Raw genomic sequence first — 248,571 nt, 5'->3', positions numbered from 1 at the left:
GTGTGTGTGTGTGTGTGTGTGTGTGTGTGTGTGATGTTCATGCCATGTACATGTGAAAACCAGATGTCAGCCTCTGGCGTTAGTCTTTGGAAGGCAGCTCCTTTTTTTTTTTTTTTTTTTTTTTTTTTTCTGGCTTGGAGTTGTCAAGCAGACTAGCCTGGACTAGACTGGACTAGACTAGACTAGAATCCAGCTGTCTCGACCTCCTCAGTGCTGGGGTTGCAGGCTTCCCTCTTCATGCCTGGATTTGGGTTGGGGGTTGGGGGTTGGGGTCTGGGCAATGAACTAAGGTCCTCACACTGGCCAGGCGAGCACTGGGCCAACTGCGCCGTCCCTCCAGTGTTCCTTTTTCCCCTCTTTTGTTTAGTCTGGGATTCCAGTTCAAGGGATGTTGCTGCCCATCAGGCAATTCAGGGCGAGTCTTTCTTCCGCCATGAAGTCTCTCTGGAAACACCCTCCCAGACAGGCCCAGAGATGTGTCTCCTAGGTGCTTCCAAATCTAATCAGGTTGACAATGAAGACAGACGTCGCAGGCTGTGAGGGCTGAGTCCGTCAGCGTATGTGAGGGACACAGGTCAGCAGTCTGGGGACTCAACTGTCTGCCCCTGCCTGTGGAAGGGCCTGCTGACTGCCACACACAAAGGACACAAGACAGCCACCGTCCGCCATCCTCTGCTGTTTTGCTAGACAGAGCTGCAGTGGCCCCTCCCCATAAACCAGAAACAAAGAATCAAAATGGCTACCACTTCATCCTGCCAGGGCGCTGGCAGGTTCCTCAAGACTTGGAAGGGGCAGATAGCATCGGTGTGCTGGGGTACCCCTGCATCTTCCCAGGGATGTGCTGGGAAGAGGCCCCACCTCTGGCCCAGTCTGGATAGTACATGCAGGGACTGAGTCCTGGATTTCCATCATGTGACTGAGCTTGAAGGAGACGATTATTAGACATCTGGATGCCAGGGTTCCCTGTCCTAAGTTAACTTGGGATATGAACACAGAGACTCCAACCTGACCTTGAAGTAGAAGGGCTGAGGGGTTTGGGAGCCTAAGGTGTGGGAGAAGAGGACTGGCCAGCATGCCCACCTGCCTGCCTACACTCTTCCTTGGGAGGATCTCCTGGAAGTTTATCCTTCCTTCCTCCTGACACAGCCTGAGAGAACAGTGTCACTTGACCTCGGGGCACATTCCAGAATGAAAGCACAGCCAAGAATAGGACCCAGGAGTCCTGTCACCCTCCTGCCTGCATTACTCACACATTCCCTAGAGAGGAGGAGAAGGGAGCCCCAGGCTCCTTGGGGAGATGGGATAAGAAAAGGAGGTATACAGGAGGGGGACTGAGAAGGGAAGACCCCAGAGGGACCCTTCTTGGCCCAATGGTAGTCACAAAATGCAGTGGCCCCACACCGCCCTCCTCCCAGATCCCGTGCTCATCCAGCGAACCCCCTTGTGAGCCCTGAGCAGGGCCGCAGTGTTCCTGGAGCCCCTGGCCGTCATTCCGATTTGGGTCAGCACCAGCCTAGAGGGAGGCCAGGCTTGGAGAAGAGGCTGAGGCAGCCTCGGGACAGCAGAGCCCTCTTCCCCCCAAGGAGCTGCCTGCTGAAGGATGAGGCGGCAGAAAGCTAATGTCTGGCTCAGGAATCTAGGCCATGACTGCAGTTGTGTGGGATGGAAGCTCATCACGTGTCCAGGATGTAAACAGCTCTGGGGTGATGTGCCTGCGAATGACTGGCTGGAGCCACACTCTGCGGAGGCATCGGGGTTCAAGATCGGGCTCGTCACGGCCCATCCAGGCAGAACAGGGCACATGGGTGCCTACGTGTGTGTGTGTGTGTGTGTGTGCGTGTGTATATTTCATACACCAGTAGAAACAGTGTAACACAACCATTCAGAATTCTCAATAGCAGTACACAGCCCTTAGCTTTGCCATTTGGTAGCTGTGTGGTCCTGGGAAAGTCTCTTGTGTGTGCACACGTGGAGGCCAGAGGTTAGTGTCAGGTGTCTGACTCTGTCACCCCTACCTTATTATTATTTACTTATGTATTCATTTTTTACATATTTATTTATTGTGTATTTGTGGGGTGGGGTGAACATTGCCACAGTGAGTGTGTGTGTGTGTGTGTGTGTGTGTACAACCTGTGGGAATAGATTCTTTCTTTCCACCATGTGGTACCTACGGATTGAACTCAGGCATGGCAGCACTTTTCCTCACTGAACCATCTCTCTCCCTCCATACTTTTGGAACAGGACTTCTCACTGGACCTGGCACACACATTCGGCTAGCCTGGCTATCTGGGCAAGGCCCAAGTATCGCCCTGAATCCACCTCCCCAGCACAGGGATGACAGACTGCACTCAGATTTCTGCATGGATTCTGGGGATCCGAACTCGGGTCTTCATGTTCTTACTGAGCCATCTCCCCAGTCCCTCTTTATTTTTCCTCTTGTTTTACCTTTGCTTTTGAGCTGGAACTTTGCTATGAAGCCGAGTCTGGCCTTGAACTTGAAATCCTCCTGCCTCTGGCTCCCAAGTGCTGGATTTGTAGTCCTGTGCTCTGGCACACGGCTAAGTAGATTTCTCGTTACCCTTGCCTTATTTTTCCCAGCTACACAGCGGCATTGTGCCTCCTGCCGTCTCAGGAGAGGGTGCTCGGGGTCACAAAGTAAACTCTGTCGGCCTGATGTTATTATCATCACGGGGCAGTCGGAGATCACAGCCGAGGGAAACAGCCACGAGGCTATGTGTTACTACTGTCCCCTTTCCCTAGTTGGGTTTTTTGTCCTAGCACTTGGGTGGCTCTCTGGCGCCACTGTCCTGAGGGTGACATCAGACTAGGGAGCAGCTGGCCAGACAATGGAGCCGAGTGTCCCAGGAGGCTGGGGTTCAGGAAGAGGGAGGGAGGAGGGTAAACAAAGCCACAGTGCCTAGCTTCGGGGTGGTGGGGACAGTTCTGGTCTAGTGTCAGCCAAGCCTGAATAGATTGGAAGGGAAGGAAAGTTCTGGAGAGCAGGCTAGTGGTAAGGGGAGCCATCCAGCTTCGAGAAGGCGAGGAGTGAGCTCTGTCACAAACAGGGAAGCAGGATTGGCCTTGCCGCAGATGGCCCTGAATTCCCTGCGTCCTGGAGCAGGATTGAGGCCATGTCTCTCACACTGAGCCAGGGGACCTTCACAGGTTGCCTGGTACCCCTGCCCTGGGAACTCAAGTCAGCCTGAGAAGCTGCTCACTGTCGGCCATTGCATAAGGCCAGGCCAGCAAAGATGAAAAGACGACGCGACATTTCAAGAAAGAAATCTATCTCACACGGCCGGTTAGAAATGGTCACCGTTTCTCAGTCACCCATCCCCTCAGGACTCATAGCTTCTGAGCCCCCACTCAGGCCATGAGAGGGGCTCATTTCAGATGTCGGCCAAGGCACAAGGTCCAGAACAAGGAGAGGAGGTGTTAGGTCCCGCGGCCCATCCTTGGCCAGAAATCTTTACAGGGTAAAGGGGCCACTCCATGCCAGGCTGCAGTCTCACAAAGGTAACTGGTTGAATCCCAGGTCTCTCTAAGTGCCATGACTAGCCAGGCATCACAGTCAAGCATGCCTGTAATCTCAGCGCTTGAGAGACTGAGACAGGAGAGTCATGAGTTTGAGACCCATCTGGACTACAGAGCAAAGCTGAGGTGAGTTTGAGCTATACTGAGACTGTCTAAAACAAAACAAAACAAATCCAGGGCTGAGGAGATGAGTTTGACTCCCCCATAAAGCCGGCTGCAGGGTAGCACACACAGCAACAACCAGAAACACGATGTTTTCCCTACGTGTGCTTACCACTCTGTGTGGCTAGGCATGAAGAGGTCCAGAGAGAGCAGGGGGGAGGTAGAGGCTGGATTCAGATCTTGGTGAGCCTGGTCTCCTGGGCTAGGTGGAGTCTTCTGCACTGTCAGCCTGTCACTGTGGGTGGGGATCCCCTGAACTTCCCTCTCCACCGGGGGAGCAGAACAGTAAACTGGATCGAACCGTGAGGTTTGGACTCCCGTTTGTGTAAGTGAACTAAAGCGGCGTGGAACAGCTTGGACTAGTGACTGGGCACTTGCCCCTTGGGCTCTGAGGCTATTTGTTGGACACCGCAGCCTAGAAGCAGGTTCAGCCAATGTCCTCAGGCCTCTAAGGACAGAGTGGGATGACACTCCTCGCCCTCACTGGACACCTGACCAGGTTGGGAAATGACCATGAGTCATGCCAGCCTGATGGCTAAGTTTCTTGCTCAGTGTCCTTCAGTAATGGCGTGGAGTTCCCACCCCTCCACCCCCCCACCCCTCCCACCACCCCCAACCCCCCGCCCTCTCTTCTCTCAGGAAATAGAAGCTCCTGGCACCCTCTTCAAGCCTGGGCTGGGCCTGGCCTGGATTCCTCCTTTGTGTATGGCCCTGGCATCCCCAGGGAACTGAAAGAGAGAGGTGTCTCTTTTGAGGGCCAGATAGGCTATGGGCTCCAGACACTTGACGGGGTCTGGGGAACAGCAGGAAGTCTGCCCGGAACCAAATGCACTGAATGCCAGCCAGGGTCAGCATTGTCAGAACTGAGCAGGTTCTCTGAAGACACTGGAGACCAGGCCTCAGCCGGAAGTCTAGAAGTCATAGCTGAGCAGCACCCTCCCCACCCCACCCCACCCCGCCCACCCCCACTCCCTGCTCTTGTCTCTCCCACCTTCTCCACAGCATCAGAGGCGGGATCATGTCTATGGCCCTGATCCCCCCTGCCCCCACAGAGCACTTCAGACCGCACATCAGGGCCCTAGGCCTCTCTGCCTCTGACTATGGACAAGTCACGCTGCCTTCCTGGTTCAGTTTTCTCCTGCTTAGTTCATAGACCTCTGCTGAGCACCACATCTCTCCTAGGGGACCTGAAAATCTACTGTGTCCCTCCACTGCCCAAATTCGTTCCCACTGATGAGATTTCCCTGCTAAGAGGTTGCCAGAACTAATGACGTGATTACAGACCCTTCCTCGCCTTCCCAAAAGAGTCACGCATGCAGAACCGTAGACACTATGAATTTTTATTTAGTATCATCCTCCTCCTATTTGAGGAAGACATTAGGGCATCCCACAATGCCTCCTTTGGAGGGATGTGGACAGAATGAAGGGCTGAAGAGGGAACAGGACAGATGCAGAGAGAGGGCTTCCAAATCCTCTACCCAGTGCCTGTGTGGCTGGGACCAGAAAAAACAAGGGACCTCAGAGCTGCCATCTCCAAAAGGCCCCTCCCAGTCCCCACCTAGATGGTTCCTCCCTCCTGATCCATGCAGGCACCCATACTCACCACCAGGTGGCAGCATCGAGCAATGTTCCTTCTCTATGGGCCCGCCTCCACGCTGATTCCCGGGCTGTCCCCCGCCCCTCCCGCCTTTTGTCTTCCTTACTTCGCTCGCTACCAAAACAGATCCTGGAGCTTCTCCAAGGAAGTCCATGGCACATGAAAGCACACCACCCATCAGATGGAAGTGGCTGACTGCTGCCAGTCACTCACTGGCTCCTGGGGGAGCCTAGGATCAGGACTTTGTGTTTTGGCTCTGCTAGAGGAGCGGAGCCATTCTCTAGGGTCCTAGCACCTGGCACCCAGGAAGTGTCCGCTGAGCCGAAACGAACAGAAGCAAGCCAACAAACCAAAGCAGCCCAGGAGAGAAAACATGAATTTTTGCTGGTGGGGTGACCTCAGGGACACACACTGACGCTACCAAAGGCATCCGTCCCCGCAACCTCCGTTAGAATCGGTTCTGTCCTGGGCTTCCCACGGCCCCTAGTGAGAGGCAGCCTCTGCAGGAGGCAGTGAGGGAGGTCACCTTAAGCAATCCTTGGGCTCTCTTATCTCTTCCCACACACCCCTTGGGCAAGCTAAACCATTTAACAATGCAGATGCTATCTCTTTCTGACCCCTGGCTAGGAGACTGGGCAGAGGGACCTGGGTCAGCAAGGGGGAGGGGGTGGGACTACCTGAGGGGACCCCTCACGGGAAATAACTTCCATGTGTCTTTTCTTCACCCTTTGCCAACTTCCTTCCCAGCTAAAAAGAGATACGGACCTTCTACGGAACCCAACGAACAGAGATCCTTTTCAGACCTATGATGGCCTTCTCCCCACATGTTAGCTGAGGTTTCCCCGCTGGCCGCCGCGGCTGCCTAATCTGATCTCACCCAGTGGCTGACTGAGGGCAGGGGGTGGGTGGGTGGAGGAGGGTCAGGGTAGGTGGCCAGCTTCAGCGCAAGCCCAGAAAGTCCTTGAGGACGTCACAGGTTTTCTTGAGCACGACCTCGCGAAGCTTCCTGACCCGACGTGTGCTCGAGGCACCCACAAAACTGTCGGGTCTCAGCACGGCCATGCCACCCTCCACCTCCCCCATGATGATGAGCGGCGTCTCGCTCACTGTCACATTGGGGCAAGGGCAGGCCCAGTCTACGTGAAGCAGGGTCACTTCCAGCGGCTCCCGGCCCAGGAACTTGAGGCCCATCTTCTCATCTTTCAGGACCTCGTCCACGGTCACCAGGGCACGGCCTGAGTCAGGCTCCTCGGTCAGCTCGGAGACCCTGCCCAGGATGACGAAGTCGCTTCGACAGAAGCTGGTGACGAGTTTCTGCCGAGGCTTGCAGGCCCGACAGTTCTGGTTGCCCCTCGGGAAGGGACACGACTCCTCGCAGGCCTCGCGGCTTTCGAAGTTGTTGCTGTTGCCCTCGCAGCCACCGTAGACGAAGGACTGGCAGAGGCCCGTCTGGCTGTTGTAGGCCCAGCGTGGCACATAGGCTTTGCAGGGCCCCTGCAGGGCGGGCAGGCTGCACATGGCCAGAGGCCCACTCATACAAGCCAGCATGCAGGCCTCATAGGTCTCAAAGTGGTTGAGATTGCGGTGGCAGTGGCCGAAGGTGAACGTGAGGCAGTTGTTAGCCTGGGCATCGAAGTGCCAGCGTGTCTGCTCCTCTCCACAGTCCTCACTGTCCGGGGGCTTTAGGCACTCGGTTGCTGGGAAAGCCGTGCCGTTGAGACTGCTCTCTGAGGTGGCCCTTGCCTGACCCCCCCTGACCACTGACAACGGGAAGTCAGCCCTCAGGACGCCAGCGGCGTTCTGGGCTGTACAGGTGTATATGCCAGCGTCTTGGGGCTGGGCGTTGTAGATGACCAGCTGGGCAATGTTGGTGACCACCACGTTCCCGCGCACGTGGTTGGGCCTCATGACCACATTCTCTCTGTCCTCCAGCTGTTTCTCCCAAGTGAGCTCGGGCCGGGGCCGGCCCACCACATCGCAGAGGAAACTCACGGTCTCACCCACGGTGACGGATTGATGGACAGGATGGTTGAGCAGGGCCGGGGCCGCCATGTCCAGCCCCAGAGTCTCCGGGGAGGCCGTGGTAGGATGTGCAGTGGTCTCGGGCGGTGGAGGGCTGGTGTTGGGCCAGGTAAAGTGATAGCGGCAGGTGACCACAGCCAGGGAGATGCCCTTGGAGCAGGCCTCGGCGTCCATGTAGCAGCGGTTGTAATAGGTGAGGCCGTCCGAGGCGCAAGTGAAGCTGGGCTCCTTCTCACAGCGGTCTTTGCACTTGCACACGGGCTGTCCATCCCAGATGTCACACTCAGAGCCCTGCTGCAGACACATGAAGTGATCACACGTGGCCTCCTTGGGCATGCCCACGGGGCCCTTCTTCCCTTTCACGTCCATGTAGCGGGCTGCCACACAGCTCTTGGTCCCACACACATTGGGGCAGCACTTCTCATAGGTCTCACATGCCTGAAAGAGCCAGAGAGAGAGTTCTGAACAGAGGAAGCAAGAACAGATTCCCACGTCTGGCCGCAGAGGCTGTGACATGAGGACTTATATATGTGTTTCCGCAGAGCCCTTAATGCAGATAAGATCCCGCGTAGACCCAGCACCTACTGTCGGTCAGGCTCCCGCCCATATTCAGCTTACTGCTCTCCTCCAGGACCAAGGGGGCACACCCACTATTCCCACTTGGTACATAATTTAAAGCACAGAGAGGTCAAACAACTCGCCCAAGATCACAGAGCTGGTAGTGTGGGAAGAGATGGGCCACAGACCTCCGAAAGGGGACATGTGCTCACTGCCATTTTCAAAATGAGAACCTAGAGAGGCAGAGATGACACTCAAGCCACAGAGGTGAGGGGTGGCAGGAAAGGACCCCAGGCCCTTTGGTGACCTAGATGAAGCAGCGTGAGGATGACTTTTTCTCTTTCTTCCACCGAGGGGAGGATGTGTTCGCTAACTTGAAGAGGTTGCATCTTGGACTCATGCTCAAGGCTAGTCACACCTCTCTTTCCCCTGAAAGACCCCCAACACACACTGAACCCGGGATATCAGAGAACCCTGGTGACCAGAAAAAGAAAAAAGAAAAAAACAAAAAAGTCCCCCTGTGTGGTACGAGCAAAGACTTGCTAGTCTGTAATCCTCTCTGACTTCTGTGGAGTCGTGGAAGGCTTTACTCTAATTCTTCAAAATTAGCACATGCCACCAGGGCCGACACAAACAAGGGTTGCATGTGGTGCTTTGCACAATGTCACACCTTGTGGCGGGGCGGCTGGCTGGGCGGCTAATCCTCCACCAGGTAGTGGCTGTGTGAAGGAGTCCCCGCCACCCTGGCCTCTTGTCCTTCCCACTTTGATCCCAGCCTTTCTGACATTCCACATGAGCTAAGAGGGGGGGAAAGTCCTCCCCCCACCCGGCTGTGTGGAGCCACAGCTTGACTGTTTCTCCCCCTTTGGGCTTAGAATAAGGACTTTGTTTTGCGGCCCTTGTTTGGCATGGGTTTCTGCGCCACAACAGGGGATGCTTGGAAATGGAGATGGGTCCAATCCAGAGCTGAGGTTCCAGGGAGAGAGAGCTTGAGAATGGAGGGTGGGCGGGGGCAGAGCGACCTGTGAACAGGAAAGCCTGTTCCTTGGCCTGAGGGCTATTCCATTCCAATGTGGGTAGGCAGTTCCCCCAGGATCCAGAGGTCCAGGAGTGGCTGGACACTCAGGAACCAGAACCCTCGGGGCTCTGGTGAAGGGACCCTGGAGGAAATATTTAGAATACTTTCACTTAAGGATTTACAATGTCCCCTTGGGCTACCTAGATCCTTAGCTGCACTCTCCAGACAGCACGCAAAGCCAGCCAGAGTTGCGCTGTCCCTAAGTGCCACCTATCTTCAGACTAGCCAGTGTCAGTGAAAAAGATTCTCCAAAGGTGGTCATTGGATGGCATGAGCCCTATGGATGGGAGAATTGTCATCTTTCCTGTTCCTGTTCCTCAGCACCACCACTGGGTACTGGAGTACCTGCCTTGGGAAGCCTGAGAATGGTCCCCAGGGAACATGAGGCAGAAGCCACTCTCTCCATGGAAACCCCACGCTTTCCCAGGGTGACCAGCTACTTCCAGCAGCACTGGAGCCTCCCATGTTATTTAATGATGCCCAACCCAGACCTGAAGTCTGGGAGACTCTGGACCACCCTCAGAGATGGCCAGGCAGGGGCCACACCCAGGGCAGGCATGGGTACTAGGGTAAACCTAAGGACTTTTCTCCCAGCAGGACTGGATAAGGATGGCCCTTGGAAGAACCCACCTGGCAGCCAGGGAAGAACCATCTGGAAGTGGCCCTTGCTGACGGCAGCGTCCAGGAGGGAGGAGCGTATGGAAGCACTGAGGAACCCAACAGGTGGGAACTCAGTCCACTTTCCTCCCAGGACGCTTAGAGTGTTTGCACAGATTAGCTCCCACCCAAACGGCCCAGCAGCCTCATCGCTGTGAGGCCGAGTCCAAACCTGGGAAAGGGCCTGGAAACCAGGTCTAACTAGCTGCGAACACGGCATCAGGCAGGCAGGCTTCCAAGCCCACCTGGCTATGGCATCACTCCTGTGGGTACCCGTTCTCTCACCTGTGAGTGGGCCACTGAACATCTGGCAGGCCGTTGTGTTATCCCAACACATGCTGTGTGCCCAGTGTGGTGCTGGCCCAACGCAGCCCTCCACAAACCCAAAGAGGAATGCTCCAGGATGGATTTGGATACCACGCCCTCTTCCAGGCCTCAGCTGTATAGAGGCCGGCACCAAGCCCTGCTTGTCTCTGGGCGGGCAGGGTCTGGGTTCCTTCACGTTCCTGGAGGCACTCCCCAGCCGTCCCCACGTCCTAGCTCCCACACCATCACAGACCCACTCACATGGTCCGTCTCAGGCTTCAGGGGTCCCACTCACCTGGTCAGTTTCACACTCACGCTTGCAGGTGCTCTGGGCATCCACCCAAAGGTTGGGGTTCATGTCGTTGGGGCAGATGCCCGCATGGGAATACCGGATGGGTGGCAGCGTTAGGCCTCGAAGGGGTGCCCCCAGGAGCAGCAGCAACAGCAGCCCCCAGTGGAACCAGAACCGATGACGACGACGCCCCGGGGCCCACATGGTGCGGTCTGCAGTGGCCAGAAGGCCTCCCTGTGATGACCCCAAGGGCTGAGGCCCGCCAGGGCCCTTCTTCTCCAGGGTTGGCAATACCTGCCCTCTTCACCCCAGCAAAGTCTCCTTGCTGAGGCTGCTTGCTGGCGTCGGCTGCTGTGACTGCCTCCACCAAGCGCAGCCTGCTGAGCTGTGAGGCGTCAGATAAAAGAAAGGTCTTTGGAAGGAAACTCCTTCGTCCCCCCCACCCCACCCCACCCCGGGTGCTAGGGAAGAGGAACACAGCGGGGGCTCGAAGCCTGGATTTATATCCTGGGCCACCACCCGAGTGGGAGCGAGCTAACCTGATGTCTGTCAGAGGCAGGCTGCTGGCGCCTCTGTCCCGTGGCTGATCACAGACGTATTGCAGAGGGGGGGGGGGTGGAAGCTGGAAGCAGTTTAGGCAGCGGTCTCTGGCACGGTGGGACACCTGCTTGTTCTTGACTCCAGGAGGCCTTTAACCCCTTCCAGGGACAGAAATGGCATGTGCTTTGGGGGGAGCTGGCCCCAGGACACGCAGGCTCACTGTGAGGCAGGTTTGTTTCCCTTTCCCCACCTCCTTGGGGCCGGGCCCCCTCCTCCCCTCAGCCACCTCTGAAGAACACACAATCGCTTGTTACGAGGAGGGACCTGAGCCCCTGTGTTAGCGTCCGCTCAGCTCGGTAGTACATTTGAGAGCAAATGACGTGGAAAAACAAGTTCACGGCCATTCAAGGGCGGGCCCAAGCAGCCAGCGCGCTGTGCTGTGTAAGCCGACTCCCACCCCGGGCACCAGGTCCCCTGGTGGGGGGTATGCACACGGACAGCACCACATCCCTGTGTTACGGGTTACCGGCAGTCCACGTCTTAAGTTCCAGCTTCGGTGAATTCCCCCAAAATCATTCCAGAGAGACATACCAGATATGGTCTGGCTCCCCCGGGCTGCTGGGACGGATCACATTCCTCGCTCCTCTCTCTACACACACACTGGTGGAGTCCAAGAAACTGGTGCAGCCACAGTGTCCCAGGACTTCACTACACCACCCCCGCGCTGCCCTCACCGGTGGCCACAGTGGCCATTGCTTGGCGAGCCCTTGGGCGCCAGGCGCTCTGGACATGTGGCTCTACTTCCTTCGCCACACAGAGTGAAAGGCTTCTGGTGGAATTTGTGCAGGGTCCTCGGAAGCACCAATCACACCAATGCCTCCGTACACACTCCAGACCCTCTAAGGCATCATTTCACTTGCTCCTTGCTGCAAACCATGCCGCCAGTCTGGACGGAAGCAAAGGATGCACAGTGAAGCTAAGCAACTCGCCCTGCGTCACACAGCTCCATTAACACAGGAGGCAAGGGCAGCAGCTTGCTGAGGGGGGGGGGGGTGCAGGGCCTGTTAAAGCCACCCCTCCCCCATCCGTCTGCCAGAACTGCTGTCAAGGTATAGCCTACAGTCTGGCTTTTGCAGAACGGTCAAGAAGTTTTCGAAAACCGAGGGTTGTATTTGTGGAAGGCCTGGGAAGAGAGCCATTAAGTGGCCAGGAGGTTAGAAACAATTTCTGTCCCAGTAGCTTGCGGGCATCTTGGTCATTGCATGTTTGGGGAAAGTAAAACATGAAAAAAAGAGAGGTGCCAGCCGGGCGGCGGTGGCACACGCCTTTAATCCCAGCACTCGGGAGGCAGAGCCAGGAGGATCTCTGTGAGTTCGAGGCCAGCCTGGGCTACCAAGTGAGTTCCAGGAAAGGCGCAAAGCTACACAAAGAAACCCTGTCTTGAAAAACCAAAAAAAAAAAAAAAAAGAGAGAGAGAGAGAGGTGCCTTTGTAAGGATAAGCCAACAGGGGTTGGGGGTAGACTGAGCTGCGGTGGTAAAGAACAAGGAAGTGGCTAGAAGGGGGGTCCAGGGCCCTCCGCTGGGCTCTTGATACACTTTAACAACCACGACTCCCCACTCCAGTGGACTGTAAAAAAAAAAAAAAATCACCTGCGAGATCATCCCCTCTAGATTCTCCCTCTCCCCAGCATCTCCTCCTCTGAGCCAATCCCTTCCCATTGCATGGGTCTAAGCTCCGTCTTCTCTGCCAGCGTCAAAGCACTAGTGAAGGGTGTCAGGGCCGTGATCTGCTGAGGTATCAAACCTCCCTCGGAGGAGGCCCATTCCAGCCACGAAGCCAGACACCAGGCAGGCGACGCGGCTGCTTGGAATTCCCTGTAATTTCATAATCCGTGCTCCTGCTGCTCGAAGCTGGAGCCTCCACACAACCCTGCCCTGGCTGTGGCTCGCTCAGCTTCCTGCGACACCACAAAAGGAAAGAGACACGTTTCTAAGCAGCACTTAGAGGACAAGGTTACGCCAGGACAAGCCTCTGGAGGGAGGATGCTGGGTATCTGAGGGGTCTGCTGAGGCCGGGAGAGGGATGGCAGAGACATTTGGCCCTGTCTTCAGGGTTGGTGGGAAAAGCCTCTCACCCATTTTTCCCTGGTGACCCTCGTGGCCGCCCCAGGAGGCACCTGTACAGGAGAGGGAGCTGAACGGGAAAGTCAGGCTGGGCCTGCCAAGTCCCCCAGCCAGGGGAAGGAAGCCTGGCCCCAGCCCTCCCTTGCTGTGTGGCCTACACCTGTATCCCTGCAAGGTTGCCAGCCCTGCTGAGGCCTCCCCGGCCTCGGCCTCAGCCCTGAAGTTGTTTCTGAGCTATTCTGAAGTTCCTCCCTCAGCGCCCCACCACCCCAAGCCCCTCTGTGACTCCCCCACACCCGAGGAAGGAGGTCCCACTGTGCACCAACCTCCTCACTGGGAATAGATGATGGGCTGAGCTGCTAGGCAGAGGCCTGGTCTCCGGGTATCTCCTGGCTGTCACTCAGCCAACCACTGAGTGTGAGGGGCGAGGGTGAGTGCTGGGCTCTGGTCCGCCTCAGAGATCCTTTCACTCCTCAGGGTGAGCTCAGGACCTGCTCTTGGGTACTGCGGACAGACAGACAGATGGCAGGAGGTCACCCTGACTTGGTCAGTGAACTCTGGGTGACCCTTGACCTCAGGTTCACCCTGAGCTTCCTGAGCAAGTGGGGTCTTGACAGGACAACACAGCTGACACTATTGCCCAAATTATCCAGCCCCACCTCACCCTGCAGCAGCGGCAGCAGCAGCCGTGGTTGGGGCAGCGGCAGCCCACACCACTGCAGGCGACCCAAAGCCCCCCGAGGAGCCTTGCAGACACCACCCTCATACACAAGTGGGGGCTCTTACCTCTCATCGTGTCTGCTCCCTCTTTCCCCATCCCATCTCTCTCCTCAAATGGTTCTTAAAGCACCTACTATGTGCTGGGTTCTGCACACACAGAAGTCTACGACGGTACAATCTGTTTGCCCCAGAAACCAAGCGTGTCAAAACGATGATGATGATGATGATGATAAGCCCAGGGAATATGGGGTGGGGGTGGGGTGGTCCTCACCCCTGCTGAGGGGTAGGGCAGAAGGGGCTGGGCTTGGGGTTTATGCTCCAGGATGACATTGGGGAGGGAGGGCTTGAGACTGAGCAGCAGCGTACAGGAGGAAAGAAGGCAGTTTCCTACACCTCTCCCAGAGGCCTGGCCCACAGCGCTGGCCTCCTCAGCCAAGGCCCTCCCTTTGTGGGGCCCAGGCTCCAGGAAGGGGAGATGAGGGCAGCTCAGCAGGTTTCGGAGGGGTGGGGGTGGGAGCTGCCCCCCCCCCCCCCCCCCCCCCCCCGCTCCTTTCAGAAGACAGCCCAAGCAAAGACACACCAGCAGCGTGCTCCGCTCCACCCTGCCTAGGCTCTAGGTAGGGTGTCTACCCTGTCCCACGTGGGAAGCCAGTCTCGGGGAACGCCCCCCCCCCAGCCCTGTGTTTGGAAGGACTCAGGGAGCAGGGATGGGATACAGAGAAGATGCTGTCCTCCATGAGGTGTTCAGATGGACAGCCCAGGCCACCTCAGCGAAAGACTCATTACCCAGCTGGGGACCCCCTGCCAGAGCGGCCTCAGGCCTGGCTTGCATTACAAGGCTACATGAGAGCTCTTCCCTCCAAGTGAGGCTGCACAGAGCCTTGGAATAATTATGGGGCCTCAGCAGATGGTGGAGGCGGATGGGGGAGGCCTTCAGCTGTGGGACACGTGACCCACCCGCATCTGTGTGGAACAGGACCTGGGAGTGTCAGGGCTGAGCTGATGGTGGTGGGGGGTCGGCACTGAGTCAAGATGAGGAATTATGGGCTTGGGAGGGGTGGGGCACGGTCCAGGGAGGCCTGGTGCTGTTGACAGAGCCCCTGGACACTGGAAGGATCAGTGTGTGTCCTGAAGCGCCGAGGCACACCCCGGGCACCCAGGGCTGGGTGCCCTCGAGAGCTTGCATGCCCTGGATGGGTTTAGCTCAGGCCCTGCCCCTCTGTGGTTCTTGGGCCAAGCGATGTGCACAGAGTGGAGATGAGGTGTCACTCAAGGGAGGACCACCTCTAGTTCCCCATCTGAGGCCCCATCAGTTCCTGCCTCTGTGATCCCTGTCCTGATTCCTCCAGATTTGCACTCATGGAATCGGCTTCAAAAAGCCCCGTGAAGCCCTCAGCCAAGACAAACAAGGGGTGGGCGGGTCTGAAGGTGTCTGCTCCTGACTCTTGTCTGCCTGAGGAGATAGAGTTCCAGCTTTCCCACGCCTCCGGGGTCAGGAAGGACACTGCATGAGGAGCCTGGCCTCCCTCCCATTTAGGGCCCCCCACCCATCTTAAAAGCTCCCCTGGACCATCATGGGGACCATGGTCCTCACTTCTGCCTTGTTCTTGATTCTTGTTCATTGAGATGGCCTCAGGCCTGGGGGTTGGTTCCCTGACACTCCAGGCTGTCCAGCAAAGGGGCTCATGTTCTCCAAAGCCATCAGTACCCCTGAAATGCATCTCATCATCAGTGCACCCTGCTTTCTGTGCCCCTGGACGTGGACATGGTGTAGAGGAGGCCGACCAGGATGAGAAGCGTTGGTCCGTCCTCTTCCCCCCCACACACACTGACTACTGTTGCAAGATTCTGGATTAACAATAGTCCCTGCACGTTGAGGATGGGGATAAAAACATTCGGTGTGGACCACCGGGAACTATGTCTCGGTTTACACCGGCATAACCATTTTCTCCCTCACGCCCACCCGCAGCAGCCGCTCTCCTCAGTCAGCTCTTTCAAAGCATCGCACAGCTCTTCCCCTCCGGCCTGGCATAAGCCTTGTCCTCTGGCAGGGACCACTATCCCGTAGACAGCAGCTTTCTGACCCCTCTCAGAATCCATACCAGAAAGGAAGCTCTCCTAATCCCCGCGCACCAGGAAAGCAACGTCCTGACTGCAGATTCCCAGGCTAGTCTGTAAATAACAGCACAGTGCCCCGGCCAGCGGGGTCTTCAACAGGGACCCAAAGGGAGGGCCGGCGAATGAGAGGGACAAGAGACACAAAGAATGAGAGCAAGACAGGACGTCTGATCAAGTTTCAAAATTTTATTTTACTCTCAAGGCATGTACAGGTAGGCAAAGGGGGGTTGCAAGCAGGAAGGGACTTAATTATGGGGGCTGCAAGCAGGAATAGACTTAATTATGCGCTGTTTGGCCAGCAGGAAATGTTACTCTGAAGGTTATCTATCTACCCTTGTCAAGCTGCCTAATTGCCTAACTGCAGCTCATTCACCTGATATCTGAGAAGAGGTTCTGGTATCTGTGGGAAGAGGTTCTGGTGCTATGGAGACTTAAGCAAGGCCTAGATCTAAGAAAAAAGGAGAGAAACCCAAATATGGCAGCATGTGGTCAAGGGTCGCTTAGGCTTATGGCTCCCGTCAGCACAGAGCCAAACAGAATGACAGCTTACAAAGTCACCTGCTCAGTGGAGCTGGGTCGAGGGGTGACCCTCAAAAGTACCCCCGTATCCCAACCCCAGAACCTGGGAATGTAACCGTATTTGGGGAAAAGGTCTTTGCCGCCATTAAGGATCTTGAAATGAGATTATCCTGGGAGGACCCTAGGCCCGATGGCAAGCGTTTGCACAGGACACGGGAACACAGGAAACAGGAGGGATACGGCCACCAACTCGGGGAACCCACAGCCAAACGGAGAGGCAAAGAGTTGTCAGCCAGAGCTTCAGAGGGAGCGAGGGCTGCGGACATTTTCATCTCGGCTCTCTGGCCCTTAGAACTGCGATGAGGCAGGCTCTGCGCCCTAAACTGCCAAGTATGTGGTGCATTGTTCGGGCGGCCCACTAAACAAACACACCTGTCTGTGACTCTTCAAGGGCCTTTCTGGTGCTGGTTAAAAGGCACAGCAGGACCCGCCCTTTCGGTCCCTCCAGCTTCTGCTCAGCAAATTGCTTTGCTGCAGCGTGTTCTCTCTCTCTCTCTTTTTTTTTTATAACAGGTTTTTATCCCCCCCTCTGCTTTTATTCTCATCCAGCCAGGAGCCATAACTTCATTAATAACAGAAGGAACACAAACTTCACACCAAGCTCCAGCTGCCCTTTGGAAACACCAATAAATAACGAGGCCCTCGTTTTCAGGTGGCTCCCTCGCTCACATCAACGGGGGGGGGGGGGGGGGCACGCGTGTCATTTCTCCGCGCACACGGCCCGTTCTATGTCTTGAACTCACGCCTCTGAGCCCTCAACCCCTCCTCTCTCCCCCTGTGCAGCTGGAGTCTGTGTGTTTTCTTGAATGTCTCAGACAGCTTCACCTTGAACTTGGAATTTTTCAGCAGGGACGGACTGTGCTGCCAACCCAAGTCCTCAATCTTGAGTCCCCCACAAATGACGTCAGGATCCAAAGTTGAGCCTTTGCAGACATTTGGTTTGGAGACAATGAAGATATTGCTACATGGTAGCCCTGGTCCCTCCTGTGACAGTCCAAGACCCAGTTTGGACACAGTTTCCCACCCTCCTTTCCATTCCAATTCTCCTTTGCTTTTCTGACTGGCTCTCTTTCATTGACTGAGACAGGGTCTCTCTATGCAGTCTAGGCTGGCCTGGAACTTGTGACCTTTCTGCCTCAGCTTTTTGAGTGCTGGGTGTGCCCCACCCATGCCCAGCTAGGTTTGGCTCACTCTTGATCTTGCATTCTCTCCTTCCCCCTCTCCTTCCTTCCTCTTCCTCCCGTTCCTTCTCTTACTTTTATACAAGGTCTGTCTATAAAGCCCAGGCTGGACTGGAATCCTCTCTTTGGCCCAGAACTACAGATGTGAATGAAACACCTGGCCTGGCGTATGGCTCTTTTTTAAATGTTATGATGGCATTGTTTTATTCTTTAATGGAAACTGATGGTCAGGATGTGTTTCTTTAATAAATTATTATTGTGTGCCTGAGCATGTGTGCTTATGATGTGTGTGTGAGCAGGGCACACATGTGGAAGTCTTTGGGAGTCAATCCTCTCTCCTTCTAGTATAGGTTAGGGGGTTGAATTCAGACCACCTGGTTTGCCTGCCAATCACTTGGACCCACTAAGTCATCTCACCCTCCCAGTCAGGATGGTTCTAGAAACTTTTCAGGAAGCAGGCACTGAAGGGAAAGCGAACTGAATAGAGTCCATCTGTGATCTGGCCTCCTCAGGGGAAGAAAATGCAGCACATCATAAGAAATACATTTTGGGTGTCAGCAAGGTGGTCCCATGAGGAAGGCATTTGCCATGGACACCTGATGCCTTGGGTTGGATTTCTGGAACCTAATTAAAGGTAGAAGGAGAAAACCGGCTGCACAGGTCTATCCTCTGACCTCACATGTGTGCTGTAGCAATGCCCCACCTAACTATTTACACACACACTAATAAATAAACAAACAAACAAATAAGTAAATAAATATTTAAAAAAGAAATATATCCAGGCAGTGGTGGCACACGCCTTTAATCCCAGCACTCAGGAGGCAGAGGTAGGCGAATCTGTAAGAATTTGAGGCCAGCCTGGTCTACAGAGTGAGTTCCAGGACAGCCAAGATGACACAGAGAAACCCTGTCTTGAAAAACCAAAATAAATAAATAATAATAAACACAAATAATAAAAAATAAATACATTTTTTTCAAGGTGGGCATTATGACTCACAACTAAAATCCCAGCACTTTGGAGTCTGAGGCAGGAGAGTTGTCATGGGTTTGAGGCCATTCTGGCCTACATAGTGAATTCCAGGCCAACCCGAACTATACAGTGAGATCCTATCTCAAACCATCCTTCCAACTCTTAAAAAAGGAGAGAGGAAGAGAAACGTATTTTTTCATGGTGACTCCATGCATGCATTCATGTCAATAGTTTTTGTAGAAGTTTTACCCAAGGTGGACACAGGGTGTTAACTGTAGCAATGGGGAGGCAGAGGCAGCAGATCTCCATGGGTCTGAGGTCAAACTGCTCTACATAGGTCAGACAGTCAAGGCTACATCAAAACACACATACACACAAAACCAAACAAACAGGCCTCACACACAATAGAGTCTTGACTGTTCCAAATTCTTAAGACCACTTGTTCATTTTTCTTTATTGTGTCCATCAGAAGGCTCAATGTTGCAAGATGCAAGATTAACACATGAACTATTTGAAGCTGAACTTAATCAACATGGGTCAGCAACATGGCTGGCTCCCTGGATGGCAAAGCACTTGCCACACGAGTCTAATGACCTGAGTTCAGTCCCCAGAAGCTACATAAAGATGGAAAGAGAGGACTGACCCCCAAAAGCTTCCTTTCACACACACACACACACACACACACACACACACACACACACACACACACGTCATGTGCTTCCCCGCTCACACACCATGACACATGCAATAGGAAGAAAACTTCACAGAAGAAATTAAACAGCAAACCCAACCACATTAACATTAAACAGTGAAATACGGCGGTGAGAACGGAGGTGCATCCCTCAGCCCCAGCACTGGGGAAGTAATGGCGGGAGACTCAGAGGCTCAAAGTCAACCTCAGCTACACAGCAATTCAAGAGACCAGCTGGGACTGCATGAGATCCTGTCTCTAAAAAACAAGAGGGTGGTGGGGGGGATTAGGAAGGAAAGAAAGAAAAGGGGAGGGGGAGAGGATGAAAGAAGCAAATGAAAGAGGAAGTGTGATCGAGAGAGACCCTTAGGTGCTATGATTTGGGTGTGGTTTGTCCCCAAAGGTTCTGTGCAGGAGAGCTGGGCCCAGTGAGGCAAAATCCAGAGGTGGTGGGATCTTTAGGACATGGGTCCTGTGGAGGGTGCCTGGGCCATTAGGGGCGTCACACTCAGAAAGGATTGATACTCCTCTCATGGAGCGAATTGCTACATTAGAACAAGCCTGGCCTTCAGATCTTTTTCTGTCTTCATGTATGTCTTCGTTAAGGTTTCTATTGTTGTGAAGAGACATCATGACCACAGCAGCTCTTATAAAGGAAAGCATTTAATTGGGATGGCTTGTTCACAGTTCAGAGGTTTAGTCCATTATCATCATGGCAGGGAGCATGGCAGCATGCAGGCAGACATGGTGCTGGAGAAGGAGCTGAGAGTTCTTACATCTTGATCCCACAGGCAAAAGGAAGTGATCTGCCTCACTGGGTGTGGCTTGAGAATACATGAGACCTCAAAGCCCGCCCTCCACAGTGACATACTTCCTCCAACAAGACCACACCTACTCCAACAAGGCCACACCTTCTAATAGTGCCACTCCCTTTGGGGACCATTTTCTTGCAAAACACCAAAATGTATCATCTGTACTTTCTCTCTCTTGCACCTATTCCCACCATGATGCTATCTGCCTGCCATGGAGGGACCCTCGCTGGAGGCACAACAGACAGGACAGCCCCGTTTTAGACTTCCAGTTCCTAAAACTATGAAATAAACAAGCTATTTACATCACACCCACAGCCAAGAGGAGAAAGAAATAAAGGGACATGTGCTCACTTGCTCGTTCATTCTCACCCACTAAGGACCTCCTGCCTTAGCAATGGTGTTGGCTTTGTAGCCAAGCAACACCCAGGCTTTACCTCACTCCTTCTGTGAGTCTATGGATCTCCTCCTCATAGTCACAAATTTCAGTCATGAAAGTACCACACTTCAAGTATTCTGTTAGAGCAACAAAAATTAACTACTACTTGAGGAATAAACATCAAAAGTGTATTCAGGATCTACATGCAAAAAACTATACAACTGGGGACCTGAAAGATAGCTCTGTGGTTAAGATCACTGTCTGCTGTCCTGGAAGACCCAGGTTCAATTCCCAGCACCCACATGGTGGCTCACAACATCTGTAACTCCAGTTCTAATATCTTCTTCTGGCCTCCTTAGGCACCAGGCATGCACGAGGTACAAAAACATACAGGCAGGCAAAACACTCACAACACAGAAAAGAAAATAAAAACAAAAACACTTTTCAAAGGAAGCTACAAACTGATGAAAGAAATCAAAGAAATGCTAAAGAGGTTCTCTATGATCATAAACTGGACGACAATATTGTTAAAACAGTAATTCTTCTCGATGTCATCTACTGAGTCAACGAAGTCCCAGAAAACCATGTTGTGATACCAACAGAATGATTCTGAAGTTGACGTAGAAAGGAAAAGCCCACCCTAGAAACAGAACACTAGAAAATAACCTTCAATGGCTGACGTTACTTCATCTTAAGGCTTAAAATGGAGCTGGAGTGACCAAGACAATGTAGTCCTGGTGAAAACTAGACACAGATCAGTGGAACAGAACAGAGAGTCCAGACAGAGACCCAGACAAAGTCGGCTGATCTCTTTCAAAAGATCAAAAATAATGGAACAAGGAAGAGATAGCTTTGTCAACAGATGGTGCAGGCCAATTGGACATCCATGTGCAAAATAAATAAATCTAGACCAAATAAACATTATGCTTTTCCCAAAAATTAATTAAAAATGTGCCCAAGAGCTAAATATACAACATGAAACTATTCAAATTCTGGAGTCTAACATAAAAGGAAATTTAAATACTCTTGAGTTTGGCAATAAGATTTTAGACATAATACCCAAAACATGATCGGTGGAAGAAAACAATAATAAATTATTCCTGCCCTTTGAAAGACAGCATTAGGAGATGAAAAGGAAGTCACCAATGCAGAAGAGGTCACCATCCCTCAGTATCTGTGCCAGTTTTATTCCTGTGGCTGTGATAAAAACACCCTGAGAAAAAGCAACTCAGAGCCAGTCAGAGGTAGCATTCACCGTTAATCCCTGAGAGGCAGAGGAGGCGGATGTCTGTGAGTTCAAGGCCAACCTGGTCTATGGGGTCAGTTCCAGGACAGCCAGAACTACACAAAGAAAGCTTGTCTCGGAAAACCAAAAGAAAAAGAAAAAGAAACTCAGGGGAGCTTACAATTCCAAGTTATGCTCCACTGTGGAAGGGAAGTCGAGCCAGGAACTTCAAATAGCTATTTGCATCACATCCACAGTCAAAAGGAGGAAGAAATGAATGTACAGGCACTCACCTGCTCGTCCACCCTCACCCACTCAGGACCTCCTGCCTCAGCAGTGGGGCTGACTCAGCACCTAAGCCACACTCAGACTTTACCTCACTCCTTCTGTGAGTCTATTTACCTTCTCCTCATAGTCACAAAATGGCTACCGTCACTCCAAGACTGTGGTGATAACATTGGAAGACAGGAAGAGATTCGAGGAAGTACATAGCCTTCTTTGAAGCTCGGTTGAGTTGATGGAACCAGTTTGGGCCTGGGAAGGATGAGTAGAAGTGTGGGTGCTCCTGGGAGGTGTTCATCATCTTCATGACCTTCTAATGCAAGTTGTTGCATTGTCACTTGCAAGTAACTCCAAACTTGTCACTCCTCAAAGGGTCACCGTGGTGTGGCGGGATGCATAGGATGAAGATCACGATAAGCATTGCTTTACCCAGGATTCCTCCAACCGTGAGATTTGACCTCAAATTAGAATTTCTAGCCTGTGAAGTGAGGAAGTTAGACACAGGCTGGCAATGTTCCCAAGGGAAAGGCCTTCAAGACATGGCCCAAGGCTTCCACTTCCGGTTCAACCAGGCTGCGTTCAAGATCATGGTGGCACGTTCTTCCTTACCCCTTCCACAGAGAGATAAGTTGTGTTTTCCTTTGCACCAAGTCTGGCTGGGGTTGGCTTTGACAATAGAATGTGCCAGAAGTACAACTTCCCAGTCAGGCCTTAAAGATCACAGTGTCTGTGTTTGTCTCTTTGCTTGTGAAGGCTCCTTTGAGGAAGCCTACACTGTGGGAGAATTCCTCCATCCTTACCTTGGCACAAGGGAGGCCCAACCAGCCACTCAGAGAGCATCACAGGACCAGACGAGAGTATGCTTTTTCTCAGAACTTCCAGCCAAGCTGAATGCAGAGTGAATGTCACAGATAATCCCACACATGGCAAAAGACCAGCTCAGTGAAACACCACCCAAATCTTTCCTTCACAAGATCCCAAGAAAGTCACCATCATTGGGCCTAGTTGGTTAGAGAGAATGGTCAGGAGGAGCAGGGGAGAAGGGATGGGTGTGGAAGCCAGTCCAACTGATCAGCTTGGGGCCGAGTCTGGAGCTGACAAGAGTTCTCTGCAAGTGTAAGAGAGAACACTGGGGGATGTTTCAAAGTTGGTGCCTTCGGCCACACTCCCTGGAGGGGCTGGGAGAGGGCTTGGTGGGAAGCGCCATCTGCAGCATGTTAGAGCACACCCTCGGTCCCAGGCAATGCCCTGCTTGTAGGGAGGGTTAAGCGGTTAGCTGTTTGCTCCACGCATAAGCTTGAGGTGCTTTGCCCTCCCTGGCGCTGGGCAGATGTGAGACAGTGTGAGTCTTCATCTTCACGCCCTGGAAGTTGTATGGTTTACAGACATTCAACAGATCCACGTGTGGACAGTACATTCTGGAAGGCTCTCGACAGCAATCTGTGTTGCCCTTCCTGTCTGTTTTTCTACCTGGGAATGGTGGTAGGGTACCTAGAGTCAATTTTGAACATCCCACCAGCTCAGAATCCAGAGAAGAACATCGGCGCGTGGATTCCTGCTTTCAGTTTGGGGCAGAGATCAGGGAGGCGTCTGGAGGAAGTGCTGTTAACACAGAGACCAGAGGGACAGATCATAGCTGGAGAGCAGGAAACCATGTGTACAAAAGCTGAGAGGGGTGGAGGTGGCTGGTGACTCCATTCAGACCATTTGAGAAACTTTGAGGTGGCCACTTTAGAAGGAATGTATCCCCACAAGTCCAAACGGGACTTAGATTGACCCAGGCCACCTTAAATCTGGGCCACACCTCCTAGTGGCATCCTATATAAAGGGCATGGAAGAAGGAAGCTTTTGCTGTTTGTCTGCTTGCTCTCACGCTCTCTGGCAAGTTCATCCCTTTGCTGGTGTTACAGCCTACTTCTTGGAGATTCTGACATGTACTGAAGACCAGCTGAGACATCCAGCCTCAAGGACCAAACAACTACTGTTCTCGTAGACCTTCCCTTGGAAGACAGCCATTGTTGGAATAGTTGAACCACAGACTATATAAACCACTCTAATAAATCATTTATCATTTGATCATATTCATCTGATCAGTTCTGTTCCTCTAGGGAATCATCATTAATACAGGGCAAACAGGAGCTAATTCCCCCGACACCACTGGAGAACATGATCCGGGAGTGATGGTGGCTGGGCCCTCAACAGGCTGGTGACTCCAGGTCTGCCACCATGTGGAAAAAGAGAGGAGCAAGAAAAGGGAACCCAGGGTGTGGGCTGAGGCCCCATGCCCTTGTAGATGCATAGAGAGCCCTGCATGCGCAGGAATGCTCTCGGCACTCACCCAGCAAGTCCATGAACCCTCAGACTCTGCTTCATCCACTCCTCCCACCCCATTACACTGTCCTTCCTACATAAGGTCAACACTGCAGCATGGGTGGGCCCCAGTCCTGTCCTCCGTCCTCAGAACTCCATAGCATCAATTATGCATTCTAGCCCCTCACCGCCTCCTCTTAGCTGGATCAGTTCTGTTAGCATTTGGATGCACTCTAGTCTCTCCCACCGCAAACAAATCCCTAAATCACTCCCTCCAGCCCCTCCTTGCCTTCCAAGCCCATCTGTGTTCCCTTTCTCCCGTCCCAAATCCTCCCTAACTCTGACCAGCTCCCACACCACTCCACCTCTGTGTACAAAGTATCTGCTACAGTCACAGGAGACCACTGCAGCCCTGACTCCCGACCATCCTCAGAGGAGACCACTGCAGCCCTGACTACCGACCATCCTCACAGGAGACCACTGCAGCCCTGACTACTGACCATCCTCACAGAAGACCACTGCAACCCTGACTCCGACCATCCTCAGAGGAGACCACTGCAGCCCTGACTACCGACCATCCTCACAGGAGACCACTGCAGCCCTGACTACCGACCATCCTCAGAGGGTGTGTGTGTGTGTGTGTGTGTGTGTGTGTGGTGTGTGTTCGCCACCCAGACCTTGTCCATGGTGGACAAAAAGGTTGAGTCCTTGCTCCCTTCTTGCTCCCCACCCCACCCCACCCCCGACCTCCTGCCACAACCAGAGGCTCTACTAACATCTGCTGTATCTTAGAGTGAACAGGAAAAGTCATTAAAAAAATAAAAAATACAGCACCTGAGTGCCTTGCCCTCACCAATTAAATCAGGACCCAGAAGTGTTGGCCAGATGTGGCGGATCTAAGAATCCCCCAGATGAATCTTACATGCGGCCCACATTTTGAGCTACCACCTTTAAAGTCAAATGTACAGATCTCGAGACATCCAAAGACAACGTTGCCATCCCTGTGTTTTCCTCTCAGCTTTCATAGGAGCCATTCCACAGCGGAACACTGACGTCACGTGACTCCCCTCTGATCTGAATATAATCTCCATACACGTTTACATAACGGATTAATGAGGAACAGTTCTGAGACTTTGATAGGGTTGCAGAGCAAGTTTATTGTTTTTTGAGACAGGGTCTGGCCATGCATCCTAGGCTGGCTTGGAATCTGTCATCCTCCTGTCTCAGCCGCCCCCAGTGTTGAGATGGCAGGTGTGGGCCTCCACAGACAGCAAGTTTGCTCTTTTTGTTTTTTAATCTCTTGAATTGCCGAACCGCCTTGGTACCAGCCACATTTCTGGGTAAGTCTTCTTCACTCAAAAAGTGTATATATGCAAAGCCGACGGAGGAAGGAAACGTTACAGCAAGGTGGAGATTCACAAGGCCACCCAGTAGACGAGGAGCACATCTGTCTGTGGTAACCACAACTGGACAGGAGGGATGCTTCCCGTGACCCACACAGGCAGTTGTGCTACAGATGAAGGCTCCGGGTTCCTCAGCTCTGCAGAACCTCCCTTGCTGAGTGAGGCCTCCTATCTGCCCTGGGAGGTTTGAAGAAGCCATCTTGACTGGTGCAGCTCCTGGGTAATCTCACCCATCATGAGCAGTGGCCGCGAGCCCTGCCCAGTACCCTGCCAGCATCCCTCATGGCTGAGGCATCTGGAAGCTTCACCATGGGTTTGGGGGAACACAAGGGAGACAACAGGTGTTCCCAGACCTGCACCCCCATCTTTGCTTGTACTAGATGTCCAAGCATACAGTTGTGTGCTGTAGTGGTGGTCGGAGAAAGGTATGTATGTAAGGCGTGAGGAGACAGGAACTAAAGCTTTTTGGCTTAGGAACCCCCTTCGGCTAGAGGCCTTTTGGTTGGAGAGCCTTTTCAGGCCGAGGAGTCCTTGAGGTTAGACATGGCAGTGGCTTGTTCCTTTGTCTCTCTGATCTTTCAGCATTTACCCCAATATCTGGCTCTGGGTTTTTGATTGTAAGACCACTTAGCAATTCGTGTTATACTGTAGAGACTGGAACTGCCTTCTAGCTCATTCACAAACACACATGGAAATGTGGCAAAGCCACACAGCGAAAGGTGAGCCACAAAAAGAATAAAAATAGTGACCCAAAGATGCAACATGAACGAACCTTGAAAACATGCTGAGTGGAAGTAGCCATGTACCATCCTCTTGCTTTTGGTTTGAATGCCTGGAAAAGGTAAATCCACAAACAGCAGGCAGCGTGGGGGTGGATCAATGTTGGGCCCTGTGAGAAGGGAATTGGGATGACTGCGAACAGGGGAGAGGTTTCCTTTTCAGGCTCCCACATGGCCACCAGCAGCACAACCTCACCTGTGGGGCCAACCACAGGACCTGCTGAGCCTTCCTCTTGCTCTTTTCCATAGGGGTTTGCCCCGGGAGGGTGGAAGTGACCAGGCAACTGTGGGACATCACTCCCTTATCTGTGTGTCGTCTCTCAATGCACTAAACATATCCACCTCCATGGAGACCCTACCCAAGGAGAGGGGAATCCAGGCTTGCCTCGGCAGCCTTTTCCAGAAGGGGAGAAAGACTTTCTCAAGGGCTCCCATCAAGCCTTCTTCCTTCCCAGAGGGGTAGGGTGCGAATACTCAGCTCCTTCAGCCTGGAGGAGCCCCAAAGCTTGGGTCTGCTGGTCCCAAGTTTAATCAGCAAGAAGCAAATACCAGATTTATTGGTTTTCATGTGAGTTCTGCACTCTACTTACAAATCCCCAATCCCTCTCCAGAATGAACCCAACAAGATTTGTGTTGTCTGCCTTGGTCATGTATATCCTATCTGTGGGCCACCCTCCCCAACACTGCTGCCAAAGGGTCTGGGTCTGTGCAGACTCTGGGAAGTACGACTCCGCCCTTAGCAGACTACAATGTCTATTCTGAACGCGACCTGTTCCTCTTTCAGGAAGTGCGCTATTCCAGGCACTCTGGCCACGCCTGCTCCTCAGTTTCCTCTTCATAGCATCCTTCTGCTCAGGCTTTTAGCTCAGACAGGACCATGGTGCACTCACCGCCTGTCTCCACTCTAACTAACAACTGCTATGATTCTAGTGCTGTTCAACACGGTCACACTTCAGTGCCCGACAACCTCCCCTCCCCCGAAACTAACTTGTACAGGAAGGAGGAACAGTGTTTTTCTTATTAAATGAACTTCGGTGTTGGCATGGGGGTGGGCTGGGCTGGGCTGGGCGGACGGACGGATGAACGGACCCACCAGGGAGACCAGAATGATGTGTGGAGTTAAGTGTGGTGTGAGTCCATCTTTCTACCTCTTCAGTGGTGTCTGTGTTTAACAATCTGTTCTTAGCCACCTCACATGCATCTTCCCATTCAATCCTCCGTTTATCTATGATGAATTTTACTTCCATAAAGGAAATAAATGCTTAAGATTCACGACTTCCTAATTATTCTACTATATGCTGGGAATGAAAAATGAAAGTCTTGGAAATGATGTCCCTGCAGGCAGATGTCAGCACACCCCTCGCGAGGGCCTCTGAGGCTACTCCTGTATCTTCTGATGCCTCCCTTCCCACCCCATACTCCTGTAGCATAGTTCGAAGTCATCCTGACAGCTTTCAGTCCCTGGCAAGTGCCATCCCACCCCTCATGTCCTGAATGCTGCAGCCGATGAAGGGCAGGGCCAGCTCTCCAGCTCTTCTGACCTCAGGGCCAGCTCTCCCATCTGCCTCAGGCATTGATGGGTGAGGGTTGGGGGCAATCTCTCCCCTGCCCATGCCACCACATGACAGATGAGTAACGGGGACAGTTCTCCCATGCTCACAACATCGGGGCTGGCTCACCCACATCTCTGCCAATGGGTTGGCTCTATGCCTACAGCTCAATCTTACGGAAACATTTTCTTTTTCTTTTCTTTCTTTTTTCTTTTTTATATATGTATATAGTTAGTTAGGTTTGGTTTTTTGAGGCAGGGTTTCTTTGTATAGCCTTGGCAGTCCTGGAACTCACTGTGTAGACCGGACTATCCTTGAACTCACAGAGATCCAGCTGCCTCTGCCTCCCGAGTGCTGGGATTAAAGGCGTGGGCTGCCGCCGCCGCCGCCGCCGCCACCACCACCCAGCATAAGCGTTTTCTTAATCGAGGTTCCCTCCTCTCAGATGTCTTTAGCTTGTGACAAGTTGACATAAGACTGTCCAGCACAGGTGCCAAGTCCCTGGAGCAAACCTCAAGGATTACCTCTGACCACGCTCTTTTCCCCTCTCTTCCCAGTCATGGACTCATTTCAAGTATGTCTAGGAAACACAAATGTACCAGGCACTCTGGCTCACACTTGTAATCCCAGCACTTGGGAAACTGAGGCAGGAGGATCATAGCAGGTCAGGTTGAGCTACAGAATGAGACCTTGCCTCAAACAAACAAAAAGCAAAATGCCAAAGGGCTGGAGAGATGTCTCAACAGTTAAGAGCACTGGCTATTCTTCCAGAAGACCTGAATTAGATTCCCAGCACTCCTGTGGCAACTCACAACCATATGTCATATCATCTCCGAGGGATCTGACGCCCTCTTCTGGCTTACTCAGGCACCAGGCATATACATGGTACACAGATATATATGTAGGAAAAACACATTAAAAAATACATACATACAGGCATGCCTGTGTGTGCTTGTATTTAAGCATGTGTGTGTGCACATGCATTTGTGGGCTTGTTTTCATTTTCATTTTTTAAATATTTGGGTGCCTTTCTGCATGTTATTTCTGTGCACCATGTGTGTGCCTCGTGCCCGAGTAGGCCAGAATCACTACTGATTCCAGAACTTTCTCATCATCCTGAAATGAAAACCCAGACTCATTGGTGTTTGTTCCTGGCAACCTCAAACCTGCTTTATGTCTCTATGGGTTTTCCTGTCCTGGGTGTTTCACAACAATGGAATTTAACAGTCTTGGCCCTTCTAGGTCTGGCTTCTTTCACTTGGTGAGATGTTTTTAGGGTTTGTCCACATTAAAGTGTGAATGGGTACTTTGTGCCTCTTTGTGGTTGAATGATATTCTCCTTTATGTTATCCACTCATCAGCTGAGGGAGCCTGGCTTGTTTCTTCCTGCTGTTTCCCATCTCCAGACCTAACACTCATCCCATTGTATCCTGCTCTGCACAGCACTGAGCATGTGGCATGGCAGCAGCCTGCCTTCTACCCAGAGGGAGAGCACCTTGGAGCCAAGGGGACCTTACATGTCCATCATCTTACCTGGCTCAGGATCTGTCTGCAAAACAGATTCTCTGTCTCTGAGGATTATCTTTTGGAGGTTTTGTGTGGTTTGATTCCCTCGCATCCCACCCCCCTTAATGATGTTTTGCTTTTGAGACAGGGTCTCATTTTACAGTCCTGGGTAGCCTGGAACTCTGTAGACCAGGCTGGCCTGGAACTTTCTGAGATCTGCCTGCTTTTGTCTCCTGTGTGCTGGGATTAAAAGTGACTGCCACCATTCCTGATTTGGTTTGTGTTTAAAAAACAAACAAACAAAAAAAAAAAAAACCAAAGTCTTATTTTGTGCCTTCGAATTCATGATCCTCTTGCCTCAGTTTCCTGAGTAGCTGAGGTTATAATTTTACGCTGCCATACCTAACTGCAAAATAGATTATTGTTAGTGGATATTTGACATTTTTTAAAATTGTATGTGTATGGGGTGCTCCTGTGCCCTGGCGCACATGTGGAGGTCAGAGGATACCTTGTAGGAGTTGGTTCTCTCCTTCCACCTTGTGGGTCCCCGGGATTGAACACGGGTCATTAGACCACACAGTAGCAAGGGCTACTACCTGCCAAACCAGCTCTTGTCATCCCACAAAAGAGATTCGTCATCATGTCCTTACTGTTAGACTGCCCTGAGTCCAGCTTGCCAAATGTCCTCACTGCTCCTTCCAGCCAAGATCTCAACAGACCCCACCAAGCTCCACCCAGTGGAACACACCATGGAAACCACTGTGTTTACATGTCACGGGTCTGCTGGGATCAAGACCACTTAAGGAAGGGGAGTCTGAGAATGCTCAAGGGAGAGAACCTCCAGGACTTCCCAAAAAATCAAAACAGATCCTCTGACTAGGAACAATTAAGGGAGGACCTAGAGCAGCACCACAGTGGCAAGTGGGGTCCGGAGCCACTTTCTGCTGACCGCACCTATGGCTTTTCTGTAGGCCACGTGATGCAGGGAGGGGAAGAAGCAGGAAGACCTGAGTGATCTCAGGGCACACTGATAAGGCCTCTCAGGCAGGGCAGCCACCGATCTGCCCCACTGCTTCCCCACAGAGAGGTGTCGAGGGCCCTTAGAAAATGCACAAATGAGATCCGAAGGAGAGAAAAGCAAATTAATTAATTAAGCTTTTGGTCTCTAAATTGTTTACGTTCTCTTTCCCTCCGTAAACAGTTGTTTTGGTGTTTCCCCTGGACTAACAATAAATAGATAGATAGAGATGTTAGACAGAGAGATAGTTTCCTCTCAAACTACCTAATGCCTCTTCTTCCTGAACCCCATTCTGCGTTATTTATTTAGTTACTTATTTGAGATAAGGCATGATGGATCATTAGAGAGTTTGCCATCTTGACACAGCCTAGCATAACTTGGGGAGAGTCTCAGTGAGGGATTGCATGCACTGGATCGACCTGTGGGCTTGTCTGTGGGATGTTGTCTTGATTAAGTTGACTGGTGTTAGAAGAGCCAGCCTACTGTGGGTAGCACCACTCCCTTGTAAGGGGTCCTAAACAGTGCAAGGGTAGAGACGTCAAGTTGAGCACAAGCAAGCAAGCAAGCTGTGCATGCATGCCCTTGTTTCTCTCTGATCCTGACCTCGGAGAAGACATAACTAGCTATTTTAAGTTCCTGCCTCCTGTATTTCCCTTCTGTGAAATAAACTAAAACATAGAATTGTGAACTAAAATAAATCTTTCTCTCCCCTGAGGTGTTTTCTTTTGGTTGTTGTTGTTTTTGTTTGTTTGTTTTGTGTCCCCCCTCCCCCGACTCAATGGTCTTCAATGGAACTCCCCAGATAGCTGAGGGTGGCCTTGAACTCCAGATCCACCTGCCTCCACATCACAAGCATTGGGGTTACAGGCTTGGACCAACTTTATGCAGTGCTGGGGCCTGAACCCAGACTCCTGAGCATCTTTAAGCAAGTGCTCTACCAACTGAGCCACACGGTCAGCCCTGCACCCTCCTAGCTCCCCTTCTCAGCCCCCTTTGTTGCAAATCCACCCCTGGCGGCGTCTTTCACCTCCTTTTAGTGTCCATCTGTCCAGCAGCTGTTCCCTCCTGTTCTTACAGCTCTGATGCTCCTTTAACCGGGGAAACACTAGCTGCAAACACAAGGTTTTGATGGCTTAGTGTGAATCTATTTCGTTATGAACAATTCAGCTGGTCTGTGTTTCCCAGTCAGGGCAGGACATCTTGGACACGGCTGTCCCAGTAGTCTTGAGTCGATACTCCAGCCAAGGAGAAAACCACATGCAGTGGGTGTCATAGACACACGCTTTATTTCCATGTGGCTCTTCTGGGGGGACACTGGTTATCTTTGGTGAGCAATTTGCCAGTCTCCGCCACCAGCTGCCTAAGGTCACCAAAGAGTCTCTCTCACAGAGCATACTCACTGCCCCACAGGTAAGTTGAGTCCCTCTCCATCCTGTCCAGGCTGGGCCCTCTAGCAGATAGGCGGTTCTTGCTCCTCGGGGCCTCTCATGGAGCCTTGAAATCTGGAGCAGCAGCCACCTGAGTCCCTTCCACTCTACACCTACCCAGGGGCTTCAGATAGGAAATCACGGCCCCCATCATCTTCAGAAGAGAGAACAGGAAAAGGGCTGGGCCCTGGGGCCATCTTCCTCTGTCAGGAATCTCACTGTTCTCCGCTGCTCCGAGCCCCGCCCTCCGGAAGTCCACCTTGCCTCACCTCTCCAAGGCCACCTCTGAGGTGGACGCGCTTCCCGACTGCTGCTCAGCTCATCCTCTGCAGCCCACAGTTCCCAAGGGCAGAAGTTTCGAGGCCTGAAGGTGGTCTGAAGGCCCGATGGGTCAAATAGATTTTTCTGTTTTTAGTTCTGGCTTCTGGCTTATTTGCTGGCATGGTTCCCTGGAAACCTGAAAAGGCGCCTTATCTGTTTGCTTCCAGTCCATTCCAGATGCCAGCAACCACACCGAAAATGCATTTTTAGACATCGTTTCCCAGCCCATCCCTTGCTCTCTGTCCTCAGGCCATTACTTCTCCATGTGAAGGGGACAGCCTGAGCTCCTGGGCCCAGGGAAGGACATTGGCTATTCTGACCCTGTGCAAAGATGAGGCTTAATGGCCCTTTGCTGCTCAAGGATCTTTTTTTTTTTTTCATTTATTTATTCTTTTTTAAAATACTTTATTTAAACTGGGCACTTGGAGGAAGAGGCAGGTGGAGCTCTGTGAATCCGAGGCCAGCCTGCTCTACAAAGAGAGTTCCAGAACAGCCAGGGTACACAGAGAAACCCTGTCTCAAAAAAAAAAAAAAAAAAATATATATATATATATATATATCATTTATGTGTGTACATATATATAATTTGTGTGTGTGTGTGTGTGTGTGTGTGTGTGTGTGTGTGTGTGTATCACATGTGTGCTGGTGTCTGAAGAGGCCAGAAGAGAGAGTCAGATCCCTCAGAGCTGGAGTGATAACAGTTCTGAGCACCTGACCTAGGACCTGGGTGTTGGAGGCCGAACTCCAGCTCTCTGGATGAATAGCAGGTGCTTTTGACCAGTAAGTCACATCTTTAGCCCCTTGTTTATTTATTCTTATTTTTATTTTTTTTTCCAGGCAAGGGACTGAACTCAGAGTCAATGAGGATCTACCACTGGACCACACTCCCACCTCTGGGATCTGAAACTTTCACAGTATGGTTTCCTCGTGGTTGGCATCTAGACAGAGTTGCTTTTCCCAACCCAGACCCCAGGTTTTGCATGAAGTCTCTCTTTCATTTCTGTTTTCCTTGCAAACCAATGCATTCTTGCCTGAACCTGTCTTATTTTTCTAATCCTGCAGTAACCCCTCCCTTAGATGGATGAGTAATTAATTCTCCAGTTGGACCCAGGGAGTAGGTATAAGGCATGTGGACACCTCACTGGCTCAGGCTGTGATGTGCTCCAAACTGACCAAGCCCAATAGAGATGATCTCAGTCTCTATCCAGTTCCTGATGTGAGTGCCAGAAAAGGCCGCTGGGCAGGGCAACGCGGGGCGGTCAGTCCTTGAAGTCCTTTTCTTAAGTGTGCATTTGCTCAAATCGTTCCTTGTTGGTGTTTCCTTTTCCTTCTTCAGCATGAGACAATGAACTCCGAAGCTACTGGCTCAGGGTGACTTTGTGGTCATTGCATGCCTGTCTCAGTATTCTATAGCTATGAGGAGACACGATGGCCATGGCAACTCTTATAAAGGAAAACATTTCATTGAGGCTGGCTTCCAGTTCAGAGGTTTAGTCCATTGTCACCATGGCGGGAAGCATGGCGGCATGCAAGGTAGATACGGTGCTGGAGAAGTAGCTGAGGGTTCTACATCTGGATCCCCCAGGCAGCAGGAAGAGAGACACTGGCTTGAGCATTTGAAACTCCAAAGCCCACCCCCAGTGATGCACTTCCTTTAACAAGGCCACACCCACTCTACAAGGCCACACCTCCTAATCTCTCTCAAGTAGCACCACTCTCTACAGACCAACCATTCAAATATTTGAGCCTATGGGGGTCATTCCTATGCACCCACCACAGTGTCTGACCAGAGCACTCCCAGTCAAGGCATCAAGAGCAAGAAAGGATCCATTGCTCTCAAAGAACCCACACAACCATGTTAACATCGGCTCTGAGTTAAAGCGACATGGACTTATATAAGAGAGAAGTCCCCAAACTTCAGTTGCCAGACACAATCTGAGTTTATTTCTCACTTTGAAAAAGGAGATCCACTCTGTGAGTTTGAGGCCAGCCTGGTCTACAGATCCAGGGCAGGCACCAAAACTACACAGAGCAACCCTGTCTTGAAGGAAAAAAGAAAGAAAGAAAGAAAGAAAGAAAGAAAGAAAGAAAGAAAGAAAGAAAGAAAGAAAGAAAGAAAGAAAGAAGGAAAGAAGGAAAGAAGGAAAGAAGGAAAGAAGGAAAGAAGGAAAGAAGGAAAGAAGGAAAGAAGGAAAGAAAGAAAGAAAGAAAGAAAGAAAGAAAGAAAGAAAGAAAGAAAGAAAGAAAGAAAGAAAAAGAAAAAGGAGATCCAGAGAGTTAAAGGGACATAAAGGGACATGCTGCCAAGTCTGATGGACTGAGTTCCACCCCCAGAACCCACATGGTAAAAGGAGGAAACCGATTCCTGTAAATTGTCCTCTGACCTCCACGGGCACCCGCAACTTGGTACACAAAATCAATATAAGTAAAATGTCCTTTTTTTTTGGTTTTCTTGAGACAGGGTTTCTCTATGTAGTTTTGGTGCCTGCCCTAGATCTTGCTCTGTAGACTAGGCTGGTCTCGAACTCACAGAGATCTGCCTGCCTCTGCCTCTCGAGTGCTAGGATCAAAGGCGTGCACCACCAGTGCCCAGCAAAATGTCATTTTTTTTTTTAAAAGGGTAGATAAGAAAAACTGAGAGATCTGGGCTTTATTGCTTCAACCACTGTGGTGATCCAGATTTACTGAGGGTTTGCCATTGTCAATACCTGGCCTGGCCATGAGATCTAGACATGAGAATCCAGGTGACTGATAGAAAAGAGAACACAAAGCTGGACATGATGGCCAGACACAGTAACACAGCCCCAGCGTCATCGTTCAAGCCAATATGAGCATATGAGACCCTGTCACAATAAATAAAGAAAGGAAGGAAGGAAGGAAGTCAGGCACAACTGTACATGCTTCCCATCTCTCCGGAGGCTAAATCAGAAGGATGGTCACAAGTTCAAGGCCTCCTTGGGCTACAGAGAGAGACTAGCCCAGCATGAGCTATAGAGTAAGACCCTACAAAGTGTAGAGTGAGAGAAAGAGAGAGAGAGAGAGAGAGAGAGAGAGAGAGAGAGAGAGAGAGAGAGAGAATGTGTGTGAGACAGTGTGTGTATTTGTGTGTGTGTGTGTGAGACAGTGTGTGTGAGAGAGAGTGTGTGTGTGTATTTGTGTGTGTGAGAGAGAGAGAGACAGAGACAGAGAGAGAGAGACATGCTATGCAGCCAAGGATGACCTTGAACTTCTAATTCTCCTGTCTCTGTCTCTTGAGTGCTACCATTATAGGCATTCACCACCATGTCTGGTTTTTATTCATTTACACACTGCTTATGGCTGTTCTCAGGTTGTATTAGGGTTGTGATGATTGTGTGGCTCACAGAGCCTCAGGACACAACTTCTTGGTCCTTTACAGAGGAAATCTGCCAAGCCCCGGAGAGAAGGATCGCTGGGCTGGAGGTAGCGTTCCATGGGCCAGACCTAGAAGGAACATTTTCCTGCTCTTTGCACTCCGTCGACTCGGCCCTCTGTCTCTGTTCTCCGTGTGTCCCCAGGACACTCACCGCCACTTTGCACACTCTTCTTGTAGCAGGGTTCCACCCAGTATCCTCTGCTGCAAACCCTACCCAGGCTCCAGTGACCTTTGTTCAGCATCTTTAGATCCAATGTGTTCCCCAAACTTCACATCTATATTTCTCGCAGTGGGTGTGACCTCTCACACTGAAGCCCCTGAGGTTATAACTTGACTCCACCCTCCAAACCTGATCGTCCTTCTCGGCCTCACGATTCAGTGAACAGTTCGTTCCGTCAAACGCCCAATCCAGAAACCCGAGAAACGGCCACAGCCGTCACCGATTTCCCAACACATGCTCCTTGAGTTACATCTCCCAAATCGTTCTCCCTCCACCCTGTACCCTGACTCAGTCCAGCTCAGATTCTTGTGTGAGCCTCCTCTCTTGTCCCAGTGACCCCCATCTCTCCTGGAGCTGTTCCACGATTGCTTGGATCTGCCTCTTCGAAACCCCGTCTAATGAGGTCGCTGTGCTGTGTGAGCTCGGCTGTTCTGGAGGGACGTAAACCCATTACTCGAGGTCACCCATCTGTGCCGTGGCAGGACCGAGGTGGGGACTTTGGTTTATGAGCCTTCAGAGACCCAGGCTTCCACTCCCCATTCCTTGCAGGATAAAGCAGCAGAAAGCACAAAGAAAATTCTTCGCATAGCAGAAGCCCTCAGACAGCGCAGAGGCGGCAACCCCCTTTGCACACGCTCAGAGTCCTGCCTGCCCTGGGTGGAGCGGCTTTACGCTGAGGGAATGAAGGAGGCCCCTCCGAGGGGCCCACTGTCCACCCCCACATGCACACACACCTGTTCTGTTTCACTGAGATTCCTAATCCCGAGATCTTGGTAACCAGGCCATTTTCACAAGGGCAGCTTGCCTCAGGATTGTTTTTCCAAGACAAAAACCTTTCCCAAAGAGCCCCCATAGGGTCACTATGGTCCATTCTCTTTCTCCCTTCCTAAGGATGAGGCGGCCACTTTGTGAAAACAAATTGGGTTGAGAAGATTCTGAGATTTGGTCTTTGAAACTACCTGGGAGGCCCTCCTGCCCAATCTTGTTTCCCCTAGGCACTCACCCACCTCCTATAAGATGTATTTCTGTTCCTGTTTATTTGTTTTGAGACATGATGTTGTCTTATTATACAGTCCAGGCTGGTCTTGAACTCTCAATCCTCCATCTCTACTTCCTGTAGTGGAATGATTGGCACATAGTACTGTACATGCCGGGCCTTGAGGTAATCTATCTTACATGGATCCGCTTACCAATTGCTTGGCTTCTGACCAAAAAGTCAGGAAACAAATTAGAAAGTAGAAACGCAAGGATACTGTGTTTCCAGAAAATTAGGAGGCACTGTGTCAAGGAATGAAGTTACACTGTGTCCAGCAGAAAGCACTGTGTCCAGCAGACAGACAGCGCCGTGTCCAGCAGACAGACAGTGCCGTGTCCAGCAGGCGCCACTGTCTCTTTAGGTTACTCCTCTTTTCACAGAATCCAGTCAAGAGTCTGGCTGATTATCTCTGGTGCATATTCAAGTTTTGCTGAATGAATGAATGAATGAATGAATGAATGAATGAGTGAATGAATGAGCCTGACAGGGATGGATGGATGAATTTGTGAGACAGATCGTAACATTCTGGTTCCTCTTGCTTCCCCAGAGCCCCGTGCTCACTCACAAGCCAGCCTGTGTGCCTAGGGTCTAGAAATCCTCTCCTCTCCCCAGAACTAGTGAACCTGAAACAATGCCTACCAGGTCTGCAAGCAGTAATCCCATTTGGCCACATGCTCAGGTTCCAAATACCAGCCACATCTCATTCCTGTCTCCCGTCCTCACTTCATGGGCAGACACCAGGATCGCAGAGTCTGTCTGCCTCCCACGGCCATCACGGGTACCAGTTTTACCTTGGCGATGGCAACGTTCCCTAACCAGACCCTGCTTCCCTTCTCCCTCCTCCTTCCTTGGCAGACAGGCACCTTTTAACAAACTCAGATTGCTTCCCTGCGCCCTATTGGCTGGCTCCTGAGAGCTCTTCCTACACGTGGAACAGAGTCCTAAGTCCCCACCAGACACTACAGTGTACACACACACACACACACACACACACACACACACACACACACACACACACACCTAGCTCTGTTCATCTCTTATTCGCTCCGTTCTAACCACCTGTGGCTCAAACACCGGTTGCTGCTCCAGGACCTTGGCACCTTCTGCTGCCCTGACTGACCTGGAACTTTCCTTCCCACCTGTGTGTTTGACTCACTGACATGCTTCATTAGATCTCAGTCCAAACAGCCCAGCCAAGTCCTTTCCGGTCTGCCCCATGGACGAAGGAACATCACCTGCACTGTGGCCCTCCTCAGCACTGGTTTTCCTGTCATTTATATCTCTAAAATGTAAGTGCTTCATGCACAGATCCTACAGTATGCTGGCACACCCCAGAGACTAGAACGGGGCCAGGCACAAGGCAAGGCTGCCACACATGCTATCTAGGGGAAAACGGAAGGGCGTTTTCCACCCACCAGACAGAGACGCTTGCGGGGGCAGGTCCATTTGAGCAAGAGGGAGGGACTTGGAGCATAGGCCCATGGCTCATCATGGTAGGCCACAAGTTCTCCAATCACAAGGCCACAGTTCTCCAATCCCCCTGTCTCAGTCTTCCAATCCCCACCAACTTCTGCCGTCTCCCATATGGACTCTGGCCGGGGAGATGTTCACAGAGTTCAGGGAGATAAGCAGAGGCTTATCAGCCCTGGCCTTCCGCCTCACCATGCGAACATGCCCGGGCATGCCCGCAGCTGGGACGCAGCAGCACATTCATGGGGAGGAGGAATGCCAGTGCTGAGGCTTACCAGCAGGTGGAGATGCCAAGGGGCAGCGTGGCTGTAGCCCAGGGAGCCAGAGCCAAGCTGCATCCATGGGAGCGCAGATCTAGAAGGCCCAGGAGCCAGGCTGTGTGAGAGGACTGAGGAGACCATCGGGAGGCTTCAGCTATTGCCTTGAGGGCCAAGGAGACACTAACACAAGCAGGCAGGGCCTGAGGAAATGGGGAGGCGGGTGGAGGGGGCAGAAAGAGGTACAGACTGTACTGTGGAGCTCCTAAGGTGGACTGAGTCGGTGAAAGTAACCCAGGGGTTCTGAGTCACCCCGAGTCACTCCCCCACCCCCACAGCTCCCCATTCTCATCCCTCTCTCTCACACACCCCTCTTCTCTCCTCAGACACATTCAGTGCCTCCCACTTCCTGTCACATCTGCCGTTTGCCCTTTACCTGTCTAATCCTTGTCGTTCCTGTCAGACTTGAAAAGTAGTTCTCAGGGGCTGGAGGGACGGGCCAGCGAAGTGAGACCACTTGCTGAACAAGCACCAGGGCCTGAGTCTGGTCCCCAGTACCTGTGTGAAAGCTGGGCATGGCTGTGGGGCTGTAACCCCAATGCTGATGGGTGGGGACAGATGGGTCCCCAGAGACCCTGCCTCAAGGGTGTAAGACAGAGGGTAATGGGGCAAGCTGTCCAGTGTGCTTCTCTGCCCTCTACCCGTGTGTGAGCATCGGTGCTTGTCCATACACACACAAATACACACATCAATAAATAACCGTAAAGCAAACAACACAGACGTAAGACCCAATGCAATCATCCACATAAAGATTCAATCCACGCCCTGCACAGAGTTTAGTGACCCATGGGCTGGAGAGGTGGCTCAGAAGTTGAGAGCACTGGCTACACTTCCAGAGGTCCTGAGTTCAATTCCCAGCAACCACATGGTGGCTCACAACCATCTGTAATGAGATCTGATGCCCTCTTCTGGCCTGCAGGCAGACACATAGACAGAGCACTCATACATTAAAAAAAAAACAAAAAAAAACCACTATAAACAGTTTGATAACCTTAGCCACAGGGAGAAAGCTGGCATAAGAATTCTCTAGAAGCACTCAAATTGTCAGGACAGTTTCTCTGATCTTGGTGGGTTCTCTGACCCGCATCTTCAAGCCGTGCTCTGGGTAGCCAGCTGCCTAGAGGAGGCAAGTTGGAGACTGCCTCTTGGCAACTGCAAATTAAGGGAAATTAGAGGTTGGTGTTTGTTGGTTTTGGTTGCTTAGCAGCTAAACACCACAGTGGAGTTGGGGTTAATCCAAATGTGAGCCCCTGTAGGAGCCTGACAGGCCAAAGATCCCCTACAACGTCCCGACAAAGAACATGGGCATTGAACCTGGGCCCCCTGAGAAGCCCTGGCCATTGGAGACGCTGTCCATCATGTGTCTCCAGCATCCAGCATATAGGGGTAAGCTGACCCTGGGGGCAGGAGCACAGTCCTCTAGAGTCCTTCTCTGTGGCTCTACGTCAGTCTTCTGGGTTCCTGGACAATTTAGGAGACTGGTCCTCTAGTTCACTTTGTGTTTCTGTGGACTGCTCAGTCACCCTTCCAGAAAATTCTCCTTGGGCAGAATTAACGAGACTGGTTTTCTGTTGTGTGCAGCCAGTAGCTGTTACTTGCCTACTCCTCACCCCTCAGGGCTGAACACCAGCTCCTTGGAAACCTCATCCAACACCCTTGGCTCCACCCTACATGTTACCAGGAGCACAGACAAGGCCGGGGGGGGGGGGGGGGGTGGAGGGTATGAGTCAGCCTGTACCCGAGTGCCTAGAACACGGGGCAGGTATGACAGGCTGAGGGCACGGCTACCTGGGCTTCCAACTTAGTGTGTCACACCACTGTGACGGATGCTAACACCTAGTGTGTCCCACTACTGTGACGGATGCTAACACAGTATGTCCCACCACCTGTGACGGATCCTGACACACTGTGTCCCACCACCTGTGACAGATCCTAACACACTGTATCCCACCACTGTGACAGATCCTGACACAGTATGTCCCACCTCCTGTGACGGATCCTGACACACTGTGTCCCACCACCTGTGACGGCAGCAAGGGTGTGTGGGGTCTTGACTGCTGAGCATCGGAGCAGAGAGTATTCCATCAGCAAAACCCTAACCATGGACCACATTCTCCTGTCCCACCCCAGCCTCAGCATCTGGGTGCCACAGAGCTCAGGGGAAAGAGATACCAACATCTCAGAATACGCTACAAGTATCTCCACATCAACTGGACGTGATGGCCCACATAGTTTGTCTGTAAAGAGAGAGCCTGAGATAGCCCAGGCCCCCATTTCCTACTCTGGGGGCTGAGGAAAGGTTCCGGGGTCAAGAGAAGCTGAGGGTGAAGCTGAGACCCAGAAGGACCTTTGGCTCCTTGGTGGACACTGGCAACAATGTATCTGAAGTGGAAAGACATTAGCAAGTGGTGTTGAGTGAGGCCGGAGGCCATCTTTGTAAATGTCCACCACGAAAAATAAGTGTTGGAAATCAGGAGCCATCTCCTCATTAGCTAGGATGCCAAGGAGGAGGGCAAAAACTTTTAGATTACACCAAGGCAACCCTGAATTTTTCAGAAAATGCTTTCATGCCATGCAACATAGGAAACAGAGATGGAGGTGGAAATTCCTTTGGAGAGAAAAAAAAGCTCACGTCTGACTTGGTTTGTGGAGTCTGCATCCACTATAGGGATCCCATCCAGTGAATCTTGCTGCCCTTGTGCCTAAGAAAACGAAGGTTAAAGAGAGCACGAGGCTGTAGGGAGAGTTATGAAGAGACTTCAAAGTCTTGGTGAGGTGACTTGTTTTCATTAGGCACCTGCTGTATATTGGGAAATGCCGAGCACCTGGGATATGCTGAGCACCATGGCCAAAATGAGATCCTGCTCCCCACTCACTCGGATAGTGCTCAGCGCAATGGGAATTTATTATTATTATTATTATTATTATTATTATTATTATTATTATTATTTTGATGAGGACAGTACAGGAATATTGAATGAGGACATCAGAATGCATGCTTCCCACAGGTCGGTTCAAATCACGCAAGGTGGCTACAAAGATGAGTTTCTGGGATAGCCGGGAATACAGTCCTGGAGCTTTAAACCCGAAGGTGGTGTTGGGAGAGATGGGAGGGTCCAAGGGATGGGATTAACCGAGACGCAGGTTCTTGGAGAGAACTCAGGAAGGTATGGTGCGACCCCTCGTGGACGTGAGAGGAATGGCAGCACGGGACTGCCCTGCCCATGGCCCATGTGTGAGTTGGGGGAGAGAGTTCAGCGGGGCTCAGAGGAGTTGAGGAGACGGGCATGTTGTGTGGAGTTGAAACCCAACTCAGGCCTGTGACGGCAGTGATTATTCCAGGGGATTCGGGCCTGGGGAGGGTCATTCTGGGAAGATGGAGAAAAAGGAAATAGACTTTCACTAAGCATTGACTATCCACATGGAAAAAAAGATAAAAAAGCAAAAATTGATGAAGATAATTGCCGCACAAGCGTGGTGTCCTGAATTTGACCCCTAGTACCCGAGTCAGGGTGGAAGGTGAGAAGGGACTCCAGAAAGTTGTCCTCTGACCTCCACAGTCTAAACTAAACTGAGATCCTCCTTCACACTCACTAGAGGCTAGAATTAAAAGACAGTAAACGCACAGCCACTCAAACTGGAGGCCAATGGAGGACTAAGGTCTCTCTGGAGACTGCAGAGTTTCAAACTATGGCATGCAGAATGCCTGCAAGGATACTCACAGTGTCAGTGCTCATTCTCTGGCCGGAAGCAGCCTCTCAGAAGGCCAGGTCCCGGGCTTCCCTCTGAAGACCATGTGGAGAAGTTCATTGAGAAAAGCCTTTAAACACCCTTTTTTCTTTCTTCCGTGTTTATGTGTAGATGTGTGTGTGCTTGCCTGTATGCTCCAGGTGAAAGCATGCAGGAGCCCTTGGAAGCCAAAAGGGGGTGTCAGATCCCTTGGAACTGGAGTTACAGGCTTTGTGAGCCACCATGTGGGTGCTGAGAACAGAACCCAGGTCCTCTGGAAGAGCAGAAATGTTCTTGAACCACTGAGCCATCTCTCCAGCCCCTCTCTTTTTTTAAGATGGACTCTCATGTAGCCCAAACTGTATAACCAAGGATGACCTTAACTTCTAGTCCTCCTGCCTCTATGTATCTTTTATTTACTGGATAATTACATTTTAGAAAAGAAAACATTTTTGTTTATTTAAAAATTGAGTATTTGTAATTTGCTTCTCCCAGGATTTTCATCCTATGTGTATGTGTATGTGTATGTGTGTGGAGGGTTGTTTTTTGTTTGCTTTGTTGTTGCTAAGTTTTGTTTTTTGTTGTTGGTTTTTGTTTGTTTGTTTGTTTGCTTGTTTTTCAAGACAGGGTTTCTTTGTGTAGCCTTAGCTGTCTTAGAACTCGCTCTGCAGACCATGCTGGCCTCAAACTCACAGAGATCCAACTGCCTCTGCCTCCCAGGTGCTGGGATTAAGGGTGTGTGCCACCACCACCCAGCTAAAATGTGTTCTTTTTCCATGAATTTACAACTGTTAACTGCAATGGTTAATACTATCAGTTTAACAGGATCCAGAATCAGCTACACATTTCTGAGCATGCCTGTGAGGAAGTTTCTAGGTTGGGCTAATTAAGGTGTGAAGACCAACCTAAGTGTGAGTGGAGTTCCCAGAGTGGATAAAAAAGAGAAAGCCAGCCAAGCATAAGCATTCTCTCTCTGCTTCCTGACTGCAGACACAAAAAGCAGCTGCCCCCTGCTGCTCTGCATTCCCTACCACAATGGACGGTTCCCTCAACTCAAGAGCCAAAATAAGATGCTTTTGGCAGGTGTGTGTGTGTGTGCGCGTGCAATGAGGAAAAACTACTACTACACTAAAATAAGAATATACAAGCCAGGCATGGTGGTACATGCTTTTGACCCCTGCACTAGGGAGACAGAGGCAGGAAGGATCTCTGAGTTTGAGGCCAGCCTGGTCTACACAGCAAGTTCCAGGGCAACCAAAGCTCCATAGTGAAGCACTGTCTCAAAACCAAAGTTTGAGATATAACCCACACACATAGTAGAGGGAACAGTTTAAAACAAGTGATGTCGTGGAGCTGGAGGATGGCTCCATGGATAGAGGCTCTCTGCCACCAAGCCTTATGACCCAAGTTGGATCCCAGAACCCACATAGTGGGAGGAACTCACTCCCTCAAGTTGTCCTTTAACACACACACACACACACACACACACACACACACACACACACACACACACAGTGATATTTTAAATATTAAGAAAAACTAAGTAGCATTAAGATATCATAGCCTAAAAGCTTTTATAGCACAAATGTCTCACTTGGATGAAGAGCCTCTAATTTAATTTGGGACATTTTCAAAGAGATTCTTTGTAATAATCTTTGACGATCTTGGAAATAAGATTTCTGACTAAATGAAAACAATAGGAATGAAATCTTGGTGAGGAAGTGGAGAGCTTGGAGCCTCTCAAAAGGTCAGTGACACTGGAGTGGCAGTCACTTTGGAAACAGTCTGGCAGCTCCTGAAAACATTCAACACAGGGGTGGTTCAAAACCAAAATGCAAGCCCTACATATCTGTATCTTCAAGAGGAACAAAGATACAAGTCTATCCAAAATTTTCTTGGTCATGGTGTGCACACCTTTGATCCCAGCACTTGGGATGCAGAGGCAGAAGGATCTGAGTTCCAGGACAAGCAGAGCTACATAGTGAGAACTTGTCTTAAAAACAAAAACAAAACAAAACAACCAAAATGTAGCAGAAATCTAGAAGACTCATTGTATCGAATGAAATAGTTGTTTTCACTATATCTAGGGTAAACATCACAATGAATAATTGTTATGTGGAAGCACTTAGATCTTGAGGAAATCACTATAGAAGACAGTGATTGTTTCCATCATCTATGGAGCTGTTTTTCTGGAGGAGCTTCACAACCTTTGCATGACTTTGGTCACTAGACAGTCCTGGCACACCTGGAGTGCATTATTGGGTACTGCAAACGGTACACAATAAGGACTAAAACTGCAGGGTGTGAGGTTTTCCTTCAGAAAACATACAGATTAGATCAGGGCTTTGTTACAAGGAACTTGTTTTACCCAAAAAACGACTTTTGTGTAACAATCAATCAATCCTCCTTTGCAGGGCTGTTTGGGGTTCAGTTCCTAGGTTCTTCCCTGCTGTGACAGAGCCTGAATTGTATCTTGAAGTGACCCTCTTTCTTTAATCGTCTCATGAAACACAGAACATCTGACACCAAAATCTTATGCAAGACTGTGGCAGCATTGGCCATCATAGCTCAAAATCATAGGGACCAAAACAAATCTCCATCAATTAATGGCAAAAAAAGACTGATCCAAACTGTAGCATGGATGAGTCTTGAAAACACTATGCTAAGTGAAAGAAATAAGACACAGGAAAAGTTACATATCACTCCAGAGACATGAGCTGTCCAGAACAGACAAATCCATAGGTACCAATGGTAGATGATACACTATTAGGACGAGCAAGGGAAATGACATGTAACAGGTAACAGAGAATAAACACAAGATATTATTTCAGAATGAGGAAACAATTCTGAAACAAGATCTCAGTGAATGTTGCACAAGCCTGTGCATGCAGGAGGGGGAAAAAGCCTGAATACTTTAAAATGGGTCAGTATGGGCTGGAGGGCTAGGTCATTGGTAGAGTGCTAGCCCAACATGCATGTGGGGTTACAAGCATATAGAATGTCTTGTCATGTGGAAACCTGGGTTTAAACTCTGGTCCCCATGATTGTGAAGCAAGTTTGATACCCGATACTGCAAGATACATCAAGCAAAGTTTATGGCATATTAATCACCTTACGAAGATTTTTTTGGGGGAGGAGGGGAGGGGAGACAGCTCTGGCTGTTCTAGAACTATGTAGAACAGGCTAGCCTCAAGCTCATTGAGATTTGCCTGCTTCTGGCTCTGTTGGGATTAAGTGGGTGTGCCACCATACCCTGGTAAGAATTTTGCTCTTGGAGAGGACCTAAGACCTAAGTTCAATCTCCAGAACCCACACAGAGTGGCTCACAACCACCTGTAGCTCTAGCTCCAAGGGATGTGATGCCTCTGTGGATACCTACAATCACATGTACACTCTCACACATGAACATACACATATGCGTGGAGACAAGAGGATGTTGAAGTGTCTTCTTGTCCTTCCAGTCTCTGCTTACTCCCGAGGCAGGATCTCTCCCTGAACCTGGGTCTCACTTGTAGACAGACTTTCCTGTCCCACCAGCCAATCCCCAAATAACCACAGAGACTTAATATAATTATAAATGCTTGGCCAATAGCTTAGGCTCATTTATAGCTAGCTCTTATGATTCAAATTAACCCGTTTCTATATGTGCTACCCCAAGGTCATTTACCTCATCTATGAACTTCCCATGTTGCTTCTTCTGCATCTGGCTTCAGACTCCTCAGACTCCATCCCTCTTTCCAGCATTCTCTCTGCTCCGAAAATCCTGCCTATCAGCTTTTTATTAACAATGAGGGCAACACATTTTCAGTGTACAGGATTATTCCACAGCACTCACTTTTCTGCCAGCTAGATGGGATGCCAGCAAGCCTCATCAATCCACCTGTCTCTGCCCTCCTCAGAGCTGGGGTTACAAGCGTGTAGAATGTCTTGTCATGTGGAAACCTGGGTTTAAACTCTGCTCCCCATGATTGTGAAGCAAGTGTTCTTAACCAATAAATCATCTCTTCATTCTCAGGGGGCAGGGAGAGGCTTTTTAAATGCAAGTAAAAACACCCTCAAGAATAAAAAGAAAATAAGATACAGAAACAGCCACCATGATGCTGTATCAATACAGACACTGTGTGCCTTCCTTCAGCCCAGTGATCTTGTGCCTAAGAATTTCCCTGTAGAGACTTACACAGGTGTTTAGTAGGCAAGGGTCTGGAAATGTGGTCGGCCTCTATAAGGAATCAGCCAGAAAACGCCAGAGCCACAACCTGAAATACTGATGCAGCCCATAAAAGAACCTGTAATTCTCTATCTTGGGCTGATTGTGCCCCTCCTTGGAGGGAAGCTGACAAGCCTGTATAGGTCTTTCTGTGCTGAGTCTGTTGTTTCTGTGTGTGAAGGCCGGCAAGGACTCGAGCGCCGTTTAGTTGGTTCCGTCTTTATTTCCTACGAGCAAGGGTTTTGTTTTTTCTTTCAGTTGTTGTCAATGTGACAAAATACCTGAGACAAACAAGTGAGGAGAGATGTCTTTGGGCTTCCCGTTTCAGAGGCCACACTTGAGTTCCTGTGGCAACAGCACCGTGGGACTGTGTTGAAGAAAAAACGTCAAGTGGAGGGGCCTCGGGCAAAGCTGTTCCCCTCCCGGCAGCCAGGGAGCCTAGATGACAGGAGAGACCCGACCCTCACCTCCTGATCCTCTTCCTCCAACTGGGCTGAACCCCATACTTACCATACCCAAGACCCAATAACCTCCCAACAGCACCCCCAGCTGGAACGATGGGCTTTTTACAGGGAGACTTCATCTCCAAACCCAACAAACTCGTGTTTTCTGGAGTTGAGTTTTTTTCCCTGTATTGTTTATCAGATCAGAAACTGTGCTGGCCTCAGATTTATCGAAGAGGCTTTTGGGGCTCAGTGGTTCCACACCATTGGACCTTGTAGGGTCACCAAGACTCCCCAGTTATCTTTTCCACACCACACGGGGATGCAGAAGGTTCTATGAGGCTGCTTACCAAACCTTCCTGCCATTAAAAATCTTCCCCCTCCCCCTGCCGGGGCGGTGGTGGCACACACCTTTAATCCCAGCACTCAGGAGGCAGAGACAGGCGGATCTCTGTGAGTTCGAGGCCAGCCTGGGCTACAGTGCGAGATCCAGGACAGGCACCAAAACTACACAGAAACCCTGTCTCAAAACCCGCCCCCCCCACACAAAACTCCCCCCCCAATACTGTGTACAATAGCTAACACAGCAGCAGGGCCGGAGGCATCGTGAGGTTGGTAGAGTGCTTGTCCAGCATGCACAAAGCCCTGGGTTCATTCCCCACCACCACCTAACTCAGGGGTGGTGGTGCACTCCTGTGATCCCAGAACTTGGGAGGGGGAGGCTGGAGGGTCATAGGTTCAAGGTCATACCCAACTACATAGGGAGCTGGAGGCCAGCCTGGGATACATTAGACTTTGTCTCTAAGTAAATAATAAAGATAGGAATAATAATAAACAGCTCCAGAGGCAGAACCTAGGGTACGAGAAAACAATCTTGAAAAGTTTTTATTATTGTTCCTATGAGCATGATGTGTAGGGACATGAGTGTACCACAGTGTGTGAACCACAGTGAGTGCAGAGACAACTTCCACAACTCCTTTCCTTGCACATTTATGTGGCTTCCAGGGATGGAGCTCAGATTGCAGGTTTTCACAGCAAGCTCCTATACTGCAAAGCCACCTTGCTGCCCCATCTCTGCACAAGTGCACATGCTTCCCCAAAAGACACTGTCTTTATTATATGGGGTCAGGAGAGCATTGTCTGCCTTCCAAGGCTGATTGGTACAAACATCCTTGAAAGACCTGTGTGGAGCCAGGCAGTGGTCGCCACACCTTTGATCCCAGCACTCAGGAGGCACAGGCAGGAGGATCTCTGAGTTTGAGGCCAGCCTGGGCTACAGAGTGAGTTCCAGGACAGCCAAGGCAATAGAGAGAAACCCTGTCTCGGGGAAAAAGAAAAAGAAAAGAAAGACCAGCGTGGAAAAAAGGCAGCCACTATCTGCGCTCTGCCAAAATGCATGTGAAGACCCATAAAGAATTGTCTCCTGGGCTGGGGGTGTAGCTCAGTGGTAAAGCTTGCATATGGAGTTGGTTCTCTTTCATTCTTAGCTGGGCTCAGGAGATTGAACTCAGGTTGTCAGGCTTGGTGGCTCTTTTACCTACTGATCCATATCTTATCTGCCCTTAGTACACTTTTAAAAGAAAAAATGTATAAGGAACAAAACAAACCCTGCAACAATGGTTAGGAAAAAACGTTGGAAAATAAAGGCTATGAAGGGGATTTTGCTCTTCTGGCTGTGGAAAACACAGTATAATCCTCTATCATTAAACCGGTGATACCTTAGCACGAGTTAGACAAGACACAGGGAACAGTAGATGAAGGCGGATTTCAAATCATCAAAGCAGGTGGGGAGCTAACAGGAAAGCAATAGGCGCTGCTGGGTGACTGAGTGCACACATGCCCACCGAGTGAATGAGCCGACACCACAGTATGAGACGGGAATGTGACAGAGGCCTCCCTCGTGTACCAGCTGCAGCTCCTTCCTGTCCCCGAGCCTGTTCCAACAGGTGGGGCGATTCAGGATGCCTGTTTATGGCTCAGCTCACCACACCCTGGCAGCCCAACGGGCCAAAGTACATTTCCATATCCATGCTCAGGTCAGGCCAGGCAGACCTGCCTCCTCCTGTATGTCACTCCTACCTTCCTCCGTTCCTCACAGGAAGACATCATCAGCATGGGGGGCAGGGAGGCAGCCATGCCATCCAAGTCTCTTGCCAGCCTGTGCCTAGCTGGCCACATGACTGTCAGTAAGCATTTCATTTCCTTGGACCAAAGTTTCCCTTTGCAATTTGGCTAAATCAGTGATTTTCAACCATAGCTGTGCATTACAATCAGAGGACTTTAACCATTTAACCAGAGTGCCTACTGGCCCCCCTGAAGATCACCTAACTCGGACTCCTGGTAGGGTGGCGGGCCAGGCAGCGGGTTTCCTGCAGTAGGTGTGCGTCTCATCTGTGAGCTCTAGGATCCTCCGGTGTTTGGAGGCTGAAGACCACTCAGTGCACTGGATGGACTGTCCATCTGCTGTCTTCTGTTACAGGGATGTTAAACGCCAGTCACCCATACACATGCTCTCAGTCCACGCTCCTCCGGCTCCGGAAGCTTGCTTTTGAGAGCGTGATCCAGCAGCCTCATGGGGGACTTTGCCCTGCCCTGCCCCACCTACCCCTCACCAAGTCTCCCCTCTTGCACTTTGATGCTTGCAATCAAGGGATCACGTTCACAAGACAGCCTGCCCAGGTATGGCCAAGGGCTTCCAGCTTCTTTCCAGCCATGCATAGCAACTGAGGGACGGGGGTCTGGGAGGGAATGTTCACTCCCAGGAATCAAGGGTTTGACATTTCTTACCCCTGATATAGATCCACAAATCTTTTCCAAGGGAAACTTGACTCTGGTGGAGGGTTCTGGGGTGCTTGGCTGGTCCCTGGTACTCAGGGCAGAGCCAAGGGCTCCATTCCCACCCAACTGTTACTCCTGTGCATTGTATCCAGGAGTCCCAGCCTAGGAGGGAGGTGAAGCTTGAACTTCAGTCTCACCTCACTTGCAGTACGCTATATAAGTCACATGGCACACCTAAGCCTGTGTACTTAGCAATAAACAAGACCGTGCCCATTTTACAAGGCCGGTGACAGATGAGCATACTACCTTACTCCCCATACTTTTGTTGAGACACCAGGAAACACTTATTTGGTTGTGAGCTTACACGTAACTTGAGAGAAGCCACTCATCTGTCATGGAGGAGCCTGAACAGGACATCAAGGAGAAGCTGGCAGGTGAGCGGATCCTGTTTCTAACAGTCCTCAAGGGGAATGGCGGCAGAGGGCAGTGTTCAGAAGGTGGTGGCCAGTGCTGTGGGCAGTGGGCCAGGCATGAGCGGAGAACTGAAAGGCTTCTGTCCCTGCATCAACTATACAAATGCAAGCAGCAGCCAGCACTCTCTGATAACTGGTGCTAGGAGGACCCTATGAGTGAGCATCTTTTTCTTCTCACCACCCCATGAGGTAGGGCTTCTTAGCTTCATTTTCCTGACTAGAAAATAGGCTGAGAGCTTTCATACCTTGCCCAAAGTGTCAGAACTTGTGTCAAAGGAAGAATTCAGGCCTGAATTTGTCTCCTCCCAGTTAGACTTGGGACAGTTCCTGGATGAGTTAACACAGTCAGTCCACTTACAAACTGGTGTCTGAGATGCTGCTTTCAGACAGAAGCCTCAGCCTCTGGGACACAGGGCCGAGTCATCTCCATGGCTGAGGTTGGAAGGACAGACAAAACCTGCCAATCCCTGTATGCTGAGGAAAGGGACATTACTGCTATGCTGAGCAGGGAGTCTCCTTGCTGGGAGTATTGGACACTCTGCACAAGTAGGGCTTGCGTTTGGAGAAACTCAAGGCTTCAGATCTAGTGTCTAGAGCTGTTAGCTTGAAATTACTCATTTTCACTTCCCTACTGTTAAGTCCTGTGTTCTGCCTTTACCTCACCTGGGCATCACTGCCATTTCCCCCTTACCATCATCTGCCTCTTCTACTGTCAAGATTCATTCATGTCTTTGGAGGTTCACTGTTGCTCTGTGGTGGTGGTGGTGGGGGGGGTCTGAGCCTAGGGACTCAGGCACGACAGGTAAGTGCTGTACCACTGAGCAAATTCCTCAGCTATTCAAGGTTTTGTAAGACAGGGTTTCCTTGTGTAGCCCTGGCTGTCCTGGAACTCTCTGTAGACCAGACTGGCCTCAAACTCATCCTGCCTCGTGAGTGCTGAGATTAAAGATGTGCACCACCCCACCCCACTCCCAGTTCCTTCAAGTGTTTGTTGTTGTTGTTGTTGTTGTTGTTGTTGTTGGTGGTGGTGGTGGTGGTGGTGGTGTTTTGAGACAGGGTCTCTCTGTGTAGCCCTGGCTATCCTCGAACTCAGCGATTCATCTTCCTCTAAGGAAGATTTCTAATACGTTTTTCCTTTCTATTATATAGCTTTGCTAGAGAGCAAGAAACACAAAACAGTGCATATCAAAAATACCAGCAAAAAGTTAAGGGCATAGATTATAAATATTTCTTTCCCAGATTAGGCATCACTTTAAAATAGAGAATTGGCTTCCTTTCATGATTTGGCTGGTAATTAAGAAAACTCACTCAAGATCAAAACTAGGGTCTATGGGATGGCTACTTGCCACACAAGACCAAGACCGAGTCCAACCCTCAGAGCCCGCTTCAGGTGTGCTCTGACCTTTCACACACGCACTATGGCATGCCCCACCTGGAAATAAAACAAACTTTATTATTAGATTAAAATGAACTACTGTCCTTTCCCTGGCCTGTCTGTGGAAGGGCGGTGGGAGGCAGGAAGCAGAGGCAAATGCTGGGGACTGCTACTTCTCAGCCCATTTCCTTCCCAATTCTCTGCCAGGTGAAGAAAGTCAAGGCACGAATCCACACTTGCCGACTGACGCGTGTGACGACCAAGCTGACACCATGGGTGCAGGTAAGGACCATGCTGTAGAGCTGTGCTCACCATGTGGTCTGCCCAGTGGAGTTCTAGTTCATACTGTCCTTGGGAGAGTAAGCTGACAAGATTCACACTCAATGCCACGGTCCCACAAGACATTGACTCATCCTAGCTATTAAGGGATGCCGTAAGAATCATACTGTGATTGGTACCTTGTCCAATGACACATATTTCCTAGTAACTTCTCAAATGGCTAACTAAGTACCATGATTGCTACACATTGCCAATGCATTAAAATACCCACTGTGTATTTTACTTTTATATGTACGGGTGCTCTTTCTACATGTGTATCTGCACATGTGTGTGCCTGGTGCCCTCAGCGGCCAGAAAAGGACACCAGATCCCCTTGGACTGGAGTCAGACAGTTGTCAGCTATCATGTGGGTGCTAGGAATGGAACCCAGGTCCTCTGGAGGAGCAGCCAGTGCTCTTAACCACCAAGGCATCTCTCCAGCCCTACAGCGCATATTTTAAATCTCTTCCTACGGGCTGAAAATATAAGCTCAGGGTAGACTGATACCCTCCCTACATGTACTTAACGCTCCAGATCCCCAACCACAAGAAAGGAATTAGCTAAGCGTGATGTGCATGCTTTCAATTCTAGCACTTGGAAGGCTAAAGCAGGACTTAAAGGGCTTCCAAGGATAAACAGAGCCTGAAGAGAAGGCTCAGTAAGCTGAGTGCTGGTCTTCCAGGAACCCAGTTAGGTTCTCATCTGGAAGCTCACAACTGCCTGTAACTCCAGCTCCAGAGCATCCAGCATGCTTTGGCCACAGGCAACTGCACACAACATGGTATTCAGACAGACACATCTTTTTTTCAAAATATTAACACCCCTTGAATGACTGGCTGGCATCAAACTGCAAGCTTTCTGTTTGTAGTAGATCTGACAGGGGCACACAACTCAGGTCAGCCCAGCACTCTGAAGTCCCAGCTCAAAAAGCTCCGAGGTTTTTAGGGTCATCTTTGCTGTGATGACTGATAATGTGAACAATCTTTAAAATGGGTATTTTATCTAAAAACCTATGTTTGAATTTATGGGTGATTAGAGCTGGTGCTTAAAGTAAGAATTCACAACTCCAAGGAAAATGACTTCATTGAAATTGAACTGCACAGACAAGAGCTGAGTTATCAGAACCTACTACAAGTGAGCTGCTGTGAACTGGGGATCCACCCAGAGCAAGTGGACAAGTTGAGGAAGCTGCCAAACACACTGCTTAGAAAGGTACGCCACACACCACCAAGTACATAATTCTACTGGTAAATGATGTCACACAAAGCCCAATGTCTCGTTTTCATGTACCATGCACAAAGTTCAAGATGGTGGAGACTGCCTATAGGAGAGCCACAAGGCAGCGTGGCCACTCCCAGTCACATTTCTGCTAGTTCCACAAATCTAGTTCAGACACTTCTTAAACACCTGAGTGACAAGTGACACCCCAATTTAAGACTTTTATATTTAGCTCTGCCAATCTCTGCAACACTGACTGGCTGATAAAAAGCAGCATTGTCCTCAGACTAGAATGTGGCCAGCCCTTACCACTTAGGGAAGGTCCACCTTTGCAATTCCCAAAAATGACGTTTCTCTGATTTTCTTTTTCCAGGCTGAAAATGCAGATCTCAAGTTTTAACACCAAATTTCATTCCTTAAGAATCTTTTTTTCCCAGCTGGGGGTGATGACGCACGCCTTTAATCCCTAGCACTTGGGAGGCAGGGGCAGGCGGATCTCTGTAAGGCCAGCCTGGTCTACATTATGAATTCCAGGACACCGCCCCGCCCCCAATGCCTCTGACAATTTTTATTGATATCTCATTGATGTATTCTTTGTAAACTACCATTAAGTCACAAGATAATCATAATTCCCAGACAGCTTTAATAGGAAAAATAAATTTGAGCTGGGCTTAAGGGCATACACCTTGATAATCCCAGCATTTGGAGAAGCAGAGGCAGATGGATCTGAGTTCTAGGCCAGCTAGGATTACAGAGAGAGCCCATCTCAAAAACTAAAATTTTAGCCGGGCGGTGGTGGCGCACGCCTTTAATCCCAGCACTCGGGAGGCAGAGCCAGGCGGATCTCTGTGAGTTCGAGGCCAGCCTGGGCTACAGAGTGAGTTCCAGGAAAGGCTCCAGAACGACACAGAGAAATCCTGTCTCGAAAAACAAAAAAACAAAAAAACAAAAAAACAAAAAAACAAAAAAAAAAAAAAAAACCTAAAATTTTAAAAATAAACCAACTGCTAATGATTCATCATGGAGGCAAAGACCCTGAAATGACCAGTGTCACTTATTCCAGTGACTTCACATAGTACTCCAGAATCACTTAAGTCTTTCCCCAACTTTTAGGACAAAGACATTCAAAGACTCCAGAACTTTCAGGAGATAGAACTCTTGGTGAAGAGTGGAAACTCTGAATGGACTCAGCACACAGCATCACCCTTGACGGAGAGACCCTGCTACAACAGTGAAGCTGCAAAACTGACTTACTAGCTCCACGAGAGAAGGATCTGGAATCATTGTCAATACGAGGCCTAGACCCATGTGACAATTAGCTAACCACATTTGAACTTTGAAAAATTTCCTCATTTCTGACCTCTCTGAGCAGGAATTGTTTGACAAACACAGCTACAGTACCCATGAGAGGCCAAGTTGATTTTGAAGTGCTGTACCCCAATACTGACACTCTACTACTGAGCTGCATATACGCCCAGCCCCACTTACCTATCAAATGGAATGACTTAGGATCTGAGTAAACAACTAACTTCTCAAGGCTGAGACTTGTGAAAACAGCTCACACCACTGTAGTTGGAGGTGGCTTCACTAGCTTACTCAAAGGTTGGTGGTTGTCATATGCCCATCTAGTCTTCTGAAGTCCACTTTTGGCCCGTCTTAGATGGCTGTAACTTGCCCACATTCACTCACCCATTCCTCTTTACGTAGCCATATCTCCTCAACTATCCAATCACCTCTGATCGTTATGAAATGAGTTTAATTAAAACACCAGGGCTCCTCACAGACCCACACATTCCATTTGTATTCCCAGCTCAGAGTCCTGTCTCCTTATCACTGACTTCCCAGCAGCTGAGATTTGAGGGAAATTGGGAAAGGCAGAGCAGGCACTACCCAACTATTGGAGGAGTACAGCTTACAGTACGGCCATGTGCTTGGTATCAGAACTCTAATGGAAGGGGCACTATCAGGACATGCGCTTTGGAAGTGTTCCAGCTCCAGTAACGACTGACTGACGACAGGAAGGAGCCCCAAGTGACAACTGCCCTGTGCTTCACTTTCAGTAATGAGGAAAATTTAGCAGGGGTGTGAGATTGGTTAACAGCTAGAAATCACCATTAGCAGAACACCGAGAACTATTTTTAAATTAATACATTTGTTTAGAATAAGTTTTAATTGAAACACGACAAATTTATCCTAAGGGCAGAATCTATGTAGGTGTTATCCAGTGGCTACAGTGTGAACAGTAATTCAACCACAAGGCTAAAGAGCAAATTCTTACCTGCTCTAAGTAAATAAGCACACTCCAAGACAAACAAAATGGGGGGCGGGGGGCGCACACACAGGGCTCTAGTAGCCCAGGGGGCTTTAGACTTCCTGTGTAGCTGAGGGATGTCCCTGAACCTCTCATGTGCTGGGATTACAGATTCAAAGACCCCTTTCTTTAAGTCCTAAAACAAAACCTGAGAGTTTCAAAAGGAAGTACAGTTAAGTTTTACTTTGTATCTTGAGTGTAAAAACAAGAGGAAAGAACTCCAATAACTCTCAGTTTTAAGTGGTATGAACCATGCAGCAGAATATTAGACTAAGAAGCCCCAGAGCATGTATGGGTTACAATAAATTCAACACCCTTGACTCCCTGGTGCACACAACCTGTTTCTTTACAGTGACGGTGCTTGTTAAGTCATGCACCTCCTTTTGTGCTGTGCTCGTGGTGGTAGTCCAGGTACAGCTCCCACGAGACGACAAGAAATAAGGGGTGGGGGCGGGGGACAGGGGGCGCTGCTCCTGTTCTCTTCACTGACCCACCCCATTACTAAGATTACTAAGCATGCCAGGCAACGGTGGTGCACACCTTTTTGAGGCCAGCCTAGCCTACAGAGCGAGTTCCAGGACAGCTAAAGCTACACAGAGAAACCCTGTCTCAAAAAAACAAAAACAAACAAACCAAAACCAATCCTCAAGCTCACCTCAAAAGGGCTGAATCTCACCTGAGGAGTAGGATGTGGTGGAGTAATTGCTAGGAACTAATTCTTGGCTATGTGAACCCTGAGCATATATCTGTTCGGGGTTTTCAAGTCCTGATCATTTTGTCTTAAAGAGTCAACATTTTTGCTAATACTTCATGGTACTTAACCCTTCCCTGGAAAGCTACTTAGGATAGAAGCAGCCATTCCCTGGTTGCCACCTAAATGGAAAAAGGGAAAAAAAAAAAAAGGTATCACACACTGTGTGCATGCCTTGTGTGTAGTGTAAGTGTGGTGGTGTACTTATAACCTAAGCAGTTGGGAGAAAGATTTCCAATTTCCAAGCTAGCTTGGGCTACACAGTGAGACCATTTAAAGAATGAAAGGAGAAAGTGTGCCTTTTAAAATCTGCCATGCATTAAGGTTAATTTAGTATGTTTATTAGTCACTACCTACACCAAAACCTTTCCCACTTAAAAAAATTTTTATTAAGAAATAGCAAATACACAAAAGCACACAAACATACAATTCAAAAAGAAAAGAGCCCGCCCAGCTTGAGAGAGGAGTGGCCATTCCTCTGAAAACCCTTTTGCCCTCCAAGGTCATTCTCAAAGGAGCCACTAACTGATCTGTATGTCAACTGTTTGACATTTCTTTCATTTCTCAATGTATTTTTAACAGCCTGGTTTGACCTTTACCAAAGTGAACCACAATGAATAGATCCTTCTGTGGCTTGCGTTTTGGGGATATTATTATATCTTGCGTCATCCATGGTCACATGTGAAGCCAAAGTTCATGTTCACGCCTGTGAATTCCGTGGTGGGGAAGTGTCACACTAGTTATCCAACACAAGTGCTGATGGGATCTTCCCAGGGTTTTGTTGGTTTGGGTTTTCTTTTCTTCATTACACAAGATGACATTAAGACATTTGTTCATCCATCTCCTGGCACATTTAAGAGTTTTTCAAGAGTATGTACCTAGGGCTGAATACAGCACTTAGCTGTGCCGCACTGTTTGCAAAGTTGCTCCTAAACAACCTGTTGATAGACAACTGATCTACTTGGTATGGCTAAGGGGAAGAAATAGATCAACTATGAAACTCTGGAAATGCATTTTAATAGAAAATCCATAATTCTGACACAATGAAAATGTCATTTACCCTGTTTCAGCTAACTTGAAACACACTCTTTAAAAGCAACATGATCAACTTCAAAGTGCTGTATCCTACATCTCAAATAAATGTTTCCAAATATAGTAACTGAAAATGGCAAATTTAGAACATATATGATGGACACCATCATATATAAAAAAGATAGATAGATAGATAGATAGATAGATAGATATAGATAGATAGATAGGTAGATATAGATAGATAGATAGATAGATAGATAGATAGATAGATAGATAGATAGATAGATATTGTGTATTCCCCACCTCCTACTTCTTGCCCCATCCAAGTGCTTGAAATAGGCAACATTGGGAACTCTTAGAGGAGCAGACAGGCAGGAGCAAAGGAAGACACAGATCACCGAACACTTCGGCTGTAGCTTTTAGACCAAGAACAGGCATTACAATTGCAGTTATCAAACAAGTTAAAATGCATAGTCATCCTGGGTCCTTTCACAAGCAAATAAAAACCAGTCAAAAACACAAGCTTAAAACTCAACCCTGAATGAAGAAGTGTCACCCCATAGAATGTTTCATGCACATAAAAAGTTAGGCATATTCATATCACTCATCTACAATGCATCTATGCATCTTTAAAAATGTAACAGATGTGAACTCAAAAAACTTCACTACAAAATTTTCAGTTTGTACATCCCTAAAATCTTTAATTAGATGGCTCAGCTTAAAGGTTATATGAGCCATGTTCTTAGACCCTGGAATGACCTTTGGTCCTCCTGTGACACTAGCTGCATTCAAGGTGTGAAAGGCTCTAGAAGAAACTCTCTCAGCAGAACAGCATGAACAACTTAACAGCTCATGATTACAAAGGTACAAAAGTGGTAGCTGGGATCTGCTGCAGAGGCCATCTGTCTAGTCTGTCTACACTCTCCAGGAGATGCTCGTCTTCTGTCCTTTGGAGATTTACAAGGTAAAGGGCCATCAGTCTGAGAACTACAGAGTAAACGCTCATCAGATTTTACAATGAGCTATTTGGGGAGCCTCCTCCTTCAGAGACAAATTAACAACATAACTGAGACTTGCTTAAGAATACAGAGGAGTAGACATACACACACACACACACACACACACACATGCATGCATACACACTTGTGCACCCCACCCTACCCCATACGCAGACACATGCACACATACAGGAACTAGCTATGGCTATGAGTCTTACAGGAGATAAGTTAACAGAGATTGATTATACTCTTATGAGGTAAAAAAAATTCCAAAATAAAAAGCACTTTAAAAAAGATTAACTGTTTGCTCTGATTTCAAAATTACACAGTAATTGGATTAAAACTAGCTCTCCAAAAAGACATGACACATTCACAATTCTCTCTCTCACACACACCAAATGACAGAGACAGCTATTTGGTCTACACAACAGAACTGCTTCTTCTAGTAAGTTAGTTCCTAGCTTCTACACCAGACACCAATGATCAAGTCTTTTCCAATCTTAGATCTGCATCAATAGATCCAAGTGTTCACAGGAGCCCATTGCTGTACTCATTTCAATTCACTGTTAGTCTAGACATGGCAGAAGAAAGCAATCTGGCATTTAGTACTTGAGCAGATTTCTTACATTATGTTCTTAATACAACAATGTCATCGAACTACATGCTACACAAAGCAGAGCTTAGTCAGGTGACTTTGCGTCTGCAAGACTGTTGTTGACAACTGCCTTCATTTACACCTGCCTTAACCTCCCACAGCTTCAGAAACAGCCTCCCCACCAACTGCTGTATCTCTAGATCATCTGGGGAGCCAAGAGGGCTCTGTCCCCATTAACATTTCTCATATAGTGTCTCTGGAAGTGATGGCTTCATGATTCGTCCAAGTTTGGCAGAGAGTTTTTACTTAATAAATCCTGTAACGATCCACAATGCACACTAGAAGGAACACAGTGGCACAACAGTGAGAAGAGGCCGAGACCCAGTCTCCAAGCCCTACACTGACCGACATGAAGCCGCTCCCAGATGAGACGTGCTGCTCAGTTTCTTTACCTATAAACTGATGTCAGTACTGAGAGAAGCTGTAAGTCACAGGAACTGCTATTATATATATAAACATACGTACTTGGGGATAATATTTTATACATAGTCGATGGAGCTAGGTATAAACATGCTGCTACTTCCATATGAAATTATCACCTGCTTTATTTTTCAAATATCCTTGTTATATACACTACACACCCCATACACAGAAATATATACATTTATATATGCTAAGACTGGGTTAAAAGAAATTTTTGGTGTAGGATTTAAAGGGAAAAACCTAGCTGAAAGTTTCTGAATGTTTGCCTACATTGTTTCATAGTTCGACAGAGGAAGACAGTTTCTAAGGTTATTCAGAACCTTTCGCTGCTAAAGAAACCTCTCATGGTGTAAAAATATATTCTAGTTCACTGTACACCTTTGCTATTAAAAGCAAATCCAGATTTATGCATAACCACCCAAAATTGAAGCACCATTAAAACATCAAGTGGGAAGGTCTATAAAAATTACCCTTCAACAGGACAAGTTAGAAAAACTGTTCACTAACACTTGTAGTAATAGTGTGCCTCATATTTAAAAACAAGGGACTAGATTGGAGTCAATAGCTTTATTAGAAAAAGATCAATACTAAACCTTTCAATGACACAGACAATCAACTCTGTAACAGAAAGTCAGAGATACTTTATTGTCACTTCTAAATCCAAAGGCTAAGTATAGCAGAAGTGTAAAAATGGAATCCCACTCAGTCTGCTTCACACGAATACTAACATTTAAGCCCGTTTTCAAAGTCCCAGACTGAAAACTTGCCATTAAACACTGAGCAAGCCACATGTTTAGGTAATATTTCTTAAAAAGTCTTAAAGAAAAAAATATGATACAGGACCTAAGTTTTCAAAGTGGCATGTGTGCTAATAACACATTTTCTGAAATCTGGTAGGTCACGACAGTCCTGAATTAATTTTTAATAATAATAATAAAAACAAATAACTAACTGAGCTTTATACTTCTCTATGCCACTAGAGCTTTCTTTCACCTCATTTTAATGTCGATCTTCACTTTATGCCGTTTTCAGTATTCTTCAAAAAATCTTCAACAGTAGTCCTACAATGCAAAATGTGGGGAAAATTGATAATTAGACAGCATATAAAAGGTAAAATTTTATGACTAAGTGTTGGCCCAGTCGCTAACTGCTAATCATGACACATGTGTATTTGAAATGTCTGTATTGTCTTTACATCAAGGCATCAACGTGGTTCTTAGAGCCATGTGCCTGTGTATGCTGCCTCTGTGGGAATGGTCCACAGACACAACTACGCTGCTTTTCTAAAACAGGAATTCCACCAACAGATCAACTAATTGGTACTTTCTTTCATTAGGATTATTTCATCCCACGCCACTAGCCCGAAGATTGAAGTTAGAGGTTTTAAGAACACCTATGAAACCTAGCTTTAAAAAGTTCTTTAAGAACCCAACCTCATCTGGTCATCAATCAGATCTTCGTGTCACTGATCCAAAGTCTGTCTTTGCTAGATGCTGTTGCTTTCAATGTCTCAGCCAGTGACTATTCCTCTATACTATGGCTGACTGCAAATTCTCCTACACAGTAGGAAATGTTAAACACATACCTCTTAAAGACTTGAGAATTGCACTGAATGTAACAAGGCGGATAATATGAGGTGTTTATTGTATTTAAAATTCTTTAAAGATATCTAATTCTGGGCACCACTGCATCCCTACACACAGTTGAAAAAAAATTCCATTCTGTTAACATATGATTTGTAGATTTCACGCAATACACAAAAAAACCCCTCTGTGCTTCTTGTAAAGAACAAAAAGGATACACAACAGTTAAGCGTAAAGGTCACAGGCAATAGCATTCAAACACGGATGTGGGTAGAGAAAGGAGTACCTGGCATGAGTACCTGCTTAGTTTGACTGAATCCTTGATTTCTAATTTGGCTTTTCATGGGCCGCTCACAACACCAACGCTGTGTGAGGTATGGTAGTCAGCTGCAATAATTCATAAACCCTACACTTCCATCAATCCAATGCTACTGGCTCTCGAGTTACAGAACAAACTGCATTAGAATGCAAGGCAATAAAGCAAAAAACTAGAAACATCCTTGACAAAGAAATACTAGCAGTTTAATTAAAACAAAGTAGTCCAACATGTGCCTCAGAAATAGTTAAGTTTTTACAGCATATGTCTCTGCCAATGTACCAACACAAGATGGACTTAATACCAAAAAGAAAAAAACAAAAACAAAAACAAAAACAGTTCAACCTTTTTATTTAAAAAAAAAAAAAAAGAAATGACAGCAAAATCCCTAAAAAAAAGGAAAATTAACTTTCAATGGCGACTATATTACATACGTGGACAGTAATTTCCAAAGAGGCACACTAACGGGGGCACGAGTCTGCTACAAAATAGCTGAGACAAAACGATGTACCTCAAAATGTTTTGCAGGACTACACTGTCTTTTCCTTCAGAAGAGGCTTTTGTAAGTCTTCTCACTCGGCTTAGCTCCGTCTTCGTCTGTGCATACTTACGCTGCACTGTCAAACAGTAACAAAAGCCCTAATCAAAGGGAGAGACACTACACTTACCTCTGTCTGATCTGAGGTCTTATCAGATCAGTTTTAATTGGACTGAGTGTCACCTTCAGATTTAATGTCTTCACTGGTCCCATTGACCTCATTCTTAGGATCACTTTCCTTCGAGTCAGTGTTTGTGTCTTCACTTTGTTTTTCTCGACTACTGGACTTCACACTACTTTTTTTATCATCAGATCCCCTCTTTTCTGCCATAAAAGAAGACATTGACCATGGAATTTAGAGTAAAATACAACAAACACATTACTCTTTAAAAAGGGAAACAACAGAGATGAACAGATCCATTTCCCACAGCCTGCAAGAAACAGTTTGCAGAATTCACCAGTGATGTTGTTTGTAGTTTATAGGAAAGGCCAAAAAGAGGACTGAAAGGAAACAGAAGGTAAAACTTGCGAAATTCACCTCAGAACTGAAAACTGCAGTACACTTCACTCTAGATAAAGAATGCACAGAGGCAACAGGGAAGGTATAAAAGACGGTTCACAAAGCTGTTAGCACCAAGTTCATTCAGCTGCAAGGGCAAAATGGTAACCAGAAAAAAAATTAACCTTTAAATGACATGTTTACCCAATGATATGTTTTATTAAAAAAATGTATGATTATTTATCCAAGAGGGGCATACGCAATAAAAAAATGGAATCTTAAAATTTTAAGACCCCAGACCTCTGTTTTCACTAGATGTAAAGAAATCTAAGAGTTTTTTTCCCCTTAAGGAAAAATTAAAATCAATTCAGCTACAAAAAAGTAGTTTCCAACTTCCCCTACTGCTGTGTTGGAAAGGTAAACCCCAGGCTAAGGTGAAGTAGCATACTCTGCCTTCCAGTTCTAAGTATCCCTCTAAAAAACAGACTCTGCAGAAACTTGAACAGTTAGACACCTTCCATAAAAGCTGTCTTCCCCCTTAAAACTAAGACTAACTAGTCTGGTAAAGTAGCTCATGATGGGAAAATGTCTAAAGAGAGGAACCACGTGCACTGCCGTTACAGAGGCAGCTCCAAGGATGGAAACGCAAACACCGTGTTACGAACTCGCCCTCTTACGAAAAGGAGTGTGATTAGGTCCAACATTGGTGAACCAGGCAGAGCGATGTCTAAGGTTAACCGTAGACCCGCTTCATGTCCTTCTGTCCACTTGTGGGAACTGTGCTCTAACTGACCTTGAGGCAAAGTCCTCCCTTTGTGCCTTATGGGCTTCTCCGGTGCACAGGTAGCTTCAAGAAGGAAGAGTCGTCTTGTTGCCCCGTAGAGGACTAGTAGTCCAAAAATCTTATCTTCTGGCCTATGTAAATATGGTAGATCTTAATAGTCCTAAGGATATCCATAATGTGTGGTGGATTTTAGAGTTATGAATTAAAGGAAACTCTCTGAACAAAGAGAGCACCTAGGTAGCTATGTGTGGGAAATGACTTCTCACTTGTGGAGCTAAACTGCTGCTGTTATGATTTGAGCACGTGAGGCAGCAAACTGCCTCACTCACCTGCCATTATCAAATGCTTGCTATTGCAGACACCTGACCCCAGAGGCCAGAATACTAGTATTCGTACTCAGAAGTGTCTAGAACTTTCAAAAGTCAATAGACTCACCACCTCAAAAGTTAAACTCTATTGACAGCATGCCCAACCAAGATAGGCCTGATAGTTTTCTCAGTATCTAGTCTTCCTTCTTTCCCCAAGTCTCAACAGGAAACTTAAGAGTTTTACTAAATTCATTTTGTCACAGGTCAATAATTCAGGACATTTTTTGCTTTCCCTAGAAATTGTACAAATGTGTCTATTTAAGTGGCGTGACTGGACAAGAGCAACTAATCAACAGCAGAACTATGGGGCCGAAAGCCTCACAAAACATAGGTGATTAATTTGATCTGATGCAAGAGTCACCAGATGACTCTTGACACCAGGTGACTCCTAAAACTGCTATCTCGCTCCAAAAATATTCCAAAGCCTTGCTAAAAGCGGGCAAGAGGAGACCCTCTCAAACAAAGCAGGAACCCTTTACCCCAAATGCCTTTTGAATCCCAGAAGCAATTTCTGAATTAAAAATGGTAAACACTAAAGCTCCTGAGAGGTGCATATGTGCCCCTTACCGCAAATGATCAAAGGGCAAAAAAAAAAAAAAAAAAAAAAAAGAAAGAAAGAAAGGAGAAAGCAAGTCCTTGTATACTGCTATACAATGAGTCTTTAACTCAATCTAGGAAAAAGTCCCAAGTCTAACAAAATAGCTATCAAAAGAAAACTTGAATGCCATATACATCACCAGCGTCACTTAAAGCACCACAAAACAGACAGGCACAACAGGACAGGATGGGACCAGGACTGAGGCAATCAGAAACATGCCCTTTTTCTCATCTTAAAACCACACAGAACTAAACAGCCCGACTAATATAAAATCAAAGATGCTAAGATAATCCAAAACAAAAATAAGTTTTAAAACTTATTTTGATGATTAAAAACATTATCTTGAAGTAAAGACTAAAAAAGATTATTATTGTTATTGTGAAAACAGGCCAGACAAAATTTACAGTCCTTTAATATCACTAATATAAACCAGCTACCCGGAGCGACAGAACACCAAAAGAAAGCAGAGGGGATAGCAAGATGGATGCTACATAAACACAGTTAAGACACGGTTAAGGTATTCACTTGTGGGAACACAGAAGTTAATTCCTAAGTTAGGTGAATGCTGCACATAGGTAGGACCAACGAACAACGCACATCTATTTTGTGGAATATTATGGAATATTGCAGTTTTTAAAAAATGTAGCCAAATAAGTAAGGTTAAAATATTCTACAGCCTAAGCATTTTTCAAAGGTGATACAAACTCAGAAGAATCTATAAGAAAAACCTTCAGGTTACCAACTGAATAATGAGGCTTTAATATGATCTTAAAACCTCACGTAGACTTCCATTCTCACAAATCAGGGCAGGAAAGGAAAGAAATACAGCTTGAAATCGAACTGACTGTTCTGGTACACGGTAAAATGGAAATCTGGGCTACAGATGGCACCTCTCATAATAAACCAACCTTTCTCCTTGGACTTTCTATCTTGTTCTCTGTCCCGACTTTTGCTCCTGTGTTTATAAGACTTTCGATCTCGGCTTTTTGATCTTCTTCGATCCCGACTTCGAGACCTATGTTTTCTTTCTGATCTGTCATGGCTTCTGCTTCTTCGTCGATCTCGACTTCTTAATAATTTAAAGAGAAAGCAAACAACTTCAGCTGACATTACTAAAAGGGCTCCTCACAGAATCATATACTACTTTTCAATAATTAAAAAGATTTAAGTAAAGCTTTCCCTTAAGAAATAAAATAAATGGCTAGCCTGATCTACAGAGTTAAGTTCCAGGACAGCTAGGGATATACTGAGAAACCCTGTCTTGAAAAACCACACAAACAATGTAACAGAACATTTTACATTAGAAATCTCAAGGATGACAATTATTGAAAATCTTGCTATTAAATCCCAGCCTTCTTAAGCCTGGCGGCAGTGAAGCACGCCTTTAATCCCAGCACTTGGGAGGCAGAGGCAGGCACCTACTCTCTGTGAGTTCGAGGCCAGCCTGGCCTACAGAGCAAGATCCAGAGGACAGGCACCTACACTACACAGAGAACCATGTCTCAAAAACAATAACAACAAACCCCAGCACTCTAGAGGCAGAGGTAGTTGGATCCCAGTGAGTTTGAGGCCAGCCTGGTCTACACAGTGAACTCTAGGCCAGTCATGGCTACAGAGACTCTGTTTTGAAACAAAACAAAACACAACACAACACAGAGATGAAGTGCTGTGGGATGTGCTGCATGACAAATGTGTTAATAAACAAAACACTGACTGGCCAATAGCCAGACAGGAAGTATAGGCGGGACTAACAGGAGAATTGAGGGAATAGGAAGGCGGAGGGAGAGACTCTGCCAGCCGCCTCCATGGCAAGCAACAAGTAAAGATACCGGTAAGCCATAAGCCATGTGGCAACTTATAGACTAATAAAAATGGATTAATTTAAGATGTAAGAACTAAACAGCAAAAAGCCTGTCACGGCCATACAGTTTGTAAATAATATAAGCGTCAGTGTGTTTATTTTATAAGTGGGCTGTCGGACTGCCGGGGCTTGGCGGACCTGGAGAAAAAACTCCAGCTACAATATATCATCTGGTACAGTCTCTGGAAAGATTATCTCAAACCACGTAACAGAAGGGAACTAACCAAGAAGATGAAAACTCCCTTTTCAACTCTCAAAAATCTACTTAGCACATAAAGATACAGTCTTCTATTCACAGTCCAACATAAAATAATCTGACTTTATAACAACATAAAAGTAACATGCCTCCATCAGTCATTCTATTTCAAATTTAGATTTTAATCACCACCCAGGCCAGCATAGCAACACATGCTAGACACACATCCTAATCCTGGGTGTCAGCAATCACTCACAGTTCCCATCATCCACGTTAACCAAAAAGGACAAGCAACCCACTCTCAGGTACAGTAGTGACTTAATGCATTTTAAATGAAAACAGTTTCAATTTATGACATTATCCGGGAGCCCCACCATGATGAAAGGCCATTTAGTATTTTTTTGCTCATGACCGTGTAGTATGGTTTCATCATGAGTCAGACACTGTCAGAAGGTTTACAAACCTGCTTCGCCTTCTGTCTCTACTCCGTGATCTTTTATGGTCCCGGGACCTGCTGCATCTCCGGTCGGAAGTTCTGCTTGAGTGTCTACTTCGTGAACGACTTCTCTTTCTTCTTTCTCTATCACGAGCTCGTTCTTTCTCTCTTTCTTCCTCTTCTCTTCGTCTTTTCCTTTCCCGCTCTTCCCTTTCTCTCTCCCGTTCCTTTTCTCTTTCCTCTCTTTCTTGCTTCTCTTTTTTGAGACGTTCATCCCGATCAGGTTCTTCTGTTCTTTTTCTTAACTTTTCCTAAGGAAATCAAGTTGGAGTTGTTTCTTGTAGTGCTGGAACCAGGCAAAAGGCCAAGAATCCTAGGCAAGTGATCACTGAGCCACCTCCCCAGCTCAAGATGGATTTTATACAACTTTAGCTTTTAGGACATTCTCAAGCAATTTATAGACTACGTTGTTTACAGAATCCCATACCTTCAGGGGAAATGTAGAAATTTCAGCACCATATGTATACATAAAATACCATTATTTTACTAATTCTTTATGTAAAGTCTCAATTTCTGAGTTGAAAATGAAGGAAAGAAGCCGGGCGGTGGTGGCGCACACCTTTAATCCCAGCACTCGGGAGGCAGAGGCAGGCGGATCTCTGTGAGTTCGAGGCCAGCCTGGGCTACAAGTGAGTCCCAGGAAAGGCGCAAAGCTACACAGAGAAACCCTGTCTCGAAGAAAAAAAAAAAAAGAAATTACAGATTATAAAACAGTCAGTGGTGGTACACTCTTTAATCTCAGCACTTAGGAGGCAGAGACAGGCAGATCTCTGTGAGTTCAAGGCCAGTCTGGTCTACAAAGCAAATTCCAGGACAGTCAGGACTGTTTTACAGAGAAACCTTGTCTCGAAAAACCAAAAATAAATAAGCAAATAACAGATTATATTTACAAGAAACTTACTTTTAACTCTTCCACGGTGGCTTTAATTTTGGCATAGCCCATGTGTTGTTTGCCCATCAAATGGTCATCTACCCGGGACTGGGCATCTCCTACTATCAAAAAGGCTCCACACACCTCACAAACTTCCATCTGTTTTTCTTGGGCAGCAAAACTTTCAATAGTCTGAAATGAGAAGTCAGTTGCCATGAGAGTATCTGAGGAAGACAGAATGAATTCCAAAAGGAACTTAACATCTATTTTCCATCTCTCTAGCCAGAAGCTGAGTACAACTGCTTAAGTTCTAGAGAGGGAAGGCTGGAAAAGAGCAACCTAACTTGCCTCTTCTAGGAAAAAGAACAGGCACTGCTCACCTGACTTCACTGCTGAACACCCACATCACACTGAAAACCTTAAACTTTCAGAAAGCTACTTTAATCTAAATTCCTTTCACACAGATTCAATAACTCAGAAATTAAGAAATTAAACTCAAGGTGAACAATCTGAGCTCACACTATTGAGGGAACAGAACCAGTGACAGACTCCATTTCATCAACAGCATCTAAAGCACACACTGCACTACTCACAGTAAGGTGGGAGACACTTTAAGACTGCCAATTTTAAACTAAGGTAAACAGAAGTACTGAGTGGTGATTTACAAAAATGAAAATACAATTCAGGTTCAAATGAGCATTTACAATTTAAGGTGAGGCTTAGCAAGAGAGTGACTGAAGAACTGTTTTAACAGTTTTACTGGGAGGCTGGCAAAATGGCTCAGCAGGTAGGGGCTCTTGCCACCAAGCTGGATAACATGAAGTCCACATGGCGGAAGGAGAGAACCAATGCCTACAATGTGTCCTCTGATCTTAACACACATGCTGTGACAGGACCACATAAACACACTAAATAAACGCAAACATATAGAATACAGTCTGTAGCGAGGTAACATGTAGTGACTATTTCTATCCATGTTCCTTAGCTCGTGAACTCCCTCCCCTAAAGCAAGCCACAGAAATGTCAACCTCTCACTTTTGAGACTTCAAGTAGACCATCAAGACCTACTTGTCTGCTCACCAGACCCCTATTTAAGGGATTCTGCATAACAGTCAGGGTAAGGGATGTGTCAGGGAAGTCACAAAAAGATCTGAACAGGCAGGCTGCTGGGTCCCCCACTCGGTCTATGGCATTATATCCTATTCTTTTTGTCTAATCACGTTTCTACCCAGTTGTCCATGTTTCCATACTGCTTACAGAATTACGTTTCCAATGTGACCCAGAAAAGGGCCTGGGAACTTCCAGATACCTGAATACATGGAGGTTCCTAGAAGGTGGTGAACCTGAAGAGGAGATGGAAGCTTCGCAACCCTTCTCCCATACCTATGCATCTCTTCTTCATCTGCATCCTTTGTAATATCCTTTATAATAAGCTGGTAAACGTGTTTCAGAGATCTGTGAGGTACGGGAGCAAATTAATTGAACCCGAGGTGAGGGTTTATGAAAGCTCTGAATTTTTAACGTTAGTCAGAAGCACAGGCAAAACCTGGGGCATCTGATTGACATCTGACATACATGTGCCTAGGACTGTGTATGTGTGAACACACGTGCATAAGAAGGGGAGAGGAAATGGAGAGGGTCGGGGAGGACGAATGGACAGAGCAAACACACAAGCTTCAGGATTGAGCTCCCAACTTGTGCAATCTAACGCTATCTCCAGATAGACTGTACTGAACTGAGTAAAAAGATACTTGGCCAGTGCCTGCTGTGGAAGAACATTTCTTGCTTGCTACTGGAGTGAAATCACTAGTGGGGAACAGCTCAGAGGTAGAGCATTTCCTGACAAGCACAATACCCTAGGTTTGATCCTCAGCACTGTGTGTGCCTGTGTGTGTGGGAGAAGGGTAGGGAAGAACAGAAGGAACAAGCACACCATAGCAAGCTAATTTTGAGGAGTTTTGTTTTATCTTCATGTCGTCTGAGGGACGGACTCATAATGTAAGGCAGAACCTAACCTTGTGACCAACCAACCCAACACACGTGGCCTTTTAAGAAAATGCTTGATCAAGCCGGGCAGTGGTGGCGCACGCCTTTAATCCCAGCACTCGGGAGGCAGAGGCAGGCGGATCTCTGTGAGTTCGAGGCCAGCCTGGGCTACCAAGTGAGTTCCAGGAAAGGCGCAAAGCTACACAGAGAAACCCTGTCTCGAAAAACCAAAAAAAAAAAAAAAAAAAAAAAGAAAATGCTTGATCAAGACTGAATTTAGGACAATAGGAAAAGCACACAAAGGTTCTCCAACATGAACAGATTCCAAGTAATTCCTAATTAACAGGCTTGAGAACATAAAAGGTGTAACTCACCGAGGTTGTAGATCTTAGCAATTCTCTCTCTTCTTTTAACTGTTCAACCAATTTCATCATTCCCTGGGCTTCTTCTACTTTTCCTTCAGATCCTAACTCTTCGATCTAAGACAGGCAGAAGAAAACACAGTCAAACTAAGAATTTCACAGCCATATGCTTCACCAACATTTAGTGGATTTATGTCTTTTTGGATTTTAAGTTCACAGAGATATAGTGTGGACACATGCACATATCCACAAAAAAACCTTCATTACCAGCTAGACAAGTTCCTTCCCCACCCCAAAAGGTTTCTTTCAGTTCTTTTATTTCATATAAATGGTATTATTATGTGGTTTGTATTCCTTCCTCACACTAGCTTTTTTCACTCAGATAATTTAAATGTTTATTCATATTATTGCAAATAGTAATTCCCTTTAGACTTCAGAATATTACTTCACTATATGGCTATAATCACAATTTAATCTTGGTTTTCTTAAGACAGTAGCCATGGCTGGCCTGCTACTCACCATATAGCCAAAAACTGGCCTTGAACTCAAGGCATTCCTCCTGCCTCAGTCCTGAGATTATGACCACATCTGGCTTTCTCACACACTTGTTGAACATTTAAACTAGTACAAGTATTGATTTTACTGGGGTGAGGTGGGGTAGGGGGTCTGAGTGATTTTAAATAAAACTGTGGACAGCAGTGTACATGTTGTATAGACATGTTTTTTTTTAATTTCTCTTTTGAGTAAAGGAATGGCTCACAGTACATTTTTAACCTTTTAAGAAGCAAACTAGGAGCTGGGCGGTGGTGGCACATGCCTTTAATCCCAGCACTCAGGAGGCAGAGGCAGGCGGATCTCTGTGAGTTCAAGGCCAGCCTGGGCTACCAAGTGAGTCCCAGGAAAGGCGTAAAGCTACACAGAGAAACCCTGTCTTGGAAAAAAAAAAAAAAGAAGCAAAAAGGGCTGGGGATTTAGCTCAGTGGTAGAGCGCTTAGGCAAGCGCAAGGCCCTGGGTTCGATCCTCAGCTCCAAAAACAAAACAAAACAAAAGAAGCAGCAAACTAAACACACACAGAGCAGATTAAACTCTTCTGGAATACCTGTATCGGAATCATTTTACATACCCACCATCAATGTCTGATAATTCTAATGAGACCAAATCCTTCACAACACTCAAGTACTTTACTACAGTTATTCTTTTTAATTGGGGCAATTCAAATACTGTTAAATATCTCCCTGTGAGATTTCAGTTTGTATTTCCCATATAATCAATCAAAAATCTTTTCATGTTTATTTTCTAACCTTATCAGTCCTGTGTCCATTTTTTTTGTTTGTTTTGTTTTTTAAGACAGGGTCAAGGTCACGACACTATCTCCACCAATTTCTACATGCTGGGGTTAAAACATCTGACACGGCTCCAGTCACTTTCCCACACTTCTGCCACAATTCTCACCTGCTGCAGAAGCACATCAATTTTGTCTGTCAGAACCTGAATTTTTTCTTCATTTTTGCCTGTTGGACCAGCAGCCTATTAAAAACAGTAATGTGTGTTAATATTGCCATTGATAAGTAAAATACCAAAGAAAATAGTTCTAACTCTTGGGTCCAGGGACGGAGCTGGTGGTGGTATATACTAGGTCTTGGGTTTGATCCCGGCACCACCCCCTAAAGTAATAAAACATCCAAGTTCTCATGAATACAGATAGATAGCATATTTCTTCCCCTCTCCCTTTAAAAGAGAAAAATCAGGGGGCTTCTATGTAGCCCCAGTGGCCTTGAATTCAAGAGGCTTTTGCCCTAACCTCCCAAGTGCTAATATGGGATGATGCCACCATGCCCATCAGTATTTCTAGTTATTAATTAAAGGGAGGGAGGAGGTTGGGCACCACAACACATGCCTATAATCTCTTGGAAAATGGAGGCAAGGAAGATCAAGACTTCAAGTCAGAGACAGCAGTATGCATGAGTTTGAGGCCAGCCTGGTCTACAGAGTGAGTTTCAGGGTACACAGAGAAGCCCTGTCTCAAAAAATTAAAACAAAAATTTCTAGGTCATCCTCAGCTACCCAAGTTTAAGACCAGTCTTGACCACAGGAGACCCTGTCTTGGCAAAAAAAACAGGGTTTAGTCAGTAAATACTAGTCCAACTATATTTGATCTTTAGCCAATTATTACATACATAGTTACTGACATCTGAAAGAAAAAAAACTTCAAAAAATCCTCAATTGAGCATGGTGGTGCACGCCTGCCATCCCAGTACTTAGGAAGTTGAAGCAGGAGGATTTCTAAGTTAGAGGCCACCTAGGGCTCAAAAAAGAAAACCATGAGCAAAACCAATGTTACATTTACTAATAAAAACTGTCTAAGAACTACAAAGAACCCTAGTAATTCATTTCAATGGCAGAAAAAGGGAAAGGTGAAGGGGCTGAGGTTAACCTGCATCCACCACGTATCATCTATTCAAGAAGATCCAAGGCCTGTAAGTCTATTTCTGAGCACCTCCATGAGCTCCAGGCTCAAATAGCTAATATCTGCTAGCCACTTAACCAAGTGTTACCACTGGTCACAAAATTTGACTTATACAATAAATAGCTACTTTATTACTTCCACTTAACAGAGACAAAGCCAAGGTATGAGGCTAAGGTTAGTAACTGGCTGAAATACAGTAGGAAGATTTTGGATTCATGCCTAGATAGCCTGACTTCCAATTGCAAGCTCATGTCACTTCTCACCTCCTACTTGATGTCTCCACCTGGTTATTTTAAAGGCATTTCAAATTTGACATTTCTAAGATAGAAACTATAAGGACAGAATTTCCTCCAGTTTCTATCTACATAAATTCTGTTAGTCACCTGGTTGCTCAAATCAAGAACTATGCAGATAGAATGGTCTATCCTTTCCCTGCTCACCAAATCCTCTCCCCTGCAAGCTGTTAAGTTTTTTCAACCATCCTTACCCAACCCACCACTGTATGTCCTTCAGACCATTTTCCATTCTATAACCAGAGAGAGCCTTTAAGAAAGGCACTTCAGATCTTTGCACACCCTGCACCCTAACTTTGTGGTGGCTCTAGATGAAGAAATAACCCCTTCCTTCTTTGTCTTTATGTTTACTCCCCCACCCCCACTTTGGATTCTGCTGGCTATTCCTTGTTTGCCTTCTACAAAGGTCACCTTTAGAACACTCTTTTCTAGTCATTCTCTCCCTGGAAAAGCAATTCCCCTAGACAACCAGCTTATCCCATTTTCTCATGGAGGTGGATTGAGTCACTGGGTCAGGGCTAGTTCCTAGGACATCCACTTGTTCCAGTATTCCTAGGATTAAGGAAGTAGCTAGAGAGCTACCATGTAGTTTAGTGGTGGAGCACTTGATAGCATGTGCAGAAGTCTGAGGTTTGAGCTCCAACAGCAGCAGCAGCACCAAAACAATCAACAAACAAAATACAAGAGGGGGAAGATGCTTCCCTAACTAACCTTCAAAAGGAAAAAATTTCATGTCATTTTAAAAGACAATGGAAGACAAGTTTTAAAAAACATGATATGCTGGGCTGGAGTGATGGCTCAGCGGTTAAGAGCACTGGCTGCTCTTCCAGAGGTCCTGAGTTCAATTCCCAGCAACCACATGGTGGCTCACAACCATCCATAATAAGATCTGGATCTGGTGCCCTCTTCTGGCCTGCAGGCAGACATACAGGCAGAACACAGTATACATGATAAATAAACCTTTAAAAAAAAACAAAACAAAACAAGATATGCCTGGATCTCCAGAGAACAAGGGCTCTTTACAAAGTTCATTTCATACTTACCCCAGACGACTGCTGATTTTGAGATAATGCCAAACGAGCATGACCTCGTCTAATTCTACGCTCTACCTCGGCAAGCAAACTCTGTAGGTATCGCAAAAAATCTCTCTCATAGCCAACTTTCATAAAACGAGAACTCTTCTCATACCTGATAAAATGAAAATAAGTAACTTTTAACTAATACAAGTCATATGTTCTCTATCACCCCATCTCGCAGACAGTTGCATTTAGACTGAAGAATGAACAAGGCATTACATGATGTAAATTTCCAGCTTTATTGTTTCCTATCAAAGGGAAAGGCATTAATTACACTGTTGGTTAAGAATTGGTTTGCGGGGCTGGGGAGATGGTTCAGCAGCTAGAGCACTCACTGATTGCTCTCCCAGAGGACCTGGGTTCAATTCCCAGCACCCACATGGCTGATCACAGCTGTCTGTAGCTCCAGTTCCAGGGGAACCAACACTTGCGGCAAGGAATTCACACGAAATAAAAGAATCAGTTTGCAAGCCGGGCGGTGGTAGCGCACGCCTTTAATCCCAGCACTTGGGAGGCAGAGCCAGGCGGATCTCTGTGAGTTCAAGGCCAGCCTGGGCTACCAAGTGAGTTCCAGGAAAGGCGCAAAGCTACACAGAGAAACCCTGTCTCAAAAAACCAAAAAAAAAAAAAAGAAAAAGAAAGAAAAAAGAATCAGTTTGTCTTTATTTGCTTTGGTGGTGCTATGCATTGAACCCAGGGCCTTACACATATTACCAAGTGCTCTATCACTGAGCCAGAATCCCTTACCCTTTGTTTCTTGAGAAAGGGCCCCTTAAGTTGCCCAGACTGGCCTTGTAACAGGTTTTATAGGCCTACACTACCAAGCCCAGGTAAAAATACAAGCTTTAAACACCAGTTTAAGCACCAGCTCTACTACTACATTGGATCTATCCACGATCCCAAACCCAGGACAAATCTTATCTATAAACCAGTGAAATGGTTCAGCAGGTAATCTACTGCTAAGCCTGACAACCTAAGTTTGATCCCAGGGACCCACAGGGTAGAAAAGTCCTCTTAGCTCCACAAGTTTACTACAGCACTGGTACACCCACATATGTAAGATACACAAAGAAATAAAATGTGATTTAAAAATTAAAAAATAGCTCTCCATGCTGGTATAGTCTCTAATTACAGCACTAGAGACAGACGGATATGTGAGTTTGAGACCAGCTAGGCTACACAGTGTACATAGACAGTGTCTCAAATAATAATAAATTTTAAGAGTTGGGCAGTGGTGGCACATGTCTTTAAGCCCAGCACTTGGGAGGCAATGGCAGGTAGAACTGAGTTTGAGGCCAGCCTAGTCTACAGGGTGAGTTCCAGGACAGCCAGGGCTATACAGAGAAACCCGTCTCAAAAATAATGATGATGATGATGGTAATAACAAATATAAAAAGCTGTGCAGGCATGGCAGCCACTTATATTCCTAGCACTTTAAAAACAGAGAAAGGGGATTCCTGGAGCAAGCTGGCTCAATAGACTAGCCAGAATTAGCCAACAGGAGACTTGCCTCAATAAAATAAAGTGGAAAGTGATCAAAAGAGACGTCAATGTCTACTTTGGGCCTCTACATACATCCCCATCCCATGATCAAATGACCCCTACACCACAGAAGCCGGAGAGATGGCTCAGCGGGTTAAACCGCTTACTGTACATGCATGAGGACCTGGGTCTGGATCCATAGACTGCCAGGCACAGCAGTACAAGTTGTAATCCCAACATTCTTACAGTGAGCTGGGAGACAAAGACAGGAAAACCCCCAGAAGCTTGTGGGCCAGGTGGCCTGTCATATGCAGTGACCCTATCATGAACAACAGAGGTTGTCTTCTGACACACAAGGCAGTGGGTTACAAAACATTTATAAAATGAATTTTAAAAGGGCAGACAAGGGGAGATAACACAGAATAGACATAATATAAAAATTAAGCATATAATATGCATTCATATGGCAACTAATACCATTATTGAAGCTATTAAACCTCATCATGCCCAGTCAGTGACTAGATTTCCATGCATCCTTAGTTTATATTAATCAAAATTATTTCTTCAATGCTTGTCTCTTTAAATAACTGGTATAGTCTTTATAGAGGGGAGAATGACCAAAAAAAAAAAGTAAACTCACTGTTTTCTTAGATTTTCATCATGAATTTTTTCACATGGACCTGAGAGAGAGAAGAGCATGTACAAATTATTTGTGGCATTAATAACCTTTCACTAGCTATAAAAAGGTTTCTTTTTTCCCCCCTCTAAAATAGCATCTTACTCATTAGCTTAGGCTGGTCTAGATCTAGAACTTAGGATCCATCCTCCCTCCTGCCTTGGCTTCCTAAGTGATAAGGGTTAATAAAAGTAGACCACTACACTAGGTTTTCCCCCCTTTTCTTTTTAAAAAGGTAGAAGGCCTCATGTGACCTGCAGTCAAGCTGGGCAGTGTATCCCTCTCTAATAAGTAGTATCACTCTGTTCAGAATAAAGCTATGCTACTACTTTTTTGGGGGGGAGAAGGGGGTGACGACTGAGGTTATAGATCAGTGGTAGAGCACTTGCTTAACATGTAAGATGCCCTGGGTTTGATTCCTAGCATCCCTGTGAAACAAAATACAGCTGCATACATATCAATATGGCTACTACAGCATATACAGCGCTTAAAAATAATAAAAATATAAAGGAAAAAGGACACGTTATCACTAAGTAGACTGCAGACACCAAAATTGATGTTACTGAGTTATGAAACATCATGAAAATTGACCTCTTTAGTCTCCTAAGTCAACAAAGAGGACTGGAACAACAGTGAGGAGAAAGACGAAAACTGGTCCTTACTGTTACCAAGCAAAACTTGGGTGCTAGAGACTACTGATCTGAACCAGCATTGATAGAAAGTTAAGTAACACAAAAGGCTCCTTCTCAACCCCAAATACAACCAGTTTTTACTTTTAGCTATTTCTTCTGAAATTTAACTCCATTATTTTGGAATTTTGTGCTTATTTTTAATCAATCTTATACATAAAAAATTTTAGGTCAGGCTAAGTAAGGTGGCACACACCTTTAATCCCAGCACTCAGGAATTCAGTAACTCTTGAGTTTGTGGCCAGTCTGGTCTACATAGTAAGTAGGACAGCTAGGACTACATGGAGACCCTGTCTCCAAAAACAAAACAAAGCAAAACAAAAAGTTAAACAACCTTTTGGTATTTACATTTGGCCAGGTAAACAGCATTCTCTGTAGACCAAACAAAAGGTGTGGGTAGTATTTTTTGTGTTCTTTCCTTGAGATTTGTTTTCTATGTATACATTTTTTAGATCCTAAACACTTCCACTGAGTCAAAGAAAGTATCTCGGTAATCATTTCCCGAAAGACAACAAGGCAACAATTGACCAAGTTTTGTTCTCTACAGGGAGCCTTGCCTTCCTTCCATCTGGAATGCTTACTTTCCAAGCTTACTAGCTTCGCCATCTTAAAGAATTCCTCATCTACATACACTGCATTGGCTATAGTACCAGAACTTATTTTTCTTTATTCTTTTCAGATCAATGAACATTTCCTAGATAACTTCCTATGTTCAAAAACACCTTTCTTCACTCTCATACTTCAGTGTTTCCTATACTAATGCTGGTATTAGCACAAACCCTGAAGGTTTTTCTCTGGTGTTTTCAAACTTCTTGCATTGTTACTGCTAAGTCTTAGGTCATTCTGAATCATAATTCTGTGACTATGTTTGCTGTTCTCAAATTCACCAAGGTGTGCCAGGGAGGGATAGATTCTTCTCATTTGTTGTGCCTATCACTTGAAGTTAAATCTAAAGACTGATGTTCAACACTATTTAAAAATGTATTTCTTGGGGCTAGAGAGATGGCTCGGCAGTTAAAAGCACTTATTGCTCTTGGAGAAGACCCAGGTTAAAGTCCCAGCACCTACATGATGGTTCACAACCATTCATAACCCCAGTTCCAGGGGATCTGATGCCCTCTTCTGACCTCTGTGGGCACCAGGCATGCATGTGGTACATAAATATTCATACAAGTAAAAACACTCAGATACATAAATGAAATAAAGCACTAAAAATTTTTAAATGCATTTCTTTTATTTCTTCCCCATCTGTATACTGTCTCAAACTATTAATCAAGGTACTGATTTAAACAATGTTTACATACTTATCTTTTTCTGTTCTACTGCACATTTCAGAAAATTCCTTTTATTTTCAAATTACTCCAGTCCTTTCTATTAATGTATGTACATTATCATCCCTCTATGCAGCACCCGCTGGTCTCTAATGTGAGGGTCTCCTGCCTCAGCATCCAGGGTGCTGAGATTAAAATAGACATGTGACAATGTGACATCACTTCTTGTTGGTCAAGTGATTTATTTTTTTTTGTATGTGTATATATATATATATATATATGCATATTGTGTGTGGTATATGCATAGGAGTGTATAGCACTTTTATGTGTTCATATTGCAAGCTTTCAGAGTCAGAGCATGACTTTGGTGTTGTCCTCTATTTGCTATTCAACTAAACTGGCCAGCAAGCTCTGATCCACCTGCCTTCCCACCCACCATGCTTTCATGACAGGTATGTGCAGCTTTTCATGTGGGTGCTGGAGTTTGACTTCAGATCCTCATGCTTGCAAAGCATGCACTCGTACCCACTAAGCCAACCCGCAGCCCAGTCTATTGGCTTTTATTTCACATTTCTCTAGTTTTAACTTCTAAAAGCTTTATTTTTAAGAAGTTCAGCTTAATTGCAATCTATTCTTTCTAATATGCACATACCATTCTTCTGAAGGTATTAAAGTCAGGTAAGATTTCTAAACAATTTCAAACCTTTTCTTCTTGTATTCCCCATCATTTTTTACCATCGTACCTCCTCCCTTGACCATTTTGTTAACCTAAGTTGAAGGATTCTTCAAATGTCTGCCTGGTTAGTGTTCCCTGACAGGCAACTTATTTTTAAGGACAGTTTTGCCAGCATGTCATACATGTACACCATTTATACTCTGGTCATAGGAGGACACCAGAGCCCCTAGACTAGAGTTGCATATGGTTGTGAGCTACCGTGAGGACACTAGGAACTGAACCAGGGCCTCTGCCAAGAAGAGCAAGTGCTTTAAAACACCAAACCACCTCTCCAGCCCTGGCAACTGGTTTCTAAGACACTTCCAAATTCTGACTGGAAATTAGAACAGACGGGCAAGATTCGTCAGCAATGGCCTTTACCAAAGAGAAACCAAGAACTAATTTGTTTAACTGAGATTCTCAGAGGGTCAGGATGCAGACAACAGATTACTTCTCTGAGATGTTCACCTGCTCCCTGTACCAGGAGGAAATATCTAGCTATACCTTTCTAGATGCCTCTAAGGGAACAACACTATTAAACACTTACTTAAAACTTTTTTACAATCTCATTTTTGCTCAGAATTGCCCTCTGCCGTGCTTAAACGGTCAAGATCCAGACTCTTCGAGCCGTAATATATCCCAAGGCAAACACTGATAACAGTAATGTCAGAGAACTCACAACTCGGCCAATTATGTTTGTAGTTTATGTTTCAGGTCTCTTTAGTCAATTTCTCCAAAAAACATAACCCTTATCTTCCTGGGGCACTGTGGTAGAAAAGTTAGCCCCAAGAAATGTGCAAGAATACCTAAGTTAGTGGCTCTTTACTGGGAGCTATTTGTCAACGTCTGGTGACAGTTTTGGTTGTCATGGTGGCATATGCTACTGGAAATACCAGGTACGAACTAGGAATGCTGCCAACACCTTCAAATATACTGCTTCAAAATGTTAACAGTGTCAAGGCTGGAAAAAAAAAATCTCTCAACTAAAATTCTTCTACATTTTAGTATTATGACTCAGCCCTGACTTTTATAGTATCCTAATGCCCCCAATCCAGCACTAGCCAAGATTCTAGGATCCAATGCTTGTTTTCTCAGTCCCCTCTGCAGACTTTCAACATAGGTGTCTCTGCTCTGTTGAGACTGACTGAAAATAGTGCTGACACCTGATGTCACTGCCTATTCCACACCTTTAGCACAGTTTCCACTTTGCCCAGGCATGGTCACTTCTACCTGCGATCCTAGCATTCAGAAGACAGAGGGAAGACTGCTCTATGCTTCAGGCCAGCCTGGACCACATAAGTGCGTTTCAGGCTAGTCTGCGCTAGAGTATATAGAGTGTGCATGTGAAGAATTTTGACTTCAGTGTTTTACAAGTGTAGGTGTGAACTTTTAATTATGCCAGCATGTTTAATCAGACTAACATTTATCAACATATTCATAATTAAACCAAGTAAGAAATTACTTAGCAGTAAATTTTCAAGAGAAAAAAAATCTTCAGCATTACAAAGAAAGTTTTGAGTTTTGCTTAGATACAAGGTTTTAACTACATAACCTGGGCTGGCCTTCAACTCAAGATCCCTTTGTCTCCTGCTGAGATTATAGGCTTGTGTTATGCCTGGTGAAGAAAGTTAATTCTAAGTGTGATAAGAAGGTAAACAGAAAAATCACTTACCAAGATCAGAACGAGTATTTGTAAACAATTCCGCAGGACAAAAACCACAGAGATAATATTTACAAACCTATTAAGAGAAAAAAAAAAGTAACTTTCAAAAACTGCTTAGTTCTAAAACTTCCATTAGAAAAGGTGCCAAATAATATTTATGTCTTGATATATTCATCTTCTAACCAAATACAACTTCATCTGCTTAACTCTGAACTTTTTCTTTTCCTTTTGGTTTTTCAAGACAGGGTTTCTCTGTGTTATAGCTCTGGCTGTCCTGAAACTCAGGAACTCACTCTAGACCAGGCTGGCTTCGAACTCACAGAGATCCGCCAGTCTCTGCGAACACGACTTATAGAATTAAGTTATTTTCTAAAAATATACTAATTATGTCTGTTCAAATATGATCGGTTTCCCAGTAAACACCATCTTGTGTTTTAAGAACTGGCTGTGAGCTAACCATGGTACTCAGGAGGCAGAGGCAGGTGAATCTCATAATAAAGAAAAACAAAATGAGGGAAGTGGTGTCCCACGACAGGTTTCTCTGTATAGCCCTGGCTGTCCTGGAGCTTGCTCTGTAGACCAGGCTAGCCTTGAACCCAGAAATCTACTTGCCTCTGCCCCCCAGCACTGGGATGAAAATTGTGTACTACCACATCTGGCAAGAAATTATTATCTAAAAACAAACAAATAACCTCTAACAGAGGCTAGAGAGATTGCTCATCACTTGAGATGAGGTACTGCTCTTGTAGAGGACCTGAGTCCAATTTCCAGAAACCAAGTTGAGAACCTCACAACTACCTGTAACTCCAGCTCTCTTCTGGCATGCATTCAGGTGCATACAATCCTATGTTTACCCACATACACACACAGGCCTCCCAATCACATAATTAAAAATATAATCTCAAAAAAAAAAAAAAAAAACAACTTGTGGACTGGAGAGATGGCTCAGAGTTTAAGAGCACCAACTGCTCTTCCAGAGGTCCTGAGTTCAATTCCCAGCACCCACATGGTGGCTCACAACCATCTGTAAGGAGATCTGGCACCCTCTTTCTGTGTATATAAAATTACAACAAACATGGAATAACTAGTAGTACATGTTTGGGTGTTTCAAATGAAGTTATTGATGCCAGTAATAATTAATCCACATAATACCTTTTATTTATTGTGTGCTATATACACATACAATTTGTGTGTGCGCAAATGCATGACAAACCACAAGTGGCCATGGGGGTGTCTTCCTCCATCACTGCTCAGCACATTTATTTGTTTGTGTAAAGGCTGCTCTCCACCTTAAGTTTTTGGGACAGTGTACTTTGCTGACTGACTGGTCAGCAGGCCCCAGGGATCCACATATCTCTGGCTGCCCAGCACGGGGGTAAGAGAGGCACTGTGGTACATAGCTGCATACCTGGTTATCTTTCTTTAGGATATAATTGTGCCAATCGCTATAAATGTAAGATATTAGCCTTTGGGTTGAGGGGCCCCCAGCTGGATCAGGCCCTCTGAATAGGTGAGACAGGTGATTGGCTTAATCAGCTTGGGAGGCAACTAGGCAGTGGTACTGAGTCCTGTGCTCACTGCATGAGTTGGCTGTTTGAAACATGGAGCTCATGTAGGGATGCTTGGCTCAGTCTGGGAGGAGGGGACTGGACCTGCCTGGACTGAGTCTACCAGGTTGATCGCAGTCCTCAGGGGAGGACTTGCCCTGGAGGAGGTGGGAATGGGGGGTGGGCTGGGGGTAAGGGGAGGGGGTGGGAGGGGGGAGAACAGGGGAACCCGTGGCTGATATGTAGAACTGAATGATATTGTAAAATAAAAGGGAAAAAAAGATATTAGCCTTTGGAATTAATATTAGTCAGAAAACTTTAAATGCTAAGTTTCCACCACCTTCAAATCAAATTGTGCAAAAAATAAAACAGTATCTGGCATCAGTGATGAAAAAAAGTAATGCTCTAAACAATACTACAGGACTGAGAAACAATTTGGCACTATTTGCCAGATCTAAAATGTAGATTTTCTTTTTGGTTGTTTATTTATTTTATTTTCAAAAGAGGGTTTCTCTGTGTGGCCTGTTCTCTACCGTTCCACCCACCTCTGCCTCGGGAGTGCTGGAGTGAACAGTGAGTGCTACTACCACCCAGCAGATTTTTTTTTTCACTTAGTCACACTATCTTTTGAGGTACCTACCAGTAGTTTTTATAATCAATCTCACTTATATCCCCCCTCCCCATACCCCTTTCTCCCTCTCCCTCCAGCCTAGCTAGAATGGCAAAAGACGTAATTTACATACCAAACAGGAATCAAATAGTGAACATAAATTAAGGCAGGTTCATATATGCTGATATTGTCTAAATTATTAGGGAAAGCCAAGAAACAATACACACCAAGTCCCATTTTATTTAAGCAAATTACATAGGAAATAATTCATTCAACATTACCTTCTTTTTTCTTTTCTTTCTTTCTTTTTTGTTTTGTTTTCAAGACAGGGTTTCTCTTTGTAGTCTTGGCTGTCCTGGAACTTACTCTGCAGACCAATCTGACCTCAAACTCACAGAGATCTGCCTGCCTCTGCTAGAATTAAAGGTGTGTACCACCACCACCAGGCTCAACATTTACCTTTGATCATGTAGAAATTGCTCAGATATAACAACTCTTGGCAATGATCAATCTGCTATTTGAGAACAAGGATGCTAATTAAAGTCTACACTACAGCCATAAACAATAATCCCAGCTACTTGGCTTAGGTAGATTTTGAGTCTGGAATAAACTTAAGCAGCACGGTCGTGAGCTCTTACCTCAACCTTCTCCCACAACAAAACAATCCAAACACAAAACCACTTAAGAGAAACCCTAATTACTTTGTATATTAAGACTTCAACTGTCATACATGTATTAATTTAAAATCCAGGAACACAGGGGAATGTTACTGCAGTTTCTTGTTCATCACTATTCCTTTAATTTTGGCCACATGCAGCATAAAACCAAATGGGTTTTGTTTTAAGAACAGTCTCATCCAACAGTCCAGGGGACTAGAATGAGTTCCTCCTGCCTCAGTCTTCTGAATGCTGGGATCTGGGGATTGTGACACCATGACTAGTTAATTTTTTTTTTTTAGCTAAAGGAATTCAACATCTAGTTTATAAAATGGAAAAGTGAAAGAAAAAAAGCGTAAGAAAATTTTCAAAGGCAGTTTTAAACAGAAGGTGTATAAGAGTCAGGCTGAGAGCTATGGTTTTGCTCCAGCTATTCTGTGATCACACTTTCAAATAATTAGTCTTTGCGTCTCTCGTTGTATTACATACTCCTTTGCAGTCATGGCTCACATACTTCTTCTTGTTATATATTTTGAATGGTAAAATCTCAATCAAGCTTCACAGCAGCTAGGCAGTAAACACCTTCACTGCTTCAAACCCTTCCACCATTTCCCAATAGAATGAAGTCTAAACTTCATTCTCACGGTCTCCCTCCTTACTCTCCTCCCAAGTCACCAAAGGCTTCAGTGTGACGCTGCTGAAAACTTCCCAGTTGCACTCATTTTCTTCAGCCTGCCATTAGTAGTGTCTTCTCTCCCAGGCTAATTCTTACCAATCCTTTACGTTCCAGTATTTGAAGGCCACTTTGTATGAGAAACCCTTCCTGAGTCTGGATTGGATACTGCAGGCTCTTGCACCCTCTGGTTTTCATTGTAGTATTCACACTGTGTCATTAAAGCACATTTACCAACTCCTGTTTGTCACTACACTGATGGTTCTCAGGGCTGAGTGTTATGCCTACACAAATCTACTCTTTCTCTCTTTTTCTTTTTCCTTTTTTTTTTTTTTTTTTTTTTTTGGTTTTCGAGACAGGGTTTCTCTGTGTAGCTTTGTGCCTTTCCTGGAACTAGCTTCGTAGACCAGGCTGGCCTCAAACTCAGAGATCCACCTGCCTCTACCTCCCGAGTGCTGGGATTAAAGGCATGCGCCACCACCGCCAGGCATCTACTATTTCCCTTAAGGGCATCTCGTTGAAAGGAACCTAAGTAGTCATCTCCCTTGGTGAAAATCAAATCTAAGGACGTGTGTGTGTGTGTGTGTGTGTGTGTGTGTGTGTGTGTGTGTGTGTGGCAATCTATCCACATACACATACTTTTCTGAAGTCAACTGTTGAGGCTTAAATGTGAAATATCCCCCACGGCCCATTTGTGAACATTTGCTCTCCTACCGTTGGCACTGTCTAGGGAATGTATGAAACCTTTAGAAGGCTGAGCCTTATAGGAAGCGTGCTGCTGGAGGCAGGCTGAGGTTTTACAGCCTGGGTCCATTTCCTATTCTTCCTCTTCTCCTGGATGGCCAGAAAAAAGTGGCTGGCCAGCCTCATGCTCTTTCTACCATGGAAGACTGTATCCCCTTCTGCAACTTAAGTCAAAATAAACCCTTTGTTTCCTTAATGGCTTCTGCTGTGGTATTTTATCACAAGACAGAAATCAAGCCAATAGTAAGGAAGTTTATTTTCAGTATTTATTCAATTTATTACATGAAGAGACACTAGCCCACTCGAACTATGGCTCTGGCAGGTCTTACCCTTCTTCCCACTCCCTCTGCCTTGCTAAAAACAGATTGCATTCCTAACGCTAGCCACCAAGGTCTATTCCCTTATTTGTCCGCTTCCTCCTCCTGAGGATGACTACCAAGGTCAAGTTATTGAAGCAGTCAAGTCCAGCCAGCAATCAAAAGCCCCCTTTGGTTCACACCTAATTAACATGCCCAATTAAATTAAGCACCTCATCCTAACACGGGGTTTCTCATCTTACCTTTATAAACCATTTTGCCCATGTGCCATGTCTGTCTCCTCTCTATCCAGAGACAGCCCTTTCCCTCATCCCCTATCTCTTTTACCAATGCATCCTAGCCCATTCTATACAGTGTACTGTGTGCAGGCCAGAAGAGGGCACCAGATCTTCTCATTACAGATGGTTGTGAGCCACCATGTGGTTGCTGGGAATTGAACTGAGGACCTCAGGAAGAGCAGCCAGTGCTCTTAACCGCTGAGCCATCTCTCCAGGCCCCCTTTTTCTCATCTTAAAAATCACCCTGATGCCGTTTTCTGACGGAGTTAGAAAGCAACCACTTTAACTTTTCTCCCCTGCTTAATAAAAATCTCTCTGTGAAAACAGATGTTTGTGTGTGGTTTGTGCCTAATCCAGGGTCTGAGAGGAAGCCCCCACTGTTCAGGGGTCTTCTTCATTATATCTTTGGATTTTTAGAGATACAAGGTATCTTTAGGACTGATACTATAGAACTATCTCAAAACAATTGTGTGTGTGTGTGTGTGTGTGTGTGTGTGTGTTGGGGGGGGTGGTATTTGAAACATTCCATCCAGCAGAGAAGTTCTTTAAGCAGAGGTAAACAACTCAAAATAGCTTCAGGAAGCCCCTGAAACTGACCAGATTCACTACCACACACCCCCCCACACACACCAAAAAAACCCACAACGCAAGTTCATAGTGCCTTTCAGACTAGCGGAACTGAGCTTAAGATTCTCAGACAAGACAAGCAATCAAGAGGACTCTAAGGCCAGGCGAGCACCCAGAAAGCAGCAAAACCCAGCAGAGCTGCCCTGAAGAGTTTTAGACCAACTGAGCGACTTGGAAAGGGCATTCCCCAACCTGTTAAGGTGACTGCAGGCATTTAATATCTAATAGTAGGTATCATGAACTACCAAAGAGTTTGCTTGTTTATTTTTATAAACATGTGGGCATGCATGTGCTATTATAGCATGCATCTAGAGGTCACAAAGCAACTTGTGAGAGTTGGTTCTCTTCTAAAAGTGGGTCCTAATGACTGAACCCAGGCTGTTAGGTTTGGCAGCCAGTGTCTTAGCTGCTGATCCATCTGAGACCCGCTCAACCCGTGACTACTAATTTTATACCTTTAATTTTCCCTCCTAAATTTTGAACCTTTCCCCACCTCAGGCATTAGGAGAATTTTTTTCACAAGTAAGAACATGGACAGAAACTTTAAGTAATAAGTTTGGGGCTGAAGAAATGGTTTAGCAGTTCAGAGTACTTCTTGCTCTTCCAAAAGACCCAATTTTGGTTTCCAGTACCCATGTCAGGCAGCTTACAATGGCAGGTAATTGCAGCTGCTGCGAATTCAAAGCCCTCTTCTGGCCTCCACCTGCACACAGCGTGGTAAATACACACTCAATCCTTTTTTTTTTTAAGTTGTTTAATATTGTCAGTGACAGTATTTGCTAACACCCTAAAATTTTAGAAATGTACATTTAGTTCAATTCTCTTCATAAATTATTAGTCTTTAGCCAACAGGTTATGCTTCAATCAAGGTAAGTGACAGAAACAACTGTAGTCTCAGTAGGATGTGGGAGTACACTCCTATAGGCAAGAGGATCACTCAAGGCCAGTCTGGAAAAATATGAAGACCCTGGTCCCAGCAAATAAAACAACTGCATTCAACTCACTGCAGACATTGTAAGTCAGTTACATCATCCACAGTTAAATTCACTTTTGGAAGGAGGTTCTGAATGTAAAACTTCAATTTGAACTACAAAATTCCTACCACATTAAGAAAAATAAAATAAAATACTAAAAGCTCCAAATTAGACTTTGTAATTCCCTACAATCTTCTGTAATACAGCTTCTAATGGCTTCTCTGGAAACACTGAATCTTTCCACTCAGATCCTAACTGAAAGGTACTCACCCTAGGCAGTTACAATCCAATGCTTTCCTCATTACTATGGTTACTTGCACATAACACCAACCAAACCTGGGATAAACTTTTTTGGTTTTTTGAGACAAGTGTTTCTGTGTAGTTTTGGTGCCTGTCCTGGATCTCACTCTGTAGACCAGGCTGGCCTCGAACTCACAGAGATCCGCCTGCCTCTGCCTCCCGAGTGCTGGGATTACAGGCGTTCGCCACCACCGCCTGGCCTGGGATAAACTCTTAATGCAAAAATACCAGCGACTGCAAATATGCGAAGCACAAACGTGAAGTTGATGTTGGGTGAAAACTGCTCTCAAAGAGCCTGCAAAGCACTAACACCTGTATACTCTGCAAGACTCAACAGGGGTGGGGGTTGTAGTTTTTGTCCCCCCACATACACACAACAATAACTGTAAAAAAGGATTTTTAAAGTCAATGTGCTGGACTGGGATACAGAAATATGCATTTAAAATAAATTTCACAGGTCAGTCAAACATGGGCCAGCAAGTTGACTCACAGAGTAAAAGCGTTTACATCTAAGCCTAAAGACCGTAAGTTCAGGGCTGGAGTGATGGCTCAGTGGTTAAGAGCACCAACTGCTCTACCAAAGGACCCAGGTTCATTCAATTCCTAGCACCCACATGGCAGCTAACAACTGTCTGTAACTCTAAGATCTGACACTCTCCACTCTCACACAGACATACATGCATACACCAATGCACATAAAAAAAAATCTGGAGCCCACATGGAAGGAGAGTAGCAAGTCTCAAACAGGTTGTCTGTCCTCTAACCTCCATTAGTCCCCACTCTAGGGGCATGCCGGGGGTGGGGGTAGGAGTGGGGGTCGGTGGGGGTAGGGGGAGTGCACACACACACACACACACATACACAAACACATAAACATAAAATAATCTTAACTGAACCCAGGAATAGTACTAACATGCTTCTAAACCCAGCACTAACTAGGGAGGTAGAGGCTTGCAGATCAAGAGTTCAAGGGCTCAAGGTTGTTCTCTATTACACAGGACTCAGTCTCAAAAAAATAAATTTTATCACTTTTGAACGTACAGATTAAATTAACTTTAACAATGTACTTTCCTAGCACTTGTAGGTAGAAGAGGATCACGAATTCAAGGTCATCTTCACCTATGTATCAAATTCTAGCAAAGCCATGCCAATTTAAAATAAATAAATAAAAACAGGAGTGAGCTAGATGGCTCATCTTGTAAAAGGTACTTGCTAGCAAACCTGATGATCAAATCCCTAGAACTCACAAGATGGAGAGAACCAACATTTTACACACACACACACATACACACACACACACACACACCAATAAATGTAAAAAGGGATTTTTTAAAGTCAAGTGTGCTGGGCTAGGATACAGAAATACATATTTAAAATAAATTACCCAGGTCAGTCAAATAAAGCTATCTTCCAGCGAGGCTAAAGGAATGAAGAGTACTTGCTGCTTGGTTCCCAGCACCTACATGGTGGCTCACAAGCATCCAGGCTCCAATTCCAGTGGAGTCCCATTCCCTCTTCAGGCATCCACTTGGTGCATAAACATACATGCAGGCACTCATACAGCACACACGATAAATGTATGACTGTGTAGAAATACAAACACATTTTAGAAAACTTTATCTTAGAACTACTGTTAACACTAAGGTAGTTTTTCTTTTTCCCTCCTGGGAAATTCAGTGGTTAAGAACACTTTCTATTCTTCCAGAGGGCCAGGATTCAATTCCTAGCATCCACGAGGCAAATCACAATTGTCTTTAATTCCAGTTCCAGGAGTTCTGAGGCACACACATACATACATGCAAAACATATATACTAAAAGTAAACATTAAAAAAAAGGCAGGGTCTCACTATGCAGCTCTGGCTAGCCTGGACCTTGCTATATACACAAGATTGGTCTGGAATTTAAGAGTGCTGAGATTAAACACACAAAATGAATACAACTATGCAAGTTTCCATTTTTTGACTGCTAAATATCTATAGATGTTTAATTTCCTTTTTTTCTTTTTGTTTGAGGCTGGGTTAGCCTAGGCTAGCCTGGAACTGTTTACCCTTGCCTTAGCCACCAGGTTGCTAGTTTACAGGCATGCACTCCATCAGGCTTGATTTCCATTTGTCTTCTTTTTTGCTATTTTCTCATGCTTATTTCAAAGAAGTAAAAACAAAATGGCCTGCCCAATTATGTGGCTTTTCTCCATCTAATCCAAGTATGGCAAAGAAAAAAATTTTCAAATACAAGCCAGAGAGATGGCTATCTCTCAGGTAAAGATACCTGCACTACAAAGCCTGAGGACCTATGTCCAAACTCCCCATCTACCCATACCCACCAAATAAATTTCTAAATGCAATAAAAAATTTTTAAGAAGAAAAATTTCCAAATGGAATAAAAATGCAAAACTATGTTGCTATGTTAGGCCATGATAATGTGATGGTGAATCCTGTACATTTAGATGCTGGGCTTGTCCATCCCTTCAGAGTTTTTATTAGCAACCAAAAGCACAGCATCTGACTGACATGGAAGTAACACCAAGAGTGTCCTTCCTCATATTTACTATACCCTACAATATCTGCACTATTTAGAAAGGACAGAGCCAGGCAGTGGTGGTACACACCATTAATCCCACAACTTGGAAGCAGAGGCAGGCGGATCTCTGTGAGTTCGAGGCCACCCTGGTCTACAGGGTGAGTTCCAGGACAGCCAGGGCTACAGAGAAACCCAATCTTGAAAAACCAAGAGGGGGGTGAGGGGGGAGGAAAACAAAGACAGATGGATTGACCATAAGCTTTGTTCCTGGTAATGACCACCAACACCACCCCTTAATCCTGCAGACATGAGTCTGAAATGTCAATAAGTATGTGGAAATCTTTGAAATTAGAATACAATGCAACCTCATCATTAAAGGCATGACATATTTTGATGACTTTTTTTTTTTTTTTTTTTTTTTCGAGACAGGGTTTCTCTGTGTAGCTTTGCGCCTTTCCTGGAACTCGCTTTGGAGACCAGGCTGGCCTCAAACTCACAGAGATCCGCCAGCCTCTGCCTCCCGAGTGCTGGGATTACAGGCATTAAAAAAGGCATTAAAAAAGGATTACAGGCATTTAAAAAAAGCATTAAAATTGAAAGGAAAGCACATCTATGACTGAGATGACGACATTCAGGCCTCGATTGTTACTTTTGCCCTGGCAAAGTCAAACTTATCCACATCCATCATATGCCAGGCTTCACAACCTGTTCAAAACCAAGAGATACAAGGAATGAAATCACTTTTCACTTTAATCCAAACTACAAGTGTCCTGTGAGTATCAGGGAAAACCATAATTTTTTCTCTAACCTTGGTTGCTGTTGAGTCTCTGGCTGGCCTTGAATACACCAAGATCCACTTGCCTCTGCCCCCCCAGTGCTGGGTGGGATAAAAGGTGTGTGCTACCAAGCCCAGCTAACTTTTCCTAACCTTTCAAAGCTTAGACTGAGCTGTGGTGACATGCTCCTTTAATCCCAGCACCTGGGAGGTAAGAGGCAAGTGGATGTTTTCCAGGTCTACAAGAGTCAAGTTCCACAACAGCCAGGCCTACACAGAAAAACCGTCTCGAAAACAAAACAAAGCCAAAAGAAGCTTAGGTAGAAGAGTTAAGTGGGGTTGGGGGACAGAGAGAAAGTAAATTCACTGTGACAGGAGGCCAAAAAAGGCAAGGAGGGTCAAGATATAACCAAAAGTCTAGACTAACACTGTGACAAATGAAGGAGACAACAAACAGTTAAAAATCCACATAAGATTCACTTGTTGAAATCAATCACAAGTTAGGCGGTGGTGGCACACGCCTTTAATGCCAGCACTCAGGAGGCAGAGGCAGGCGGATCTCTGTGAGTTCGAGGCCAGCCTGGGCTACCAAGTGAGTTCCAGGAAAGGCGCAAAGCTACACAGAGAAACCCTGTCTCGGGGGAAAAAAAAAAGTAATCAGTCACAAATACATGAATCAATATGAATAATAACCAATACCATAAATTACAAACACTTTTATACTACTCTGGAGTCAGGAACCACCTCCATTCAACTTTAGCGAAACACTTTCAACGTAAATCATATACCCCTCCTTATTTTCCTGAACTGCAAACGAGAAATTTTTACTCTACTCAAATCCTGGGTTTAAAACAATGCATAATTTACTATCCTGAAAAGCCTATCTGTTACCAAGCGTGGAGACGCCTGTAATCCCAGTACTCTGGAAGCCAAGCAAGGATTTCAAGTTCGAGAACAACCTGACCTACAAAGTAAAACACTGTCTCAACAAAGCTTTTGTTGAACCATTTCCTCATATTTTTATTAGCAAGTGATTTAACTGCTGTTTGACGGTAACTGCAAAGTGAAATCAGGTCCGTCTATTCCCTGATTAAGATCTCCAACAGTGGGTCGGGCAGTGGTGGGCTCAGGCCTTTAATCCCAGCACTCGGGAGGCAGAGCCAGGCGGATCTCTGGGAGTTCTGAGGCTAGCCTGGGCTAGAGAATGGGTTCCTGAAACCCTGTCTCAAAAAACAAAAATAAATAAATAAGATCTCCAACAGTGTGCTCCATATACAAAACTAGATAAAAATACTTGAAATATAATATTTGCAAGGAGCCAACTACACAGAACCGTGCAAACTGAACAGGGCTACAAAAACTACTTAGCTTTGCCGACTACCAGGAGACCTTACGTGAGCTTGTCCAGTTCTCACCTGTGAACCTGGAGTTATATTTAACCCTTCTAAGTAGGTAAAAGGACCCAATGAGTCTATGTGAAAGCGCCTACCTGAAGGACTTAAACACAACGCCATCTAACAGTATTAGTAAATACAAACACTGTTTACGATAAGCTGTATGTACCAAGTTATTTACCTGTATCAAATGTCTACTCTCCCAAAGAAGGGTCGAAATGGAACCACTTCTAAATGAGGCATTGCCCTATTTCCCCCCCAATAATACTGGTCAGAAATCAGGCTAAATACGATGGCTGCACCCAAATAACGGAAGGACTTGCCCTTCTTTTTCACACGGCAAAAACCCGGAGCTCTGGCGTAAGAAAATGAGCGCTTCCTTCTTTTTCCCGCGTTTCCTGGCCTCACCAAGGTGCCGCTTTGGGCCCCGCCAAGCGCAATCCCGGACTTCCTCCCCAGAACAACACATCACCCTATCCCGGGGGTTCGCGCCGAATCCTCCCTCCGGGGCCTCCCTCCCGCCTCCCTCGGCCGTCAGGTGCTTCAGTCCGTACGACCGGGACCCCCACATCGCGCCGGGACCCACCCTGGCCCGGCCCGCGCCCCTCTCTCCGCTCCCCTCCCCCCGGCGCTCGGGCACAGGCCCAAGGCCCACGGGACTTACGCTCTCGTGGTCCCACCGCACGTTGCTGCGCTTCTCATCCGGGGCGAGGTTTCGGTCCCGGCCCATTAACTCATCCAGCAATTGCGCGGCCGAAATCATGGTGCTTCCTTGGGGCGGCTGCTCCCACCAGCCCTAGCACCCACCGACGAAAAACACCAGCCACTCGGTCGCCAAACCCCCTCGGCCCACTCTCAAGCCGAAAAGCCTCTTCCAAAGAGGAGCCGACCCGACAAAATGGCCGCCGCCCGGGCCCCTTCCCAGCATGCCGTGCGCCCGCGGAGACACGCCTAGGCCCGGGCGCCGCTGGCGGCGCGGCTTCCCCGGCCGGGGGGCGGGACCTCCGGGTCCGGCCGAGGGCAAGGCGAGGCCAGGCGCTGACTCCGCCCCGCCGCGGCTGCGCCCGCTGAGCCTCCGGCAGCCTTCCCCGCCGCGGCTGTCGGCTCCTTTCACTGCGAGGACCGGCGCTCGAGCTCTGGAGACTCTGGCACTGCCCCGAAATGGAGAAAATGTCCCTTTGTCCACGTGGTGCCCAGGGTGCCATCTTCCAGCCCAGGAAACGAGATGAGCAAGCTGCGTTCGTGCTCAGACTCCATTTTTTTTTCTAGTCGCTATAGTTACTGCCTCCTTTACCTGACCTGATGTCTCCGGCAGTCCTCCACATCCGTTCCAAGCTGGGGACCTAACCGAGGACCTTACCCTTAACCATCTGCCACTGGACTGAATCCCCAACTCCTCTACCTGGTTTTGTCCGGATTTCTTTGATTTTTAGGGTGGAAAACCTAGGTCCTGATACCTCCCATCCGGGAATTTATTTTTCTTCGTTTTGTGTGCGTTGAACAAGTGTTGCTGTGGGTTCAGATGCACGTAAGAGGAAGCCAGAGGTCAACCCCTGGAGTCCATTGCTCAGGAATCATGCACTTGGTGGCTCGGCCGGGCGGTGGTGGCGCACGCCTGTAATCCCAGCACTCGGGAGACAGAGACAGGCCGATTTCTGTGAGTTCGAGGCCACCCTGGGCTACAAAGTGAGCTCCAGGAAAGACACAAAGCTACACAGAGAAACCCTGTCTCGAAAAAAAAAAAAAATGTCTCGGCCAAGTGTAGCAGCTCAGGCTCTTAATCCCAGCACTCGGGAGGTAAAGGCAGGTGGGTCTCTGTGAGTTCGAGGCCAGCCTGGTCTTCAGAGTGAGTTCCAGGACAGCCAGAGCTGGTAGGGGGTGATGAGGGAATGTCAATTCGGCCATGCATGATAAGGCACACCTTTAATCCCAGCAATCCAGAGGCAGAGGCAGGTGGATCTCTGTGTATTTAAGTCCAGCCTGGCTCATGTATGAGTTTGAGGCCAACCAGGGCTACATAGTGAGACCCTATCTCAAAACAAACAAACAAACAAAATTTGTATTCATTTGAGAAGTAATGGAACAAGCCTGTAAGTTAGGAGGCTGGGACAGGAGGACTGTTATTCCAGGTCATCATGGGCTACCCTGTGAGTCCTTCTCTAAAACAATTTAAGGTTAGAAAATAAAAAAAAATAAAAAAAAAAAAAATCCGGGGTTCCTGAGATGGCTTATCTGAAAGGCAGACAAGCTTGATGAGCCTGACAACCAAATTCCATCCCCAGGACTCACGGTGAGAGGAGAGACTCAACTCATGGAAGCTGTCCTCTGATCTCCACATGTGCATCTCTACACACGGACATTGGTACATAAAATAGAATGTAATTTAAAGAAAAAATTAAGCCGGGCGGTGGTCGTGCACGCATTTAATCCCAGTACTCGAGAGGCAGAGCCAAGTAGATCTCTGTGAGTTCCAGGCCAGCCTGGTCTACAGCTTGAGATCCAGGACAGGCACCAAAACTACACAGAGAAACTCTGTCAAAAAACAAACAAACAAACAAAAAAAAAAAAGATTAAAAGTTAGAATAGTACTCTACCACAGTTAAAGGGCCGGACTGCCTGGGTTTATGATCCTCAGCAAATCTCCTTCTGTGCCTTTGTTTCCCCAAATGTAAAATAGGGTTTATATGTCCTCCTCACCAGTGTTAGTGTGAAGATCAAATGAATTGATACACTCTGCACATTGATAGAGGAGACTTGAATTCAGTCTTTCTTTGGACCACCAGCTCCCAGGTAATGACACGGAGACTTTTTACTCATATGAAAGCTTAGCTTTAGCTTAGGCTTGTTTCCAGCTAGCTCTTAAAACTTCAGTTAGCCGATTTATATGCATCTGCATTCTTCCACATGGCTCCGTTACCTCTCCTCCATACTGTACATCTTACTTCCTCCATATCTGGCTGGCAAATCACCCACCCTCAGATTCTTCCCCCCAAATTCCTATCTCTCCCCAGAAGTCCCGCCTATCCTCTTCTGTCTAGCAGTTGGCCATTCAGCTCTTTATTAAACCAATCAGAAGGTGCCTTAAGGCAGGTGAGGTAAACCAGAGATACTTTCACACGGTGTGATCAAATATTCCCAAACAGAGACCCAACAGGTTTTTAATTACTTTATTAGCAAGAGGGAGAAAACCTTTTTATTGTCAAAGGGGAGGAGAGAACCCTCCCTGTGGAACTGACCGAGGAACATGAGAAAGTTCCAATAAAGTGGGAAAAAGAGGCCCCAAGCCTCCCACCTCAGCCTCCCAGTGTGTTGGCATAACGAGCCTGCACCTTCTCCAACCAGAAATCTGAAGACTTTATAGTTAAGGAAAGCAAATAAACAAGCAAAGCAAAACAAACAAACAGTTTAAAAACCATGAAATGGAGGACACTGAAAAAAACTGTTGAAGGTCTGGTAGGAGAAGAACTTTTTTTAATTTTTTTTATTTTTTAGCCCAGGCTGGCCTTGAACTCACAGAGATCAGCCTGCCTCTGCCTCCCCAGTGCTGGGATTAAAGGCATGTGCCACCACCGCCCGTCGAGAGGAACTTTTAAAGCATTCTGAGTCTTATGAATGGAAGCTAGACAAGGATGGGTTGAAAAATTCTAGGAAGGGGCTGGAGAGATGGCTCAGAGGTTAAGAGCACCGACTGCTCTTCCAGAGGTCCTGAGTTCAATTCCCAGCACCCACATGGTGGCTCACAACCATCTGTAATGAGACCCTCTGCTGTGTACATAATAAATAAATAAATCTTAAAAAAAAAAAAAGAAAGAAAAATTCTAGGAAGAAGCAAACCCAAAAAGGCTAAAATACAACACTTGGGAAGCTGAGGCAGGAGGACCAGAACTTCAAGGTCATCCTGGGCTCTCTAGTTCAAGTCCAGCCTGGCAGAATGAGAAAAACCCATGGCATCTCCAGCACTCCACTGTAACTTTCCAAGGTCACAAGCAGTCTGAAGTTCAACTCACACCTTCCTTATCCACTCTGTTGCTCTCCAGCCTGTGAGTCACTCATCACTAATCCCTCCCCCTCATTTGCTTTTCCTCCTACAGGATTCCAGTTCTTCATCCTCAAGTGCCTTAGAGACTTTCCTTTCCATCATTAGAATGTTGAGTGTTCTTCAGAGTTCTGTCTGCCTGTCTTCTGTCAGTACTCACCAACCCTCTTGGGGTTATCTCTCCTGTTCCTATGACTTCAGCAAGCACTTCCTGCTGATGAGTACCAAATCCCAACCTCCAGGCCAGATCTCCTTTCTGAATTTAGTACCCAGATCCACCCCCTTGACTGGGCCACTCCACTTACATGAAAGTCAGAAAACAAACATAAAACAAAACAAAACAGAAAAAACAGCTTCCTGGGTCAGCCATATAGCTCCATGGTTGAGAGCTGCCCTGGCACTGTGAAGCCCTGGGTTGGATCCTCAGCATCAAAAGAGATAAATAAAAACAAAACAAATACAGGTCCTGGGACAGTTCAATAGATGAAAAAAGTGCATTCAGGGCTAAGGAGATAGCTCAGACAAAGTGCTTGCCAAGAATCCATGAGGACCTGAGTTTGGATCCTATCACAGTTTGCTTTCTATTGCAGTGATAAATACCACAGCTAAAAGCACTTCAGGAAGAAAGAGTTTATTTCATCTTTCAGCTTACACTTTATTACAAAGGGAAGCCAGGGCAGGGAGAAGTTAAGCAGGGCAGGAACCTTGAGGCTGATGAGAAGTCCATGGACGAATGCTGCTTACTGGCTGGCTTGCTCTCCTGGTTCGCACTCAGTTGCCTTTCTTTTTCTTTCTTTCTTTCTTTTAATTTATTTGTTTGGTTTTATGTTATGTGTATGTGTGTTTTGCCAACATGTATGTATGTGCGCATATGTATGCTTAGACCTGAAGAAGTCAGAAGGCGGCACCGGATCCCCTGGAACTGGAGTTATATATGGTTGTGGGCCACTCCACCGTCTTGGTGCTGGGAATCAAATCCTGAGCTTCTGCAAAAGCAACAAGTGCTCTTAACTGCTGATTTATCTCTCCAGAGATATGATCCCATTTATTTATTTATTTATTTATTTATTTATTTATTTATTTATTTATTCATTTTTCTCCTGATATAATCCTTCTAAGGAAAGGAAATTTAACAAACTCTTATTATTATTATTATTTTTATTTTTATTTTTTTTGGTTTTTTGAGACAGAGTTTCTCTGTGTAGTTTTGGTGACTGTCCTGGATCTCGCTCTGTAGATCAGGCTGGCCTTGAACTCACAGAGATCTGCCTCCCGAGTGCTGGGATTAAAGGCGTGTTTCTGCCCGGCACAAACTCTTACTTTTAAAAAGCATACACTTTGGAGGGCAGCTACCATCTAATTTTTGTTGTTGCCCTTGCTGTTGATTTGTTTGTTTTTTTCCAGTTCTGAGGATGGAATCCAGGGCCTTGTCTGGGTATGTACTCTACCACCACACTATACCACCAGCTCACTACTATCTTTTTATTTATTTATTTAGGTTTTTCAAGACAGGGTTTCTGTGTAGTTTTGGTGCCTGCTGCTCTGTAGACCAGGCTGGCCTCGAACTCACAGAGATCCGCCTGCCTCTGACTCCCCAGTGCTGGGATAAAGGCATGTGCCACCACCTCCCGGCTACTGCTATCTTTTTAAATGGCCTTTTTTTTTTTTTTTTAAAGACTACTATTTCTTTCCATGTCTGCTAAGATTGTGTTAAAAGACTGAGTTCCAATGCCGTTCACATCAGCCTCAGATGGAGTACCAGGCTGATTCTACGAATTAAATTTTAAATTGGGGAAACAAATAAAAGTACAAGCTCAAGCAGAGCTCCAATTTGCCACTGGGGTCAATTTAAGCGTTTAGTCAGTTGATATTCATCACTCCTGGTGTGCAGCGTGTACTCTGTGAATTACTGTATCATAATAAACACACATTGCTTTTTCTTAAACAGTAACAAGACAAATGCATGCTGTGAGCCCTTGGCAGCCCTGAGAAATGGAAATAAAGACTCTACACCTAAATTTATCCCTTCCTATTTCATCTCCTCTTTGTTCGGGCCCACCTTTCTGCCTCCCCAGGGCACTTTCCTTAATCTTCTCAGCCCATCTGCCAAGTTCTAGCCAGTGCCACATCAGGGATCTCTCCAAGGCACCTGGGCTCAGCAAAACAATATTTTCTGTTTCTCCCACTGGGTAGTAGAGCAGTGCCAACCGAGGCTCTGAGCCTCATTAGCTAGTTTAGGCAAGGAGTACTGCTGTTTATGAACACACCATAGCTCTACCCCTCAGTGCCTAGGATCAGGACCTGGATGACTAAGCGCTCCCCCCCCCCAGCCCCCGCCTTTCCTTACATGACTTACAGAGTAATTAATTATAATTTATAAGATATAATGAGTTGCATTTTATAGACTGTAAACAATGTTATTTTTCATGAAAGCCAAGTTAGAAGAATTTCTGTCTAAAAACGATAAGGGGTAAGACGGTAACAACTGAAATAAATATTCTAACTGAATGGTCCCAAGCACCGACAAAAAATAAGAAAGAACACTGTTATCTATCTCGGCAAAAAATGAACATATTATAGTAGGATCGTTTTCAGCCCATTTCCCGTCCTGCTGGGCAAAAATTGGCTCAGATAAAGAAAAAGAGCTAACCAAACTTGGAAGGTGGGTGGAAACCCACCAATTATTTTTTAATGCCTGCTAAACAGCCTGCTCCAGAGGATAAGGCTTTTCTGGCTCTCAAACATGTCGGGTCCCTCCGCCCCCCAACTATTCCCGTGTCTGTCCTCCTCGCTGGAAGCTGGGAGGTCTAAAAATAGCGGATGAATCACAGCAGATAATCCAGTGCAGTGGTTACATAAACAGCCGGCTGGGGCGGCGGGGCCGCGGGTCGGAACGAAAAGCATCTGGGTTAGCGTTGCCACACTAAATAGGGTCCCCCGGAGCCGGCCTTCGGAGGCGCGGCGGGGGAGGAGGCCTGGGCCTGCGGGCCGCCGCGAACAGCTGGGCATCTGCCGGAGGGCGGGCGGGAGCACAGGGCCCGGGCCGGGCGCGGGAGGAGGCGCGAGTGGGGCGGCCGAACCCGACGCTCCTTCCCCATGGCCGAGAGCGGGCCGCGAAGGCGGCGGCGGCGCTGACGGGCTTGGGGCGGGGCGGCCGGGGGCCCGGGGCCCTGGGGAAGATGAACGCCCTCCTAGAGCAGAAGGAGCAGCAGGAGAGGCTGCGGGAGGCAGCGGCCTTGGGGGACATTCGGGAGGTGCAGAAACTGGTGGAGAGCGGGGTGGATGTGAACTCCCAAAATGAGGTCAACGGCTGGTAAGTGGCGAGCGGGGGAGGCCTAGGGTTCAGGGCCGCTAGCTCGGGGCGTGGAGCAGTCAGCCTTGACCCAGGGCGCAGGCTAAGGTGAAGGCTGGTACTTCAGGCCTCGCAGGTTGTGCCCTTCCGAGACTCGCCCTGGCCTCATTGCCTCGAGCAGTCAGGGAGCACATCCTCCCCAAATCTTATCTTACGTGGTCCCCCGCGGCCAGCGCCCTCCAGGACACTAGAGCCCACGCCATCCCCCGCGCCCTCTGGCTATCTTGGCCCGAAAGGTGATACTAGAGGCTTTGATTCTCAGCGACTCTGCTCTGGATTTCATCAGGCTTGAATTATTTTGCCATGGGCGCTCCTGAAGAACACTTCGTGCAGAGATGAAAGCATAAGCAACCGAGCAAATGCCAGTCTTAGAATCAGTACTGTTTCTTTAGCCAAGACCAGGAGAAAAGAAACAACTACAAAAACCCCACCACTTACATCATAATCAGCCTCTGTTGTTTCAATGCAACAGTGATTTGCTGTTGCCTACAGCTGCCTGTTGAGAGGAGACTCATTTGTTTACCCTGTAGAGGGTTTTGTTTCCGTAGTCCAATTTCCAACAGACAATTTCACCCAAGGCTTTTAAGTCTGCTTGCAGATTGCCCCCTTCCCAGTTAAATAAGGAGTCTCATGTTAAGACCCGATCATTAAGTTACTGGATGTAGTATTATTCTACCCTTTTTTTTTGCATTTTCATTTAAATTTTTACTTAACCCAGGTAATGTCTAACTAGCCTCTTTTGCTGGTTCAAAGTTAAAGTAAGTTTGAACACCCCCCAATCCCCTTCGTAAATCGAGTCACACATTTTGGAACTGAAAGGGCACTGGAGATCATTTGAATCCCAGAGAGTGTTTTACCCTGGTTGCACAGTTGTTAATATATCAGAGTCAGAATTGACCCTGCCTTACTTCCTAAGAAATCTACCTGCCTCCTTTCCCTAAAGAAACTATCCCGGATAGCTCTCCACCGCTAGGAGACAGTGGACACTCCTTTCTTGTCTTGTTTGAAGTGTTTACAATCAAAAAAACTTGTAGTTGTATTTGCCTTGCCCTGATGTCCAAAAGCTGTGAATTACTGTTTTGGCACTGGGAGGCAGTGTTTTACAGAATAATGAGCCTGGTCTCCATGCAGGTTCTGCCTGCTTAGCTGTATGATCTTGCCTGAGTCACTTCATTTTCCAGTTGTTTCAGAAGCGTTGTTAGCATTTATTGAGATGAAGGATAATAGCTACTGTGTATTGAATGTGCTCTGTGGCATAGATGTGGTTCTGAACACTTGACATAACTCATTTATGACTATTTGGGGACATAAGTTATTGTTATTTTCTCCATTTTAAAGATGAAGAAACTGAGCCCCCAAGAAAATTAAGTAAACCATCCAATTTTCAAAATGTTCCTAAATTACTAAATTTGGGATTTAATAAGTCTACATTATTGTTAGCCTTTAAGTAATTGGTGGAGCTGAAAATGAAGCCAGCCCCTGATCAGCTCAGCACAATGCATGCCCTTGCTAGATATACAGTGGATATGAGGTGAGTCTGAAGTAATGTGATGAGGCTCCCCATAGAGTTAATTCAATATTGATGAATTTAATCAGTTCCGTCCAAAAGTGAATCCCTAGATTCCCTTTATCCCGCCTTATGCTCTCGGCCTATTGCTCTGAGTTCTTCTCATCTCAGCCTCTTACATGACCAGGCCAGAATGCTGGCATTATCCTGGTTCCCTGTCTTTCCTTCACACACCACATAGCCAGTTCTGCTGCCTCCATGTTCAGATAGGACCTGACTGCCTCTCCCAAGCTCTGCTGCTGCACTGTCATACAAAGCCACCGCCATTTACCTCGCTGGGTAGTTGCATGGTCTTGCTTATGTTATGACCTTAACTCGCAGTCTGAGGGACCCTGACTTAGAACAGTTGGATCACTTCCCTCAAAGTCCTCCTGTGGCTGCCATGTTGCTCTGAGAAGAAGCCGATTCCCACTCCCTTACCTGACCTTCGGGCCCCGCCTCTTGAGGTTGTTTCCTTCCTTCCATTCCCCTGGCCTCCTTGCTTCTGGAACACCACCACCCTGGTTCTAGACCTTTGCATTTCGCCTTCTTTCTTGTCCAGGCAGCTTGTCTTCAGTATATCCATGGTTTGCTCTCTATCCTCCTTCAGATCTTAGCTTAGATTTTAGCTTCATGGTAAAGCTTTTCCTTGGCTGTCAGTAAAAAATTGTGCAACTCCAGCCGTGGTTGTGTGTGTGTGTGTGTGTGTGTGTGTGTGTGTGTGTGTGTGTGTGTGTGTGTGTGTGTCACACGCCTTTAATCCCAGTACTTGGGAAGCTAAGGCAAGTGGATCTCTGAGTTCAAGGCCAGCCTGGTTTACAGAATTCCAGGACAGCCAGGGCTGCATAGAGAAACCTTGCCTCAAAACACCAATAAATAAATAAATTGTGCAACTCTCCTCCCAGCCCCTACCATTCCCTAATCTCTTATTCTGCTTTATTGCCCCATAACACTTAATAGCCACCTAGCACACTACATAATTTGCTTTTTTTTTTGGTTTTTCAAGACAGGGTTTCTCTGTGTAGTTTTGGTGCCTGCCCTGGACCTCACTCTGTAGACCAGGCTGGCCTGGAATTCAGAGATCCACTTGGCTCTGCCTCCCAGTGCTGGGATTAAAGGTGTGCGCCACCACTGCCCGGCCCTATAATTTGCTTTTTTATTTGCTAATTGTCCTAGCTTTGTTAACTGTAAAATGAGTGAAGAATGTTCACAGTAGTAACGTTTTTCTTTTCTTTCTCTCTCTCTTGAAAAATTTTTTAAAGATTTATTTATTTATTATATACACAGTGTTCTATGTGCATGTATGCCTGCATGACCAAAGAGGGCATCAGATCCCATTACAGATGGTTGTGAGCCTTGTGGTTGCTGGGCATTGAATTTAGGACCTCTGGAAAAGCACCAGTGTTCTTAACTGCTGAGCCATCTCTCCAGCTCCCCGCGGGGCCCTCCCCTCCTTTCTCGACTTGGTCTTGCTATGTTGCCTGGGCTGGCCTTAACTCTTGTCCTCAAAGTTACCTTCTTCCTACCCTAGTCTACTGAGTAGCTGGGCTACAGGCACACCCCGCTGTACCCAGCTCCTCAAGGGACCTTTTGAAGATTAAATGAGTAGAGAGCCTTTAGAACAATGTCCAACATGTAAAGTATTATGTTTGTGTTAGCTATTGTTATTTCCTTATTATTAGGCAACATGTTGGGAGACTTATAAAGTCACCCTGAAAAATAAAAAACAACTCTTTTCAATATTGAAAAGTAGCTGGTGGCTGCTTTCAATTCTTCGTTGCTCAGTAACTACAGTTTCAGCAGTGATGAATGATGCCTAGTTGATGAATGATGCCCAAAGCCTCTGGTCAAAAATACTTCCCAGCCCTAATGGGATATTCTGACTGCAAATATAAAGTTTAAAGAGTTGAAGTTCAAAAATAGAGTTTCCACATCACTTGTAATTCAAGTGTCATGTGTCCCCTTTGGCTTTAGAAATGAGTATTATGGTTTATGAAGAAGTTGAAAATACTGCCTGGCTGCCATGGTTGTGAGTTTTAGCTGCCGTAGCCACTGGGCTCTAGACTGCAAACGATGGTCACTGAGGGTACAGGGTGGCTGGGACATGCTCTGTTCACATGACCCCATTTGACATGGTAGTGCTCTAACTGGTGGTTTGTTCAGTCTCTGGCCCGCTCAGTATCAGTCTTTCACCCTCTTCATGATTGACTGATGTACTACTAGCAAGTAAGTACTTCTTTCCAACACGGAGCATATTTTTTCTCAGCCTGATCCCTTCATTTTTGAATGCTCACTTATTGTCATTATTCATTTTTTAAGCCTATGCCACAGACATCTCCACACAAACACACTCCAAGCAGCAGTTTGCTCAGAATCAAGGAAAGTTTGGATTCTCCCTGTGCTAAGCAATGTCCATTTTATTCTAGGTTCACTAATTAAGTGATAAGAAATAGGCAGTTGGGCTGGAGATGTAGCTCAATGGTAGAGTGCTGACCTAACATATGCGAGGACATTGGTTCAGTCTCTGATATCACATGCACACACAAACACATACAAACACACTCATACACACCTGTATATATCAGGGAAATGCGTCCTTCTGTTCACCCTCTGCTGGGGATGTAGCTCAGTGATCAATCACTTGCCTAGCATGTGTGAGGCCCTAGGTTGCAGAACAACAAAGTAATTTTAAAGGCCCCGTCCCTGTTTTTCCCACGGGCAGTCATTTTTGTTAGAGAGTACACGAAAGGCATGTGGATGGTGAATGAGTGGTTCTCACCCAGTCATTCAGGCTAGCATTCTTGAAATCAGTAATACAAAGATACACAAGGCAAATCACCTTTTCCTTGAAATCAAATAAACCTTACAGATGGTTGTACTTCTTAGGTTAGTGACCTCTCTGTCAAGCCTCTACTCTGTATATTATCTTATCTAGGTTTGGCTGTAAGCTTGGTTAAATTAGAGAACTGGTAAATGAGATAGTTTAAAACGGGGGAAAATGTTTCCTACCATAATACAAATTCCGCTTTGCACCTGAGGATGCAACTTCTGTTAGGATGGCATTTTTGAGGGATACTAATAAATTTCTATATAGTATTAAAATAATAGTCCTTTGGAGTGTGTAACATGTCTATGTATACAATATTAAGTAGTTTTGCTTAAGTAAGGCTGTTACGTTAGAAGGGTCTGTGCTTGAAGCAATTTGGTGGTTGTTACCTTCATTTTCCGTTTCTCCAGAGGAAAAAAGTACGTGTGCAGTGTTTCATTTGAGCAGATGTGGATCTGTTTGTAGCCGTCTGGAGAGATTGAGAGAAGCCAGCATTTTGAAAAATGGAAATTTAGAAACCGTGTGTCTGTGTAGGTGTGTGTGTAGGAAAGAAACAGGAGAGAGGAAGCAGCCAAGATTGATGCAGTGGTCCCTGCTCGGGTAATGACTGACGTGACAGAGAAGCTGCAGATAGGGGATGGTTAGCAGCCTGACAATGTTTATTCTTTAGCTAGCACTTGGCGCACATAAAGTTTCACAGTTTCTAAAATAAAGAGGTAACGTAAAAATCTGTTTTAAAGAGACCAAGATCTAATGGATGTCTCTGATAGAGTAGCATCCTGCGTGTCACTGCAGGCAGCAGCCAGCAGTCTCTGGAACCTTGGAAATTGAAGCTCCTGGGATAGATTGGTGTTTCTTGTGGCCTAGAAATTAAAACTTTATCTGTTTATTTTGCAGTGCTAGGATTGAACCCAGGTAGGCCCTGTGTGTTCTAGGCTTAAAACTCAACCATTGAGTTACAGCTCCAGCCCCAAGAATGAAACTTAAACATAAAACAAACATATTAAAATATTATTATTATTGGAGATGGGGGGTGGTCTCACTATGTAGCTTTGTCTGTCCTGGAACTCACTCTGTAGACCAGGCTGGCCTTGAATTCACAGAGATCCACCTGCCACTGCCTCCTGAGTGCTGGGTTTAAAGGCATGCGCCACCATGCCTGGCTATATTAATATTTTCATCGTCTGCTTTGTGAAATGAAAAGTTGAGATTGCTAGTCTGGCTTCTGAGTTCTAGCTGAAGTCGAACAAGCTTGTATATTTATTTACTAACGTTTCTAATTTGAAATCTTGAATCAGCTTTTCTCTCTTTCACTTATTCTCTCTCCTTTTTTTTGGGACAGGACCTGTTTACACTGGGCATGTAAACGCAACCATGGCCAGGTGGTCTCTTACCTGCTAAAATCAGGGGCCGACAGAGAGATTCTTACAACAAAAGGAGAAATGCCAGTGCAGTTAACATCAAGGAGAGAGATCAGGAAGATCATGGGAGGTGCGTCTGTTTGGGGAGAACATTCGATTTTTGCTAACAAATACTTTAAGATGTGGCGTTATTGGCCACATCCATGCTGATCAAATAAATGTCTCATTTTTCTAAATTAATTACTATGCCAAGGTTGTGGTTCCACATTGTTTGTAGGATGCCAGTATTATAAGTTGTGTTTTTTTTTTAATTTGTAAAAGTGAACATATTTACAAAAAATGATAGTCATAAACCTAATGAAATGGTCTCTCTTCTGACCTGGAGAGGCAGTCATTCCTGACCAAAGTATCTGTCACATTCCAAATGACACTAGCTTCCACCATGCTCCTTTCTTGGTAAGTGTTATGGTCTGTGTTTTTCTGTTTTTAAGTGGAAGAAGCTGATGACGATGACGAGCTCCCCCAGCTGAAGAAGGAGTCGGAACTGCCCTTTGTTCCCAACTATTTGGCCAACCCAGCCTTCCCATTTATCTATACCCCTGCAGCAGAAGACTCCACCCAGTTGCAGAATGGGGGCCCCTCCACACCTCCAGCGTCACCCCCTGCAGATGGCTCACCTCCATTGCTGCCCCCCGCAGAACCCCCTCTGCTAGGGGCCTTTCCTAGGGACCATACCTCCTTGGCACTGGTTCAGAATGGTGATATTTCTGCCCCCTCTGCCATACTCAGAACACCAGAAAGCACAAAACCTGGTCCTGTTTGTCAGCCACCAGTGAGTCAGAACCGCTCCCTGTTCTCCTCTGTCCCATCCAAGCCACCAGTGTCTCTGGAGCCTCAAAATGGGACATATACAGGACCAGCGCCAGCATTTCAGCCATTTTTCTTCACTGGAGCATTTCCATTTAACATGCAAGGTAATGCCTTAACAGCAAACAGTCTGTACAAGAGGAGAATGAAGTGTATTTGTTTATTTAATTGGGGTACACTTACAAAATCAGAGAAAAGTTCCAGGATCTGTAAAAGGAATTCTCTTTATTCAAGATTCATAAACTGTATACTGTTTACTCAAAAATATGAAGTGTTGTTCCTTTTCTATCATTCCTGGGAACAAAATTTTTCTCTTTCTGGGCGTGATGGTGCACACCTTTAATCCCAGCACTCGGGAGGCAGAGCCAGGTGGCTCTCTGTGAGTTTGAGGCCAGCCTGGTTTACAGAGTGAGATCCAGATCCAGAACAGGTCCCAAAGCTACACAGAGAAACCCTGTCTCAAAAAACCAAACAAAAAGAGAGAGAGAGAGAGAGAGAGAGAGAGAGAGAGAGAGAGAGAGAATGAATGTGTGTGTGTGTGTGTGTGTGTGTGTGTGTGTGTGTGTGTGTGTGTTGTCACTCGGGAGCTTAGCAGGTTCTTAAGCCCTCTTGCTGCTCTTGCAGAGGACTCTGGTTTCATTCCCAGTCCCACACTTAGCTCACAACTATCTCTAAACTCCAGTTCCAGGGATACAGTGACCTCTTCTGCACTGCATATACATGATACACTGTGGTGGCACACACCTTTGATCCCAGCACTCAGGAGGCAGAGCCAGGCGGATCTCTGAGTTCAAGGACAGCCTGGTCTACAGAGTGAGATCCAGGACAGCCAAGGCTACACAGAGAAACCCTGTCTTAAAAAACAAACAAACAAAAAAGAAAAAAGATTAATTTTTTTAATGTATATGAGTGTTTTGCCTTCATGTAAGTGTGTCATATATGTACAGTGCCTGCAGAGACCAAAGAGAGTGTCAGATCTCCTGGAACTAGAATTTCAGACCCTGTGAGCCACATGACATGGATCCTGGGAACCAAATTCTGGTCCTCTGGAAGAATAGCAATTGTTCCTAAATGCTGGCCCATCTCTCTAGCCCCTTTCTTCCCTATCTTTCTTGACCTCTATAATTTTGAAGGGTTCAGAGCAGTTATTTGGTGAAATATGGCTTTTTGTCATTCCTTCTGTGTTTATTACTTGGTATTCTGCTATAAAGAAGGATTTGGAGGAGGAAGGGCTGGAGAGATGGCTCAGAAGTTAAGAGTACTGGCTGCTCTTCCAGAGGACCTGGGTTCAATTCCCAGCCCCTACCTGGCAGCTTACATCCTTATGTAATTCCAGTCCGAGGGATAAGATAAAACAAAAAGTCCTAAAGAAGGACTTTTCCTTCTCATTTATAGCCATACTGACATTACTCTTTTGTGTGTGTGTGTGTGTGTGTGTGTGTGTGGGGTGATGGGTGTATACAGCATGGATGTCTGTATACAGTGTGTCTCGTGTCCTCAGAGGCTAGAAAAGGGCATTGGATCTTCTGGAGTGAGTTACAGACAGTTGTGAACCACCCTGTGTATTCTGAGAATTGAACCAGGTCCTCTGGAAGAGCAGCCAGTGCTCTTAACTGCTGAGCCAATTCTCCAGCCTGGACTTATAATTCATATTATATTCAGTGTATTGTAATTTGATGCAGTCTTTCCTTTGATATTCAGATTGTTCCTGATTTAGCCAGTGGGAACCCCTTCAAGCTAGTTCTTAATGTCCTGTGGACACATCCCCATTATTCTTGGAACACATCCTTATTTCTAGGGCAACAAGATGTTCCTGGTTTATAGAGTCATTTCCCTCACACCAACACTGCAACCCACCATTTCTCCTGGGAGTCCTGGTCCTTTTTGGTAGAGAGTAGGATTTAGAAGCCAGGATGTGAGGAGCACTAGGTATCCTTCTTGCTATAGGTGTGACAGTTCTAGGCTTAATTAGAGACTGAGAGAAGGGGAAAGAAGGGACAGTGTGAAGAGCGGATGGGAGAAGAGAATGAAGCAAATAAGCATTTGTATATATGTTTGCAGGTATATACATGTGTTATTCACATACTCATGTATATTTCTCTATGTATGTGTTTGGTTGGTTTTTAGTTTGTTTGTTTTGGTAGAGTCTCACTATGTAGTCCTATCTGGCCCAAAACACACAATGTAGAACAAGCTAGTGTTGAATTCAGAGAGACCCACCTGCCTGTTCCTCCCAAATGCTAGGGTTACGAGTACACCACCATGCCTGGCTGTCATATCGTTTTAAGAACATTAGAAACCACAATTTCATTCAAACGGCCCCTAATTCCAGTAAAGTCCATAGTTTGGTGTACACTTACTTTTCCTTTTCACCTAACTTCCTAGTTTTGAAGACCTAGTACGATAGCTGCTAATATCGGTGACCTATGATGCTGTGAGGGATCCATACTTTAAGAGCAAGACAGAATTGTCAAATGTGTGTGGATACTTGGCTTGAGTCATCTTGACACTCAGGTTTGGAATATAAAGGCAGATAGATTGCTTCTAACTGACTCCTGACTGTAGTGTTACCTACTCCCAAGCAAGGATTCCTTCCTTATCAAGGTGCTTAGATTTAACTTTTTTTTTGTTCCTTTGCTGTTTTTGTTTTGATTTGGTGGTTTTGTTTGTTTGTTTTTGTTAATTGATTTGGGTGTGTAGCCTAAGCTGGCCTGAAACTCATTAGGTAGACCAGACTGGCCTGGAACTCACTCTGTTTCCTAGTTGGTGAAATGAACTGTTTTGTTTTAAACAATGTCTCACTATGTAGTCCAGGCTGTCCTGAAACCTGTGGCTCTTCTCTCTCTCTACCTCCTGTTGCTGGGATTATGAGTGTGTGATGCAGTCCGTGCCTGGCTCCTTTACTGTCTTTATTTCAAGGGATGTTACATTTCCTGAGTAACTTCAGATCCATAATTGTTGAATCCTGTCCGAGTATCTCAGGTACCACATCTTACCCTTGCCATCTTTCTGACCCTGCTCTCCTCTCCCTTCTCCTGTGTCATTGGTACTCAAACCCTCTGGAGTCTTTACCTCCTTACGTCCAGTGACAGAGATTAGTGACCCTTACAGAGCTAGGGTGGCTGCTCCTGCCCCTTTCCTTGGTGACCCCTAGTGGAGAAGACAAGGCAGGAAACAGCCCCAACCGAGCCAGGAATGGATGTAAACAAACCCTACTGATTGGGTTTCTCAGTGGCTGGTGCAAACCTTAAATTACATGTGCTGAGCTATACCAGACCGCGCAGTACCATTTCTTTCTCTCTTTTTCTAGAACTGGTACTCAAGGTGAGGATTCAGAACCCATCTCTTCGGGAAAATGATTTCATTGAAATTGAACTGGATCGACAGGAGCTCACCTACCAAGAACTGCTCAGAGTGAGTTGCTGTGAGCTGGGTGTTAATCCAGACCAAGTGGAAAAGATCAGAAAGTTACCCAATACTCTGCTGAGAAAGGTAAGAAGTCTACTCAACAAGTGTAAGCGGCTGCTGCCTGCATTTGGAACACACCTAACTTCTCAGTGGTCAAGTGTATACTTGTCATGTGCAGAGCCAAGCTCCAACCTAAACGCAGTCCATAAGCTTTCTCTCCCTTCATCTGAGTCCACAGAGACCCTGGCTTACTTGTTTGTTTGTTTGTTTGTTTGTTTGTTTATGACAAGGTTTTGATGTGTAGCTCTAGCTGCCTTGGTATTTACTGTTTGCCCTAGGCCGGCAGTGGATTTATGGCAGTCTTCCTGCCTCAACCTCTTGAGTGCTGGGATTAAAGATGTGAGCTACTACACTCTAATACACTGGCATTTTTGAAGGTTAGAAAATAGCAGAATGTTACATGGGCCTGTTTCAGTTCTTTCCATAGTGACCTGTGGGGCTTGACTTAGTGGTCTATTAGGTATGTTTTGTGTGTGTGTGATGAGCTGAAGCCCACCTGGTCATCTGTGTGATCCTCCAGCCAGCTATGGGTTCTTCAGCATCAAGCTTCTGGCTTTTCTAGGAGCCTGAGGAAAACTGATGCCCACCTGCCTATCCCTTCAGGACATTCACATCCTACAGCAGAGTCTGTTAGGGCCTTCTCCATCTTGTCCAGGTTACACCGGAAACTGATCATTGCTTAGCTGCCTCAGGGATTTCATTTTCCTTCTAGGTTGAAGATGGACCACAATACTAGCATCAATACAACCCACCAAACATAGACACAAGCTGCTTCTATTAATCTGTTGCCCTGGGCTGGCAAGATGGCTTAGTGGGTAAAGGCATTTGCTGCCAAGCCTGATGACCTGAGTTCTATCCCAGGGCCCCACATGGTGGAAGGGGAGAACCAGTTAGTTCCCACAGGTTGTCCTCTGACCTCCACATGTGTATCATGTGTGACAAAGATACAAAATAAACAAGCAAATAAATCAATGTAATTTAAAAAGTAACTAAATGGAAAGAAAAGTTTAACCTATTGCTCTGTTTTGTTTTAGGACAAAGATGTGGCCCGACTCCAGGATTTCCAGGAGCTAGAGCTGGTTCTGATGATAAGTGAGAATAATTTTCTGTTCAGAAATGCTGCGTCCTCACTGACTGAGAGGCCTTGCTACAACCGGAGAGCTTCCAAACTGACATACTAATGCAGCAGGCCTTTATCACTGAGTATTGTGACAGTATGTGTCACCTCTGGGCCAAAGGACAAGCCATTGATCCCAAAGCCTCGGATGCCCCCCAGGGCCTCTGGTGTCACTGCGCAGTGTCCACTAACATCCTGCCTCAGCAGGAGGGAACCCCGATCCCCAGCGCGGTGCCCCTCTTCCAAGCCTCTTGGTGCACAATAAACCTATTGCTGAATCTTTGAACAGCTGAAAAGCGGTCTTGAGAGGCAGAAGCTGGAGGTACGATAGCCAGTGTTTGATGTGCAGAAGCTAGGGAGTCGAAGCGGACTGAGAGCGGGCCTGTCTCTAGGCAGGGCCCTGTTGACGGTGCACCTGAAGGGCCAGGCGCACTTCATTGGTGTTGCATGCTCACGATGCTCCTGAAAATTTGAACTGACTAGGGAGGGAGACTGGGGTAGAAAGCACAGGTACTGGACAGAGGGATTCTGGTGTGACCTGTGGCTGTGAGGGTCCATATAGCGTATTTATAAATGTTACTCAGGTTTAAAGTATTTAAGAATCTAGTTACCTAATTGTAAATAGGCTGTTAACCAAAAGAGCTTCCCCTCCCCCACTTTTCTTTTGTGACCACTCATGACTGCCGCTGTCTCAGGACGGTCGTCTTTGCGTCTCCTCCCCTCCACGGTCACTAGAGGGCTCTCTGACGCTTTCTAAAGGAACCACTACATCTCTACTGAGGCAGTTCCTGTCATCCTTGTTGAATTGCACCATTCAAAAGAGCACAAACACTGCTGGTCCACGTCCACCACTCTCACTTCCCACCAGAAACGAAAGCAGTTTTTGAGCCTGAATTTGTTGCTGTTTTAGAGGTTATTGTGGGAAACTGAACGAAAGGAGTTAGCATCTTTATTTTTGTATCAAAGATAAAGGTTATTTTGGAAATTATTAGGATTTTTACATAACTCTGAAATCTGTTGCTTTTGTAAACAAATTGTTCGATCTTAGGAATCCCCGTCACCACCACCAACCACTGGTCAGTCAGTTGTGAGCACCTGATTAGACTCAAGCATGGCCTAAGGATCTTTCCCAAGAGTGCTTCGAAGAGTCTTCCCCTTCTCCTCAGCAGCGTTAAAGTTGAAAAGCCTCCGTTTTGCTGAGACAGCTTCACTTTAGAAATAGGACTCGGCCCATGCAGACAAACAGGAGAGCAGGGGCTGGAGCAGCTGCTGACGAGGATCCCTGCTGTCTTAAGCTTTCTCCCCATAGTGCCTATAGTTTCCAAAGAAACTTAACTTCCTGACTATTAACTTCATTTGATTAGAACACTGCATTTGAGTGAAAACATGCAGGTGTCGGTGGAAGAGAATGTTTTGCTGAGGTAATGGCCTCCCGCTGCCACCTAAATGCTGAAAGGAGATTGAGGTGTTCAAGGCCAGTTTCGTGGGGTCACTGTAGTGACTTCATCCCACCCACCCCGGTACAGCTGGGGACTTGCCCTTGTAGAGTGTTTGCATAGCACAGTGGCAGTTGCTCATCACCCCTTTCTCCCAAGTGCTTTAATGAAGAAACCGCCCTGTGTTTCAACCAGTCAGAAACTTTCTCTAGATGTACTAATCTTTTTTCCCCTCGATTTGCTTTGGAAAAACTTAGTTTACTGAAACAATTAGTGTGATTCTATCGTGGAAGAAATAAATTCAGTATTAATTCATGTCTAAATTACTGGGGTTCAAACTCCTTCAGCCAACCCAACTGATTAGAGATTCTCAGAAGCAGTAGAGACCTGGCTGGGAGGTGGGCTACAGACCAGTGTTCCAGAGCTCAGGAGCAGTGACCAAGGGTGTTGGTGTCCCACATGGGAGACGAGTCCCACATGGCTCTGCCCAGTGCCCTGCTCCTCGCTGAAGTCCTCTGTGGTCTTTGCCTCTGGCAGTGGGATGAACTACATGGTTGCTCTTAGGTGAGTCTGAAGTCTTAATCTATGCATTCAGAGAAATATTTTTATATGCTTTGTGTAATTTATAACAAGGGATTTTCTTTTCAGTGTTGTTAACTGAATGCACTTCTCCTCCTCCACTGCATAGTTGAAGCATGTGTTCACACTGTGTGTAAACATTCACAGGAGACTGTTCAAACATAACAGGTATTATTAAAATTCAATGCTAACTGACCAAGTTCATTTTCTCTCCTTTTGCCCTCGTAAACAGCACTGTATTCTAGTCACAGAGGGTTCAAATGGCTGTCAAGTCCCATGGGGCTGGCACTGCGGAGGAAGAAGAGAAGGGCCAGCTCCCCAGCTGAGCCTCCTCCACCCCACTGCCGCTGCCGTCCCTGCAGCACTCATGCCCTGTCGCAGGCAGCATCTGGAGATGGATTCTGTGTGGCGTCTTCCCTCCCAGTTCACAGCAGGCTCTTTGTTTCCCTGGAGTCGCTGCGCCAGTTAGATAGAGGTCATCCCCTATTAACCACATTTTTTGATTATCCTATTTACTTGACACAACCGAGCATCCCCTTTGGGCTGTCAGCACCTGTCACGGCCTCAGTGAGTTCAGAAGCAAACTCCCGAGACAGGAGAGGAAACAGCCTCACACCTTCAGATCCTCAGCTGAGAAGCATGCCCAATGCATCTCCTCCTGGTTTAGGCCAGCTAGCGCCTCACAAAGCAGACGCCATGCCAAATTGGCCCAATAAATCAGAGAGCGTAGCAGAGACCTTTTCTTAGCACCGAGGAGAGGCAGAATAATTTGGGCATTTGTGTTTTCCTAGTTGCTCTATCACAAGGATGGAAGTCGCCTTCCATATACTCATAAACATCCTGGACAGAAACAGCCTGCCCAAAAAAAAAAAATGTGATTAACCTTTAACAAATGGTCCTGCTGCATAGGCCAAGCCAGGGCATATAGAAAAAGCAGACAAAGGAGCCGTCTCCTCAGCGATTGCCAAGCAGTTAAGGTGAGGAAAGAAAAACAGCCATCACTGCAGCTGGGCACTTTTCACCAAGAGTAAGGGTAGAGATGAGGATCAGAAGGCTGAGGAGGTGGCAAAAGAGATCCATTTCAAATGCACCCTGGTTCCAGGCCAACTGGACAGAAAATAAGCCTGTGTTGGCTTGTTCAAAATGGCTCTAGGGGCTGGAGAGGCAGGGACCTGGGACACTTCTGACCTTAATATTCATCCAGCTGACCTGAGGAGAAGGAATGACCAGTGACCTTCCTGGTGAACGGGCATCTAAAGGAGCCAGGAGGGGAGAGCTCACGCACACTGTAGCCCCTGGAGAACAGGCTTGGAAAGACAGCAATGACATGGACCCAGAAGTGTTCTAAACAGCTCTTCTAAGAAGCTACGGCCTCAGGTCAGATTTCAGGACCTTTATTTCTTACCTTTCATAGCATCTGCCCAGAAGGGGGAGGTACTGTAATTTCACTGGGAATTTTGACTATGAAGATGCAGCCAAAATTTTGGGGTCTGAAGGTTTCAGATAACTCAGCCACATAGAAGTGTAGGAGGTCCTTCACCAAGGTCCGAACCCCCAGACTTTGGAAACAGGCAGAAGAAGGCAACACATGGTGTGTATGCTGTTGACCACACAGCTTTATTTCGTCAGTATCCTATCTGAAGTGGACTCAGACAGCACCAATACAGGAACTCCGTTCTTGGGATAGTCTGACCTAGCAGTCCCTGGACCAGGAGGAGGAAGGTTCATTAAAAAAGGGGGAGGGGGGGATATGAAAATGTAGCGGCAGGAGTGAGGTCTCTTAAAAACAGCAGTGTGGGACTAATGGTAGACTAGGACCAGGAGACCCAGGCACTGGTCTGAACTTGGCTTTCAACTAGACTCCGACTCGCTTCCTCATTCCAGTGTTAAGGATGGCTAGTCTGTGAGGCAATTTGCAGAATAATAATAAGAATAATACAAATATCACAAATGCTCCCACTCATTGCCATCAAGTCCATTCTGCAGACACTTGCTGTCGATTCAGACAAGGAAGAAACCCTTGGAATGTATTCTAGGCGAGTCCTGCATCTTTGGCCATCCCATAGAAGATGCCTCCAGCTGCAATGAGGTTGGTTGGAGAATCAAATTCAGCTACTGCCCCTTTGTCCAAGACCAGGACCCTAGCCAAAAAAGAAAATGTAGTTAGGTCCCCATCAGCGTAGACTCAGCCTTGGAGGCCAGCCCTGCCCTCTGGGTACTGCTCAGGCTCTGCAGTGACATGTCAGCCCACCCACGTCAGTCAACCCACTCAGCCCAACTCATAGGCCACCTGTGCACACTCGCAAGCCTGGTTATTTTCGCTATTTGGTTAGCTCTCATAATGCACGAAGCGGTTTCTGGGATCAAACACAAAGTCCTATTCATCTCTGCTAGTCTGGGCTTGGCAAGCCTTCCCTAATGAGCCATCCTGTCGCTGGGGTCGCAAGGCTTCAGCAGGCTGTGTGCAGGGAGCCACAGGCCTGCGCCAGGCCCTGTGTACATCCGTCTACTTTGTGCCAGCTCACAAAGGCACACGGCAGGAAACCAGGCTGCAGTGAGGCCAACGCTGCAATCTGGGTCTTGGGCTGCTGCTGCTGCTGCTGCTGCTGCTGCTACTGCTGCATGGATCAACGGCCCCACCCCATGCAAGCCTGAGCCTGGAGTTAGAGTCTCCCATCAACCACATGCAGGAGGAGCCTGGCACCAGACCCATAGCCAGCTGCATCAGGGGAAGGTGGGAGGGGCAGGGGCCCCCAAGCCTGGAAAGACTCCTTTGTGAGAGGTAGGTTTTCTAATCCCCACCTGCTGGGCTCCTAGATCTGAGTGCTGGGAAGGAGTGAACATTGCCACCTGGCCACTGTCCAAACCTGGGTCAGGAGGCTGTCTTATCCAAACTCAGTCTCCAGTGGCTCCTCCTGGCCCTTAACATGATGACCAGCTGACTCTGCATGGTCTTCCAGAACAGCTTTGGAGGCTGGTTCCTCTCTCTGGCTCCACCCTCCAGCCTCAGAGCTCCCTGCCTTGGGGGCTGGGCCGCCTCTGTTTCTGGGGTATTCAGCCACCTCCCTTCTTCACTCCCCATCTCTCACCCTTTCCCCATCCTTTGGGTCCACCTGGCAGTGCCCTTTCTTGGAAGAGAAGGTCCTGCCACCCTGCTAGCCTGACTACTCTGTCTGCACACGGGGACCCCTGCTTCCTTCCCGTGGGCTCTAATTACAGGCTCCGTAACCTGACTCTTTGATTAATTTCTGCCTGCCCTTTTAGAATGAGTGAACTCCCACCCCTCCACGGTGGGGCCCGAGCCTCCCACCCTAGCGCTGTTGGGGAATGAATCTGGAAAGATCCTCTCAGCCCTGCCTCTTTCCCCGGAGGCCGAGCCCACCACTTGCAGCCCACCTGCATTCTCCTCCCAGGAGGATCCTGAATGGGAGGGATAGAAATGGGGTAGGGGTGGGACAGACACAGGGTGGCATCAGGCATGCTCACCACCCCCACCCCCAGATCCTGCTGGCTGCATGAGGACACTTCCAAGAGGAAGCCTCAGTTGACCCATCCCCCTACCCAAGGAAGCCAAGCGATTCTGAGGAGCTCCCTTTCTCATCCTTGGAGGAATGAATGCTAGGGGGAATCACAATAAACGGGCTTTAAGGGGACTGGGGAGCAAACTGGCATTTCTCGGTGTTACCTTCAGTTTGCATGTGCTTTCACTGACTCCTTCCAGCAGTTCTGAGAGACGCGGAACAGCCCCAGCAGAGCTTTGCAAGCTGCCCATAGTCACACGGCAATCAGGGGCTCAGTGCTCGGGCTCAGACACAACGCCTTCCCCACAAGTATCAGCCCTTTCAGGCACTGGTAGGGTCTAGTCACCAAGGATGGGGCCCAGGAGCCTGTCAGGGACCTCCCAAGCAGCTTTATCACGTCCCCTGTGGTACTTCCCGACACAGGTGGGAGTGAGGTGCAGAGGAAGTGATGGGCATGCAAACGCCCCACCCACAAGCTTGGAAGTGACATGAGGGGCCATTCCCCTCCCCTTACCCATTCTCGGTAAGGAGCACAGAGGTGACCCATGCAGTTTCCAATGTCTAGGGAGCCTGGTGTACCTTTCCCCACATGTTGATAATTCCCAAAGGACCCTGGGTCTTTGCAGATGTCATTGAACCCAGTTAACTCTACCCTGCATCTGAAGCGTAACTTGGGAACCCTGTTCTGTACTTCCATGCCATAGTCAATTCCAAGAGTCTCATTTGCCCTGCCTCTTGCGGACTCCCAGGTGATAGCCACAGATGCCCTCTCTTTCTATGACTTTCCATCCCCTCACCCACTTGGCTTTCCATGGCCCACCTGTTGTAGTCCATGATGGTGTTGAGCCGGTGGGCAATGGTCAGTACAGTGCAGTCTTCAAACTGGGTGCGGATGGTGCCCTGGATGAGGTCATCTGTCTCCAGGTCAATGGCAGCGGTGGCCTCATCTAAAACCAGGACGCGGCTCTTGCGGAGCAGGGCTCGGGCCAGGCACACCAGCTGCCTCTGGCCAACACTGAGAAGGAAGGCGGATGTTTCCAGCTAGGTGCCCAAGCCACCTTCCAGGCCTCGGGCCTCGTTTCCAAAGGGTTTGTCTCTACTTCTTCTCAGCAGCCCAGGACTAGCTGTCTACCTTTCCTGGTTCTGCCACAGCCTCCAGGAGCAGGGACAAGGCTTTGTACCATAGTGAGGGGCCTGGAGAGCCAGAGCCAGAGCTAAACATCACCGTGAGAGCTCTGCTGTTGGTCTCTCTTCCTGTGCTTCCTTCCGGACCACATTCTGAACTAGTGCCACAGTGTGTCCTCACATTGTCAGTCATTCACACTTTATAGTAAGAACATACTGGGATTGCTCTCCTTGGATATTTGCATACAAGCCTCTCATGCCATCTTGCTAAACTATGATTATACCATTCTGGCAGCCATCTCCTACCCACACAGGGAATAGAGAGCATGGCTCTGTTTGGGAGACATGGAAGGGAGGGACCTGGGGACTCCCCATCTTTGTTCACTGGAGATCAGGAGGGCGGATCCTTATCTTCAACCTCCGGCCTTGAAAGCCAGAGCCAATAAACAAAGCAGGGCTGTGTTCCCAACCACAGAGGCCACAGCACCCCCACCCCCCCACCCCACACACACACCCAAGGACAAATACCTCAACCCTTCCCAGAGGGGTGAGTCACAGCCAAAGTAAAGACCGGCCTCCCTCCCTGGCTTCTTCCCGAAACTAATGAAGGTTCTGGCAGCAGAGCGAGCTGCCAGATAGAGCTCAGGGCTGATTAATGGTGGGCCTGGCACAGGACACAGGTTATACTTAAAGTGACCACAAGCTCACTGAAGGAGGAGGAGGGACCGCTTCTGTCTCTGATCCTGGGGTGAAGGGCTACAGATGCTCTGGGGAAAGTGCTGGGGACTAGCAGACAGGGGGGTGGTTGTACAGGGAACTGAACCCAGACCTCACATTCACTAAGCAAGAACGATAGCTCCATCCAGCCAAGGCTGGTCTTGAACTTTCAGTTTTCTTGCCTCGAGTAGTTGGGATCACAGGTATGCGTCGCCAGGCCTGCACCACCCTGTTTCCCGTTTGAGGCAGCCTTGCGATGAAGGGAGGAAGGTGATGGGGACAAGATCTCACATCTCCCTAACCCCCTTGCCCCGCCTCTGGCTGGCCAAGCAGTTTGGGGCAAGTAATTCCATTTCTATTTCCGACCCAGAGGGCAGCAGAAAAGATTAAATGAGACGGTGGAGGCCAAAGTACTTTGAATACTGCCAAACATTAAGCACTGGGCAGATGTGACCTTACGTTTGTTTGTTTAAGTTTTGAAACATGAGTATGCACTGAATAGAAGGATGAAAATAAAGGATTAGGAATGTAGGTCATGGTGAAGTGTTGCTCAGCGTGTACAAGGTCCTGGGTTCGACCCCAGCACCAAAAGGAAAAATTAAGAAGAAAAGAGAGGGCATTAAGAGAGAGAAGAGGCAGAGAGAGGCAGAATCTCTGTGAGTTCTAGTCCAGCCTGGTCTACATAGCAGGACAGCCAGGGCTACAACATAAAGAGATCCTGTCTCAAAAAGCAAACAACTGTCAGGCAGTGATAGCGCACGCCTTTAATCCCAGCTCTTGGAAGGCAGAGGCAGGCAGATCTCTGAGTTTGAGGCCAGCCTGGTCTACACAGTGGGTTCCAGGACAGCCAGGGCTACACAGAGAAACTGTTTTGAAAAAACCAAAAAAAAAAAAAAAAAAAAAAAAAAAAAAAAAAAAAAAACCAAACAAACAACAATAAAAAGAAAGTGGAAAATACATGCAGGATTTTAAACTTCTGTGGAAAAAAAAAAGCAAAATATCCATAATAACTTTCTTTTCTTTTTCTTTCTTTCTTTTTTTTTTAAGACAAGAAAACATTATGTAGCCCAGACTGTCCTTAAACTTAAAGTAATCCTCCTGTTTCAGCCTTCCAAGGCCTGGGATGATAGGCATATATCACCTAATAGCTTTTATATTGCTGACACATTGAATATTATTTTAGATACATTGAGCTGGATAAAAATTTTTTTTTTTTCGAGACAGGGTTTCTCCGTGTAGCTTTGGAGCCTGTCCTGGATCTCACTCTGTAGACCAGGTTGGCCTCGAACTCATAGAGATCCACCTGGCTCTGCCTCCCAAGTGCTGGGATTAAAGGCGTGCACCACCACTGCCCAGCAAAATATGTTTTTAGAATTTATTCCAGGGCCTATTCAGTTAAATGGTTCAGTGGATAAAGATGCTTGCCATTAAGCCTGATGGCCTGAATTTGATCCCTGTAACCCACATCTTAGGAAGAGAGAATTGGGTTGGAGAGATGGCTCAGAGGTTAATGCCTCTCTTGAGAAAGGGGTATCACTATGCTGTCCACTAATGTGGCTACTAGAAAAAATATGTAATTATATATATGTAGCTTGCATTATATATGTTTATTTTATTTATTAGTTTATGTATATGGGTATTTTGCCTGCATGTATCTCTGTGTACCACATGTGTTCTGTGCCTACTGAGGCCAGAAGAGGAGGTTAAATTCCCTGGAACTGGAGTTACAGCTAATTGTGAGCTGCCATATGGGTGCTGGAAATTGAACCTGAGTCCTCTGGAAGAGCAGCCAGTGCTCTTAACTGCTGATCCATCTCTTCAGCCCTCATATTATATAATTATTATCAGGGAGTGCAATGCAAGCAGGCATAGATTATTATTATCCCTATTTATATAGTGAATGTAAAAGAGACACAGAATGGTTAAGCAATTTGCCCCAAATCACACAGCTAGGACTATGACTTAGCAGTAAAGAGCTTGCCTAGGGTAAATCTAGCACCGGAAACAAACTCAAATAGAATACCAAAGAAAATCTAGATGTCTTGAGGCTTTGGCCTCAGTAAGAACAGACTGCTGATCTTTGGAACACACAGCCCAGAGGCTTGGGTTGTGGACCCTAAGGGTCTGGAGTAGGCACAGGGAATACAGAGAGCCTACTTTGTATATTCCCGAGCCGACCGCCTCTATCCTGGCAGACGTCTTTAGCTTTCCAGAGCACCACGGGCTTCCTCTCACTTATGCCAAAGGTGCTTGACCCTAGGAGATTCCAACAAGGGTGGGGCTGTTTCATCTGCACGTCACTGGGGTTGAATTAGATGAGAACCAGAGTTGGTTCAAATCCCAGGCATGCCTTCTCTTAGCTGTGCAACTTTGGCGAATCCCCTGCCCTCTCTGAGTTTGTTTCCTAAACTGCAAAGTGAGTCTTGTATGAGGGGTCTGAGGAAGCACCATGTTCCTTCTGAGACCATACTCCATAGGAAATAACATCCCTGCGCAGCTCTGGCTGAGGTGCATGCCAGTGTGGGTTAGGGGCTCATCCAGGATCCTGTCCAGCACCCACAGGGCCCCCAGTTGGGGGCAGCATTCCTGACATGTCTACTCCCACTCTTACCTGAGATTATCCCCTCCCTCCGAGCACTGGAAGTCCAGGCCTGCTGGCTGGCTGCTCACAAACGTGTGCAGGTGGGACAGCTCCAGGGCCCTCCAGATGTCCTCCTCTGAGTAACGGCCAAAGGGGTCTAGGTTCATGCGCAGGGTCCCCGAGAACAGGATGGGGTCCTGGAGGCATAATATCAGCGAGAAATAGCTTAGCCCCTGCAAGGAGTCTCAGGAGCGTGAAGAAGGAAAGCCATCGGGCAGCCGCTCTCTGCTCTGTCCCCAGTCTTCCAGAAGGGGGACATTACCAGGGAGATAAAAAAAAAAACCTGTCTGTGGGGGAGTGATAAACCTCAGCTTGGCCAGTAGCTGAGTCCCCTGCTGAAGCGGGAAGCTGCGCCACTAATCTGCCTCCGAAGTGTCTACTCGGCATAAAAAACACCCTAAGGAGCCAGAAGAGGCTGCGCCACTTGGAGCTGTGCAACCAGGAGAGAAAGACAGGACACCTCAGCATTGCTCTGCTGGGAGGAGCATGTGATCCTTCCCGTTTGCTAGTTCAGGAGCCCACGGGCAGTCCTGACCGGCCAAGGAGTCTGTCCTTCCAGATCTGTGCCTGGGTGGCTTTTGTGTTGACTCTGCTCCGGGCTGTGGAGGCATCTTTCCAACCAGGCCCCAAGGCCCAGTTCTTGAAGTTTCAGGGTTTGGGAGTGGGGTGGGTGGGTAGGGGGAGGAGCAGGGTCAGCAGGCTCCTACCTGAGGGATGATGGTGAGCTGAGAACGGAGGTCATGGAGGCCAATGTGTGCCACATTGAGCCCATCAATGCAGATCTCACCCTCGGCGGCCTCCAGGATTCGGAACAGGCAGAGAGTCATGGAAGACTTGCCAGCCCCAGTGCGGCCCACAATGCCTACCTGTGGGGCATGGGAAGGGCTGTCAGGGGCATCTCTGGGTTTCTATCAGCACCCCAATAGATGGCCAGTTAGAGCACCCACGGTCCCCCGCAAGGCTGTGGCAAGGTCCCCAGGCACAAGTACCTTCTCGCCACCCTGCACACGCAGAGTCAAGTTCTTCAGCACCAACTCAAGGCCCGGGCGGTACCGCACCGAATAGTTCCGGAACTCCACCGCGCCACACGTGGGCCAGCCTTTTGGAGCACGGTTGCCCTCCACCACCCAGGGAGCCTAGCGGGAGACAGTTGGGTTCTCATCAGGGCGACACCTGTCCAAGCCCTCTCCCACTGTTCAGCCCCACCTCTTTCCTGACACCTCAATCCTCTCTCACCGTGACTCCTGAGGGGGAGGGCTGGCACCTGTGGTTCAGGGGATCCTTACATCCTTTGACTTTTTTTCTTTGATAGAACCCAGGGGCTCACACCTGCCAGGCAAGCAGGCTACCACGGGACCACACCCCCAGCCTTTTCTCTGTGGTTCCATCCCCCCACATGCTACTCTGAAACCTGGCCGTCCGGCCCCTGCCACTCTGTCTCCTGTCTCTGAGGGTCTCTCCCTCTCTGCTTTTGCACGGCCTTTCCTCATCTTTATTCATTCTCTATTACTAAGTATCACCAGCCAGGCAAAGCTCTCCTTCTGGGAAGCTCGCGTTCCAGCATTCACAGGGCATATGATTTATATATAAATCTATATGATTTATACAGAAGCAAGGCTCTGTAGTGAAACAAGTGATGAGGGCTTGGGCCCTGAAGAGTTTGCTCTTCTATGCCTTATTCAGGAAGGCTTCCTGGAGGAGGTGGCAGTGGCTGCCTGAAGGAGGTCAGGGAGGGAACCAGGCAAGTGGCTATCTAGAGGACAGACGGACAAGGGAATGACGTTTGCTGCTTGTGTTCTGCATGCAGTACAGGGGCAGGTACTCTGAATTACCTCCCAAGTGCTGGGGTTATAGGCACAAGCCACCACACCAGGTTTATTTGGTTTTAGCGGCAGAACCCTGGACCCCGGGCATGTTAGTTACGCACTTTACAAAAAGAGCTATTGTAGTGGGTAGCCATTCCAGCTTGGTTTTGGAAGTTCCAACCCCCATTGAGACTCTGGCAACTGTCACGCCTACGAGGCGGGGCGAGGGGAGGCGCCGGGGACCGAGAGCAGGATGGGTCAGCGCTCTCGCTGGGCGCTCGCTCGGTGCCGGGACGCTGACCGGTGCAGATTGTGCAGAGCTCCGGAGAACACTGCTGGACTGCATTACACCTTCCCCAGACCCTGCGACTTACCCGTTACTTAATTTGTGAGTTACGCCATTAAATAAATATCCTTTTAACTACGTGGAGTGGCCAAAATAATTTCTCCAATAAGCTATCCCACGAGACCATGGCTGGTCTCAAACTCACAGAGTTTGCCTCTGCCTTTCTAGTGCTGGAATTAAAAGCCACGCACCTCCAGGCCCAGTTCCCAGTGGAGTTTTAAAGGGTCTCCCTGGGCACTGCAAGGAGAACGGAGCAGCTGGAGGGAAGATGGTGGACACTTCGAGGAAGAGTGAGAGGTAAAGAGATTAAAAATGTGGAAAGTGGCTCAGGAGATGCGTCAGTCAGTAAAATGCTTTCTTTGCAATCATGAGGACCTAAGTCTATCCCCAGATCCAACATTAAAAAGGCCAGATCCCAACCGGGCGGTGGTGGCGCACGCCTTTAATCCCAGCACTCGGGAGGCAGAGCCAGGCGGATCTCTGTGAGTTCGAGGCCAGCCTGGTCTCTAAAGCGAGTTCCAGGGAAACAAAACAAAAACAAAAACAAAAACAAACAAACAAAAAAAACCCAAAAAACAAAACACCTAGGGATGTATCTCAGGGGCAGAGTGCTTGCCCGGCAAATATGAGGTCCTGGGTTCCAGCCCCAGAACTGGGAAAAGAAGAAAAAGAGGAAGAGGAGGGGGTTGGAGCGATGGCTCAGAGGTTAAGAGCACTGGCTGTTCTTCCAGAGGTTCTGAGTTCAATTCCCAGCAACTACATGGTGGCTCACAGCCATCTAAAATTCAATCTGGTGCCCTCTTCTGGCATGTAGGCAGAACATTGTATACATAATAAATAATAAATCTAAAAAAAAAGAACTTTAAAAAAAGAAAAAGAGGAAGAGGAGGAGGGAGAGGAGGAAGGGGGAAGGAGAAAGGGGAGAAGGGAGAGAAGGGAATAGGAGGAAGAGGGAGGGGGAGAGAGAAGAGAGGACCAGCAAGGGGGAGGGGGGAAAAGGAAGGAGGGGATAAGGGGGAAAGGGAGGGGGAAGGGGAAAGGGAGGGGGAAGGGAGTAACAGAACCAGGAACAGCAGTTTATACAAACAGCTCCCTCCAGGAGATGCTAAAGGCAGAAATGGATACCAGGGCTGAGAACAGCATCATTTGGGATAAAGCGACTGTGTGCATCCATAGGACATGTTGGATGTAGAGAGACACGGGAATCAGTGCGCTGGGGGAAGTGGGGCTAGCGTGGAGGCCCCTGTGGCTCGGGATGGAGAACAAGCAAGTGCGTGGGGGTTCAGTGACGGTCCACCCACAGACCTAGGGCTTGGGTCACAGAATAAGCTCCGAGCGGAAGAGTGGGTGCTTTCATCTGGATGGAGCTGATGTCAAATCAGACGAGCACAGGAAAGCGTCTCTTAGACTGGAGCCAGGTAGGTCATGAGGGAGCTGTTTTCGTGGAAAGCAGGCTGCAGCAGGCAAGGGCCAGCCGGGGTAAGGAAGAAGCGGAACCTGTGTAGATCACAGCTTCAATCGGACGGACTTCACAACAAAGGAGAACTGAGAAGCGGGGCAATGTGACGTGGGGGGTGCGGGTGGGGGTGGGGGGTTGTTTATGCCTAGAAGGGAAGGTAGTCACCCAACAGAGGGAGCAAGGCAGAAAGTCTGACTGAGGAAGCCATATCCTCCAGCAGCCATTCGAGCTGATAGAAGCTGAGGGGCTGGACTTTGAAAAGAGAAGGGAAAACATCAGCTCAAAGGGAAAGGAAGGAGGCAGAGAATGCCCAGGCGGCACTGAGGAGCTGAAGGTGAAGGGAGTTCACATCTCTAACCTGTTTTCTCAGGGAAGAAAGAGGCAGGTGAGGTGGAGGGCTGAGCACAGAGAACAGACGTGGTTTGAGGACAGAAGATTCTCTGAAGAGGTCTTTTGGAAAGTGGGAGCGCATAATTCTCAGGGAAGGGAAGCAGGGACACCAGCTGTGGAGGGTGGTTATGAACTTGAAGGAACATCAGCGATTTTTCCCCCCAGCTACACATTAGCGGCTCTGTACCAGTGTGATGTGAACAGGTGGGCGCAGATGGGGCAGGGTTTTGTGGGCAAGGACAGAGACAGGTTGAGAGCATCTCCCTGTGGAGTGTAGACAGAGTCTAGGCTAAACAGGGAATGGAAAAGACAGGAGCCGACGGCTGGGGAAACAAAGGCAGGTCACAGCACTGGAGTCTCATAGAGGGCAGAGAACTATGGCCGTGGAACACACGGTCAGAGGTCCAAAAGTGGACTGCTTGACACTGAGAGCTCAGAGATGGTGCAGCTTCTGGGCATGAAGAGCTCTGAACTATGCCCTCTTTGGAGAAAAATCTGTACCCACCTAGGCGAGAACAGTTCCTTTTCTCTAAAAAAGAGCACACTGCCTGGTAGTGGTGGTGCACATCTTTAATCCCAGCACTCAGGGGCCAGGGTGGGGCAAAGACAGATGGATCTCTGAGTTTCAGGCTAGCCTGGTCTACAGAGTGAGTTCCAGGACAGCCAAGGCTACACAGAGAAACCCTGTCTTGAAAACAAAAAACAAAAGGCCCACTGTCCCACCTCCGCTCCTTTGGCTGGAATGCTCATCTTTCCCCTGGCCCATCCCTACTTCACCTCATCTGTGAAAACTTGCCCATTCTCTGAATCCCACTTACTCCAGGATCACCCCAGCGGAACCACCTCCCCTATCTGCCCTCGGGGCAGCCCCAGAGCCTTACCATCTATCTACATGCCCTGTGCCTCCACGGCTCAGAATCTCTGGCTCAGCTCTGAGCCCTCCCTCTGAATCTAGCATCAACCATGGCCTGATACCCTGAGAGCTGGATGGATGGACGGGCAGATGGAAGGATGGATACCACTTAAACAGCTGGCCTTGAACACACAGTGATGACAGGGCCACCAAGCCTCCTTCCTCAGGTCACCCAGGTACCTTCTGCTGCAGGGAACTCATCTTGGAACTCACCTCGGTCTCAGTCTTGGAGTATTCCTTGACTCTCTCCACAGCTATGATATTAGATTCCAGGTCTGACATCATTCGTATCATCCAATTCAAAGCCAAGGTCACCTGAGCAAAGGAACTGTGTTGTGGGAGGGGCCCAGCAGGGGCTTTATTTCTCCACCCGTGGAATCCATCCCGTCTAAGATCTCCAGGTGTGTGCTGACTAGGCCTCTAATCACATCTGTGCCTCAGGCAGTGACCATGCACACTCAGTGGAGGGCAGTCTCACTCAGTGCCCCTCAAACTTTAATATGCGTTAGACTTCTCTGAGCATCCTGTCAAAACGCAGAGTGTGAGCCGAGACTCTCCACTCCTAACATGCTCCCAGCATGTGTCAGGTGGCCAGTCCAGGGACTGGGCTGTGTTACCAAGACACGTTGCCAGCAGTGCAGACCCCAAGCTTGGGCTCAGCACTGAAGCTTGTGAATGAGAAGGAACATTTTAACAAGCTCTCCAAATGAGTCACGTGCACATTAAGGTTGAAGCAGACAGGCCCGTCGGCCCTGCTTTCTGTTTACCGATGCATTCAGATCTGAGCCACCTGAGGCCTCGACCATGTGATCTGCCTTACAGAAATCCCATTTGCAGCTTGTATAACTCTTTGACTGTACAGGCTGGTGTCAGGGTGACCTCCAGTCCCAGCCTCCAGTCACCTGACCTGTTTACTCCTCCACAACCATGGGGTATTGGTTCTGGGGCCCGGGAATATACCTAAATCCACAGATAAGTCCTTCACAAAAAACTGTTTATTATTCACATGGAACAGACCCACGCCCTCCTGTATGCTGCTAATGGTGTCTCGATTACTTAAGATCCCTAACACAATGCCTACATGTCACTTCATTGACCTGTGTCCAGAGACTCACTGAAGTCCTCTTGTTTGTTTTCTGCTTTTTTTGGGGGGGGGCGGGGTAGGAGCTTCTAAAATTTTTTTTCAAATTGTTTTGGGGGGAGTTTTTTTTTTATTTTGTTTTGTTTTGAGAAAAAAATCTCACTATGTAGTTTACACTGGCACTGAATTCACTGCAATCCTCCTGCCTCAGCTTCCTCCCAAGTGCTAGGATTCCAGGCATGCATCATTTCTAGCCTTTTCAAGTGTTTTCTGTCTGTAGCTGGTTGGTTCTTCAGTGAAAAAGCCAAGGACACAGAAGGTGTGTACTACATCATGGAGTCTGGGCCCACATGTCCCATGTTCAGACCTCAGTCAGGTTGACCAGACATGGCAGTTCTGTTTGGGCCAGGCTCCAAGATCATTTCTCCAAGATCTCAGAGCAGGGAAACTCCTTCAAGCTCTTGGCTCTTTCTCTCCCTCCCTCCCTCCCTCCCCCTCTCCCTTCCACCCCCTTCCTTCCTTCCTGTACTTGATTTGAACCTAGGGTCTTGCACATACTAGCCGAGTACATTACCAATGAACTATATATACCCCCTTGTCTCTTGTCACACTTTCCTCTTCCTGCTAGGGAGACCTCCCCAGCCTGCATCACACTCCCTGGCTGGTAGTGTCTCCCCATGCCTGGGCTGAGAGATCTCGGGCTTTGGGAACCCAGCTGGGGCTGGGCTGCGGGTGGAGCAGAGGATACACACTCAGCAGATGCTAGTGAGCCCTGTATGTCCTCTGCCTCAGTGGTGGCCCTGCCGAAGGCATCTCCTCCTGGTTTAGGCCAGCTAGCGCCTCACAAAGCAGACGCCATGCCAAATTGGCCTAATAAATCAGAGAGCGTAGCAGAGACCTTTTCTTAGCACTGAGGAGAGGCAGAATAATTTGGGCATTTGTGTTTTCCTAGTTGCTCTATCACAAGGATGGGCCCCACCTTACCTGTAGAGCATAGGACACAGAAAGACCCACGAGCCCTGGATTCAAGCTGTTTTTCCCGATCACGGCAAACAGTGCGGCGAAGAGCACCACGCAGTTCCCCACGAACTCCACATGGACACCCAGCCACCTGTGGGGACCAACAGGGAGGGAATGAACAAGGGCAGGGGGTGCGGGAGCCCACTCAGCACCACAGAGAGCCCGTCCTGACCGGTTCGAGGCGATGTAGGGGTAGGAGCTCTTCTGGTTGGTGTCCACCTTCCTGTCACTGAAGACCTTGAAGTCTTCCATTCGGCCATAGGCCCGGATGACACTGGTGCCCGTGACTGTCTCCGAAAAGTGTGAGAAGATGGGTGAGCGGCTGATGGATTCCAGCCGCTTCAGCTGCCGGGACGTGGCCACATAGAAGCGCTGACCAGGGACGGGAAGAGAGCTCCAGTCAGGGGTGTCGAACCACCAGCTCAGTCCTGCATGGCCGCCAAACAATTCCCTGTGTTCCCTCCTGCTGGCCCTGCGCTTCCCATGAGCCCTTGGTGCCTTTTCCTATGTTCCCTTGGAGAACAGATTCCAGACATACATTATACACTTCCTCTCTGACCAGCTTTGCTCAGCCAGCCAGCCTGCTTCGTCCATGAAGCTCTTCCTGATGCCTTAGCCCTCCCACCGCCTCATCTTTTACAGACCACGACACTGTCTTGTTTAACCGCCCAAGTAGTGAGATTTCTTGTTCCGCTTAAAGATCGTAGACATGTGCTCCCAGTCAAATGACTGCAAAAAATAATTTTATATCTTTTTTTTCTGAAAAAGTCCCTCTTATTCTACCTACCTAGTGATTTAAGAGTTCTAGCCCCACAAAACCATGGTTCTGCCTCCATTTTCTAGCCTGTATTCTGTGGGCCCAAAGATAGCCAGGCCTGCACAGGAGGGGTACACAGGAGGCTCCTTACCTAGGGGGCAGCACTCCGAGCCCCCTGTGGGAACTGATCACCTCCCTGAAGAGAGAGATCCCAGCAATCACGAGCCTTTACAATGAGCTGTCCCTGAATGCTGAGCATCTCAGGTGACACATATGTCTAAATATGCACACAAAGGACAGCATCTTGCGAACTGTTTACAATGATTTACTCAAATAATACCAATCGGTGTAGGGGGCTGAGGAGAAGACTCACTCAGTAGAGTGCATTGCCATACAAGCATGAAGACCCAAAATAAGATTCCCCAGCACCCACATAAAAATCCAGGCATGGCAGTGCACACCTGTAACCCCAGCACTGGGGAGGCAGGGACAGGCAAATCCTTGAAGCTCATTGGGCATTCAGCCTAGTTGGACAGGTGAGCTCTGCATCCAATGAGAAACTCTGTCCCAGAAAATAAGGTGGAGAGTGATTGAGGAAGACACTCAGCATTGACCTCTGGCCTCCACAAATGGACACACACATGTGCACACACACAAACATGTATGTGCACGTACATCACACACACACACACACACACACACACACACAAATAAACAAAATACAGCCATTTGGAAAGGGTCCCAGGGCTGTCAGTAAATGAACACACATTTCATCCTCACATCATCTCTATGAATTAGATTTTAAGGGTCTATTTTACAGGTTAGATAAGTGAGTTTCAAGGACGTGAAGCAATTGACTCTGAAGTCCCTGATCCAACCAGCTATGACCTAGCCTACAAAAGGGCCTGGTCCACATCAGAACCCACCCACCCAGCCACCCACCGTGTGCACACACACTCCATGCCCACTCTAGAGCTCCACCTGCCCCGTGCACTTCAGCGTCCCACCCATCCACGCTGGTACCTGCACAAAGCCATAGAGCACAGCCAGAGGTATGACAACGACAATGAAGAGCGGCGTGCTGGCCACGATGACCACAAGGGTGGAGATGGACATGAAGAAGGAATTCAACAGCGTGAGGATGGTGGGGGCCAGAACCTCATCGATGACATAGATGTCCTTAGAGAACCGGTTGAGGATGCGGCCGGAGGGCGTTGTGTCAAAGAAGGACTGTGGTGAACGAATCTTGTTGTGCAGCAGAGCTGCATGCAGCAGGCGGGCCGCCTGGACACTGCCGACCACCATGGTGAAGGCTGACAGCATCACCAGGAGCCCTTGTTGGGACAGGGAGAGGATGAGTCACTTACGGCAGGGGAGGAGGCCAGGGTAGAAGGGCAGAATGAGACAGGGGGTGGCCAGGTGGGCTCTACGGAGGCTCTAAAACAGGGATATGGGTCTGTGGTTTGGGGTGTGGGCAAAGGAGAGAAGGGATGAGGGAACCCCTTCTGGGCACCCCAATATGTTCACCTTGTAGTATTCCTAGGGCAGCGTAGACACCTAGCCTTTGGGAGGTGTTATTCTGCCGGCCATCTACCACCGCATCATTGGTCCAGGCGCTGAGCCACACATTGGCTCCGATGGCAGCCGCACTCTGGCCCACATACAGGAGGCAGATAGCTAGCGTGGTGTAGAGCCCCACAGACCTGGCATAATCCCGGTACACGCCAATCTTCACCTGTAAAGAGAGGCCACACAATCTCCACGAGCCCCGGGGACCTGGTCATCGTCCCCAGCCCAGGCCCATCCTACTCACATTGCCTGTCTCTGCTGTCTCCTCTGTGATCAGGGCCCCAGTCTTCTTGGCGTTTGTCACCTGCGTCTCCTTCTCTGATGGATTCGTGTGTCTCTTGGTCACAGGCCGGTTCTGGCTCTCCCCTTCTGATGACATGGAGCTCATCTGTCTGTGGAAGCAGCTGGTCAGACCCAGGCCTGAGAACATGGACACACTCCCAGGATTGAGCGTCAGGGAGAATGCCCACATGTATTCTACCTGCTGGGGCTTGGTAGCCCTGATGTAGCCTTCTGGGGACTTGAAAACTCCAGGGAGTTTAGTTTACCTCATGAACTGCTTGCGGACCTCGTACATGGACGGCTCATTGTCCGTCATGTCTGTGTGGGTGCTGAGTGTGTCTTCAACCAACAGCACTTCCTCATCTCCATCTTGCAAGCCTGCAGCAGGGAAGGAAAGTCACAGAGGGTGATGGCCCCTTCTGCAGCCCTAGAGACCCCATCCTCCACACCAGTGAGAGGGCTGGATGGACAAGCAAGAGGGTGAGGAGAGGGTTTGAGATGACAGCCAGAAGGAAACCGGGCCATGGTGGCACACACCTTTAATCCCAGCACTCAGGAGGCAGAGGAAGGTGGATCTCTGTGAGTTCGAGGCCAGTCTGGTCTAGAGTGCCTAGGCTATACAGAGAAACCCTGTCTCTGAAAACAAAACAAAACAAAACAAAAAACAGCCAGAAGGAAATTTAGGCAGAAAGTTATTTGAAGCCTGTAGAGAAGGGGACTCAATAGGCTGAAGACCTGGGCTCTGAAGTCAGTCTGGCTGGCCTTAAATCCTGCTTCCTTGATGGCATCAGGGCCTTAGGCAGGCATCACAAAAGGGTAATAATCATGGGTAGCTCGTGGCACCACCAGTCACTGTGAGGATTAAGGAAAGGATGTGTGTCCAGGGCTTCTCAAGGGCATATCACTTGGGAATGCTCAAGCAGGTTGGCAGCAGGCAGGGAAACCCAAGAGAAGACCTGAGAGCCAACTCAGAGGGTTGAGGTAGGGAGCTCTAACTGGGCAACCAAGTAGGGGAGCCAGGTCTTTTGTAAGCTCAGACACTGCCCTGGACTTCATGACAAAAGAGGCCTTTTGGTAGTCTACTATCTGGAATAGTTTCAGGTCATAGTAATTATTTAACAACTCTTGTTGGTAAATAAATGATTTTGCCAAGTACTTATACGCTTACAAACAATTCAACCATAAAACAGTTTTACTTCATACTCTGGGTCTAAGCTCCTGTGTTCTTTTAACAAATGGGAAAACAGGTGCTGGAGAGATGGCTCAGAGGTTAAGAGCACTGGCTGCTCTTCTAGAGGACCTGAGTTCAATTCCCAGCACCCACATGGTGGCTCCCAACCATCTGTAATGAGATCTGGTGCTCTCTCCTGGCGTTCAGGCACACATGCAGGCAGAATACTGTATACATAATAAAGAATAAATAAATCTTTTAAAAAAATGGGAAAATGCTGCTGAGACAGGGTCCCATGGTCAGGGGAGAGAAGGTAGGCCCCAGTGCATCTTTATCACACAGGTGGTTTCCCAGAACTAGGTCTCCAGCTCCATAGGCCAGTTCCGAGGGACTTAGAAACCCCAGACAAGGTGAATGCTGGGAAAGGATGGGAGTTGGGAAGGCCAGGGATGGTTGGTACTAATTTTTTGCCACCTTCATGTTCCTTCTGGTCTTCATCTGGTGCATAGTTTCGGAGGAAGTTGGCAAAGGAGCCATTATGCTGGAGGAGGGCCGAGTAGTGGCCCATCTCAGACACCTGTCCGTCAGCGAGCACAATGATAAAGTCCGTCTGGGGCAGGAAGCTGATGCCATGGGTTACCAGCACCCGGGTCTGTGGAGAAGGCAGCAGTTTCTGAGCTGCAGCATCCTCAGGCAGACCCCAAGCATGGGTACAGAGCCGTGGGGTAAACATGAGGAGTCAGTCATAGACCAGGCACATCCACAGCATATCCCACACCAGCCAGAGCCTGCACAGCATCTCGGAGGTGTGCATCTCTATGGGTTTCCCCAGATCGTATCCTGCTTTTCAGGTTCCTACATCTCCAGGTCTCCCTGCCCATCCGCCCCCCCACCTCCCTGCCACCTCCTGTCTGTTCTCCCCAAGGACCAAATCTCACTTTTGCTCCCACTCTCTGGTGGCCTCACCTTGCCTGCCAGCACACCTTCTGGTCCAATCACTTGGTCGAAAATATGTTTAGCCACATGAGAGTCCACAGCTGACAATGGGTCATCCAGCAAAAAAATGTTGGCATCACTGTAAACAGCTCGAGCCAAACTCACCCGTTGTCTCTGGCCTCCAGAGAGGTTAATGCCCTAGAGGGTGGAGAAGGTGGGTGATGTGTGGTGGTAGATTGAAGAGGTCAGACAGGCCCATGGGGGACGAGAGCCCACTCATTGTCACTCAGCAAGGCAGACCTCTGAATATCTATTCTTTTTTTTTTTTTTTTTTTTTTTTGGTTTTTTGAGACAGGGTGTCTCTGTGTAGTTTTGGTGCCTGTCCTGGATCTCACTCTGTAGACCAGGCTGGCCTCGAACTCACAGAGATCCTCCTGCCTCTGCCTCCCGAGTGCTGGGATTAAAGTCAGGCGCCACCACTGCCCGGCTATTTCATTGGGTACTTGGCTGTCTCCACAAAGTTGTAGGAGGAAAGGGTGTTGGCTCTTAGAATCCTTTGGGACAGATGAGCCTGTTCAGCACCCTGCACAGTTGGCTGCCCTGCCCAATGCCAGTGCTCATGACAGATGAACAAGAAAACAATAGGTGCTATATCCATAGACTGGAATATTATTTAGCCCTAAGAAGGAAGGAAATGCTGACATGTGCTACAACATGGATGAACTTTGAGGACCTTATACCAGCTGGACATAAAAAGACAAATATTATGCAAGTCCACTCACACTGTTATCTAGGTAGCCAGATTCTGAAAAACCAAGTGGCAGTTGCCAGAGGTTTGGGGAGGAGGAATTGGAAACGGTTCGATAAGGACAGATAACAGGTTGGAGTGACATTTGGAACACCCGAGGTTCTAGCAATTATTGCACAACATTGTAAATAAACGTAATATAACTGAACTGGGCCCGGAAAAGAGAGTCAAGGCGGTACATTTAATGTTAGGGGACCCTTGACACATTTACAAACAGGCAATACTTTAAATAAAAGCAAGGAATGGCAAGATAGCTCTACAGAGAAAGGTGCTTGCCACCAAGTCTGAGGATCTGAGTTCGACTCCCAGTAAAGGTGAAAGGGTAGAAATGACCCCCACACACTGTAGCAACTGTGTGTTCTCCCATGCACCCCTCACGCAAATTCATGTAGTAAAGTGAAAACCCGACAGAGAAAAACAAAGCTTCCACCAGAGTCCCATGTTTTATAATTTAACAGCCCTGTTCACACCGGGCAGTGGTGGTGCACGCCTTTTACCCCAGCACTCGGGAGGCAGAGGAAGGTGGATCTCTGAGAGTTCAAGGCTAGCCGGATCTATGTAATGAGTTCCAAGACAACCAGGGCCACCCAGCAGGGTCAGAGTGCACCAAATGCCAGCTGTGACCACCCACTGCTCGTAGGCTCTCTCTCCAAGGGCCTTCTATCACTGGGTAAAACCTGCAGTCTTCAAATGGCCTGCAGGGTTCTAAACATCCCAGCTGTCTGAGGACCTCAGTCGTTTCCCTTTCATCTCCTGACACCTGGATCACTCTGCCCCAACCATGCTTTTCTCTTCCTTGGGCTAATGCCCAGTCACACACCTGCCCGAGGCTTTGAACTGTCTGTTCTATCTCAGATGACCCTAGGCGAGGTCCCTAGACAGCCAGGGCTTCGTGGTCCTCTGCAGGGCTGTTCCTTCTGTTCAGGTCTCTATTTCTCAATGATAAACCTCCCCAACAAAACAGCCCAGCACAAATTTCTTATATTCCTGCGTGGCTTTGTGTCTCCCCTTTAGGATTATCTAATATATATTTTGTTTATCTTGCTTATTGTTTTTCTATAAAAGCAAAAATTTTTATCCTGGTGCATTCGCCACCATATAGTATTCCCTGGCCCATAGCAGATGCTTAATAAAAATCTGGTGGCTAAATCAATGAATGATGTGCTCCTTTTTCTCAGTCATTAAGAGTCAGCTCAAGAGTGATGCTTCTCCTTACACAGACTCTTCTATCCCTACTTCCTGCTCTTCTTCTACCCTGCATAGGCCTTTGTCGTGGCCCTGGGGCATTCTGTGGTCCTTGTCTGTTTGTATCATTTTCCTCCCAGGAATAGAGCTGTTTCCTGGCACAGAGATGGGCATGACGTTAGACGAACTGGCAAGTGAGTACAGAAATCTGAGGCTGGGCTTGGGTTAGTAACCTCATGAGCTGGCTCCTCGGGGATGAAAAGGTGGCTCTGTACCTTCTCTCCAATCTCTGTCTGGTCCCCACCAGGAAGCACATCCAGGTCAGCCAGCAGGGCACAAGTCTCCAGAGCCTGTTGGTAGCGCTTGGGTTTCATGGGTTGACCAAATAGCACATTTTCCTGAAGCGTGCAGTTCTGGATCCACGCCTGCTGCGGTACATAGGCCACCGAGCCCTGGCCAATGGAGAGGTTGGTTGCCTTAGGGTTTGCCTGAGGCTGTCCAGACCGCATGCCTTTCCAGGAGCCCCCTGCCCATCTCACCTTCACAGACACCATGCCTTCCAGCTTCTCCATATCTCCGAGTAAGGCAGACACCAGCGAAGACTTCCCACAGCCCACGGGGCCCACCACGGCCACCAGTGCCCCCTTCGGGATTTGAATGTTTAGGCTAAGAGCAAGGAGTGGTGGTCAGTGGCGGAAGTTGGGTTTGGTCCAAGCCTTCCTCCTGCAGACCCAAGCCCTCCTCTGTTCCCGACACCACCCTGTCAAACACAGGATTTTTCCTGCATCCCCTGTCAAAGCCAGAGACAAGGAGAGAAGGGACCACGTTTGATGGGACCTTCTGTCCCCCCTTTTTTTTTGCATAGCTAGCCAGTGAGTGAGAGAAGCTGGGGTACCTGTGCAGGGTAGGTGGCAGGTCCTGGGCCCAGGTGAAGGTGCCGTTGTGTATGGTGATGGCCTGGCCTGGGAGGACCAAGATGCATAGGGTCAGCGTGTCTAGGATACTGGAAGACCCCAGGGAGGCCTGGGAGGAGTGTGAGCAAGGGAGAGGATCCTCAGAGCAAGGACAGAGGGTGGGGCGTGAGGAGCCGTGGGGGAGGGGTTGATTAGGAGAGGGCCTGTAGAGTTCAGAGAAGAAAAGGGGTCACAGGAGGAATCTTAGAAACTTGGAGCAGAATTTCCCTGCAGTAAGGGAGTTGGGACCTGGGGTGATGGTCTTTCTTTCCACACACTGGGGGTCAAGTTCATCTTGGTTCAGGAAATCCTGGATCCGTTTCAGAGACACACTGGCCTACAGGAGGGTGTGGATTAGTTTACCATTGCTCCACGGGTGTCCAACTTCTGAGGCTAAGCAGGGCCTCCTGAGGACCCACTCACTAATGCTGGGGTCCCTCCTACAATCAAGTCTTACATGGCTCCCACTGTCTGAAGATAAGGTCCAGATGGCAACAAGGAGGCTGTGTCAGGAACTCAGGCCCTGTGACTCCAAACCTGCCCACTTAGGCTCCACGGCTTTCCCTGGCCCCAGGGACTCTCCCCATTTGATTATCCTAAGTGACCCCTGATGACCTTCCCACATACCCTAAGTATAACAGACACCCAGCTTGCCCTGGCTTACCTGGGTCAGGCCACTGATTAACTGAGGCAGCATGTTGAGGGGGATCTTTAAGATATTGAACAAAGACAAGGACACAAAGGCCTTCTCGGCATCCAGCACGTTGTTCTCATCCACACACACGTACACTCCGAGGGTGATCAGGGTCACCTGGGTAGCATGGGAATGAGCGTCATGGTGGTGGGATCTGTTCGGTTCCAGGGGTCCTCAAGACCTGGGCTGGCCTAGCCACAGCCAGGAACCCCATACCAGCCGCAGAAAGCCTCACTCACCAGAAAGGGGGTGCAGACCCAGATGAAGGTGGACATAGCCTGCAGGTAGGCACCCTTGCGCAGCAGCTGGAGCTCTCCCTGCCTGATGCCCTCTACCTGCTCCAAGAAGCTGGGCTCCCACGCATACAGCTTCAGCACTTTGATGCCATTCAAGATCTCATTCATCAGTTTGATGCGAGAGTCCTTGAACTTCATTTGCTGTACCTGTATGGAAAGGATCAGTGGTACACCCTTCCCCCTCCCCAGATCTCCTACCCACTGGGCTCACACCTCCAATACCGTCTCATCTACTGTAGCCACTGCATGTTGCCCCACGGGCCTCCCCACCACACCTCAAATGCCCAGACCCCGGTCCCCTACAACCTGTGTCCTCTGACTCAGAAGTACAGCTCCGTCCTTAGTGCCACCACCACTGACCTCACCAGGTAGCATCCTCTGCCCCTGCCTTCCATCCTCAGAAGCAGGAATTGTTTGTTTTTCTGTTCACTCAGATCCTGATCTAAGGCCTGGCATATCGCAGTGATTCCCTCCCCCCCTCAGTTCTTATTTGCTGGGTGCCTATGTGTCAAGCCATGTGCCAAATGCAGGATAGCACGATGAACAATTCCGATGTGGCCCGGGCCACCATAGCGCTGACAGTCTGACGGCAGAGGCAGACAATGAAATGTAAATGCCAGGGAAAGAACAGGATTCAGTGAGGGGAGAAACAGGTAGGGGCAGGGGAATGACCTTGGGGTAATCAAGATGGTTCTCTGAAGGAAGTGATGTTTCTGCTGAGAAGGAAAGAAAGGGAAGACGTTAAAGAGGCGAGGAGAGTGGGGGAGTGCTCCAGGAAGAGGGCAGAGTACGCGGAGTGGCCCGGAGGCACATAGAGTTTGGTTCTTAAAGAAATGAAAAGCCAGCATGTCTGGAATGTGGTCATCCCACGAGGATTAGAAATGGAGGCATGCAAGGTCCAACGGAGCCTGGAAGGTGGTCATGGTGGGTTGAACAAGAATGGCGCCCCCTAGGCTCGCATATTTGAATGCCGGGTCACCAGAGTGTGGCACTCCTTGAAAGGATGAGAAACATTAGGAGGTGTGGTGGTGTTGGAGAAAATGTGTCATTTGGGGTGGCCCAGTCTGTCTTTCTCCCTTTGGCTGAGAACGTAGCTCTTAACTACTTCTCCAGCACCATGTCTGCTGCACACACATGCTGCCATGATGCTCTCCCCCATGCTGATAACAGACCAAGCCTCGGGAATCGTAAGCAAGCCCCCAATTCAACGCTTTCTTCAACAGTGACTAGGACAGTGTCTTAGGTAGTCTGTCACTTATTCTATGTGTAGACAGAGCTTCTGAAGACTTCAGTAATCATTTTCAGATGGATGATAACTCAGTGTCTGGTTGGCAACACTTTAGCACCATGAATGGGAAGAAGTTTGAGTCCTTGCTCTACCTGTCTCTGATTGCCACAGTTACTCCGGGCCTTGGTGTTTCTGCTGTGAAGTAAGACTGTCACTACAGTGATGAGGATCGAGGACTTGAGATTTGTACAAGGGGCTGTGGTCATCCACATTCAGTACAGGGAGTGGAGAAGTCCTGAGAGCAGAAGGTGAACACTGGCCCTCAAGTGCCAACCCCCTGCCCCGCCCCCCCGGCTGGTGTTGCTGTCTAAAGCAAGTGCCTTCAGGAGCACTCACCTGGTAGGTTCGCATCTTCATGGACACAGCTCCATTGAGTGGTATGAGCAAGACTATGACAGCCACTCCAGCCAGGACTGATGGGCCCAGGATCTGAGGAGGCACACAAGCAGAGAGTCAGGTACCAGAGAGGAACTTATAGACAACCAAGGTCTGCAGACAGAGCTCAACAGACCCTGGCTGACTTGAAGTATGACGGGCAGAAGGCACAAGACATCCGTCAGGAAGGAGTCAGAAAGCCGCAGCCACATCAGCAGAAGCAGCCAGCCATCAGCTGATGAGCACAGGTGGCCAGCGGCACACACAGAGAGAGAGGCATGTTCAAACTGGTTACTCTGGCACAGGTCTGGGATTCCGTTACTTAGATGGCCTGCCTGGGCTACACAGTGATTTCAAGATCAGCCTGGGCAACTAAGTGAGACCCCATCTTGAAATAAAAAAAAATTCAAAGGGAAGAGGTGTTGGTAGCAGAGTGTGCGCAAACATACACAGAGCTCTGGGTTCAACCCCAGTGCTGCAAAGAAGTCGAGAAAGGAGGAATGGAGAAGGCATGGTGGAGAAGATGGCGGCAAAGGAGGAGGCTGTACGGATACCTAGGAAAGATAATACAAACAGACCAGCAATGATAACTGTAGTCACATCCACCCTGCCTCCAAATACCCTCTTGCCCCTGGCTTTTGAGGGGTGAAACACAGCCTAGGATAGGAAGAGTGAGTGACCAAGTTCCCCTGGTACCTAGGGATGGTTTCATGGGCATGACACGACTCATCTATCAGCGCAAGATAAATGTAGTCAGAGGAAGGGGACAGAGGACAAGATTCAGGAGTTACCTGCCAGAGGAAGTATATAGCCAAGATGACCTGCAAGGGTGCTGACCACAGGAGGTTGAGGAAGGGGGAAACATCCATGAAGCGTTGAGCATCCACTGACATGAGATTGACCATTTCTCCCACAGTGGACTCCCGTTTGACTGAGTTGGTGATGACCAGAGCCTGCAGATGAACAGCAAGGGGTGGATCAAGCCCATGAACCTCTCCCAAGCAACCCAGAACTGACCTGTCCCGGTGCGTGTCCCACTCTGACTGACCTTCCTGTAGACGACACCTATGATCGCAGTCCGTATCCTCAAGGCCATCACAAAGATGCAGTGGTAATATTGGTGTAAGATCAGTGTCTGCATCATGGAACTCATGAACATCAGCCCAGCCAGCAGGAAGCCCCACCAGGTGGGAGCCGTGGGGTCAGAAATAAACCTGATGAGTATGCTGCAGGGGGGGGGGCGGGGGAGACCAGGTATGAGGCCAGTGTGCTCTTCAGCCTGTCTCCCATGCTCTTATCACCAGCCTTGCCTGCTTGTCCTTAAATGTCATGGCAGGCAGAAGAGGCACATTTTCACTGGCTACAGCAGCGGTTCTCAACCTCTGTTTCGTTATCCCTTCGCCAAACTTCTACCTCCAAAAAATATTACATTATGATTCATAACAGTAGCAAAACTACAGTTATGAAGCATCAACAAAAATAACTGTATGGTTGGGGGTCACCGCGACGTGAGGAACTGTATTAAAGGGTCACTGAGTTAGGAAGGCTGAGAACTACTGACTTAGACCTTCCTACTCATTCTTGCGGGCTGCTGGGGGTTACAGAACCCATCACAGGGCCACAAGGACTTTCATTCCACAAATCTACCCAACAATTGGCCCTGGTGCTCTCTGCTGTCCTTTGCTGGGTCTCTTGTCCACCTCTCCTCTGACTCTCTTCACCTTGCTTCTCCTGCCTCCTGGCCTGTCCCCACTCCCCGCCACCCTCAGCAGCCCCCTGTCCTCCCACTGAACCGCCCATTGAGAATTCCCTGACACCCCAATGCTTCCAAGCTTCCCCAAGCTCATCCTTTGCTTTCTTCTTCTAAGGGGAGTTATTCTGGCTTTCCAAGCCCTATTTTATCTCCCTGAGACCGGGATCCAATCTTCCTGTTGGGGAGGTTCCAACAGGAAGATTGGATCCCATTGTTGTATGATACTCAGTACTGTCGCCTCTTCTGGTAGCACTGTGCCTTCCCTTATCGACATGATCAAGACTCACTACATCATAAAACAAACATCCTCTCGACCTGATGGAGCTTTCTAAACAACATCAGAGTCAAGCTAGCCTTTCTCCTGGGGGCTGAATTGTGTCTTGACCTCCCGGTACCTATGAATGTAACCTCATGTGGACATGGATGGAGTCTTTGTAGCTATAACTAGTTAAGATGAAGTCGTGCTGGAGAAGGGTGTATCTTAATTCAGGGACTGTTCTCTCTCTCTCTCTCTCTCTCTCTCTCTCTCTCTCTCTCTCTCTCTCTCCTTGTTTTTTGTTTTTTCGAGACAGAGTTTCTCTGCGTAGTTTTGGTGCCTGTCCTGGATCTCCCTCTGTAGACCAGGCTGGCCTCGAACTCACAGAGATCCACCTGGCTCTGCCTCCTGAGTGCTGGGATTAAAGGTGTGAGCTATCACTGCCTGGCTGGGACTGTTGTCTTTCTGAGAAGAGTGGGAAAAGAACATGTCCTCTCTCTCTCTCTCTCTCTCTCTCTCTCTCTCTCTCTCTCTCTCTCACACACACACACACACACACACAGGGGGGGGGGAAGAGGAGAAGGAGGGGAGGAGGAGGAGGCATGTGATAGATGCAGAGATCTGAGTGATGAATTTTCATGTCAGGAACACCAAGGACTGCTGACAACCACCAAAGCTGAGAGGCAGGCCCAGGAGAAATACTCATTCAGAGTCTTTGGAAAACTCAAGTCTGAATCAGGGCATGGAGACATAGGTCTGAATCCCAGCACTCAAAAGGCTGAAGCAGGAGACCCATCAGTCAAGGCCAGTCTGGGCCCCACAGCAAGACTCAATCTCAAAAAACCCAAAATAACTGATCCTCGTGTAGTGGTACACACCTTTAATGCCAGCACTCAGGAGGCAGGGGCAGGCGGATCTCTGTGAGTTCGAGGCCAGTCTGGTCTGGTGTACAGAGCTCCAGACCAGCCAGTGCTACATAGTGAGGTCATGCAAAAACAAATGAGCAAAAACAAAACAAAACAAAAATACCAATCCCCGGCAAGGTAGCGCATGCCTGTAATCTCAGCACTTGGGAAGCAGAGGCAGGCACTTACTCTCTGTAAGTTCGAGGCCAGCCTGGTTTACAGAGTGAGTTCCAGGACAGCCAGGGCTGCATAGAGAAACACCATTTGGAAAAACCAAAAACAACAGCAACAACAATAAGACAAAACTCTCCAATCCTGTCAACACACCTTGATTTGGGACAGGGGAGCAGAACTGAAGGAATTAATTCCTGTTGTTCCAAATTGCCCACAGGACGATAACTCGTCAGGACATTTCTGTAAACTATACAGTGTCTTTGCAGCACATTTTGAGACTGTGATTTCCTTGCAGGCACTCTCCACTGCTCTGGGGCCTTCTCCTGTGTCCCAGGCCCCAGTCATGGCAAAGCTGCTAACCAACTTCATGCCTCCTTCCTGGGACCGAGTTTGCGGGTTCATTTTGTGTACTGGAAGACTGACTCTCCTTCTCCCAGAAGCACTCTCTGTGTTCATCTTGTGTCCCCAGCTCTGGACCTCTCTAATCCAGTCAGGACTCTCTCCTTGTCTGTCAGGACTGCTGAGGCTGTGCTGACAGACAAGGAGAGAGCCCTGGCTGCCTTAGAGGCTCAGGCCTCTCTTCCTCTCACAGACTGTCTGAGCCCCAGACATGGGAGCCCGGACCTGCACTGAGAGGCATCCACTTGGAGGGCCCACCCGGCCAGCACTCAGCCCTATGCCTAAGCCTCTTTCTCCTCTGAAATCACCGATCAGGGAAAGATCCATGGCCCCTCAGTGACTGCCCTGGATGGAGTAGCTCCCGAATCCTTGCCTCACTCCTGGCTTGGCCTGTCCTCTGACCTGCTTGGCTTACCTGCACCTTGCCACCCTGCCCTATCCCTCCCACACTGGGGCGGGGCCAGCCTTTGGAAACGTACCAAGATGCCCCTCCCTGGCTTCCTCTCTCCCCAGCCCTGCCCCACCTTTGGGTCACTTTCTCCAGGAGTCCTGAGTCATGCTGCCTCAACTCTTTGTGACTCAGCTGGCTGCCCCTTCCCCTCTGCCTTCAATTACTTGTTTCTTCAAAGATAACCTTTTGAGCTGGCACATGTTCTCTGACCTGGCAGGCTGACTTCCTGGACTCCCCAGGCTTTTCCAGGCACACTTGGGACCCACTGTAATCTTCACCAATTACCTTCGGCTTCTCCCTCAAGACTCTAAGACTACCTTAATGAATCTGCAAATCTAGGGATGGCTGTGGTCGTGTTCCATGAATGCTTGTTGAATTGATGAGCGTGCACGTGAGGGGAATCAATGCGGGACTCGGCTCCATAGCTCACCCTGTCATCTGAGAGCTCCCTCCAGTCCTAGCCTCTCCCGTGACAGATGGCAGAGGCTGGCAGAAGTGAAAAGAGCTCTGGAGTTGGACTTCAGAGCCCGGGACTCTCACATCTGCCTTGTCCTACCAGCTGTCTGTCACCCGGGTGTCTGCCTTCATTTGTAAAGAAGGAAATATGGGGACTTCCCCAGAGGACTCCCAAACAAGGTCAAAGGGGGACACTTATTACCGACAGGCACCTGTATGTGGAGAGGGAATGGGAAATTGAGGAAAAGGGGCAACGCCATTGACCAAGGGTCACCCAGAAAGCAGAGAGAGCTCTTGAGTTCCTGCTCTAGAGCAGCCAGCCAGCCCTCCACCCAGGAGAAGGCTGCAGCGAGGGGGAGTGGGGTGAGACCTGAGCAGCTGTGGGTTGATGAAGGAGAGCAGGTCCTGGATCAGCTTGAAGCAGACACCCATGAGCAAGCTGGAGCTGAAGGTTCTCACCAAGGCCCACAGAAAGGAGGCCTTGGTCTGGGACTTGGGTCGGGCCCTCAGTAGGCCTTCATCCTCTCCTGGGATCTTTTGCTCAAATGCTGCATTCTGGGGCCTGTTCGGGGGAATAAACAACAGTGGGTGGGAATGGGCACCTGATTCCAGGAGGCTAAGGGCCAGTCTAGGCTGGGCAGGCTGGAGGGAGAAGAGGAGGAGGAGGAAGAGGAGGAGGAGGAGGAGGAGGAGATGGGTTTTTTCTTGGCTTTCAGAACTGGAAGGGGGATAGACAACACAATTCCCCAGGTGACTGTCTCCAGGTGCCGGTGTGTGTGTGTGTGTGTGTGTGTGTGTGTGTGTGTGTGTACGCGCACACGCGCGCGCGTGCGTGTGCGCGCGCGCACTTGCTGAAAGGAGAACTTTGTACCCAGCTCAGAGTAGTCTGTGGCCTTCCTCCTGCTTCCCAGAGCTGGCTCCAGCAAGGACACTGGGACAGGAGAGAGCAGAGTAGGAGGCTTAGGCTTTGAGCAGCTGATCAGGGAGGGGATGGTGTTGGGGAACAGAGAGGGGGGGTACAGCAGGCAGTTGAGGGGGTCCATAGGCCTCGCCAGATGCTCCAAGGCAGGGAAGCCACAATACTGTTATCCAAGCCTTTCCTTGTTCCACCAATAGCTAAGGCCACCAGTGGCTCTGGGCTGACCAAGCATTGACTTCTAACCCTGGGTTGTTGGAAAGAGGGATAAGGGCTTGGCTGTGGGTCCTGGATGGGAGGCTGCCAGCTCAAAGGCCCTCGACCTCAGGCCCTCTCCTCCAGGCCTGCTTCCAGGCAAGAGAGGCAGGGTTGAGAGGGCCGGCCCCGCCCTCACTAGGAAAACCCCTGCAATTTCTGATTCAAATCAGACACAGCAGAAGAGAGATCCGGTTAGGGCCTCTGGGCCAGTTGGGTGTGGGTTATTGCTCTGTCAGCTTCAGTAGGGAGACCTTGGCTGTATCTTTAAAGCTCTAAGCTTCAGGGCCCCTCTCCGAGTCAAGGGAACCATAGAACGAACACTGTTTGGCTGCTGAGAAAGTGAATGAGGTACTCTGTATGCGAAGAGCTGTGCCTAGGAGACACTGAACGGTACACAAGTGTCAGCATCCCCTTGTCCTCGGCCAAACCAGGGAGGACAGGTCCCACCCAGGCCTCGCTCCCACCTGCAGCTTCCCAAGGCTGCGGAGCCATCCTCTCCCTGTGTGAGCTGTCCTCCCGACTCCTGCCCACGCATCCCAGGTGTTCGAGCCACACCACGGGGTAACGGGCGTGGCGAGCCAGAGCACTGAGAAGTTAGGGTGGGGACCTAATGGCACAGGGAGGCCTCACCCTGGCGCTTGCCTCTGCTGCTTCTGCCACGCTTCCAGCAGCCGCTGGACCAACTTGTGAGAGCAGTCCTCCTCATCCAGAGTCCAGAGGTCCTGCTCCTCCAGGGGACGTCGGTAGCCAAGGATGGCCAGCCTGGAGGAGGGAGGAGGAATCCCCACGCAGGGTCAGAATTTAGAAGCCTAGAGCCGATATCTCTAGTGCCTAAGGTCGAGGGAGGTCCCCCTTAATTGCAGCACCCATAGTCATCGGCATGGTAAACACGTTGCAGGTAGCTGCCTCTCCCCTCCTGACTTGCACCTCTCTGCCTTGCTCCTACATGTCCCCATATGCTCTATCTGTCTAAGGCTCTGGTGATGAAATTCCCACTGGCTAGGCCTGAGTGTATGCATACAAGGCAGGAGGGATTCAGGCCAGCCTCAGGTGCATGTGGTTAATGAGTTGTCACCCAGGTCACAGACACAATTATCCTGCTCAAGCTGCTCTGAGGGACAGCCAAGGAGATGACAAGCTGGAAGCTTATCCCAAACGGAAGAGCTAAGAGCTAATTATGATCCCCTTCCAGCCCTCTGAGTCCATCTCTGTGGCCTGCCAGATGCAGGGATGGCCTGCAGCCTGGGAGCTAGACTGGACCAGGCTCAGCCTCCACACTCAACCCCTAACCCAAATAGCCACTTTTGCCCACCCTGGCCCACCCATCCAGTTATTGGGGTGGTAGTGCGAGAGAGGGGTAAGTGGGCTGATTCCTGGGGTTCCCTTCTCCCTCCTCAGGTCTAAGCTAGAGCAGGAGCCAACTCACTTTGTGAACCACCAGAAAGTCAGGCGGGAGAGAAAGCCAGCACTGGCCTCTGGGCAGGGATTCTAGAAGGAGAGAGAAGGGGACAAAGGAATCAGGCGTGTCCCCAGCACTCAGGAGAGGCATGGAGGCCATTGATGCTTTCAGCCAGTTCACAGGCCGTGGAGGTGGCACCCCACTCCCCACTTTGGGTGAGATTGGAGGGATGGGGGTGCTGCTGTCATTTGGGCTGAGGTGCAAACTGTGAAGCCCGGCACCCCGCCCCCTCCCCTCCCATGGCAAACTCACAGGGTCGACATTCTCTGGAGAGAACAAGGGCGCCTTCTCCTTGAAGCAGGACAGGATGAGGGCGCAGAGCACCAGGGCGAAGTAGATGTAGAAAGTGGTGAAGCGGAAGGGATCTGAGATCTTACCCTGGGGGAGAGTGGAGAGGCACCTCAGAAGCTTTCAGGAAGGCTGGCCTGCAGCTCGGCACCCTGAGGTGTCAGGCTCCTCTGGAGCAGCCAGAGGATGCTGAGTGGTGGGGAAGCGTTGTGGTGTTGGGGGTGGGGGCATGGTGGGGACTTGCCTTGAGCCAGGCATTGGGCTGACACAAAAATCAGCAGCTGGCTCCTTGCCTATGTCCTCCCGAGAGAGGGAGATGGGGGCCACCTGGCTGTCAGCTCGGTCCCACCCACCATCTCGGTCCCACCCACCATCTCGGTCCCACCCACCATCTCGGTCCCACCCACCATCAAAGAGCAAAGCCCCACGGAAGCAGGTGGGAAGAAAGAGAAGAAATGAACGGGACTTCAGGGACACCTGCACATGGAATCATAACCGACGCTTGCATCCACATCATATATTGAACTGGGGGATGGCAGTTTCAGAACTGTCCTCCCCTTCCTCTGTCCCAGAAGCACATAACCACGGTGGGATCTTGGACCTATGTCCTTGCATTGCCCACCTCCTGCCACCGAGCAGAGATGTCGCAGGTGGAGGGACAGCATAAAAGGTGCTGAAACCCTGGGGTTGAGGAGAAGCCTAGAATCAGCAGTGACCTTGAGCCTTGAAGCCATGCCCCTGACCAGGGGTAGACCTGGAAGGTCTGACCGACCCTCTTACCTCTGCCATGGCTGAGAGGATCTTGGAACGGAAGGGGATGATGCCACAGATCACACACAGGAGCCAGAAGATAATGAGCACCCCCGAAGACTGCACTCCACGAAGCCGCTCATACTGGATCAGCAGCGTGGCCAACAGCTGTGCAGGAAGGGCCGGGAAGGCTTAGCCAAAGCACACACACCTTAGGCCTGCTCTAACCCCCTCCGGTGTGGTCAGATGCTTGGGAGTCATCTTCTGACGACTACCATGTGTCCACCCTCTTCCTCAGAGCCCAGGGTCTCAGTATACTCCACACCCCCCTGGAGACCTCCCCCGAGTCTCCCGGGCCCCACACTAACCATGGTGACCCCCACCACCAAGGGCGTGACAAAGAAGACCGGAGCAGGGGCTGAGCCGTGGATCAGGCCATGGAAGGAGTAGAAGAGGTCCACCCATGAGACACACCACAGCAGGACACCTACGGCCTGCGGACAGTGCACAGGTTGGAGTCTGCATCCCCGACGGCAATGCCGGTCCCTGCTGGGGAGGGGTCCCTGCTCACGGGGCCACCATAAAGCTCTCAGACCTGCCTGGGCCGACTCAGAAGTGTGTCTAGGGTGGGTGATGGGAAGGTCTGTTGTTTGAACGTTCTACAACTTTCTAAACAGGGAAGGGCTCCAGGCCCAGTCGGGAGGCTTTTAGGACCCGGAACTATGGGGCCGGGGCAGGCTGGGAACACTGCTTTAGCTGCTAACGGGAACACTGGTCTAGCTGCTAACGGGGGCAAGGAGTTCATTAGAAGCAGCAGAATCCCTCAGGTCTCCCCACTCAGAGGGCAACCCTGGGCCCCTGACCGTCTTGAGCCTGGACAAGTGGGTGAGGATGATGTAACCCCGCTCGTGGTTCCTCAGGTAGAACAAGTAGCAAGGCAAGGCAGCCCACAGGTAGATGCAGGGGATCCAGGCCAGCAGGGAGTTCTGGAAACATGGTGTGAGGTCTGGAGAATCAGTGTATACAGACAGGTTGGAGTCCTGGGGAACAGAAACGGAACAGTTCGGGCGTTGTGATAACCCCGGGCAGGCGTCGTTCGTCCCTCAGGGAGGTGGCTGGACTAGGGAGCCACTCCATCCACCCAGGATGGGCGTGGGCGTGGGCAGAGGATGGGTGAGGGCAAGAGACTGAATATGTATGTGAACAGGTGAGCAGGGATGGCCTGGTGTGAACTCCTAGGGAGCCCGAGGCTGCCTCATTTCCTCATACTCTTTCTGAAGGATAATTTAAGCGCAATATAACTGCACCCATTTAAAGTGTACAATTCAGTGAGTTTAACAGTTGCATAACCCCTCAAAACCATTGCCACAATAAAGACACGCTATTTCCATTATCTTGCAAGGTCACTGATGTCTCTTTGCATTCCACTCCTCTCAGGCTAACGGTGTTCTTCAATATTCTTAATCATTTCCCCCTATTTTTTTTTTTCAAAATGAATACAAACCAAAACCCCTCTCTCCAGACCTCTCCCAGGCAAGAATAGAGAATCCCCAGGGCCTTAGGTTCCTTTAAGATGGGGTGGCAAGGCTAGGTGGATGACGTTTTTGTGTAAGCGTGGGAACTTGAGTTTGGGTCCCCGGAATCCATGTTTCTTCTTCTTTCCTTCTTTCCTTCTTTCCTTTTTTCCTTCCTTCCTTCCTTCCTTCCTTCCTTCCTTCCTTCCTTCCTTCCTTCCTTCCTTCCTTCCTCCCTCCCTCCCTCCCTCCCTCCCTCCCTCCTTTCTTTCTTTCTTTCTATCTTTCTTTCTGCTTTTAAACCAAGCTGCATGGTAGTCCACACTTGTAAACCCCAGCGCTGGGGTGGCAGTGGCGGGGGTGGATGTGAGGAGGGGGAGACAGGTGGATCCCCAAAGCTCACTGGCCCATCAGTCTAGCAGAACTGATGGTTGTTGGGTTCACTGAAAGACTGTCTCAAAAAATAAAGGTGGAAGACCAGCAAAGGCACCAGACACCAACTAAGACTTACCAACCGAGTTCCATCCCCAGAACTATGAGGGGGGCGATGGGGGCGGGAGGAGGGAGGGGTAGGGGAGAGAACCAACTTCCTGAAAGTTGTTCTCTGACCTTCACATGTGCACTGTGACACTTGCACACACCCCTCAAAATAAACAAATGTAATAAAGTAAGTGTAGATAACAATCAATCTTGGATCTCTGAACGCACACACCTGTGTGAATACACATGCTAACGAATAGACACAGAGAAAAAGATGGGCTGGCCATCCTCTGCCCCTGTCTACCTCCATGAGTGATGTGAGAGTCATAGGAGAAAAGGGGATGGGCAGAGATCTTTGCAAATTACAAAGTGACAGGTAAGCACCTGTTTCTATTCAGTGGAAGGGCCCGGGGTCTAGCCTGGGAAGGCTGTTTTAGGTACTGTAGGCAACTCAGGGTGCTGGGTCACTCTCTTGCCACAGTCCTTCCTTGGACTGTACTTATGGACCTCCACACTTCTTGGAACAAGATGAGGTAATAAGTTCATTCACAAATGCTTCGTATTCAGATCGTTTCCTCCAAGGTAGCTAATGTACTCACCCTTCCCCCTTCTCACAAAGCATTAGGTGTTCTTTACAAAAAGCCCCCAAAATACAAACAAATAATGAGAAAACCGCCCACCATCCCATCCACTTAGAGACAAGTGTTGCCTGAGGATATACCGCCTACCTTCTAACTATCGTTTAATTTTTATGCAAGTCACAGATGCACATAAACCCGATTTTCCCGAAGCAGATTTGTTTTCCGTTACTGGAATTGGAAGTTCCTCTCAAACGCGTGAGAATCTGAAGGCTTGGCTGCTCCTGTACGAACAAGGAAGCGCTAATGCATGCCCTACGGATTGGGGTGGAGCTTGATGGATCAGGGGAAGCTCAGTGGTTTCGTTTTTTTCTTTTTGTGTTTGTTTTTTTTTTTTTTTTTTTTTTTTTTTTTTTTTTTTTTTTTTGAGACAGGGTATCTCTGTATAGCCCTGGCTGTCCTGGAACTCACTCTGTAGACCAGGCTGGCCTCGAACTCACAGAGATCCACCCGCCTCTGCTGGAATTAAAGGCGTGCATGGCCTGCACTCATGCTGCCAGCGCTGGGGGATGAAGAAAGGTCTACTTGGAGAACTTTAGGCTGCTAAGAGACCCTGTCTCAAAAAAGGTGGATGGTACCAAAGGCATGGCTCCGTAGAAACAGTGCCTGAGGAATGACATTTCAGGCTGTCCTCTGGCTTGCATGCACATGCACATGTGTGTATGTGGACATATATGCAAAAAAAAGAAAGAAAGAAAAGAGGGGGAGGAGGAGGAAAAGGGCCTCTGTAGGGGTGACTGGCACTGGCCTGGCTTTGACAGGAGATGGAGAAGCTAGGTGGGTGTCTCAGTTCTAACCTTCTCTCCACCAGCCCCTCCCCTCCCCCAATCTCCGGCTGCCACCTGGTCACTGAGCTTTGCCAGACTCTGCATGGGAAACGGCTTCAGCCACTCTCATGCCTGCTGATGGTCACCCCTTGGAAATGACTCTTTCCTGGTCTCTCCACTGCGGGCAAGCAGCATTCCTTGCTGGACTTTTCTTTTTCCCAGTGACCTCTGAGCACACAGCCTCAGCCCGTGGGCTGTTGCATCATGGTTCACAGATTGTACTCAACAGCCCCGGTCTCCTAGGCCTATGTGGCCACTTGCCCTTGCCTCTCAGATGGTGTGCCCATCTGTCCTCAGCCACCTCAGTTTCAACACCGTTTATACCAAACTTGTTTACTACCCGAAAGGAACAAGTGTCCCACTGCTGCTGCTTGTCCCTGTCAAAGCCACCACCATACCTCTAGGTCTCCCGGATGTGCCGGGGCACTGGACTCTTGCCCAGATAGCAGGTATCTGACTCTGGCTTTCACCTCTCTTAAGCTGTGTGATCCCAGGCGAGGAGATTCGCCTCTCACCTACCTCTCTGGGCCCTGGCTTCTTCAGGGTTGGAGCTGGGATGATCATACTTCCTGCCTGGTCCCTCACCTGCCCTCTGGCCATCACACCACCTCTCACCTCTCTCAGAGCGCCTGCCTCAGGGCTCTGCTCTTTTCCCTTCTGGTACCTCAAGGATGTGGGTGCTGGGCTGGCACTCCGCTTCCTTCACAGCCATGGAGTCTCTTCGCTGGCTCCTTCTCTTGGTGTGAGAGTGCCCAGGCTCAGACCTTTCTCTCCTCTATCTGGACTCACCCGCTGCTGATCTCTTTTGGTCTCACAGTTCTAGGCCAGGTAGGTAGGTACCAGTGAGGTCTCTCTAGCCTTTTGCACCTCAATCACCAATGCTGTGTCCAGCTCTTAACCAGGAGCCTCCATTCTACGCCCCCTATAGCCTGGTCAGTGTCCCATCCCTCTGACCTGATTTCCAGTACTGTTTCTACTGCCTAAAGGTGGCCACTGGCCCTTTTGCACATGCTAGGCTCGTTCTTGCCTCAGGGTCTTTGCATATATCATCCTCTTTTTCCAGAGTGCTCTTCCCTTACATGGTTAAGTCCTTCATTTTCAAGGAGGTCTATCATAATCCCCTTGTATAATACTACTACCTTCACCAGATTCCAAACATTCCCAATCCTCTCCCCCCTTTTCTGCTGCACCTATGCCTTAAAATGGTACATAGTTTATTCAGTTATCACATTATCTTTCATTCCTTCTTGTTAACATGTAGTATCATTGAAGTAAACTACTTTTATTTAATTTATTGTACCAAACACATAGTAGATGCCCAGAAGAAGTAGTTTAAATAACTTAGATGAGGAGCTTGGAGAGATGGCTCAGGGGTTAAGAACACTTGTTGTTCTCGTAGAGAACTGGGATTTGGTTCCCAGCAGTCACATGGTGGCTCACAACCTTTTCTAACTCTGCTGCCAGTTCTTCTAACCTCCCAGGGTAGCGGGCACACACGCACGTGGCACACACACATAGATGCAGCCAAAACACTGATACATGTAAAAATAAAATAAATCTTAAACATTTTAAAGGTGAATTCTATTCAATATTTATTGAAGAATTGAAGCCAGACATAGTAATGCATGCCTGTAATTCTAGCACTCAGAAGGCTAAGGCAGGAAGATTGGCAAGAGTTCAAGACCAGCTTGGGTTATGTAGTAAGTTCAAGACCAGCCTGGACTATATAGTAAGATACTGTATCAAAAAGAGCAAACAAGATGTGTATATATATTATATACACACATAAATACATATATATACACATATACATACATATATAATATATATTTTATATAGGTTTTATATATTGAAGAAATGAAAGAGTTAACAAAGAAGATAATATGATACAGTTCTTCTAAATCTTCAATGGCTCCCTATTACCTAGAAGTCTCAGTCTCTCATTATAGCATGTAAAACCCCCAGCGGGCCTTGAGTGATCTATGGAGCTTTGCAGGGGCCTGGGTTTTCCACCTGTGTGTTTAGGGAAGGCCGCTACCCCCTGCCTTCCTTTCTTTAGCCTGTCTTTCCCCTAATTCTCTCTGGGTAGCCCTCTGCTCTCCAATGCCCTGGCCACTGATACTCTTTCCTGAAATACAGCTTTGTCCCCGTCACATGCCGGCACAGTTAGAGTGGCGTCTGCTGCATACACTGCCCGGCCCACCCTGGCCGGTAGGTCCTGCAGGATTCCCCTCCCACTCTCCTCCTCCTCCTGCTCCCTTTACACACACACACACACACACACACACACACACACACACACACACACACACACACACTCTCCACCCCGAGCCTGCTCTGAGATTCCCACATGTACACCTTTGCTCTGTCCGGGCTCTCTTCTTTCAACTCTGCAAATCCCAGTGCCTCCACCGAGCAGCGTTGGGCAATCTCAGGGGCAGCCTCTTCCCTCCTGAGCATCCTTTCTCCTCTGGAATCAGCACTTGTTGGGAGTGTCACTTCTTGGAGCAGCTTTCCTGCCTTGGAGGATGCTTTGGAGAAAGTCCAGTGCTGCAAACACAGCAGCCTGGCAGCCGCAGCCAGGACATGAGGCCGGGAGGTGCCTCTCTCAAGCCGTGAGTGTGTGCATTCATGTCGGGGGACTGGGGTTTGGTGTATGCGTGCTCCATTCTAAAGCCCTATACAGGGTGCAGCAGGTGTTCATTGGTTCTTTATATTTCCCTTCCTCCCTCTCTCCCATTTTTCTTTCCTTTCTCCCTTATTAGGGAATTAAACCCAGGGCTTGCACATGGTAGGCAAGTGCTCTACCTCTGAGCTATAGTTCAAGATACAGGTTTTGTTGTTGTTGTTTTCCAAGACAGAGTCTCTCTGTGTTAACAGCGCTGGCTCTCCTGGAACTCACCCTATAGACCAGGCTGGCCTCCAACTCACAGAGATCCTCCTGCCTCTGCCTCCTGAGTGCCGGGATTAAAGGCGGGCACCACCACCACCACCACCTGGTGGCGATGTAGGGTTTTTTGAGACAAGGTTTCACTATGTAGTCCAGGCTGGCCTCAAACTCGTGATCCTCCTGGTCTAAGCCTCCCCATGAACAGGGATCATACACATGTACCTCCGAGTCTGGCCCATTTTATGTTTTCACTCAGACTGTACAAGCCAGCTACCCACACACTCCTGCTGAGTTCCTGCCCTGTCAATCACAGACGAAGAAGGCGAGGAGGCAGACGTCCTCTACCCCCAGCTTACTTTTCATTCCCTTTCCCCATCTCCTTCCCTCCCCAGACTTTCTTTTCTTGTTTCCTTTTATTTATTTATTTATTTATTTATTTATTTATTTATTTATTTATTTATTTTTTTGAGGTAGGGTCTCTTGTAACCCAGGCTGGCCTTAAGTTCTTGACCATTCTGTCTCCGCCTCCCCAGTGCCAGGATTGCTAGTGTACGCCACCATTCCTGCCAACCCTGTTTTGGAAGCATTTCTTTAAATTCAAGTGTGACAGAGTTATAGAAAAGCACACATATCTCTGACATAGGAACCTCCATGATTTTGTATCCGCACACAGGTGCGTCCAGCTGTGTAAACAGCACCCACAATCAAGAGCTGGAACACCGACGGCAGGAAGGGGCCCTGGGGCCCTCCTCAGCACTGTCCACCACAGAGAACTCATCCCAATCTCTCATGCAGTGGATGATTCTGCCCAGCTTGGATCTTCCCATAAATGAAACCGTGTGGTGTCTGTCTGATGTATTATTCTGGAGGGTCCACCTTCAATTCTGTGTGTTCCACTGTGCGAACATTCGATTGAGAACACACCCTACCTGTCTCCAGGCAGCTCCTAACTGAGAAAAGGAGACCTCTAGACCTTACATTTTATACTAAGCTTCAGGGCAAAAGTCAGAGCTATGACTTTTGTTTTCCTTTCTGGTCCTGGGGATTGAGCCAAACATGCTAAGCAAAGTGTCCTGACACCAATCCAGGTTATGAACTTTTAAAAGGTATCTATTGGGGACTAGGGAGAAGGCTCAGTTGCCTCTCCAGTGTGAGGATCAGAGTTCAAATCCCAGAATCCACATAAGTCACATCTGTAATCCTGGTGTTCCTATGGCCAGATGGGAGGTGGAGACAGAATCCTTCAAAACTTGTGAACCAGCTATCCTGGCATACACTACTACGAGATGTGTTACATTTGGTTATGCTGTATTTGTTTAATTATGTAAAGATGTGCCGCCTGGCTAAGGCACCCGATTGGTGTAATAAAAAGCTGAACGGCCAAAAACAAGGCAGTAGAGGGATAGGTGGGCTGGCAGGCAGAGAGAATAATTAGGAGGAGGAATCTAGGCTTGAGAGAGAAGAGAAGGGGAGAATGAGGGAGAAAAAAAGGGAGATGCCCATGGCCAGCCCGCCAGGAAGCTGCCAGCCAGTCGCCAGCCAGTCAGACATGGAGTAGGACACACAGAAAGAAAGGTAAAAAGCCCTGAGGCAAAATGTAGATGAAGAGAAATGGGTTAAATTAAGTTATAAGATCTAGTGGGACAAGCCTAAGACAAGGCCAGGCATTCATAACTAACAATAAGTCTCCATGTCATGATTTGGCAGCTGGTTGGTGGCCCAGGAGAAAGCCTGCTACACAGGCTAGCTCTGTGGCAACAAGCAAGCAAATGCCCTTCCTCTGACAGGTGTGTGCAAACATGAAAACAGGCACCTTTCTTTTGGTTCGATATATATACGAAGCTTTCGAAACTACACGTTGAGCGGGTGAGGAGTTGACCCAGCAGGTAAAAGCACTGGCCGCCAAGCCTGACAACCTCAGTTCAGTCCCTCAAAATACACATGGTGGAAGAAGAGAGCCAGCTTCTCAAAGGTGTCCTCTGACCTCCACACAGGCACCGTGGCATGCTTCCCACCCCCCACCAAGAAAAACCCCCGGACTCTGTAGGTTGAATGAGTCTTCCCCATTTTGGTGGCGCTGGGTCTTAACCCAGCAAGCCAAGCACACCACCACTTCGTGTTCCTTTTTACCTCGAGGCTCGCTAAATTCCCCAGGCTGGCCTTGAACTTTGGACCTGCTGCGGGAGTACCTGGATTCCAGGCACATGTCATCATACCAGTGCTCTGACCTGTGTCACCTCCGCCACCCTGCTCAGGGAGGGTCATAAAAGTCCCCAAAGCTTTTCCAGCATTTTATGACTGTGCTCACAGGGTCATTATCTCCTTTGGCTAGCTCAAAACAAGTCCCTGAAATATATAACAGGGGTGTCGCAGGGTTGGGTTTACAGAGGAGAAAGTGAGCGCCCCGGGCTTTGGCAACAGCTTCAGGGACAGTTGACATGGTGGAACCGGGACAAATATCCTGGCTTCAGGGATGCGGTTGGACAGTTTCTCCCAATCCATTCTTCCTGGACTCATGTACCAGAAGACACCTTGTCCCCTGAGCCTTGCAGACAGTAGGGGGTAACCCATGCCCTCCTCTTGCTCTCTTCCATCCCCTTCCAGCTTCCAGCACAGGGCCAGATGCCCTGGAGCAGATCAGAGGCTGTTAAATAAGTGACAGGCGAGTGTGGGGGGGAGAGTGCCTATCTATGGGTCCACAGTACGCTTGGCAGGCCACTGGCTTGGCTTTCTAAGGCCACCAGAGGACCCAACCCTGGTGCTGTAGACGTGGTACAGCTCCACCAGTTTGCTCGTCTGAGGCAGGTTCTTATGTAGCCCCTGAACTCACTTGTAGCCTGGGCTGGCTTTGAACTCTCAATCCTGCTGTCTTCACTACAGGTATGTACCACTATGTTCGGTTCTGCCACTTTTGAGTCATGGGATGGTGGCCGGTCCCTGCAACCCTCTGAACTCCACTTTCCAGGTGCAAGGAATGACAGACCCACAGCCGCCTTCCCTGTGGGAGCGACGGATGGCAATGTAAATGCCCAGCTGTCCCCTGGTCACACTTCAGGACATGAAGCTACTAGGGACATGTTTCATGACATAAACACAGATACTATAACCACAGCCCAGCACCCTTGGGGAGTCAGGATCGGATGACTGCTCTGAGCTCATGAAGGTCCTAGCTGGGTGCTTCTCCTTGGGGAAGGTATATTCTGATTGGGCGCAGTCTCCTTGGAGACAGCAGGTACCTGTTCATTCCTGCATCCCGGAATACTCCCCCGGAGCTATTGCTAGGACATCAATGGGACATATAAACACCACAAATCCGGAAGCACAGGTCCCTTCTGCTGCCTGCCTACCTTGGAGACTGACAAAAATGCCTCCCTCCCTCCTTCCCTCCCCATCTCTCATCCCCCTTCCTTCTTCCTTCAGGACAGAATCTTGCTGGGCAGCCTAGCTTTCTCTCTTTGTCTCACTTCTGAAATCCTACCCAAAAGATCAGGTGGGAAGTCGGGAGCAGCGATACCTCCTAGCTCCATAACATGCCTGTCCTAGGCTACTAGCAAGACCCTGCCTCAAACAAAAACAGCCCCTCATGTACGCACAAAGATTAAGCGCAACTCTGTGGCCATGCTGTACTGCATCACCGTTATCCATAGACAGGAAACCTCAGCTACTTTACCCTAGAATCTGGCCTCTCCTCCAGTCTCTGCTCTCCTGCCTGACTTCTTTCCAGAGCCCTCTCTCTGGTCTCCTGCTTCTGGCCCAGCCACTTGTCCTTACATCCTCTGTTCTAGTACAACAAGGGAAGACCTATTGGAAGCCTAAGACAGACCACACGCCCATCGCAACGCTCTGCTTTCCTTTTTTCTTTCTTTCTTTCTTTCTTTCTTTCTCTCTCTCTCTCTCTCTCTCTCTCTCTCTCTCTCTCTCTCTCTTTCTTTCTTTCTTTCTTTCTTTTTAACCAGCGTTTAAGGAAAAATCTGGAAATGTTACACAGCCCTCAGAACCATTACCAGCTCCCTACCTGTCTGACCTTCTTGCCTCGGTCTGCCTTAGGACCCTGGCCTGGGACCTGGCCATCTTCAGGGGCTCCATCTTCACTTGCCTCTGAGCCCTCACTGTCTGCAGGCTTTTTAATTAGAACTGCGACCCACCCCAACCCCCTCCTCAACCCTGCACCCACCCCTTACTGGTCTATTTTCTCCATAGCCCCTCCTCACCTTCTCTCATTTGATACACGTGAACCGTTTTCAGTTATGAATGAATGGTCTACCTTCTGCTACTTGAGGAGAGGTTTGCTAAAGGGCAGCTTTTGTTGACCAGGAAGTTCCTTCCTGCCTAGGGTACACCTGTAACTCCAGCTCCAGAGGATCCAACTTCTGGCCTTCTCAGGTAACTGCACTCACAAGCACAGATGTATACACAGACGCACCTATACATAATTAAAAATTATAAAAAACAAATCCTAAGACAATAGCAACAAAAAGGCTTTGGAGTGCAAATGGCCTACATTGGAGGCATGGCCTGAAAGTCTGTGACTATGTCCCCATCCCTCCACAGGCTGCCTCTGGAGTCAGGACACCTGCTAGGCTATCCTCTTGTCCAGGGGGCTGTGCTGTGGAGCAGGGTGTGGTTGAGAATGGCGTCCTGAGCCGAGATTGGATTTCTCTTCCAAACTGGACATTCCAGTTTCTAGTTCAGTTTACTCCCAGAATCCACCTGGTCCATTGCCAGATACTGACAGTCCCTACCCCTCAGTCCCATGGATGAACTGCAAGAGAGAGGGCAGGCTGCGTGGGTCAAGGGTGACTAGTGATTTGAGAGGGTGGAGGCAGGTGGATGTCATATTAGTGCTGACAGGGCACCGAGGAGACAGGCTCGACCCCAAGGGTGGGGCCTGGGACTTGGATTACATGGCCTGGGCTCAAGTTCCACGTTAACCATGGGTCCCAGGTGTCTTGGCACACAGTGGCACTCAATAACCAAAGCCTTTCTGGGATGCCAGGCCTTTTACAGGAATGAGAGGGTGTTAGGCCTTCAAGCTACAGGCTGGCCCAACATAGCCCTCTTTGGCTTCCCAGGCTTCCTGTTTTTGTCTAAACAGCGCCTTGAGGTGGGGGAGGGAGGAGGGAATCAGAACATGCCCTCTCCCTTTCCACCAGTTTCTGCTGAGTCATATGATCTTGCCAATCAGTCACTTCCCAGTGACCTCAGGAGCTGTCTAGCACAGATGGTCCCCCACCCCACCATGCAGGATTGAGGAAGTAATGAATCTTCTTTGGACAGGGCCTGTCAGCAGCCCGGGGCCTGGGAGATGGCTGGCAGAATTGGGGCACAGAACTCTGGAGTCCTCACCCCCTCCCCCTGCCACTAGTTTGAGTCCACAGGGATCTCAGCCTCGGTGCCCATTAAGGGGCATCTGCCCTGTGGTCCATTCTGGGTGCCTGACCTTCTGCCTTATCAGCTCCATCCAGCTGTTTAATCGCAGTATTAAGGAAGCTGCTGTTGCTGTGGAAACCAAGTGGATGGAGGCAGGCGGGACTGTGGAGCTGGGCTGCCTCCCAGCTGATGCTCCTCAGAGCAGGAGTGGAAAGGGAAGTCTTAAGGAGCCCCCCTCCATTCTGCCTGAGGGAGTCCAGAAAATGACTTCAACTGTCCCTGTCCTCACTGTCACACTTTAGTATCTTAGGCTAGAAGCTCCTTTGGTTGCTATGACAGTGCTCAGTGCTAGAGAAACAGCGTGATATTGTCTTGGTGTTCAGCTACCGAAGCCGGGGCTTGGGAGCACATTGGTTCATTCATTCATGAGTTTTGTTTAGCCAGTATCTACAGAGTATGTGCCTTCGGGGCTGAGCACTCAGAAGTGACAGGCAGGAAGGCAGGCAGGCAGGCAGGCAGACAGGTAGGCAGGTAGGTAGATAGGCAGGCAGGCAGGTAGGCAGGCAGGCAGGCAGGCAGGCAGGCAGGTAGGCAGGTAGGTAGATAGGCAGGCAGGCAGGCAGGCAGGCGGGAAGGCAGGCAGGCAGGTGGGAAGGCGAGCCCAATGGTTGCTCTGAGCTCTGGAGGCCCTGCCTGAGTGTTTTTCCTTGAGAGAAAGACCAAAGTTATTTGGTGGAGGTGGGATGGAGGAGAAAACCAGCCCAGGCTCAGGAAGCCATTCTCTGCAACCACACCCTGCTCCACAGCACAGCCCCCTGGACAAGAGGATAGCCTAGCAGGTGTCCTGACTCCAGAGGCAGCCTGTGGAGGGATGGGGACATAGTCACAGACTTTCAGTCCTTGCCTCCAATGTAGGCCATTTGCACTCCAAAGCCTCTTTGTTGCTATTGTCTTAGGATTGGTTTTTTATAATTTTTAATTATGTATAGGTGCGGCTGTGTATACATCTGTGCTTGTGAGTGCAGTTGCCTGAGAAGGCCAGAAGTTGGATCCCCTGGAGCTGGAGTTACAGGTGTTCATGAGCCACCTGATGTGGGTTCTGGGAATTGAATTCAGGTCCCTTGGAAGAGCAAAAAGTGTTCTTAACCATTGGACCATCTCTCAAGTCCCTGTTGTTTGTGTTGTGGGATGGGTTCTTGTGTACGCCAGGTTGACCTCAAAGGGAATATGTGGCTGAGAAAGGCCTCAAATCCTCCTGCCTCCACGTGCCGAGTGCTGGGGTTACACGTGCGGTGCTTGGAATCACACTCAAGCTTTGTGCACGCTTGGCTAGCACTCCTCCAACATCGCTAGCCCTTTTTGTTTGTTTTGAAATAAACTCTTAGCATATGCAGCTAAAGACAGCCTCACACTCAGGCCAATCTCTCTGCTCCAGCTTCCTGAGCGCTGGGATTACAGGTGCGTCTCCAAGATCACTCTTTCCGGGTGGGGAGGGAAGCCAGCAGATTTCACAAAGCTTCCCCTCTCAGGTTCACTTCCTTTCCTAGGTTTCTCCCTTCAGCCCAGGGAACAGGAGAAGACAATCTGGGACCACAAGGGACCGTATCTCCCAGACAGAAACCAAAAACTTAGAGGCCAAAACTAGTAAGCCTGAGGTTCAATATCTCCAGCTTTAATGAAAAGGGTTTCCCAAGGCCCAGGCCCAGCAGGGAAGATCAGGTCCCTGGAAGGAGATGGCAAGCTTTGGTGCCCAGCAGGCTAAGAAGTTGGCACCTTCTACCCATCTACCCCTTCAGACTGCCCTATTTCCTTGAATGCCACTGTCTCCGCTTGGGAGCCCAAAGACACTGAAACTTGAACCTTGTCCACTGCCAGTGTCTCTTGATGGCTGCCTATTTGTGTTGGGCAGTAATTCAAGAGGAAGTCTTGGAGTCTCTGATACCTAGAGCCTTAAGGTTTAGAGCACCTGATTTATGACCCTGGACCACAAGCCTGAGGCGCATCCTCCTAGAATCATTACCAGGCAACTCCAGACCTGAAGGGAGGAGGGGGTCAGAGCCACCTAAGCTCAGCTAGACCCAGAGGGTAAGAGCCTTTCCCACAGTTACACACCCAGTATGTATGTAAGGAGTCATGGGAACGGGTCTTCAAAGTACCAGAGCTCAGCCCCTCCTTAGGGTGAGTGGGTAGCTGAGGGAACAGTGAGAATACGTATCCTTCTCACTTGGGCCTGGCCGTCGTGGGACCCGTGGGGCCCGGAGCTGCTGCGTTCTGAACAATGAGAAAGCCAGAGAAAGGAGAATCCAGAAATCTGGGAGGTGAGGGTGGTGGGGTGGGTGGTGCTGTGGGAGGGGTGGGGGGAGGATCCAGAGAGTCTCCATTGGCCTTCTTCCCAGCTGCTCACAGAATCTGAAGATAGGTCCTTGCTTGCTTGAGTGTTCTTCCCACAAGGTGGCTTCACACCAGGTACTTACTTACACACCCCTAGTGACGGGGAGCCTACTACTTTTCAGGCAGTCTTGATTACTTTGTATATGCGTACAAAGTCAGCCTCTGGATTTCTAGGCTTCCAGAGGGCATGGGAGCAGGGCTAATTATGCAAACAGACTAAACTTTCTGAGAGCAAACAGTCCCTCCTTAGGCATGGGGCAGCAGGTCTGAGCAGAGGTAATCCACAACCTCCTCCTGGAGGCACCCTTGGTCTCCTGCATCTGAACTCACTCCAGGTTTTGTTTTTGTTTTTTGTCTTATTTTGTTTTCAAGATAGGGTTTCTCTGTGTAACAGCCCTGGTTGTCCTGGAACTCTCTGTAGACCAGGCCGGCCTCAAACTCAGAGATCTGTCTGCCTCTGCCTCCCGAGTGCTGGTATTACAGGCCTGAGCCACCACTACCAGACTGAGTTTTGTTTTTGAGACAGGATCTCATGTAACTCAGGCTGACCTCACATTTGCTACATAGTTAGAGGCTATCCTGTAACTCCTGATCCTCCTGCCTCTGCCTCCCAAGTACTGGGATTATAAACAGGTTGCCACCATTTTCTGTTATTGTTTTTTGAGGCCAAGTCTTCTTCTGGCCTAGTATTCTTTTGTTGTTGTTGTTGTTGTTTGACCAGGCTGGCCTTGAACTCACAGAAATCTGCCTGCTTCTGCCTCTGGGACTAAAGGCATCTGCCAGGACCGCCTGGCTGGCCTAGTGTTCTTTTGGAACTTATTTCCATGCAAATTTAAGGTGTACTCTGAGATGTTGATACTATGCCTGATGAGATGTGGAGAACTGTCATGCCATCTAGCAAGTGGTGTGTGTGAATACACAGGTGTGGGGGGTGTCCACCAGGTCACAGGTCCCCAGATTTCTACCCTTAGGGGGAGGGAGCCGAATCTACAGTAGGCATTAGCTCCCTGATCCCCAGGAAACAGCTGGAACCAGAGCCTCTGTCCCAACAGTGTGTCAGCCCTTTTCCCCGCAGGACCAGGGCTCTAACACCCGTTCTGACCTCATTCCTCTGTCTTCCCTCCAGTCGACAGGAGTGCACGGACCTGCCAACAGTGCTTCTTGCTTCTCAACTTTATTTCACATTCTCTAGTTCCTTTGATCGCCATAAAAAAAAAAATCTTGCTAGGTAAGCAGCAGGTGGCTCATTTCCTCATTTTGTAGGTGGAGAGAGAAAGGCCATGAGAAGCTAGGGAAAGTCTGGGTACATAAGTGGCCCAGAATGGCCGCACCACCAACCACACCCTTTGTTCCATTTTCTTCCAGGTTCAGGTTTTCCTGGCTACCCCAGTCCCTCCTTCCCACAGCCCCTAACGTTCAAGGGTGTAGCTGAATTGTAGATGATGCAAATGAAATGCAAAATAGCATTAAAAAAAAAAAAAAGAAAGAAAGAAACAAAAACCCAGTAGCCCAGAAAGTCAGCCTTTTGGGTAACTGAACTACAGCTTAGGCTCCAGCCTCCTAGCCTGAGCCCCTTCCATATCCCAGCTCCGCAAACTCCCAGGGCTGAAGGAAGAGAAGCCACCTGCTTTCTCCTACCCCAGCATGAAGCCGCCGCCAAGTGCAGCCGGGCATGGCTTTCAGAAGCCAAGATAGCATGGAAGGGAGATGGAGGATGTTTCCAGTCTCGGGTGGGCAGAGGAGTCAGATCCCCGTTACCGAAGACATCGAAGCAGAGACCCCTTAAAGGGTCACAGTAGAGATGCGCTCCCACCCACATGGCCTCATGAGCAGTGTTAAGTTCCAGGGCCAGGCTGCCTGAGGCTCAGGCAGTGTGGCAGACATCTCGTCCCCTACTTAATCCAGTGCTCTCTAACAAGACAGTGACCCTGCCATGGCCTTACTAGCCACGTGTCCTTTTCTCCCCAAGACTCTACATTGAAAGGTTGGGTTAGCCAAGCCCCTGCCATGGCACAGCTCTAAGCTTGGGACGGAGGTGGGTAGGGGGCATCCCGAGGTTTCTAGCTCCAGGTTCCAGGGACCACTGCCTTGGGCAGTTCTAATTACTCAGGGCTTCATTGCCAACCTAGGAACGTGAAAGGCTGTCCCCGAGGCTGGGCGCAGCTGCCTTCCTGAGTCTCAAACTTTTTGCCTAGTCACTATGACCATGGACCTGCCAAGTCCAAGTGAGCAGACAAAGGAGTTGTACTGACAAGCTAAGGATTATCTCTAGGCCTTAGAGAAGGGTGGTGGTACTCCAGTCTGGACAATGGGGGCTGGGGGGCAGGGCTCCTCGAGGTTTGAGCTAGAACCAGTTAGTGATATGAAGAAAAAGAGTGGTCCCCAAAGACACGTTTTTGTGGTTGTTGTTTGTTTGGCGATAAGGTCTCCTGTATCTTTGAACTTGTCATGTAGCCAAGGATGACCTTGAAATTTCTGGTTCTCCTACTTCCATCTCCCAAACACAGGATGACAGACTGCTCTTCCACATCCAGCTTCTAAACATTTGGCAGGCAGGGGTGGGGGAGAGTACTCTATTACTTCTCCCAGATCCATATTACACCTCATGCCCAGCCTAGACCATACCTGTGAACACATAGGCACATAGCACACACCTGTGCATAACACCTCACCTTCACCCCTGCACACACCAGATACCTATACACAAATATATATACAAAAACACGTCATAATGGGAAAAGACTTACCAGCTAGGATTCTGAGTCTAGATTTGGAAGCAGCCTAGGGTGGGCTGCCCGAGTTACCAGAAATTAGCCCCTATTCACGAAACTGAGATTGCATCATTGGTTGGTTGCCTTGCCTGGTAGAGGAGCGTTGAGACTGCACACCCTTCAGATACCCAAGCTACCTTGTGAAAGGATTTGATGAGAGCCACGGAAGGTTGCTTTTGTGTCTGTGTGCAGTACTGGGGTTTGAACCCAGGGCCTTTTGCATACCAGGTAAGCGCCACATCCCTGAGCTATCATCCCAGTAGTCTGCTTTTACTTACTTTATTACTATTTTTAATCCAGCTCCAATTTCATGCAATTGGGTGCTTTGGGGCAAGTCCCTTCCTCTCTGGACCTCCCTTTCCCCCATCTATCAAAGGAGAGTGTTGGGCTAGGAGACCAGTGCACCTCTCTCTCACGTCCTGGGTGTAAATAGGGCCTCTGTACAGACCTGCAACCAGGTAAATCTTGTCCACAGAAACAGTGGCTCCCAAAAAAACTGTCCATGGAAGGTCTAGCTGTACCAAGTACCTGACTGAGTAGGACTCTGTATGCTTTAGGGTGTAGGGCAGGAAGACCGGGTGGATAACCAAGCCATAGTTAGTGGATCAGGTGCTGGGAGTTTCATTCACTAGGGATGCAGGCAAAATGCAAAATGCTGCTTCTGTACCCTGGGATCAACTGACAGAGGGGCTGAGATCAACAGGTAAGTGCCAGTGCTTTCCAATTCCCCGGTACCCTGCACTACCATGCCTGCTTCCTGCCTAGCTCCTCCACGCGGTAGGGAAAGGCATGACAGACAGCAAAGGTCCCGACCAGGAGTCGCTTTGGCATCGTGGCCAAACACCTTTTCGGCACCCATTGTTCCCCCTCTGGTGCCTAGACCCTCTCAGGCTTGGTTATACACATCCACCCCAGGGATCCGCTGACGCGCCCCCACTCCAGTGCCTCCTCTGGAAAGCCGTGGTGAGGCGGAGACCAGACTTCCGCGGTTGACACCTACTCCCTCCGCAGCATGAACCCCGAGATGCAAGCCTTACCCAGAACTTGGAGCCCAGCTCCCCGGAGCCGCAGAGGCGGTCCATGTGGCTCAGGTGCACCGCAGGACTGAGATCTCGATTCAGCACAGCTCCAGCAGACCTGCCCGGGTGCCGCCTCCAACTCCCAGCTCGACCCGCACTCCTCCCCGCCCGCCCCGCCCTCCGGTCCTCTGGTCAAGTTCTCCCGGTCTGTCTCAGCGATTACGACACGGTCTCGAGCTCAGTAAAACTGCTGGTACCTAAAAATTGCAACGCTGGAAGGAACTGTAGAGTAAGGACGGATAGTTAACAGTCCTAGTCCCTTCCAGTGCCCCCCATGTTTCTAGTCCCCAAAGCCGATGGGCCTGGGAATGAGTCTTCATCAGTTTTCCAGTGGGATCTGAAACACATGTATTTTCAACCCAGTTAGAAAGACCTGGAGCGGCATATAGCCATCTTCTCGCTGTAAAAGAAGTCCTTTATAAAGGCAGGTCTATACCTTCTGACTTTGTAAATACAGGGTCATCTCAGTTCATCATCTGTAATACGCGTAGTGCTTGGGGAACCAGTCTCCCTCTTCCCCACAAGTTGTCAGTCCACATGTGTGATGTGTGTGTACTGTGCATGTGTACAGCAGGAGAGTGAGGCATGAAGTTGGTCCCAGGTACCAAATAGATGGGTGCGTGGCTTCCTTGTGGTCCCCTTAAGTTGCTGCTGTCTGAAGTGCTGTGGCTCCCTCGTCTTTCCCAGGACACTTCTGCACACCACTTTTGCACTGGTAAAGTATGGATAACCAAGCCAGGCAGTGGTGGCACACACCTTTAATCTCAGCACTGGGGAGGCAGAGGCAGGCGGATCTTTGTGAGTTCGAGGCCAGCCTGGTCTACAAAGCAAGTTCCAGGACAGACTCCAAAGTTACCACCGAGAAACCCTGTCTTGAAAAACCAAACCAAACAAAGACAAAACAAAAAGTATGGATAACCATGATAGAATCCTCCTCATTGGCTTTTCTGAGGATTCAACAGAAAAGCATATAGAACATATGTATTGCATGTGACATGTTAATTCTATTTCAGCCTGGCCATGGTAGAGATGGGCGGTGAGACCCCAGGAAGAGCCCCATATTAGCAACCTCATCTTAATGCTGAGCCTCCACATTGTCAGTTTACAAAACAGCCTTCCCAGCTTGGTTATGCTGGGATGCCCTCCATCTCTCTTTTCCCTAATAGGCTCTCAACTCACCACCTTCCTTGGAGCTAAGCAGAAATCTTGGTCTAATTTACCTCTGTCTCTATCTGCAAGTTCTTGGGGTTGGTGTGTGTGTGTGTGTGTGTGTGTGTGTGTGTGTGTGTGTGTGTGGTCGGCCTCCCTTAGTGCTTGTTTCCCAGACAGGACAGGGTATTTCTATTCTCCTGGGGTTCAGTGTAAATGCTGAAGAAACCCAGTAGGATAGTGCAGAAGTGATCATCTCCTGCTCCTCTGGGCAAGCAGGAAGTCCTGGAAGCCAGGATAGAGATGAGTCTGTAGAGTGAGGTGGGCAGTGATGAATGAGGTTCCCCCTTCCCAGGCGGTTGTCCTGGGGACCTGTGCAGATTCTCTCAGCCCTCTGTCCTTGTTTCCTCTTCTCTCCCACACTGCCTTCCCCCAGCCTTCTCTCGGAACAGAAGGCTGTAGGAGCTTTCGTATCTTGTCAGTGTGCTTTTGGTTACGTTTAATAGTGAAAAGCCTGTCTTTCTTGCTAGTCTGAAAGGTCCTGAAGGCAGCCACCCACTGATTATCTCTACTTCTCCTCCATGCCTCAGGTAGCAACTTTGGTGCACTAGGTAACCTTAACAGGCCCCTCACGTCTCTGGGACTAGTTCCACCAGCAAAGTGAGCAACGTGCCATGGAAGCTCTCCCTCTCTCTGGACTCTGTGGTCCAGGGCCCTAGGACCAGAGCATCTGGGAATCAGCCTGTAAGCCTTCCATTAACCTTGAACATGACTTTCCCAGCACCCCTGCCTGGCATTTTACTACTGGCTCTCTCTTAGAGTCTGGCCATGGCTTGAGGAGCCTAAGGGACCTCCCTCTGGCACCCTTTATGATGTGAGATTCTCCCAGGTGACTTTTCTGATTCCCTGGGACCTTCCAGCTCAAGGTCAGTGTGGAGTCTGCTGCTTAGCTCTCTGATCTGAGGACAGGAGTCTGGCTTCATCACTGGAGCAAAGCATTGTCCTCCATGACATCAGCCTTTCCATTCTACCTTACTTTCCCTTCTCTCCCCATACAGAGTGGGAGGCTCCAAAGGCAACATGCAGTCCCTGGTGATCCTTGCCTTAGCCCACCTCTGGAAATGCTCCGAGTTCACCCCTTCCTGGCCTCTTATGGAATGTGACCTCTTTCACACAGTCCTTGAAGAACAAGCATAGTGTTTGTATGACATCATTGTTTTTGGTTAATTGGTTCACCAGAGCAAGAGATCTCAGGCCTTGGGACATCCCAGAGTTTGTCCAGGGCCTCAGAGCTTCATCTGGCACAGTTACCAAGGTCCCTCTTCTCCTGTTTGCAGCTTCCGCACATGGCTGCTCCAGGCAGCTCCCTGGACGGGATGCATTCCCTGGACTCTTGGCTATTGTTCCCCTGCCCCAGCCCATCTTCCAAGCTGCTCTGCGGACTAACTCCCCCTTCTCCCTGTACCCACCAAACTCTGTTCATCCTTCAAGATATCTGTCCATACCGGGATATGGTAGCACAAACCTGTAAATTTGGGAGATAGAGATAAGAGACCACAAGTTCAAGGCCTGCCCCAGCTACACAGTGAGAGTGAGGCTGGTTTAAGCTGTGTGAAAACCTGTCTACTACCATAGCAAAGTCTCTTCCCTCCATTGCAGCCCCTGCCTCCCAGAGGACTGTGAACGTGGGTAGAGAGACTGGATCTTATTTATCATAGTATTCCTCGGCACTCAGGGCAGTGCTTGGCCGAGTCCTCAGGGAATGTTTGTCCACGGACTAAACAGTTATTCATATAATTCTTGGTGTATTTCTTCAGTTCTGGGCATTCTTTGAGAAAGTCATTTCAAGCAGGAGGCAAGTGAGCAAGGCCACAATTGGACTGAAATCCAGTAGAATTTGTCAGGTTGTTGTCTTTGGGTGCTAGCTCATGGTCTGACTTTATCAGTCACGTAGGAGAATGCACAGATACAGAGCCCAGGAACTGATCAATGGGGAAGGGAGAGAGCAGCATCCAGCTAGAGGCTGGGTTCTTGAGGGAGTTTATAGGAAACTATTAGTTTGTTGGCTTTTTAGTTTTTTTCAAGACAGCGTTTCTCTGTGCAGCTTTGAGCCTTTTGTGAAATTCAGTCTGTAGCCCAGGCTGGCCTCGAACTCACAGAGATCCACTTGCCTCTGCCTCCTGAGTGTTGAGATTAAGGGCATGCACCACCACCATCACCACCATCACCACCACCACCGCCCAGCGAAACCATCAGTTTTTATAAAATCTCTTGCTTCTTTTTGTTTGTTTGTTTGTTTGTTTTATTAAGAGATTTTCTATTCACTTTACGTACCAACCACAGATTCCCCTGTCCTTCCTCCTCCCACTCCCCAGCCTTCCCCCTCAAGACACCCCCCAAATCTCTTGCTTCTTAAGATGTTTTTCTGCAGTTTTAGGGAGGGAAATTGAGAGGAATGACTAAAAATTTTTAAAGTTTAAGTTGCTTTGGCAAGTCGCTCCTGAGCAGCCAATCCCTTACCCCCACTTTTTTGTTTATATATTTAATTTTTTTTTTTTTGTAATAAAAGGGCTTGCTCAATTATGGCTTGTCCTTGGGGATTATAAGGAAGGCCACGAGATATATAAATTTCCAGAAATTGTTAAAAAGATAGAAAAGTTTTAGCTCTATATGCAGGACCATTGTTTGTTTTAATTTGTTTTGAAACTCCCATTACAGAGAGAGCAGTTGGTTGATAAGTGTCTGTAAACAGCTCCATCAGACACATGTGTTTGAGAGGTAGCCAAGACAAAGCCTGAAGAAGTATCCAAGCAAATGGCAACAATTTCTAAATGACCAAAGAAATGTATAAGAATTTACACCCAGTTGCCAAAGGTCATGAGGACAAAGATCCCAGGGACTGGCTGGCTGCTCTCGGGCTGGTTGACAGAGGGTCCCAACAACCAACCGATAGACGGTCATGGCTGAACCAGATAGTTTGCTGAGCTTGTATCTGTAATAGTGAAATTGTTTCTGTGAAGCCCTGGCTCCTCTATGAGGGGTGGGGGGGGTGGGGGGAAGTGGCTTGGAGAAAGAGACATGACAAAGTGGTCAGCATGACGATTTCCTTTTGCAGGGAGTCGTTTGGCATGACATTGAGTGAGTGGAATCAAAACAGGATGAATTCATCTGTGAAGGAGGCTTTGGATAGAGCTAAATGCTGATGACAAGAAGTATGAGGTGTGAGCTAAGGTGGTTTTGTGATGGTTAAAGAAACTCCACTTTGCCGGGCGCCAGTGACACACGCCTTTAATTCCAGCACTTGGGAGGCAAAGCCAGGCAAATCTCTGTGAGTTCGAGGCCAGCCTGGTCTACAGAGAGAGATCCAGGACAGGCACCAAAACTATACAGAGAAACCCTGTCTCAAAAAACCAAAAAAAAAAAAAAAAAAAAAAAAAAAAAAAGAAAGAAAGAAAGAAAGAAAAGGAAAGAAAGAAAGAAAGAAAGAAACTCCGTTTTATCCTAGACATCCATCTTGGTACCCACTAGATGTTTATCTCTGACCCCAGTCCCTGGAAGATAAGTTCCCAGTAACCTTGAATCAGTGACCCTGGCCCAGAAATATACAACCATGACCATCTGCTTGTTAAAATATGACTAACTGCTTTTTTGGCTTCTGTAATTTGCTAATGGAACACCCAAGGATTATTATGGGTCGCCTTGACCACTTAGCTTGGCTGACTAGTTTTTGCTTACTTTTGTAGATACTGAAGGTCTTCTTGTGTTTTTTTGCCTTTAAAAAATCATTTTCTGCTGGGTAGTGGTGGCACACACCTTTAGTCCCAGCCCTTGGGAGGCAGAGGCAGGCGGATCTCTGTGAGTTTGAAGCCAGCCTGGTCTACAGAGCAAGTTCCAGGACAGCCAGGGCTACACAGAGAAACCCTGTCTCAAAACAAACAAACAAAAAACCCATACAAAATAATAAAATAAAATAGTATTCCTTCCCCAAACCCTTGCTTCATCACATGCCTGAGATTTGGCTTTAAGGCTGTCGCCCTGCTAGCAGCTAATCAATAAATCCTTTAATTTTAATTGAATTAAGTCCACGGTCTTTTCCCAGGGGTCATAAACTCCATAACAGCTTGAAATGAAAGTGGGGTGCCTTGAGCCACATAGTGAGAATAAGTTTGTAAATTGAAAGGCTGAGCAGGGATTTGTTTGAAGGCAGAAAGGGCAACGAAAGTTCTGCCCATTGGGTGGGGACTATTTTGGGGGTAACAAGAGTGCCATATTCCAGCATCATCACACCATGGGCCGGCTTCTTTGCCTGATATATTGACTCCATCTGAGAAATGATAAATGCACCAGAAATAGGATGTGTACTTGTGGGAGAACAGGCCTGTAAGGAAAGTAATGGAATTCCACAGAATCTTTTTTTCCCCCAAGACAGGGTTTCTCTGTGTAGTTTTGGTGCCTGTCCTGGATCTCACTCTGTAGACCGGGCTGGCTTGGAACTCACAGAGATCTGCCTGGCTCTGCGTCCTGAGTGCTGGGATTAAAGGTGTGTGCCTCCACTGCCGCCCAGCTCCACAGAATCTTTATAGGAAGGGAGATGAAGGGAGAATTGTGCCCCTCAAAAAACCCAGTAAAAGTTATTGCCACTCTTCTGAGGTCTGTGAGAGAAAGTTGATACTGTCTTGAGATACAGAAGGATAAAGAATATCAGGGTCTTGTCCAGTGAGTTAGGTAGTTCTGGTTCTGCCCTGAGTAAGAGTGACTGCTGAGTAGACATTTTTTTGAGTGAAAATGTTTTGCTTAGGTATACTGGGAAGAAACAACTGTTTTAAAATGCCGATAGGGGAAGTTAATTGTTCAGTGGCTACCCTAAAATCTAAGTGTCTGTGAAAAAGTTGTCTTTGTTGCAGACCTGGAATGAGTAATTATGATTGCCGCAATGCAGGAAGTTGGAGTGTGAGGCCAGTTTGAGTCAGCGGTTCCTTTAAGAGAATCGAAAAGGTGAGAAAGCTGCGTAGGGAATTCCCAAGCAAGGCAGACTCCCATTGATACTGCTTGAGAGCCGTTGAAGAGAATTCAACATTGGCAGAAGGTGGGGCTATTGGTCATACTTGGGGAAGAATATTCCATTGAAAGCAAGACATAGTTGCTTGATTACAAAGAGTAGGTGCTGAAAAAGCACATCTTTAGCATCAGAGTGTAAAGGGACAAAAAAAAAAACCCTTAAAATAAATAATAATAATAATATGGAGCCGTAGTGGCACATGCCTTTAATCCCAGTACTCGAGAGGAAGAGGCAGGCGGATCTTTGAGTTTAAGGCCAGCCTGGTCTACAGAGCAAGTTCTAGGACAGCCAGAACTACATAGAGAAACCCTATCATGGAAACAACCATAATAAAAATATAATAATAATAACATTGTAGCTTGAGGGACTATGGTAGGAGAGGGAACTCCTGGCTGAAGGACACTAAAGAGATGCCGATGAGCATTAGTGGCACAGAAATCATATAAAAGCCTCCATTTACCAGATTCCTTGGGAATACAGAAAATAGGAGTAGGTGATGTGAATGTTTAATTTTGTTGTCCCCTTTAATGGGTCACTGATTTACCCAAATGGGGGGATCTTTTATCCAAGAAAGCTTGGGTAAGGTATTTTTTTAGTGGCTCTTAGGAAAAAGAAGGTTCAAGTACAGAGTTGCTACAACCCCAGTAAAACAGGAGGTCTTGTCCCCCAAGGGAAGAAGGTTAAGGATAATGGAGAGGGTTGGAATATGCACTTGGATTCTGGATAGCAGCACATAAGGAGTCTACACTCAGTAGGAGAGGTCTGTAGCATGAATCTTAAACGGTCTTATTAATAAGAACAAACCTGAAGCCAGGTATTGGGGTGAACGCTGAAAGATCAGAGAAGCAGAACAAGCCACAGCCTCACCTCGCCAATTCCTCAGCTGATCCTGTTTCCTCAGACTGGAAGCCTCTGAGTCCTCATCCGGAATGAATTTCAGCTGAACTGCTGCTAAAAGCCTAAGCGCTTAACCAGCTCTAATTCCTGGTTTTCACGCCTTATATACCTTTCTGCTTTCTGCCATCACTTCCATTAAAGGCACAAGTCACCATGCCTGGCTGTCTCCAGTGAGGCTTTGAACTCACAGAGATCTGGATGGATCTCTGCCTCCAGAAGGCTAGGATTAAAGGTGTGAGTGCCACCATTTTCTGGCCTCTATGTCTGTCTAGTGTCTGTTCTGTTCTCTGACCCCAGATAAACTTAATAGGGTGCATGATATATTGGGGAACACAAAATCACCACAGAGGTCATTTGCCATCCCCCCCTTGGGTATCTAAAACTGAAGATCTAAGCATAATTAGAGGGACAGGATTGTTCAGCTACAATAGAAACATGATCCCCTGTGTTGATAATGCCAGTTATGGGGAGCTGGTTGACGAAAATTGTAATATAAGGTTTGTCAAGAGACATCAGCTGAGTCCAACATGCATCTGAGGAATCAAGGCCTTGATTTTGTCAGTAATCATCACGTTTGTGGTGTTAGATAAAGCATAATAATCAATTGCTCCAATTGAGTGAATGCTGGAATTTCTTGAAATAGCTGGGAGTGCACCATTATACAAATTTGACCTGTGAGATTTGAATCAGTAACATCTGGGCAAATAAAACTCTCTTTGTAATCCAATTTGATTCACCTAAAATTTAGTCAAAACATTTTGTAGGAGGGAATCCCCAAAGTCTGTGGGGAGTCTCATTACTTTTCCTATTACACCTAATTTTATACCTTTAGCTAAGGCTAGATCTAATGTTGAGTTATTTTTAATAGTGTTGATCTTCCTGTCTTAGGGTTAGGGGTGGAGCCAGATGGAATGTTTCAAAAGGCCAAAATCAAGAAAACTAGCCGTGGTTACAGCTGGCTGTGCTCCTGGCAACTGGGAGACAGTATAGGGGAGGAAACTCTGGGCTTCCAAGCTGGGGGTGTCAGCGGGCTGGTTTATGTCTTCTGCAGTGCCCTTGGGGCTCATTTCCCCATTTCCAAAACTGGATCACCTTCTTTATGCAGCTTAGAACGACACTGACGGGCCTAGGGAAAAACCCTTGTTATACTTTGGGCATATTTTAGAGGTGGGTCTACCAGGATGAGGTTTGTTTGTATTTGTTTGTCTAACATGTTTCTGCAAATGGCCTTTGTTCCCATGTCTAAAGCATGCAGGAGGTTTCAAGAGCTGCTTCTAGAATTTGGGCTTTGTGCTCCTCGGTGCGAGCATGCTTTGACCAGATCAGCAAGAGCATGGATGGCATGCTGCCTTAGTTTCTATTCCTGGGATGAAACACTATGACCAAAAGCAACTGGGGGAAGAAAGGGTTTATTTCCTCACAGTTCCATGTCCTGTCCCTATTCCTTATAGAAGGAAGTCAAGACAGGAGCTCAAATAGGGTAGGAACTTGGAGGGCAGGAGCTGATGCAGACCTCATGGAGGAGTGCTGCTTACTGGCTTGCTCCCCATGACTTGCTCAGCCTGCTTTCTTACAGCACCCAGGACCACCAGCCCAGGAGGGGGTCCCACCCACAATGGCTGGGCCCTCCCCTATCCATCACTAGTTAAGAAACAGGTTTGCCTACAACCTAATCTTATGGAGGCATTTTCTCAGTTGGGGCTCCCACCTCTTTAATGACTCCAGCTTGTTTCAAGTTGACATAAACCTAGCCAGCACAAGCACTGACTGAAAGTACTCTGTAATGAAGAAGATTCTTGCGGCCAAAATTTGCATTTCATAAACTAATGAAAGGTGTGAGGGACCACTTTCTTGTCTGTCACTCTATAGCTTGTTGAGGACAATTAAGGCTCATTCATATAGGCTCTGTGGGTTTTTGTCCTTAGTGGAGGGAGACTCTGAAAGAGTGTTTTGGTCAGGGATCTTGTTCCAAGTCCTGGCAGAGGTTCTACTAATCTGTTTATTAACCAGAGTGTTGGTAAGCTGTAGAGCTAGTTTCAAAGTTTCCTTGTCTGGTTAACTGATCCTAAATAATATTTAGAGAGGGTTGCTGCCTTTGATTATGAGCAGCAATAGGGTAGCATCCATCCATCCATCCATCCATCCATCCATCCATCCATCCATTATCCATCCCTCTATCCATTTATCCCTGGAACTATAAACTATATTGAGCAGTGGCAAGAATTGTTTCTAAGCCAGAGAGGGTTGCTGCCTTTGATTATGAGCAGCAATAGGGTAGCATCCATCCATCCATCCATCCATCCATCCATCCATCCATCAATCCATCATCCATCCCTCTATCCATTTATCCCTGGAACTATAAACTATATTGAGCAGTGGCAAGAATTGTTTCCAAGCCAGGCGGTGGTGGTGCATGCCTTTAATCCCAGCACTCAGGAGGCAGAGCCAGGCAGATCTCTGTGAGTTCGAGGCCAGCCTGGTCTACAGAGTGAGATCCAGGACAGGCACCAAAACTACACAGAGAAACCCTGTCTTGAAAAACAACAGCAACAACAACAACCACAAAAAAGAATTGTTTCCATAAAGGCTTGCCAGTCAAAAGGCATCATTTCACATGTATTTGCTATAACATCTATTATTCCCTGGTAAAAATAGCCTTGGCCTCCATTCTCTATAATACTCCTTTTTTATTTATTTATTTATTTATTTTTTCTTTTGAGACAGGGTTTCACTGTGTAACTCTGACTGTCCTAGAACTCACTCTGTAGACCGAGCTGGTCTTGAACTCACAGAGATCCACCTGCCTTTGCCTCCTGAGTGCTGGGATTAAAGGCTTGCATCACCACTACCTGGCTCTATAATGCTCTTTTTTAGATCTTTAAGCAGGAAAGTAAGAGCACTTCATGGCTGGGAACTGTCTTCTCTAAAGATAGGGTATGCAGTTAAAAATTCTCCTCTTTGAGAAGCCTCTTCAAGGCATTTTTGGAAGGCACTTTGTGTATACGGATTACTAATTGGCAGAAAACTCGGGGGCGCACCAGTTTTAGTAGGTGGTGGTTTTTCCAGAAGTTCCCCCCTTTTTTTCTGTTGATAAGATTCTATAGCTTAGCCAGGTGGTGGTGGTGGTGGTGGTGGCGGCGGCGGCGGCGGCGGCGGCGGCGGCGGCGGCGGCGGCGGCGCACACCTTTAATCCAAGCACTCGGGAGGCAGAGGCAGGCGGATTTCCAGCCTGGTCTACAGGGCGAGATCCGAGATCCAGGACAGGGGCCAAAACTACACAGCGAAACCCTGTCTCAAAAAAAAAAAAAAAAAAAAAAAAAAAAAAAAAAAAAAAAAAAAATCTATAGCTCACCTAATATGGTTCCAAAAAATTAGGTGTTTCTGTTGAACCTGTCCTATGCAACAGCATAACTGGTTACCAATCCCCCTCAGCGCACCCCCCCCTTGCAAGTTTCCAAATCAAGCATCCCATGGTCAGGATACCAAGGGCAATACTTCTGAATAATGCTTAAAAGCTCATAAGTTTGTTTTAAAGACGTCTCAGTTCTAATTCTTGTAAGCAGAGTCATTCATTACTGTGTGTGAGCTCTAAATTCAGGGGACAGAGCCCCACAGAGTGAAGGCCAAAGCCAGAGTAGATCAGGCTGGCAGGAAGGAGCCTGGTTTACTTAGCCCCCGTGGGAAAAGCCCTGTGCTTGTTGCCCGCTTACCAACTCAAGCGGCCGGCTGGAGCTGCCGTTTCCTCCAGACTTGTGCAGTGCTCAAAAGAACGCTTCCTCCCACAAGGCTCCACACGTGGCTATGGCACACGGAAGAGGAAAGACTAACTCTTGGTGAGCTTTACACAAAAGTGGGCCTTCATGTATTGAGAGGGGTTTTGGTCTTTCCTCTCCTAATCTAATAGAAGTCTCGTCTGAAAGAGCAACCTCATCTAAGAGACCCTAAGAAGCAGATGCTGAACAGAGGCCATCCTCTCCATATTGAACAGCACGACAAATCGGGTAACCGTAGGAGTGAGGAGTCTTTGTCTTCATTTTTTTACAGGGGTCTCACAGGGAGAAAACTCTTTCTGGCCCTACTGACTCAGGACAGCCACACAAAGCCAGAATCAGATATTATGAATCTATACCCACAAACTGGGGATGTGGGGAGTGATGTGGCTTTCACTGCGCCGATGCTTCCAGCAAATGGCCTCAGACCTGGTTATCACTTCTTCCATACACATCCGTTGTTTTGAGTCATGGGCGTAAAAGATTCCCAAAGGAGAAATAGGGCACACGGTACATTGGGATGTCTAAAGCATAGCAATGCTGATTACAATCTTAGAAGGTAATTCTGAACAGGTTGAGCACACAGCCTGTTAACAGAAGGAATATAGAGCTATAAATAATTTCATAGAACATGGTTAATTTGTTACAGTTTGGGTGAAAATTTGATCTGTAAAGGGAAATTTTCAACAGCAGTTCTCAGGTAGGCTACCATGTAACGAGGATCAGTCCCCCAAGTGCGCACGGCCGGCCCACTTGGCTTTTGAGTTTTCAGAACCAAGATGTTTCTACCCAAAAGGCTGCTCAAAGGAGCAGCAAAGTCATGTGGTTTGAGCTGAGGTTCAGAGGGGAACACAATTGGGTGACCAATGCCTCGCCCTCCCTTTCCACCTGGCTGTGACTCCAGACTAGATGGGCGGTGCATGTGCTATGCCTCTCCCCCCCCCCCACCAGAGAACATCTAGAGGCAGCAGGGATTTTCTGGGGGAAAAAATGGCGTGAAAAGATCACTGCAAATGCAGAACAGGGGTTAGAAAGCAGGGCAGAGGAGACAGGGAGATCTAGGCACAGGAAATGATGCCTGGGGGCAGGGCAGGGTGGAGCTAACTAAAGGGACCGTGTGAAAAAAAAGGGATGCTGTCCCCGCCTCCCTGCGTTGCTCCTTTAAAAACCCCTTGAAGTCCAGGAACCCCCCTAATTATGCTCCAGCACACACCCTGCCTCCCTCTTCTGTCTTCCCCAGCAGCAGGCCTGTTTCCTGCAGACTTCAGCCTAGTTGGAGCCACCTGGTCCCGTCCCAGTCTCGGCAAGGTTGCCCTCTGCCCCAGCCTGCACCCGGTCTAATTGGTATGCAGGTGAGGGATTGACTACTGTATCTGATCCTAGAGTTTTCAAAGTAATAATTAATAGGCCCTGTGGGCCTCGGCCAAGCTCCTACATTGAGATAGGGGCTAAGGCATGTGGAGGGGAGAGTTTGTAGCAGAATTCCCTCCTGGAGGTTACCTACCGAGCAGCTCATTTCTTGATGCACCTTATCCTGCCCTGTAGGCGGGACCAGTCCACAACTAACCTTCCCTGAGTCCTCTCTCCTCCATGCCACGTCTGTCTGGGATTCGTTCACTGGCCTCAGGAGCCATTATTGGCACTAGGGGTTCACCCTCCCTTTCCACCCAGCTGTGGCTCCCCAGCATCCAGATGGCACATTCCAGTCCGGGCTTCCCCACAGACAAGTTCTGCACCGTGAGCCGTTTCCCCGTGGGGAGTTTTACAGTGCTTTTGTCTGTGGAAGGATCCATCGAGGTTGGTATCTTCTCCCTGGATTCATCCTTCCTCTTCAGAAGAGACCTTGGGTGGCACCAGCCAAGAGTGCTTGGTGCTGCCATGTGGTGTCGTCTGACGCCCTCACTACGCTGTCACCACAGGGGTGGGCAGGTGGGCAGCTCCGCAGGCCAGGGGAGAAGGAAAGAGACCATAGGGCACCAGGCTGTGACGGGCGGGGCGAGCGTTTGAAGGTGCAGCTGAAGCTTATTTGGAAAGTGGGCAGAGGCCTAGGTGGGGACAGGAAAGGAGAGGGTGGAGACAGTGGTGGCTGGGGAGAGCAGGTGCCAGGGTTTCAAAGAGCAAAGCCATTCTAGGGAAGGGTGTTGCCTGGAAACCTGGCGTGACTACAGAACCTGCATCTGCGTGGAGTTCCTGGAAATCACCCAGAGTTAAAGGACGCCCCCACCGTCCCTATGGCTGAGATCACGTTGGAGGCTAGGATCTTACCAGGTGGGAGGCTGTGGACCTCTCTAATCCACCAAGTATGCCACACGGAGATCACATGTACATTTCTAGAAACCAAATGCAGACTGCTTTAAGAACGGGTCCCCTCGCCTCCTAGCCAACTCTTCCTTTTGTGAGCGTGGTTCTTCCCATCACTTCCCATTCTCTCCTCGAGGAGGATAGACTGAGGTGGTGGAGGCTGCAGAGGGGGCCAGCCAGCCCTGGAGTCAAATCCCAACTCTGCCAAATTCTGGCTGCGTGACCTCAGGTAAGTCCCTTAACCTCTCTGGAGCTGCCGCCGCCTGGAAAAATGCTAGCCGGGTGCTTCCCTCGCTTAAGCGTTTGGAGGAGTGAGTGAGAGACTGTGTGTGAGCTTCAGGTTTGTTTTTAGCACCAGCTCAGATCACTCCTCTTCCCAGTTCCCCACCCCCAGACAGGCCTTTTCCTGGAGCCTTGGGGGTGGAGGAAGCCGCAGCAGCCACGCCTGAGGTGCTCTTGACACAATTTCCTCTTTGAACCCCAGGGAGAAGACTGAATGGAGACAAAACACCCAGGGAGATAGACATTCTCATTTCCAAACGCACCCCCATCTCAGAAACCCCTGGGCGGTTCCAAGCCTGCCTTGGAGGTCCTAACCAAAGACCTGCTGCCTCCCGAGCCCCAATTCCCGGAGATCATCAACCTCCTCGGGCAGCAGCCTCTTCACTTCCAAACCCTGGCAATGAGGATGGTTTTTTTTGTTTTTGTTTTTGTTTTTTATCAGCGATGCTGTTGTTTTGTTGGTGGTTTTTGTTTGTTTGTTTTTGACAGGAAGTGTCATGGAGTCCAAGCTGGTCTCCAATTTACTATGCAGTGAAGGATGACCTTGTAGTCCTGATCTTTCTGCTTCCACCTCCCAAGGACTGAGATTACAGACAAGCATCCCCATGTCTGGCCGATAAAGACTTCACACTGTTGGCAGAGTGGTTACAAGACTCCTCCCTCCCCCAAAAAATATATCCACCTTGACTCTGCCATTAATATGCCCACAGCAGATGCCCCATAGGTATTGCTTCCTGCCAGAGACGTGCTCAGGTCCACGATGGGGTGGGGTGGGAGAGGGGGGCTTTGCCCTCTCGCCGGGTGGCTCACAGTAGATCTCTGGAAAGCAACTCTAAAGCATACTCAGTGTGACCCCAAGCAAGCTTCCTTAGTCCTTCTTGGGAAGGGAGAAGCAGGGGAGGGGGTGTTAGGAAGAATTAGACATGCTATGTATTACCTCAAGCGACACCACGGCATTACTGCACTGCTGTGTATTCACAGAGGCGGAGGGGGGGTTGGGGGGGAGGGAGGTCTGGGTGAGGGGAGAGGGTTCAGCTTTCTGCTTCCCCTCGACCCAGACTCTTCTAACAACTAAGAGAAGGGGGAATCCCAGAACAACCCCTTCCCAAACCTCCTATCTCTAAGGCACAGACAGCTATAGACTTTTACAAACATCTAAAAGCTTAATCTCCAGATCCAGGTGGCAAAACTCTAGGAATTATGTACAGCTTCCCCCCGAAAGAGAGAGAGAGAGAGAGAGAGAGAGAGAGAGAGAGAGAGAGAGAGAAGAAAAAAGAAAAGCCAGCTTCTACAAGCACCCCCTTTCTTCAGCTGAGTGGGCTAGAGGGATTAGAGCCTGGCACTATCATACACCCTAGGAAGATCAAACCAGGTGTTTGCTTCAATGAGTGGTATCATTTCTGCCCAATAGAGCAATCAGAAAAGCTCTCTCGGCTTAGGAAATAGGCCAGAGGATGGACGCCTGCAGGTCCAGCCTCCCAGCAACCGGCAACCAGCAGCAGCCTGGCACTGGGCCCCCAGCTGCTGGCGCAGATGGGGGCTGTGAGTGAGGGATGTCGCTGAGGTTTCCAGAATCCGATCCAGGGCTGGAAGTGCAGCTCAGTGGTAGGGAGGGTGCTGCTTCAAATACACGGAAAAAGCCTGGGTTTGAGTTCTACTCCAGAGCAGCAACACACACACACACACACACACACACACACACACACACACTCACACACTCACACACTCACACACTCATACACACTCACACTCATGCAGGCACACAGAGCTGACTTAAGAGGGGCAGGGATGTTCAAAGGAATGGAAATAGGACAGATGTTTGAGGCTGGCTGCGTCTATAGTTACTCCCTCTTGGTACTAGGACTTCAACCAAGAGACTATCGCCAGCAGTAGCACCAGAAAGGCGACTCTAGGTCAGGCGGCTCCCCCCACCCCTGCCCCCCTGTCCTGGTGGCCTTTCCCCCCCACTTCCCTCTCCTCTAGCTCCCTCCCACTGGGCAAGCAGCAGCAGACCATGTAAGCACCTTGCTTGTATCATTCATCACCCCTCAGGGAGTCGGCTTCCTAGCTCAGTTTTCTGGCCACCACCAACCCTGCATCCTCATCAGATGTCCCCAGCCCTGATCCCCACAATCTCATTCATCCTTGGGAGGGGACAACCTGCTCTCTTTACACAGATTAATCTCAATATCGGAGGGCAGGTAGAGGAGACACCTCAGGTCACCACCCAGCCAGAGTGTGGCAAATGCCAGGGTGGAAGACTGGGGCAGGAAAACCCAGAAGCACCTGCCCCTCCCCCACCAGCCCTTCGCTTTAGATCCGCAGCAGCTGAGGCTGCCTCCCAGCCTCCATTGGCCCCATTAACCAAAACAGCTTCATTATGCCAATTTCCAGCTTTCAATGTGCGGCTGATAGCTGTCAGCAGAAATAAGAATTAATCTGGAATTACTCACATTCCCCGAGCTGCCTGGCTCAGAGGAGGCGATAAAGCTTTGATAGAAAAACAGAAGCCCCTGCCACCCCGCCCTACCAGGCACAGGGTTCTCTTCTTCCCATGCTGGTGGGGAGGGGCAAGGATGGAGCCCCGTCACGGGATGGGCATTTGAGCTCCTCCTCTCTCAGACGCACAGCTCATATGCATACCAATGTACGCACACACACACACACACACACACACTCAACACACACACACACACACACACACACGCACCCCCCCTCCCTGTACACACACAAAGGCAGCCCCGACTCTTTCCTCCCCACCACCCACTCCCCACACCCCATGGCCATCTGATCACACCTAACTCTCCATCATCCCCTTTGCTTTTACTCTGGACTGTGATTAACTTTTTATTTTGGAAAATTACTTTATTTTATATAGATATATAGATATATAGATATGTATGTATGTATATATAAAAAGGTTCCATTTCATTTGTAAAATCTCATTTTTTTTCTCTTTTTCTCTTTTTTTCCCCCTACAGAAAAACGATGACGAGGTTAAAGGAGAAAATAAGTTACATGACAGTTTCCAAAATGGTTCTCGCTTTCCACTGAAGATGGGCCACTGTTGGGTTGTAATGCACTCACGGCCCCTGCTTGTGCTTTACAAGAAGAGGGAATATAACTAGACTGGTTATTTTAGGTTAAAATAGCCAAGAGACAGACGCCTTCGCCTCAAAAATATTCTGAGACACATTAAAAGTAGAAGGAAACAAGTCTCTTCAGTCACAAAATGTCGTACATCCGGCATATACTAGATTCAATTAATTTAATAAAATAGAATATACATAGAGATTCTGCACAAACGTATTGCTTTCTCCCAACAGCTCCTGGTGTCGGGAGCCTCTGCCAGACTGGGCTTCTCTCTCTCTCTCTCTCTCTTTCTTCCCGGAGGCGGTGGTGCCAGGGCTGTGCTCTCTTCAGACTCTCTGGAAGTCCCGCTTGTGATCCCCCAGCCACTAAAGAAGGCGGGCGAAGCGCCTCTCTGCGCACGTGGGACTTTCCAGAAATACTGCCCAGGAGGCGGAGCTAGGATCTGCACCCAGTAGAGAAAGGTGACCGGGGAGAGTGGGTAGGACTCAGGGGTCCAGGTCTGTTGGGTCAGAGGACAAACCAGAGAGACTCAGCGCATCTTTCTTTGGGGAGGGTGAGGAAGCCGTGCCGTCAAGGGGGCCCGAGGCCGAGGGATCCTTGGAGTCACTGGATGGCGCCCTCCTCCTGAGGCAGACACCAGGACTACATGGGGGCCGAGGGCCCTGGCTCTCCGGGGGATCTATAGAGATACTGGGTGGGCTGAGTTTTTTCTTAGGCCGGCTCCCAGGGCCCCCAAGAGGTTGGCCCCCCAGGCTTGAGGGGCTTGGACATAGGCGGGGTTGGGAGCCGCTGTCCAGGCAGCTGACCGCAATGGAGTGTCTTCTCTGTTCATCTAGCCAGGATCCAGGCCTGCGCCGGCAGCTCTGGGCTTCTACACTGTAGCATTTCTTCAGGTCCCGTGGGGACAGGGGTTCCTCCTGGCTGCTGGGCAGGAGGTCTCCTGAAATCCAGCTCAGCTCCGTGTCCAGCTCTAAGCTGCTTCTGGTCTCTGGAGGGTCCTTGGCCCAGCCCGGTTCCAGGCCTGGGCAAGGGGCTAGCGGGCGGATGTGCTTGGAGACCTTGCTCTGGCTGTCAGACCGTTGCTGTACCTGGATGCTCGACCCGCCCCAGAAGGATGAGGATCGGGTCAGAGGGCAGGAGGACCCACTCACCTCTGACAGCAGGTCTTCCCGGCTACCCAGGCCCTGCACGTCCAGGGAGTCAGTCCTTATTGCCGCCTGTAGGGAGTGGGTGCAGGGCTCAACCCAGGGATTTCCAACACGGATTGTCTTATAATCTTTCTGTCAGGCTGGGTGTTCCAGACCCCCCCCCCATGAAGGTGCAGGACCACCCTATTAACGTCTCTTATTGAGAGAAGGGGGCCGTGAGCCCTCTGAGCTCTGTGGTTCACGTCTCTCCCACTTTAACCACCAACCCTTTTCTCCGGTCCTCTGTGCTCCACTTTCCTAAATCCTGCAGGAGGAACTCTTCAGGCTTTGGGCCCTGGGAGGCCAGAAAGAACTCTGTTTCCCAAGCTGGCCTCTTTGTGCCTCTAGCCTTTAGGGAGGGCAAGGCAGCGATTCCCTTGGCCTTGAATACCCTTCCCAACAAGTGTCCCTCACTCTTCTGAGCATGGGTTTTCTGTGATGAGTGCCTGGCAATCCACTTCAAATAAAACTAACCCTTGCCTCTTCTGGATTCCCCGCTGCAACCCACACAAGCACCTTGCAGCTAGAACCTGTGGCTGCGGTGATCTGACGGCGCGTGCGCCTCCATTCTTAGACTGAGCTCAGAGAGCAGGAACGGGGTCTCAGTGCCTAGCAGCCAGAATCTGCTTGGTGAGTGGGTGCAGGATAAGGGGACCATGCCTGCTCTCCAAGAGCCTGGGGCTGAGCAGATCTTCATGTATCTTGTGCTCCAGAGCCACAGAGAGCCACACAAGGCACCCAAGCCTCACTTGCCTCTGTGAGTCACTCTCTGGCTCACGGAAGGTGGACCCCAGGGTTGGCCAACAGTGAAGACACTTAAACGCTGCCTTGTGTCCCTGAATTTAGCCCCAAGTGTGAAGAATTGGGGCAAACTCTGGGCCTGGGATTGGGAGCCTTAGTACCTGGGTACCACCGCCACTGGATGTCTGTTGCCCTGGTAACAACTCTTCCCCTAGACCCTAGGCCTCCTCGGTGAAACAAGGTATGTGCGTGGGGGTGGAAGGTAAACTCCAGCCATTTCTGCTTTACCCAGTACCATGTCCCTAATACATAGAGCTGCTGTATCGTTGGCACACAGTACACATTTGCTGAAAGTTTGAAAGTGTCCACTCTAGTCGTCACCAACAGCATAGGAGTTCCCATCCCAGGGCCCAGAGCTACCCCTTCATACTTGCTCACCTGGCGCCTGAGTGGCCTCTGAGCCAGAGGGGAGCGGCCCGGTGGGGGTAGTTTAGGGATGGCGCCCCAGGTGGGGGCCCCGTGAGGCTGGAGTAGATAGGGTGCATCTTTGGGAAGCTGTAGAATGCAGCTGGTGTCTGCTGGTTGGGAGTGAACAGACAAGATGGAGCCTGTGGGGAAGGAGAGATGAAGTAGAGAGGAGTCTGTGAGGCCTCCCTTCCGTCCTTCCTCCCCCTCAGGGCCTCTACCCCTCACTGCCCTGGGATGAAAGCCACTTCTTCCAGTCTGGGTATTTCTCTTTAGCTCGGGGGGTTTCCTCAAAATGAGAGACACTTCTTTTGTTGGTCTTAGGGAAGGCTGGACCTCCCTGTGTGAGCTAAAGCTGGTTTACCCCCAGCCTCGGTACCTGACTGGGCTTTGGGGAGCCCCCAGCCCCTGTGTCCTAGGGCTCTCTCAGACGTGCTCCCATTGCGACACATGTAGCTGTCGTTGGGCAGAGAGTGTGTCCGGCTGACACCAGACTTCCTCACGGTCAGCAGGTCTGGTCCCAGGGGGACCGGCACCTCCTCGGGGTGGGGTATCATCTGCAAAAGGATCAGGGCATGAGGTGAAGAGCATGCAGCTGGGGTTGATAACTGAGGAAAAGCTAGGCAGCAGGAACTAAGGCCTCCCCCACCAGACCCACCGCCCTGCCCCCCACCTACCCACGCCCACCTCCACACCCTCCTAGGCCAAGGTGATAGGCATGAGCATGGTAGGAGATGGGAAGACAGACAAGGGGTTTCTACATATAGGGGAGAAAGGGGTGGAGAGACCCCACCCTGAGAGCATGCCCACAGGATCCCCTGTGAGCCTCTGGGCTGGGGATAGTGGGGGACTAGGAGGGATGAGAGAAGAGAGAGCAGCCCCCCAGTACTGCCTGTGTGTGGTCCTCTTAGAGAATCTGAAAGTTACCCCGGGGATCAACGGGGGTGGGGGGGTGGGGGGGCAGGCCTGAGCTAGATTCGTACAGGTTAAGTAACAGGTGAGCACAAGGGGGCGTGGCCCAGCCTAATCTCCAGATCTTTAACCACACAGAGACTCTGGAGGGTGGAGGTGGGTAGCAAGGCCTGGGCCCTGGGGACTCAGTACTCCCTCCATGGACAGATTTGGGGTGGGAGTGGGTTTGGGAAACCTGTTTCAAAGAAAGGCAGTGATTAGCCCTGGACCCCAGAACAGGAACCCGAGGCCGGATCCCAGAGTTTCTCTCCCCCTTTAGAACCTCTTTCCCTGGACTCCCCATTCCCAGTTCTCAGGGAGGCTGTAAGGCTCTTCTTCCCACGTGGGCTCAGCCGGTGACAGGTCCCAGCCAGTGGAAGATGGCTGTGCTGAGTAGAGTCTGAGTCTTTCCCTTCTATCTCAATCCCAGGACCCACTTCTTTCATAGAGCCACAACCTCTAGGGACCCTCCCAGCCTCTGATCAAGATCCTGCCTCAGCTGGCCTGGCTCTCACGACAGAAGACAAATGATAAGAGGAGGGGGCTGCTCACTGTCAGAGGGGCAGAGGGAAACTGAGGCAGGGTAGAAAGGTCAAAGTACACCCAAGAACAGCCTCCCGCCCCTGCCACCGAGCTTGTTGAGGACAGAACACAAAGGACACATAGGGACAGCGAGAGGAGACAGGAACAGTCCCCAGAGGGGAAGGACATGGTTGGTAGCAGCAGAGATGTGGCTCTCACCCAGGACATGGGTCTCATGAGGGAGAGGGCAAAGGGAGGGGGCAGGGAGGGAGGGCTGGCTGGTACAGGGCTCCAAACACAGAAGCTGGCTCCCAAGTCACTTCTGTTTTGGGCTGTCATTCCTGAAATAACCCTGTCACCACTGATGCCCCTGTAACCCTCTGAGCAGGGCCTTGGTTTAATCTTATCTCATTTGAGGAAGAATTCATGCCAGCAAAGGCTGGGGCACTTTGTGCCCACAGGTGAATGAATGCCTCTGGGCAGGACTAGGGCACGGAGTGGGAAGAGGATCTGGAACCCTGCAGCCAGCCTAGCCCAGGCTGGGGGGGAGCAGCAAGGGATGTGTGCATGTACATTGCTCTCCAGGGCACTAAGTAAGAGTGTGTGAGTGTCGTCAGGCAAAGAGTCATCCGTCAGAGCTAGAGAGCAGGACGGTTCAGACACAATCTCTGACGTCAGAGACAGAGCCTCCATCTCAGCTAGAGGGATCTAGACAGGAGAGAGATGAGCAGGCATGAGAAACCAGGACGCACACGCACGCGCGCGGCACACTCGCAGCCCCCACTTCCCCTTTCCACAAAGCAGGGAGGAAGGTATCCCATGTCGCTCCCCGCCCCTCGCCCCAATCGACCCACAGCACCTCCTCCCCCTCCCACTTCAACCCCCTGCTCTGATCAGAGAGTCTGTAGCAGGCACCAAAGAGACAGAGCAAACACTGGCGAAGCAAAAGAGACCAAGAGACACAGTAACACATTCTAAAGATACCCCAGGCATCTTAGCAGCCCCCTCCCACACTGCCGCCACCCAGGGAGAGCGCGGAGGAGAGGGCTTCCAATCTCATAAAGATGATACCAAACACAAAAAGAACGAAGAAAGGCCCGCAAAGCCCCGTCTCCTCTCTGCAGACTGAGCGGCATGGTGGGGGTGGGGGCGCCGCACCGGGGACAATGCCGGCAATCTGACGGCTGTTTTCTGCCTATTCTCTTCGCTTCCAAAAGCCTAGCAGGACTTGGCCTGCCCCCAGATTCCAGCTTCTCCCCTCGTGGGCCCTCCTCCGCCTGCCTGCAACCAGCTCCCCCTTCTCCAATGTGAGCCTTGAGAGGTGCTCTCCCAGCTAGTCTGAAGGGGGCGCACTCGGGCCACCACATCATCCGGCTCGCTCACCTAGGAGCTTCAACACGGGTGAGATATTGGGGGCGGTGAGTGGGCTGTTCTGACCACTGTCCTGTGGCACTCTCCTCCCTCCCTCCACCTTTCCTGTGGGCCTAGTTTAGAATGGGGGCGGGGGCCGGGCTGGGGAAGGGACCGGCTGTATTCCTTTTCCCACTGATCATTCTAGGTCACTGCCAGGTCTGAGACTGAATCCTAACAAGCAGCAGCACGGGTCTTTATCATGTGAAAATCACTGTCTATTTTCTACCAGGCAAAAGGCTGCCCAGGAACCTGTGGGCCTGCGCCTTCCCCCAGCAGGGTTTGTGCGGCAAGGCTCCAGCTGGAGTCGACACCCTTTAGCCCACTCCAGACTGGCAGTCCCTGACCTGGGGTGGGGGTTGGGGTCTTGAAGGAGTCCTGGGCCAAGGGGAGGAGAACGGGGCTGGAGGGACCAAGAAAGCAACAGCTCGGGGTAAGCTGGGCTTGTGGAAGAGCACCCTAGGTGTGCGCAAAGGGGTGGCATCTGGTGAGGGGGTCAGGCCTGCTTCCTGTTCATGTCCCAGAGGTGACCTCTATTTCCTAGGTCGGAAAAAGGCCTACGGCAGCTCTTATCACGTCTAGTGGGTTTTGTACTTACAAGGCCAACAGAGGAGTGGGGGTGGTTCTGGACACTACAGAAGAAATAGGCTGGCTAGAACTGGTCCTTTTATGGGTCCCACAGTCCCTTGCACTAACCTCAGAGGCTCTTACCCGCCCCCCCCCCCGGGGACCTGACACAGCCTCCTTTACCCCCAAAGTCCCATTGTCTCATCTCTTCTTCCTCCCAGATTCTTTCTTACGAAGCACCTCCCCAAGCCTGTCCTCCAGCCTTCCCTCTCCCCTGAAAGGCCGATCTCTTCCTCTCTACCTTTCAGAGCCTGGAGCACACACGCCCCCTACCCCCACTGCCTCCGGCCCGATTCAGTGCTCGATTGTGGCCCTGCAGTTGCTCTAGATCCTCAGTGGGCAGGCAACAGCCCCAGCCACCCCAGAAGCACAGCGTAGCATGGCACAGCTTGGCACGGTCAGAGGAAGGGGCACATGACAGGGCACAGTAACCTGTGGGTCGGAGCCGCCCGGGCTGGGGGCGGAAGGGAAGGCAGAGGGCTGGCCCCCTGGGCCTGCCAGCTCGTCCATCAGCTTCAGCTCCCCCTCCAGGGAGCCCTGGATCAGCAGGGAGATGGTGTCAAACAGCTGTCTGTCCTGGGAGGACCAGCCCATAAAGGGAGCCGGAGAGCCAGGGGAGCAGGGGTCAGAGGGGCAAACGATGAGAAGTTGGATCGGAGGAGCAGGGGATCGGAGAGGGGTAGACAGAACGAGTGGAGGTGAAACCCACGTGACAGGCGCACACAAACACGCATGCGTGCGCGCACACACACACACATACACAACACACAGCAACAGAGAGATGGGGAAGAGGAAGGTGTAGGAGGAAGGAGAGATGGGAGAGATGAGAATGATCAGGGTCCACAGGGGGAGAGGGAGGGACAAGGAGAAGAGAAAAGGACAGGGAGATGGAAGGGAGTCAAGGAGGTAAGAGAGGGGGGTAGGAAAGAGGTTTGACAATCGGGTAAAGATAAAAAAAGAAACAGGAAGGAAACAGAGAACTTAGCCTTGAGCTTAACGCCTAGAAGGGGAAGCCACACCAGGCTGGAGGAGCTAGCATGTCTGCCACCACTTTGCTAGAGGGTGGCCGTACACAGTGAATAGGGGCAGCCATTCTGGGAAAGGGCAGGTGGCAGCTAGTCCCTCAACATCGAGGTCAGAGGGCCAGGAGGACGGAGGAGAAGCCCTGGGGCCCCATATACCCTCAACGAGCTGCTGTTTGCCCTGCCCTCCCTTGCCCCTCTCCTGCCCCACGGCCCTTTCGAAGGGGCGCTGTTGCTCACCGTGGGGTGCTCAAGGGAGAAGCCCGAGGCTGCTCCAATGTGGGCCGTGGTGTGTGGAGCCCCAGGCTTAGGGCTGCCCGGGCTATTGGCACCCTCCACCCCAGGCCAGAGGAAGGGACTGCCCAGCGGGGAGTGGGGCTGCGGGCTGAGCGTCTTCATCTCCAGCTCCAGCTCCGCCTCCAGCTCCGCCTCCTCCTTGGCCTCTTTGTTGCTTTCCTCCAGGTGCTTCATCAGCACGGCTATGACCACGTTGACCAGCACGAACTGGGCCGTGAGCACGAAGGACACGAAGTAGATGGGGGAGATGACTGTGTTGTAGCAGGTGGACTCCTGGTCACAGTCTCGGAGGGTGTCCTGTGGGAGGTGTCAAGGGCAGAGGCTTGAGGGTGGGAAGGGCGGAGGGTGGGGCTGTTGTGGAAAATCAGAGCGCGGAGGGAGGAGGACCTGGATGGGAAGGGAGATCAGTTTCCCGAGGACAGAAAGGTGTTTGATAATGCTGGGGCAAGTATGAGTGAGTCAGAGCCTGTCCTGAGAAGAGAGAGTCCCGAGTGTTCTGACGCGTGCAACGAGGGGGCGTGCTTTTTATTCGTGGCCAATACATCTTCTTAAAGAACCTTAGGTCAGAGACTGGGGTGGCCTCTCTGTGTTGGAGCAGCCCTGGGAAGGGCCTCCATCTTGTGGCCTCTCACCTTCATAATGCCGTTCCAGTTGTCACCGGTGGAGACTCGGAAGAGGGTCAGAAAGGCCATACCAAAGTTCCTAAAGGTGGCATGCCGGCCCAAGCCCTCACAGGGGTGTGTCTCATCACACTCTGGGGGAAGAGGGTAAAGGAGAGAAGCCGTGTTAGTCCCATGATCCCCCCTTGGTCTCCAGCCCTGACTCCTCCACCGTGCCCAACCTCAACTCACCCAGGTCTCCAAAGAGCTCCACGCCCAGAGCTGCAAAGATGAAAAACAATAGCATGAAGAGAAGTCCCAGGTTCCCCACCTGGAGAAGAGGGAAAGAAATGGAAAAGACGCTGCTGGCTCTCCAGTCAGCTTCCCTGAGCCCCCTGCCCTTTTGGAGGGCACCTCCTCCTTCTCCTCCTCCTCCTCCCCAGGAGGACCCTTCCCTTCTGCCCACGCCACCTCCCAGCTACCTGGGGCAGGGCCTGCATCACCGTGTCCAGCAGCGCCCGCATGCCTACAGCCATTTTCAGCAGCTTCAGCACTGAAGAACAGGACAGGGTCAAGAGCCGGCCCCCTCCGGGTCCTCCCATCACAGAGCCGGGAGAGCCAGGCTGGGCGGCAGCTGACGGGAGGGTCCACCCACACCCCAACCCCCTCACGCTGGACAAACCCCTACCTATGGCAGGGGCTGGGGGAAAGCCCCTGGGAACCCGTCACCATCCCCATAACCAACTCTCTCTGTCTCCCCCAGCAAGCTGGTTCCTGTGGGAAGGCAGACACAAGCGGTACAGCCGGACCTACCTCGGGCAATGCGGAGCACCCTCATGATACGGATGATGGTGGGGTTGATGGGCAGCGAAGCGTTGACTTCGATCTCCTCCAGTGTGATGCCCATGATGGACAGAAGCACGATGGCCAGGTCCAGCTGATTCCACCTGGAAAAATCAACCGGGAATGTCGCTCCCTGAGTCGGGGAAGGAGGTGTGGGGGAGGGTGCTGTGGTGGCACAGAGAAGCAGACCAGGGAAAGGCCTGTGCTTTTCATTTTTAATTATTACCCCCCCTCCATATGGTGTTTTGCTATGTTGCTCAAGCTGACCTCAAATTCATAGCAATCCTCCAGTCTCAGCCTACCAGCATCTGAGACTACAAGCTTGAGCAGCGACACCTGGCTTCATCTGTCTTTGTTTGTTTCCAGCGTTTGTATGTTTACTTTGCACCAAGCATTATTTTAAGAACTTTTATATCCGTATCACAGCTCTGATACGGAGAGTGATAGTTTACACTTCACAGAGGAGGGAACTGAGGCACGCCCAAAGTCACCAGTCACTAATAGTAGAAGTAGGTTTCGAACCCAACCCAGGCAGTCTGGCTCCAAGCTCACACACAGTGGTTTCTTGCTGCTAAATCCCTCTAAGCCTTGCCTTGTCAGACCCCCAAATCCCTCCCAGCCCTTAAGCCCTGGATCCTTGACCACCATCACCATCTCCAAGGGTGGCAGCTGGACTCACAGAGTTAAGAAAGGTCTTTCGGCTCAAAGCCTTCTGGGTATTTCCCCAGGAGACACACCTCTATTTCCTCTCAGTGCTCCCAGACCTCTCTCTTCTGTTACCTGTCCTGGAAGAAACGGCGGAAGCCAAAGGCCACAAGTTTGAAAACTGACTCCAAGACGAAGATGACCGTGAAGATGTAATTGCAGATCTTCAGAGCCTCGTCCAGGATCTGGCAGGGGTGGGGGCCAGAGGCAGGGTCTCCTTAGGCCCAAGGCTGAAGCCTGCCCCACCCCTCCATCACCACACCTCCCCAAACTGGGAAGTAGGGTGAGGCTAAGGAAGCCTGCTCTCCCCATTTCCTACCACGATGGCTGACCACGGGCCACTACCCCATGACAATTCAAATCTTAATGTCTCCTTGAGAAGTGATGAGGAACACATGAGACTGTGCCAGAAGGCACAGAGCACCGAGACTGGAAAGAGGCTTGTACCTTATCAGCTCAACCTCCTCCCTGCACAGATGGGGAAACTGAGGGCTGGAAGGCAGAGGAGAGGGATGACTGGAAACAGATGAGTTTGGGGCTGAGTATTTACTAGAATCCAAGTCTCGAAGGGCAAACATCCATCTATCTGTCTTCTTCACTTTCCAAGACTCAGAGCCACACATACTAGATGCTCAATAAAAATGTACTGGTCCCCCACTGCCTAGCTATGTGATCTTGGTCAAGACAATTAACCGACAGAGCCACAGTGTCTTCATCTATACAACAAAGGGGATACCCACCTCTAAGGAGACCGCTACAGGTACAAGGACCCATGCAGCGTTCCCCACACTTGCCTGGCACGCAGAGGCTACAGGTCAGGTTGTTGCCTCATCTGGGGGAGGCCCCTAGGCTGCTGGCCCATCACTCGTTCTCACCTGGGGCTGCTGGTAGTGTTCCATGGCCATAGTGACCACATTCAGCCCAATGACACCCGTGATGAAGAGGTCCAAGTAGTGGCTGGTACACAGGTGGTGGACAAGGAGCCGGAAGCGAGAGTAGTCTGAGTAGTAGGGCTTGCACTGGGCTTCTGGTGGGGCAGGAAGGAGGACAGAGCAAACATCAGGCCCTGCCCCCCCAACACCCCTCCACCCGCAGCCCCTCCCTGCCGCCAGCCTCTACCCCAGTGCTGAAACATTCCATGTCACCAGCATTCCCATCGCCCCCACCCCGGCTGCCCTTCGCAGGAGACGGCTGTTTTGGCCTGTCCCCAGCCAAGCACTCTTCTACTGCCTGCAGTCAGGGGGGGCGGGGAGGGACGGGATAGGGACATGCAGAGCCCCTCCCCTACATTAGATCCTGGGTGAGCCCGTATCCCCGGGCAGCTTCTAAATCGTGCCAGCTCCTTATAACACCTTTGATTCCATGTTCAGCAGCAAGGTGGATCAATAAGATGAAAGACCCCATCTAATCGTGCTCAGAGTGAGCTCCAGCCACAGAGGCGAAGGCTGCGAGGCCTTCTCCAAGCTCAGCCTCCGGGGCCGCCGAAGGGATTACACGGAGCTGGGATTTGCGATAGGACCGGAGATTGGAAATTGGACATCTTGGCTGCCTGATGACCTACCACAGGGTCCCCGGAGGACAATGCCCCGGACTTCCCACAGCCTCATGTCGGGAAGGTAGAGGGGAGGCCCCGGGCTCCAGACTTGAGTTGGGAGGGTGCCCCCCACAGACTCACCCAGTTTCTAATGAGGCAGTACCCAGCCTACCCTGGGTATTGGGGTGGCCCTGACACTGCAGGCTGGGCGGGAAGTGCTGTCTGAAATCTGTCACAGGCACAGTACTACGCTTGTAATTAGCCGGCCACTTAGAAAAGTCACAGTGCCGGGTTATCCTGCCAAGCAGGCAAGAGAAATCTGGGGGCAGATTTCAAGGGGTCCTCCTCCAGGTGCTGAAGTAAGGGCCAGGCCAAGGTGGGGACATGCTATCTGGAAATGTGCCAACAGATTGGTCTCACAGGAAGCCACACAGAGGGAAGAGAGCCCCCCCTGGGAAAGCATGGCCAGCCTCAGGTCCCAGACAGCCCTTCCCCTCTTGGGAGGCCTTGGCAGAAGCCAGCCAGTGAGGGCTACAGCCTCTGAGGCCCATGCCAGGAACCAGCTGGCTCGGAAGTGGCAGAAAGCTTTGGGCCCAGGCCAGCTCAAATACAACTATCTTTTCCCATGCAGAGGATCCCTTCACCGAGAGGTAAACTGAGGCAGGGAGTGGCTTGGGGGTGAGTCCCCACCAAAAGCCAAAGGAAGAAGCGTGCCCAGAAGTGGCAGGTTTGGGCTTGCGCGAACCGCTCTGCAAGCCCACCCGACCCGTCTCCACATCGGCCTTGAGGTGTGGATAACCAGGGGTACAGACCCGAAAAGGCCAGGTGCACCTCGGAGGTGCTGGAGACCATCGCTTTGTTTTCAGAGATGGCCCTGCCAGGTGTGACTTTGCTCAGGCGGCCCTCCTGACACCCAAGAGAATGGGGAGTGGAAAGGCCAGAGGCAGGGGATGCCATGAGACCACAGGTCATCCACACCCGATGGTGGAGGGTGGTTGGGCCAGCCAGGGCCTCTTTCTTCCTTCCTTCCTTCCTTCAGTACCATGAAACCAGAGGGCGCTAGTCACCCTGTGTTGCTTTAGCAGCCGGAACTCTTTCTCTGCATTAATCTCCATAAATGCCGAGAACACCCGATCCCATTATGCTAAAATATGAATGGAGAATTAACTAAAATGTTTTGAATACAATTAGGTTAAAAGAAGCGGCTCCTTATTAGCCCCGTTATTAGTTGAGAGAATGTTGAGGGGAGGCTGGGAGAAGTCCCCTCGTCCTCTATATTACCCCAACCTGACTATTGTGGGCACACCATGGCCAAATAGAGGCATCACCAACATCTCTGCCTTCCAGCCTTGCTTCAGGAGTCTGAGTGGTGGGGGAGGGGCTGCATTCCGCCGCTGCCACCGCCAGGGACCCTCTAGGTAACTGGGAGGGGGGTGGCTGGGGAGGGGTGGGGCGCGGGGCAGGGAATGACGACTGAGGCAGGGCGTCTGTTCATGGCCACAGGTCCCAAATATCCTTCTACCTGAGCCCGCAGCCCTGACTGGCAGGCATCCAGGAAACCCTCCATTAGAACACAGGTCAAAAGAGCACCAGCTAGAGCGGCCTGTCTCCCAGCAGCCCCTCTGCCGTCCAGAGAGACCCAGAGAGTAAGTGGCCCAGCACCAGAATGAGACAGCGAGACCCCAGCCTCCAGCCTGACCCTCCCTGCCTCCTACTAATCCCAGCTGCCTTTGGCAGAGTAGAGCCCAGTGAGACTGTGGGAGACGGGCACCAGGCCCCTGGGGAGGTCCAGGGGCCAATGAGGAGAGCTGGAGGGGCTGTGAGGGACAACAACAGTTAGTAGGGGTCACAGGGAGCCCAAGGCACAGTCAGGGCAGCGAGTCTGCCAAGGACAGTGGTAGAAAATAGGCTTTCGGCAGGGATACAGCCCCCCAACCCCCAGCAAAAGCCATGCTGCTGTGGGTCCTGGCCTGGTGGGAAGAAAGGAGGGGGTAGGTGGAGATGGAGGCCAGAGGTGGTGAAGGAAGTGAAGCCGGGGCTGGGGGTCAAGTGTCACAGGGCTGGTCTTGTCACCCGGTAGCCCCTGTCTCTCCCTTCAGACCTGTGTCTGCTTAGGCTCAGCATCTCCATAATCCAACTTTTCCATTCTGCCTTTCCTGGCCACAGCAGAAGGGGGGTGAAGGTGTTTTAGCCAGAAAGGGGGTTTAAAGACTCTCAGAAAACTCAGACTAGAGACCTGGCTTGGCCCCAGTCACTGTGGGAGATAGGCTGGCATACCAGCACCCCAGCATCTGGGAGTCCAGTAGAAATTCAGGGCCAAGATCCCTGTGGGAGACCTTTAGGGTGAGTCCCGGGAAGCCCTGTCCTGTCTCTCCATGTAAGTCTTACTCACACTGAAGTCTGGCAAGCTCTGCTATAGACCCCGATGAGCCCCAGGCCCTGAGAAGAGGGATGTGAGATGTTACGAGGCCCTGTTCGGAGTCTAGGTCATTACTACAACCAAAGAGAGTATGCATGTGCCGTCAGGAGCAAGCCAGGACCCCTGGGTAGGGGTGCAGGTTAAGACCGCCAGTGTGTGCCGTGGTGTAGGTATGGTGGACCTTGACAGCTGCGCCTACACATGCCAACTAATGAGACAGTTCCTTGGGGAGAAGAGCCTCAGTGGGCCAGCCGTGTGTTTGGGTGGTATTTAGGGGTAAAGTTGAGCATGTGTATTCTTCAGTCTCCACACCAATCTGCTGCCCAGTATCTCAGAAGGGTTACACTAAAGACTACTTCTCCCCACCTGCCCCACACCCCCTACCATGTCAGAAATTTGGAAAACAATTTGACACAGAGACATGGGGGTCCTAGCAATAGAGATCCAAACCAGCCAGAGACTCCTGAGCCCCTTGAGGGATGCTACTCAATGTCAAACACCACAGCTCAGGACCATGGCAACAGGAGATGATGATCTGCCAAGGCTCAGAAGGCCCCTTGAGCAGGTCTCTGAGCCCTCACAGACCCCCCGCAGCCCATTTCCCCAGGATGGCACCTGCCTGAGTTGGTCAGTGAGGAATGATACAGTCAGTGGTTCCCAGACTGAAAACCCAAGCCCTCAGCAACAGAGAAAGCAGCCATGTGGGGGGCCTTTCATTCTCAATAAAAATTTCTCAAAGCTTGAAAGAAATCATCCCTTCACTCATGTGAAGACCCCATAGACTAATTTAATGGCACGACAGCTCTCTTCACCGTCATTTAGTGTGTGACCTTCTGCGGCTCAGAAGCTCTGATCAGCAATTAAATGTGCCTTTGATTAGTAAAAATATTGAAACAAAGCCGTTATCCACATGCTCCCGACTCCAGACAGTCTACCAAACTGCAGGATCTGTGGGAGAGGCCAGAAGGGGAATCCTCGGATAAACAGCTTGGGAACCATCAGGGAATGTGATGAGGACCCCACAGCCCTTGCCATAGACTCTGATCCTCCCGATCTCCATCTGGGACTAGTATGGGGGGCGGGGACTGGGAGACAGAGTGGGGCACAGGGTGAGGGGCAGGCACTGGGAAGTCTTCCCAGAGACACACACAGCTTTTGGAGGGAAGGACTCAACTTGTTCTCAAACCTCTGGCTTTTGCGGGGAGAAGCTTGCAGCTAACACAGTCTTTCCGTTCCCAATCCCTGATGTTTGTAGCGACGACGTGGCCACCGCGATTACTTGACTATTAATGAGTTGGTTCAATTATTCATTGCTACATTTTTAAAACAAATCCTTCCCCTCACTGCTCCTCTCATCCTCTCCCTTGGATCAAAGACTCCCCTTCCGACAAGGGAAGGCAGAGAGATTTGCAGCTTAATAATCAATGGTGAGGACAGGAGAAGAGAGAGGAGGTGCAGAATCCTGGGACCTCTCCAGAAGACCTGGATCCTCCAAGAACTGTTAAGCCAGAGGGGGACAGACCCACTTCACTTCCATCCAGCTTATCATGGGCCTATGGGGGGGCAGAGGGGATGGGGGACAACGCAGACCCAATGCTTCAGGCTCTGCCCTCTCGGGGGGGCCCCAAGGACCCCCAGCCCTTCACCCCTAAGAGGATAGAATCAATGAGCCATGGAGAGGGAGCAAAGAGCATGTCCCACACGCATGAACCCACACCCCAGACGCAGTACCTGACGCAGCGCTGGCTGAGCTGCCGGGAGCAATTACATCGTCCAACATTAGATCTAAAAGAACGAAACACGACATTGGTCATTGACCGGACCAGGTGCGCTGGGCAGGGCCCCTCAGCTCCAACCCTCACTCTGCCGACAAATGGGGGTATGCTGAGCACTAGCAATTGATTCTGAATGCCAACCCCAGACTGGGGCGCCTGAAGAAGGCAACTCTCCAGGGTCACAGGGGTGGGGAGGTACTGGAAGGGGGGCAGGCAGACTGTCATCAGAACAGATGTCCACTCCTACCCCCCGCTGTGGCCTCAGCTGCACCTGAACAGCTACAGACCCCAGAAGCGGAGCCAGCTGGTTAGGCAGGGGCCACAGTGCCTCCTGCCAAAAAAAAAAAAAAAAAAAAAAAAAAAAAAATCTGCAGATGCCTTGTTGAGGCAGCTCACTGCCAGGGGTGTGCAGTGGGTGGAGCTGAAGTGGGAGCGTGTGGCCCTGGGGACAGGGTACCTGCCCGGCTTTAGAATCTACAGGGATGCCAAGACCAGACCCCAAGCCAGAGCTGGGAAGAGGGGTGCCTTTCAAGGGTGATGGGTGGATGCGAGAGATAGGGAGTTGCACCTGTTCATGGCCGACTGGGGGGCCAGAGTCCCCCTCCACATCCTCCTGGAGCATCTCTGGCCCCACCCCACTCTAACTCCACGCTCTCCCCTTCCTCCAAGCACCTGCCACGGGCAGCAGCGGGAGGCGCAGCTGAGGGCACAAGGGGGCAGAGGCACTGAGCCCCTAACTCACTCGGTGGTACTCACATTTCCACACACCAAAGGGAAACTCAGAGCGCGGCACACATCTGATCGGCGGAATGCAGACGCTTTGTGAGCGGGTGGAGAGGAGGGAAACCCACAGACCAAACAGGGAGAGACACAGGGAGACACACAAAGGCTTTCGAAACCCACACACAGAGACACGTGGAGGAACGTGGGCTATTACTGAGAGAGGCAAGGAGATGACAGAGCACCAGACAGACAGGAGCCCTGAATGGGAGCCAGGTGCACACACACACCTGCACACACGCCAGAAACATAGCAGCCACGGAGCTACTCCTCTTCCTCCCAACTCTATGTGTCTTTCCCATGTGTCTCAGCCTGTCCACGGCACAGCATGAAGGCGAGAGGCATGAAGCCTCACCCACCCTGTGCAAGAGGTGCTGGGAGAGGAGGTGAGGGCCTGGAGGGGTTCTTGGGCCAAAGAGTGGTTATTCAGCTTTCCTATGAGCATAATCCTTTCCCGAGACAAGAGAAGACTCTTCCTATCCTTTCTCTTTCTCCTTCTCACCCTTCCTTTTTTTGTCTGGCTTTTTGAGACAGGGTCTCACGGTTAGCCCAAGCTGGCCTCAAACTCACTATGTACCCCAGACTAGCTTTGGGCCTGTGATCCTTTTGTTTCTGCTTCCTGAGTGACTTGATCATAGGCTTGTGCTACCATGCCCGGCTCTTCTTTTCTTTCTTCTTTGGCAAGAAAACCACCAACCACCAAGGAGCCAGGTAGTTTTGTTGGAGAAAAGGGAAGGGCTGTGGTTCTGAAGTTCATTCTCAACTACCGGCTCTTTGCAGGTTCACCTGAGCCCTGGCTGAGCAGCTATGGACTCTGAGCACGCACGGAGGTTAGAGTACTTGCTGGGCAAGGCTGTGTTGATCTGAGTTGGTACCTAGGCTAATCCCTGAGTCACTGGACACCAGTACAGGGAGGTGTGATGTCAGGTCAGGTGGATGTCCCTCCTCTGAGAGACAACTGAGATGCTGAGTGTCATTTTCTCCCTGGCATCCTCTGGGGAGTATGAGGCCGAGACCGAGGGAGCCTCCTGGGGGGGGGGACAGCTCCTTCCCCATGGAGCTGACCTGGTCTGCTTCATGCAGGCTCTAAAGGCGGACGGACATGCTGTCGAGGAAAGGAGATGAGGAGGGGGGCGGGAGCACTTCTCCCAGCCCCCAACCCCAGCTCCCAACCCCCTGCCGTCGCAAGGCCAAGGTCAAGCATGACCCAGAGAGACGTGGAAAGACTACCGACCGGCCATCTGCTTCTCCTTACTCCTTCTCTTTTTCTCCAGCCTCTTGAGTCGCTTCTCCTCCCGGCGCCGTGCCTCCTCCTCCTCCTGGTGCTGCCGACACTTGTGGAAATTCTCCACCACCACGCCCACGAACATGTTCAGGACGAAGAAGGCCACGATGAGCAGGAAGGAGATGAAGTACAGCAGCATCCAGGGGTTGTGGTTCATGATGGGCTGGTGGGGAGCAGGAAGGCCACGTGGTCCCGTCAGCCTGATGGGAACCATCTCAGGGGCTGCCCACCTTAGCTAAAGTTGTACATCCTGATGGGGACCATCTCAGGGGCTGCCCACCTTGGCTGGACTTGCACAAAATTAAACAGCTTCGGGGATCTGACAGGTGAGTGGTTGGTATGAGTTGGCATCAGGCAAGAATGGCTATTCTTTATCTAGTAGCTTTCTTTGTGCCTGCTAACTCCTGCCCTGAGGGGATGGGAGCCCAGTATTCTCAAACCTTCAGACTTTTCATGCCAAATTTACCAATTTTTAACTGTTCGCCCATCACTTGAAAAAACAAAAATTAAACTTATTGTAGGCCCACAGATGCAGCCCTGCAGTAAGCTGCTGCATGTTCTTCTGACCTGTGCTTGCCTGGTTACTCTTGGCAACCAGCCCAGGCTGAATGACCTGAACCCAGAAGTGGTCCTTCCCACCTCCACCTTACCTGCTGGTCCACGCCCACAGCATCCAGCCCATCATACATGATGTCAACCCAACCATCCTTGGAGGCCAGCACGAACAGGGACATCAGAGCCTGGGGAGTGGGGGGTGGGGTAGGAGAGAAAATAACAGACTGTTTGAAACCTAGAATGTATGGCTGAACTACCCACCACATGCCATCAAAGCACATCCTGGCAACATCTTGGGGTCCCTGCCCCAAGTCCCAGGAGAACACTCTGTCCCAGGACCCCATGGTTGGTCAGAAGCTATGAGAGATAACCAAGTCTCTGGCCTTATCTAGGCTGGGAGTCTCCTAAGGCCCTAGGAGTCTAGAAACCAAAACAAATCAGCAAAACCCAGCCACTTCATTTTCTTTTCTGGCAGTAATAGGGTCGAACCCACATCTCCGTGAAGGGTAGGCAAGCGCACCACCCTGGACTGCCCAGCCTGGCTACTTCACTCCTCATGTATCCGTTTCCACAAACGGGGAGGAAAAGGGATCCCCTGAAAAATATGAACTCTGATCACGTAAGCACGTACTCACTTCATACGCTACACACTTAGAAACCTCAAGGAAACAGTAATGCGAACTATTCGCCAGATGAGAAATCAGAGGTTCCTATAGGTCAGCTGCCTAAAGTCACTGCGCTGACAAAGACGGAGCCAGGGTTCATATAAAAATTAATAACCTGCTCTCAACCTCATGTGTGCTCTCTGCTGGCCCTGGTCCGGCCCCCTACCTCCTCCGAGCCTCTGTCCCTTCATCTTTGGTGAGCTACAGGCCTTTGTGGTCTGTCCACTGGGGTGTGTGGGTACACTAGCTTTGGGACACAGTGGCCGTGAGCCAGCTGAAGGCCAGTCTCTGTGGCTGCCCACTCCAGCTGACTTGGTACACACTCCTCGGGACGGATGCGTGTCCCCCACCCTCTGGGCTCCTCCCCTTCCCAACCCTGTCACTCACCTGGCCCAGGTTGTCAAAGTTGTACTTGTGCCGGACCCATCGGTAACTGGCCTCGGCACAGTCAGATTTGTTGGTGATGTTCCTAGTGTCCTCACCCTGACACACGAAGAACTTCCCTTTGAAGAGCTGGACACACACATGGGGAAGGCAGAGAGTGAGCCCGGGCCTCCCAACCCTACCTTACCCTTGAGTCCAGGGATGTAACACACCCCGGGTGACGGGGCTATTCATCTCTGGGGTTAGTCAGAAACCCTGACAGGAAGTTCCCCTCTAGGGACCCTCTTCTTGTCCCCAGAGAGGAAGGACAAAGTGGAAGGAGGAAGTTAACCATTCCCTTTCTACCAAGAGCAGGCCAGGGGTGCCCTGGATGTGGGGAGGGGAAGTCCAAAAGTCACCTGAGAACAATGCTCCTTTCGCCCACCCAGACTTCCTGGGTCAGCTGTGCCAGGGTGGGCTCCACAGTCTTTTAACAAGAAGCCCGGGTGATGCTGATGGATGCTCCAGTTTGAGGGTTACACTGAGTTAGGGCATTTAACTCTCATAGTAACTATGAGGTGTGTAGATTATAAGCCCCACTTTAGAGAGAGAAAAACAGTCTCAAGAGACCTTCGCTCACTCACTAAGACCGTGGCAGAAAAGGTCTTAAATCTAATCTAGGTCTGTCTTCTAGAAAGTTTACTCTTGTTCCAGGATATCCCAGGCCATGACGGCTGGGGTGGAAAGGAGGGGATTTGAAGGACAGGGGGATCAGGGGCCTGAGGGAACCATTTAGGGCACACATAAACCCACGGGACTGGAATCAACAATGGCTCACTCCCAAACGGAGGGAAATGGGAAAGGGGTGGGCACCAGACCACATGTGGGATGGGGGTGGGGCAGAGAGGCTCTGTACAGCTTTGGTAAATGTGGCCTGGAGGCTAGAGGATTTCTAGGAAACCAAGGAACAGCCCCTCCCCAGGGCATAGTGGGCATTCTAGAAGCAGAAAGAGGAAGGAGGGGAGAGGAGCAGCAGCAGCCACCCAGGAGTTCCCACCCTGCCCAGCTGTCTACCCTGCAGCTGGAGTGGGGACCTGAGAAGACAAAGATGGGCAGAGGGGCTCCCCAGCCCCCTGGGGTGTCTGCGGGACCCTGCAGGCTGCTACGGCTCTTTTTCCTCCAGAGCCAAGTTCTTTCTCTGGGCCAGAAGCCAGGTTTCCCAGGCAGCCCCCACTTCCTGCCTTGTCTAGGGTCTACACCGGCCCGCCCGCCCGCCTGCCAGCAGCACTCCGCTAACCTGGCCCAGCTGTCTGGGCCCTGGATCCCCAGGCCTGGCACTCGGCCCACCCTGCTCAGAGAAGCAAAGAAAGGAGGGGATCCAGGAGCAGATCAACATGTGTGATCAGACACAGTGGGTAGGGACGACGGACTAGCTGATAGGGTTACCAATGGGCCTGAAGCCTCGGGGAAACTGGGTCCTTTGGAGGCGTCAGGGTTCCCAGTTTTCTGTAAAACTCCCAGCAGGCAAAGGGGCCTGAAGCCTAGGCCCCGGGGAGGGAAGGGATGTTTATTTTCATTTGGAACGATGGCAGCAGTAGCATGACCCAGGGCCAAGAGGAGAGGGGGGGACCCCTCAGGCTTTCCCAGACAGACTCCCCAGGCCACCCGGCCCCCGCACACCTGCACCCCCAGAATGCCAAAAATGATGAAGAAGGCACAGCAGATGACCACAATGTTGCCAATGGGCTTGAGAGAGGACATCAGCGTCTCTACCACCAGCTTCAGCCCCTGGGCCCGACTGATGACCCTGGAGAGCAGAGGGAGGGGTGGTGAGGCGCTCCCATAGCCTCTGCCCTGCTGGGACTCTCCTCCCTCCCTCCCTAATCTTAGCTTGCTGTCCCTGGGCTCTGCCCTGCCAGCGGTGTGGAAGCAAGTCCCCCTTGTCACAGAGCCCCCACCCCGAGGACGTCCCCCTTCTGCAGTCTCTAAAGAGGCACCCGAAGCTCCCACATCTCCACCGCCTCTCTCAGGCTATCAAGTGTATTTCCTGATCAGGCTGGGAGTGAAGAGGACTCAACCCCAGGGAGGCATCACCCGGGATTGCAGGGTGATGAGGTGGGGGTGCCGACAGACAGCCGGGAGACAGTAGTAGGGGCATGCAGGGAGGGACAGGGGAGAGGAGATGGATCATTACAGAGAAATAGCACTCTTATTTTGGTATCATCCCCACTCCGGAGAAATTCTGAGTTAGGAGGTTGGAACTTCCTGACTGGGGAAGGCAGGTCCCCTGCTAGGAGGCATGTTAGTAGGGATGATCCCCGAGGGGTGCAGAAGGCGAGGGAAGACGGTAGGAGGATGTGTCACTCACAGGGAGGGCAAGAACATCACCCTGAGGGGACTCTAAGGGAAAGCTTCAGCTGGAGGCCACAGGGGCATATGGTCCTTTATATTGTGTTCCCTCCAGAGATAGTCACAGCAGGGCTGTGACAGAAGAGTGTGCCACACTGGAAAGGCGTGTCCAGAGCTGACAGTGACTGTGTGTCTTGGAGGGAAATGACCAGAACAGTGACCTGACCGAGTGTTGTCTGGAGTGCAACACAGAATTACCTGTGAGGTCATCGCCAGGAGGTGGAGTGTACAAGGGATTTTGTTCCCTTGCAGGAGTGTTGGTTATTAAAGGTGTGTGTGTGTGGGCGGGGGGCATCACCTGAGTGGGCGTAGGGTCCGCAGCAGACGCAGCACCCTCAGCATGCCAAGGATCTTGGTGCCACTGTCGGAGACCATGGATACCAGGATGTCGATGACGGAGATGAGCACCAGCAAGCCATCCAGCACATTCCAGCTGCTGCGCAGGTAGGCCTGCTCCCCAAAGCACCAGCCCAGGGCCACCACCTGGGAACCACCACCACGTCATTGGCGCTGGCCACTCTCCCTGCCATCCCCACCCAACCCTGCCCTCCACTGTGGCCAACCTTCCTACCCCCTCCCAGTTCCCTTCTCTCCACACCCCCTGGAGACTAGAGGGCCCACACCGGTGCTGCGCCTCCTCCCCGCTCACCTTCACTGTCATTTCAGCCAGGAAGACCGCGGTGAAGATGTAATTGGAGAGGGTTAGGAAGATTCGTTCCTGCAGCGGAGAGAAGGTGGGAACCACCTATCAGGTCTGCTCTGCATGAAGAAGTCAAAACAGCTCCAGGTGTTTGATACTGAGAGAGCTGCCCCCCACTACCACCACCACAGGGCCACCTCCAACCTCACTTGCGGCTCTGGGCAAAGCTTCGCCCCTGCCCTGAACAGAAGAACCGCAGCTGTGTGCTGTAGAGGCGACAGGCGGCTGTCTGAATCCCCAGGTCCTTGATTTCTTTCTTGAAACTGGAGCAGGTTTTAACTTGCTCTCCAGCCCTGTCTGCCGTTCTACCCAACTCACTCGCTTTCCTGCTGTGAACCCCAGAAATGGTGCAGCAGGCAGGCTGGGGGACATGGCACATACAGACTGTGCCACCCTAGGAACCACATCTATGCTGGCCGTTGGTGACCCTTTGCCCGAGTGTTCATGGGCTGAGGTCATTCCTTATGACTGAGAGAGTGGCCAGCAGTATTGAGCGTGTATGTGTGTGTATGGGACAGAGGAGAGGGAGAGACAGAGTTGGGGACAGAGAAACTGAGTGGGAAGGTAGAGAGACAGTGTCGGGGTGCATGGAGTCTTGGGGGGACACCAGGCAGTCATAGAGGGTGCAGCATCCCAGGGAAGGGGTCCCCAGTGCTGGCACTCTCTCACCTACCCACCTAGTCCTGGGGGGGCAGGCCCCTCTAATTCCCAGGCTTTCTCTACCCTCTCCTGGCCTGGCTGGAGCCCACTCTAGTGGAAAACAAGTCCCAGCAGCACTGAAATCTGAACAGTGATGGGAAGAGCAGCAAGGAGGGGTGAGGGGGCCTCTGGCCACCTTTGAGCAAGCAGTACAGAGTGCCAGGACGGGGAGACAGGGTCACCCCCGTCACCCTTCCAGAACCCGAGCTGCATCCAGTGGGAGGGGGGCTCTGATGCCAGGTGGAGAGACAGCTTCCAGAGCCAGTCTGGCCCATCCAAAGAACCGAGGCTCCTGGGAGTTGTCTGGTTACTAAAGCCTCTGGCCCCTGCTGTTCTAAGCACTGAAAGATTGACAGTCAGGCAGAAGTGACCAGCATGCCTCCTGCCCTCCTAAGGCCCCCCCCCCAGCCTAGTTGTTTGTGACTCGGCAGGACCTCAAGGTACAAAGTGTAGCTCCTCCATCCAGCTCTGCATTACCCTTGGGGTGTGTGTGTGTGTGTGTGTGTGTGTGTGTGTGTGTGTGTGTGTGTGATGTCCCCCGGCAATGTACCAGTCACAGTTCACTGAGACTCCTGGCCAGGCACAGGGAAAGCAGTACCGCTCTGCCCACACAGGGTCAATTTTACATGTCACCTTATCTCAGGACAGGGCTCAGAAGAACAATGGGAGATAGATAGATAGATAGATAGATAGATAGATAGATAGATAGATAGGAAGGCAAGGAAGTACCCAGCTGGGCTGTTATATGACAGTAGAAGGGAAACTGAGTCAGGAGAGGACACAGAGGCTTCTTGTGTGTTAGAGTCCAGCAGACCCAAAGGGAGCCCTGGCTTGTCCCCTTGTCCTGTCTGTGATGTGTGACCTTAGGCAGACTGGAGACAGTTTGAGCTTTCTCATCTCCTTTGCTTGTTCTGACTGGTAACCCAGGAGGAACCTGGCATGCAGCAGAATTCAACAGAAGTGTTTACATCCTGGTGACTCACAGCGCTGTGGGGGTCAATTTTGGGGCGCTCCATGGCGATGGTGATACAGTTGAGGAAGATGATGACGAGGACCACGTGGTCAAACATCTTGTGGGTGATGATCCGGTGACACAGGAGGCGGAACCTGCTCCGGGCACAGAAGTAAAGGCTGGGAAGGAGAGGCACCTGCAGACCGGCCCCTGCCGCCTCGCCCTAGGACCCCACGGCTAGCATCCCCAGAGAGCGACACAACAGACCTTGACTGAGGAGGGAAGATGTAGGCAGACCAGGAGTCTCGCTCTCGGCAACAGGCAGGAAGCCGGGCTCGGACCCAGGCTCGTAACCGTTCCCCTTTGCTCTATGAAAGGAACATTCGGGGTGTGAGCGGGTCCAGGACTCCAAGCCGTCAAAGTCCGTCTCCTCCTCCGCAGCAGCCCTGAATGAACCTGGTCCATTCTTCCCCACCTCTGCCCACCCTCTGCCCTGTTCTTTACCTTTATCTCTAAAATCACCTCTGGGCTCCCTATACACCAACCCTCCCTATACATCGCCCCTCCTTCCTCCTCCCCCTCCTCCCCAGCATCCCCAGCCTCCGGCCTCCACCCACCTCTGTGCTCTTCCCACCCAGCCTCCAGCCCAGCCCTTTCTTCCTTCCCTCCCCGCTGGGTCTGGCAACGGCGGCATCAATTATCAAACATTGTACTCATCACAGCTGTCTGCTCAGATACACCTGGGCCGAGGAGACGAGGACCCTTCTCATGTGCTAACCCTGCATCCTGCATCCCTGTCCTTGTGCTCATCTTCAGGGCAAAGGGGGTGGTGGAGGGGATGGGGGAGGAGTAAGAGGCTGAGGACATGCTGTAAGTCAAGGCTGGTGATGAGGTTCAGATGAGAAAGGGGGACAGGAGGGGAGGGGAGACATCAGTTTAGAGAGATGAGTGATGGGTCTTCCTGAGTCACAGGGGGAGGGCCATGAAAGATTCATACACATCTGCCTGAAACCATTCATATCCACCAAGGACAGCAGAGAGCAGCCAGCCCTGGACACAAGCGTGAGGGCTTGAGGCTCTCTCTGCAGGGTAGCAGGGAGAAAGAGGCTGCTCAGAGGTCAGATTGCAAGCGGGGCCTTCCTTGTGATAAATCCCTTATACTGCTGCCTGGGCAAGGTTGTCCTCTCTCAAGATCAGGGGTGAGGGGTCACTGTGCCCCACGGGGAATCTTACCAGGTTGCCCTCATCATCCCCATCATCCCCATCGAGTGGGGGGTCATCAGGCCTCAGGGTCCGGGCCAAACGCCCTGAAGCTGACTTGCCATTGCAGTCTTGGTGCTCGGAAGCAGAGCTTCGGCCACTGGCTGTGCGGTGCAGCCCTGGCACCTGCAGGGTGTCAGGCAGGTCAAAGGAACTCTTGGCCTCACGGTCCAAGGAACCCCTGTGGCGATGATCACTGCCTGCTGGGCTGGCTCGCTCCTCTTCTGAACTTTCCTCCTCGTCCTGGCTCTCCTGACCCTCTCCTGACAGCAGGGACCTCCGCTCTCCACTCGGGCTCCTACGCTTTAGGCTGGGGGCCCGGCCCAAGCTGTTCCGGCTGGAGCGCCTGCTGGTCCAGCTGCTTGCCGCACTCCAGGGACTGTGTGGGGAGCTGCGGGCACTTGGCTGCAAAGTGAGCAGAGGGGAAATGATCTCAGCTGAGGCTGCAAGGACCTTCGTTGCTCATGTGTACCCCTATCCTGTGAGCCTCCCTGGAATGGACACTGGGAGAAGAGATGTTAACCGGGGGTCTGGAATCCAACGCCTCAGTTCAGAACCTGCTTCAACCTGCCAGTTATTAAGCCCCTCTCGGTGCCTCCGTTTGCTCATCTGCGAAGTAGATGCAACAATAGCACTTGTTTTTCATTTAGCTGGTGAGATGAGTATTGTTATCACTGAGAGGCAAAAAACAAAAACAAACAAACAAAGCCAGTGGTTCTCAACCTGTGGGTAGCGACCCCCTTTTGGTTGAATGACCCTTTCACAGGGGTCGCCTAAAACCATCGGAAAACACAGATATTTACACTATGATTCATAACCGTAGCAAAATTGCACTTGAATTTTAATGAAGTAGCAATGAAAATAATTTTATGGTTGGGGGTGACCACAGCATGAGGAACTGTATTAAAGGGTCGCAGCAGCGTCAGGAAGGCTGAGAACCGCCGCAGAAGGCAATCCAGCTGAAGGTCGGGTGTGATGATGCAGGCCTGCAATCCCAGCACTTTGGAGGGAAGCAGAGACAGGGACCAGGAGTTCAAGACTACCCTTGGCTGCACATCAAGCTCAGTGCTAGCCTGATACACCAGACCCTGTCTCAGAAAACAAAACGACGAAAGTGAACAGAGGACCTGAGCAAACATTTCTCAAAAGAAGACAAAAACCGCAAGCAAATACACACGGAAAGTGTTCAATATCACTAATCATCAGGGAGATGCTAATCGTTTCTTTTCACTTGTGTGTGTGTGTGTGTGTGTGTGTGTGTGTGACAGTACGCCTCAGGTGTTGGTTTTCAGCTCCCCCCCTGTCTTGGGATAAGGTCTCTTATTCTTTATCACTGTGTACCCAGCTAGCCTTTGAACTTCCATGATTCCCCTGACTCTGCCCCATCTCACCACAGGAGCACTGGGATCAGGTCCAGATCCTCAGGTTTGTGTGGCAAGCGCTTCCTCTACTGAAGCCACCTCCAAACCCCCCAAATACAAGTTAAAACAGTAAGAGCCTCACACCTGTTGGAATAGCTACGGTCCAAGCCAACGCGGAGAAAAGGGAACATTTGCACACTGTTGGTGGGACTATAAATTAGTATGGCTACCGTGGAAAACCATATGGAAGATCCTCAAGAATCTAAAAATAGAATGATTGTATAGTCCAGCAAATCTACAACTATAGGTACACACAGAAAGGATTCTACATCATTATGCACAAAACCCAGCTGCACTCTCGTTACATCACTGTTCACAACAGCGAAGTATCCACCGGCCAAGAGGATTTTAAAAATGGGGTACACAGATGGCTTAGTGGTTATGAGCACGCAATGCTCTTTCAAAGAACCCTAGTTCAGTTCCAAGCATCCACATCGGGAGGCTCACAACTGCTTATAACTCTGGTTCCAGGGGATAAGCCCTGCTCTTTTGAACTCTTGAGAACACTGCTCTCACATGCATACACATTCTCTCTCTCTCTCTCTCTCTCCTCTCTCCCTCCTCTCCCTCCTCTCTCTCATACACACACACACACACACACACACACACACACACACACACACGCACATATTTATAATTAAAAATAGAAATAACATTTTTTAAAGAAAAGGAACATATGGAACACACAGCACTCAGCCTTTAAAATGAAGGAGGCTGGGAGATGGTTCAGTGGGTAAAAATCCTTGCCACACAAGCGTGAGGCCCTGAGTTCGGAGAGCCAGCACCCATGCACGAAAGCCAGGTATGATTGAGCACAGCTGTAACTTCAGCATTGGGTCAGGGCAGAGTCAAGCGCGTACCCCAAGTTTGCCGACCACCCAGTCTGGACAGTCAGTGAGCACCAGTTTCACCCAGAGGCCCTGTCTCAAAAGATAAGGTGGAGAACAATGGAGAAAGACATCCAGCATTGGACACCACACATATGCATATGCACACACACACACACACACACACACACACACACACACACACACACTTAAATACAAGTAGTTAAAATGGAGTAAAAGAAATCCTGTCACTGCCAGTAACGTGGGCGACCTTGGAGAAAAGGATACTAAGTGAAATAAGTCAGACACGGAGAGGCAGATTCCCCCATGATCTCGGTTTGAATTCTGAAAGGATTGAATGTATAGAAGAGCTGAATGGTGGTTACCTCCCGGAGTTTGGGAGGCGGGGAGCTATTGGACCAAGGGTACAACATGTCAATGAGAGCAAAAGAATACACCTAGAGTGGCCTGGTAGTCAGCAATGACCTAATGTCATTGAATTTGCTAACAGAAGTAGACTTCAAATGTTATGACACAATAAAGTATGTGAGGTGCTATATTCATTAATTAGCTTAATCACGTCATTTCATATTTGCATGCACTAGACACCACATTTTAATACATAAACATATACAATAATCCTAGCACTCTGAAGACAGAAGCAGGTGGAGCTCTGTGGATTCAAGGCCAGCTTAGTCTACAAGTAAATTCCAGGAAGCTAGAGCTCCATAGGGAGACCCCATCTCAGAAAAGCAAGACAAATAACTAAATAAAGCCTTGGCCGAGTGATGCATACCTCTTATCTTAGTGCTCTGGGAGACTGAGGCAAGAGGGTCATGTGTTCAAAACCAGCATGGGCTATGTAGTTAAGACCCTATTTCAAAATGCCAAATAAAATAATAATAAATTAAAGGTAAAGACTTAAAAATAAAAATAAGTAAAATGGCAGTCTAAGCACAGTCTTCTGCACTATGAAGCTAGCTTGGTCACCCCAGCTACCTGAGACTGAGGTCCCCATCAGTAAAATGGAAGCAGTGAGGATGGTACCTCTCTCTCTCACACAGTCGCAGGGCAGCAAAGACGTCATTCACAATATCTTCAGCAGAATCTAGCATGGTATCAGGAGCTAAACTAGGGTTTAAGTCTAAAGGGGAAATGTGTACCCCCATCTTTGATCTACAGAAGAGGCCCAGAAAAGTTAAACCCTGCCCGAGGTCGCACAGGAAGAGAACAGGGAACCCTGGGTAAGAACACTGCTTCCCTAGTCCTGACTGTTCTGTCCAGTCCACATCCCAGGGGCTGTTTCCTTGGATCTGCCTGCCTCCATCCCCTCATCCTGCTGTCCCGTTCATCTCCCACAGTGCAGCACTGACATGCAATCCCTTACCGGTGACTTCATCTCATGATGGGCAGCTCCAGGTTCAGCCGACCCACTGCTACTGGTGCGGCGGGAGCCGGGGCCCAAGGCTTCCCCCACACCTGTGCTGGAGCTCTTGGGCAGTGACATTGGCGTAGCAGCTGTGTGGATGATGAGGGGTGGCAGAAGGCTCTTTCGTAGCTCGGGGTGCTCTCCCAAGGCCACCACTGCAGGAGGAGAGGGGAGATCCTGAGTCCATACAGGCAGGTCCCGGGCCAGAGGCTACACCCTCAGGACCACTACTCACAGGCCAGGCGCTTCTTCCTATCCCCATCACCATCCACGCTGGGTGAAAAGAAATCAGGCTCTGACTCAGACTTGGTGGCATCTCCCTAGGGCCAGGGAAGAGTGGACCATTAGGACCCTGGCCAGGCAGGTGTCACCAGCATGGACCAAGGTCTCCCTCTCATCACATGAACACACCACACACAGACCACAGGAACCAGCAACCACAATATGAGGCATGCATGAGGACAGGCCAGACCACCCAGGCTGGGGGCCTGGGGCTTCCCATGGCTGATGCCTCTGCCTCCCACCTGCCAAACCTTACGAAAGGCCATGGATAACCAAGCCCACAGCACAAGCAGCCTGGCTGGCCTGGCACTAAAACCAGCTGAGGGGAGAAGGGTGGCTGGATGGGCAGGTGGCACAGGCCAGAGGGGTTGAGAACCGGGGTGAAGTGGTCACTACAGCCTGGATTCCAAAAGCTTACTCGAGACCCCTTCCCTTCTCCTCCTGTTGTCCTTCCCTGACCTCATACCTGTGATCTACGAAGGAAACAGAAAGACCCAAGCCAGAGCCACTTAGCCCAAAGATGGCCCCTTGACCTCTGGCCTCCACCTTCCCCAGGCTCCAACTTCTTCCTGGTCCCATTTCTACTTCTCTGTCTCTGGGATTTTTTTTCCCCTTCCTTCTTAGCAGGTCAGTAGGTTTCCCAGTAATTATACACTCCTCCTTAAGAAGTTATTAAAAAATACTTGATTGCTACTTTTGATAAGCGCATAAATATTGGATAATTGGCATCTCAGGGGATCATTTTCATTAACTCAGTTTACATCCCTAACGAGGCCTTTAATTATCAAGTGGGATCTCCAGGGGGCTGCTGCTAGGGATGCACAGCCCTATGGGGTCCCATGGGAAGCCTGGCTTCGCCCCAAATTCTAGTGCCAGGGCAGGAAACGGCAGAGTACAGGTTTGGCATGAGGGGCCAAAAGCGGGGACGTGCACCGAGATGGTTGGTAGGGTTTAATTCAATGACTCAAAGGTGGGTGTAACATTTTGTCACAGTAAGGCAAGAGCTATACCCCTTCCCTGCATCCTCCAAGGACTTGTCCTGAACTGAGGCATTTGTGGGGTTTCCAGTGGAGACTCACGGCAAGGGGTGAAGGGGGAAAGAATAAGGGGGTGCGTCCTATGACCACAGGTCTTAACTCCACTGAGGCTGGATGTTTCAGACTCCTTCAGGACCCAGGTGCAGGCAGGCACACATGCGGTGCCCACATACATGTGCACACAGAGGATTCTAAGTCCCTTCCTTCTCTGGCCCATCCACAGGCCTGGCAGGGCTGGATGGGAATGTGCCCTCGGCGGGTTGATGTGGGCAGAGGCAAAGAAGCTCCTCCCTTCCATGTCCTCGAGCGGGGCGGGGTGGGGGGGGGAAGGGACTTAAAATCCAAGCGAACCTCACAACACCGAATGACCACCACGGCGACCACAGGTTGCACACAACAGCTGAGCGTGAACAGGAGCAGAGACACAGGGGCAGAGTTGGAGGGGGGCAGTGGGCACAGGGGCATGCCGACCCGTGATCGCATACCTACCCCCTGGGAGTCGACAGGCAGCTGAATACAGCTTAACTGTCCACTCGCATCTTCCCGTTTGCTGATTTCCTACAGGGAGAGGGGGAGGCAGGGGAGGAGGGCTGCAGTTCACAGGCAGGCGCTTGGCCCTTCAAAGATCAGCAGTGTCCCAAGAGGATGAAGAGAAGGAAGAGAGCGGCATGGGGTCGGGAGAGTGGGACGGGACAGCCTTCTAGAATTCAGCCTCAGGCCCCCAGACCTGAAGGAATCCGAAGGGCGAAGGCAGAGGCCACGAAGGGAAGATGAGTTCAGGAAGGATCAAGCCCTCCAGTAATCCTCGTAAGAGCAGCCACTGTGCTTCTCTGTGGAACTAAGGATCAAAACCGTGGCCTTGACTGTGCCATGCAAATGTTCCACCACTGAGTCACACCCACGGCTCTTGGCTTTTTGAGACAAGGCCTCGCTACATGGCTCAAGACTGGAGTGGAACTCATGATCCTCTTGCCTCTGCCTTCCAAGTGCCAGGATTACTGGTGCGTGCCACCGTACCCAGCCTTAAACTGCTTATGGACATAGCTCACTTGCTTGCAAGGTGGGAGATGGCGCCATTACAAGCCTCTTGCAGGGTAGGCACCTGAGGTCACAGAAGTTACAGAAACTGCCCCACACTGTGCGTGAGGGGTTAGAGACTGTGGGCTGTGCCCCACATCTCCAACTGAGAACACAGCTCCCCTCTCTCTGTTCCAAGGTGTCTGTGCAAGTTCCAAGGACTGAGCAGAGAGGGTATGGAAAAGTGGATAAAAGATGAGGACAGGGCCTCAGTGAGGAGCAGAGTCTGGTCTCGTCATTTCTAAGAGTCCCAGCCCAAGTCCTTTCAAGTCAGAATGGATGCACACGCCCGGAGTAGGATAAGATGTGACAGGTAACAGTGGGATGGCGGCCATGATGTTGTTTAGTATCAATTAATGGCTACACACAGGGCCTGCTGCTAGTTCATCTAATTAAGTGCATGGATGACAAATACACAGGAATTCAGGGCACTACCCCCTGGGAATCAGAACATCAGCAGCCAAGCAGGCTCTGTCCCTTAAGCCACCCCCTACCCACTCTTAGCAGGATGTTAAGGTCAGCGGGAGGGCTACCCTTCAGGTCTCCCGCTGAGGTCCGCCAAAATGGGGCAGTTGCTCCTTCCACTGAGGTGGGCTGTCTTGTTCATAAAAACAAAACAGTATTTCAGGTTATCACAACCCCAAAAACTAGCCTCCCTTGCCGGACCGTGGGGCCTACTGAAACCCCACAGAGGTAAGGGCAGGTGGCTCCAGATGTGTCCAAGTCATCAGCATTGACTGACACCCCGTGCAGGAGAGTGGAGCAGTTGGTCCAGCCCCTCAGGGTCACAGCTCACCCCACGGAGGAGGTGCAACCTTGAAATCCTTCCTCTACTGCGCACCTTACCTGAAGCAACCCAGCCCTTGGAGGCACCAGGCCCTGGGTGACACTCTCCCGGTAAGGGCACTTACACTAGGAAGTAGGAGGGAACTTCCTGTGAGGCCCTTGTCAATCCTTCCCATGCTGGAAAAGCTCTCAGGCCCCCAGCAGGGCCAGGGTGACCAGGCCAGACATAAGGGCCTGGCAGCTCGGTTCCCACACTCAGGCATCACTGCTGCCTAGCAACCAGGCCAGCTCAGCTGCACTCAATTTAACAAGGTGCTTGTGAAAACCAGTTGGTGGGGAAGGGGCTGTCTACACCGGACACCCCAGGTCCGCCGTGGTAGCTAGATGAGGGAGAAAAGGCTAGGGTATTTTCCACTTCCTTCAGGGTTGTTTTTTTTTTTTTTTTTTTTTTTTTTTTTTTTTTTTTTTTTTTTTTTTTTTTTTGCCTGAGAGTAAACTCAGCCATCACAAATTGCTTTTGGAAGGAACTAAAGAGATAAAGAGACCCATCCCCACTCAGCTCTGCACCCTGGCAGGCAGCTAGCAACTACCAGTCATGAGGCTCCTGGGAAAACCCTGTGGTACCTCTCAAATCTTCAGGTCCAAGGGAAACTTCAAAGAAAGGGTCCTATGGCAAGGAGGGTGTCCATGGCCCTCTGTCATTGCAAGGGACCCACCCACCCACCCCTAAAGCCTTCTCCACACACCTCAAGCTGCCTTTGATGCCACCCAGCAGGGAGGAAATGTGATAATGGATAACCACACAATTAAAATGGAAGCAGAGAAGGCCAGTGCAGGCCAGACGCTCCTGCACACGACTGACTGACTAGTGCCCAACACCCGCACCCCCCCCCGTCAGCCCTACCCGGCCCAGGGGGAGCAGCCCTCCCTTGCAAGGCTGGGAAAGAGTCGGAAAATAGATTTCTGTTTTTCCACCGTGTGCTGGGTATTTATAGACCAGGCCGCAGCGGGAGTTTCCATCCGGGTCACCCAGCGAGAACTGGACCAAGAGCTTCTTCAGGCCCAACCTGGTGCATTTCTAGGTTGGGTCAACCTGCCCTGTTTGAGGTGCTGGGATGACGGAGTCGGGAGGAGAGCTCGGGTGGGAAGGCAGGCAGAGCTGAGGGAGAAGGAGGTAGGCCTCTGGGACAGAAGCTGTGCCCTGGCGCAGCCGGGGCAGGATCAATGTGAATCAATATTAATTGATGACGCTGCCTGTGACGGAGGTGATGGAGTCTAGGCTGGAAATAGGACTCTCATCTCTGCCATGCCCGCAGCTAATTGGGCTCATTTCTCACCCTGGGCAGCTCAGCCCTGCCTGGGGCCCTGGTGGCATCTTCATCAGCTCAGCCTGGGCTCAGATGACTTGCACACAAGCCTCCCACACCCCTCAGCCCAGATGGGTCCTCCCCACATGTCCTATAAAGGCCCATGCTCTGGGATCCAGCTACACAGGTCCCCAAATTCAGCTTGTCTTTCTGGGGAAGGGCCTAGCCGACTAAAAGAACCCTATAACATGCCAACGTATAACCCACACAGCCATCTCCTGTCCCGCCCCTGATGACAGTCTTCATAAGGCCCCAGCACCCTCCACCCCAGGCCCACCCCGGCTTAGTCCAGCGGTTACTGCCTCCGGGATCTCCCAGGCCTCACAGTCAGCAGCAGAGGGAAGAAGAGGCAGTCCTCCCTCCTGGGAGTCAGGAGACTGCCCTCAGCAGGGTGAGATGGGCAGGGCAGGGGGTTACCTCTGCCTGGAAGCCCTCCACCAGAATGGCGACGAGCAGGTTAAAGAGCACATAGTTGCCAAACGTCATGAGGGCGATGAAGTAAAGGGCAGCCCAAGACGACGTGGAGGCCATGCCGTTGTAGAGGACTTTATTCCAGTCCTCCTGAGTCAGAATCTGTGGGCAGGGGACAGGAGTCAGGGCTTGACTGGACACCCAACCTCCCCAACTCACCCCTGCCCGGCGACCCTCGAACCTGAAAGACAGTGACGATGGCCCAGAGCAGGGAGTCAAAATTCTTCCGGTCTGGCAACGTGTCCCCATCCCGTTCGGATGCAAACTTGCAACCAAAGAGATGCATGCCCAGGATGCTGGAGACACAGGAAGTCCCAGACAGGGTCAGGGTCCGGTGCTCCTGCCCCTAGCCCCACCCCCCTCTTGGCCAGCAGTGTGCTCACCTGAAGATGAAGATGAAGAGCATGAGCAGCATGCAGAAGGTGGCCACGTTGTCCATGGTCTTCATGAGCACCACGAGCTGCCGCTGCAGCGCCGGCAGGAAGCGTACAAGCTTCAGCACCCGCATCAGGCGGAAGGTCCGCAGCACCGACAGGCCACCTCCCTGCTGGCCTACAATCTCCCACACACTGCGGGAGGCAGGCAGACACCCTGAGTTCCCCTGTCTCCTGACTTCCCTTTCCGAGGACCCACCGGTGACACCTGAGACCCAGTCGCCCAGCACAGCTTGGAGAAGGGTCATGCACAACCCTTCTGCCTTCAGAGGGGCCGAAAATCCAGGTGACAGTTCCAGTTCGCTTGACCCTCCTCCCCTCTCAGCCAGAGATCACATCCCTGGCAGCAGGCAGCCCTCTCCCTAAATCCCACCAATGCAAGAGCATCAAGTTATGGAATGCGTGCTTTGTTCTCTTCTAATGAAATCTAAAGCCAATTCCAGAAACCAATAAAAGAGTTCTGGCCATGGGCTTGGGGGTGGGGGATGGAATTCTTTCCAGGTCTTGGAAACCCTAAAGTAAGTTGCTGGGCGTCTGAGTCGGTTTCCAAGCACTTTGCAAGCAAGGGAGCTGGCTGCGTCTTACTCTTCCTCCAACTCCACTTGAGAGCCAACCCTCTGATCCTCCCCCATCCCAGGCCTGGGCAGGGTTGGGAACAAGAGGTAGATGCAGATGGAAAAGGGGGCCCAGGCTCTAGGAAAGCAAGGTGAGACCCCGAGAGAAGAGAAAGGGATGGAGTACTGAGGCCATGTCTCTGACTCAAAGCCATCCCTGCTGACACTCTTTCAGACAAAGGCAGGAGGGGGCAGCCATACCTGATGACAACGATGACACCATCGAAGATGTTGTAGGGATTCTTAATGTAGCCGAAGGGACCGTATACGAGCAGCTTCAGCAGCATCTCCAAGGCGAAGAGGCTGGTGAAGACGATGTTGCTGATTTCCAGGGCGTTGGTGAGCTCCTCGGGCTAGAGGGCAGCGGTGTATGTAGCAGACTCATCCCCAAGCCCCACATCCCAGCCCTCCTGAACATGCGGCCCCAGGGAGAGGAGGATCAGGAAAGGCAACCTCAGGGAGCATCTAAGAAGAGAGGCATTCAAGGACAGCCACCCTGGGATCGTTCCCAGGACTGCATCTCAGGTCTTGAGACTAAAGATTTTTTTAGGGGCTACTGTGTGAGTTCTGCTGTTTCTCCTAGGAGGTCTAAGAGTTTTCAGTTCCTGTTCTGAGGCCCAGGCTGGCAAGGTACACTAAACGACTCAATAGGAGTTATGGCCAAGGCTTTACGTGCACACACCCAGTCCTGCAGCCCCGTGTGGCCGCCCATATCCCACAGTTACGCCATGAGCTTAGCAGCCTGCTCCGAATAACAAAGGCTATGCATTGTTCATCTGCTTCCTCCCAGATAAATTGCAAATGCACACACTCCTGGTCACATGTGTGTTAACAAGCAGGAGGGCAAGCCCCAGAATGAGGATGCATCTGCAGCTTGCGTCTGATGACACCAGGAATAATCCTCACCCTATCCTGCCGCTCACTCCACGACCTTCAGACTAAGATTCCCAACCTCTCTGGCCAACTGTAAAACACTAGAGGTAATTCCTTTTCTGCTCCTACCCAAGGTCCGGGATGGGGTCAGGGATGCATCCTAGTGAGGCCCTCGGAAGAAGAGATGACAAAAGCCATCCCATGTGCTTGTTCCAGCTCACTAGTCTCCTCCCTCCAGTACCAAGTGCCTGCTGTATGCCTAGCAATGTACCAGGCATTGAAAGAGCTGTAAAAAACACACCTCCCAGGAGCCCTGTGTCTGGCTAGAAACACGTTGTGTACACACTAAACGGCTGAATAACCACAAGGGACCTTAGAACCTGCCTTGGCGCTAAAATATATGATTCAGATGGAGGCACAACGAGAGGAGACGATGCAGAGAAAGGCTGTTGGGAGGGAGCACTGGTAATGAACCCCGAAGGTGAGTGGGTCTCCCAGGAGGGCCCTGGGGAGGGGGAGGGACGAATAGGCAAGAGGAGCTATCCTTCTAGCTGGGGGAGAAGGGAGGCACATGACTTGGCTGAGGGCAGGGATGCAGGTAGGGACGTGATTAGCTCAGTGGACTCACTGCCCACCTGGCAGGTGAACAACAAACCAAAAGCCCGAGGCGCACAGTAGCTGCCCAAGAAGCCGAGTTAAACGACCACAGCTGGGCGGTGGTGGAGCATGCATTGAATCCCAGCACTAGGGAGACAGAGGCAGGTGGGTTTCTGTGAGTTCGAGGCCAGCCTGGTCTACAAAGTGAGTTCCAGGACAGCCAGAGCTGTTACACAGAGAAGCCATGTCTCAAAAAAACAAGAAAAAAAAAGAAAAGAAGAAAGAAAGAAAAAGAGAGAGAAAGAGAAAAAAAAGGAAAGAAACAGCCAAATGAGGCCCTCATTCTATCAGACACCTCCTCCTGTTTACCCAGATGACTCGTCTGGCTGCCGAAGCGTGGAGCCAGGTCCTGGGCGCAACCAAATGTACCTTAATGGCCCCAATCTGTGTGACCAGGCTGGGAGGGGGGAGGTTAGAGAGCTGGAAAGAAAGGCCCTCTCACTAATGGGCTGGGACGCTGCGGGGGGGGGGGGGGGGAGGGGGGACTGTGGGGGGGGGGGGTGTCGGTCACAGTAGATACACTCTCAGCCCATGCACCGGGTTCTTCCTAAAGGCAGGCCTGGGTGGCTGAGGGTCATCTGAGCCGCTGTTGGGGGAACTCTTTCGGTCCTCCACTGCTCTGGCAGATCTTGATCGAGTATTTGATTCACCAGCTCAGAGTGGAGGCCCAAGAGGACACTGCAAGCAGATCTAGTTAATAGGGTCACTCCAAGACAGGACCTTCGGCCCCTCCAGTGTCGGCACAGGGCAGAAAGCAGGGAGGAGGCCATTTGAGGGCAGATAAAGCCCAGGGCCCAGACCTCTTCTGACCCTGCTCTGCACTCCAAAATCCAGTGACCAAGGAGCCATTGTCAGGGAGCCCTGCCCCACTTACCCAGCCTTCCTCCCTGAGCCTCGAACACACAGGTATGGTGCCTCACAGGCTTCTGACCCACCTAACAACCTTCCTCTGCCTCTGCTACCGGGCAGCAGAAAAAGCTAAGAGGTAGTGGGGGTGGGTTCTAAGACAGCAGGCAGGAAGATCCAGGGAAGGGGACCAAAGCCAGAGACAGTGAGGAGCCCGTGAATGCAGACACGAGGGGCTGAGCACATTACACGCCTTCTAGAGGTGTGTGTGTGTGTGTGTGTGTGTGTGTGTGTGTGTGTGTGTGTGTGTGTGTGTGTCAAGCACACGCAGACACGAAAGCAGCACGAAACACAATCACAATGGGTGGATTTGGAGTCACAGGAAGTGCACAGATTGAGCACCTCCAATCCCAAACCTACAACTTCCTGAGTACCGATGGTGATGTCACAAGTGGAAACTCCCACCCGACCACGTGACATGGCACAGTCAAAACAAGTATACCAGTTAGGCAGGGTGGCACACCTTCAATCCCAGCATACACCTTAGTATCCAGAGGCACAGACAGTCCGATCTCTGTGAATTCAAGGCCAGCCTTGTATACATAGTGAGTTCCAGACCAGCCAGGACTACATAATAAAGGCCTGGTTATAAAACTAAAACCAAAAAAAAAAAAAAAATGAAACAAAACAAAAGCACAAGTATTCTCAAAATATATGATTTTTAAACCAGGCAGTGTGTACAAGGAGTATATGAACCATCAATGAACTCAGACCTAGGCCCCAAGCCTGAAATATCTTATTATGCATATGGAAATACTCTCAAATCTAAAACTCTTCTGATCCCAAACATTTTTTTTCAGGGGGAGGGGTTTCAAGACAGGGGTTCTCTGTGTAGCCTCGGCTGTCCTGGAACTTGCTCCGTAGACCTGGCTGGCCTCGAACTCATAGAGATATGCTTGCCTCTGCTTTGCAAGTGCTGAAATTAAAGGCGAGCTCCGCCACTACCACCTGGCCCAAACATTTTAAATGAATACAAGGTAATTCAATCTGTACTTCAAAAACTCCTTTCAAGCTGAAAGCATAGAAGCTTTCAAGAGTTTTTTTTTTTTGAGACAAAAAAACAAAAACAAAAAACAAACAAAAAAAACAAACAAAAAATACTCCATCAAGATCTGCCAGAGCAGTGGAGGACCGAAAGAGTTCCCCCAACAGCGGCTCAGATGACTCTCAGCCACCCAGGCCTGCCTTTAGGAAGAACCCCGTGCATGGGCTGAGAGTGTATCTACTGGAGTTGGGGGAAGGTCTCTCTATGTAGCTCAGTCCAGGTTGGCCTTGAGCTGAAGAACCTCCAGCCGAAGTCTCCCGAGTCCTGGGCCACCATGCCCTGCGAGCACCATATCTTTGATATATATGGGTTTGCTCCTAACAGGACAGTGACTCTGTGTGCACAGGTTTCATCCTTGGAGCCCTAGGCAATCCGCATCAATAGCCTAAGGGCACATACTAACAGTTTATCAGTATGTAGCAAAGGGCTCAGGGGGGAGGCAGGGGCAGGCGACCCCTGGAGGGCTGTATCACCGGTCTCCATCAGAGAGGTGGGGCAGCAAAGGCTGAAGAGGCCACCCCACTCTGCCAAGCAGCTTTGGAGAAGCTGGGGTGCCTGGTCCAGGTAGACAGTGGATCAGGCACCCAGCCTTGCCACTCTCCCGCACACACATAAGGGCCAGACCTCTTTTTCCCCTCAGAACCCAGTAGTCCATCCCCTGATCCATGGAAGAAAAAACAAAAACCAAACAAGCAAAAAACCTTTCTTTTCCAAAACCAGGTCTGTCCAAGTTACTAAATCGGAGGCTGGGAATGTTTTGCCAACGCAGGACAGGACACAGACACAATCTTAGTAACACAGTTGCCCTAGAGACTGCAGCCATAATTCTAACCGCTCAAAGGGGCAGAGGTGGAGTCACGTCTGCTAGAACTCAGCACTGCGCCAGTGGCCTACGGACCTCCTAGAGTTCATTTCCTCTACACTCCCAACCAAACAAGGATGGAGAGACAGGAGATGCCCTGGAGAAACTGAGGCTTGGAGAGGGGGTGGGAACTTGATGGAGGTCACGTGGGCTTCTCTGGAGAGGGCTTGGAGCACATGTCTCACGGTACCACTCCCATCACACTCTGAGAGAAAGCCCATTCAGTCCCCGTGGCAGGTTCCAGACTCCCCTCACGGACTTCCTGGCTTCAGATCCCCTTTCTCAGGTCTCTGGTGGCTGAGCACTCCCTGCCATTCCTAGATCTCAGGGCCCGGTGGATACATGTGTTGGAGGTGGCTGGCATCCTGAGCCTTTGCAGCTGAGGCCCGGGCCTCTGCTCTGTGCTGATGCTGGCTGGAATCCTTCCTTGCCCATCTCCCAACCTGCCCTCCCCTGATCATCGCTGGTACCAAGCATAACCTGGTCAGCTGCTGGCTGACCATACCCTTGACCGTGCTTTAAAGTGCCCTCTGTGGACAGAACATTCTTGATATAAAGGTGGGACTGAACCCAAAGTCAGCGGGCCTGCCAACTCTGAACTTTTCTACCTGTGAGACCTTGGTTAAGTCCCTTTCTTTCTAGCAGCAGCTAGAACGTCTAGCAGCTCAGACTTCCTGGAACCTCTTGTCTTATACAGAGAGTCACCACCTTGCGATGCGGCTTCTCCGCAGGACAGGTGAGTTCAAGCCAGCAAAGGCTCGAAGCTCAGGCCCAGGCTCAGGTTCAGGTGGCCCTGAGGGTGCAGACAGTGGAAAGAGCCCTCAAGTGCGCCAGGACAGACTCCTGGCAGTGGGAGGAAAAGCTAGGAGCAACATGGAGCTCAAAGCCAGTTGAAGTCAGTGGGCCGGTAGAGGTGGGGCCACTCAAGAAGAGTATCCATGGGAATAGCCCCAGCTGGGTACATCGTTAGCATGAAGGGCAGAGAAAGGAACATGTGTGTGGCTGGGTGGGGGTGGGGGTGGGGCGCCATACTCAAGACCCAAAATGTTGAGGGTGGGAAAGATGGTAAATGTAGGATGAGGCTGCAGGGCCCACGAGGACAGTGGCTTCCAGCCACAACTCAAGCTGGACCAGCCTTGGCCCCCAACACTGCCATTGATGCTTCTGCGGGGAGGGAGGAGCTGTGCAAGGCTGTGTACTAAGAAGAGTCATCTGGATGCAGATGGCTTGGAGGGGAGACGAAGACCAATTAGGAGATACTGCAGCTGTCCCGGCTGGAGGCCTGAGAGCCGGTTCTGACAGACAGTGATGCGCCTTTCCCAGGGAAAGGTGGAGAAGCCAGACCAGAGCTGAGAAGGGGCTGGGTCAAGCCGCCCCTGGTCTGCAGTCCATGCCCAGTCCATCTCCTCAGCACCTAGCAGCTCCACCGATCCTAAAAGATCCTGCTCACCCATCTGGACTCCTCAGCTAGTCTCAGCCCTGCTTTTGATGTTCCCAGCTCACGCTCCCAGGAGCTAGGGTCTAAGCAGGCTGCAGGGATGCCCGAGTCAGGAGAAGGCACGTATTCTGTGAGAAGTCTGGGGACGACGGGGTGGTAAGGAATTCCCCAACAATCTCACAGGCCACATACAGATTACGGCTTTGCCCCTCCCTTCTCAGCCTGGATATCACATCTCGGCACACTTCACCCCCGGCACCCTCTTTGTATTTCCGCCTGTGCTCCAGCAGCCAGCAGCTGGCTTTATCGCCTCCACCATCTCTCCAGCACTAGAAGTTTCCCAGCTGAATACAAGCCAGGTAGGCATAGCCCTGCCAGTGCTGGCCCGGCTTCAAGACAGCAACCCAGGCCCCTGCCACTTAAAATTCTGGAGCCTTGAGCCTGGCATGATGGCCTATGCCTGTAATCTCAGTACTCAGGAGGAAGAAGGATAAAGAGTTCAAGGTCATTCTCAGCTACAGCTACATTTTGAGTTCTAAGCCAGCCCAGGCTATAGGAAAACCCACCTTTCACCAAAAAAAAAAAAAAAAAAAAAGTGCTTGCCTAACATGTGTGGAGCCTGGGTTCGATCCCCAACACCGTACCAACCAAACATGGCGACACATACTTGTAACCCCAGACTCAGGAGGCTGAGGCAGGAGTATTGCCACAAGCTTGAGGCTAGCCTGGGCTACATAGTGAGACTCTCAAAAAGAAGTTAAAAAGAAAGGGAAGGGGGAAAGAAGGGAAGGAGGAGGGAGGGAAGTCTGTCCTGCTCTTCCTGGTCAACCTCTGGCCTGGAGCCCCTGGAAAGCTACTGAAGGCCAATTACTGACTTCAGAGGGCTCCTGCTGTGGGTCCCTGGTCCAGGGGAGTGCCCGTGTCCCTGCCGCTCAGCTGTATGCTGAACCGCTGAGTAGAGCAGTCAGTCATTGAACAAGGCTACGCTGGCCAGACAGTCCATGCCTGCTGGGCGGCCGCAGGGTTGTGTGCTGCTGGATCCACAGTTACCTGTTCCCGTGTGGCTCTTCACCTCTGTCCCTAACGTGGCCACGCTTTCCGGTTCCTTCCCGCACCCAGCCTGCACCCTCCTCTTCTCCCTCCTCTGCCTGTGCACTAGGACCCCCCTGCATCCATCGGCCCTGTCATTTCTCATGTGTTACTTTCCTGCTTTGCCCCCCGAACAGAAAGAAGCTCTCTGCACACACACCTATAAGCCGTGTCCCCTCCCCCGCCACCCCGTCCCCTCCACAAGGATCTTTCCAGTCCTTCTGGTATAATTGCCTTAGCAACATCCAGGCAGGACCGGCCCCTCCTGCTCTGCACCTGGCCCCCCCGGGTCCCGTGCAGGGCCACCTCCTGCCTCTCTAGAAGACCTTTCTCCAGCGGTCTCTTTTCCCCTCAGCCAGCAGTCTATAGAGTTCCTCTAGGTCCACTCCCTCCCCTAGATGCCCCCCCCCTCCGCCATCACTCCCCCGCCTCCAGCTGTCACTGGGGTGTAGAGGACACTAAACAAACGTCCTCCAAGTCCCCGGCTTCTCCTCCAGACGGCCAGCGCCTGCCTGATATTCCTCTCAGCATGGCCCGCAGCCACCTCAAACTCAACACGTCCAAAACAAAGCCTTCACCTCCTCTTCGAACCTGCTCCTTCCCCCTCTTCCCATGCTTCTACCATGCCTGGGGATTCTGCTTTGGAACCTCGGAGTTATCTGGGAGTCGCGCTTGCCCTTCATCCATCCCGACAGGCAGGTGCCAGGGCCAAAGGCCCTGCCAGTGGGCCTCCAGCCATGCCCGCCCTGGCCTCTTTGTGCCATCCCCTAGACGAGAGGCTCTCACTGCCTGTCATCTGAGTGATAGAAACAACTTCCTTGCCCCTCCCGGACCAGGCCTGCACCTCCTGGCGGCCCAGGCTTCCTCAGAGCCCTTCCCATCCCTGTTACTCCTGGCTTGATCACCTTGTGCCCCTACGCCAATCCAGTGCATTTCCGAGCTTGGCTGCTGGAGGGTCCCTCATGTTGCCCTTTTCTAATACTACCTTCCTCACCTATTGTGGAGGTGTGGACACGTCTCCTTTGCCCCTGGGAGTCCAGCTCCTGGTCTCGGGTGTGAATTGTCATTGAAAGGGAACAAGGACACACCACACCACCTGGGGACTTCGGCTCCACCCCCACCCTCTGACATCCTAGAATTCACCCAGTGGGCTGTGCCCAAAACAGCCGGGGGATGCCTAAAAGGACACAGCCTTAAAGCTCCAACCAGTACCCTTTTTACTCCCTTCATCCAAGACCCCTTGAAACTATGAGGCTAGGTCAGGCATCAAAGAAAAGTTTTGCTAGGTCCAAAGCCCCTGGTCCACAACCTGGAAACCAAGGACCAGGCCCAGGAAGAAGGCATCCATAAAGCCTTGCCCTCAAATGCCGCATTTGGATTATCTATGTGGCATGTCCGTGTCTGAAGAAAGAGTGTCCCCCGCTTTCAACAGAACCAAAAAAGGAGTCGGTGTCCCCTTCAACAGTCCAGGCATACCACATGGGGACCCCACCCCCATCTTCCCCTCACTTCCCTTACTGTGAACCAACCGCAATCACTTATAAATAGAAACCTTCTCTGGACATACATCTGCACTGACAGGATGGGTCCAGACACGAGTGACAAGCAGAACTGTCTCTGTCCTGTCCTCTCTTGGCCTGAAAGGCTAACTACCCCAGACTCTCTCTGTTCTTCAGCTTCCCCAGGCCTATATGCTGCCATCTTGCTTCCAAAACAAGTGGCTAGCACCCGCTTTTACTGGATTCAGAACCAAGAAGGGACAAACAGCCTGTGACTCCAAGACCCCAACTCACAGAGAGGACCCAGATGGAACACAGGGGACAGGGCCCCTTCTTGGACCCCAGATATCATCTCGAGCCCCTGCTCCCCACTGGAAGCCTGGGGTCATCCTTGCTGTTCCCTCTCCTAATGGCTACCTGGTGCTAAGTCTGCAGATTTGGCTACCTGTGGGCTCTCCCCAGCCCCCTCCTCTCTGTCTCCAGGAATGAAAATAGATCATGGACCACTGCAGCCAGCCCTTCTCTCTCCTCCCCTTCTCCCTCACAGCTTCCAGGAAGCTTCGGATAAAACACAAAGCTAGTCATATGACCTGCTGAAAATCTTTGCTAAGAATCTATCAACACAAGAAGCTCTCAAGATCTGGCCTGAGTTTTCCCCACTTTAATCTCTCGTCACTTGTTCATGCAGCCCATATCCAGTGCCCACTCATTCTGAATGCCCGCATTTAGGTTTCAGTGTCTGGTTCGGCTCTCCCCTTTGCTGCGTCCTTGGATGGCTGCACCCTGCCTGACCTTCAGACTCAGCTCAGGGTCCATTCCTTTCCAACTCCACCTCCAGGAACTTGGCTGTGGTGGGAGCATGTACACCATGGAAACTGGCAAGTTAGGTTGGGATTGTTTGTTTCTGGAGTACTAGAGTTTGAAACTAGGGCCTAGGGTATGCTAGGCAAGCACCCTACTCCAGAGTTACAGTCTCAGCCTTCCTTTACTTAAAAGGTTAAAAGGTTTTTTTTGAAGACTAGAGAGACAACTCAGCTGTTAAGAGCCCTTACTGCTCTTGCAAAGACACAGGTTTGGCTCCCAAACACCCTCACAGCAGCTCAAAATCATCTGTGACTCCAGTTCCAAGGGATCTGACGCTTTTTCTGATCTCCATGAGCTCCTGCACATACATGATGCACAAATATCCACCCAACCACACACATATATACATAAAATAAGTAAATATTTTAATTTTTTTATATACAGAATCTCAGTAAATTGTGCAGGCTGACCTTGAACTTTCAATCTTTCTGCCTCGGCCTCTTGAGTAGCTGGGAAGGCCAGCACCATCAGGCCTGGTTTATTTTGTTTGTTGAGGGCTACTTGATAAACATTTCTCAGCACCACTGCATAAACCCAGTTCTGACACGTAGAATATGTGTGTGGAATGGATGGATGGGTGGGTGGATGGATGGGTGGGTGGGTGGGTAGATGAATGGATGGATGGATGGATGAATGGATGAGTGGGTGGATGTATGAATGGATGCATGGGTGGGTGAGTGGATGAATGGATGGAATAAAATGGGATGGATGGGATAGGTAGGTGGATGGATGGGTGGGAGGATGGATAAATGGATGGAATAGAATGGGATGGATGGATGGATGGGTAAGTGGATGGATGGATAATTCACCATTCTAGACTCCCTGTACCGGCCCCTGTTGATGGGACACATGCCTTTGCTCATCCTATAGTCACACTATGTCATTTTTCTTGCTCAGGTACTTCTCAGTGTCCTATGACCTTGTTCCTGTCACTGATCTTTCTGGGCACACCAATACTGCTGACAAGTGGTTAGGGGGCAGGGGAATGTTATAGTGAACATGATCCCAGCCTTGGGGGCCTGGGGGATATAACAAAATGATGTTTCCCCATCAAGAGGTAGGTAGAAGGGACAGACACTGTGCCCAGATGCAAAACTGAGTAACCAGCCAAGTAGATGGCCGTAGTAGAAGCCAGCACCTGGAGAAGAGGGCTGGGGCTACGTTCTCAGCAATCCTCTGCCGGGCTCCCAAGCAGATCAATACCAGAACTGATGGATGCAATTGCTTCATTAAGAGCCCCATGGGGGAGAGCAGGAGCCCGGGGCCCAAGAGTCACCGCAGCCGCATCTGTGAGCCTTCCTTCCAACCAGCTCCACCTCCCCTGCAGTCAGCTCCATCTGAATCCGGAGCGCCCAGCCCGTGCCTGCCCCCTCCCTGTCCTCCTTTGCATCTGGACCTCTGTCTCTGTCTTCAGTGTCCTTTCTGTCTTCCTGTCTCTCTAAGTCTCTGTCTCCGTCTCGTACCCCCCCCCATGTCTCTGTCTTTCCTTCCACATCTCTGTCGTCTCTGTCTTTTCTGTCCCTTTTCCCTGGGTCTCCATCTTTCCCTCCATGCATCTGTCTCCCCTCTAAGCCCCTCTGTGTCTCTGTCTCTCAGCCCTGCATCCTTGCTCACTCTCCTTCCCCTCCAGCACCCCCTCCAGCCTGCTCAGGGGCCCAGATGGTGGGACATTCACGCCACAGTGCCTGCAAGCACAGGACCATGGCAGCTTCTGGAGTTTCATGCCACCCTCCCTACCCTCTGAGCTTGCCAGGCGGCAACCAGTCATCTGCCCAGCCTGCTGAGGACTCCCACTCACTCTCATGGGGCCTTCAGCAACCAGGTACTAGGACAAACTTATTCCTGCGGCAGCTGCTGCCAGCCCTTCAAAATGAAGGCTTCTGGTTACTGAGGGCTAGCGGGGAGCCAGGGTTGTCTCCTCTTTCCTCGGGAACGTGGGTAAGGAGATGTTGGAAGCACCTCAGCTAATGGCTTTTCTTTCCACTCCAAAAGGGGCGTCCTTCTTGACATCTAACTGGAAGCCCTCTTGCTGCAGCTTCCTCTGCCTTCAGCCTGTGTGACTCAGCTTCTTCCCAGTGCAATCAAAGCCTCCACCAGCGGCATCTGGCCGGGCAGGGACTGCTGGGTGCAATCCCACCCACCCACCCCCCAGGGGAGAGGGGAGGGCACCAAAAATGTGCTTGCTCCCTTGGGAGAGCAGGACCGGCACAACCCACACTGAGGGAAGCAGAGGAGGTGGCGATTCAGGCTAGGGGATCCCAGGTGGTAGAGGTTAGGGATTGCCCTCTGTTGGGTCACAGAAGGAGAAAATGCTGTCCCCACTCTCCCCCAGCCACCTGGCAGAGTAGCACACCTCTCTGCGGGAGGCTGGCAGAGCCAGCATGTGCATATATGCCCACGCCCCACGCAGCCCAGACACAACACGCCCACCCAGTGCCATGCATGGCCACCCACTGGCACCGCAGCCGGTGTGTGGTTCCACCACCCATACACACACACACACCTCGCTGACACTTCAAACGAGAGAGAATGGAGCCAATGAGATGTGACAAACGGGGGTGTGTTTGGCCAGACAGGGCCGTTTAAGTAACAGCCAAATGCTCATGACATTTCCAGGGCAGAGGTTGGTGGGGTGAGGGTACGGGGCTTCGAAACCCTCTGAAAAGTGGACATTTTACTGGCTTCACACACCCTGACTAGACCCTACTGGTTGAGATAATTCTCCTATATCGTGCTGGGCTGTGGGGATCTGGAACGGGGGTAGGGTGGGGAGGGGCGCATGCTCAGTTCCAAACCAGGAAAAGAGAGGTTCTGGTGGCCAGTTCTCTCTCTGCTGCCCCAGGCTGGCAAGAGCACCCAGACGAACAGTGTGAGAGAGAAAAGCACGGAAGGACCCACATGCATCGCTACCGGCCAGCCTCTTTAGACAGCCCAGGCCAGTGTCGTCCCCTACCCCCTACACATTCCACCTGCACAGCTTGGAGGTAGCTTCCCCCTCTCAGCCCAGATCTATAGCTGGCAGCCGCTGACCCACAGAACAAGCTTCTTTTTTCCACACGACAGTCCTTCAAATATTTGAAGACAGCTCACTGTCCCTGCTGAACCTCTTCTCCTGACTAAACACCCCGCTTCCTGGAGCAGCTCCTCAACTCGCTCATTTCTAGCCGTCTGGCCATTCTGGGCACTCTTATCTACCCAGAGGCACCCTGGTTCACAGCAAGGCTCTAACCTGAGACCAAGCCAAGACTGCCTTGCGGCTGCACCCTGATGTTCTCTCAGGCATATCCACTCAACACCGCCAATCCCTCACTTCTACCTGAGTGGCCCTCCTGCCTGTCAATCACCCTCTACTTACTGAGCTAGCACATCTCCCGCTTGCCTTGCCTTCTCCAAAGACCCAAGTCTCTTCTGGTGGCTTTCTTGACACATGCGATGCTCATTACTTGTGCACATAAAGCCTCCCTCTTCTGAGAAACCTTCCCAGACAGAACAAACCGGCACCTGCCTGGGCGACTTCCATTCAGAAAGCATATAGCAATCATTGCGCTTACCCTCTAGAGACCCCACCCACCACTTCATCTCTCCACCTCCCAGCCACTTCCACACAAAGAGGAATCAACCCTAGGGAAGAAGCAGTTATCTGGAGCCAGCCTGGGCTGCATTCTTACCTGCTCGTGGTACTCGATGCCCATGCTGAGTGTATTGACCAGGATAGCGATCATAATTCCCCGGCCAAAGTATTTGCTATCTACGATCTTCCGGAATGTGTCACAGATGAGTCTCCAGAAAGCTAGCACAGAACTAGTCTCTGTATCTGGGCCCAGGCTCCGCTGCCGTCGGCTGTGGGGGTCCCGGAGGTCACTGTGCTGAGCGTCCTGTGTGAACTCATACACAGCCTCACTGTCTGAGTCCGGCATTTCATGGTCAGCGGACTCTGGCTCCCCTGCCCCCGTCCGGGCACAGTAGGGACAACTGTCTGGCCCACAGGCTCCGCTGTCTGCCTTGGAGCAAGGGCTGGAGATCTTGCAGGAGCTATGGCAGGCTCCTGGAACAAAAGAGTAGGTGTTAGAGGATCAGGACGCTCACCAGGAGCTCCCCTGCCCTAGGAGGATGGGGAGCCTGTGAGAGAGGGGCTGGGGTTACAGTGATGGCTGTGGTAGGCACTTAGTGATGGGGTGTCCCTGAATAACAGACTATCCCAATGTCAATAGCACCCTATTGATGGTCGATTCTGAGAATCCTAGGGTTGCGGTAAAGAGGTAGGCACCATGTCCTCTGTGATCCTTCCTGTACAGCTATGTCCTATGAAGCTATGGCCTATGCCCTAGGAACTTTCTGCCAGGAACCTAGACCGTCTCCCCTCCCTAGAGAGTGCAGGCCTGTACACACACAGTGCTGAGTAGCATTTCCCAGGGGATCTTTGGGACCCACCCACACATACCAGACACACATACCAGATACACATACATACGCACTACATGCACATACTGTGCATATGTATAGTGAACACATGCAATCTATATATTACAACACACACACACACACACACACACACACACACAGCAAGCACATGTGTACCCAAACACTCCCATGCCATCCAATGTTTATATACCAGACCCATGCACATATGTGCATGTGCATACAGACACCAGGAAGGAGCACCATACCCAAATGCATGTAAATCAGACACTTGTACCCTCATATACACATGCACACATGGAACCCACACTTCCTTCATGCCCACAAGCACACATAGTATACCAGATGTGTTCTGAATACACACAGGGACATGTTCCAAGGCATCCCTATCCATCTAAATCCTGTTTTGGTCACAGAATATGAGAAATGAATGATACCTCAGAGACTACTCGGGTAAAGCAAGTGTGAGGAGGTCCTTGGCTCAAGGCCTGACCTCCAGTAGACACAAAATGCTATGTCCCCCTCCTGAATGTATCTGTATACCACAGGCCATCCGTTAGCTCCCACAGTAGTGACAGCCTCAATCCCACCTATTACACAGTGGGAAATGGAAGCCTAGGTGTGAGATGTGACTGATCCTCCACGACCCATGGCGGGGCGGCGAGAGAGCTAGCCTAAGAACCTTTCACTCTGTTTTCTGTTCTGACACTGTCTGGTCTCCACACACACTCCCAGGGGACATCTCACATATCCCATTACTTTCTATCACCACATCCTCCCTGAAACGTGGGTCGCAGGCTGTGTTTGCAAGGGTAGCCAGCCTACAAGGGGGCAAGCATCACACTCCCCCAGGTCACCCACGTCCCACCCACAGGCTGGCCGCTTTCGGCACTGGGCTGCTCCTGCTCCAGGTCTCTCTGTTCACAGCAGTCACCTTGTGAGGCACCAGACTGCCACAGTCACACACCATTTCCCCCGCTGAGCCTTGGGACAAAGGACGCAGAGTGGGCTGCAGAGTCAGACAGACGGTCTCGAGGTCACACTCACCCACACCCCTAGCCACCTTGTGTCTTATGCACACCGCAAGGGTGCACGCAAGCTTAATTACCAGCCTGTCTGGAGGACTCAAGCAGATCTTGCCTGCAAAGCATGTGACAGGCATACATCGGGCAGCCGTAGTTAGATGGTATGGCCAAAGGCATGGAATGCAGCACACGGTAGGTGCGCATGTGTGACAGCTAGCGTTACTCCCTACACTGTAGTAATACAATAATCATAGTCCCCATTTTGAACAGATGAAACGGTTAGGGCTCAAAAGAAATGATGGAACAGGTTGAAGGTGCCAGGGCTACAAGAAGCAGCATGAGAAACTGGGCCCTGGGCCCTGGGCCCTGGATCCTCAGTCTCCGGACCCCTACGCTTCTAGATTACCACCCAGCCTCCAACTGTGGGGTCCCAGCACACCCACCCACGCTCTCACCCGTACTCTGTGTCTCCAGGAGCTTGTGCATGGAGCTGAAGGGCCCAGGTGGGATGTTGAGGCTGGTGAGGGTGGGGGGCCCAGGACTGGGGGCCACCTCCACTAGTGCCTTATCCTTCAGCATCTCTGGTGGAGGGCTGGTGTGCACAGTGGGGTACACCTTCCCACTACCCACAGTCCTGCCAGATGCCTCCGATGGGGACCTGGGAGGGGGTGCCTGGCAACGGACTGGCTCCAAATGGCAGTCGGCATGGTAGAAGCTGTGCACAGACTCCGCACCCCTCGGAGGGCCCCCAGAGGGAGTGGGTGTAGAGGGTGGTGGCAGCATGAGCCGGCGAGACCCATTGGCATCCCTGTCCTGGATCTCTGGGCTGGCCCGGGGAACTCTGAGCGTCCCATTACCCAGGTGGTAGTGGTGGTGATGGTGGTGATGGTGGTGCACCAGGTGGTGGACAGATAGACGACGGTGTGAACGAGAGCAGCTGCCACTGGGCTGGGGCTCCTGCCCACCACGGGCCACTGGGCTGCTAAGCAACCCAGCCCGCACACCTGCAGCCCTAGAGACCTGGGCCAGCCTGCGGGCTGCTTTGCGGAGGATGTACACCAGGTACTTGAGCAGCTCCTCATAGCAGCTGCCTGGCTCGGAGAAGCTTGCCAGGGTGCTGGCGTTGGACAGGAATCGCACACGCTGCTCCCGCATCAGCTGGCTCTCCCGCTGCTTGGTCTCTGAGAACTGTGTGGCAATCACCACCAGGCACAGGTTGATCATGAAGAAGGAGCCCACCTGCAGGGGTGGGGGCAGAAAGAGGAGACGTCCTGAAGAAAAGCGGATCTTGAGGCCGGCCGCCCCGATCAATGAATTCACTGTGGGCCAGGCATGGGGTGTGCAATCGTCCAGGCAGTCTCCCATTTTATTGTCACGATAATTTGGGGAGCAGACACTTTGGTACTGGCCATCTGGGCAGCGGAGAAGCTGGAGCTCAGACTGGTCAAGCAATTAGCCCACCATCACTCAGCTAACACAGACCAAGTTAAGTAAGACTGACACTGAACCCTGTGGAAGTTCAGGGTGTTGCTACTGCTGGTGATAGCATGCTTTGCTGGTATCTCCCAGTTCCCAGCCTTTAAACGCGTATGCATGGAGACGCTAAGGCATCTCCCCAGTTTCTGGTTGGAGAGAATGCCGTAGAAATGTACTACTGGGGACAGAGAACCTTCAACTCGGATTAAAACCTTTTGAGATTTACTCATAATTCTCCCACTTATTTCAATTTTAGCTGCACGATCTTGGGGGACACTTAACCACAGGACTTCAGTATCCCCAGCTGAAAAGGGGGACCCTTATAGACTAACAAAACCGTCATTCTGACTTGCCCATCCTTCCCCAGTCCCCACCTCCATGCCTCAGTTTCCCCCAGGACCCTGAGTAACCTACTGCTTAGACAACAAGCCTGAATGATGGAAATAAATATTTGTGGTGACAAAGCGGACTTTTTTTCTCTAGCTCATGTCCTAGTAATTATGATAATTAGCTTCACTAGTGTGATTCCAGAGAGCTGTTTGGGAAGAATTTTCAGGAGGTGTGTGGGAGGGTGGAAACTAGGCCCCTGATGTCCCGGTCTACCCCTCCCCCACCCGAGCAAGCTTGAGAACAGCAACAATGATCAGATGAGCCAGCGGCTACCCTGAAGTACCTGCCTCACCACTGTGGTAATGGTCAGGGGTGGTAAAGGTCCACAGCCAAGCTCTGCTCCAAGCTTGGTCATTCTTTCACACCTGGGAAAGTTGTGGTAGCTTAGGGAAGACGCCCTTTCTCAGAGCCTACACATTGTCTCTCTCCCCAGAAGGAGCTTCATTCTGTGCCCACTTCTCTGAAGCTAGTCCTCAGTGATCTTAATCTTATTCATAGTTTATTTATTTATTTAATTTTTATTTTAAGGTTTTTCAAGACAGGGTCTCTCTGTATAGCCCTGGCTAGGCTGGAACTCACTTTGTAGACCAGGCTGGCTACGAACTCCCAGAGATCTATCTGCCTGGGCCTCCCCAAGTCCTGGGATTAAAGGCGTGTGCCACCGCCCAGCTTCTTAATCTCATTCTTAATCTCCTTCTCTCAGTATCTGACCCTCCCCCTGGCTCTTCATTGGGCTCTTGGTGACAGGAAAATGGAAGGGCTAGATTTTGAGTTGGTAACTTGGAGCTGACATCCCACTGCTAGCCCTGACTTCCTGCATGATCTTGGACTAGTGGCCAACCCTCTAGAGCTCTGAGTTCTCACTTAGAAGTTAGAGGCCACCATCCTTGAAGTGGCCACATCACAGGAGCATGTAAGGAAGAAGAGCCACACCAGCACTGGCAGCCCTCCCCGGCAAGACTGATCCACAGTTTAGACAAGGCACATGGTGGGGGCAGATAAATGAGAGAAAGTCATTTTCCTTGCTTGGAAAACAAAGGTGGCAATGAGATCATGGTGAGGATGAAATGCCCAAGCCTCGGGGAGCAGTGGCTGGCACACTGTAAGTGCCCAATAAATATCAGCCATAAGTGGTAGCCATGAAAGCATCTCCTATGACTGGTAGTGATTAAAATGATTAAACGATACTGCTTTGGTCTGTCTTCTGCTTTCAGAAAGCCTTGGAATTTCAGAGCTGGAAGAAATAAGAGATCTCACAGTATTTCTCGATACTGATTGGAATTCTGAGTGTACAGTTTTTTTGTTGCAAGCATTTCAGGATGTTTAACATCTTTCTCTTTTCCAACAGAATGCCAGCAGTGCTCCCCTGGAGCTCATGAAGTCAGAACCACACTTGGCCATTTCTGGGCACCCCTAGAGAAGGTGACGACAGCTCTGTGGGTTGAGAACCCTCTACTTAACGGGTAAAGAATCAGAAGCCTATCGCAGGGCCGGGGCCTCAAAGGGGATGCCTTACAAAAGGTCCTAACGGTAGCAGCAGTGGAGTCTGGCCTTGACCTTGGATGTCTCCTGACTCACCCCCTCTCCTTCCCCAGCATGGCAGACGCCACCACCTCTACAGGACTTGAGAGCTAAGAACGTCCCCTCGAGTCACTGCTCCTTCCGCACCCCCATTATCTCCCTCTCCCACGAAGGCTGAAGGAGTCACTCACGATGATGAGGAGAATGAAGTAGATGAAGTTGTAGAAGGAATGAGCATCCATCACAAAGTACATGATGTCGACCCAGCCCTCCAGGGTGATGACCTGAGGAGGCAAGAGAGACGGCTGACTCTGGCTGGGACCCCTAAAGCCTCCTTCCGCCTCTTCCACCAAGGCCCTGGCCCCCACCCTAACCCCAAGGATGAGCACTCCCAGTCCAGGCTGTGTCCCGGGACTGTGGTGGGGGAACACCCCAAGGCCCGTACGGCCCCACCTGGAAGATGGCGATCCAGGCGTAACCGATGTTGTCGAAGTTGATGGCGCCTTTGAAGGGGTTGTGCTCGCCTGCAGAGCAGTTGGTGTAGTACTGGTTCCAGTTGACGCAGGTGGTGTTGCTGGAACTGTTATAGGCCTCGTAGTCCAGACCACAGGGCGGGCCGCCACCACCTTCCCCACGAAGGGTGGGCACGCTCCTGCAGGAGCGCATACCACTCTCCCTGGGCTGGGAGCAGATGAAGGGACTCTCATCCTCATTCTCTGTCTGGTAGTAAGGCTCCAGGTCCACGCTCAGGGGGCTGCAGGGTGAGGGAAGAGACAGAGGCAAAGTTGGGGAGCAGGGTTCTCCACGGAGGAGCCAAGAAAAGACTGGTGTGGGTACACTGAGGCACACAGAGGAAGCCAGACCTAAAGTGGGAGAGGAGATTGGGCGAACAGGGCTTTGTGGACAGGAAAGGAGCAGTGAGGGATAGGAGAGCTTGGTCGGGAACTCCAGAGTCCAGGGGACCACAATACGGAACTGGTTTTCCAACTTTGTTGCAAGTCAAAATCACCAGGAAGAGTTTATTTCCCCACCCCTCCCCCACCCCTTTGTCGTGTATTTCAGGCTGGCTTCAGACTCTACGTAGCCAAACGGGTTGTGAATTCCTGATTCTCTTGTCTCTGCCTCCTGAGCGCTGGGATCACAGGTGTGCACCACAACACACAGTTTATGGGGTGCTGGGGATTGAACCCTGGGCTTTGTGCATACTAGGCAAGCACTCAAGGAGTTTCTCTTCCTCCCTCCCTCTCTCTCTCTCCCTCCCACCCCATCCCTCCCTCCCTTCCTCCCCTCCCCCCACTTTCTTTCTTTCTCTTGAGGCAGGGTCTCACTATGTACCTCTGGCTGACCTGGAATTCACTATGTAGACTGAGCCAGCCTGAAACCCAGATTCACCCAACCCTTTCCCCAGAGTTCCGAGATTAAAGATGTACACCACTGTGCCTGACTTCTGAAGGGCTTCTTCAATGCTTAGATCCAAGCTGAACCCCAGGTCAATGCAACGGGAATCTCTGGAAGGCATACCTGGGCATCAGGGCTTTAAAATGCCCCAGTTTATTCCAATGTGTAGCTAGGTTTGAGAGCCAAATGCATGCCAGATAGGAGAACAGCTATATCCATGGCAACAGGAAGCCAGGGACTAAGAGAGGTCCACAGCCCCCCAGTCCATCACCCACCGGTCCACCACTCACAGGCTGAAATTCTCAGGGAGGAAGCATCGGTTCCGCAACAGCCCTGCCCACAGCTGGACACCAACGATGCCAAAGATGAAAAAGACGAAGAAACAGAGCAGCAGGACATTGCCCAACATAGGCAAGGTGTCCAGCAGTAATGTGACGAGGATGCGCATGCCTGTGGAGGCAGAAGAGCCATGCTGAGGGTTCCAGGCTCGCCCAGCTAGGCTGAGTGCCACAGGCCTGGCAGTCTTTCCCACAAGGGCCCACTAGGGATGCTGAGAAGACCCAATTTAAGCTGGAGGAGAGACGGACAGATATGCCTACATCTCCCAGGTAACCCTTGAAGCCCCTCGGTCCACCCATATGAACTGCTGTATGGTGCCAACACTTATGGTTTCCAGAGCCCTCTCAGATTTCTGAGTCCCACCTTACTCTCCCATTGTCCCCATGGGGCTGATGATATCACCCCCAATTTACAGATGAGAAGTCTGAGGCTCACAGAAGTGACGTGAGAGGCTCAGGATGGGAGCTGCTAAATGTAGGCGCCAGGACTTAAATTTAGGTTTTTGTGCTTCCAAATCCTGCTTCCCAAAGCACAGGCACACACACACACCTCCCACTTCCTCCTCTCACCAGACACAGTCACCTGACCTTCCTAAATGATGGCCCCTAGGGCCATTGGGGAAACTGAGACAGATCTCCTGGAGGAAGGCTGGAAGGCACCCAAGATGACCAGCACTTTACCAGGTTTCTGAGCCCACCCCCAGCCCCCAGCCCTGCATCTCTGTTCCCTTCTGCATCCGGATCTTGAAATCAGGGTCTGAAGATACAACTCTGTCTTCTTGGGAGTATAGCAGCTAATGCTCCCTCTGTGGACAAAGGCACCAGAGGCATTTCCAATCCCAAATAAAAGCCCCATTAGGGATCCATTCTCCATCCTCACTCCAGGTCTAGGACTCAATAGCCCAAATACTTGAACTAGCCTTTAGGAGACCCAGACCCCCCAAGCCCTTGTCAAACTGATGGACCTCTGGTGGTCCATTTGACCCCCAAAGAGTGCCCTGTGTGGGCTCTGCTTCCTCAGGGGTAAAGGTTTTAAACACTAACACAGCAACTGATTAACCTTCCTGGTGACTACAGCCACCCTTCCCTGACCAGCCGGCCAGGCCAGTCCTTGTCCCCTCAGTTCCTTCCACCCTCCTTCAGCTCCTCAGAGCTCCAACTGAGAGCAATTCCTCGGGGCTTGCATTAAAGGGAATTACAGCAGGAGCTAGTCTGAGGTCCATCAATCTAGCAACTGTCACCTGGGAGAGGAGGCCAGCCACGCCCCTCTTCTGGATCTCCTGTTAACATGGAGCATGCCCCCCCTACTCTCCGGCCCTCATTCAGCAGCTCTGCCCTCCCAGAGGTAACCGAATCTCACACACACACACACACACACACACACACACACACACACACACACACACAGAGTTACTACAGCATCAGGCAAGGCACAGCGCCCCCTCCTGAGGCCCCAGTGGGGACCATCTGCAGCTTATGCAGGCCGAGGAATTGCAAAGGGGGCCTGCAAAGGGGGAGGGGCAGAACGTCAGGGGAGCTGATGCTGCCAAACCTTTGCTGGCTCCAGAAACCAATGCGGTTTAATTTAGATAATGGTCTCAGCAGTCACTGCAAGAGTTGGAAAGGGGTGGGGGTGGGGGGTGAGAAACGCAACCACAGCCGGAGGGTAAGGCGTGGAGTGGCCTTGTCTTGAGAGAAGTGGTGTTGCGTGCCAGTACCGTCACACCAGTGAAAACCAAAAAGACCATTAACAATTTGTGTCTCCTCTTGCTGGTCTGATGAGCTCTCCTCTGGTCCCCACCCACCCTTATTCCCCTGGAAAGGGGTCATGTGAGGTGTTTCTAAGACTTTGGACCAAAGCCTGGCTGAAATGAGTGGAATAGAGGTTTTCCCCCAGGTAGCTTTCCTAGTGATAACACCAGGGTTAGAGGCTCTGACTGGGTCCCTACTGTGCCCTCCTCTGCCTCAGCTTCAAATGGTCAGGTCATGAAACATTTCCTCTGAGGGCCCTCTGTCCAGGGGCCAGGGCTAAGGGGTCACTCACTGGGCACCCGGTTGATGGCCCTGAGCGGTCGCAGCACACGGACTGTTCGGACTGCTGAGAAGCTGACGTTCTGCAGGTCCAGCGAATACTCCAGCATCCTGTGGGGAGGGGCGGGGAAGGAGGCCCTTTGAGTTTGCGGCCAACTCCATGTGCAAGAGGCCAGTGAAGAATCCTGCTGTGAGGTGGCAGGATGACCTAGGACTCTTCCCTCTCCTCCACCAAGGGAAGCTGAAGATCAGCTCTCTGTCTAGGGGTCAGGGGCACCCCCAGCAATGACAGTCTCCTCAGAGGAGAGCAGACCCAAAAGGAACAGCAGAGTGGACAGCCAGACAGGCAGGAGACCTGCCCAAGGCTCCCCCACCCTAACCCAAGCCCTAGCCCTCACCCCGCAATGACGATGAAGAAGTCAAGCCGGTTCCAAGTGTCTCCCAGGTAACATTTCTTCCCAAAGATGCCCAAGGCCACCATCTTCACCACCATTTCCACGGCAAAGAAGGCAAAGATGAAGTCATCAAAGGCCTAAGGTGGGGGGGAGGAGCTGCTGAAACTGAGGAGAATGGGGGACACACCCACCCCACCCAGTGCCCACCAGCTGGATCGGGGCTTCTAGCAGACCAGAATTCAGGGCTTTAAGATCCAAGAACCACTCAACCCCTCCTCTAATACACACGACAGACAGACAGACAGACAGACAAGACAGGCAGGCAGACAAGACAGACAGAAACTCACACACACACACACACACACACACACACACACACACACACTCACCTGCAAGATCCGGCAGCGCTGGGAGTCACAGGCAATGTCCTCGCATGGCCTGAACATACCAAGAGTCACACAGTTGAGAAGAATGACCAGCATGCTGATGCGCTCGAACCAGGTGCCAGGGGTCAAGGAAACAGCTATCCAGAGCCTGAGTTAAAGGTGCCTCCCATGCCATACCTAATACTTGCGACCCATCAATTAAGCTCCCAATGCCTTTGGAAACACTGCAAGTGAGGTGGAAGGGACTGGGCCTCCCATGGTCATTTTCTCTCTCCAGCTCCATCTTCCTCATTTGTAAGGTAGAGGAGGCCGTAAATACCCTGACTATTTGCACAAGCCACGTAGGGAATAGAATTGATTGTGGAAATGCCAGGCTCCATGAATCTGCTCTGAATCTGATCCTCCTCTCCCCACCGCACTGGGGAGATGTGAGAAGCAAGTGAGATAATGTATGCGAATGTGTTACACAAACCTACAGTCGGATTAAGCCTGCCTTACAGTTTACCACGCACTTTCACACAATGCCACCATTGCTGCTCACAACAGCCCCGTGAAGAAGCATCCAGGGTGGATCATTTTAATTTCCCCACAACCCAAGGACAGCAAGACCCAGAGAGCTGAAGCCAAGTCATATGGCAAAGTTGTTCAAGGAGCCAAGACGAGACGAAGGTTTCCAAGCTCATGGTCTACTCCATTATCTCCCCTGCACCATAACTGCCCAAGCAGGCAGGGACTCGGGACAGCCCTGGTACCAGAAGGAAAGCCCACATCTGCAGCTCTGCCCCCCCTCGCCACTTCACAGGAGCCCAAGGCTCTCTCTCCGACCACCAGCTCCCTGGCTTCTCCAAATCCTCAACCTTTTCGTCACATTCACGCCTTTTGGAATCAAGACCCGTGCCAGACCCTGTACTTGGTACAAGCCTCAGCTGTGCAGAGTGGGCAATAGAGGCACCATACACGTGGCCAGGCGACCGCCACACCTTTGGTACCTTCTAACCCAGACCCAAGCAGCTAGGGGCAGAGGGAATTCTGTCCCGGGCCTTTCTGCATGGTGAGTTCTGTTGAGAGGTTTGGTTTACCTGCAGCCCATCGGCACGAGAATATGCAAGATGACCTCTAGATAAAGAAGGTTCCGGGCCCTGGACCCCACAGGTGAACAACAAGACAGCCTAGCTTCCTCATCGAAAAATAGGAGCGAGGCAGAAAGAGCAAAGCAGAGTCTAGGAAGGAAAGAGGAAGGGGTGGTGGCTGTCTGTCCTGCCAGTCCACTCAGGGCCCCAGAGCCCACGGACCCTTCCTGTCTTAGCCTTGCTTCTGAGACGAGAAGGCTTCCACCAGGCACGAAGAGATCATCAGGAGGATTCAGAGACCCCCAAACCATCCTCCCGGGTGGTCCCCATCACTGTGCTGAATCTCCAACACTGACTTCTCCCTCAACCACCTCGAAGCCCTCCTCATTCCTGTCCGCAGGCTCTCTTCTCTTGGGTGCACATGGCTGTCACCTCCTGTGCCTAGCACCCTAGAAATCCTGAGACATTTCAGTTTCCCTCATATCCATCCCTTAAAAAAAAAACCAAGAGTAAAAATAAAATAAAATAAAATAAAATAAAATAAAATAAAAGCCTGGGTTTGAAGCGGGATAGTAGGTGAGAGGGGGAAATGAAGTGTTTCTATGGGGCTGTTTTCCTGAGTGTAGCCGACGGATCTCTCTCCAGAATGGGGGTCAGCCAGGGGTCACTCTGGAAAACAGGGAGAAAGCCACCACTTGGAAGGGAAAGGACACAATTACCCTTAATAACTGGTCTCTGCTCCCCAAGTAACCCACTCCTCTCTGCAGGGGAAGCAGCACCCAGGAGGGCCCGCGGGAACAATAGTAGGGAAGAAGGGTCCCAGGATATGTACTGGGACATCTAATGGCAGTGACTCTACCGAGTGAAGTCATCCATATGCTTGGCTCTTCTCCGTGCTGGCTCTAGGCTCCTGGCAGGTAAGGATACTCAGCTACATCCTTCACAGTACCCACACACAGAGCCCAGTGCAGTGTGTAGTCCATAGCAGATGATGGGTGCACGGGAAGAGTGAATGAATGAATGAATGAACTAATGCATCAGTCAGTCGTCTGCTGATCTAGAAGCCAGATGTGCCTCCCCACTCAGGTTTTCCTGATGTTCCCCTCTGCGGTGACAAATCAGTCACAGTGATATGGGGCGTAACAGAGTTGACCCCACAGAGGAGACGGCCCCCTCTCCGGTGCCTACTTTTTACAGGCTCAGACTGGGGCCTCTGGTAGTCAGAATCTGACCCCAGACAACTCCACATCAGGCTCTTCACCAAAATTCCCTTCTGCAGGCCCCTTGGCAATCCAGCCTGCACCCAGGTACACGCCTTGCACTTTACCTTCCCCTTCACTGTAGATAAGTATAAAATCTAGAATAACTGGAATAGAGGACTATTTAAGAGGGTCTTTCACCCTTCTCGGGGTGGGGCTTGTTTCCTTGGGAACATGGCAGTATGTCACTGTGTGATGTTCTTCTGTTGCCATAACAACAGGAGAATGTGTCACCAGGTGGTGTGGATTTGTTGCCATGGTAATTAAAGAGACACCCCCCCTTACACATGCTCTCCCCTTGCCCAGACTGCTCTCTTGTCCATGCAAGGAAAGAAAAGCAGGGAGACCCACAGGTTATCAGGTTGGGGGGAAACCATGTGACAGATCTCCATGGTAACCAAGGGAACGGGGGACACTGGTTGCCATAGTGACTATGAGAGACCTGTGCGGTCACATGTCTACTGTTGCTATGGTGACTGTCCGGGCTGGAGTGGATCCCAAAGGGTGGGAGCAGGAGAGGGGAGGATCTTTCTCCTCCCCACAGCCCACCATCAAAAGCAGAGAAAAAGAGAATGGCAGAAGAGGACCTCTCTACCCTCCCTCCCCCTCCTCTCCTTCCTGGGAGAGGGAAATAGAGCATGTTATATCCACAAATGAGTCTTCTCCATAGCTTTTTATCTAGACACAGCTTTTGCCTAGCCTGGCAACTATAGATCTAAGGCCCTGGGCCTGGGGTGTGAACCCAGACAGCAAGCAGGTCTTCTAGCTGCCTCCCTCCCTCCCAGAAGTCTGGAAATGTGAGACTAAGGAACACTGAGGAGGAAATTGGCCTGGACCCAGGAATTCTGGCCTTCTAATAAGAGTTGGGGGTTGGGGGCCAGGTCCTTGCCTCACCCATGCCACAGGGAGGTTGGTGGTCTATGGGATCCAATGTTCCCTAGGGTGGAGGAAGATTCAGGGGTTCAGTCTGATGGCCTGTGCTCATTTTTTCCCCTTCAGAAAAGGGGATTCCCCAACAGAGGCCCCCTCCCTCTAACTAGTCTGTTTCCCTGTGCACCCCCAGCTCCGGTGTGTGGGTGTGTGGGGAGAGAGGTTTCCAACAAAACTGAAAACTGAAGCCTGCCCGAAAGGCAGCCAGCCCCACCCAGAGACAGAGACAGGAGACACAGAGACACAAGAGAGAACGCCACTGGAATCTTTGGGAGGGGAAATAGGCCAGAAATCTGATTCAAATGTCTGTGACTCGTGTGTGTGTGTGTGTGTGTGTGTGTGTGTGTGTGTGTGTGTGTGAGCATGTGCGTGTCTGTGTGTGTGAGCAGTGTGTCTGTCGCCATCCCGACTGAGGCAGGCAGGGAGGGGTGAGAGCTGGGGCGGGAGCAGCAGAAGGGGGGCAGGGTGGAGGGGTAATCCCAGGAATGGCTCCAACTGGCACTCGGGGTGATGGGGAGTCCCCCAGCAGTGGAGCAGAGTGCGTGAAAAGGAGTCTATATGACCCAGAAGAAAGGAGGATCTGGGACAGATTGCCCAAGATCCCCTGCCCCCAGTTCCACTTTATTCTTTCCTCTAGCCCTTCTCCCCAGAATCTTCTCTAGATGGGCTAGGGTTTGGAAAGGGGACGAGGAACATATGAGATTCAAATAACCTCCCCGCCTCTGACACACACACACACACACACACACACACACACACACACACACTTCCTCTGAGGACCCAGTGGAGAATCCTCCCTCGGGAAGCATAGGCACACTTGGGCACTGGGACAATGGTAAGGAAGAAGACTACAGAAATTCCTAGGGCCTCCTCCCTTCTAGAGGCACACACTCAGACACACACAGTGACACACAGCCTCACACTCACATTCACTTCTGGAAGCCATTAGGACTCCTGCCTCTCAGGCCTCCCCCTTCTCCTCCCCCCAACTCCTGGCAGGCTCCCCTCTCCTTCCCTGGCCCCCTCCCACCCCTCCTCTCTCGGCATCCCAAATGCCAGCCTGTGATTTCCAAATGAGAAAAAGCTGTGCTGGGCTCTGAGCTTGGAGAAACTCCTACACAAACTTCCAGATGTGACACAACAGCCCGAGAGGGAATGCTTAGGAACTCCTTCCCGGGAGGGGAAATGCACGCCCTCACACTGTAAGAAACACACTGCAAAGGCCAGCATTCCCTGTAACCTGGGAGGCTGTGGCCTGCCTGAGAGCTAGTTGGGGCCCAGGTCTCTGCTCTCCCCAATACAGGAACATATACTTCCGTGTCCATTCTACCTCTTGTTGTCCTTCCTCCCCAACACACACACACACACACACACACACACACACACACACACGAACACACACTTCCTACCTGCATCTAGCTCTTCATTCTAGGAAATCTGGCCTCTTAATGGGGCTGCAAGAGGAGGGGGCCAAGAAAAGTATAGTAAGAAGGCTAACTAGTTTCAGTTAACTGGGGGTGGGAAGACTGTCCTCACGTCCCTCAGGACCAGTGTCTTCATGACCTACATTGGGGACTCCTGGAGCCAACAGACGCCTCGCAGAAACCAAAAAGAGAGAAAGGACAGGGGGGAGCTGGGGGGGGCAGTTCAGAGCCCCTCTCTGGCAGTGGAAATACAGTGGCCCTTGTCACTTGGATAGGATTGGAGCTGGAATGATGGGGAGCACAGTGCAGGCAACCCCCTTTACCAAGAAATTGTTCTCAGCCTACCCTCAGTTGACCTGCTAGCTAGTCTAGCTATAGGGACATAGGTTCTACACAACCAAGACCACCCCCTCCAGACTGGGCCTGCTCCCCAGCCTCCAGATTAACACTCGAGTCCCACCTCTCTTCCCTCTTACAAGCCTAGTCTCTTATCTCCTTCCAGGAAAGCGTTTACCTCCAGATCCTCCACCTGGAGATAGGGCAAGTGGGCAGAGATGCTTGCCAAGAGCTCTGTTCTTAGGGGGCACTGGGAAGAAGAGGAGACAAGATCTTCCAGTTACCCCAGGATCCCTGAGGCCGAGAAGGCAGGCACTGCTGGGGCTTTCCCATTCATAATATGGTTAGGAGTGGAGAGGAGGGCTTCTTTTCTCATCTCCAGCTCTGCCACGGAGAAGGGGACCTTGGGATGGAGGCTCACCATTCAAGATGTGTTGTCTGTTAGCAGCAGCTGGAGAGATCACAGACCTCAGAGCCCGCTGCTCTCCTTTCTTCAGCTCAGAAAGGAAGGAAGGACAGAAGGGGCAAAGTATCGGGAAGGATGATTAGGGGCGCTCCTGAAGACTCACAGAGGGTAGAGCAGGGGGTGGGGGACTCGGGCTCATATCCTGCTTTGCGCACTAGAGGCGTCGGCGCTGCAGAGAGAAGGCGGCACAAGCTTCCCACTGCCCCTGTCCTCTCCAAAGCAGAGCCCCGCTTGGGCTCCCAGGGGCTACAGGGCAGAACTGGGGTCTCCCACCCTGAGTCCCAGAGAACCTCTAGGCTGGAAGGAGAGAGCCAAAAGAGACTAGGGGTTCCTGGGATATTGGTGCCAGCCAGCCCCCACCTTTCTGGTACCCCAGAGCTGGGCGTCAGTCAAGCCTGTGCTTTGTGCTACGGGTTTTTAGAGGAGTAGGGGCTCCCTGACCGCTCCAGGCTAGGAAGAGGTGCGGGTGAAGAGCAAAATTCATCTGCCTGGAATGTGGGGCATGCACTTCCAAAACCTAGCCACAGAGTAGGCTTGGGGTGCCCGACCTCAGTCCTCCTTAGTGAACACACTGGCGGTCTCCTGGTCCCCCCAACACTTTCAGATGACTGCGGTTTCCCATACCTGGTCTGCCATCAGCTGGAACACTCTGATTTGTGAAAGGGAAGGCGTAGTGTGTGGACGAGCTTAATCCCATCCCCCACTTGCCGGAGCTCTTGTCGGTCTCCCCCCACAAGAAAAAAAAAAAAAAAACAGCGCAAAACTCCCCAACCCAACCTTAGGCACCCGACATCAGATAAAGAATTGAGGCGGGGAGGGCGCTGGCCGCATTGGGCTCTCTCTGAAAGGGGCTACAGTCCAGCTCTGGGGGCAGACAGCTCCCCCTTCACCACATCTTGTTCTCATTCTGCACCCCTGACATCAGCCGCCGCCGAAATCTCCTTGTTGTGCCTCCAACCCGCGGATTGGGAGGGTGTTGGGGGGGGGGTAACAGGACCTGCCCCCCCATTTCCCGCTAGGTCAGTAAAAACCTCAGCCTTGAGGACCAGGTTGGGCGACTGGACCCTAGAATCCGCCGCAAACTTTGGGGCGGGGGCATAAGGAAACCCCAGGAGATTGCGGTCTCCCCTCCTCCGTCCCCGCAGCTTCCTCTCCACCCCTGCCCCCAAACTCGAAAACCAAACCCAGCTCGCTAACCCGCGGCGGGCGAGCTGGAGGAGTAGAAAGCCCAGACTCCTGAAGCTGCCCACATCTGTAGGATGACGACCCTCCTCTGCCCACATCTGTAGAGCATCCAGCTGCGTTACCAGAGGGTCACGTCTCCTCTCTTTTCCTAGCTTGGATTTCAATCCTCTACCCCTCCACCCCCGCCCAAGGAAGACTGAGGTGTGTGTATTCGGAGGTGGGGCTCATCTGGGGTACCCACCAGACCTGCTCCAGTCTCCGCTTCTACTTGGACGCCCCCTCCCCTCCTCAGCAGTGCCCCTCTCAACTGTCCACAGTCCAGGCTCACTTCTCCAACTCACCTGGCTTTCGGTCCCCTCCGGTAACACGACCCGCCCCCCTGTGGACCCCCTAGTCCGGCCCATCGCGGTGCCCAGAAGGATATGGGTTACAGACCGTGCGGAGACACCAGCTCCGCGGGCGGCTGTCCTGGCTCAAGTAGAAGAAAACCACCGGGGCCAACGCCGGGTACGGCAGCCCCTCCGCCTCGGAGTCCGCGCTGCCTGGGTCCTTTTCCGTCGACCCCGGCCCCTGCCGGCCCCCGGCCCCGGACAGGTCGTTAAGCTGCGTGAAGCTCCCGGGCTGTCCCGACTCCTCGGCGCCCGCTCCATCCTCCTCCTCGTCCATCCTCTGTCCAGCCGGAGCCCCGGGGGGTCCGAAGAGGGGCGAGTGGCGCCCCTCAGAGGAGGTGTCCTCAAGCAACTGGGGGACCCCGGCGGGGGAGCATGTGGGGGGCTCTAGAGAGCTTGCTGAGCCCCCAGGAGGGCCAGTTCAGCCCTGCTCCCCTTGCCCGCAGGGGCATGCTGCCCTCGGGGCGCCGGGTCGCAGGGAAGCCCCGCCTGGCGAGAGTCCCGCTTCCCCTGGGTTCCCGGGGGCTCCCCGACTAGCCGGCCGGCTTCCCCTCACTTTGTTCCGGCTTCTTCGCTTCGCGCCCAGGCTCCGGTTGCCCGAATCGGCGCTACCTTCGGCCAAGCAGCCCCCGAGAGAGGGAGGAAGAAAGGGGCCACCCGGTAGAGGGCAAGGGTCCGGGGAGGGGCGCCCCCTCTTCCCTCGGCGCAGCTGGAGCAGGATCTAAGGGGTCAGCATCGTCCCGGCTCCGCGCCAGAGGCGGTCGGGGGGAGGGGAGGAGGGATCTCTTTGGGGGTGGGTTTGGAGGGGGTGGGGGCCGGCTCCTTCCTCCGCCCCGCGGCGGGTTAGAGGACCGGGAGGGGCGGGGAGACGGTGGGGGGCCGTCCCGGGCGGGGGTGGAGGCGGAGATGTCGCCGCCGCCGCCGCCGCCGCCGTGGCTGCCGTTGCCGTAGCTGTCGCCGGCGCCACTGCCTCCTCCTCCGGCCGAGACGCGGAGCGAGCGAGCGAAAGCGGCGGCGAGCAGCCCGGCGCACACCACAGCTGGATCCCTCACTCCAACTTCAAGCCTCGGCCCCGCCTCTCCCCAGCCAACCTCACAGCCAATCGCCGTGCGTCACCGGTCCAGAGCCGCCCTTCTATTGGTCAGCCGCCGTGCCAGTGCGGGAGGGGGATATCGGGGGAGAGAACCACAGCTGGAATCCGGTTCCCACCCCAAAACCAGGACCGCCTTTCTCCCCTCCTCTTGCCCCTGGGTTCGCTCCCGAAGGCTGGGGCCAATCAGACAGTTGCCCAGACCGAACCCACTTTTCTATTGGTCTCGGGGGTCTTTGGGATGCCCCTGGAGGGAGCCTCTAGAAATCAGAGAATTTGGCATTGAGTCCTGGGGTAGCACCTACGGGCCTCTGACATCTTTCTTGTTTAGGACCCCCGAATTGGACAGCAGCCAGAAGGCAGGACTTAGCTCTAAGCAGGGTTGGAAAAGAAGGGAGACAGTCACAGGAGTTAGGAATGTTACCGGGTTCCCACAGCGAAATTAGTTCTCCACCTGGTTAACCACCCACCCTGCGCTTGAACCCGGAGCCAGTCTCGGGAAAGGGAAGAAAAATGGAATGCCCGCTGTTTCAGGCTGAGGCAAATAGGCGAGGCTAAAAAGGTAGAGGTGGGTGTGGTCTAGGAGTGTCCTCCACCAGCCTCTTAGGTTTACTGGTCCAGATCCCTGGTCCACTTCTAAGACGTTGACCCTGGCCTAACTCTAACCCTTCTTGCTGATGCTCTGAGGGTCATCTCCTGCTTCTAGAGATCGTTGCAGGGTGGAGACTATTCTCAGGGGCTTCATTCTGGAAAAACGTAGTCCTCAGGAGTGGCATCAGACAGACCACAGAGCCTGGATTACCTGCAGCCCCAAAGTGGAGACCACCTGTAAAGGCCACTCTGGGCCTCGAGTGTTGTGGAACGGAATGACTCCTAGAACCGAGTTTTACCAATTTCATCATGCAAAGCTCCACTTTGTGCCTCAGTTTCTCCCCTTTCTCAGATTCCCAATACGGCTTAAGTCTGCCTGAGAGAAGAATGCTCCACAGAGTCAACTCTCCTCCACTACTCTGTTAGGAGGGGCACTTGAGCTAGCCTGCTTTCCAGGCGTGTACTTGCAAGCAGAGACCCTGGCTTTCGCCCTGCCTCACCTCCCTGTGTTCAGGGGCTCAGTCAGTTCTAGCTCCCTCACGCCACTGGTGCCTCCAAAAGGCTGTGGGTGTCAGAGACCCAAATGCCACCGGAATTCTGAGCGTGGGGGAGGGTGGGCTGGAAGTGTTTGAGGTTAGACGCAGGGAAACGTCTCCACAATCTGCATAGGGTGTATACGATGGAAGCGACAGGATTCGTAGTCTCGGTGGTCCAGGAAAGCACAAGCCACTGCGGAAAAAGCTGAGGATTGGACTGGATCACCTCCTGCAGCCCCTGATTCCCAGATAATCTTCCCTGGCAAAGCTGCACAACCCACACATCCTCCAGAGACCTCTGGGCACCACGACATGGGTTTGGGGCCATCTCAGCTCCTACTCCCGCCAGCTGACAAGGTGGGGTGAAGAGGGCAGAGATGCTGCTACGCTGTCACCTTCCTGGTTGCCCTTTCGCCAAATCCCAGCGTTGAGTTGTGCAAATGAGGCCAGGCCTATTTGCATTTCATGCTAATGAGCAGATCCCCTAAGTGCCTGTTTCTCCTGGAGGGAGTCTCTGCTCTCATTCCGAGTGAGAGGCGCCAATCTTGAACTCGGGGCCCTCTTCTGGGAGAGGGGAGCTATTTAAGGCTTGCTCTTACAACCTGACAATTTCTTCCCTCCCCTCCTGTGTGTCCTCAGTCTAGCAGGTGGGCTTGCCCTTCAGCCACCACCTTGAAGCCCTAGGGTTGTCAACTAGAGGTAGGGACTCTCATAACCCAGTCTCTGCAGCAGAGAGGATTACATGAGGCCAGAAGCTTGCCCAGCCCCCACAGTTCTCCAGTGGCCAGAGGCTCCACATCTTCATCCTTGGGTTGCCCTGTTATGGAACATACTAAGAAAAGAGACAAGCAGGCTCCAGCTGGAGAAATTGAGACCTACTTCCCTGGGTTTGCAAATGGGGGAGATCTGTCATCTAGGACAGCCTAGGGCATCAGGGAACCCTATATGCTACCTAAGTGGTGGAAGAGAGGAGGAAGACAAGAGAAGATGGGAAGCCTTTCATGTTCATGCTCCAAGTCTCCGCTCTGGCACCATCCCTTCCTACTGGCTTTCCTTCTGGAGTTTTTTTGTTTGTTTGTTTGTTTTTGTTTTTTGTTTTTTGTTTTTTTAATGTGCATTGGGTGTTCCATCTGCATGTCTGTGTGAGGGAATTAGATCCACTGGAACTTTAGTTACAGACAGTTGCGAGCTGCCATATGGGTGCTGGGAATTGAACCCAGGTCCTCTAGAAGAGCAGTCAATGTTCATAACTACTGAGCCATCTCTCCAGGCCCCTCTTTCAGGAAGGGTCTTAACAGTAGAAGGAGCTGAGGACACAGTGCTGTGTCAGTCAAAGGTGGGGACGCTCAGTGCGAAGTCTATGCAGAGATGATGAGTATAGATTTATTTCTGTCCCTAGGCTGTGCTCCTGGAGCCACGCCTTAGCCCAGTGTTTGACACATACATAGTGGGCACTTAATGAATTTCTTTTAGATGAACAATCTCAACCAGGAAGTAGAAGGAAGGAAACAAAAAGCTTTATGTTCCTGGTGGTGGTGGTGGTGGCCCACACCTTTAGTCTCAGCACTCAGAGGCAAAGGCAGATGAATCTCTATGAGTTCAAGGCCAGCCTGATCTACAGAGCGAGTTCCAGGACAGCCAAGACTACACAGAGAAAACCTGTCTCAAAAAAAAAAAAAAAAAAAAAAAAAAAAAGCTCCTTTGTGTCTCAGTTTTCCAACCAAGTTAGATAGACCTGTATGGTCCAAACTGTCTTCTGAGTTTGCTGGAGTACCCCATATGTGCCTTGCTCAGCAAGCCTCTCCTGCAGCCTCTGGCCTTTGCCCCTCCCCTACTGTCTACTGGTTCCCTTAATAAGAACAAAATCAGTCACCCACCTGTGGTACTCTTTACTAGGGGATGTTTCAAGCATCCCATTGGGTCACCTCCACACCTCTGGGAATTAAATGGGACCCCCATTTCTGGGGCTCAGAGAAATGAAATGACAACCCCCAAACCATGAGGCCATGTGTGTTGTGACCCTAGGTCACAGCTACCCCAGTTCCCGAAGACAGAAGAGGGGGCGTGAAGGGGGGCTAAGGTGGCACTTGCCGAGAAAGAGGAAGAGGTGTTGTGGGACTTTTTAATCAGCTTCACCTCCAGTAAGGGCTATATTCCGCCTGTGCTCTGGGAAACCCAGCCT

At 50.0% G+C, this 248,571-nt stretch overlaps 6 protein-coding genes and 1 long non-coding RNA gene across 39 annotated transcripts; 3 read left to right on the top strand and 4 right to left on the bottom strand.

Moving 5' to 3' along the window:
- Positions 1-5,020: 5,020 nt before the first annotated feature.
- Positions 5,021-13,819, bottom strand: Wfikkn2 (WAP, follistatin/kazal, immunoglobulin, kunitz and netrin domain containing 2). Of its 4 annotated transcripts, none has more exons than XM_037201021.1 (4): positions 13,658-13,819; positions 13,198-13,375; positions 10,210-10,904; positions 5,021-7,753 (listed from the first exon to the last, which is right to left on the bottom strand). In XM_037201021.1, the coding sequence occupies exons 3-4, from the start codon at positions 10,408-10,410 to the stop codon at positions 6,233-6,235; spliced, it is 1,722 nt and encodes a 573-aa protein (XP_037056916.1). In that variant the 5' UTR covers positions 10,411-10,904; positions 13,198-13,375; positions 13,658-13,819; the 3' UTR covers positions 5,021-6,232. The 4 variants fall into 4 exon arrangements, with proteins under 4 accessions (XP_037056916.1, XP_037056917.1, XP_028724758.1 ...); XM_037201022.1 differs by lacking the exons at positions 13,198-13,375; positions 13,658-13,819 and adding an exon at positions 11,338-11,740 and having other exon boundaries at positions 10,210-10,618; positions 10,746-10,904; XM_028868925.2 differs by lacking the exons at positions 13,198-13,375; positions 13,658-13,819 and adding an exon at positions 11,338-11,740 and having other exon boundaries at positions 10,210-10,591; positions 10,746-10,904.
- Positions 13,820-49,864: 36,045 nt separating this feature from the next.
- On the top strand, positions 49,865-61,361 carry Ankrd40cl (ANKRD40 C-terminal like). The gene is made up of 4 exons (XM_037201316.1): positions 49,865-50,167; positions 51,789-51,863; positions 52,936-53,111; positions 54,231-61,361. The coding sequence occupies exons 1-4, from the start codon at positions 50,128-50,130 to the stop codon at positions 54,372-54,374; spliced, it is 435 nt and encodes a 144-aa protein (XP_037057211.1). The 5' UTR covers positions 49,865-50,127; the 3' UTR covers positions 54,375-61,361.
- On the bottom strand, positions 59,905-92,417 carry Luc7l3 (LUC7 like 3 pre-mRNA splicing factor). 3 transcript variants are annotated; one of them, XM_028868931.2, is made up of 11 exons: positions 92,159-92,417; positions 80,088-80,154; positions 75,705-75,744; positions 73,550-73,694; positions 71,199-71,273; positions 69,758-69,862; positions 67,428-67,589; positions 66,494-66,777; positions 64,882-65,042; positions 61,855-62,048; positions 59,905-60,348 (listed from the first exon to the last, which is right to left on the bottom strand). In XM_028868931.2, the coding sequence occupies exons 1-10, from the start codon at positions 92,255-92,257 to the stop codon at positions 61,888-61,890; spliced, it is 1,299 nt and encodes a 432-aa protein (XP_028724764.1). In that variant the 5' UTR covers positions 92,258-92,417; the 3' UTR covers positions 59,905-60,348; positions 61,855-61,887. The 3 variants fall into 3 exon arrangements, with proteins under 3 accessions (XP_028724764.1, XP_028724760.1, XP_028724763.1); XM_028868927.2 differs by having other exon boundaries at positions 59,905-61,803; positions 61,908-62,048; XM_028868930.2 differs by lacking the exon at positions 59,905-60,348 and adding an exon at positions 61,710-61,825 and having other exon boundaries at positions 61,908-62,048; positions 92,159-92,398.
- A 6,044-nt stretch (positions 92,418-98,461) lies between these two features.
- Positions 98,462-112,278, top strand: Ankrd40 (ankyrin repeat domain 40). Its single transcript, XM_028868934.1, has 5 exons — positions 98,462-98,843; positions 104,598-104,746; positions 105,108-105,590; positions 108,794-108,975; positions 109,986-112,278. The coding sequence occupies exons 1-5, from the start codon at positions 98,710-98,712 to the stop codon at positions 110,130-110,132; spliced, it is 1,095 nt and encodes a 364-aa protein (XP_028724767.1). The 5' UTR covers positions 98,462-98,709; the 3' UTR covers positions 110,133-112,278.
- A 1,394-nt stretch (positions 112,279-113,672) lies between these two features.
- Abcc3 (ATP binding cassette subfamily C member 3) lies at positions 113,673-163,529 on the bottom strand. Its single transcript, XM_028868933.2, has 31 exons — positions 163,399-163,529; positions 146,344-146,520; positions 145,849-145,974; positions 145,511-145,648; positions 144,695-144,820; positions 144,410-144,471; positions 143,614-143,745; positions 142,180-142,371; positions 138,464-138,641; positions 138,207-138,368; positions 137,377-137,469; positions 135,696-135,899; positions 135,427-135,573; positions 135,012-135,099; positions 134,705-134,771; positions 134,349-134,475; positions 134,085-134,261; positions 131,847-132,014; positions 131,355-131,532; positions 129,976-130,087; positions 129,672-129,819; positions 129,386-129,593; positions 128,882-129,192; positions 127,274-127,473; positions 127,066-127,192; positions 125,214-125,315; positions 121,077-121,223; positions 120,795-120,953; positions 120,058-120,224; positions 116,425-116,619; positions 113,673-114,224 (listed from the first exon to the last, which is right to left on the bottom strand). Exons 1-31 carry the CDS (start codon positions 163,441-163,443, stop codon positions 114,116-114,118), a joined length of 4,572 nt encoding a protein of 1,523 aa, XP_028724766.1. The 5' UTR covers positions 163,444-163,529; the 3' UTR covers positions 113,673-114,115.
- A 12,824-nt stretch (positions 163,530-176,353) lies between these two features.
- On the top strand, positions 176,354-180,192 carry LOC119087030. The gene is made up of 2 exons (XR_005090459.1): positions 176,354-176,845; positions 179,880-180,192. It is a non-coding gene; the product is annotated as an uncharacterized LOC119087030 (long non-coding RNA).
- Positions 179,738-245,205, bottom strand: Cacna1g (calcium voltage-gated channel subunit alpha1 G). 28 transcript variants are annotated; one of them, XM_028868936.2, is made up of 38 exons: positions 244,208-245,204; positions 237,117-237,228; positions 236,731-236,864; positions 236,346-236,443; positions 234,254-234,413; positions 233,019-233,319; positions 232,757-232,849; positions 229,634-230,417; positions 227,403-227,779; positions 214,703-214,854; positions 213,837-214,022; positions 213,635-213,749; positions 213,400-213,555; positions 210,242-210,310; positions 208,669-208,753; positions 208,392-208,588; positions 204,730-205,161; positions 203,764-203,864; positions 203,528-203,651; positions 201,795-201,863; positions 201,444-201,628; positions 200,417-200,543; positions 198,761-198,886; positions 197,804-197,893; positions 197,124-197,316; positions 195,045-195,098; positions 190,236-190,387; positions 189,436-189,545; positions 188,626-188,759; positions 188,295-188,365; positions 188,065-188,143; positions 187,846-187,967; positions 187,157-187,510; positions 186,327-186,470; positions 184,431-184,565; positions 182,764-182,941; positions 182,358-182,527; positions 180,148-181,208 (listed from the first exon to the last, which is right to left on the bottom strand). In XM_028868936.2, the coding sequence occupies exons 1-38, from the start codon at positions 244,447-244,449 to the stop codon at positions 180,477-180,479; spliced, it is 7,143 nt and encodes a 2,380-aa protein (XP_028724769.1). In that variant the 5' UTR covers positions 244,450-245,204; the 3' UTR covers positions 180,148-180,476. The 28 variants fall into 28 exon arrangements, 24 of the variants coding, with proteins under 24 accessions (XP_028724783.1, XP_028724788.1, XP_028724786.1 ...); XM_028868935.2 differs by having other exon boundaries at positions 180,150-181,208; positions 197,103-197,316; positions 244,208-245,205; XM_028868937.2 differs by having other exon boundaries at positions 180,150-181,208; positions 197,103-197,316; positions 229,634-230,366; positions 244,208-245,205.
- Between the last annotated feature and the right edge of the window lie 3,366 nt (positions 245,206-248,571).

The sequence above is a fragment of the Peromyscus leucopus genome, chromosome 8b, assembly GCF_004664715.2.
Source record: "Peromyscus leucopus breed LL Stock chromosome 8b, UCI_PerLeu_2.1, whole genome shotgun sequence".
NCBI classification, from domain to species: Eukaryota; Metazoa; Chordata; class Mammalia; order Rodentia; family Cricetidae; genus Peromyscus; species Peromyscus leucopus.
The sequence above is the reverse complement of the archived record's forward strand: the minus strand, read 5'-3'. Positions and strand labels throughout refer to the sequence as shown.

What these genes read in the sequence shown, in the direction of transcription:
- Wfikkn2 (XM_037201021.1), bottom strand. Translation starts at nt 10,410, where the DNA reads ATGTGGGCCCCGGGGCGTCGTCGTCATCGGTTCTGGTTCCACTGGGGG. An exon ending in GTGAGTGTGAAACTGACCAG is followed by an intron (nt 7,754 to 10,209) that starts GTGAGTGGGACC and finishes TGGCTCTTTCAG; the next exon opens with GCATGTGAGACCTATGAGAA.
- Ankrd40cl (XM_037201316.1), top strand. Translation starts at nt 50,128, where the DNA reads ATGGAGGAGCCTGAACAGGACATCAAGGAGAAGCTGGCAG. An exon ending in AGCTGACACCATGGGTGCAG is followed by an intron (nt 51,864 to 52,935) that starts GTAAGGACCATG and finishes ATGGGTGATTAG; the next exon opens with AGCTGGTGCTTAAAGTAAGA. An exon ending in CAAACACACTGCTTAGAAAG is followed by an intron (nt 53,112 to 54,230) that starts GTACGCCACACA and finishes CCCAACTTTTAG; the next exon opens with GACAAAGACATTCAAAGACT.
- Luc7l3 (XM_028868927.2), bottom strand. Translation starts at nt 92,257, where the DNA reads ATGATTTCGGCCGCGCAATTGCTGGATGAGTTAATGGGCCGGGACCGA. An exon ending in TGCGGTGGGACCACGAGAGC is followed by an intron (nt 80,155 to 92,158) that starts GTAAGTCCCGTG and finishes TTCTCTTAATAG; the next exon opens with GTTTGTAAATATTATCTCTG. An exon ending in CCACCGTGGAAGAGTTAAAA is followed by an intron (nt 66,778 to 67,427) that starts GTAAGTTTCTTG and finishes TGATTTCCTTAG; the next exon opens with GAAAAGTTAAGAAAAAGAAC.
- Ankrd40 (XM_028868934.1), top strand. Translation starts at nt 98,710, where the DNA reads ATGAACGCCCTCCTAGAGCAGAAGGAGCAGCAGGAGAGGCTGCGGGAG. An exon ending in ATTTCCATTTAACATGCAAG is followed by an intron (nt 105,591 to 108,793) that starts GTAATGCCTTAA and finishes CTCTTTTTCTAG; the next exon opens with AACTGGTACTCAAGGTGAGG. An exon ending in CCAATACTCTGCTGAGAAAG is followed by an intron (nt 108,976 to 109,985) that starts GTAAGAAGTCTA and finishes GTTTTGTTTTAG; the next exon opens with GACAAAGATGTGGCCCGACT.
- Abcc3 (XM_028868933.2), bottom strand. Translation starts at nt 163,443, where the DNA reads ATGGACCGCCTCTGCGGCTCCGGGGAGCTGGGCTCCAAGTTCTGG. An exon ending in AGCTGGGCTCCAAGTTCTGG is followed by an intron (nt 146,521 to 163,398) that starts GTAAGGCTTGCA and finishes TCTGTTCCCCAG; the next exon opens with GACTCCAACCTGTCTGTATA. An exon ending in AAGGCATGGTGTCTGTGAAG is followed by an intron (nt 134,262 to 134,348) that starts GTGAGATGGGCA and finishes TCCATTGGCCAG; the next exon opens with GGCTCGGTGGCCTATGTACC.
- Cacna1g (XM_028868935.2), bottom strand. Translation starts at nt 244,449, where the DNA reads ATGGACGAGGAGGAGGATGGAGCGGGCGCCGAGGAGTCGGGACAGCCC. An exon ending in ATCATGAGATGAAGTCACCG is followed by an intron (nt 205,162 to 208,391) that starts GTAAGGGATTGC and finishes CTCACTTTGCAG; the next exon opens with CCAAGTGCCCGCAGCTCCCC. An exon ending in GGGATGATGAGGGCAACCTG is followed by an intron (nt 203,865 to 204,729) that starts GTAAGATTCCCC and finishes TTCCTTTCATAG; the next exon opens with AGCAAAGGGGAACGGTTACG.